Genomic DNA, 288,358 nt, shown 5'->3' on the forward strand with positions numbered 1-288,358 from the left:
CCTCCCCCCCACTCCAAGATGGCTTATATTCTGGTTGCCCTGTTCCCCAGTCAGCCCTCCCCTCTATCACCCCCCTCCCCTCTCATCCCCTTTTCCCTTCCTTTCTTGTAGGGCAAGATAAATTTCTACGCCCCATTGCCTGTGTATCTTATTTTTTAGTTGCATACAAAAACTTTTTTTGTTTTTGAACATCTGATTTTAAAACTTTGAGTTCCAAATTCTCTTCCCTCTTCCCTTCCCACCCACCCTCCCTAAGAAGTTGAGCAATTCAACCTAGGCCACACATGTATTATTATGTATAACCCTTCCACAATACTCATGTTGTGAAAGGCTAACTACATTTTGCTCCTTCCCAACCCATCCCGCTTTATTGAATTTTCTCCCTTGACCCTGTCCCCTTTCCAAAGTGTTTGTTTTGATTACCTCCACCCCCATCTGCCCTCCCCTCCATCATCCCCCCGCCTTTTATTTTTTTTTTATCTTCCTCCCTCTTCTTTCCTGTGGGGTAAGATACCCAACTGAGTATGTATGGTATTCCCCCTCAGGCCAAATCTGATGAGAGCAAGGTTCACTCATTCCCCCCTCACCTGCCCTCTCCCCTCCTCCCATAGAACTGCTTCCTCTTGCCACCTTTATGCGAGATAATCCACCCCATTCTATCTCTCCCTATCTCCCTCTCTTAGTATGTTACTCTCTCATCCCTTAATTTCATTTTATTTCTTTTAGATATCTTCCCTTCATCTTCAACTCACCCTGTGTCTGCTCTCTCTCTTTTACATATATATATATACATATATATATATGTATATATATATATACACACATACATAAACACATATATATATACACATACACATACGCATACATACATATACATATAGATATATACATACATACGCATTCATATATATATATATATATATATATATATATATGTATACACATATATACATATATATGCATATTCCCTTCAACTACCCTAATACTGAGGTCTCATGAATCATACTCATCATCTTTCCATGTAGGAATGTAAACAAAACAGTTCAACTTTAGTAAGTCCCTTGCAATTTCCGTTTCTTGATTACCTTTTCATGCTTCTCTTGATTCTTGTGTTTGAAAGTCAAATTTTCTATTCAGTTCTGGTCTTTTCACTGAGAAAGCTTGAAAGTCCTCTATTTTATTGAAACTCCATATTTTGCCTTGGAACATGATACTCAGTTTTGCTGGGTAGGTGATTCTAGGTTTTAATCCTAGCTCCATTGACCTCCGGAATATCGCATTCCAAGCCCTTCGATCTCTTAATGTAGAAGCTGCCAGATCTTGGGTTATTCTGATTGGGTTTCCACAATACTCAAATTGTTTCTTTCTGGCTGCTTGCAGTATTTTCTCCTTGATCTGGGAGCTCTGGAATTTGGCAACAATATTCCTAGGAGATTTCTTTTTGGGATCTATTTGAGGAGGCGATCGATGGATTCTTTCAATTTCTATTTTGCTCTGTGGCTCTAGAATATCAGGGCAGTTCTCCTTGATAATTTCCTGAAAGATGATATCTAGGCTCTTTTTTTGATCATGGCTTTCAGGTAGTCCAATAATTTTTAAATTATCTCTCCTGGATCTATTTTCCAGGTCAGTGGTTTTTCCAAGGAGATATTTCACATTGTCTTCCATTTTTTCATTCCTCTGGTTCTGTTTTATAATATCCTGATTTCTCATAAAGTCACTAGCTTCCACTTGCTCCAATCTGATTTTTAAAGTAGTATTTTCTTCAGTGGTCTTTTGGACCTCCTTTTCCATTTGGCTAATTCTGCCTTTCAAGGCATTCTTCTCCTCATTGGCTTTTTGGAGCTCTTTTGCCATTTGAGTTAGTCTGTTTTTTAAGGTGTTGTTTTCTTCAGTGTATTTTTCAGTATTTTTTTGGGTCTCCTTTAGCAAGTCATTGACTTGTTTTTCATGGTTTTCTCGCATCCTTCTCATTTCTCTTCCCAATTTTTCCTCTACTTCTCTAACTTGCTTTTCCAAATCCTTTTTGAGTTCTATGGCCTGGGGCCAGTTCATGTTTTTCTTGGAGGCTTTGGTTGTAGGCTCTATGACTTTGTTGTCTTCTTTAGGCTGTATGTTTTGGTCTTCTTTGTCACCAAAGAAAGAATCCAAAGTCTGAGACTGAATCTGGGCGCGTTTTCGCTGCCTGGCCATATTCCCAACCAACTAACTTGACCCTTGAGTTTTTCAGTGGGGTATGACTGCTTGTAGACTAACGAGTTCTATGTTCTACGTTTGGGGGGGAGGTGCCAGCTCTATCAGAGCCGCACTCCTCCTTTCCCAAGGACCCCCAGCCCAGACTGGGCTTAGATCTTCAGCAGGCTGTTGCACTCCTGCTCTGATCTGCCACTTAATTCCTCCCACCAGGTGGGCCTGGAGCCGGAAGTAACAACAGCTGTAGCTGCCCCACCTCCGCTGCCCCCGGGGCTGGAAGCCGAACCGTGAACTCCTTCCACTCCTGCAGCTTTTCCCACTAACCTTCTCCGCAGTCTTTGGTGTTAGTGGGTCGAGGGGTCTGGTAACTGCCGCAGCTCACATATTCAGGGCGCTAGGGCCCCCTCCGCCCGGCTTCTGGTCTGGATTGTCCACGCCGCTCAGGCTGGGCTGTGCTCCACTCCGTTCCCAGCTCCCAGCTCCGTGTGGAATAGACCTCACCCAGAGACCATCCAGGCTGTCCTGGGCTGGAGCCCTGCTTCCCTCTGCTGTTCTGTGGGTTCTGCCGTTCTAGAATTGGTTCAGAGCCATTTTTTTATAGGTTTTTGGAGGGACTCGGGTACGGAGCTCACTCTAGTCCGTGCTTACCAGCCATCTTGGCCTGAATAAGTAAATTAATTAAGTAGAATTGTCATTTTTATTACATAAGCTTATCCTACCCATTGGCAATTGATATTTTTCCAATAATTTGAAATATGACTTTATTTGTGTGAAAAGTGTTTTGTGATTGTGTTCATATAGTTCCTGGGTTTATTTTGGCAGATAGACTTCCAAATATTTTATAATGTCTACAGTAACTTTAAATGGAATTTCTTTCTATTTCTTGCTGTTGGGTTTTGTTAGTAATATAAAGAAATGCTGATGATTTATGTGGATTTATTTTGTATCCTGCAGCTTTGCTAAAGTTGTTTATTATTTCAGGTAGTTTTTTACTTGACTTTCTGGGATTCTCTAAGTATATCATCGTATCAACTGCAAAGAACGATAAATTTGTTTCTTCTTTGCCTATTCTAATTCCTTCAATTTCTTTTTCTTACTGCTAAAGCTAGTTTTTAGTATCATATTAAATAACAGTGGTGATAATGGACATCCTTGTTTCACTCCCAATCTTACTGGAAATGCTTCTAGCTTATTCCCATTACATATAATACTCGCTGATGGTTTTAGGTAGATGCTACTTATCATTTTAAGGAAGACTCCATTTATTCCTATGCTCTCTAGTGTTTTTTAATTGGAATGGGTATTTTATTTTGTCAAAAACTTTTTATACATCTATGAGATAATTGCATGGTTTCTGTTAGTTTTGTTGTTGATATGATCAATTATGCTGATAGTTTTCCTAATATTGAACCAGCCCTGCATTCCTGGTATAAATCCTACCTGGTCGTAGTGTGTTATTCTTGTGATAAGTTGCTATAATCTTTTGGCGGATAATTTATTTCAAATTTTTGCATCTATATTCATTAGGGAAATTGGTCCATAATTTTCTTTCTCTGTTTGGACTCTTCTTGGTTTACATATCCACATCATATCTGTATCATAAAAAGAATTTGGTGGGACTCCTTCACCTATTTTCCCAAATAGTCTATGTAGAATTGGAATTAATTGTTCTTTAAATGTTTGATAGAATTCACTTGTAAATCCATCTGGCACTGGAGATTTTTTCCTAGGGAGTTCATTGATGGCTTGTTCAATTTCTTTTTCTGATATGGGGTTATTTAAGTATTTTACGTCCTCTTCTTTTAATCTGGGCAATTTGTATTTTTGTAACTATTCATCTGTTTCACTAAGATTGTCAAATTCCTTGGCATACAGTTGGGCAAAATATTTCCTAATTATTGTTTTAATTTCCTCTTCATTGGAGGTGAATTCACCCTTTTCATTTTTGATACTGGTAATTTGGTTTCTTTTTAAAAATCAAATTAACCAAAGATTTATTTATTTTACTGGTTTTTTTTTCATAAAATCAGCTCTTAGTTTTATTTATTAGTTTAATGGTTTTCTCGATTTCAATTTTATTTATCTCTCCTTTGATTTTCAGTATTTCTAATTTGGTATTTAAGTGAGGATTTTCAATTTGTTCTTTTTCTAGCTTTTTTAGTTGCATGCCCAATTCTTGATTTCTTCTTTCTCTGTAGTGGTCTGGTAGTTTGCCTGGTGCTGAGCTGGCATTGGTGGTGGTGGCTACTGTGTGCCTCGTGTTGGTACTTGCCTGCTCCTCCAACCTGGGGCTCAGGATCTTCCACTGGTCCACTGAGGTGGGGCTTGCCACTGGCTTGCTAGGATGCCTTCTTTCCTGTACCTGTCCCCTTCAGCCACAGTTAGTTCCCCTAGCCTACCAAGCTAAAAGACCTTGTGTTTCTGCTGGCTCCACTATTCCATGATTTTTCCTGGGGCAATATTCTCTGGGTTTTTCAAAGTCAATTAGGATGAGAGTGACTTACTGCTTTCTCCAACAACTTGGCTCCCAGAACTGTTTGCGAGATTTTTATGCCCTACCTAAATTTCTGTGAAGGTGCCATGTACAGCTGAGAAAAAGGTATACTACTTTCTGTTCCCATTCAATATTTTCTAGAGATCTATCAACTTTTCTAAAATTCTATTCATCTTCTAAACTTCTTTCTTATTTTATGTAGATTTATCTAGGACTGAAAGATAGTTTTACTATTTCCTCCTGTGACTCAATTTTTATTCTTTTCAATTTTTATTATTTCAAGTGTATTTCTTGTAAACAACATGTTATTGGATTTTGATTTCTAATCCATTCTGCTATCCTCTTCTATTTAATGGGTGCATTCATCCCATTTACATTCAGTTATAATTACTATTTGTACTTTTCCTTCTATTCTGTTTTCTACTGTTTTATCCTTTTCTCTCTTTACTCTGCCCTTCCTCTAAAGTCTATTTTTGCTTCTGACCCCACCTTTTTTTAATCTGCTCTACTTTTTATCACTTCCTTTCTCTTAACCCTTTCCTGTCTTATTTCCCTGTTGTGTAATATAGATTTCCATACCCTGTTGAGTATGTGAACCAATCTGAACCACTTCAGATAAGAGTAATATTCAAACATTGCCCACCCCACCTCACCATTTTTCCCTTTACTGTGAAAGCTCCTCTTTACATGTGTCTTTTACGTAAAATAATTTTCCCCATTCTTCCTCTCTGTTCCACCATTTCCCCCTATTCACTTTTTAAAAGATCATCCTGATATAATTGATTCACTCTCTTATCCTCTGTCTATGTAGTTCTCTTCTAACTGCCATAATATTAATAAAGTTGTAGGCATTATGTGTATTATCTTTCTATATAGAAATGTAAAAGATTTAATCTTATTGAGTCCCTTATGATTTCTCTTTCATGTTTACATTTTTGTGCTTCTTTTGAATGTTGTATTTGATAGTGAAATTTTCTATTCATCTCTGTTCTTTATATAAGGAATGCTTGAAAGTCCTCTATTTTGGGGGTGGAGCCAAGATGGCAGAGTAAAGGCAGGGACTTGCCTGAACTTTCCCTCCAACCCCTCAAAATACCTTTAAAGAATGACTAAAATTCTAGAGTAACACAACCCCCAAAAAGTCAGAGTGAAATAAATTTCCAGTCCAAGACAAGCTGGAAAGTTGACAGAAAATGTCTGTTGCACCAGTGTGAGAGAGGAGCACAGACTGGGCCCCAGCAAACCCGGGGCAACTGAGCCCACAGACACTAAAGACAACTTAGAAGGTCAGCAGTAAAGGTCTATTGGACCTGGATGAGAGACTAGCACATTCCAGCATAGGTTGCACCAGCACAGCCCCAGCCCCAGCAAAGCAGGAGTAGGCCTTGAGAGTGACTGAATCAGTGGCAATAGTGGCTGCTTCCAGAGCTCTCAGCCCACAGATGTTAAGGGGGTCAAAGAACTGGTCAGAAGGAGATTATAGGGGTCTCTTTGCTAGCACTGAAGCAAGACTGTTGCTTTGCCCATACCTGGATCCAGGTCACAATACAGGCAGTCCCAGGGTGAGGAGGAGCACTACCATAGCAGAGCTTGTGGCCACAATGGAACAGGGACCCTCCTCACAGTTCCAGAGTAGAAAAAAGTGCTTGTGTTTACTCACAGACCATAGCATAGGCTAGGAGAGGAGTAAACACCTCTCCTTAGAACATACTGCCTTGGAAGAACTGAAAACATACAGATCACTAGAAGTATCTCTGAAAACAGCTACACAAAACCCCCAAAGCTTGGGACAGTGTGCCCTCCACCCTGGAAACAGAGATCTACCTTACCAAAGAGTTAAAAGTTAAAAAGTCAAGTAATAGGCTGGGGAAATAAGCAAATGATGGAAAGAAACTCTGACTATAGAAATTTACTTTGGTGACAAGGAAGATCAAAACACACCCTCAGAAGAAGACAACAGAGTCAAAGCTCCTACATCCAAACCCTCCAAGAAAAATATGAATTAGTCTCAGGCCATGGAAGAGTTTAAAAAGGATTTTGAAAATCAAGTAAGAGAAGTGGAGGAAAATTGAGATGAGAAATGAGAGTGATGCAAAAATGTCATGAAAAACAACTCAACAGCTTGGTAAAGGAGACTCCCCAAAAATACTGAAGAAAATAACACCTTGAACAACACACTAGGCCAAATGGTAAAAGATGTCCAAAAAGCCAATGAGGAGAACAATGTCTTCTGTTTGTTTGTTTGTTTGTTTTGGAGGGAGGAAGGCAGGGCAGTTGGGGTTGAGTGACTTACCCAAGGTCACACAGCTAGTGTGTCAAGCATCTGAGGCCAGATTTGAACTCAGGTCCTCCTAATCCCAGGGCCAGTACTCTACTCACTGCACTACCTATCTGCCTCACAGCAATGTCTTAAAAAGCAGAATTGGCCAAATGGAAAAGGAGATCCAAAAGCTCACTGAAGAAAATAATTTCTTAAAAATTAGAATGGAGCAAATGGAAGCTAATGACTTTATGAGAAATCATAAAACAAAACTAAAAGAATGAAAAAAATATAGTTTACAATGTGAAATATCTCATTGGAAAAACAACTGACCTGGAAAATAGATCCGGGAGAGATAATTTAAAAATTATTGGACTACCTAAAAGCCATGATCAAAAAAAGAGCCTCAACATCATCTTTCAAGAAATTATCAAGGAAAACTTCCCTGTTATTCTACAACCAGAGGGTAAAATGGAAATGGAAAGAATCCACCAATTACCTCCTGAATGAAATCCCATAATGAAAACTCCCAGAATATCATAGCCAAATTCCAGAGCTCCTAGATCAAGGAAAAAAATATTACAAGCAGTCAGAAAGAAACAATTCAAGTACTGTGGAGCTACAATCAGGATAACATAAGATTTAGCAGCTTCTATATTAAAGGATTGGAGGGCTTGGAATATGATATTCCAGAGGTCAAAGGAGCTAGGATTAAAACCAAGAATCACCTACCTAGCAAAACAGCATAATACTTCGGGGGAAAAATACATATTCAATGAAATAGAGGACTTTCAAGCATTCTTGATGAAAAGACCAGAGCTGAATAGAAAATTTACTTTCAAATACAAGACCCAAGAAAAGCATAAAAACATAAAAAGGAAAGGGAAATCACAAGGGACTTATTAAAGTTAAATTGTTTACATTCTTACATGGAAAGAAGACATTTGTAGCTCAAGACCTTTCTCATTATTAGGGGAGTTAGAGGGCACAGGGGTGAGTTGAATATGAAGGAATGATATCTAAAAATAAAATTAAGAGGTGAAAGAGGAATGTATTAAGAGAAAGGGAGAGGTAGAATGGGGTAAATTCTCTCACATAAAAGAAGCAAGAAAAACCTTTTACGGTGGAGGGGAAAACCTTACCTCATCAAAATTGGCACAAAGAGGGAATAATATACACACTCAACAGAGTATAGAAATCTTTCTTACCCTAAAGGAAAGTAGAGAGGAAGGGGATAAGAGAAGGGAGGGCAGATTTGGGGAGGGAGGTAGTCAGAAGCAAAACACTTTTGAGGAGGGACAGGGTGAAAGGAGAGAATAAACGGGTAGGGAAATAGGGTGGAGGGAAATACAGTTAGTCTTTCACAACATGACTACTATGGAAGTGTTTTGCATGACTACACATTTATAACCTATATTGAATTGCTTGCCTTTTCCATGACGGGGTGGGGGGGGAGGAACTGAGAGATTTTGGAACTCAAAGTTTTAAAAGTGAATGTTAAAATTGTTTTTACACATCACTGGGGAAAAATAAAATACTAAATACATTAAATTACACTTGTATAACTATTTTTTAAAAAAGAAACTTCTCTATTTCATTAATTATCCATTGTTTTCTGTTGAAGGATTCTTATTATGCAGTTTTGCTGAGTAGGTTATTCTTGGTTGTAATCCTACCTCCTTTACCTTCCATAATATCATATTCCAAGCCTTTTGTTTCTTTAACATGGTAGCTACTAACTCTTGTGTGATCCTGACTATGGCTCCATCATATTTGAATGGATTCTTTCTAAGGCTGCTTGAAGTATTTTCTCTTTGACCTTGGAGCTCTGGAATTTGGCTATAATATTCCTTAGAGTTTTCATTTGGGGATTTATTGCATATGGTGATAGGTGGTTGCTTTTGATTTATATTTTACCCTCTACTTCTAGGATATCTGGGTAGTGTTCCTTGATAATTTTTTGAAAGATGATGTCTAGGCTCTTTGTTTGATCACAGCTTTCAGTTAATCTAGTTATTCTTAAATTATCTTTTCTGAATCCATTTTCCAGGTGAGTTGTATTTCCAGTGAAATATTTCATGTTTTCCTCTATTTTTAATTATTTTGACTTTTTAAAATTGTTTTTTGATGGCTTATGGAGTCATTTGCTTCCTCTTGCCTAATTCTGATTTTAAGGAATTATTTTCTTCAGTCAGTTCTTGTACCTCTTTTTCTATTTGACCAGTCTCCTCTTTAGGGAGTTATTTTTTAAAATTTATTGTTTATTTTTTGTTTACAACACTCAGTTCCACAAGTATTTGGGTTCCAAATTTTCTCTCCTTCCCACTCCTTCCCCAAACCCCTGAGACAACATGTAATTCAATGTAGGTTCTACATATACTTTCACATTGAACTTATTTACATAATATTCAAGTTGTAATGAAGGATTATAACCAAAGGAATGAATCATAAGAAAGGAGAAACGAAACCAAATTTTAAAAAGCGGGGAAAAAGAGAGCAAAAAGTTTGCCTCAATCTGCATGCAGACTCTGTAATTCTTTCTCTGGATGTGCATAGTTTTTTTCCATTATGAGTCTTTTGGAGCTGTCTTTGAACCTTGCGTTGATGAGAGGAGTCAAGTCTATCAAAGTTAGTCCTTATAGATATCGTGTGTCTGTAATCATGTATAACAATCTCCTGGTTCTGCTCTGCTCACTCAGCACCAGTTCATATAAGTCATTCCAGGTTATAATGAAGTCTGTCTGCTCCTCATTTCTTATAGTACAATAGTATTCCATTACATTCATATGCCACGATTTGTTTAGCCATTCCTCAATTGATGGGCATCCCCTTGATTTCCAATTCTTTGCCACTGCATATAAAAGCTGCTAAAATATTTTTGTACATATGGGTTCCTTTCCCATTTGTATGATCTCCTCGAGATACAGCCCTAGAAGTGGCATTACTGGGTCAAAGGGTGTCCACATTTTTATAGCCCTTTCAGCATAGTTCCAATTTGCTCTCCAGAATGGCTGCAATGTAGCAATGTTCCAATTTTCCCACATCCTCTCCAGCATTTATCATTTTTCTGTTTTGTCATGTTAGCCAATCTGATGATTGAGAAGTGGTACCTAAGAGTTGTTTTGATTTGCATTTCTCTAATCAATAGTGGTTTAGAGCATTTTTTCACATGCCTGTAGATATCTTTAATTTCTTCCTCTGAATACTGCCTCTTCATATCCTTTGGCCATTTCTCAATTGGGGAATGACTTGTATTCCTATAAATTTGGCTCAGTTTCCTGTATGTTTTATATATGAGGCCTTTATCAGAGATGCTGGTTGTAAAGATTTTCTCCCAATTTTCTGCTTCCCTTCTTATTTTGGTTGCATTGGCTTTGTTTATACAAAAACTTCAATTTGAAGTAATCAAAATGATCCATTTTGCATTTTGTAACTCACTCTATCCCTTGGTGAGTCATGAATTCTTCCCCTTTCCCATAAATCTGACAGGTAAACTATTCTTTGGTCTTTCACGGAGTTATTTTTATCAGTGAAGTTTGTATGTCTTTTTTCATTTCACCAATTCTGTTTTTTTTAAGGTGTTGTTTTTTTCAGTATTCTTGTGCCTCTCATCAATGTATTAATAATTGCCTTTTCATAATTTCCTTGCATTAATCTCATTTTTTCTCAGTTTTTCCTTTACCACTCTGATTTTGAGAATCATTTTTTAGGTTTTTAAGGAATTCTTTTTGGGCTTGTGTTGAATTCATGCTTTTCTTTGAAGCTTTGCCTTTAGATTTTTTGAGAGTGTTGTCTTCTGAGTTTGTGTCTTGATCTTCCCTGTCCCTAGTAGCTTTTTGTGGTTGAGGTTTTTGTTTGTTTGTGCAGGGGGGGTTGCTCATTTTCCCAGCCTATGTCTCGAGTTTGAACTCTATGTTAAAATTGGTCTCTCTTCCTGGCATGGTGGTGGGGTAATGTTCCAAGCTTCAGGCTTTTTCATCCTAATGTTTTCAGAGCCTGTTCTGGAAGGCTGGAAGTTCTTGTTGTTTCGAAGGTGGTGTAATCTGAGGAAAGGTGTGATCTCTGCTCTCTTGGGACCGGAAGCAATATTGCTTCTCAGGGTTCCTGATCCCTTGTGACTGCAAATGATACTGCTTCTCCAGGCTCCTACTCCCCTGCAACAGCAAGTGCTCCTCTCCAACCTGGAACTGTGATGGAGTTGTCAAACAAAACAGTGCCCTGTCCTGCACCCGGTGCATAGGTTTACCCGTTGAACTCTTTCTAACCAATTGCTTGATCCACTTACTATTTTTGATTTGAGAGATCCTGAAGCTGCTGCTGTTGCTATACTCCACTATCTTGTCTCCTGCCTCAAGGTTTTAGTCTACACTGATTTCCATTTTGCCCAATTGTTTTTTGTTAAATGTGCCTCCTTTCCCCATAGCTGGCATCCTTGGGTTTACCAAATATCTAATAGTAGGTTTGATTGCTTCTAGTTTGTCTTGTCTTTTCCATTGATAACTGGCTTTTTAGAAATGTTTGTAATCATTTACCAAATAGTTTTGCTGATTACTGCTTCTTAGAAGAATTTGAAATCTGGTTACTGCTAGATTTCCTTCCTATGTTTTTTTCTTCCATTTTCCCCCTTAATTCTTGACCTTCTGTCTTGCAGATAAATTTTGTTGTTATTTTGTTTAGTTCTTTAAAGTTACCCACTGATAATTTGATTGCTATGCCATTAAACTGGTAAATTAATTGAAGTAACATTTTCATTTCAACACATTAGCATGATCTAGCCATGTATAATTAATATCAACAATTGTTTATCCTCTTTTAGTCTGTAAAGTGTTTTGTAGTTATATTGATACAATTTCTGTTATAGGAATTTGGTTTTGTTATTTGGAATCCTAGAAATTTTATACATTCTTTAGTTATTTTGAATGGGGTTTCTTTTGTTTTTACTTCCTTCTGGGTTTTGTTGTATATATACAAAAAGCCTGATGGTTTTTATGAGTTTATTTTCTATCCTGCTACTTTCCTGGAGATACTATTTTAATTAATTTTTAGTTGAATCTCTAGAGATGTCTAAGTAAATGATCATATAATCTGCAAAAAGCAATACTTTTGTTTCTTTTGTGTATATCCTCCATTTCTTACCTCATTATAATAACTAACATTTCTAGAACTATAACATGGAATAGTGGTGACAACGACATGCTTATTTTGTCCCTGATCTTGTTGGAAAGACTTCTTCATTTCTTTATTACATATAATACTCAGACTGGATTTTAGATAGCTATTGTTTACCATATTAAGGAGAAATCCATTTATTCCTTTGCTTTATAAATTTTTTTTAAAATGTAAATGAGTGTTTTAGTTTATCAAAAGTTTTTTCTGCATCTAATGATGTAATCAAGTAATCTTTCATTTTTTTTGTTTTCAATGTGGTCTATTATGTTTATGGTTTTCCTAAAACTGAAGAAAACCGGCATTCTTGGCCTAAATCTAATTTGATCATTGTGTAAAATCTGTTCACTGTTTCTATGCATCTTTGTTAATATAGTATTCAATATTTTGCATATATGCATACATTTGTTAGAGATATTGGTTTATGGTTTTCTTTCTTTACTTTCTTTCTCTTTGGTTTAACTATTAGGTTCATATTTGTCTATAGAAGAATGTAGGTACATCTTTTTAATCATTTTTAATTATGTAACATTCAAGTTAATTTTTCTTTTAATGTTTGAAAGAATTTACTTAATATCTGTCTAATCCTTAAGTTTTTTCTTTCAGAAATTCAATTATGATTACTCCATTTTTTCTTTGTTTTGTTATGTGAGTACTTTACATTTTCATAAAAATGAATCCATTTCATTTTAGTTATGTTATTGGCATATAATTGGGTGAAATAATTTTCTTTATTTCTGCTTCATCTGTTATGAGTCCTTTTATATTTTTGAATATGTTAATTTGGTTTTCCTTTCTTGTTTTAATCATATTAACTATGTCTTTTATTAGCTTTTTCCCCTAAAAATTTAAAGCTTAGTTTTATATATCAAGTCAGAGGATCTGTTTACTTTTTGTTTTCAGAATTCCTATTTTTGTGTATAGATTTTTAATTGCTGTATTTTCTTATTCTTTTTAAAAGCTCTATGAGTAATTCATTTAACTTCTCTTTCTTTCTGTAACACTAGTAGATAAAGCTATGGAGAGAGCATGGGACCAGAAAAAAGATGCCACTGCCTTTTCTTCCTTATCCTACCCACCAATTTGTCTCTGAAAATGCAATCAGCTACAATATAATAATTAGCTCTTTGTTGAGCCTAGGAACAATATAACGGCCTCTGAGGTCCCCTGGTTCTGTCCTCTGCTGCTTTAGGGAGTTTATATAAATGAAAAGTTAAGATCACAGTTGTTTAGCACCCTCAGGAAAATTCCTAATATTTAGGCAGAGATTTGGCTCCCTGTCTCAAATATCTATTTGTCTCTAGTTAACCCACTGTGGTTGAGACTAAATTCATGTTATCAGGGAATATTAGAGTAAAAAAAACAGATTTTGTCGTAGTGTCTGTTAATAGGCACTAGGAGGAAAAGTTGGACAAAGAATAGACCTCTTGAAACTTCCCTGAGTCTGAAGAGGTGGGTGTAGCTGGTGGCATCAGCCTGAATCTTCTGCTCTGAGATGACTATGAAAAAAATTTCCCTTCTTAATTTCTTTCTTCACTATTGCAGCTCAGTCATACTTTTTCTTTTTTGTTTTGCCTCTTGCCCCTGTTCCACATTTTCCTGCTCAGCTCTTGAGGTCTCTACTCCTTTCTCTCTAATGCTAGACACTTGAATTCCAGAATTCCAAATTGGCTTTTTTTTTTTTTTTTTTTTTTTTTTTTGGTATAAGGCATGACCAATATCAAACCAATCTGAACTTGCTTTCTATGTGGCACCAGATCATGTCATTACAATGGCTTTCATTCATTTATATTTTGATCAAGGACTTTTCACCCTGAACTAAAATGTCTTTGAGCATTTAATAATAAAGGTTAGTTTAGGCCTTGTTGACATCTAGTTCATTTCTCTAAAAGATTGGTTCAAATGAGAAGTCTGATCTCTATAAGTATTGAGATAGAGATATGAGACATCTCTCTTTTATTCCTTCCACCTCCTTAATTTAAATGTTTGCTGTCCTTAGCAAATGTACTGGATTATGTTTGTCAAAGTCCATAGTCACAAGTGCTAGAATTTTTGCATTGAATTACATAAGAAGTGCAGTTGTAATGCGTTGAATGCTTTCTCAAATGTTTTATACTAAAGAATTTTGGAAAAATTCTGTATGGCACAGTTTATAATCAATTCAGTAATTAGCACTTTTCTTTCCCCAGAAAGACATAAAACTTTTGCTGAAGTGGAAAACAACAACAATAACAAAAAACCTCCACTCTCCAGTCCCAAATCTGTGAAAATTTCCTCTTTTTCTAAGCTTGGAAAGAATACAACTCCCAAGATCTTCAGAAACTTAGTACCCCCTGCATATCTATATACATATATATATACACACACACACACACATATATATATTTATATACATATACATATATATGTATGTGTGTTTGTGTATCTATAGGATATACTTATAAAGCATTTAGCAAAGTGCCTGGCAAATAGTAAGTGCTATATAAATGTTAGTTATTATCATCATCATTATTATTAGCCACTATATATGCACCAGATAAATAGATAGTTAAATCACAGGAGAAAAATCAACATCAAAGCCAAGAAAGTTAAGGATCTAAATGTTCCCTTTCAGAACAAGACAAATTTAACACAAACCCAGAAGCTATATGAACACAATTACAAAACGCTTTTCACACAAATAAAGTAAAATCTAAATAATTGGAAAAACATCAGTTGCTCATGGTTAGGCCAAGCTAATATAATAAAAATCACAATTTTACCTAAATTAATTTACTTATTTAGTAACAATCAAACTACCAACAAATTATTTTATAGAGTTAGATAAAATAACAAAGTTTATCTGGGAGAACAAAAGGTCCAGAATATCAAGGGAATGAAAAGAAATTCTAGGGAAGGAGGCTTTGCCATACCAGATCTTAAACTGTATTATAAAGCAGCCATCATCAAATCTACTTGGTACTGGCTAATAGGTTAGGTACACAAGACACAGTAGTCAACAACAACTATAGTAATCTACTGTTTGATAAACCCAAAGACTCCAGCTTCTGGGATAAGAACTCATTATTTGACTGAAACTGCAGGGAAAACTGCAAAATGGTATGGCAGAAACTGGGCATAGACTTACACCATACACACCTTACACACATATACATATCTTACACCATATACCAAAATAAAGTCAAAATAGGTTCACAATTTAGATATAAAGGCTGATACTATAAGTATCTGGGAAAGCAAGGAATAGTTTACCTGTCAGATTTATGGAGAAGGGAAGAATTTATAACCAAACAAGAAATAGAGAACATTATGAAACACAAAATGGATAATTTTGATTATAATAAATTGAAAAGCTTTTGAACAAACAAAGCCAATGCAACCAAGATTAGGAGGGAAGCAGAAAATTGAGAGAGAATTTTTACAAACAGTGTCTCTGATAAAGGCCTCATTTCTAAAATATACAGAGAACTGAATCAAATTTATAAGAATGTAAGTAATTCTCCAATTGATAAATGGTCAAAGGTTATGAACAGGCAATTTTCAGAGGAAGAAATTAAAGCTATTTATAGTCATATGAAAAAAAGCTCTGAATCCCTATTTATTAGAGAAATGCAAATTAAAACAACTCTTAGGTGCCACATCTCACCTGTCAGATAGGCTAACATTATAAAAACAGGAAAATTATAAATGCTGGAGAAGATGTGGGAAAATTGGAACACAAATGCATTGTTGGTGGAGTTGTGAACTAATCCCACCATTCTGGAGAGCAATTGGGAACTATGCCCAGAGGACTGTAAAAATATGCATACCCTTTGACCCAGCAATACCACCTCTAGGTCTGTATCACAAAGAGATCATACAAGTTGGAAAAGGACTCATATGTATAAAAATATTTATAGCAGGTCTTTTTGTGGTGGCAAAGAATTGGAAAGCAAGGGGATGCCCATCAGTTTGGGAATGGCTAAACAAGTTGTGGTATATGAATATAATAGAATACAATTGTCGTATTAGAAATCAGGAGCAGATGGACTTCATAAATAACCTTGAAAGACATATATGATCTGATGCTGAGTGAGGGGAGCAGAACCAGGAGAACATTGTACACAACATCTGTGATGACTAACTTTGATAGACTTGGCTCTTCTCAGCAATGCAAGGTTCTAAGACAACTCCAAAAGACTCATGATGGAAAAAGCTATCCACATTTGGAGAAAGAATTATGGAGTCTGAATAAAGATTGAAGCAAACTGTTTACTCTCTTTTATTTTTGTTTTTTTGTTTTTGTTTTGGTTCTTCTTCCTCGTGGTTCATTCCATTGGTTATAGTTCTTCTTTACAACTTGACTATTGTAAAAATATGTTTAATGTGAAGGTATATGTAGAACCTACATCAGATTACATGCCATCTTGGCATGGGGAGGGAGGAGGAGAGGGAAGGGGAAAAAATTTGGAACTCAAAAATTTGTGGAACTGAATGTTGTAAACTAAAAATAAATAAATTTAAATTTTAAAAAAGACAAATTTAACAAAAATATAAACAATAAAGTTAAGGCCCTGAATAGAATTACATAAAAGTTAGATATGATTTATCTCTGTTGATTACTGAATTAGAATCAATAGGTGAATACAGATCTCTTTACCTGTCTGTATATAGATCTGTATCTTTGTGTATTTGAATTTTTGTCATTCCTTTAATTGTCTTTGATGAAATTATTGTTTCTATGGTTTGTCCTTTGACAAACATATTCTTTAGAAATATCTCATCTCCACAGTTAAGTTTGAATTTAATTTTCATTTTTAAGAGTACATTGTGGTGGTGAAAGATGAAAATGTGTTTAATATTTCTTCTTTCTTATATTTGCTTATGAGTTTTTCATGCCCATACACAGTCCCATTTCAGAAATTTGCCATGCAAAGCTGAGAAATATGGATGTATCTTTTTATTCTCATTCAGTAATCACCCAAGATAAATCATATCTAACTTTTCTACAATTCTGTTCAATTTCTTAACTTTTTTATTGTTCATCTTTTTTAAAATTAAATTTGTCTTCTTCTTAAAGGGCTACACTGAGGTCCTTAACTTTCATAGTTTTGCTATTTTTCCCTTTAATTTTATTAACTTTTCTTATAAGTAATAAGATGCTATCCCATTTGGTGCATCTCTAAAATATACATATACATGTGTGTATACACATACATATATATATATATATATTTAAATGCTACTTTATCTAAGATCATACCATAAGTTTTGCTCCAGCTCCTCATTTTTAAGTATGTAATATTTACGTTTCAAATGTCTTTTCTTTTGAGCAAAAGTTTTTTCTCATAGTGCTAGATTCTTTCTATTATAGTCTATTATACTCTTCCATTTTGTGGGTGAACTCATATCATTCACAATTATAGTTATGCTTATTTCCTTCTACCATATCCTTTCTTAAAAATAGATTTTATCGTTATTTCTGTTTTCTCTTTGGCTTTTTCCCTTTCCCCTGGAACTATTCCTTATTAGAATTTTTTAAGAGGAAGGAAAGGGAAAAAATCAGATGTTATATTCAGTTTGCCATATCTGTGGACTCCTACTTTTGCAAAGAAGTTGGCTGTCATATCTCTTCTTTAGGGCTATTCTCATCATATTCTCAGATTTTTTTCTCTTTTCTCCCTGCCTCTATTTTGCAAAGAAGTCAGTCATCAAATATTTACTAGTTGCAAAGAAAGGCAAAAGACAGTCCCTCAAGGATTCCCTGCCATCAGAGAGCTCACAGTTTAATGGCTGAAGCAGCAAGCAAATAAATATGAACAGATAAGCTATACACAGAACAAATAGGAAGTAAAAGAAGGAAGACACTAAAATGAAGAGGGATGGGGAATGGCTTCCTGTAGAAAGTGAGATTTTAGTTGGAACTTGAAGGAAACTAGGGAAGCCAAGAGGTGAGGATAAGGAGGGAAAACATTCCAGGAATGGGGGACAGTCTGAAAATGCCCAGAGTCAAGGGTGAGTGTCTGTGAAACAGCAAGGAGGCCAGTGTCATTGAATGAGGTTTGAGAAGACTAGAAAGGTAGGGGGCTAGGTTGTGAAGAGCTTTGAACATCAAATAGATGATTTTATTTTTGATCCTGGAGGTGATAGATGTTTACTGAATATGAAGGTGGAATGTTTGGACTTGCACTTTAGGAACATCACTTTCATAGCTAAATGGAGGATGTACTAGATTGGGGAGAGACTTGAGGCAGGCAGACCCACCATCAAGCTATGGTCAGGACTTATCTGAAGTATTATTCTGTGCACCACACTTTGAGGACACTTACAAATTGGAATCCAGAGAATGGTGGCTTTGATGACAGAAGGACTGGAGACTTTGCTGTACAAGAAGTGGTCAAATGAAACATGAATCCTTACTAGGAAGAACAGAAGACTTAGAGAGGGAAAAGGAGATGTTTTCAACCACTTGAGTATGTGTAAGAGAGAGAATAGACTTGTTCTACTAGGCCTCAGAGAGCAAAAATAGGGAAAAATGATTAAAAGTTTCAAAGAGGCACATTTTGACTCTGAGTAAAAACTTTGTAAGAATTAGAAAGTCTAAAAAATAGACTGCCTTGGGAGATACTAGACTCCCTGTCACTCAAGGGTGGACAGCCACTTATTGAAGATGTAGTATAAAAGATTCCTATCTAATTATAGGTTGAACTAGAAATCTGAGGTCCCTGCTAACACTGAGATACAGTGATTTTGTATTTGGCAGCAGGGATGTAAAGTGGTCCTTTGTCTTTCCATTTCATACCATTGATTTAATACTCCCTACCAGCACCTTTTGGGTTCATTCTGACAGCATTGTTTGCACTCCCCAGAATCGCCAGAAGTGAGTAAAGTCATCAGGTTTGACAAGTCTCGAGGCTTCATTACACCTTAAATTCATGCTGTAGGAAGACATATCATCCTCCTTACTCTTTGCGTCAGATCAACATATGGCCATCTTGGTTTCCTCCAGCAGAGTGTCCACCAACAACGACTATTTGTCTCTTCTTCTGACTAGATGATCTCTCTTCTGACTACACATGTTGATCACTGAACTTTGGAGGCAGAAAGACTTATGGTTCAAATCCTGCCTCTAGCTTTAGCTTCCTTGTCCGAGAAATGAAAATAATAGTAGCTGCCACCCCACAGGATCATGGTAAGGAAGAGCATATTTCTGCCAGAAATGCAAACAGAAGTTGCCCTCAGATTCTGTCTGTGAGGTTTCAATGTTGAACAAATATCAGGCATCTTATATCCTGTCTTCCTTCTTTGTTGTTTCGACACTGTGTCATGTTTCCCTATTAGACTATAGATTTCTTCAGGGCAGAAACCATGTTTTAATTCCCGGGTTTAGTCCATTGTCTGCATTTAGGTGCAGAATAAATGTTTGTTGGAATTTGGATATAAACATAGAACTACTTAGGACCACATAGAAGGGCTTGATCTAATTAAATTTAACAAACATTAAGCTCCTACTAAGACTCCCTGTCACTGAAGGGTGGACAGCCACTCCTACTAAAATGCCCTCAAGTAGCATACATTCTCCTATCAGATAAAGTACATAAACAATAAGGAAAAAATATGAGCTAATGTGAGGGAGAGCTACCAATAAAGATCAGGAAAGGCTTCTTAAAGGAGGTGACACCTGTGCTGAACTTTGAAGAAAGCTAAGAAAGTAGGTGAAAGTGAGGAGGAAATGCGTTCCAGTCATAAGGGATAGCCAATGCAAATGCATAGAGCTGGGACATGAATACCAAGTCCAGTGAATAGTAAGAAGACCAGCTTAGCTAGAGTACGTGAAGGAAAGCCATGTGAACTGAGTCTGGAAAGTAGACTGGATGCAGATTGTGAAGTGTTTTAACATCTGAGGATCTTAAAAAGTAATAAGTAATAATGGGTTCCTGCTTCATTTAGTAACATTTCATCTTATGAAACATTTAAAATTATTAAATGTCAAAAATAGAAAGAACTCTGGTGCTGAATTTTGGAGTCTAGGTGAAACTACTTTTAGCATTTTCTATCATATATACATTATATTTTATATGAGACCGTAGAACATAAGACACAGTTGTCTCCCCAATTAGAATGTAAACTTTTTAAGGGCAAGGGCTGTTTTTTTACTGGTGCTTAGCACAGTGCCTGGCACACATTAAGCACTTAATAAATGTTTCTTGACTAATCCATATAATGTATTTTCTATGATATAACCCATATAATATGTTTATACGATGTGGATGATAAAGTTAACATTGAGTTTTCAAAAGATTTGGTTTTTTAAAATGTATTATTCAAAACAATGTTATTATTAGAATTTTAGAACTGGAAGGGAATTTAAAGATTATCTAGATCATCTTCTTTGTTTTACAGTTGTAGAACTTGACCACAAGGGTGTTTATTTCCCATCAAGAGGTTGAAAGAATTTACGTTGGTGATTACCTCTCTTCTCCACAAGATGGACCTCTTGTGACATTCAATGTTCATTCCTAGATCACTAAGCAACAACCTAAAAAAGTTATTCCTGGATGAATCAATTTTCAATTCCCTGTAATTCAAACAAATGTACTTTTTAGAAGTCAATGTAACGTACTGTTCTTTTTGTCAGTGTGTGTCTTAGTAACAGCTTAATGGGTGTAACTGAAGATGTGTTTCTGCTAAATTGAAACAGAACACATTTCATGAGTAATGGCAAGAATTATAAGTTATTTAAAAGGATCAAAGGTGTTGCTTCAATAAATTAAATGCATATTGCTATTTTAATCCCTAGTGGGGTATAATCTGTGAAAATTTAAATTAGTGCAAAATGAATACCTCACTAATATAGATACCACTCACTAATTGATAGTTTCTGTTGATTTTGATAATATATAAGATTCTTATCTGATAAAAATTTGGAACTGATTTTTCTCCAAAGCATCAGGGTCTTATTTGTAGATAGTGAAAATAAAGACAAAATTAACATTTAAAAAAATAAAGAGCTCAGAGGCTGAACAATAGATAATAGAATTTAAACATTTAGAACTAGAAGAGACCTTAGTCAAAGCCCCAAAGATTACAGAGTAGCTGAGTCAAAATTCCAGCCCAGCTCTGATCCTAAATCCAGAGCTCATGTTACGTAGCTTCTCACTGACTTCCCTGCTTCAAATCTTTCCCCATTCCAATCTATCCCTCACTTAACTGTCAACAAAATTTTTCTGAAGTTCATGTCTGTTCATATAGGTCATTTCTCTACTCACTGAACTCCAGTGGCTCCCTATTACCACCAGAGTCAAATTTAAATACCTCTGCTTGTCATTTAAAGATTTTCATAACCTAGCCCCTTCTTACCTTCATAAGCTTCTTCACTTTATTCTCCTCCGTGCATTCTGTGATCCAGCTACTCTGGCTCACTTTGCCATTCCTCAAACAGGACATTCTATCTGCCATCTCTTCAAAATTAAAGAACAAATTAACAGGAATCGAAATGTTACAGCTATGTTCTTGTTTGTTAGTCCTTTGCACTGGCTGTTCCCCAGACCTGGAATGCTCTACCCCTCCCCCCACTTCTGCTTCTTTGTCTTCCTTCCAGATTCAGCTCAAATTCCACTTTCTGCAGGAGGCCATTCCCAGTCTTCCCAGCTGCTAATGCCTTTCCTTTTCTAAATTTATACTCCTTCAAAGCAGGAACTGGGTTGTTTTGGGTTTTTTGCCTTTCTTTACATCCTCAGTACTTAGCACAGTGCCCAACACATAATACATAATAAGTACTTAAGAATTATTTGCTTGTTGACCAACAACTTCTAGGTAAAATAATTCTTATTTGTTAAAGGAGCTACCACATTTATGATAAATTATAGAAGATACTATGTTTTTGTAACAGGACTGGCCAATGACTCCCATCTATATGAGCATGCAGTGGGAACACAAGGTTGTAGCCTTTGACCTCACCAAAAATTAAAGAACAAATGTCATATTCACAGGGTCACATGTCAGCCTTGGATGGGAGAGAGCTAGAGGCCTCTTGCCTTACAATATTGTCTCTCAATGAAAGCCATCAGGGAAGTCAAGCCAATTTTAAAAGGTCCAACCAAGACAGGAAGAAGAGACTGACAAAGGCCTTTTGAAGTTGCCTCTACTTCTGGTTCCACAACTACAGCCCATTCAAAAGGTTGTTATCCACCATATAGTTAGCAACTGGAACCAGTTACAGAATGTCTGCAATGCTCCAGTTTCTCTAGGGAACTTCCATGAGATGTTGTCATGGCTCTCCAAGACACAGACTCCCTAGTCTTTTGCATCAGTGGCACTATGCACCTGCTCTTGAAAACTGGTCCCATTGGCCAATCCCCCATTACAAATTATAATACTAACTTAATTGATTTTGATTATTGGTGTTGGTTTATAGCTTTATGTTATTTTCAGATAAAGTCTATATCATGAACTAATTATCTTAAAATATGACAAAATTTTAATTTTCATTAATTTAAACTCATCTTCTTCCTAAGTCATACTGAATGTCTGCTGTATAGAAAAATGGAAGTTTATTTTGGCAGAATTAGAGAGACTGGGATTCTTGGGCAAGGCTGAATGGCTTCCCAGATTGGCAGAGTAGGTGGCCCTCTGCCCAATATTTCTAGGGCACAGGTCTAAAATTCTACCAGCAGGATTCATTCTCTTGAGTTTTTAAGACTTTTGAATCTAAAATTTACTCAGGGAGGTATAATTTCATATTCATTCCATATGCCTAGTAGCTGTATTTAGATAGCACCCTTTCTGGAAATCAGATTGAAACCCTATAGGAAAAAAGGAACAATGCATTGGTTCCTAAGAACTGTACAGAAAGACAAACTTCTCATATTGGGTGAATGTTTTGTCTTTTACCCTTTCTCCATTTGACCTCTAACTATAGATATTATTTATATGTGAAAAACTCAAAAATCTACATTTCCTACAGGCCTCCAGTTCCTTATTTATTATTGCCTTTTGTAGCTCAGTGCCATGATATATTGTTATCACCTGCAACTATTTGTGTCTCAAACAATTATCTAACTACTTCCTAATTTTCCCCTCACCTGTTCCTCTTCCCAGCTAACCCATTTTTGTCAGTAATGACATTTTTCTTTTTAGTCTCATGGGTTAGAAATCTTGGAACCATTCTTAACTGTTGACCTTTCCTCTCTTATTCACTGCTGTCCTTCCTTCAAAATGTCTCTTATCTAACCTTTCTTCCTCATTCTTACTAAGACCTAATACAGGGCCTTATCATATAGGTTACTATTTCCTCACTATCACCACAGCTTTTCTATAACTAATCTCTTTGGCCCCACCCTCTTTTCTCTCCTTCTTTATCCAGCATATCTATCTGCTGTCAGGGAGGAGAAAGTGAGGCTGGTTACCTTGCACAGCCCTCCCTCACTCAAAGTCAACTGCAAGTCATGTCATCACTTCCCTGATATTATGGTCCTTTTCAAGAAAGAAGGACAAACACAACAATCTGGGGTCCAGCTTTATTTCCTACTATTCTATACTATGCACTCTCTGCTTTCCTCACACTGGTCATTTTGTTGTTCTTTACACATCATCACCCTCCTTTTCAGCCTTAGTTTATGTTCTAGTGCCAGCCCTAAATTTTGTCTCCCATCCCTGCTGCTTTATGTTTCATGTTTATGCTTTACTCTTTTATGATGTCTTTCCCCATTAGTATATAAGTTCTCTGGGGATAAAGACTTTCTTTTTCTTGTATTTTGTATTTCCAGCGCTTAGCACATGATATTCAAACATAGTACTCAAGCAAATCACTTAACCTCTATGAGACTCAGTTTCCTTATCTGTAAAGTGAAAACGACAACAAAAGCATGTACTTCCCAGGACTGTTGTAAGAATCAAATGGCATCACATTTATAAAATACTTTGCAAGCCTTAAAATGCTACATAAATGTCATCTATAATTATGAGGATACTACTACTCGACTGTCAGGCTGAACTCATCTCACCTCTTCTGTGAAGTCTTCCTTGTTATTTCAGTCCTTTTTGATCCCTCCTGTTTTTGAACTCTTTTTATACCTGTGGTCAGAACTACAGTTCAGCAGTCATTTTTGTCAGTAGTTATTTTCTAATTCATAGAATCTAAGTTGTAGAATTAGACAGAACCTCAGAAATCACCTACTCAACTTCCTCATTTCACAGCACCAGAAAGTTTGTGTATACACCTAGTAGCCAGCAATGGAGCTCAAGTGTCCTTACGATATCAATCCAGAGATCTTTAATTGTCTCGTAGGTTGTTTCTATTCTGTTCTAAGTTCCTTGAGGTTATACGTCATATGATTTCTCTCATCTCAGTGTGTATAGAAGATATTCAAATATTTAACTGGTTCACAGTTTTGCTGAGGGCCAACCATGTTCAAGTCTTCTAACCTTTGTTCCTCTACTTAAGATGAGCCTGAAACATACATTTACTTCAACATGAGATTTACTGTTAACTAGTAAATCAAAGCTAGGTAGGATACAGTAGGTAATAAGAGATACTAAAATAATGTTAAGTAGAGTGGAATATTCAACTGCTAATACTAGAACAGTAATTACAACTTGATTCATAAAGAAGCAAAAAGCCATCCTATACATATCTAAAACTTCACTATCAGTTAAGGCTTAAATGCCAGTTTGGGGGCTTTATGTAGGCTTGGGATCTGAAAAATTAGTCCCACCCCTTCACTATGGTGCTTTCCCACTTCAAGCTTGGACTGCATGATTACCTGGATCCATTACCTAGATGGAAGGAGACATCAAAACAACAACAACAGAAAGACATACTGTGGCCTCTGGGCAAACACTAAATTGTTCCCCTTATTTAATGTACTGCAGGCCAAATGGATTCATCTTCAACATTTTTTTAAATAGAATATTACATTTGAATGGCAGCTAATTTAATTTTACTTTGTATCTTGCTCTGTTAAATTCCCATTCTGATGCCTTATCCTGATACAGAGGTGATCCACCCTGGTTCTCAAAAGCTCCACAAATGAACACAACTCTCCTGGGTAGTTCTCCAAAAGGGAAAAAGTAGAGGCTCAACTCTGACATTTTTGTTGGTGGGTCTGGAGCCACCCAGATTTCTGGTCACCAGACGATTATTATTTTATTATACTAAAACACAGAGGAGCTTCCATCTATGTCATTGGAAGGAGTCCCCACGCTAATATAAATATCAATGTTTTAAAATATAGCTTTGTGTATATCCTTATTTACTATACTAAATAAAACAGTGCCAAGGTATGAATTCTAGTGATCCGATCTAGCAGAATTGTGGTTGCTTTTGCTTTCATCACAGGAGAACACAGGTTAACAGATGGCATGATAGTATCTTAATGTGGCAGGGGAAGGAAGCAGTCAGTAACTTTCTGACCCAAGCGCCACTACCAAAGTCTGGCAACGACCACAGGTATCACTGGAAGGCTTAAAGCAATTCGTAAGAGTAAAAGAAAAAGAGGATAGAAGAAAAAGGAAGGAAAAAAGAGAATCATGTGGCAAGAACTCATAAAATCATGGGGTCATTCATATAGAAGTGGAAGGAATTTTGAGGGGCATCTAGTATAACTCAAAATCACACACATAGTAAGTGACAGAGCACGAATTTGAACCCAGTGCTCCTGACTCCAAACTCGGCACTCTTTCTACTATACTATAACCCTACACAAGATTTTTAGGTTACCATCAATGCAACAGGTTTTGCATCTTATTTGACACCTAAGGATAATGCTTTTCACATTTCACATAATCTCTTGTTCATCTTGACCCTTCCCTTTAAGCCCTGATAAACAATAAAACCACGTTCTTGCAAGTGTAGTTTCCACTTTCCTTATTTACCATTTAAGGCAGGCTTTTGCTTATGTGTGAGACTATTGGCTAGTATTAAAACATGGTTAAGGTTTTTGCCTGACTCTGCAAATAAGTCTCAAAGTAAAAGTTTGAAGTTTTCTGCTCATTGGAATTTTCTAATGTCATTACTTATTTCCTGGTTAATTGAAATTTTCAATACATTTGTTTAACCTAATGGATTAACGAGATAAAGCTAATCACAGAATCCTAGTGTGTGTGTGTGTGTGTGTGTGTGTGTGTGTGTGTGTGTCTGTGTGTGTCTGTGTGTCTGTGTGTGTGTCTGTGGGTGTATGTGTGTGTGTCTGTGGGTGTATGTGTGTGTGTATGTGTGTAACCTCCAAACAACCCAAAACACCTACACACGAATACGTCTTGTGGCTCTCTTTCATGCTTTTAGACTTTTAGACTTTGATGAATGAATAGTAGGATGTGACTAACTTCACTGCTTTCTTCTCCGGTCCGACCCCAAGAAAATTTAAAAGCTGTGTTCATTTCCTGCAATAAGTAGTCATTTAATTAAAGAACAAATTAACAGGAATCAAAATGTTGCAGCTGTGTTCTTGTTAGACGTTATATAAAAAAGAAAATTATAATACATTAAATCATCTTGTATAACATGAACTTAAGTGTTTACAAACTAATTGTGATAAGAATAAAAATGTCTCATCAACGTAATACTGAATGACAGTGCGTCATACGTCCTTGATGTCAGAGGCCCTGGGATGGTAAAGCCTGTGCATGCACGGTGTCTCCTCTTCCCTGCTACGTCGCAGTAAAGTTTGAACAAGGATTAAAGGAGAACAGTAGTTTTCTTCTGGTATTTCTAACTCCAGTCTTTTTCCTCAGCCGATCTTCCCACCTCCATGGGTCACCACTCTTTGGACATCAAAGAGTGAAACACCCTCCAGTGACTCCTCTTGTAGGTAGGTAAGTGCGGCAGAGTTCACCTGTGCAGTCCTGCTTGGCTCACATAAACATCAGGTTATTGTGAGCTGAACTTCGGGGAAGTTCCCTGATGAAAGATCAGTGGTGGTATCAAAAATTGACAAATTCTTCTCAGAAGAAAATCTCTATGGCCTGTGGAATCTAGAGAGGAAAAGTAAATATATTGTTCTATCAGTATTTTGCAATATTTATTTATTCAACAAATACTAAGGTACCACAATGTATAAAGCACAAGGGAGACAAAATTTAGGTAAGATACACAGCCACTGCCCTTGTTAAGGATGAAGTACAAGCACAAATAACTACAATGCACACTATTATACAAGTATATGAAAAGTGGGGGAGGGGCAAAGCAAAATGCTATGTGATGTCTATACTAACCAGGAGTTGGGGAAGGCCACATGAAAGAGATGGCATATAAGTTTAAAAGAGGGAAGCAGAGAGAGGAGAGAGTATTCCAGGCATAGCAAATAGTGAGAGTTCAGTGTTTAGTTTAGCTAGAGCACTGAATGTGAAATTGGCTAACATAAGGTTGGAGAGATAGAGAAGCACAAAACCATAATGGGCCTTGAATGACAACCAAAGGAATTTGAACTTTAGTCAGTGGGCAACTAACCTACTGGAGATTTCTGAGTAAAAGAATGACATGATGATAGCAGTATGCAGGAGAGGAGAGTGGGGAAGAAGTAGGAAGATCTGTTAGGACCTATATTTTCCATATATTTTAAATTAAAATTTAAAGTACTATTTATCTTATTTTAAAATAAAATTTATAGATATCCTTTTATTCATTCATTCATTTATTTATTGGAGAGGCAACTGGGGTTAAGTGACTTGCCCAGGATCACACACCTAGGACGAATTTGGACTCAGGTCCTCCTGACTCTGGGGCTGGTGTTCTACCCACTATGCCACCTATCTGCCTCTCCCCTTTTAGAAATAATGAACTTTCTTAGACCTACTTCAAATAAATTGTAGATTGTTTATAATAATAATTTTGATGTTACATGGAATCTAAAGTCAATTTGATACAATCACAATATTACTATCAAACTAGGGACCAGTGTTTTCTTATCTTCCTATGTTTGAACTTAAGGTGTTTTCAAGTGAAAACTGTGCTTGCAATTTAGGATCATTCAGGTCCAGACTATTCAACAGATGTAGATCTAACCCAATTCTCTAAAAAAAATGCTAATTTTGTCCCAACTAAAGCTGTCTTAGCAGAATAGTTGGAATAGAGTCCTTGTGGCTCTTCACTTTGCGGATTCAGGAAATTTTTTTAATGCCATATTGAACCATGTTAGTAACATAATACAAACCAACAACTCTGACCTTGTCAAATGCTTGCTTGATGCATGTACCTCCATTTCATTGCTTTTGTATTCATTTAGTTCTTTACGAATTGCTGCCTAAAATTTCAAAACAGGACATTTTTTTTTTATTAAATAAACTGACAGGTAGAAACACATGAAAAAATTAAATAAAAGAAACACAAAATACAAAACATCGGTTGAGAATCCAGAGACATTTTCTTTCAGAATCAGAAAGTTTCTAGGGTGGGAAAGGATTTTAGATCACCTAGTCCAACCCTCTCATTCTATAGAGGAAGACACTGAAGCCAAGAGTTGGGAAGGGCTTGCCCAATATCACATAACTACTTGGTGGCAGTACCAGAACTAGGCCACAGGCCTTCTGCTTCCTGACTCAGTGGGCTCAAGTCCCTTTTGCTTTTTGATCCCCTTGTTCATGATTTCATTCATTTCTTGCCTTTCTCGGGGCAGAAGCATGCCTCCAGAAACACTAAGACCCTTATCCTGAGGAAAGAACATGACAGAAGGACCCAGAGGCCCAAAACAGACAGTACCTTTAGGGGGAAGAAAAGGCACGGTAGAGGAATCTGCGTGAGAGTCCAATCTTTTGTCATATTTAAGGGGTCTTATTTAGGGCTATTGCAAGAGTCGTCCTGTATTATTACTCCTCATAACCCTGAGTAATTCATTTGCGATAATGACTAAAGTTTCTACCAATAATTCTGTTAATGTTCTATGTTAAAACATACAGATATCTTTATATCTACTTAATTCAACAACTATGTGCAGAAAGCCTATATACAAATGAATAAGATCTAGCCTAGAGCAGGATAGAACAATTAACTCATTCATTTAAAAGATTATTTATACTCTTGGTTCCTAGCTATTTTAATTAGTGTCACTGCAGCTTGTGGTCATTAATAAATGAAAATATGAAAATACATCAAACTCAACAGGGAAACAAAAAGAGGAGGAGAAAAGAACTAGAATCTAAGAGGGCACCTTAAATAGCCTCTTAGACATTTGGGGAATGACCGAATGAAGTATAGCTTATGAGTATAATGGAGTATAATTGTGCTCTACAGAATCATGAAAATGACCTTTCCAGAGAATCCCGAGTAGTAAGAATGGATGCAGAGTGAAGTACATAGAACTAGGAGAACTATTTATGCAAGGATTACATGGTAAAGAAACACAACTTCAAGAGACTTATCGCTGATCAAAGCAATGACCAACCTTGCCTCCAGACGACCCATGATGAAGCATGTTACATACCATCTGACAGCAGTGATGGACAGAAGGAGGAGATATACACTTTGTTGGACGTGACTGCTGTGAGAATTTATTTTGCTTTACTATGTTTGTTTTTCACAAGGGGTTTTCTTTCTTTATCTTAGATAATGGAAGAGTCAGTGAGCTGGGGAGTAACCTAGGAATAGTTATACACCTTCCCAAAAAAGAGGTCAAGTGAAACAGTTTTGAAATGCACAGAAGAGAACAAAAGGATGTTCATAAGTAAGCACAAGCAGGATAATTTTGAAAGTAATGTGTAAAATTTACATACTTTTTAAAGAAGGCAATCAGTTTGAAATGGAGATTTATGGTTTCATACAGACTCACTCTTTTGTTTTCCATTGTATACGTGGAAATTATGTTTTCATAGTGCTTAAGTTCGAAGTAGATTTTAAAATTAAAAAAAGAAAGTATTCTCAGCCTCCAAATTCTAATTCCCAGTTTCCAAGTTACATTCCAAATACAATATTGATGGAAACACAGTCCATTAACTTGTTCATTATTTTTCACTATCATGGACATCAGAGAAGAGTTTTCTTCCCTGATTTTGACAATGGCATGCCTTTGGTCTTTGACACATACTCCTATAGAATATGTACTTTTTATTCCAGTCCATTGTTTAACACCCAGGAGGCCCTACACAGGAGCCAACTTATACAGGTTTAAAAGCCAAATGTTAAATTTTCAGTGTGAGTATTAACATCTCAGAAATCAGCAAATCCTACAAGGATTGATTCAGTGTTTTGTTGATTGTCTAGTCTAGACTTAAGCAAGTGATGGAGGAAATGTTAACAATGCATATTAAATTTTAAAACGTGCTCTGGGTTTTTGAAGAGCTGGTTATTAAACATTTACCAACATATTCTTGTCCTATACCACAACTATAGGGAAGGTAGTTTCTACCTCAAAAGGAACAGGAGAGGGAGGGGCAGTTCTCAATATATTTATCTAATAGCAGAAAAGAGGTCATCAGGCTATTCTTTCTCCTCCTCCCTCTTCCAAGTGAAAGGCTGCTGGCATATATATTACATGGGTTAAGTAAAAGATTTCCTCTAACCAAGTCTTCCTTCCATGTTTTATTGTGGAGTAGAGATGGCCCTGGGTTCCCAAAGTCTATGCCAGTAGATCACAAACCCTAGCTTACTCTTCTGTGATGGAAAGAATGTGAGTATCCAGCTAGTGATTATGAACCAGCTATCTAAGTGTAGAGATGGCTCCTCTCAGACAGCTGGTCACCAGACAATTCTTATGTGTATTTTGCAAGAGTAATTCATGAGATGGTCTACTATGTCATAAAGGTACTGATATGTAGCAAAGGTACTGATACGTAGCAAAGAAATCATGGAGTTTTTGACGTGTTAAAGTAAAAGGTTTATAGCATCTTTAACCATAAGAAAGGATAGGTAACAGCGGAGTAAGGGTTAGATGACAGCATATGGGTGGGATGAGAGACATAACACAATAAAGATACACAGGGACATTATATTAAGGTTATGGTGTGAGGAAAAGAACATTGGGTTTAGAGTGAAAGGATTGGATTAAAATTCTGACTGCTCCTCACTACCTGGGTAACTCTGGGCATGTCATTTAACTTCTCTGGGCCTCTGGTTCCTCATCTGCTAAATGGGGCTGCACTAGATCATTTGCTACCTTGGTGACCTTGAACAAGTCCATTAACCTAAATGGGCCTCAGTGTTCTACTCTGTTAAATGAGGGAGCTGGATGAGAATGGCCTCTGAGGCTTTGCTTTCAGCTCTCAAACTACGATCCCATGAATTCTAAAGTTGCTTTCCAGATCTAAATTGCAGAATCCTATGCTCAGTTCTGACTTACAGTTTGCAAGACCTTTCCCCATTTATGATCAATTCTGAAAGGTTTTTCTGTACCTTATCTGCAGCTGATAATCTCGTCCAAGGCTTGTCTGCTCGTCTGTCATAGTCCTGTGCTTTCGCCACTTCCACATAATCACTGAATCGGATCAAAATTTTTCTGTCTCGAAGTTCATCAACTGTGGGTCTCTGATTTAGCTAAAATCAATAAACAAATGAATAATTTAAAAATAATAAGTACAAGACCAGTTGACGTATTTTTCACAAACTGTTCTGAGCAGGTTTTCTTTACCATCAATATGGCTAAAGTTCATGAAAAATGAAAACAAGAACTTAAAACTAAATGACTTCCCATTTACAAGGTTTAAGGAATGAAAACATCTTTAAAAAGAGTACTTGGGATCACTTCCATAGCAGAATGAAGCCCTCAAGGAGGTTTTCCAAGCTTTGCCAGCAGAATGCGGATCTTGCCTAGTTCTACCAGTGGGAGCAGCTTTGAGCATGAGGCTGGCACTAGAATCTGTGGAACTATATTACCAGAGGCTCATCTTCAAAATGAAGATGACTTTTCTGGGTCTTGGCAATCCATCAAATAGTTGCCCAAATACCAAATGCCACACACATTTAACTCATTGACATTTTGAATTTATGTCATAGACAGGGCTGCTTCCCAAGGAGTAAGTACCACTATGGGAAGAATTTTTTTTTTTGTGATTTCTATGGTCATAAATGTAATTGTGCATTTAATATCTATAAGTCCAAAACATATAGAATGATTCATTAATTTCAAACAGACAAGAACACTTTATAATTGTGGTGCAGGCTGCAGTGGGGTGTGCAGCAACACTGAATTTAACAACTCTACATCCTTGCAGTTTCAGTATCCAATAATAAACTAGCTCATAGCAGGTCGCCAGCAAGTTTAACATTAGCCATCTTCTGAAATAGCCTCACAAACTTAGAAACACCACCACCAGCAAAACTGTACAGACTCAACATGTTTATTTTGTACCTACTTCTATATGAACATGGGGGCTCTCCTTAGAGAACGTAAGCTCCTTGAGGAGGGTAGGCCATTGCAGTTTTGTCTTTATATTCCCAGTGCCTGACACAGTACTTGGTAGGCACTTGCTAAATGCCTATTGACTGAGTACTGTATTTAGAATTAGGCTTCCTAGGTTTGGATCCTCCTTCAGATACTTAATAGCTGTATGGCCCTGGAGAAATTTAAGCTCTGAGACTTAATTTCCTCATTTTAAATATGGTGATAATAATAGCATCCCTTTCACCGGATTTTGGTGAGGCTCAAAAGCACTTTGCCAGTCTTAAAGCACAATATAGCTGTGAGCTATTTATTATTGTTATCATCATTGTTAGACATTGTATAACCACAGAAGTTCCTAGACTGATTAAAATGCCGTAATAACAGTAAGTTGTGGATTAAAAGCCCCAATGTCCCTACAGTTATGGCCTTCTACATTCAAGATAGTGTGTGTGTGTGTGTGTGTGTGTGTGTGTGTGTGTGTGTGTGTGTGTGTGAACTTTGCTGCAGGTAGGTTTATGGAGTTCTCAAAGATGGATCTTGAAGACATTTGACTTCTATTTGGCCCTTTTAGAGAAGTTAACAAGTGAAATTAATACATGAACACACCTGCTGCTCAGAGGAGCCCCAGCCCCTGGTGGAAAGGAAAGGGTCTTTCTTCTAGATGTGCCCAGTAGGTATGACTTTGTTAGTGCTCTCAGGACTAGATTTCCGTAGATAGGCAAATTCCTTCAATAGAACCCATACCATACTGTACACTAAGTGCTTCCTCATCAAAGTCACAGAGAGACATCCTGTATTAATTAACAACAGGGTCAGATATCTCTGTACTGTCTGCTTTAGTTAGCTTGGGGCCATATTTTCCTAAAGAAATAAAATAGGATAGGTTTTGATTACCTTTCTTGTCAATCGCTGCTTGATTTCCCGTCTTTCTTCCTGCTCTGTCTGATCATTTCTTTCTGTGGAAGATACAAAGAAATATATAACTGTCTTCATTTCAAAAGAACAGTTTCTTCTAGGACAGCCAAACTTTCTGCTGAACATCACTAGAAGCTGGAATACCACAGGATGCTTTATGCTGCTGTTCTCTAGTCTTTCTACATGGCTCTTTGCTCTAAGTATTCTGGACGGTGCCAGAGACTCTAACAATCCCAAATCCACAAAATTGCTCATTGTTGCTATCAGCTGAACTAGCTTCATCTTCAACACTTTATAGAATCATAGTTTTTGAAGCTAGAAGGGATCCGAGAAATCATCTAGTCCAATACATTATTTTTTTCAGATAAGGAAACTGAGTGTCAGAGGGAAAGAAAATTGTCCAGGACTTCTCAGTTAGCAAGCAGCAGAGCTAGAAAGGGGAGAGAGTGTGCTGTGGTAGCAAAAACACCGGGTTTAGTACAGTGGGTGGCACAGTAAACAGAAGCCTGAAGTCAGGAAGAGTCATCTTCCTGAGTTCAAATCTGGCCTCAGACATTTACTAGGTGTGTGGCCCTGGACAAGTCACTTAACCCTGTTTGCCTCAGTTTCCTTATCTCTAAAATGAGCTGGAGAAGGAAATGACAGACCATTCTAGTATCTTTGCCAAGAAAACCCCAAATGGGGTCTGAAAAACTGAAAAACAACTGAACATGAACATGGCACATATTAGGTGCTTAACTATTGATTGACTGGCTGAGCTGGAGTCAGAAGACTCTTGATTTGAATCCTAGGTCCACTACTTAATACTTACGTAGCCTTAAGCAAATCACTTCCGTTCTGTAACTTTCAGCCTCCTTATCTATAAAATGATAGGGTTGGGCTAGATGATGCCTAAGGTTCTAAAATGCTCTGGGTCTATCCTAGGACCCAGGTCTCCTGAGTCCCAGTTCAGACAGTGGGAAGAGTGATGGGTCTGGAATCAAAGGATCTGGGTTCAATTTCCAACTCTGCCACTTGTTACTTTTGTGACCTTGAGTAAGTTATTTTACCTCTCTAGGATTCACTTTCCTTATCTATAAAATTAGGGGTTGGACAGGACGACCTCCAAGATCTCATTACGTTCTAAATCTATGATCTGTCCCCTCATCCAAATCTGAAAGAGCTACAGAAACTATTATTCTCAAGAAAACCAGGTACGATGTACCTACGTTACAATAATTTAACCAGTATCCACTGCTTTTTTAAAATAGATTTATTCATAAGCTGGGACTTGAAACTAATAAGGATTCAGAGCAAATGGGCTTTCTTAGAATTGATATTTTCAAGCTTCATTTTAAGTACAGACACACAATTGCCTCTATTACTGAAGCCTTGAAATTTTTGTTCCAGTTGCTTTAAAAAAAAAACCCTGAAATCCTAACTTACACTGGCTTTGCTTTGTGAGTTGTGACTGGTTAACATTCAAACCATGATCACTCCTGTACACAGAAGCTAAAAATAGACTGGAAAGCTGTAAAGTGTGTAAAATGTATGCCTTGCCCTGGGATATGAGATAATGGATTTCCTATTTCTGATGCTATTGGTTACTAAATAAAGATCCATGCCCACGACCTGAACATAGCTTGGGACCTAGAAAAAGAGATGTGGAACTACCAGCAATTCTATAAATCAGCAGGATTTCCTTTGGCAGCACATGGAAATTGTTTTCCAAAATAAGCCATGTGGTTTACATGCCTCAGTGTAAAGCTCCTTTAAAGATGTATCTCTGAATGCTTGTTGTTTTGGAATTTCTTTCAAAGGAAAACTAGAATTTGCTGTCATTAGTTCTTAAGAAAAATTATCTCTTTTTTGTTATTTTACTTTTGTTATTTTTATTTTCAGTTCCAAATCCTCTTACTCCCTCTGTCCCCTCCCCCACCCACTGAAAAAGCAAGAAATACAATGCCTGTTATACATATGAAGTCATTCAAAACACATTTCTACATTAACCATGTTGTGGGGGAAAAAGAGAAAAAAAATATGCTTCAATTTGCACTCAGAGGTCATCAGATCTTTCTGTGGAGGTGGATAGCATTTTTATCATGAGTCCTCTAGAATTGTTCTGGGTCATTTTATTGATCGGATACAGTGCATAATCTTTGATGAGGTTAAAATGATTTTGTGTGATGGGTGGAAAGCAGTCACAAATTTTCAGGCTGCTTGTTGAAAAACTGATATTAAAATTGGGACGTTGTAAAACCCCACTCTGAAACCTACAGAGGTTTTAGTAACAGTGTAACAAAATGAATTTTTTGCTACTGCGGCGCACTAAGTGCGCTTCATGGACAGGTCCAACATTAGAGAGGAATCAAGTGAAATCAGATTCATTTGCTCTTCACAGGCCAGGTCACTGTTCACATCTCATGAATACAAGCTTGCAATTATGAATTCTTTTGAAGGAACTCTACAGAGGAGCTTCCCCCTGCTGTTTAAAAAGGAAGCTTTGGTGGAATTAATTTTTCCCTGCCCCATTATCTTTCTTGATATTTTATTAATACACTATTGGTTCCAGGACAGTGTACTAAGCAATCCAAGGAAGGGCCTTTCATCAGTATCTGTGTTTGCACTTACCTCACACACAGGTAAGAGGACAAAAGCCCACATGATGGTCTGGTATAATAGAAACTTGTAGTATGGGAATCTGGGCTTGAATTTCAATCCTAGCATTTATTTCTTTTTTGACTACAAGCAATCCATTTCACCAGTGTGCCTCAGATTCCTTATCTGTAAAAAGGGGAAAATCCTTGTGCTACCTCATAGTGCTGTTGTAAGGAAATCACATTGTAAATCTTAGAGCACTACAGAAATGGGAGGCATTATTAGCATATGTCCCCTGCACAAGGAGGGGATCAAACAGATAGGTGCTACTACAAAAAATCATCTATCTACATGCCAGAAAATGGAATGTGGCAAGAAAAGTCCTCTGGAGAGCCTACCTGATGTATCAGGAAAGAAAGTGCTTCCCATCAGGACTAATACCATATATGGTATCTCATCTCACACCCACACAAAGGGAAGAAAAAGAAGAAAAATCTCTAGTAGTGAAATCCTCAGCAACTCCTACTCTTGGCTCTTCAGAATGCTTCAGGGCTAAGCCTGGTCTACGTGAAGACAATGGAGAGAAGTCGCTGTCTGTGGCTAGATTTCCATGGTCACAGAAGAGGAAATTCATTATTTTACTATTCTTTGAACAGGAGTTGTTGTGAATATGCAGTTCCTATGAATACTGTGTATTCAGTTGGCCTGGCACTGTGGCTATATTTAAGACTAGCATTTACAAGAACACAATTATAAGCACTATGCTTTTTAAAAAGTACTAACTCCACTACCCACGTTAGTGAGGAAGATGTTACAACTGTACAATGGAAATATGCTTCTTAAGCTGAGGACCCTGGATTACGTCAACTCCATTCCCTATCTAAGCCATGAACCTCTTGGACCTATGTTTATAATGAGTTTTAAGGACAAGTGTGCTTAATTAGAGAGGTGAATCAAACCTTTAACAAATGATATAACTGACATAGTTTCCATTCTCTGCCTGTTTGGCTTAAGCAATGTCATAAATGTAGAATTTTTTCATCCTGACAGCTAGTCTAGCTAACATAAGGGAAGGCGTAATCCTTAGGGCTTTCTTCACACCACTCTGACAACCCTTTTTCAGGTCTAACATTCTGTAGCTTCCAAATATTTTAAGTTACCACAAGCATCTAAATGTTCAGTTCTTAAATGCTACATATGAAGAATAAGAAAAGGAATCATGGAGGGAAAAAAAAGCATCAAGAAATATAAGTTTTGAGGAATGAATCATGAGCAGGTCACCAAGACTGTTCTTGGCCAGCTTGTTAATGAAAATATTCAACATCAGGCCTACCCTGAGGAAAAGACCATCCAGGCACCAAAATACGAACATTAGAGAATGTCCTCAGTGTAATTTACAAAAAAGAGGAAATAATGTCCTCGTAAAATTCAGGCTCTGAGGACCTCTCTTTTTGTGGAAAATGACTGCTTTATGCTTGTATGAGAGAAAAACAAACTCCATTGCCTAGACAGTTACATAGAGAATTGTCGGTTAAAACAAGCACTTGGGAAGCTTTTTATTATGACAAAATCAGTGGACTCTAAAGGGATCTGACCTGGTTTTAACCTATGACTTTGAGGGACAAGAAAAATATCCCTACTCGTGTCTCCTGTATTCATTCACATTCTACATAACCATGTGGGCACAATCAGATAGGTGTTTGGATAACAGTAGAAAAGTTCTTGGGAAACACAAACCTTGGGAAACAATAAACATTATAACTCATTTTCTCATTCCTTGAGCTCCATGCCTTGTAACCTCCAGTTCTCGTAAGTGCAAGTGCTGCCCTCCTTCTCTGATTTGCAACATTTATTTATACTCTGCTCACCCCCATCTGAAATTTCTACGGACATTAAGGAAATCCAGAAAGTCCTTACTTACCGAGAAAATTGCTTTTAAAATTATTGCTCTGCAAGCCAATCTAATGTTGGTCTTTCTACTCTTCTGGGAAGATTCATTACCTAACTCTTCTAAAGTATAGCTGCTATGAAAATCTCCAAGAATAGAAAAATACTTCCTTTACCTTTGATGGACTTTAAAAGGACTTTCCACATTTTCTTCCCAAATGATTTCACACAAACACCTAACCTACTCAAACCATACTAGAAACACTCATAATATAATACATACTAATATATACTGGTAGAATATTCATCTTTCAAAGGAAGGAAACTAGAATTTCTGCCTAACTGCACAGAAAAGTTAATAAGACAGATTCATTCAGTAGTTTAAATATATACACATAACACACACACACACATACACACACACACACACACACACACACACACACACACACACACGCAAGGTCTCTCTGGAGGAATCAACAGCTACTCACGTTTCAGGATATTTCTTCTTTCTAGTTCCTCCACAGCAGGTCTTTGGCTCAGTCGTCTGCGGAAAAACACCAAAATTACGTTTTGTACCATAGTGGCTGCCCAAGATATCCACACAGGATTTGTGGTAGGAAAGTGTCTCTCTTTGCCTTCCAGAAAGCAGGAGGAGGATAATAAGTAAATAAACTATATCTTTGGTGGTTCTTCCTTGGCTAGATCTAGACAAACTTCTCTTTGCACCTCTGGAAAGTTTGGTGGTTTAGAAGGCTAGCATTTTAGTCCTTTCAAGAAATTTATAAATCCTCTTCATCTTCATCTTCAGATTCTACTGGCCCAAAGCAGACCTTGTCAACACCCACCTCATTCAGTAACAAAACACTACAGCTAATAGTAGATACATTCAAGAAGTCTTCCTGGTTGAGCAACAATTAACTCCACAATGGTAGCAAGCCTTAGTCCTGCTTGCTTGCTTTTTTTCCCTCAGAGTCACCACTGATATGTTCCAGCAGAAGATAATCTGGTTAGAAGGAAAACCTGTAAGAGATCTCCCTGCTGCTGACTGACAGCTCAATCCCTCCACGGTACTCGCCTGCTAGTGAAAATCCCGCACTGCTTACAACCTCATGCAGAGGGGAGTGTCTAATGTAGCCTCACATCCACTTGCCAGCCTTCCCTCGTGCAGCCTGGAGACTGAGTTTCAAAATCAGACAATCGGGGCCAGAGTGCTTTCATCCTGAATAACAAATGAGACTTCCCCCAGATAATATTGCTAATAGGAGCCAAGCATATAATGTTCACCCACCCCCACACATATTCACTAGCTGTTTTAGGAAAAGCATCCAAGACCCAGAGATGGAGTGTTTATGTCTATTGCAGGAAGACTGGCAATATTAAGACACATTATTGTTGTCTTTATAACTCATTTTTCATTGCTGGAGTCAAAGGGAGCAGCAGAAAATAAAAGACTTGTCAGGAGGGGAATAATTAGTCAAAATTAATGCTAAGCTGAAGATCCTCTTATTGTCACCAAAATAAAGCTGGCACGGGGTCAGAACAGCAAAGCAGCCCATTTCCGCCACCCGCTCTACATTATGGATACGATAAATGGGTGGTGGAATCTGGGTTCCCACCAGAGACTTGTACAGATGATGATGATGCTGCCTCCAGAAATATTCAGCTTCTATAGAATCCCCATCACAGAACAAAGCAAGGAATCATCCTTAGAATGCTGCAGTCCCTCCCCGCATACTGGAACATTCAGATACGCTGGAGATATTTCTCCCTCCTCCCTCTCCCTCTCCTCCCTCTTTTTTTCCTCCTCTCTCCTCTTCCCTCCTCTCCCCTTCTTTGCCCTCTGCATTTATTTCATGTCTACACTGTGGGAGGCTTCTGCAACTCCCCCACTTCCCCTATATGATAATCACTGAACCCTGGACACCCCTCCCACCTCCAACAATTCACTGGTGGGAAAGGCCATACATAGTTCACAAGCTGAACAGGAAGAACTCTGGCTCTGTGAGGGCTTGTCTCCAAAGGCTCCAGGGTTTCTTACACCTGCATTCTCTTCTGTGTGGTCAGAACAATCCAAATCCCAAACCTCCCTTTCCAGATGCATCAGATTTTTTATTTTAAAGGAATTTTCAAATAGGATGAAGACACTGGATGAAGGAAGTATCATGGTATGGGGGAAAGAGCCTTAGATTTGGAATCAGGAGACCTGGAATCAAATCCTAGATCTGTGCTTACTGCTGGTTTGACCTTAAGCAAGACCCTTGAACCTCTAGGCCAGTCTTATTTTCCTTATCTGTAAAATTACAAGGTTGGACTAGTGTCTAATGCTTCTTTCAATTCTAAATCCAATGATTCTCATTAAGAACCCACCCAAAGTCCTGGGGATGCATTGAAATATCCATAGCTTAGAATGCCTACATGTGGCTTGGAAGGATGAAATGCTACAAGCTCTCTCATTTGTAATTACTGTGGCTATTTGAAATACACCCAGAAGGGTTTTTTAGGTGCTGAGAAAGAAGATGGGAGCAGCCGTTTTAGGGGAGAAAGATAAGAAATTGTCTGATCTGAAATCCTTGTTTGTACTCTTATAAGCATCTGCCCACTGCATCTGCTCAGCCAAGTAAGGTGATCTCTCCACTCACCGGACAATAAGAACTCACATGTGAATGGTACTTTAGAGTTTAAAAACCTCTTAAAAACCCATGAGAGACCCTTTGGGAGAGGTTAAAATTAAGTAATACTATCCTCATTTCATAGATGACAAACCTGAGGATCAGAAACACACACACTCACACAGGCTTGTCCAAGCTCACATAACTAAGTAAGGTCCTCACCTCAGTTCTTTACACTCTTTCTCCAGTGTCAGCTAACAACTAATGGGTGTTGATATCTACAGCATAGACAAGTCAACAAATTCATTCACACCCTGATCAGCTTTGCTTCCTCCAACTGACAAGTTTCTCCCCTTAACCTTCATTTGAGAAAACACCCAGGCCTGCCATGCCCAACTTGCTTGTATTTCTATTCCCAGTGCTTGAAACAGTACCTGACACATAGTAAGCACTTAATAAATGCTCTCTCTCTCTTTCAATCTCTCTCTCTCTCTCTCTCTCTCTCTCTCTCTCTCTCTCTCTCTCTCTCTCTCTCTCTCTTTACTGACATGGTTAATTATTTTTATGTTTTAAGTCAAATGCCCTGCCTTCATTTCCACATTATAGTTGCTAGAAAAAAATAGAATATCCACACCATCTATATGGGGATAAATGGTTAAATATGCCCATAAATCGCAAAATCCATAAGTACGGTACATTACCTAAAACTCCAAAACCCAAGATATAGAGACATCCAGGGCTCTTATGGAAGACCAAGCTCTCCAGGGTATAGCTACTCAATTGCACATTTTTTTCCCTCCTCTTCCTCCTCCTTACCTTCTGATATTCTTACCTCCTTCTAAAATGTATGTATATGTAAGTTTTTCTTGGGAAGGGGATCAGAGGTGGGTAGGATGGAAGGTCTTTGTAGCCATGACCCAGCCCAGTCATAGAAAGTTCTGGCACCCTGAGAGAACTTTTCAGAGAGAGATGATGAAGCCAGAATGAGACCCAGAGCCAGAGGCCGGGGCAGAGGATATCTGCTCCACAGGTGGTCAGGTCATTGCTGCCATAAGCAAGAGTCTCTTTGGACAGCAGCAATTCTTCAGGACATGGCTTGGGGTGGTGGACGGGTGGGAAACCAGAAAAAAAAATGCTAAATTTGCATCCTGAGAGCCCACTGCACCCACCTAGCAGGGAAGACCTAAAGTAGGGCTGTCCAAAATATGGCCTGCAGTGCAATTTTATGTGGCCCGCCTGTGGGTTTTAATTTTCACAAGAGAAAAAATAAAATAATAATTTGCATGGAATGCTTACTCGATTTTTTAATTCCATCACTAATAAAAAATCTCATTGATGTTAATTTTCTTTGGTGTTTTTAAGCAGTATTACCCATGAAACATATCGCTTAGAATTTTCAATCGATCCATGGGATGCATTCCGCCTGTACGATGCAGACTAGTCAGTATGTACCTACCCTTATACTGTTGTGTGGTTGCTTTGTTGTTTTGTGTTTGCTTTGGCACTTCGCGCCTTCCCCTGTCATATTGATGAAGAGCATTCCTCCATGTTCTATTAGTGTACTGTTTTTTTTTTTATTCTGGGAGTAGCCCTCGAATAATTATTTTATTTTAATGTGGCCCTAAAATAACCTAAGGTTGGACAGCCCCGACCTAAAGCAAAAACAATAAACACCACACAAGTAAGCAATGTCAGTAGAAAAGGAGAAAATGCATTGGACTGGAGAAGTGGCCACAGGAGAAATACGGAAGTCTCAAAGCACCAACAGCTGACTTCTCCAAGCCATGAAAGAGCTGAGAACAGTTACAAATTGAAAATATGCTGGACATTCGTGAGTAGTTGCTTTATGGGAACAATAAAAGAGAACATCTCAGCCTAACCCTAGTTGAAGGGAAGCTGGAGGGGCAAGGATTTCTTTATTTGGACACAATGTTATTTCCCAAAATCTTCTTCTCTCCCCAGGAGGGAAAATCTGTGTCAGAATGACAAATCAAACCAAGCAAACCAATAAAGAGACCAGGTGGGAAATGAATGTTTCAGATCCCAGGAACCACCATTTCCTCTGGGTTCTCTGCAGATTCCCCCAACCTGGAGCTTCCGTCTGATAAATTTGGGGGGAATGGCTGGGGGGAGGCACATTGTAGAAAGTGGGTTCTTCTGGGAGTTGATAGACTTTGCATCTATTCCTGGCTCTGCTAGATTGTTGTGTGACTTTAGATACATCTTTTGATGTCTCTGATACAAAACTGGATGGTCTCTATGGTCCCTTTCAGCTCTAGAATTCTATCGTGTTCTGCCCGAACCTCTCCTTTTCACACTAAGCCCCCAAATCAGAATATATGGCCCATTGCCACCCCATTCCTCTGAGATAAGATCACTGCATTTAGTGTCATAAATTCTGGAATCCGATCCCAGAGTTGCTGTGAACTACCTTTATGACTATGGGCAAGTCATCTCCTGGCTGGCCTTGGGGATCGGAGTAAATGAGCTCTAAGCTCCAAAGCCTAAGGATGCTCACATATAGACAAGTTCTGCAATGAGATTGACTGCTAATCCCTCATTCATACAATTCTAAACTAGGGTACTTCCCACCCGCAACACACAGAATTCAAGTCTTTTTTATAGCTTCTGGATATTTCCGATATTGTTAACATAATGAATACCCCCTGGGAGAATTTCCCATCTCTAGCAGTTACTTTATAAAAATGTTTCTTAATATCTACATTGTGTGCTTTGAAAACAGCCCTTGGGACAGACACAGGTCCCAATCAAAACTCCTAGGTATTGAGCATTTGCTTTAGAGTTACCTTGATCCTCCTTCTACCACCCAGATGCAATTCTTGAGTTATCTGATGCCCAAATTAATTAATATTAACAACTCTGTATTGGAGAAGGCTCTTGGGATGAGGAAGGACCTCTTAATAACCACACAGACCAACTCTAATATTAACAGCAAATTGTCAGCCTGCATAGGAAAGAATTTATTAGTCCCAACCAGCCCAGAAAATGCTTTCTTGGCATTGCTACAAACTTGGAAGTAGTACTGGGCACTGTTTGGTCCAGTAGAATGGAAGCTCCTGGAGGACAGAGGCTGGTTTTTATTTTTTCTTCACATTCCATTAGTGTAGGTAACTAATTCCAGGTGAGGAAATTTCCCTTTACCAATTTCAGATTAGCAAGTGTTTTTCAATTTTCAGTCTTAGAGGATATTCTGGAGCACAGAAAGGCCTTGCCAAGGGTCACACAACCTCTATGCCTCAAAGGCAAGACATGAATGCAGATCTTCCCAACATCAAATTAGGTCCCCTATCCATCCCATGACATTGCCTGGCATGGAGTGGTCATTTAATAAGTGTTTGTGAGCTTGGATCTGTCCTAGAGACCACAGCTTTCTGTTTTTTTAAGATTTAGAGGCCCTTAAAGAAATTGCCAATGAATTTAGCCCTAGAAGGCCAAAATTCATTAAATTCATGAGGAATATAGGGAGCTCTGAACTCTATCAAATCATTCAGACCAACATCTCTTGCAGTTTCCCTTATACAGAAAACCTTTGTGGTTCGTTGCAAAACCCTTTCATCAATCAGAATGATTGGGACCACAGGCACCTCCTTTCTGCCTCTGACATATTAGCTGCAGTACATACAGTAAGGGACTGGTTAGGGAAACCTCAGTCTATTTCTGATCCAAGCTGTCTATAAAAACCCATATGCGTTGTAGCTAATTACAGTTATATGGGGGTGGAAGAAGTACCATAAAAAGAAACAACATATATCTTTATACAGACATCTGCCCATCTGCTTTGTGCTCTCCCCTTCTGTTTACACAATATAAACCAAATACAAATCAGATTAACTCAACATATATTTATTAAGTACATTCCACATCAAGGCACTGTTCATAAAGCACAGAGCAATTTGGAAAGGGGGACCACAGAGCAGATAAACTGCCTTGTGTGCTGGCTTACATCTTGACCTGTATACATGCAATGTGGGGGTATAAGCAACTTTAGTATAAGAGATGAGAGCGATCATTCTTAGAGATGCCTTATCTTGTTTTCCTGTCCTTTTAATTACCTTCATGTGGGGAGGGAAGGGTCAGGGTAGAATATAAAGAATCCTAGGCCAAAGCCACCCCACTGCCTTCCTAAAGGACATGATAGATACAGATTTTGGTATTCAGATGAAATCAGGTTAAAGACAGGAGCATGCTAGAGCCAGCTCATACCAGCTCATTGAGAGTAGAGCATTAACACCTTGAAAATCAGCAAAATGCTACAAATTATGGCTTGGTTTATTATTTTGTTGTTTGTCTAGACTTTAAAAAGTGATGGCGAAAATAATAATGTAAATTAAACTTATAGAACTTTTGGAGAGTCACTTGTTAAACATTTACCCATATACTTCTGGTTAAAGGAAACATGTAGTGTAGACTTCACGATGAAAAGAAGTCACAAAAGGGCAGTCTAAGGGGAATTCACACGAAAGGAATGAAAGTGTCTCAGAGTAGGCAAAGACTTCACATTTCATTTAATCCACTGGGTACCCAAGCAGGAATTACCTTTATATATTCCTGAAAAGTGGTTAACCAGTGTCCTTTTGAAATGGAATTCACTATTTTTCAAGTTATAGTTCGTTTTAGACAATTTAGTTGTTAGAAAGTTATTCCTTAAATCTAGTTTAAATCTATCTCTGCAACTTCTACCCTTTCCACCTTTCCTCTTAGTACTCTGGAGTCAAGCAGAACAAACTTCATCCTCCTACCTTGTCAAATATTTGAAAACAGACACCGTGTCTCCCCTAAGTTTTCTCTTCTCCAGACTAAATATCTCTACTTCCTTCGCCTGATCCTCATTTGGCACGCTCTCCAGCTAACCCACTATCCTAGTTGCTCTCTTGTAGACCTGCACCAGTTAATCAGTGCCCTTCCTAAAATATGGTACCCAGACCAGAACACAATACTCCAAATAGAGCCTGACGAGGGCAAAGGACAGCGGAACCCTCGCTTGCCTTGATCAAGGCACTACCTTAGTGACGGTGGCAGGGGGTGGACTGTACAGCGAGGGGTATCAGATCATTTTTAGCACCAGTTGGCCAAGTCATCACCTTTTGCGACCCTATTTCCCCTAGTCAGTTCTAGGTAACTGGCTCCCTCTTCCCTCTCCCCACCAAATGCACACATACACACACACACACACACACACACACACACACAGAATTTTGATTCTCTTTAATGTTAGGATACTTCAGTTGATTGTTGTTGCACTATTAATTACTCACATGCCTTCCCGTCATTGGTGGTTTGGGATTGTTAGAGTTGGGGAAAGGGCAGCTTGGATTGCGTGTGATGATACAATAAGGGATAAATGGGGTTAACTAATGATGATGTACATAACAAAGTGGGGGTAAAAGCCCTAGGACCCAGTTTTCTCAGAATGAGAGGACTGGATTGACATGCTTATGGTCTGTTCCATATCTAAATTGTATTATCTTGTAACCTTTGGAGAAAGGTCTGAGAAAAATGGGAAAGAAATGGCTACAATTGGCCTGGATTTACATGATCCATGAACAGCTGTTCATCAGAGCCTGCCAAGACTGGAGAGCCTGATGGGTAACCTCAGTGTTTGAATCTGCAGGTACCAGAACTCCATGCCCATTTTAGGTAAAGGCTGCCCCATCACCATCATTTCATAGCTGTTAAAGAGCCATGGGTTGGGATTAGACAAGTTTCTATGTTTCACAGCGAGGATGCCAGAAAGCCGTTTCCAACCTACAGCCATGGGAAGGAATCCTCAGGTAGGCGTTGCTTTCCCTAATAGTGAAATCCTCAGTTTCTGAATAATTCCAAGACAGACACTGAAATCAAAAGCCTGTTTGCACTGAGTAATTTTGGTGTTTGCTAATAATGTAGGTGGGAGCCACCTTCTCTTCCAGAAGGGGCACGAAGCATTTTTGGGAAAGTTTGATTGGACATCAGTTGCCAAGTTTGCCTCTTTCGAATCCTCTGGGCCAGATTCCTGCTGAGGATTCTTCATGGTCTTTACCAATCTTTTCCCCAGCTGGGATGTCAATCTCTCAAATTCCTAATAGCATCCTGTCAGGATGTATTTCAAATACTATATTCAGGTCTGGGTCCCATATATTATTAGGAAGGACACTGGATCCCCAAGACAGCATTAGGTCTCAGCTTCCACCCCAGTGTATAAACAAGAGAAGCCCTTTTTCCCCATAAGCTTTGACTTCCCCCTTCTGTTCCTTTTCTCTCCCTCTCTCCCAGATCTCTCTCTCTCTCTCTCTCTGTTTCTGTCTCTCTCCCCCCACTTCCTCCCTCTTTTCTTTTCATTTTTTCTCTCTCTCCTTTCCTCTTACCCTGACTCTCCCTCATTGTACCCACCTCTGAGCCTCGATTTATTGATAAATATTGATAATATATTGATGTACCTGAATTCAGCTTCCTAATTTAGTTGTAGAGATCTCAAGAGGTGAAGTCTCATACCCTATCTTGAGTCTCCATCTACCAGGGGTGGGGAATCTGTGGCCTTGAGGCCACATGTGGCCTTCTGGATTCTTTTGGATTCATATAAAAGGGCTGCACTTGAGGACCTAGAGGGCCACATATGGCCTTGAGGCCACAGCTTCCCCATCCTTGATATTCTAAACCAATAGGCTGGAACCCTGACTTTTGAATCATAGTGAATACCTTCATAGAATACACTGAAGGCTTAGCCCACCAGGGAGCAAGGCATAGCTTCTGTGAAACCCCCAAGTATTTTTGTTTGAGTAGCTCTCATTAGACTGATTCTACACACACACATACACACATCTCAATAAAACTGCTTTTAGGATCTAGAAAGAATTTTCATTCCTAGAAAAGGACTGATGGCCTAAGGTCTGGGTTCTTAACCTGGGTTCTGTGATCTAGTTTTTAAAATATTTTGATAACTGTATTTCAGTATAATTGCTTTCCTGTGTAATCTCATGTATCTTAGTCTGTGTATTTCAGGACATTATTGTGTGACGGTGTCCACAGGCTTCACTAGACTGACATAACAAAGAAAAGCTTAAAAGCAAACAAACCAGCCTGCAGCTTGTGCCTACACTTATTACAGTACAGGAGCTTGGTTTTCTCCTGAAAGAAGATAGAAAAACCAAAGGTTCCCCAATAGTATGATGATAGGTACATTAACTGCAGGTAGCATCTGAGTTGTTCCAATCCAGCTTTTATCCCTTCAGGCTGAGCTCTGTTAACCAGACAGCAGGATACTTTAGAGTAATAAAATCAGAGTGGAGGACATTGTTAAGGAGTTCTCTGAGACTGAACATATGTACCTGCAACCCAAGGGGTACTTTTGGCTCTGCAGAAAAGCAAATGTTTCATGGAACTGAAACCAAAGCAAAAAAAATAACCCAAAATTTCAATTTTTTCTTAAATTCACTATAGAGGAGATGAGTATCTCCTCTTAAGGTAACATGGTGTAGGAGAAAGACCTCTAGACTTGGAGTTTGCTTCTAAGGCATGTGACCTTGGGAAAGTTCTTCTATGTCTGTCACAGTTTTCTCATCTGTAAAATGGAGATAGTATGATACTTTTATAATATACCTCAGAGGGCTGTTGTGAGAAAAGCATTCTATAGTTGGTAAAACTCTACAGAAATAGGAGATAATAATAATAATAACAAACAATGGCTTAGGGGACAGAGTGGGCAGATAAGGTTGAAAGTTAAGCTGTCACTAAGCTCTCAGTACTTAAGGACCTAGAGACCGGAAAGTCAGGATTCCAGAGGATCGAAGCCAGTGCCCTCCCAGGCTAATGTTCTGTCTCTGACATTGGTGTAGAGGAGTGTTTGGTGGGTAGAGTACCTATGTCCTCCATGGTATCACAAAATAAGGGTCATATTTCCAAATATTCCTTACTTCCTCCATCACACTCTTCCTTGGGTACATTCATTTATTGTTATCATTAATTAATAATAGCAATTCAGCTATTCATAGAATATTATGGTTTACAAAGGGCTTTCATTATGATACTTCTGAAAAAAATCTATGGAGGTAGTTACAAATATTCCCTCCATTTTACAGATGAGTAATCTGAGGCTCGGAGAAGGGATCTGGCCAGTTACCTGACTTGGATGTGATCCCAGATCTTTGGCTTCCAAAGCCAGTGCTCTTTCCATCGTGCCACATTTTACTTTGCGAGTTCATTGCATGGCAGGGAAGAAAGCAACTGTTCCACCTGGAAGTGGCTTATCTGGGGTCCAGAGGATGTGGAAATAGGAAGCGGAGAGTCTGCTTCTCAGATAATGAACTGATTTGTCAATGGAATGTTGCTCTTTCCTCTACAGGCCCCAGAAACACAAATGCCCCTTCTTCAGGCCCCCCAAAAAGACACAGAACCACTTATAATGAAGGTGACTGACATTTACATACTAGCTTTAAGGTTTGTAAAGTACTCTACTTGCATGGTATCACCAGTAATCAGAACTATAGATACTATCCCTGATTTACAGATGAGGACACTGAAGCTCAGAAAAGTTGAGTGACTTGCCAATGGTCACACAGCTTATGAATGTCAGATGTAGCATTTAAACCCAGATCTTTCTTTCATCACTTCCATCACACTCTCTACTACCCCCATGGTGCTAGAGCATTTACAATTTTTTTTTAAAGAATCTATTCTGGAGTATCTGAAAACAGGTAGTCAGTCATTCTGGACCAAAACCTCCAAAGCTCTTTAAAGCCCATCCATGCCAGGAAATTAGCCCCTTCTGTACCAGCTGTTTGTTTTGGCTTTATTCTTTTCACTCTAACTCATCTAATACCATACTCTTCTTTGCTGACTCTGAAGACAGTGAGCTATACCAGGTATGACTCAAATCCTGGTTCCCAGAGCAACATAGAACATAAGTCTGACAAGTTTTTAACCATAATTACTAACTCGTGCAGTGAGGAATGGAGTCACTAAGTCATGGAGAGCAGAGGGATTGGCCTAGGATCACCTGGCACTGGTGGGTGGAAGAGCCGGTTAAAAGAATAGGTGCTTTTAACCTCTCTGTCTCACAGATCCGGTCTATGCAGTTGAAAATTTGAACACGATCATCAAGCATTTGCGGGGGTGGGGGTGCTTCCAATTCCACAAAGCTGTTCTTTGTAAGAAAGGCCTAAAGGATCATGCGGTCACAGATTTAAAACTGGAAGGGACCTAAGAGATCATTTAAGCCAACTCCCTCATTTTACAGATGAGTAAGGGGGAAAAATAGATATTTAACAAAATAGAAGATTTTCAAGCATTCCTAATGAAAAGATCAGAGCTGAACAAAAAAATTGACCTCCAAATATATGACTCAAGGGAAACTTAAAAAGGTAAAAAAGAATCAAGAAAGAAAAGACAAAAGAAATTCAATAAGGTTAAATTGTTTTTGTTTCTATATGGCAAGATAATATTTGTAACTCAAGAATTTTATTACTATAAGAGCAATTAGAAGTATACACACATATGTATGTATATATACATACATATATACATATGTATGTGTGTATATGGTATATATATAGTATATATAAATATATAGTATATATGAATATATAAAGTATATACACATGTACATATATACATACACATGTACATATGTGTATATGCATATATGTACATATATAGAGAGGGTATGGATTTAAGGTGACAGATGGGATAATACCCCAAAAAACAAAATAAAGGGGTGAGAAAGAAAATTGCCCTGGAAGAAGGAGGGGAGAGATCAAATGGAGTAAATTATACCACATAAAAGAGCTATTACAATGTAGGGGAAAACAGAGGGGCATGTGGCAGGCAAAGCTTAAACCTTACTCTTATCAAAATGGGCTCAAAAAGGGAATAACACACACACTCAGTTGGATATAGAAATCTATCTTACCCTATAAAGAAGTAAAAAGGGATAGGGATAATAGAAGGGGAAGGGGAAACTGATAAGAGGGTGGCTAGATTGGGAAAGGCAGTGATCAGAAGTAAAATATTTGTGAGGTGGGAAAGAGTAGGAAATAAGAGAAAGAGGGGGATAAAGAAGAAAAAATAGCATGTAGGGAAGTACACGGTTAGTTATTATAACTATAAATGTGAATGGGACAAACTCTCCCAAAAAACAGAAGCAGATAGCACAATGGATTAAAACACAGAATCCTGCAATATCTTGTTTATAAGAAACAGATCTGAAGTACACATGGTAAAGATAAGGGGATGGAACAAAATTTATTGTGCTTCAGCTGAAGCAAAGAAAGCAGGGATAGCAATCATGATCTCAGACAAAGCAAAAGCAAAAATAGATCTAATTAAAAGAGATAAGGAAGGAAACTATATCTTGCTGAAAGGCTTATTAGACAATAAAGTCCTATCAATACTAAACATATATGCACCAAATGGTATAGCATCTAAAATTTTGAAGGAGAAGTTGAATGAGTTACAGGAAGAAATAGACAATACAACCATACTAGTAGAGGACCTCAACTTTCCCCTCTCAGAACTAGATAAATCTAACCAAAAATAAACAAGAAAGAAATTAAGGAGGTAAATAAAATTCTGAAAAAAGTTAGATACGATGGATCTCTGGAAAAAAAATGAATGGGAACAGGAATAAATGTAGCAGTACATGGCACCTATACAAAAATTGACCATGTATTAGGACATTAAAAATGTCACAACCAAATGCAGAAAAGCAGAAAGAGTAAACACATCCTTTTCAGATCACAATGCAATAAAAATTACATTCAATAATGGAAAATGGAAAGAGAGATTAAAAATTAATTGGAAATTAAATAATCTAATAGATCTAATCATAGAAACAACTTTGATAATTTCATTAAAGAAAAATGACAACAATGAGACAATATACCAAAATTTATGGGATGTGGCCAAAGTAATACTTGGGGGAAAATGTATCTCTCTAATTGCTTATGTCAGGGATGTTCAACCTTAGGTTTTTATTGAAACAATAGACAATATATTTTGATTTGCCATTTTAGTGAGAGCTCTGTGGTAGCTTGGTTTCATTTACAAAAGCATTTATGTAAATTTCTATGCTTGTAGGTGGGCCACATAAATCTCCCTGCAGGCTGCATGGGGCCCATGGGCCTGCATTTTGGACAGCCCTGTCTTGCATCAATAAAATAGAGAAAAAAGCAGATCAATTAATTGGGCTGGCAACTAAAAAAAAAACCCAGAAAAAGAACAAAGTAAAAATCCCCAATTAAACACCAAATTGGAAATCCTTAAAGTCAAAGGAGAGATTAATAAAGCTGAAAGTAAGAAAACCATTAAACTAATAAATAAAACTAGAAGCTGGTTTTATAAAAACACCATTAAAACAGATAAACCACTGGTTAATTTGATTTTAAAAATGAAAAGAAGAAAACAAAATTACTAGTATCAAAAACAAAAGGAGTAACTTCACCATCAAATGAAGAGGAAATTAAAACAATTGTTAGGAGCTATTTTGTCCAATTATATGCCAATAAATTTGACAGTCTAGATGAAATAGATGAATATCTACAGAAATATAAATTACCCAGATTAACAGAAGAAAGAAAATACTTAATCCAATCATAGAAAAAAGAACTTGAATAAGCCATCATCAATGAACTTCCTAAGAAAAAAGTCTCCTAGGCCAGATGGATTCACAATTGAATTCTACCAAACATTTAAAGAACAATTAATCTCAATATGCTATAAGCTATTTGGAAAAATGGGTGGAGGAGTCCTACCAATTTCCTTTTATGACACAAATATGGTGCTTATATCTAAACTAGGAAGAGCCAAAACGGAGAAAGAATATTTTAGACCAATTTCCCTAATGACTATTGATGCAAAAATTTTAAATAAGATACTAGCAAATAGATTACGGTAATATATCACAAGGATCATACACTATAACCAGGTGTGATTTATACCAGGAATGCAGGGCTGGTTCAATTTTAGGAAAACTATTGGCATAATTGATAGTATCAATAACAAAACCAACAAAAATCATATGATTATCTCAATAGATGCAGATAAAGCCTTTGACAAAATATAACACCCATTCCTATTAAAAACACTAGAGAGCATAGAAATAAATGGAACTTACCTTAAATTGATAAGTAATTTTTATCTAAAACCATCAACAAGCATTACCTGTAGTGAAGATAAGCTAGAAGCCTTCCCAATACAATCAGGGGTGAAGCAAGGATGCCCACTATCAACTCTGTTATTTAATATGGTACTAGAAATGTTAGGTATAGTAATAAGAGAAGAAAAAAAATTAAATTAATTAGAATAGGCAATGAAGAAACAAAACTATCACTCTTTGAAGATGAAATGATGGTATACTTCGAAAATCCTAGAGAACCAATTAAAAGAACTACTTGAAATTATTAACAACTTTAGCAAAGTTGCAGGATACAAAATAAACCTAGAAAAATCATCAGCATTTCTATAGATTACCAACAAAACCTAGCAGCAAGAGATAGAGATATTCCATTTAAAATAATTGTAGACTATAAAATACTTGGGAGTCTACCTGCCAGACAAACCAAGAAGCAATATAAACACAACTATAAAAGACTTTTCACACAAATAAAGTCAGATCTAAACGATTGGAAAAATATTAATTGCTCATGTGTAAGCCAAGCCAATATAATAAAAATGACAATTCTACCTACATTTATCTATTTATTCAGTGCCATACCAATCAAACTATCAAAAATATTTTATAGAACTAAAAAAAATCATAACAAAATTCATCTGGAGGGAACAAAATCTCAAGGATATCAAGGGAATCAATGGAAAAAGTGCAAAAGAAGGTAGTCTAGCTGTACAGATCTCAAACTGTATTATCAAATGGTAATTATCAAAACAAGCTGGTACTGGCTAAGAAATAAAATGGTAGATCAGTGGAATAGATAAGGTACAAATTACATTATAGTAAATGACCATAGTAATCTAATATATGGTAAACCCAAATATCCAAGCTTTTGGAACAAAAACTCATTATTTGACAAAAACTGTGAAAACAGGAAAACAGTATGGCATAAACTAGGTATAGACCAACATCTCACACTGTACACCCAGATAAGGTCAAAATGGGTAGATGATTTACACATAATGGGTGATATCATAAGCAAATTAAGAGAGCATGGAATAGTTTATCTGTCAGTTTTATGGATATGGGAAGAATTTAGGACTAAAAAGATATAGAGAACATTAAAAATTCTAAAATAGATCATTTTGATTATATAAAATTAAAAATTGCACAAACAAAATCAATGCAACCAAAATTATATGGAAAGTAGAAAACTGGGAAAAAATTCCAAGAAGAATCTTTGATAAAGGCATCATTTCTCAAATATATAGAGAACTGAGTCAGATTTTTAAGAATACAAGACATTCCCTAATTGATAAATGGTCAAAGGATATGAACAAACAGTTTTCAGACAAAGAAATCTAAGCTATCTAGAGTCATATGAAAAAATGCTCTAAATCACTATTGATTAGAAAAATGAAAATTAAAACAATTAAAACAAATGAAGTGTCACCTCACACCTATCAGATTGGCTAATATGACAAAAAAGGAAAATGTTGGATGTTGGAGGGGATCTGGGATGCTAGTGCACTGTTGGTGAAGTTGTGAACTGATCAAACCATTCTAGAGAGCAATTTGGAGCTATGCCCAAAGGGCATACCAGAAATACCACTATTAGATCTATATCTCAAAGACATCCAAAAAAAGAGAAACGGACCTGTCTGTACAAAAGAATTTATAGCAGCTCTTTTTGTGGTGGTTAAGAATTGGAAATCAAAGGGATTCTCATCAACTAGGGAATGGTTAAACAAGCTGTGAGATACGATTGTAATGGAATATTATTGTGTATAAGAAATGACAGGCAGGGTCAGCTAGGTGGCACCGTGAGTAGAGCACTGGCCCTGGAGTCAGGACAACCTGAGTTCAAATTCAGCCTCAGACACTTGACACACTAGCTGTGTGACCTTGGGCAAGTCACTAAACCCCAATTGCCCTGCCTTCCCCCCGCAAAAACCAAACAAAAGAAATAGAAAAAAAAGAAATGACAGGCAGGATGATTTCTGGAAAAGACTGGAAAGACTCACACAAACCGTTGCATAGTGAATTGAACAGAACCAGGAGAATGCTGGACACAATAACAGCAATATCGTTTAATGAAGAACTGTGAATGACTTAGCTATTCTCAGCAACACAATGATCCAAGCCAATCCCAAAGGACTAATGATGAAACATTCTATCTGCCTCCAGAGAAAGTACAGATATTGTTTGAATACAGACTGAAACTTGCTATTTTTCACTTTCTTTTTTTTATTTTATTCCAATCTTCCTGCACAAAATGACTAATATGGAAACGTAATACATAATTGCACACGTATAACCTATATCTGATTGTTTATCATCTTAGGGAAGGAAGAAGGAAGGGAGGAAGAGAGGAATAGAATGTGCAACTTAAAACTTTAAATAAAAATGGGATTTTTTGGTATGGATGGATAAAGCATGGGCCTGGAGTCAAAGAGACTCATCTACATGAGTTTGAATCAGGCCTCAGATGCTTAGTAGTTGTATGACTCTGGGCACGTCACTTAACCTTGTTTATCTCACTTTCCTCATCTGCCAAATGATCTGGAAAAGGAAATGGTGAACCATTCCAGTATTTTTGCCAAGAAAATCCCGAAATGGGGTCTTGGAGAGTTATACATGATGGAAAACAACCGAACAAAAATAGAAGGAAGGGAGTAAACTTCTTGGTCTCTGAGGTCTCATTCAGTTCTAGATTCCATGGAATAATCTATCTTCCCTTCCATTGATATCTAAAGTATCAATTTGGGAATGATGGAAGACATAAGAGAAGTGTGTAGAGAACTCAAAGAACTACAGAATGTCATAGCTGGAAAGGAATATTAGAGACAGACCATCATTTTATTTATAAGTAAACTGAGTCAGACAGGTTTGCACTACAGCAGGTTGCCTCCTGTTATTTGTTCTGGTTAGCTCTAAAGGGCAGGTTGAGGAGAGGCAGTATGGCATGGTGTACAAACTACCAATCAAGAAGACTTGGGTTCAGATCTCACCTTTGATACTTAATAACAATAGGTATCATATACATAGTGCTTTTACTTTGGCAAAACCCTTGACAAATATTATCTGATCCTCATAACCACCCTGGGAGGTAGATGCTATTATTACCACAATCTTATAGATGAAGAAACTGAGGCACACAGAGATTAAGAGACTTACTAATCTGGTCATCCAGCTAGGAAGGACCTGACTCAGGACTTTCTGACTCCAGGTCCAGCATTCTATCCACTGTGCCATGTTGCTACCTTACTGGGTGACCCTGGACACTTGACCACTCTCTATGGCTTTTGGTTTTAGCCTTTTGTCCCTAAGTCATCTAATACCATGCTCTCTTGGCTGACTCTGAAGACAGTGAGCTATACCAAGTATGATTAAAACCCTGGTTCTCAGAAGAACATAAAACATAAGGCTGACAAGTTTTTAATTACAATTACTAACTAGCACAGTGAGAAATTGAGTCATTAAGTTGAGAAAAGCAGAGGGATTTGTCTAGGATCACCAAGACAATGGTGGGTGGAAGAGTTGAGCCTCTCTGAATCTTATATTTAGGGTTCAGTTCTTCAGTCATTTCTCAGTTACATTTGACTCTCCAGGATCCCATTTGGGGTTTTCTTGGCAAAGATACTAGAGTGGTTGCCATTTCCTTCTCCAGCTCATTTTACAGGTGAGGAACTGAAGCTATTAACTAACTTACCCAGGGTTACACAGCTGGTAAGTATGAGGCCAGATCTGAACTCAGGAAGATTAGTCTTCCTGACTTCAGGCCCTGCACTCTATACGCTGTACCACCTAGCTGTCTTGGAGTAGTCAGCAGGATTCAAACCTACTCTGGGATTTAGGGATTGGAGTGGTATATCTTTAACAACCAGTTGCATGACACACTTTTAAGTTTAATTGGCATTAACAATTGGCAATAACAATAAATCAAGCTCTTATTTTTAGCATTTGTTATGCATTTCTCATTTTTTAAGCCTAAAAATGACATTTAATGAGATAAAGTGAATGATGAACATAATGCACAAGATACAGAATATAAACTGGTTGCTTGGAGAGCAAGGGAACTATATGATACATGTACCTTAATCAGTAAGGCTTTCCACCAAAATGACCACATGGACAGAAAATGGGCCAAAAGATAAAAAGTATCTTCAAATAGTCTCAGCTGAATTTCTGCAGCACAGATAGATGAGAAAGCAACGAATAGAAATCAGGTAGTCATTTAATTCCAAAGTGCTGCTCTATGCATGAGGATGGTCTTCTCTTTGCACCTTGCTTTCTGTGAACTGAGTGAGCTAGACTAGATGAGGGGCTCTTTAGCCTTTTATCCTCTGGGGGCTGGGAGGTGGCAAGAGAAAGACGACTGCAAGAAGCAGGAACAGAAAGATGTTCAGAGGGGCTGCAGTCAGGATGCCTATTCTTCCCAAGTATTTTCACATTTTCTCCAATCAAAGGGTCATTTATGTTCTTATCTTCTGGGATTGTTTGGGCAAGTTAAGGTCTTTCTCAAACTCATCTCTTAGATGGGTGGGGCCCTGATTCTCCTTTAATCAATGTCTCTATTCTTCTTCTCATTGAGGATAAGAAATAGACCAGTTTCAAAAGAAAATGCCAAGGAAGAGGATGAATTCTTACTGCAGGTTATCTTCAAGGGCTCCTTCCTCAGTCTGCTGGTATGCTGCCTGCATCCTATTTGCCATTGAGGCTTCCTGCCTCTCTCACTGGAAGGTATGAAGTCCCAAACGAAGGCTCATTTCCATGCAAACTCATCAAGTTAATAGGGAAGTCCCTTGATCAAAACACAATATTTTAATAAGGAAAGCTGCTGATGAGACTGGTGTTTACTTTACCATGGCATGTCTCAAATGAACACAGTACCTACCTCACAGGGTTTTTCATGAAGCTCAAGTGAGATGTATGTAAAATGCCTTGAAAACATTATGTTGTTAATTATCATTAGGAACAGTGGATAGACATTTTAGAAAGGGAGATTTCAGCTCCATGTAAGGAGACACTTCCTCTACCAATTAGAGCTGTCCAAAAGTCAAATGGGGATGTCATGATAGTCAATGAATTCTCTATCACTGAAGTGTTTAACCAGAAGCTAGAGGACCCCTGTCATCCTTGCTTGTATGCTTCAAAAAGATTTCTCTTCAGCTATGGGTTGGATGACATGTTCCCTGAAGATCTCTTCCAACTCAAAGAGTCTTTGCTTATATGAAAACCAACATCTTTTTTTGCAGGAGATATCTGATTGAGACCAACATGAAGGCCGGAATTGTATCACAATTATTTTTAGCTTTTCCTTGGTGTCAAGAAGAGGCATTGTAAACTATCAGCATTTAATGAATGTTTGCTACACTGAACTGAGACATCCATGAGGTCTCATATCACATACAGTCCCCTGTTGGTTCATCTACTCATCAGAGAGTCACGAAAGACACCTTTTCATTAGTGAGTGCCTTAGCTGTTCACGTTCCTGTGTAGAGAGGGGTGGGTGAAGAGGAGAAGACAGCAAAAAACCTAGAAAACATAGACTCTGCCTTTGGTAGACTTATAATCTAGTCAGAGGAGGCCAAACACTCACAGACAAAAGCACACAGAAGTATGTGGCAGGATGGTGGCCAATGCAAGATAAGCCAGCACAAAGAAGGTATATATATATAATAAAGTGTTGCAAATAGAGACAGTGGTAGGGGTGGGGGTAGGGGTGGGAGGTGGTGGTGGTGCTGGGTAGGTGAATTTAGGGACACTTCGTAGAAGAGATGGGGCTTGATCCTTAAAATGAGACAGGTGCCAAAAGAGAAACTCTGTGAATTGTGTGCCTCATAATATTTCCCAAAGATGAAAGCAGAGAAGAGCGTTTGAAGAAGGGGAGGATGAGAGCTGGGATAAGAGCTGGGGCAACACCAACAATCCCTTATTTACATCCAAAAGCAGAGGCAGCTTTGGTGGGGCGTGGGGGTGGGGTGGACTCTTCCATGAAGAAGAGAAGGCTGGCTCTCTTTTCCCTGCAAAGTACATATCACCCAAGAGGCTCTGACAACTGAATGCAGCCTGGTTTTAAATACATGTCTAAAATCATCTCCAAGCTGAGCAAGAAATGAGAGCTGCTTCCTAACAAGGCAAAAACCCTTCCTGGAGAGAGATGCTTCAGCTGGGGAATACAGAAATGCAACACCCACGGCAAGCTGACTGAGCTATTTCTGGGGGAATCCTTTCTGGTAACTGAAACTTTGCAAGGATCCCCTGCCCATGAATCACTCAGGAAGCATCATCAGACTGGACTGTCCCCACTTTAGAGACTTTGGGACTTCATCTATATCAATTAGTAAAGGTACGTTTCTCTTCACAAATAATTTTAGAGTTGGAAGGATTGAAGGGTCATGATCTAGAGCTGGAAAGGAACTCGGAATCCATGTTAGTTCAACCTAGTCTTACAGATGAGGGAACTGAGGCTCACTAGGGGATGTTACTTGTTTGAGTCTAGCACGTAGATAATGGCAGAATGGGGGTTAGAACTTAGGTCGTGTGGAAAAGGAACTTAGAAGTCAACTAGTCCAACTCCCTCCTTCTACAGATGAGAAAACTGAGGCCCAGGGAGAAGTCACAGAGGTGGTAAGTGACTGTGCCAGGTTTAGAATCCAGGTCTTCTGATTCTATGTACACTTCTGTTATATCTCCTAATCTGACCCTTCTGCTTCATAGACGAGGAAATTGAAATCACACGTCTAGTCAGTATGATTTCTCAACTCTCTACCAGTTCTGACATTTGGAGTTTTCTGAGTCTCTACTTACTGAGCATTTCTGAGAAAATTGCTGTAAATTATAGTAAATACACTGCAAATTGTGGAAGCTGAGTACATTAGCTACAAACAAAATTTAATAGCTCTGGAAAAGAGGACTAAATTGAAAAACAGAAATTATGGTCATATGAATAAGACATCTTATGTTAAACTTGTAAAAAAGAAATCTACCACGAATGTGTCAGATCCTAGAAGGATGACCTGAGCCTAGGACACATTTGGGCTTCAGACTCACTCACCATGTACTGTAGGTCAGACTCAAGATTTCTACTCCAACTTTTCAAATCCTTCTAGGTCAAGTTTCAACATCTGTAACACTGGATCAAGTGGAGCTGATTTTCCAATCTGCCACACCTTCCCCTTGCTGGCCACTCAATGTTATTAAGTTTCAGGCTAGGTTACTTCTAAGACACCCACAATATTGCCATCAATTCATTCATTTACACATTCAACAAATATTCCCTGAGTACTTTCCCTAAGGTGTTTGAATTTCACTTCTGAAACTCACTAGCTATGTGACCATGATATACAAAGAGTTTTGAATTCTCTGCCAACTGGGCAACTTTCTCTAATAGAGACCCATGAAGGATGCTTCCAGGCAAACACATATGAATAAAATAGGCTTCCCAGCATGGGACTTACAGTGTAAGAAGACTTGAGTTTGTCATGGATTGGAGGTAGGGATGTGCTGATAAATGTTTAAGAACAAGTTCTCAAAAAATACACACACAACACACTCAAGTTTAACATCATTATTAACATTTTCTCCATCACTTTAAGTCTGGACAATCAACAAAACAATAAATTAAGCCATGATATGTAGCATTTGCTGATTTCTTAGGTATAAATGCTCACAATGAAAACTTAGCAATCAGTTCTTGGAAGCAGGTATGAGCTGCCTCCAGCACACTGCTGGATGTATATTTCAGGGCAGTCAACAGCCCTACTGGGGTATGTTTAGGGCCAGGGGAACAAACAAACCAAACTAAATTGGATTTATGAGCAGAACTATAATTAGGATAGGGTGATCAAGTGAAGGCTTTTTCCCAAGTTGCCAATGAAAATATAGTCCTCTAGCAGACAAAACTATGTGGACACTAAACATCTGGTAAGATGCTAAAACCTAGTAGGAATTAGTTTAAAAAGAAAGCTGCCAATTAGCCCACTTCTCTGATTACTCTTTACAAGCTACATTTGAGGAGAGTCCCATCCTATAATTGCCCCTCCTCCACTACCATATACATCTCCAGAAGTGGCTTTACGAGACCTGGGATCCCTGTCCACAGGGTTCTGTGTCTAGAGCAAGACTTGTGCTGACTCAGGTATATAAAATGGTCATTAGTTTTGGGACCCAAGATTGAGGTTCAATTCTTAGCTTCACCATCACCCAGTTGTATGACCTTGAATGTTGCTTGAATTCTCTGACTCAGTATTCTAATCTGTAAAAAGGAGAAACAACACTTTCAAAACCTACCCTGACATGATATACTGAGCAACAAATAAGATGTTTATAAAGCACTTTAAACCCGTAAAATTCCGTATAAAACCTGGGTTATTATTATTAGCTTCCTAAGCCCTTTTCTCTTTTCTAGCAACATGCATCTTTTGAGATATTACTCCCAACTGTATTCTGTATGAGGTATCTTACCTTCTCTCAAGACAGCTGCCTCTATGATGTTTCTATCTATATTTCATCAAAAAGATTTGCTGGCCCTTTAGCTAGTTTGTAGCCCTCTCTAAATAAAATAATATAGTCTTCCTAAACTGACTTTGACGTGAACCTATATTAAAAGTCATTTGCCCCCTTACGGTCTTCAAGATTTTATCGTAGTTAAATAAGAATACAAATCAACCTCACATCAACCTCAGATGTGTCCTGAACCCTTAGGAATTTCTGTTCAACTGACCCCTGAATAATTATCCCTATAACCCCCTGTGTCCCTGATATGACTGGGCAGCAAATGCTTAGATGGGAGAGAGAAGAATCATCTAATTTACATTCTGTGCCATTTGTGTAACTAACAAGAATCATGAAATGTTATAGCTGGAAGGGAGCTTGGAACATCGACTATCCAAACCAGAAGGAGCTTCAGAACATCATAATGTTAGAGCTAGAAGGAACCTTAGACTGTAACAGCAGGAAGGAGCCTTAGAGAACATCTGTCTAGTCCTAGGATCATAGATTTACAACTGAAAGGGACTTTAGAGATCATCAAGTCCCATCACTTCGTTTTACAGATGAGGTGATTGTTCATTTTGTAGATTTTACCTAAGTGACTTGTGCCAGGCCACACAGCTAAGACGTGTTAGAGACAGAATCTGAACCCAGGTCTTCCTGGCACCAAGTTAATCCCTCTATCCAATATACCATAATGCCAGGTCCTCTGACATCAGATATAGTATTCTTTCCACTATGCCACTCTAGCCCCTTAAGAAGAAACTGAGTCTCCCAGAGTGGAAGTAACTTGCTTAGTTACATGTAGATAGTGGTCAAACTGTAACAGAACCCAAAGCTGCAGACTCATATTCAAGTTTCCTTTCTGCTGTAACACATGTCCATGCAATACATATGAAGGAGAACATCCCTTTCATCATAGAAAGGGAAGCTGTTCTAATCCCGAGCTCATTCTCACCTGTGTCCCTGCTAACACTGAATAATAGGTCACACTCCTATGTCCCCACCTGAGGTGCTTTCCTCATAACGACCCTCTGAGGCAGATAATACAAACATTGTAAGAATGACAAGAATCATGTAGATTGTTAAATGTCAGAGCTGGGATTCAAATTCAGATCTTCTGCCATCAAATCCAAGGTTTTCCCCATTACACTACAGTGCCTCTTTATGGAGAATAATGTCTAACCTGGAAGAACAAAGAAGCAGTTAATGATACCCTCAGTTCTAAATGCCCAATAAGTAATGCTGTGTTTATATAGCTGTTCATTACAGGCTATTAGAGACTGTCAATTATCAAATTGTATTCACCTTTCAGAGGTATGTTTAAACTTTACCAGACTTGGAATAAATACCAAACATAACTCAGCCAACACTTAGGTCTGGGGCAAGACATAAAGCAGGACTGAAACTAGCTAACATTTAAGCTTTGGAACTGAATAAAGAAGAGAAGAGTTCCTGAATTTACTAATGATCATTTTCTGCCTGAGGAAATCCGACAGAACTGGGAGGGTCCTTAGATATCATCTAATCCAACACCATCATTTAATAGCTAAACAAACTGAGGTCCAAGGAAGTGAAGCTATTTCATTTTGATTCAACACACAAAATCTAGTACTTGGTCAAAAATTCTGCATTAGTTGTTTAGGGAGACAAAGTTTAGGGGTGGGGAACCTGCAGCCTCAAGGCCACATGTGGCCTTCTAGGTCCTCAGGTGCAGCTTTTTGACCGAGTTCAAGTTTTACTGAACAAATCCTTTCACTAAGAGGATTTGTTCTGTGAAGTTTGGATTCAATCAAAGCACCTCCTTGCCCTCATATAGCTCACTCTATAGGACTGGAATAAAACAATGCTGATAATTCCATTACATAAGTGCCTTGGAGAGGCACAGAAGAGAGTGCAATGTGTTTGGTGTGGTCCAAGGGGGAAGGGAATTACTAACCAACAGATAACAGGGAAGGCTTCCTAGAGGATGTAATACTTGAATTGGGATACGCTTACATACAAATACATACATACATACATCATATTTTATACACACATGCATCATATACATATACACACAAGCAAAGAAGCCGGGGGTGGGGAGAAGAGAATGTTATTCCTAGTATAGTCCTCTTTCTGAACAAAGATAGATGCAAGAAAGCACAGGATGAGTTTGACAGGAATAGAGAATATTCTGTTAAGTTTGGCTGGAACAACAAGTGTATAAAGGGGAATAATATAAAATTAGAAAAATTGAGTACCACCAGATCATGAAGGATTTTGAATTTCAGACAGAAGTTTGAACTTTATTAAGTAAGCAATAGGGAGCTACTTAAAATTTTTGATTAAATGAGAAGCATGACTAGAAACACGCATAAAGAAAAAAAAATATGCTGTACAAAGAGTGGATTGGAGTGGAGTGGAAGTGAGAAGACCTTCTAGAAGGCTGTTGTGATAATCCACATAGATACGATGAAGGCTTTGGCAGTGGGAGTAGAGGAAATTGGTACAGAGTCACAGCTAGTAATTTTTTCCACTGGAGCAGGAGTCAGGAAAGGAAATGAAGGATGAGGTGAAAGTAGTAGGAGGCAAGGCAGAGAAACCAGGACATTGGAGAAAGACTGAGACTGAAAGGGGGGCTACAGATGAAGCTTACCCCCAGCAAATCATCTGAGAACTTCTATCTTAACCAATTATTCTCGATAAATAAATGTTAGTTAGGCTATATGATCTTGCCCCCATTGTGGGTATGGGGATGGAGTGGCAGAAAGAAATATCTTATACCTAGGTAGGGGGAAGACAGAGTCTCACACTGTCCTAAACCTCTTGTCACCCCATATATGTCCCTGGGTACTAGTCTTTTCCTCCTACCCTTAACAAAGACCCAGAATTGAAGATACAGAACTGAGATCCTTCAAAATTTAGAGGAGTAGTGAGATTCTAATGTGGATTGAATATTCCCCCCACACTGAGAAGATCATTTGTCAGGATGCCCCCATTCCTCAAATCCTCAGGTCCTGCCTTCACTTCTACCTTCCTCTATACCCCCTTTCCACTGTGGAATCATGTCTTAGTTCAGGGTTGGAGCTATGATGTCAGAAGACTAAGATCCCGCTCCCAAAACCACAGTATGATTGTGAGGCAGCCCCATGCTTTTTCTCTTCCTCTCATGCCAAGGTACCTAGTCCATCAAAGTGTTGGAAATTTGAAGATTCAAAGACCATCTCCTATATCCACATTGCCTACATCCTCAATCTTAGCTTGGGTGGTGGGGTCTCGGTTGGCCTGATAAAAGAAGAGATGTTTGCCTTCTCCAGATTATGGAGGGGCAGTAGTCACCAGCAAGGCTGGTCCTGTGATGGACACATAGCATTGGCATAGGAATGTGGAAGAGAGGTCGTGATTGTGTGTGTGTGTGTGTGCGTGTGTGCATGCAAGAGAGGCAGTGGTGGGAATCCTATACCTTGTACCTTCATCCTCCCTTCTGTGGATCCAGAGCCACTCCCCCATGCCTTCTGCAGTAGAGGTAGGAAGGGGTTGCCTTTTGACTCAAGCTCTCCAAAGTCAGCAGTACCTATAGAAAAGCCATGATTGTCCTCCTTTGGTCATAGCTCTAAATGGGTGTGAGAAGATCACCATGCTACGAGTAGCTGTACTTGGCTTTCCTGACTCCTAGCCTGAGATTCTTTTCATTAGACCAGAGTGCCTCTTGAATTAACTCACAGATTAGCAATCTTGTATAAGACAGTAATATATTAATTTTCTTGTTCTCTTAATGTAGGCATTATTTTTTCTAAATGCTTAGATATAACAGGTTGTCAGAGAAGAAAAAGAGACCCTACCTATAGCTTAGTCTTGCTCCTAATCACCAGAAGTCTCTGGTTTTACTGGGAGGCTGGATGGTCTAATGGAGAGACATTACATGACAAAAAGTCAGAAGACTTAAGTTTTAATTCCAGCTCTACCACTTACTGGTCATTTAACTTCTCTCATCCTTATTTTTCCCATCTGTAGAATGGGGACAATTATATCTGCCTGGCCACTTACAAGTTCTGATAAGGAATAATGAGATGACATATGAAAAAAATGCTCTGTACCATTAAAGTGTTATGTAAACAAAATCTATGATATTGGTAGAAAATTAATGTGAAATACATAACACTAATAATATTATATACCCTAGTGCCAATCTGAATATTATATATGCATGTGCATATATAATATTCTATTTATAATATCTATTAATTTTCTCCTTTCATGGGTAGTTTCTCCCATGTATCTCAATGCTCCCAGGGTCTACCTTTTACAAGGACAGAAGTGAAGGTAATTAATGTGGGAAGTTAAATATTCATGTGGCCTAAAGACTGAGTACCAATGGACCTTAGTATGAAGCCAGTGACCTAACACAACACAAGCAGTATCAGAGGAAGAACCCATCACCCCCCACCTTCCCTCACTCTATAGATCATTGTCGGCCCCTGTTTAAATAAGAAAATATGAACTTTTTCAAGTTGAAAAGGAAATCCTCCTTTAAAAAAGATTCATTATACAGTTCCGAAAATAGTGGCAATCTAGCTGTAATTAAGTATTTATTTACTGAACACAATTTGGGGAGGGAGTTTGGAGAACAAATAATTGTTCATATTTACATAGCATTTTCTAGCCTTTTCTCCTAATTCCTGTGAGTTAGGCAGTGAAAGCACAATTATTCCCATTTTATAGATGAGGAAACTAGGGCTCAGAGAGGTGATGTGACTTGCTCTATGTCTCACAGTGAGGAAGAATCAGATCCAAGACTTAATTCCAGGTTTTCTGACTCCCAAGTCCGGCATTCTTTCCACTACATTGCCTTGTCTCTCAATATACCAAGAGAACAAAGAAACCTCAAACTAAAGTGAGCTACTGCCTACAGAGGACCCTGCATAAATGAGGGTTGGGATTATCTCGGAAAGTAGAATGGAAGTTATGGGGAAAATAGGTTTTGATTTTGAAAACACCCATTTACACTCAAATTTTCATGAACATTTCTGTTACAGAGAGGGCAGTGTAGCCCATGTCTCAGTTAACCTTGGCTATTTTGATGGCATAATAAAGACTTCCTCTTCACACTTTTCATTTAGTGCAATCCCATTGAAAAGGGGGACTGCTGGCTGGCCAATGGGCCTTACTCCCTCACAGGTCGTGAGGGTCAGGTTGCTATTAGTCATGCTTTGCATTACTGTGGCTAACCTTGCCCCTCCAGTGGAGGAAGTGAGCAACTGCTCACAGGGCTGAGCTTTGTGAAAGAGCTGTTCCGATTAGTGGAGACTACTCTCAACAGGGGAAAAAAACAGTTGGCTTGCCTCAATTTCCCCTACAAACATTTGTTCTCTACCAGAACAAACTGTGAGGAAACTAGGTTCAGTTCCAGGGATAAGAGAAGTGTGAAGGCCTGAGGCTGGCACTGCCCATCCTGGTGGTCAGAGTCTCATCAGTGGTTCCAGTACATCACCAACCGAGCTCAAAGGGAGAAATGATGAAAGGGAATAGAAAAGCAGGGAAAACCAGAGGGAGAATGAGAAAGTGAGGCAGAGTGAAGATAGACAGACTCGAATTTGTAAAATGTGGAATTTGTTTTAGAGCAGGCAGACTCACAGTTTTGTGGCACTGTGCCACTGAGATATCACTGAGCATAGTCAGCGTCAGTTTGACAAAAGAGAGCCAAAAACACAAGGTAAATGCTAACCCAGCAAATCCTTTTCTGTTGCCGTGGCCATTCCTTCTTTAGCTTTTATTCTTTCTACCTGTGACACTACCATTCACCCTCATTCCCCTGTTTATAACCTCCCCATAATCTCTGGTAAGTCTCTCTTTCTCAGAAGAGTGTCATAGAAAGATGGTTGGACCTGGAGCCAGGAGAGAGCTGAGTTTGGATCTCGTCTCTTACATTTACAAGGTGTATAAACTTGGGCAAGTCTCTTCCCTTCTCTGAGCCTCAGTTTCCATCTCTATAAATTGGAGGGGGGAGAGGAAATAAGTATCTTGAAGTATCTGCCTGCCAGGGTTGTTGTGGAGATCACATGCAATGATATTGTATAAAAGCACTGAGATAAAGTGCTCTGCAACTTTACATTGTCAGCACAATCAGCTACCAAATTCTTCTGATTCCATTTCTACAGCCTCTCATCTCCTATATAGATCCACTCTCCTTTTTGCTTCCACTGCCATCACCCTGCTGCAAAACCTCAACATTACCTGCTTGGACAGTTAGAACGTCCTCCTAACACATCTCAATTCTACTCCTTTGCCACTCCAATTCATTCCTTGCTGTTACCCAAAAAGTCTTTCTTGAGTAGATGTCTAGCCATATCATCTCTACTTAAAAATCTTCAGTGTCTCCCTTTGAACATAAAGTTCAAACTCCTCTGAATGGCATTCAAGGCTCTCTTCACAATCTGATACAACCCTCTCTTTCTGGGCCAGAAACAAAGCCCTCATGGCATTTCCTGCATTCTCCCCATCATACCTAACTCTCCCTCCAATCTTTTCCAAAGCCTATTTATGCATTGGAAAAACTTCTTAATGGAAGAGACTTTTGCTTGCTTTTCTATGTATCCCAAGCACTTAACACAGTCCCTGGTGCAATATTAGCCTTTAATAAATACTTCATATATTTAGAGCAATTAGGGTGATGGAAGACCCTTGCTTCTTTCTCTGACTTGCTCACCTTCTGGTCCTGTTACCACTTGCTATGGCATGCAGGTAAAATGAAAAGGTTACTGACTTGTTGCATTGGTAGAGAAAGTTTACTCATCTGAGGATTAGAATGACAGGTTCACAGCACCTCTCCCCTATCACAAAGGCAATTATGTAGATCAATGGCCCTAACAAGTGATTGTCCAGTTTCCATGCAAGGCATGCCGTTCCACTTTTGGATAGCTCCAGCTGTGGGAAGTTTTTCCTCCTATATTGAGCTGAAGCCTGCCTCTCTGAAGCTCTCCCTCACTACTTCTAATTCTATCCTTTGGGGCCAAGCCTAACTAGTTTAAATGCTTTTCCACATGATCATCCTCTGAATACTTGAAGGAAGCTTCTCTCTCTCTCCCTAAGTCATATTTTTCCCCAGACTAAATATACCAACCTGAAGACATGACAAAATGCTTTATTCAGATTAAACTATTTGCAATAAAATTTTTGGATTGCACTGCACTTCCTGATCTACCTCTAGTCATTCTCTTACCCATTTCCATATTCAACTCTTCACCCTTGCCAACTATACCCCAAATCAAATACAAAGTTTTCTTTCTGATACAAAAAGGAACATCCAATTCCAAGGCTGGGGATTGGGCATCAGTAACCTTCTGTGAGCAATTGGGATTGACAGGCATTGTAAGCAAGCTTAGATTTTTTTTCTTTAATATTTTCTTACTAAGCATTAAACCATCCTTATTAGATTTTCAGGTTTTAAACCAAAGAACTAGGGCTATTCATAAAGAATGGATTCAATATTGATAGTAAGAAAGACATGCATCTAAAAATCTATTTTCCTTAGGTTTGTTCTGTAATTGGTTGAAAAAAATTCTTTCTATTCTTTTTAACAAGAATCCCGAACATAGATCAAACTTCACCTCCTTTGTCAACACCAGTTCCCCTGGAATCAATGATCCTCGTTTTCATGCATTTTAAGGCTTTGGTTTTGCCAGCTATATTTTCCCAATTTGAAGGCTGTGTTTTCTGTTGCCTAGTTACCACTCTCGAAAAAAACAGAGGATGTTTGGATGCTTTTTCTTCTTTGCATTGCATTTAAAGATTCAGCCTATAGAGATAAGGATGACTTTGTGTTGTCCTGTACTGCCTACCTTTCAGCTCCTTACATCGAGACAATCCAGAATCCTTTCACGGAATAACAATCATATTCCATTATCTTGCTTTTCCCCTCCACCACGATCAAGATTTCCCTTGCAGATCCCAACATGACAATTCCTTTTTTTTGTTTCCCTAATAAATCTTTTAAAGACATTAATAAATCTTGGCATTCTTCTTGACCTCTTGGTACATAACATTCATTGGCAAACCCACCACTCTTGCCTCTGGGGAAGCAAAGTTCTGCTAAGTCCATGGAGGTCAATAAAGAGACAACTCTGAGGGTAGATGATTTAATAGAAAAGAAAGCAATCAATATAGAATGTGCCTGCCCTCTATTTGCCCGGAGGTTTTTAAACAAAAGAAAATGTAAGGCCTCAATTACAGGGTAGAGATTCCCCAGAGTTCCAGGGAAGCAAAACAGATAAATCTGTTTCATCTTACACACACACACACACACACGCGCCGCACACACACACGCACACACACACACACACACACACACACATCTGCTAAGTAAAATGGCTTTTGTTCATAGTTTCCATAGCCAAAAGAGATTACACTCAGCTACCATACTCTGCCACAGTCAGTGAGTCAAGGAAACAGCAATAACTCTTATATAAAGTTTTATAAAAATTATTTTTCAGTCAAAATTACACTTGACACCATTCTTTCCCTTCCAACCCACCCTTTGCTTCTTTAGTTCTTCCTCATATCGTTAGGCTGAGAATACCTGCTGTGTCAGGCACAATGGCCAAGCTCTACTGAGTCTGCTCCCACTGAGTTTAATGCCCAGAGCTTCATTTTGTGGCTAGCTTATTGACTAGAAAGGATTATGAGATATCAGCACTGGAAGGGACCTTAGAGTTTACAGAGTCCCAGAGTTAGTAAGGGCCTCAGAGGTCATCTAGTCTAAGCTGTGCCTGGACAGGAGTCTCCCTGTATAGTATTTTTGACAAGCTTGAAGACCTTCAATAACAGGGAATACTCAAGGCAGAATTTTTCACTTTTGGACAGCTCCACATGCTAAGAATTTATTCTTTACTTCAAGATGAAATCTGCCTCCCTCTAATTTCTACTCATTTTAAATAGTTCTGTCCTCTTGGGCAGAATGATTCCATAGTAGAGTCTTTTAAATATTTAAACAAATCAATGAGCATTTATTAAGTTCTTACTAAGTGCTTGTGATAAACTTATTAAGGTACTTATCTGGCACCTCCTCTCCCAAATCTTTTCTTCTACTTCCACTAATCATAGGACATGATGGTCCTCTCTCCATCATAGTCATGATGTCCTAGATATGCTCTATTTTGTCAGTGTCCTTGAAACGGTGGCATTCAGAACTATACACAAGACTATAGATGTAGTCTAACCAAGGAAGGTAGTAGGGTGATGAGCTCTTTTGCTCTGGATGTTATGTTTTTATTAATGGAGCAGAGTGCTATATTTGTTTACCTAAGGCTTACTTCAAAACCTAAGCATGGTATGGAGGCAGCCTTAGGTTCTGAAATGCTATGTAGGTGGATTCTTGACAGAGGGGTTATAGACTAGATGCATGGGTGGGGAACCTGTGACCTTAAGGCCACATGTGCCCCTCTAGGTCCTTGGGTGCAGCCTTTTGACTGAGTCCAAGTTTTGCAGAAAAAATCCTTTTATTAAGGGGATTGTTCTGTGAAGTTTGGATTCAGTCAAAGGGCTGCACTTGAGGACCTAGAGGCATAGAAGAAGAAATAGTTTTCAGACATGGCCAACATGTTGATTTGTTTTGCTTGATTATGCTTATCTGTTACAAGTGAAAATGTAAGGTAGTGTGTAGTATCAAAGCCGTAAAAAAATTTTTTTAAAAAAAGAAAAGAACATCGATGAAATTTTGAGAAACAAAGAAAATTCAGAAAGGGATGCACACTGGGCATTTGTATTTACTACCTTTTAAAATTCGATATGTGTTTTTAAAAAATAATATGGAACAGAAATTCACTATTGCATATACAATCCTTTTTATTGTTTTCCACACACTGAAGTGTTTGTTGATAATTAAGTTAATTTTTAAAAATAAAAAATGTAATGCCACTTGAGCATCAAATTTGACAGGTCCTACCAACTGGAAAGGTTTTTAGAATGGGTCTCAAGGTGAATTATATGTCTGTCATCCAAGGATCAGCCTAGCTAAGTTTAGAACGTCTTACCACTAGGTTAGCTACAAGAAGATGACTTTTTTTCTGCTACAACAATTAAAAAATATTGTGCAATAAAGCATGGAGGGGTTATGATCTCCTCTGGTGGAGGTTTTACCCACACTGACAAAATCACAAATGATTTAAAATTGAAGATGACATTAAGTTTTTTGATTGGTGTTCCATACTGCTAACTTACTGAGCTTGTAGTCTGATAAGATCCCCAGATCTTTTTCACATGAATTGCTATTTACCCAAGCTTCCTTCATCATGTATTAATTCAACTAATTTTAAAAAACCACTCCTTAATTACTTCTATTTTTTTACCTCATAATAATTTCCTTACCTGTCCTCCCTAATCCCATACCCCATAAAAGCTTCTCTTGTTACAAAGGAAAACATTTAAGTGAAAGTGATATTGTACCTGTATCCATCAATGTGAGCAATGTTCATTAATGGTTTTCCTCCACTCCCTCCCACCTACCTCTGTGTATATCTTACTTGGTTTATTTTTACTCCAAATGTAGAACCTTAAATTCATTCCTGTTAAATTCTATCTTGTTAGATTTGATCTTACAATCTATCCTATTGGGAACCTGACACTTCTATCCAGTGTATCAGCTACCCTCCTCCCGCACTAGCTTTGTGTCATTTAGTCCAACCCACTGATGTTATTGATGAGGAAACTGAGGCCTAGAAAAGTTAAGTAATTTTCTTACAGTCACACTGGTAGTTAGTACTATAGTCAGGATTTGAACTGGGTCTTTTGATTCCAAATTCAGTGTTTTTTCTACAGCAATCCTCTGTCACAAGGAACAAGAACTGAATTGACAACATTCCCAACATGGGTTTCACCCATGACAAAGGACAAGGAATATAACAGGTAAGGAAACTTTGAATTCCCTTTTGGCAATGATTAAATTGGACAGCAACCCAATTGATTTCTCCACATTAAAACTCCCACCACAACACACACACACACACACACACACACACACACACACACACACACATGCACATCCTTGATATCTGCCCTGCATAGAAATGTGCTCCTCAAACAACTGAAGGGGTAGTTATTGTCAAAATCATGTTATCAAAAATCTCTACCACCCAATCTTGTTGTATTCCCTTCAGTAATATTAAGTTAATACTTTCCTAATTTTTTTCTTCCTTCAGTAGCCCTGAGGAAAGGTCAAAGGTTTTCATAATGACCCCGTTTTCAAATGAGAAAGCTGAAATTTGGGGAATGAGTGGAGGACAGGAAATGATGTAAACACCATTCCTGGTGTTGTTGATGGAAATGAATTGAGTAATTGAATACTTACTGATGACCTGAGGGCACAGAGACAGAGGCCTGGGCTCCATTTATATCCAGAACAAGGTCAGGATGGCTAAGTACCAGGAATGTAATAAATGCTGTATTTAAAACAAGGCACAATGCCCTGGGTGCTTGTTCAAACATGAATCCATTCAAGGCAGCCTGGCCACTCTTAGGTAGAGTGCCCAGTCTCAGGATACACTAAAAAAAACCAGCACAAACCCATTATGCAACTGCAATTTTCTTAAAATATTGTGTTTAAGTCATCATGGTTTAGGAGAAAAAGCACTGGACTTTGAATCAGAAGACCTGGATTGAAATCCTAGCTTTTGTTTCAACTTTAGATGAAAGGTTCTCTAAGATTCTCTCTCTCTCTCTCTCTCTCTCTCTTTCTCTCTCTCTCTCTCTCTCTCTCTCTCTCTCTCTCTCTTTCTCTCTCTCTCTCTTTCTCTCTCTCTCTCTTTCTCTCTCCTTCCCTCTCTTTCAGGTCTAAAACCCAGGATATTAAATAATTGGCAAACTGAATCACATGTTCCATATGTCAAGAAAGCTCCCTATTTAAAGGAAACCACCGGTGTCTCCCCCTTTTAAGAGTATAGCATCTTTCTCTAATAATCATCATCATCTATTTGTAACTCATGAGATCTTTCTCAGTATTAGGGTAGTTGGAGGGAATATATATTATAGTTGGCACAAGGTGAGTTGGATATGAAGGGATGATATCTAAAAAATAAAATTAAGGGGTGAGAGAGGAATGTACTGGGAGAAAGAGAAAGTGAGAAGTAGAATGGAGTAAATTATCTCACATAAAAGAGGCAAGAAAAAGCTTTTACAATGGAGGGGAAGAAGAGGAGGTAAGAGGGAATGAGTAAACCTCTCATCAGATTTGGCTTAAGAAAGGAATAACATACATGCTCAACTGGGTATGAAAATCAATCTTACCATACAGGAAAGTAGGGGAGAAGGGATAAAAGGGGGGGAAGTGATAGAAGGGAGGGCAAATGGGAGGAGGGGTAATCAGAAGCAAACACTTTTGAGGAGGGAAAGGGACAAAGGAAGGAACAGAATAAATGGAAGGTGGGATAGTGTGGAGGTAAATATAGTTAGTCTTTCACAACATGACTGTTATAGAAGTCTTTTGCATGACAACAAATGTATAACCTATATGAAATTGCTTGCCTTCTCGATGAAGGTGGGTGAGGAGGGAGAAAGAGAGAGAATGTGGAACTCAAAATTTTAAAAACAAATGTTGAAAATAGCTTTTACATGCAACTGGGAAATAAAATACACAAACAATGGGGTATTGAAATCTATCTTGCCCTACAGGAAAATAGAAGGGAAGGGGATAAGAGAAGGGGTGAGAGGAGTGATAGAAGGGAGGGCAGATTGGGGGAATTGGCAATCAGAATGCATGCTATCTTGGGGTGGGGGGAGGGGAGAGATGAGGAGAAAATTTGGAACTCAAAATCTTGCGGAAGTGAATGTTGAAAACTAAAAATAATAAAAAGAAAAAATGAAACATGAAAAAAATAAAAATAAAAAATCAGCATCATCCTCTAATTTATCTGCTTTGACTATTTTACATTTCCACATATCATTTTTTTCTTAAAGTAAGATCAATGTATCATACTATTTTTTCCCATTCTTCAATCACAACCACATATCTATTTACCCCAAATACCCACTGAACTTGTTTTATTTATGGATTACTTTGGACATAATGAGTTGTTAACCAGTGGTGTCATTTTTCAGTTTTGTTTTTAATTAAATTCTCTCTGTACACTGTAATATTGTTGAAACCAGAGATTAGCTAATCAGATGTGCTTTCCTTATTCAGAAGCAGAACTCAACCCATGCAGGTTTCCCTGATCACTACAGCAACTTGGCTGAGTCTAGAACACTCTGCGCTCCTTGATCAGAGGGCCTGTTTTTCATGAAATTACTTCTTAATTCAAGGAGTTTCCTTTGATTTTGTTTTTACTCCAGGCCTCAATAATAGAAGGCTAAGGGCCAGGTTTTTAAGAGGATCCTTCAAAATATGAGTTCTATTTCCTAGAAATTCTGAGATCAACAATTTTGCCTTTCCCACAAGCTATGAAATTCATTGGCCTCCTCTTTGTAAACAGTAACACAAGAGTAATGAAATTCATTGGACTGTATTTCCAAAGGAAATCTTGAGGCAACTGTCCTCTAGCTTCATTTCCAGGAACTAGACTAGATTAACTATGAACACATTTTAGCCCTCTCTGATGCCTTGTGAACAATGGAAACCCCACTCATAAAAATGACTTGCAATTAAAGTAGAAAGTTATTTTGGAAAAAGCTAAAAGTTGTCACAAGAGAAAAAAACCATGACTAAAAACAAAATATCAGCTTGCAAGCTCAGCTTCTATTGATTGAGAACAGTCTTTTCTACCACACTAGAATTATCATGGGATAATACCTAAGTTCTACAAAGTCGAATGCAACTGGGTTGTACAGTAGATAGAGTGCCAGGCCTGGAGTCAGGAAGACTCATCTTCCTGAGTTCAAATCTGACCTTAGACACTCACTACCTGTGTGACCCTGGGTATGCCATTTAACTGTGTTTGCCTCAGTTTCCTCATCTGTAAAATGAGCTAGAGAAGGAAATGACAAACCACTCCAGTATCTTTCCCAAGAAAACTCCAAATGGGGTCATGAAGAGTCAGACATGACTCAACAACATCAACAATCTATTTACATTTTTGATGTCTGAAATCCAAATTGGCTAACGTGAACTCTTTAGAGAGAAAATATTAAGGATTGTAGCATGAATGCCACTGAGGTCCATGAAGTCAAAATTCAAGGCTTTGAGTGCCACTTCTCTAAAGTCAGTTGCTAACCATAGAATTATAGGCTCTAGAAACGCATGCAACCTTACAACTCAGAATATCAGCCCTGCAAAGGATCTCATGGACGATCTAGTCTGGCCTCCTAATTTTAGGGATGAAGAGACTGAGACATGGAAAGGTTATATGATTGTATCACCACCCCAAAAAAATACAGCACCGAATTGCCCTGAGACGTGGCTCCACCAACAACAGCTACATTTCCATTTCGTTGCTTGGGGATGCACATGTCTCTTCAAACATCAGATTAATCTTCTCATTTTATTCTGCTTGGCCAAAGAATGCCAGTGGCTTGGGGTTTTTATTTTCAATACAGTAGAAGCAAGAACTATTATTAGAAGTACCTCAAAAGACTGGAATTCAGAAGAACTGGTTTCTAGTTCCAATTACACTTCCCAATACCCACGTGATGTTGGGCAAGTCACTTTCTACCTCCACACCTCAGTTTTTCACATGTAAAGATGACGTTGAATTAGATGATGTCTTAAAGTCCTTTTTGGCTCCAACATTCAATGACACAATGAGTAGACAATCAATATTTGATAATCAACTGATTCCCCTATCAACCAGCAGACATTTATTAAGTGCCTCCTGTGTGCCAGACACTGTGCTAGGAACTGAAGATAAAGAGAATAAAAAAATCTCTACTCTCAAGGAGCTTATATTCTAACAAAGGAGACAACAAGTACATATATAAGAATAAATGTAAAGAACAAATACACACAAATAAAAGGTATTTATTACATACATCACAGTATAATATAAGACAAGACCATAAATATAAGGCAGAGGGAGTACTAGCAGTAGGGGGGTTCAGGAGAGCCTTAATGTAGAAGGTAGTATATAATTTGCACCTTGAAGTAAGATGGGGATTTTCTAAGGGAGAAGGAAGAAGGAAGAAATTTTAAGTATGCATGGCCCAAACAAATCTGGAGATGGGAGTTGGAGTGCAGTTTGTAATACAGTCCTGGTCATACAACAGATAGACCTTAAATTCTTATTGAATTGAAGGGAATTTCAGAGCTTTGATTCCTTTTAGAACTATTTCTCCTATGGGATTGAAGATAAAGAAGGGGTTGTTATCCATGAAAGGAATGTCCTGGGGGTTTTGTTTTTTGTTTTGTTCTTAAGCAAAGGGGAGATTTTCATTATTTGCTTCAACTCCTAAATATAATCCAAATAACTTCTACTGAGATATATTTAGGTTTTGTGGTTCAAGTAGACACTCATCAACATGAGATTCTGTTTATTTCAACAAACATTCATTAGGCACATGCTATTATGTAAAATATATTACTAATAGTGCTTAACATATGAGAAATGATACAAAAATCACCAAGAGCATCAATGCCTGGCAAATGAGGTGGATCTATCATGGAGCGAGAGGGATTATGATGGATAGACAGTTTTAGTGCTGCACTAGTACCAACAAAATATTACAAGAACTAGACAGAGCCCCACCCCAGGACACAATGTGGTACAATAGAGCACTGGGTTTGGAGTCAGAGCCAACCCTGCCACCTCCAACCTGTGCGACTTCTAGCAAATCACTTAGATTGTCAGGGCGTTAGTTTTCTCACCAGCAAAATGAGGAGGTTTGGACTAGATGGTCTCTAAAGTCTATTCTAGTTCTAAATCTGGCATCTTATGCTCAATATAGGGTAGAGATTTTATGCAAAATCAGGGAAAGGAAACAAAGAGGATGAAAAAGTATGGATAGGTTATGATTAATGGAAGAACACTCATGCTGTAGACAGCATGGATCCATTGTAATATGGAAGTATGTGCAAAACTGTATTAAGCAATGCGGGAAATACAAAGATGAAAAATGATAGTATCTGCCCTCAATGTGCTTACAATCAATAAAAGGAATTGGCATGAGCTTTGATTCTGCTAAAGGGAAAGAGGTGAATGAGGTAGCTTCTTCAAGTCCTTGGATTCCATGAGGTAAAGAGATAGGGCATCACATGATGGTGCTGAATCATGTCAGGTTATTTTTCTTCTAGAATATGTACCCTCATGACCAGTGGGTGTTTGATTTAAGCACCAGCAAAAAGCCAAAGGTAGTATGACAGTTGGGCAAAGAATTCTTATATTCTAGATGTTCTTTAAAGAAAAGGCTGATCTATTTTAAGATATGGAGATAGAACACACTGTTTTAAAGAGACAATAAGGGATCATGGGCTACTTTTTCCAATGAGAAGTATTAATCTGTACTTCTGCTGCTCTGGGACAGCACAGTTTGTCCATTAAGATCAGATTGCAACATAACTCCAGTCTTTTCTCATGTGTATTTTAACCTATTCTTCTTTTACTCATCTGCTTTTTTCTCATTTTTCCTTATGTTGTTAGTTATTTTTGTGCTTATATAATTCCCATACAAGCTACAGGCTCTATAGGCTTTGCCAGATCACCAAAGGGGTACACAATCAAAAAAAGGTTAAGAAGCTCTGCCCTGCAGCCTTAGCTAGGCTGGTCCTAGGACCTAGACAAAAGATGTATAGTCTGTCATGCAGCTTGTATATGAAGTTCTTCTAGTTTCAAATCTCTACCAAAGCTTGTCCATTATTGGTATAGGTACTGATAACCCAAGTTCAACCCCTACAACATGAGTCAACATTGATTAGGACCTACATTGGTAGGAAATATGAAAATTAAATAACAAAATACATGTAAAATATATTGCAAATTGCAAAGAGAAAAGGGTTTTTTATAAGTGAAAAAAAAATCAAGATTTCAGCATGTGCTTCCATACATGAAAGAGGGAAAAACTACACCGTATGGTGTGTACCTGATAGCATCTGCAAAAGGAACATACTGATGTTAGGTCCAGACACAACCTCAGATGATCACATTATTGTTAATTTCCATTGGCTACTATTAAACATCCTGCATTTCCTTCTTAAAATACCTGAGGAAGTGTAATAGAACATGAGGTTGGAATGAGAAGCACAGAGTAATTCTTTTCCTGGAACTTGTATTTTTGCAGAGCATTAAGCAGCATCACATTGTCCTAGTTACGATAGTACAAGATGTACCAAGTAACAGCCACATGACCCCATTAATATATTGTGTTAACATGCTAAGTACCCAATTTTTAAATGTTCCAATTAGAATTAATGAGTTTTTTTGCACATCAGTCTTGAGTCTGGGGAGAGGAGGAAGTCCCTGAGGAAAAGGATTTTTCAGATTGCCTAGTATAGTTGGCAAGGAATGAAATTTGGAGTAGAAATCCTAGGTTTGAATCTGGGTTCTTTTGCTTCCTTGCTTTGGGAGGTTGGTCTAGTCTCTTGGTCTCTCTGGGCCTCAGTTTCTTCTTCTGCCACATATGGTTAATAGTTGTCCTGCCTACCTCACAGGAATGTTGTGTGTATTTGCGAACATTAGTTATGTGCATTGTGTCTACCTTTATGGAATGTCAGCTCCTTGGGGGCAGGGACCGGCATTTTGGTCCTTATATCCCCAGTGGCTAGCACAGTTCCTGGCACCTAGGAGGCATTTAATATGTGCTTGTTGATGAATTGATTGATTATGATCTAATATATTGCAAAAATACTTTGTAAAGAGTTAAGCACAGAATCAACAAATCTTGGCAGTCCAGAAAACTTCGAAGTTCACCTGGTCCAACCTCCTGTCCAAATAGTTCCAATAAGTGTTTATCTGCTTGAAGATTCTTAAATGAATGAGCAAGAGTAAGAGATCCAAGTGGTGGGGGTAGGGGAGAGGAGGTGAATAGAAATTATTAAACTATGACTTACTAGCACTTACGAGCTTTGACTTACTAGCACTACTAGGCATGTACCTCACATGGAATCAGGAAGATCTGAGATCAAACCCAGTCTACCCGACCCTGGGCAAGTCACTTAACCTCTATTTGCCTTGGTTTCCTCAACTGTAAAATGAGGATAATAACAGGACTTTCCTCCCAGGTTGCTGTGAAGATCAAATGAGATGATACTGTAATTGTAAAGTGCTTGGCATAGTGCCTGGTATATAGTGAGTACTATATAAATATTACCTATAATTATTGTTGTTATTATTATATTTATAAAAGTGCTTTACAAACCTTAAAGCAATATATAAATGCTAGATTATCACCACCATTCAATTACGATACCAGGTGCAAAATATATTTTATAGCGGTAATTTTTGTTGTAACAAAGAATGGGAAACAAAGTATTTTGTGGGGAATGATTGAATTCTGTGAAGAGAACTGAAGATTATTGAACCATAAGATACAACAAAAAGGATGAATTCAGAGAAACCTGGGAAGACTTGTATGAATTGAAACAGGGTGAAATGGGCAGACTAGAACAATTTATACCATGATGACAACATCGTAAAGGAAAACATCCATGAAGAACTTAAGAACTATGAATGATCAAAGCAATAACAAGTCACGACTCCAGAAGATTGATGATGAATCATGTTTCCCAGCTCTTGGCAAAGAAGTGATAGACTAGATGTACAGAATGAGGCAAACATTTTCAGACATGAACAAAAACAAAGAAGGCAGGGTAAGTGGCAAGAAGCCCAGGTAGGGCCTGGGATAAGACATGATGCATGGTCTGGAACTGGCTAAATATAGTGGACTCACTAGCTCATCAATCAGGACAGTTTAGCCCCAGCGTGGAGTTCCAAAGATGGCTATACTAAATCTCCCAGGGAGGAGGATCATGGTCCCTGGAGGTTCTTAAATGACCTTCCTGAGGCAAGGCCATTCTATTGTAGTATAGTTCTAATAGGAAATTCCTATATTGATCTATAATCAGTTTCCCTGTCCTTTCTACTCATTAGTCCTATTTCTGCCTTCTGGAGTCACCCAGAACACATCTAATCTCTCTTCTCCAAGGCAACCTAGCTAAGTGCAAACAAGCTCATCATTAGAAAGCTAGTTTTTACATATTGACATTTTTGGTTGTGGCAATTCAAGAACATTTAAGGGTTGCAATCTGTGTTGTAGAGAGAGTGCCCACAATGGTGAAATCACCTGGCTTTCAAGGTATTAAAATACCACTTGATCAAAGCTCGTGGAATCATCTGGGTCATTCTTTATCTACCAGGTAGGATGACAGATCAGAAAGGACTTCTCCTTTTGAAAAATCTTTTGAAAGCATCACTATCTTTCCTTCCTTCATGTCTCAATTTGCAACTGCTTTGGTAGAAGGCTTCTATTAAAGTCCCACTCCAGTGCCTATATGTGGTGTAAAGCTAACTCACGGTTCTTGATGGTTATGGTGAGATACAACACAAGGTCCAGCAGGCCCTATTAACTAGAAAGGCTAACTATGCAAGTCTGTCATCTAAAAGCCAGCCTCACTAATATCTGTGAGTTGACCTCTTCGCTGGTTTTAGGATAATGGTGCTTTTAGCCCCAGCAATTCTCAAAGACCATATACTAAGTCACTCGTAAGGTATGGTCTATGTCAGTATAAGGAGTACACACACAAATGGAATCATATATCACTGAAGTATTGATTTATATTATGAGAGATATACAGTATACCATAACTTAGGCAAACCCAATATAAGAAGTTCTGAATTCCTTAAAAAAATGGTGATTCTATTTACAAAAAAAAATCATTGCAATTAATTTAATCATCATATACTTCCAGTTTATAAAGATTTGATTCATATCAATTTCTCCCAAACCTGACTATAATTTGAGGCAATGCATATCTATATTTTAAATACAAGGCTCTAATTCTTGTAAAGCTGTAAGTAAGAATTTTTAAGCTTGGGACAAGAGATAGAAAAGTTGTCCTTAATTGGAGCAAGGAAGGAACAGAGACCCCAGGACAGTAGGGGTGAGGGGTTGGGAGGAAGATGTTCCCACCACAGATCATCTGTAGCTCACCATCATCTGGTCAATCTTCACTGATCATCAATCCAATAAGCATTTATTAAGTACCAGATACACACAGACTTTGAGATAGGTAGAGATAGGAGGAGCAATAGAAAGACAAAAAGCCCTTTTGCCCTCAAGGAGCTTACATTTTAATGGGAGGGGATCTCTCCAGTCTCATGGAAATGAAGCATTACTCTCCTTCCTGTACTACATAGTTGATCTAAACTGGCTTTATTTCTGTTCCTCACTCAATCCACTTTCCTTCTATGGGCTTTTGTATTAGCTGCTCCCAATCCTTCCTCATCTCCACCTCACACAACCCCTCACTTCCTTCCAGACTCAGCTCAAGCATCCTGTTCTAGCCTTCTTTAGTTTCTCCAAACCCCAATGCTTGTGCCCTCCCTCATTCCTTCCTTAACTACTTTGTACTTAATCATCAATTTATTCTGTATATATTTATTTTGTACATATTTGCATATGTACATGTTGTCTTCCCTAATAGCATAAGTTCTGTGAGAATGGGGATAGTTCTGTCTTTTTGTTTTTGTACTTCCAGTACCTGGCCTAGTGACTGGCATATAGTAATCTCTTAATAAATATTTGTAGAATGATGAATATAGTAGTGCCCTCAATTGAAATAAGGCAGAGAGATAATAAGTTCTACCTTGGATCTGATGAGCTTGAGACCCCTAGGAGACATCCAGATGGAGATGTCCAATCAAAAGCAGAACTGGAGTTGAAGCTAGTAAGACCAGATGTAGAGAACTCATAATTATCAGCAAAAGGATGACAAATCAGCCTGTGGGACCTTATGAGGTCACCAAAACAGAGGGGTTAGAAAGCAATGGGGAGAGGACCAAGGACAAAATCTTAGAAGATATTCACGGTGTGAGACAGAATAATGATAGAGGAAAAGAGATTGAGAGGAATAATTAGGCAGAGAGGAGAACTAAGAGAGAGAGAGCTTTGGTATGAAAAACCAAGAAAGAGAGAGTAGTCAAAAAGGAGTGGTCAATGGCCAAAGCTGCAGGGAGGTCAAGAAGAATAAGGGCTACTGAGAAAAAAGACAGTTGGATTATCAATCAAGTGAGCCTTGATAACCATGGAGAAAGCAGTTTCAGTGAGTGGTGAGGTTGGAAGCCTAACTGCAAGGGGTTGAAAAGTGAGTGGGAGGAAAAGTGGAAGCAATAAATATAGAAGGCTTTTTCTTTCTCTTTTTTTTATGAATTTGGCTTCGAAAGAGATGAGAGTCGGCAGATTCCTATTTTAAATAATTACCCTTGCTAAACAAAGTGGTAGCTAGATCTGTGCAAGATCAAACACTCTTATAAAACCACCTACCTCTCCCACCATCATTATCTGAATTCTGGTGTTACTCCAGTCCCACCTATTACTCCCTAGGCCTGATGTTGGAGAAGGCCTAGTCCCAGGAAAGGGGTGATGATAAGGACTTTTCATTGAAGCTTGAAGACAGGGGGAATAGGAGCCTGGCCAAACAGATGCACACCCAAGCGGTCTCACTCCCACCATCCATGTATGGGGAAAGGGTGGCAGAAGAGAGAGAATCAACTTAGTGTACATGCAAAGTACCCAGTATTTTCTTACTCTTGGGGAGGCTAAACGTGGAGGGGAAGGCCCTTCACGGTAGGAGGGGCAGGAGTTTATGGGAATACCCCAAATGAAGACAGATAAGATGCTCCCTCCTGCCCTGCCTCATTCTGCTTCTATAAAGCTTAGGGTAGGGTCCTTCGGTTTTGAGTCCTACCCCATGTCCTCGATGAATATGCTTATTGAGTAGCTTTCCCTGGTTATGGCTAACTGAAACCTTTGTTAACTCTTAAATGACATAGGAGCCATTTTGCTGTTCCTGCTCCACACACAATTTATGAGTGTATTATGGGGAATTCAACTAGCTGACTGATCAGTGTTTCCCTAATAGGGATATTCTACAAAAACAGGTTGAACTGTGTTAAAAAATGGGTAAACCACGACACTTGAAAACATTACTTGGGTGCTACCATAGCCTTTAGAATATCTATAAATCTCAGCTCCATACAATACCTGGCCTTGAAGACCAGTTGGTCCAAAGCTAAATGCATTTCCAGAGAAAGGCAAACTCGAGTCCAGGACGGCTGTATAGAAATTCCATAGCTAACAAATGTCAAAGAGAAAGACATTTTCAGCCCACATATGATAGCATCCAATTTAGTGCAACATAAGTAGTATCCTTTTAATATCACATAGACTATATACAATTGTATTACTATAATATAATTATCATTTTAAATAGAGAGGCAGGATGGCACCATTGGATTTGGGATCAGAGAAGCTAGATTTAAAATTTGGCTCAGTTACTCACTACCTGTGTACCCTTAACTTCTCTGGGTCTTGGTTCCTATTTTGCAATAGTCCTCTGGCATCCTCTTCCCTCATGGGAGGATGTAAGGCTCTCTAATTTACCTGTAAGTCACTCAGCAAACATGTTAATGTGCCGACTAAGTTTCAGGTACCGTGCTAAGCACTACAGATATAAGAAAGGCAAAAGACAGACCCTGCTCTAAAGGAGTTCACAGTCCAACAAAGGAAGCAACATGCAAATAACTGTGAACAAAAAAGTTTTACATATATGTGTATATATATATAATTTGTATGTGTATATGTATATATACGTGTGTGTGTGTGTGATAAATTGGAAAAAATGCAACAGAGGGAAAATACTAGCTTTAAGGGGGATTAAGGGCTTCTGTAAAGTGAGACAGATGCCTCTCAGGACCCTTCTGGCCCTAAATCTATGAATCTATGATTCTATGATGGTTTTTCAATTTCAGAAAAGCTGTGGGGGGGCGGAGCCAAGATGGCGGCTGGTAAGCACGGACTAGAGTGAGCTCCGTACCCGAGTCCCTCCAAAAACCTATAAAAATGGCTCTGAACCAATTCTAGAACGGCAGAACCCACAGAACAGCAGAGGGAAGCAGGGCTCCAGCCCAGGACAGCCCGGACAGTCTCTGGGTGAGCTCTATTCCACACGGAGCTGGGAGCTGGGAGCTGGGAGCTGGGAACCGAGTGGAGTAGAGCCCAGCCTGAGCGGCGTGGACAATCCAGTCCAGAAGCCGGGCGGAGGGGGCCCTAGCGCCCTGAATACGTGAGCAGTTACCAGACCCCTCGACCCACAAACACCAAAGACTGCGGAGAAGGTTAGTGGGAAAAGCTGCGGGAGTGGAAGGAGTTCGCGGTTCGGCTTCCAGCCCCGGGGGCAGCGGAGGTGGGGCAGCTACAGCTGTTGTTACTTCCGGCTCCAGGCCCACCTGGTGGGGGGAATTAAGTGGCGGATCACAGCAGGGGTGCACAGCCTGCCGAAGATCTGAGCCCAGTCTGGACTGGGGGTCCTTGGGGAAGGAGGAGTGCGGCTCTGACAGAGCTGGCACCTCCCCCCCAAACGTAGAACATAGAACTCTGTAATCTACAAGCAGTCACACCCCACTGAAAAACTCAAGGGTCAAGTTAGTTGGTTGGGAATATGGACAGGACGCGAAAACGCGCCCAGATTCAGTCTCAGACTTTGGATTCTTTCTTTGGTGACAAAGAAGACCAAAACATACAGCCTAAAGAAGACAACAAAGTCATAGAGCCTACAACCAAAGCCTCCAAGAAAAACATGAACTGGCCCCAGACCATAGAAGAACTCAAAAAGGATTTGGAAAAGCAAGTTAGAGAAGTAGAGGAAAAATTGGGAAGAGAAATAAGAAGGATGCGAGAAAACCATGAAAAACAAGTCAATGACTTGCTAAAGGAGACCCAAAAAAATACTGAAAAATACACTGAAGAAAACAACACCTTACAAAATAGACTAACTCAAATGGCAAAAGAGCTCCAAAAAGCCAATGAGGAGAAGAATGCCTTGAAAGGCAGAATTAGCCAAATGGAAAAGGAGGTCCAAAAGACCACTGAAGAAAATACTACTTTAAAAATTAGATTGGAGCAAGTGGAAGCTAGTGACTTTATGAGAAATCAGGATATTATAAAACAGAACCAGAGGAATGAAAAAATGGAAGACAATGTGAAATATCTCCTTGGAAAAACCACTGACCTGGAAAATAGATCCAGGAGAGATAATTTAAAAATTATTGGACTACCTGAAAGCCATGATCAAAAAAAGAGCCTAGATACCATCTTTCAGGAAATTATCAAGGAGAACTGCCCTGATATTCTAGAGCCACAGGGCAAAATAGAAATTGAAAGAATCCATCGATCGCCTCCGCAAATAGATCCCAAAAAGAAATCTCCTAGGAATATTGTTGCCAAATTCCAGAGCTCCCAGATCAAGGAGAAAATACTGCAAGCAGCCAGAAAGAAACAATTTGAATATTGTGGAAACCCAATCAGAATAACCCAAGATCTGGCAGCTTCTACATTAAGAGATCGAAGGGCTTGGAATGCGATATTCCGGAGGTCAATGGAGCTAGGATTAAAACCTAGAATCACCTACCCAGCAAAACTAAGTATCATGTTCCAAGGCAAAATATGGACTTTCAATAAAATGGAGGACTTTCAAGCTTTCTCAGTGAAAAGACCAGAACTGAATAGAAAATTTGACTTTCAAACACAAGAATCAAGAGAAGCATGAAAAGGTAATCAAGAAACGGAAATTGCAAGGGACTTACTAAAGTTGAACTGTTTTGTTTACATTCCTACATGGAAAGATGATGAGTATGATTCATGAGACCTCAGTATTAGGGTAGTTGAAGGGAATATGCATATATATATATGCATATATATATGTTTATGTATATATATAAGTGAATGTGTATGTATGCATGTATCTATGTGTATATGTATGTATGTGTATGTATGTGTATATATATATATATGTAAAAGAGAGAGAGCAGACACAGGGTGAGTTGAGGATGAAGGGAAGATAGCTAAAAGAAATAAAATGAAATTAAGGGATGAGAGAGTAACTTACTGAGAGAGGGAGATAGGGAGAGATAGAATGGGGTGGATTATCTCCCATAAAGGTGGCAAGAGGTAGGGGAGTGGGCAGGTGAGGGGGGAATGAGTGAACCTTGCTCTCATCAGATTTGGCCTGAGGGGGAATACCATACATACTCAGTTGGGTATCTTACCCCACAGGAAAGAAGAGGGAGGAAGATAAAAAAAAAAAATAAAAGGCAGGGGGATGATGGAGTGGAGGGCAGATGGGGGTGGAGGTAATCAAAACAAACACTTTGGAAAGGGGACAGGGTCAAGGAAGAAAATTCAATAAAGCGGGATGGGTTGGGAAGGAGCAAAATGTAGTTAGCCTTTCACAACATGAATATTGTGGAAGGGTTATACATAATAATACATGTGTGGCCTAGGTTGAATTGCTCAACTTCTTAGGGAGGGTGGGTGGGAAGGGAAGAGGGAAGGGAATTTGGAACTCAAAGTTTTAAAATCAGATGTTCAAAAACAAAAAAAGTTTTTGTATGCAACTAAAAAATAAGATACACAGGCAATGGGGCGTAGAAATTTATCTTGCCCTACAAGAAAGGAAGGGAAAAGGGGATGAGAGGGGAGGGGGGTGATAGAGGGGAGGGCTGACTGGGGAACAGGGCAACCAGAATATACGCCATCTTGGAGTGGGGGGGGAGGGCAGAAATGGGGAGAAAATTTGTAATTCAAAATGTTGTGAAAATCAATGCTGAAAACCAAATATGTTAAATAAATAAATTGCATTAAAAAAAATAAAAAAAATTTAAAAAAAAAAAAAGAAAAGCTGTGTCCTTTTTAAAAATTGTTGCTCCCCATGTATATTTGAGGCTTTGCCTGTAGCTGCTTTGACATCATTGTCTTCCTCTGGATTTGTGTCTTAATCTTCCTTGTCACCATAGTAATTGGTTATGGTCAGATTATTTTGTTGTTGTTGTTTGCTCATTTTTTCCAGCCTGTTTCTTGACTTTGAGCTCTATGTTAAATTTGAGTTCTACCCCATGGTAGAGGGGACACTATCCCAAACTTCAGGCCTTTTGTGCTTCTATTTCCAGAGCTAGCCTTTTTGGTGCTTCTAAGATGGTGTGATCTAAGGAGAGGTATGGTCACTGTTCTCCTGACCTGTGCTCTGGTCTTTACCCAGGAAGGAACCTTTTTCCCCTGTAGCCACCAGAGCTAGCACTCTTCCTGGCCCTGGGCCTGTGACCAGGTCTGCTGCTCTCCTTCAGCCACAATTGCCAGTACTCTCCTCTGTCTTGTAATTGAGACCAGGATCCCCACCCACCCCCATGATCGATCACAATCTCTGCCCTGGAACCATGACCTGGGCCCCTGCTCTCCTGTGGCTACAAATACTATTGCTCCTTTTGGCCCTGGGACTGCACTTGGCACTGTGTATGGGCAATGCAACAGGGTCCTGAACCTAGAGCCAGCAAACAGTCCCTGGAAATTTCCTTCCAACAACTTGTCCAACCCTTCCACTCTCCATGGGCTGAGAGCTCCTGAAGCTGAGGTGACTGCCAATGTAGCAGCCTCCAAGGTCTGCCGCTGGTATTAGGGCTGGCCTGCACTGTGCAGTCTACACTGTGCTCCAGGCTCAACCACCACTCTGGTGAGACAGAACTTTCCTGCTAACTTCCCAAGTTGTGACCTGAAAAATAGTTTCACCTGAACTTTTGTTGATTTTGACACTCTAGAATTTAATCTGAAGTCCTATTTCATGGTTGCTTGGGGAGAAACTTGTGAAAGCTAAGCTGAATGCTTCTCTACTCCATGATTTCGGCTCTTGAGTTGGATCTTGAAATGACTACACCCATCCCCTATGTAGTATTGAGAGTACATGGGCAATATATTTGTTTTACTGTATGCTTATTCATATACTCCCACATGCACACACATATCTTTTGGGGTCCTTAAATGTTTTAGGGATTTGAGGGTGAGTTCAAGTAAACAAAATGAGATACTTAGTCATTGAGCTTAATAATTTTTATAAAAGAAAGTTAAGTATTTCTACAGCAAAGATTCAAAAGTGCAAGCATGTGTGTACACACACTCACATACACACCCCAGTCTTTTATACCCAAATAAACTGTATTAAAACTGACAGAGAAGAAGTGAAGGAGGAGACAAATTCAGGGGAATAACAATCACCACCTTACACGCTTTTAGAAAGCAAAAGCCACTGCATTCCAAAGCCCTAGGCACCAATGGAAGATTAATAATCAGTGAAGGATGCTTAAAGCAAATACAACAACAAGTCAATTAGGAAAGGATGGCACATCGCTATGGTTACGAGGGGATGGTTTATTTAGAGAAAAATGGCCCCAAAACCTCCCAAACCAAACCAAAAATCTCTTAAAGGAGACAGCATTCAGGAAAATGAATTTAATTAAATTATTTTTAGAGAGAGATTAAAAGGAACAGTATCAAACCTAACAGCAAACCAAGAACAAGACCTTTTTTTTCAATTATAATACAGTGCAAGTAGTCAAGAGGCAATGGGCTCAAATTCTCGCTCTGACACTTACTTTCTAGCTTTTGACCACAATCTCAGATTCCTGAACTCTAAAATTAGTATCATAATATTTGCAGTACTTTCCTCCTCAAAGGGTTGTTATGAAGATCAGGTGGGAATATACACAGAAAGGATTTTGTGAACTAGGACTTAGAAGTCTATTTAGACTTAACAGTTTGTGATCCTGTAATAGAATAGGACAAACAAACCAAAAAAAAGAGCTGTTTAAAAGCACCTGCTTGGGACTGACTCCAGAAAAATTCATTCAGTCAGTTCATCCATTCATTCAAATGTTTGCTGAATGCTACTATATACTAGGCTCTGTGCCCTGAAGGATGAATGGCAAAGATGAATAATACAGGAGACTTCTCTTTACAGAGCTTATAGACTTGAAAAGAAGATATGCATACAAATAACTATAATTCTAATTTGAGCATAAGAGCCATGTGGAAGATTTCAACAGAGACAGACAGATACAGGGGTGGGGGTGGGAGGTGACAGGGGGGGACATTCTGGGTATGGAATATTTTATGAGAAAAGGTAGAAAAGAATAAATCAAGAACACAATAGATACATAAGGCCAAAAAAAGGCGATTATGGAAAGGAAAGGAGAGATTATATTCACTCCTCCCCCTTTCCCTCAAGGACCAGTTCAAGTGCCACCTTCTCCTTTCTAGCTGGAAATTATTATTCTCTCTCTCTTTTTAAATTGTACTGTGTCCAGATTTCTCTTTTCCCCATCCCATTCTCTTTTCCATCCTACTTATTTAGACATATGCTATATCTCTCCCCACCTCCATTCCCCTACAGGAGTGCAAATTCCATGGAAGGATGGCCTGTGTTTTATATCATGTTTGTGCTCCCAACATCCAGCACAGTGCTCTACATAGAGTAGACAATCAATCAATAAACATTTATTAAGCGCCTACTGTGTGCCAGGCACTGTGCTATAATCAATATTTGAATTCAATTGAACCAAATTCAAGATCCAAAGCATCTTGCTGTAACTAATTTGTGATATCAAAGAACTGCTTCCCCCTCTCCCAATAGTATAGCTCAAGGATATGAGAAACATATTTATCTCAAGATATAAATGACTGATGAGGCTTAATGCATTACCACCTTAGTCAAGCATTTATTGAGGGCTTAACTATGTAGGATCTCACTTATGAGTCCCAAGAGGTAGCTGCATTTTAATGAAGTGCAAAGAATCAAATCAAAGGAATGAATGGCTGAATTTCAATCAGCAAGCTGGCAGGGGAAGCATTCAGGGGAAATAGGGTGCAACTTCCTAGCCGTTCTGATATCGTACCATTTATTATGTCATACAACTGACTGATAATGTCAGCTATCAGTCTCCCCAAAGCTCACCTGAAAGGGAAATATCATCACATGGAAACAAAATGTGAGCAATGCAATTACTCTCTGAAAAGAGGACATCAGGGAATCACAGGATCCCAGAATTAGAAAGGACCACAGAGGGCAACTAGTCCAACCACCTTCCTGGATTCCTTTGAATAGAAACCCATTACCTCCTAAGGCAGCCTATTCTTCTTTGGAACAACTGATTGTCAAATCTCAGAGTTAGAAGGGACTGCAACAGTAATATAACCTAATTTATAGCTGAATAATTATTCCACCTATATCACAGCATCATCCAGCCTTTACTTGAAGTGACTATTGGAAAGGTGTTTCTTATTTTGTTCCTAAGTCTGCTCTTTGCTCCTAATTCTGCCTTGTAGCCAGGCTTAACAAAGTGAGTATCCTAGCTGGTGCAGCGAATAGAGCACCAGGCCTAGAGTCAGGGAGACCTGAGTTCAAATCATGACCTCATACACTTACCAGCTGTGTGACCACACGCAAGTCATTTGATCTGTTTTTCTTGGTTTCCTCAACCGTAAAATGGGGATAATCATAATACCCACCATGCAGGGTTGCGGTGATGATCAAATGACATAATAACTATAAAGCACTGGGCACCGTGCCTAGTACACGGTAAGTGCTATGTGAGTGTTAGCTATTACTATTACTGTTATTTCACATAGCATGAAGATTTGTCATTGTGTGACTATCCTTCCTCATGAGCCTGGCTTAAACGAGCTGGTTTGTACCTTGTCTAAATTTTCTCCCCCAGCTTAGTACTCTCCAGAAGAAATTAAGTGAGAACTTTATCCTCAGATCTGGGCTCTGACAGAGGAATAGAGAGGGAGAGGAGCAGGTTTACATCAGCCTCCTTGGGCTTAACAAGGTACCCGTGATATTGTTCTCCCTCAGGCATCTCATAAACATGAGACTTTATTGGTCGAGTTCTGGGAAAGAGGGGGAGGTAGTGAAGTATCTCATAGCTCCCAGCACACTATGTTCAGGAAAAGTTTTGTTCTGCTCTCCTGTGCTCATAAAAAATGATAAGCAAGAAAACAAGGTAGACTGAGGAATATAATGGACCCTGAGCTTTGCAAATTCACTCCAGGATGTTGGAATCTAGCCATTCCAGACTAAAAGAAACTCTATCTAATATGAAATTTGGAAATATGCTACAGATAGAACTAAAGTCAACTAAAGAGGAAAAACTGGGTACATGTAGGTACAATAGCCCCATGAGTTTAGAGTCGATTCATAGAATTCTAGAATCCCAATGGGACTTCACCTTAGCTTCATATCTGAGGCAAGAATCATCTCTTCAATATCTCTGGCTAGAAATCATACAACCTACATTAAAATTTCCAGGGATGATGAATGAATTACCTCCTGCCCAATTCTACATTTGAACTGTCCTAATTTTTAGAAAACCTTTTATTATGTCAAGCTGAAATACGATTCTGCAACTTTTATTCATTGTTATATTCTAAGCCCACAGCCTAATCAGTGCAGGTGAACCACCAAGGGGACATATGCATGTTGTAGCCATAAAAGACTAAAGCTTTGAGGAGAAAGGTTCCATTAGAACAAGAAACTGTCATCACTCCCTATACCTTCCCTCCTATACTGACTTCTAAGCCTGAAAAATCTTCATTACCACATTCCAACATTCAACTTCTCATTTACATCTCTACCCTTCACATCTCAGGACTTCTGATATATCCCAGTTACCATTTCAAGCTAGCCCCTGGTTTATACTGTCTGGAGTCCTGAATTGGACAGCTCCTCTTTTTTTTCCACCAGAAGAGAATTGAGAATCCATCCCTCTTATATCTCCCCAGTGAATACCCCAATTATTAGTACACATTCAGCCCCTGTAAAGAAGAAAACAGGTCCTGGGAGAAAACTCACCTGTATGGCATCCAAGGCAGATCCAATGACCTTTCTGACATTGTCTCTTTTAATTCCCATGTACTCTTTGCTGTATCCAAACTCTAACTGAAAGGAAAGGCATTCTTATTCCTCTATCCCTTTGCTAATCTGTCCTCTTATCATAGAATGTCTTCTTTCTTTCTCTTCACTTGTAGAATTCATACTTATCCTTAAAAGCCCATGGGAATGCAATCTCCTCAAGGAAGTTTCTACCTTGAATGGTAGAGACCTCCTCTCTCATCTGGTACTACATCTGGCAATTCTCTAATTCATTTATAATACAATAGTGTGTTAATACTATCTGTACAATTTATATTTCTGCTACACTGTAAACTCTTTGAAGACAAGAACTGTATCTTATTTAAACTTTAGATCTCCCTCAGCACTTGGCACAGTGCTCTGCAAACAGTAGGTATTTAATAAATGTTTATTGCCTTTTATCATATCTGCCCTAAGTCTTCTTTTCCTATAGGCTCAACATCCCCAGTTCCTTGAATTGATTCTCAAATGTCAGTTTTCAGTCCATTCTCCATTATGGCTTCCCTTCTCTCAATATGCTTCAACTTATCAATGTCCGCCCTAAAATGTGCCACTAGAACGAGGTACAGAACTACAAGCGTGTTTTTACTAGAACACAGTGTAGTGGTGCTAATCCATTTCTATCCTTCCCCAAAAAACCACCTATTCCACTTCCAAATTTCCCTGTTACTTTAGAAGGTACCACCATCCTTCCAGTCACCTAAGTTTACAACCACAGGCCTCAATTCTTCACTCTCACCACATACTAGCTGTGAAACATTGCCATTTCTATCTCTACAGCATCTCTTCTCTACATGTCCTTCTTTCCATCTACAAATCCACTCTCCTAGTTCAGGCCCTCACCATCTCTTGTCTGGACTTCTGTAATAACCTCCTATGTTTTCTCCCTGCTTCAAGCTTCATTTCCTTCTAATCCATTACTCTACACAGGGGTCAGAGTGATTTTCCTCTAGTAACAAATATAAATGCCCCTCTTTGGAAATTTGAAAATTCTTTACAATCTGGACCCTTTCCATCATTCCAGCTTTACGCCACATTTCTCACCTCTACACACTCTACACGTCAGCCACCTTGGCCTATTGTTGTTACTCACACCTGATTCTCCATCTCCTCTTTCCACTACCCATTTCCCATGCCTAGGATGCATTTCTTCCTCACCTCTGCCTCTTGTAATTCCTGGTGCCCTTCAAGACTCAGTTCAAGTGCCTTCTTCTACATGAAGCCTTTCTTGACTCCCCTAGCTACTCCTGCCTTCTCTCCCCAAACTACCTTATATTCATTTGGTATATGTTCTGAAAATCCTTGCATATATGTACATACTGACTCCCTCCCCACACCCACCCCCCATGCCATGTTTCAATGGAAGCTCTTTAAAGGCAGAGAACATTTGGCCTCTGTCTTTAACACTAATGCTTACACAGTGCCTGCCACATGTTAGGTGTTTCATAATATTTTGTTGGTTGGTTGATTAATTATGTTGTTTACTCAATTTGATCTTGCAAGTTGACTTAATCGTCCTCAATGTATTTTTCATATAAATCATTATCTACTCACCATCTTCCCCATTCTGTAGAGTTGATTTTTTTGGAACCAAAGACATGCTTCCGTATTTATATACCTCTTAAATTTCACTGTATTAGGTTCATCCTATTATGATCTCAATTCTTTCATTCAACTATTTGTTAACTCTTCTAGGTTCATGACATCTGACAAGTGGAGAGTCAAGACACATATATTCAAGTCACCCATAAAATGTAGAACCAAGGCCATGAACAGATTCAAGGAGCACTCACCCCTACATGAACTGATCCAGTCCACAATTAAACAATGAGCCAACTCTTAGATGCTTCAAAAAATTTCACTTTTGTACATATTTTGCCAGCCAATCTGCATGATGATGAGGAAATTTCACATTTGCAGTGCACCCAAGCTGGGGCCCAAAATATCTCATGGGTGCCTGAGGCATCCAGTCCATTGTCACTACATTCAAATGACTTCCCACACAACAGCTTACCAAAAGTCTCTCTCTCATTTAGAGAAACTGTTCAAGGGATAATGTGGGCAGCTCATGAAATAAACAATGAAATGGTCTGGCAAAGATACTCTGCACTGCCGAGAACCAAAAATACCTGCTCTCTCTGTATGGCAAACAATACCCAGAAGCTAGTTTTTCTGTTTGGTCTCTCTCTTTTGGTAGAGGAAGAAGAAATAAGACTCATCAGTTCTATTGTTCCTGTATTAGTTCTTGAATTAAGACTCCCTCTTGCGAGAGACCTTGATGAATCACATCTTTCTGCTCTCCTTCCTTCCTTCCTTCCTTTTTCTTTCTTTTTCTTTCTTTCTTTCTTTTTTTCTTTCTTTCTCTCTTTCTTTCTTCCTTTCTTTCTTCCTTTCTTCCTTTCTTTCTTTCCTTCACAGGAGAACTAATTCTTTCAAGAAGAACAGATTGTAGGGCATGGGTGAAGTTTCTGGAACTCAATTTTCTGTTACTTGAAGATGACTCACAGATGCATATTAGACTTCAAAATCCTTTTGGACTTTACACAGTATCACTCATTCTCATTGTGCTAAAGCATTTCCCTGTAAACATGTGTCCCTAATAAAGAGGAAATCAAAGGTCCCATCCTCAAACTGCTTAACCTTGAATAATGCATATGTCAGACTCAAGATTCTTTGACTGCTTCATCCTTCAGTTTTCTTTTGCTTCTAACCCCATAAATTTCTCATCCTAAGTTACATATGCCCTAAAGGGGATGACAGCAGGTAGGTATGACAACATTTAGGCATACGATACAGGCAAGGCAGAAACAACAGTGGAATTGAACTTTAAGCATAGGCAAGGTTCTTCCCTTGGGAGAGAGGGGTCTACTTACTTAGAAAGTTTCATTTCAATCTGCTGCCGGATTTCCTGTCTTTCCTCATCAGTCCTCCTTGGAAAAATGTTCCTGTCCTCTAATTCCTGTTTACTCGGCCTGTTTCTTAGCTTCACTGCCAAAAGCTCTTTCTTACATTTTCTTGGTAATGTACCTGAAAGAGTGTTTGAAGGAGAAAAAGAAAGAAAAAATGTAGAATAGTTATAATTTAAAAATCTAACTTTCTTCCGTTTGAAGAAGCCCTAGAGCTTTATGAGGTTAAAATCCTCCCCCCCCCCCGCCCAAAAAATGCACACATTTGTCACTTAAAGTTGAATTTTATAAATTGAAAATTCCACAGTGAAGAAAGTCTGACTCTGCCTGCTCAATTCACCCAGTGTTGTCATTCAGCTGTACATTTTTCTTAATACATTAATGCCACAGTAACTCAGGGCCTCTCTGGGGAAATGTTTAAGTTGCTTAAGAGACTAAATTGTTTCAAACACTATAGAAATACATACATACACATCTATGTGTGTGTGTGTGTGTGTGTGTGTGTGTGTGTGTGTATACACACATACATACATATATAAGCATACACACACACACACACACACACACACACACACACATACACTCACTTATTTAGAATGGCCAAGGAATGGCATGATAAACTTCCTGGATAACTGCAAGTTTTTATCTGTAATAATCTGTTTCCACAATCCGGCTAGCAGCTTCTGTGGGGGTGTAAGATCCACCCACAGCCAGCACCCAGAAAGCTGCCAACCCCATGGGTTCTTTTGATCTGCTTAACTAAGGAAAGCAAGGTGAAAGGGTTGACAAGCTTACTTTAATTCAGCATACAAATATCATTCACTTAGTTCAGGGGGAGAGACCAGCACACTGAACTTTAGAGAAAAATACAAACAAATTACAAGCATCAACAGACAGACCTTGTCTGATTCAAATCCCAATACATAGTTGCCAGAGTTCAACAAAGTCTCAGCATCCGGGTTTACAAGCTGGAGGGCTCCTTAGCTACAGCTGCCCAGAATCTCCTCATCAACACCATCTCAAGAGCCCTGCACAAATGGCTCTGTCCTCCCTTCTTATAGGGCTTCAGACGTCATCAAACGTCATCTGAATGACCAGAGCTTAGGCTCTGGTGATTGGTTCTTGAGTTGGCCCCTCCCCTTAGAACCCTGGGAGGTTCACATCCATATAGATTAGGTTAACACCTAATAGGGCATGGCTCTGGAGTTAGCACCTCCCCTTAGCCAGCCCCACCTTGGGCCCCACGCCAGTCACCAATCCACACCCACATAGGTTCCACATCCAATAGGGGTTTGGGCCTGGGGCCCAGCACCCAGCAAGGCTCAATGAAATACACTGAACCACTTAAAGCAAACGAAAGCTAAACTCCTCAAGGGCACTAAGTGCTAAGGAGCCCATTTTGCTTACCAGCACATAATCATAGATTTTTAAAAACAGTTTTGTATTAATTTTGTTAACTATTTTCCAATTACATGTAAAAAAAACTTTTCACAATCATTTTTGGTTTTGCTTTTTGGCAGGGCAATTGGGGTTAAGTGACTTGCCCACGGTCACATAGCTAGTACACGTGTCAAGTGTCTGAGGCTGGATTCGAACTCAGGTCCTCCTGACTCCAGGGCCTGTGCTCCACTCACTGCACCACCTAGCTGCCCCCACAATCATTTTAAGAAAAATTTTGAATTCTAAATACTCTCTCTCTCTTGCCCCTCCCCCCTCTTTGAGAAGGTGAGCTATTTGATTTTGACTATACATTTAAAGTCATGCAAAACATATTTCTGTATTAGCCATGTTACAAAAGAAAACACAAACAAAATAAAACAAGGAAAACAGAATTTGAAAATTTGCTTCAATCTGCATTCAGAATTCATCAGTTCTCTCTCTGGGGGTGGATAGCATTTTTCATTGTGGGTCCTTTGGAATTGTGTTAGATCATTGTCCTGATCAGAGTAGTTAAGTCTTTCATGGTCGATCATTCTTACAATATTGCTGTCAATGTGTATGATGTTCTCCTGGTTCTGCTCCCTTCACATTACATCAGTTCATACAAATCTTCCCTAGTTTCTCTGAAATCCTCCTCCTCCTCATTCCTCATAGCTCAATACTATTCCATCACAATTATATACCACAACTTGTTCAGTCATTCTCCAATTGATGGGCACTCTCTCAATTTCCAATTCTTTGCCACAATAAAAAAGATGCAAATATTTTCATATAAGTAGGTCCTTTTCCCTTTTCTTTGCTCTCTTTAGGATATAAACCTGGTCATGGTATTCCTGGGTCACAGGATATGCACAGTTTCCTATCCCTTTGGGCATAGTTCCAAATTGTTTTCCAGAATGGTTGGATTAGTTCACAACTCACCAACAGTGCTTTAGTGTCCCAATTTTTCCACAACCCCTCCAGTATTTGGGATTTTTGTTTTCTGTTATGTTAGAGAATCTGAGAGGTACAAAGTGGTATCTCAGAATTGTTTTAATTTGCATTTCTCCAATCGGTAGTGATTTAGAGCATTTTGTGTGTGTGTGTGTGTGACTATTGGTAGCTTTGATTTCTTCTTCTGAAAACTGCCTGTTCATATTCTTTGACTATTTTTCAATTGAGGAATGGCTCTTACTTTTATAAATTTAGCTCAGTTCTCTGCATATTTCAGAAATCAGGCCTTTATTTGAGAAACTTGCTGTAAAATTTTCCTCAATTTCCTGTTTTCCTTCTAATTTTGGCTGCATTGGGTTTTTGTTGGGGTTTTTTTTTTGGTGCAAAGGCTTTTTAATTTCATGTAATCAAAAATGATCAGTTTTACCTTCCGTAATCCTCTCTATCTCTTATTTTGTCATAAACTCTTCCCTTATCCGTAGACCTGACAGGCATATTTTTCCATCCTCCCCTAATTTACTTATGTTATCACCCTTTATGTCTATATCATTTATCCATTTTGACTTTATCTTGGTATGTGGTGTGAGAGGTTGATCTATGCCTAGTATCTGCCAAACTGCTTTCCAATTTTCTCAGAAATTTTTGCCAGATGTTGAGTTCTTACCCTAAAAGCTTGAATCTTTGGGTTTATCAAACATTAGATTACAATGGCCATTTACTGGTATGTCTTGTATACCTAATCTCTTCTACTGATCTACCACTGTATTTCTTAGTCAGTTCCAGATTGTTTTGATGATTAATGCTTTATAATACAGATTAAAATCTAGAACTGTTAGGCTGCCTTCCTTCATATTTTTTTTCATTGATTCCCCTGATGTTCTTGACCTTTTGTTCTTCCAGATCAATTCTGTTACTATTTTTCTAGGTCTATAAGGTAATTCTTTGATAGTTTAATACAATCATGGATTATTATTTCCAAATAACTAGAATGTGCTTATTGCTAAAATTACATTGAATGTTGCTGGGTTTTTTCAAAAGACACAGGAGACATAGTACTCTAGAGTTGTCATTATGAATCCCATTTGTCTTTGCATAGCACTGAGGCAAATTCCCTTTATTTGTGTCTACTAATGGGTTGAATTCTGGATAAATAACAGGTGTTTATTGTTCATGCAATTGATATGTTAGTTACAAACTGTTCTTAACTGTTTATTATTATTATACATATTTTCCCAGGTTTAGTTCTGGGTCCAAAGTAAGGATTAAAATATATATTCATTAAAGGACCTCAACTAGGTGACTCTTTGCTAGCATGGTGCAAATACTTGGCTACTTGTACTTGAACATGATAAAATAACCTCTCTTTAAAGATATTCTGTCCTTTTGATCATGGCCAATTATGCTATAGACAGAAATACAAAACACAGAGCTTAGGGTTGCACTAAGACTAGGGGGATATTCTGTATATCTAAGAAATAGCATGAGGGATACCATCCAGGTGAAGTATGATCAGAAAAGAAGGCAGGTCACTGATATAGCATGAGTGAGAAGTGGGACCAGAAAGAAGGATTCAGTCTTGTAACATGTTAGGGGAAGGGTGTAGGGATTTATCAAGCACCTACTGCTATACTAAGCACTTTACAAATATCATTTCATTTGATTCTCTCAACAACTCCAGAAAGTAGGTACTATTATTATCCCTATTTTACAGTTGAGGAAACTGAGGCAGACAGAGGCTAGGCGATCTTCCAAGGGTCACAGAGCTATGAAAGCTCTGAGGCTATGTTGGAACTCAGGTCTTACTGAATCCAGACCCAGCACTCTATCCACTGTGGGCCCTAGCTGCCTTGGGCAGCTAGCTAGAGTTAGGATCCTCTAACTGCAAAGAATAATAGATGGGCAGACCAAGAATTGCCCTGGTACAAAATATAAATATAGCTAGAGAAAGGCCTCCAGCATCTTGGGTAGATAACTCTGTGGAAGCTCTGTGGAGGAACATACTTAAGAATAATTCAGGATGAGAAGTTGTGGATAGGTTGTTCCCTCCATCAGTGGAGGGAAAATCCACATTGATAGGATTATGGATCCATTGAAGTATCTTCCAATTTAGACTTTTCTCTAACCCAAATGTTCTTTGTCTGGTAAATACGACTGGCCTGGTTTTCCTGTACATGTTGGCTTAATGCAAAATGCACTGAATTAATTGTTGAAAATCTTTCCTGCCCAGACACATCCCAAGCCCATCTGTGGTTCTTCAGCTGTGGCTTCTCAGTGCACTCATATGAGCTTTCTGCATTTGTTCACAAGCCAGCAACTCTTCCCATATGATGGCTGATTTCTTTTTTGAGAAAAAAATTTAATTAAAGCAGCCACCATATGGAGTTGTTTTATTGGCACTAAGGAATGCTCAAGTCATCAAGAAATGGAATAAGCAGTTGTTTTAAGATCTGAAATCCTCATATTGAGCGTGGCCACAGCACATGCTCATGTGGTTCAGCTTTCCTGTCAATGCACATGAGTATGGATCTTAGCCTCTAGTCCTCCCACATCACTCGTTCCCTTCCAATGCCCTTATTATAGAACACATTTTGGTCATAGTCACATATTTGTGTCTCATTCTCCTTACCAGATTATAAGCTCTTTGAGCATCCCAACTATTTCTTACTTAAATTTGGTTTTTCAACAGAATCTAGCATGGGACCCTTCATGCAAGTATTTAATAAAGACTTGATGAATTTGACTTTTTATTGACTAGCCTGGTATAAATGCTTGGTTGGTATTTGGTCTTTACAATGTTATAATACTGAAGGAGTAGACATGTAATATATTTTGCCCTTACTAACAAAGCAATGACAGATAAGACACCAAGTCTAAATAACTTGGGACACTAATAATAATAATCATTCATATTCACATAGTGTTATACTTTTTAATGAAGCACTTTCCTCAGAACAATCCCTCAGGGCTGCAAGTACAAATATTATTATCCTCATTTTATAAATGAGGGCATAGAGTTTCCAAGAAAAGTGGTTAGTCTGTGGTCATATAGTTAGCAAATGGAAGACATGACGAAGTACTCCAAAGACAAAGATAGGTCTTCTGTCTCCCATCCTAGGAGTGGCTTTTTCCTCTACAACATACAAATTTAAGTGTTTAAATGGGAAGAGAAAGGAACCAGCATTTATTTGGTGCCTACTATGTGTCAGGCACTACATTATCTCATTTGATCTTCGCAACAATCCTGTGCTATTAGTGTCCCCATTTACCATTGAGGAAATGAAGGGAAACAAAGAGTTGAAGAATCATGGAAAGTTAGTTGTCTGAGGGCACAGAAAGACTAAATGACTTGACCACGGTCACATAGCTAGTATGTATCAGCAGCAATCCAAATCTTCCTGCCTCCAAATCAGTGTGTCTATTAGACTCTCGGGGTCAAGAAGAGAGGACATATCAATATCCAACCAACTTACTACATAAAATTATTGTGTGGATTAAAAGCACTATATAAATGTGATGGGCGATAATAAGTGACATTTATGTAATGCTTTAAATTTACAAAAATGCTTTACAGATTGGAAATGTTGAACCTGGACCTCTGACTTCTAGACCAGCCCTCTATCAAACATTCTACCCTGCCTTGGATAATGCAAAAGTTATTTGCAAGAATGAAGGAATGAGTAAATGAAAAGGAGATTGTTAAATTTACTAAATTTCAAGCATTGTGTTAAGTGTTGGGAATACAAATGGCATAAGCAAGACAACCCCTGCTTTCAAGGATCTTACACATTAACTAGAGGAGAAAATGAATCAAAGTCCAATTGCAGGGCAGATAGAAAGACTCAGAAATTCTAAGGATATATTGAGAAGAGCTGGGGGAGGATGGCAAAGCCCAAAGGTCCTTAGGTTGCATCAATAGATCAGTGCCAGGGGCCTGGAAAGCATGATAACACTGAAGTTGGAAGGCATGGAGGACTTTAGCACATGTGAGGGTGAAGGGATACCTGGTGATCCTCTATATCACCAGAAGGAAGAGAGTTGGAGATCTCTTCTAAGTGATGTGAATGATCTAACAGCCGAGAGGGGTTCCATGCCATCAGGTAGAGGGAAGGGACAAAAAAAGAAAAAGTGAGGGGGGAAGGTGTCACCTGTAGTTTTAATTCTTCCTGTTATCTTGATGGTGTGAATGGGTTTGGGGCTATGCATGTTTTAGATACAAAAGTCATTTAAATTTGGTTTAGAATGGCATTACATAATTTATTCTGATCAAAATTCTTAATCGTTTACTAACATCCTACTTCAATGTATCATCTTGAAATGGAGCTACATGAGAGAGGGAGAAGAAGAGAGAAACGGAGAAGGGGAGAGGGAGTGGGGGAGATGGAGAGAGACAATTAAAGGGAGGAAGAGGGAGATGCAGAGGGAGAGAAAAGGGAGAAAAGAAGAGAGAGAGAAGAGAGAGGGAAAAAGAGAGGAAGGAGAGATGGGGGAGAGGGAGGAGGACAGAGTGAGAAGGAAGGGAGAGAGGAAGGGGAGGGAAAGAGAAGGACAAGGAAAAGAATGGGGGGAAAGTGAGAGGGAGAGAAAGAGTGAAGAGGAAAAGGAGTAAGCACATTTACTAAGCACCATTCCAACTGTTAGGGATACAAATATAAGCAAGCAAGAGAGCCCCTGCCCTCAAGTAGCTTATGTAAAAACCAGGGAAGACAACACGTAAAAGGGAGCTGGAAAGGCAGAATGAGGTTAAGCATTTTAAAATTTTCAAAGCTCATAACATACATTATCTCATTTGATCCTCACAACAACCTTGTAAAGTAGGTACTATTATTCTCATTTTACAGGTGAGGAAACTGAGGCTTAGTGAAGTTAAGCGACTTGACCAGAGTCACATAGCTAATAAGCGTCAGAAGTGGAATTTCAATCCAGATCTTCCTGCCCTCAAGTCAGCATGTCTATTAGACACACCTAGAATTAGGAAGAGAGAAGATATCAACATCCAAGCCACTTACCACACAGAATTATTGTGAGAATTGAGAGCACTATATAAATGTGATGAGCAATAATAACAACTGACGTTCATATAATGCTTTAAATCTATAAGTTGCTTTACAGACGGGAAATGTTGAGTCAAAGAAGTTTGGTGTAGTATAAGGAATGACTATCTGGAAGCTAAGAGGGCTGGTTTTCAGTCAGGGTTCTACCACTAATTCTTTATGCCACCCCAAGCAAGTTACTTCCCTGCTTCATCTGTAAAATAGCAGGGTTAGACTTGAGTTTAGAGTTCCCTCCCATTGTTGTGGTTTTAGTATTCTTATTATAGGACCAGCCACCAACTACACCTCTAAGGACAGATGTTATGGTAACTTACCATGGGTACATTCTGATCTATTACAATGACTACTTAGCTATTCTGATCCTTATTACTGTTCAATCATTTCAGCTGTGTCCAATTCTTCCTGACCCCATTTGAGTTGGGTTTTTTTGGTTTTTTTTGGCAAAGATACTGGAGTGGTTTGCCATTTCTTTCTCTAGCTCATTTTACAGATGAGGAAACTGAGGCAAACAGGGTTAAGTGACTTGCTCAGAGTCACCTAGCTAGTAAAGTATCTGACACCAGATTTGAACTCAGAAAGATGAATCTTCCTCACTCCAGGCCTAGCGTTCTATTCACTGCACCACCTAGCTCCCACCTAGCTGATCCTTAGAGAACTACTTCTTTTCTATGAGGAGGCTTCCTGGAAATCAGTAAAGCTGGTAGGAGAGTTAAGAGAATGAGGACTTTTCTGTGCCTTATTGATGAACTTAATCAGAGAAGAGAAGGCGAGGGTGGGATTTCCCTGTGATTCATTTCATTTTCTCTCTTCCCTCTCTGCTTAAAAAGATAAATAGAAACTAGAAAGTGGGTAGAGCTCCAATTCCTAAACAATGTTGTTATGGCTATTATGCCTAGATCCCTAAGCTTTCAAGCTCATACTGTGAATGAAAGCTGTTTATAAAAGTAAGTTGAGGGAAGGGGAGAAGAAGAGTGCTGGTTTAGGAGCTACTTGCAGCAAAAAGAGCCTAGAAATGAAAGAATTACAGAATATCAGTGCTTAGAGATCAATCCTCAAATTTCCTATGAGCACATTGAGGCTCAAAAGAAGGATTTCATTGGATTTAGAGCTGGAAGGGACCAGAGAAGTCATTCAGTATTTTACAAAGGAACAAAATGGGCTTCAGAGATTTTAAGTAATTTGCCCAGATAGAATTTGCACCCAGGTCTTCTGACTCTTGATCCAATGTTCTTGCCACTACACTGGCAACGGGAAATTACTTGCTCAGGGTTTTGCATTTTGCTAGTGTATCTGCTCAGCTGATGATCTTACTTCTCTGTGGATATTTCTGATGTGTAAGAAGTGGTATAAAATACTTCAAGAAGGACATAAGCTGCTCATGTAGCAACAATGGATATCTAATAAGAAATTCCAAATAATCCACAAAGGGAATGCAATTAGCCAAGACCTTGCATCAAGCAAACATTTTTAGAGGGAAATAGCAAAACCTAAAATATTTCTGCTATGAAGAAAATATTGTTTTCATGAAAGATTTCCACTGTAATCTATAGGTATGAAGGGTAATATGTATATCAAAGAAACAAGTTCCTCTAAAAATGGTTACTGTGTGTATGTGTGTATGCATGCGCACACACATGTGTGTACTCCTCCAAACCAGGAAAAGGGGAGAACCAGAGATACCAGATGTGTGCTGAAAGCAAGATGATTGCCAGACACCAGAGACAGGAAGAAGAAACATAACAATTGGTTATGGACTTTGCAGTAGTGCCATTAATAAAAAACAAGAATTTAGGAGAAGCAGGTTTGTTGCTGCTGTTCAGTTGTTTCAATCATGTCCAACTCTCCACGACCCCATTTGGGAATTTCTTGGCAAAGGTACTGGAATGGTTTGCCATTGCCTTCTCCAGATAGGAAAAGCAAGGCAAACAGGATTAAGTGACTTGCCCAAGGACACATAGCTAATAAGTGTCTGAGGCCAGATTTGAACTCAGGAAGATGAGCCTTCCTGACTCCAGGCCCAGTGCTCTATCTTCTGTGCTACCTAGCTGCCCCAAATGCAAGGTTTGGGGGATAAGAATTATTTTAGATATTTAGAGTTTGAGATATTGATAGGTCATCCAGATGGAGATGTCTAGCATTGGCTATGTGGAAAACTAATTTGAGAGAGAGATGAGGGCTCGATTTTCCATCAGCTACTTTGCTTGGTTTAGACTCCAGGAATAAGCATGTCTTCCCCAAGAAAAACTGATCACTTCAAATCTAATCATGATACATATTGAGTCAGCTTTTGATACTCAACACTTTCTCATTATCCTTGAACTCCTCTCCCTTCTGATTGGAAATCTGGTGGTGGAGCAATAAACTCCTCTAAGTCTTTTTTAATAGAGGGTTCAGAACTTTCCCTGTAACTCTCCTTTTTACATCAGTTGTTTTGTTTGGTTTTCAACTCCAGAAGCATCATGTCCTCACACAAGGTATCCTTTGATGGCATCCTCCACTCCTTCCTGCTTTTCAGCTTCCTTTTCTTTGTTGTCTTCCCCCATTAGATTGCAAACTCCTTGAGGGCAGGGACTGTCTTTCCTTTTCTTATTTGTATCTATAGTCCCCTATACATTTAATAAGTGTCTATTGACTATGTCTATATTTTACAATTTGCATAAAGATTAAAAAATCTTCTAACCTATGGGAGCAGATGAGACCACCAAGGAGAAGAGCATAAAATGAAATAAAGGACAGAGCCTTAGGAGGTACAAACACTTAAGGGACTGGAGAAGGAAAATGACCCTGGGGAGATCAAAGAGTGCTCCAGACAGATAGGGTGAGACCTAGGAGAAAACAGTGCCATGGAATACAAGGCTGGAGAGACTGTTCAAGAGGAGAGGTGGTCAATGATGTTAAGGATACGGACTAACCACACCCGCCCCAAATGGTCCTTGGATTTGGGAATTCAGAAGTCATTAGTAACCTTGCAGAAAGCAGTGGGTATAGAGAGCAGTTCAATTTCCCATAGTGTACTGTTCCTACCCACCCAGTGGCCTTCATAGCATTAGAAACACAATAAATGACTGATAGTGATGGTGGTGGTGGTAATGGCAGAGGGTACTTTCTCTGTTACAGTGGAACAAAGTGCAGTTAATAATAATAGCTAGTATTTATAAGTGCTTTACAAGTATTATCTCATTTTATCCTCATAACAACCCTCAGAGGTATGTGAGATTATCCCCATTTTACAAATGAGGAAACTCAGACAAACAGCATTAAATGACTTTCCCAGAATCGCACACCTTATAAGTCCCTGAGGCCAATTTTGAACTTGGATCTTCCTGATTCCAGGTTTAGTACTCTATCTTCTGTGTTACCTAGATGCCTAGTTCTCTGAGAGTGCATCAAATTGTGACACTAAACTAATCTGACTAGTCATTTTCCTGACAAATCACTTCATCGCAATCAAACTTCTTATGCTTATCTTCAATATTTATGCTTTGGTTACCAATCATTGGAAGCAATAAATTACAGGTGACTGCCATTACGGTAGAGGTGTGGTGCAGCGAAGAATGCATCAGATTGGTAGTTGGGCTACCTAGGAAATGATTCCGACTCTTCTTCTTCCTGTGTGCCCTTGGACAAGTCATTTCTTTATGTGTACCTCAGTTTCCCCATCTGCAAAATAGTTGGAGTTGTACTAGATGACTGCTGAGGTTCTTTCCAGCTGAATCTTTCATTTCCCTGAGACCCAGAGGAAGGAAGGAAGTATATATTTATTTTGCACTTCTATGTGCCAGTCGCTCCATGAAGCACTTTACAAATATCTGATCTTCACAAAAGTCCTGTGAGATAAATGTTGATATCATCCCCGTTTTAGAATAGAAGAAACTGAGACAGAGATTAAATGACTTGCCCAGGGTCACACAGCTAGGAAGTACCTGAGGCTGGATTTGAATTCAGGTTTTCCTGATGCCAAGCCCAGAGCTCTAACCACTGAACCGTCTAGCGGCCTCCTGGGAAGCCTCCTGCTCAGGTGTCACACAGTGTTAACTCCTTGGTTTAGATGATGTCTAAGGACTCCCCAAGCTATTCTCTCCTGATTTGTTTTATTTTATTTTTTTAGAAACACCATTCAAATTAAACAGGAATCAACTTAAAAATTGACACTTAGAAATATAATTAAATGAACCAGATTATTTGTGTCAGTTGGTCAGCTCACTATTCCTAGTAGAAAAACCTACTTGGGGAATTGAATGAACATGAGAAGACTTGGTGAGCAAGAATCCAAGCAAACAAGTATAATGGAGCCGGAGTAAGAACTGGGTTCAAATCCCAGCTCTGCTACTTACTAACTGGATCACCTGGAGAAGTAATTTAGCCATGTTGGGTCTCAATTTCCTAATCTGTAAAATTAAGAGGTTGAACTACATGATGTCTAAGACTCATGCAGCTCTAAATTCTATGATCTGAATGAAACTGCAGGCTATTAAGGCTAGCTTACTTCTTCTGGAAAAATGCTACCAGTGCCCCCTAGTGTCAACAATAAAAGTAACTCTTTTTTTCAGATGATTCCAAGACCTGCTTGAAGAAAAGCTCATGTACAGGAACAGAAGGGCAGCTAGGTGACCTAGGGGATGGAGTGCCAGGAGTCAGGAAGACTCATCTTCCTGAGTACGAATCTGGCCTCAGGCACTTACTAGCTGTGGGACCCTGGGCAAGTCCCTTAACCCTGTTTACCTCAGTTTCCTCATCTGTAAAATGAGTTGGAGAAGGAGATGGCAAATCACTTTGGTATCTTTGCCAAGAAAACCTCAAATGAGGTCAGAATAGTTAGACATGACTGAAAATGACTGGATGATGATGACAGGAATAGAATTTAAAAAAAACAGTAATAATAATAATAACAACAAACGATGCATTCCATGTGACATCTGGTTTCCAGTAGGAATCTTCCCCATAAGTCTTTTAAATAATTTGTCTCATGGTTCACATCAAAGGTGAATTGATTTATCAAATCATGCACATTTTTGGGACCTGGGTGAAATGAGAGCCAACTATAATGAAGAGAATTGTGATGTTCATTCTCTCTTGATGTAAAGAGCACAAAAAATTGTTCAAATATTACCCTGCATTATGTGACCCTTCCTGTTTAATACATGATTAAATTTCATTTGAATGACTATATATATTGACTACCATGGATCTCTTCTATATGAAATGTTGTTCATGACACCCTGATGTTTTTTTTCCCAACTGTTTTTAACATCATGATTTTTAAAGATAAAGTTTTATTGATATATTTTCTTTTTACATCACCTAAATTTTCTCCCATATCTCTCCCCCTTAGAATTAAGGTCAGAATTAGGAATTAGAGAGCCATCCCACATCACTAGTCCTGCTTCCAGCCCAGCCCTCACAGCTATCAATCAGGAAGGCACTCCAGCAGAGGGGGGGCCAGGCATCCCCACCAACTGCCGACCAATTGCCACACACAGGACCAGCAAAACCACCTGGCAGAAGCAGTGCCCTAAGGGATAGGCAGGAGGCAGCAGGTTCTGGGCATCACCACCTCCTCTCAGATCCTGATGGAGACAGTCCAGTACCCCAAGAATCTTGTGAATAGCTGTTTCCAGCCCAGTGCCCATTGTCCTGGGAAGCAACTCCTCTGGAGATGCAGCCTGGCCACTGCTCTGTAGGTGTTAACAGCCACAACTGCTGAAGTCCCAGAACATGAGAAACGGTTATCATTTTACCAGTGGAAAAGGCATTAACATCTGCTTTGCCATTGTACCCTAGGGACCATGGAACCTTCCCATCTAACTTGAAGTTGAAACTTTCCATATATGCAGTCTCTTCCATTAGAGTATGAGTTCCTTGAGAGTAGGAATTGTCTTACTCTTCTATCAGTCTCCGAAGCACTTAGCACAGTGCTTTCTTTGCACATAACAAATACTTGATTCCTTCATTCACCCATTCATTCATGCACTCATCCTTTATAACAAAGAATAAGGTTACAATTTAAAGTTTAAACTTCGCTTATATTACTGAATGCCTTGGACATACACCAAGTTTAAAAATAGTTGCACACCTACCTTTTTAGGGGATGGGGGATTCTAGAGCTGTGATTTCACTGGGTGTAGGGTATAGGATATAGGGAACTCCCAGTGTGGAAACATTTCATACACAAATCAGCAGCTTGTCTGTAACATAAAATCTTGCGATTTTTTGTTTGTGTGTTAATTTGTTTTAACATGCAGTCTTGAAGAGCTGCTTTGATGTACTGGGAAGTTAAGTCACTTGCTCAAGGTTATATACAGAAGTGAGATATGAACCCAAGATTTCCTGACCCCAAAACCAGCCCCTCTATTCACTGTGCCATGCATTGTCTCGCGCATAGATATACACCTTCTTAATATGATCCAACTATGTTACTTCCCTAATTAAAAAGCTCTAGTGGCCCCCTATTGCCTCAAGGATAAATGACAAACTCCTTTCTTTGGCATTCTCCCTTCACAGGCTTTATCTTTCTATTCTGTTTACATCAGTTCCCTCACCCACTTTACAGTCCTGCCAGAATGACCTGATGGCTGTTCTTTGTACAAGACATTCCATCTGTCAACCCTATGCCTCATGTCTGGAATGCTATTCCTCCTCATCTTTGCCTCTGGAATCCTGAGGGCTCAACTCAATGGCTACCTCTTTCAAAAGGCTTTCATTGATTCCCCATTCATTATAGTTTTCCCCTAAAATCACTTTGCGATTATTTTGTCTATATCTTGTCTTCCTTTATCTGTGACCATGTTGTGATCTCTGTGCCCTCAGTAGAATGTAAGCTCCTTGAGGTCAGGGATTCTCTTTTTTTAAAAATTCATATTCCTGGCGCTGAGCACAAAAGCTGTCTATTGATTGGTTGGTGGATTGATTGATTGATGTTTGACATATTCTTCAAGGTATTTTATTTCATCAATGTAGGTGTGCCCTACAAACAGACATCAATGCCGCCCGCCCCTACCCGCCCCGCGCCCCCCCCCCCCCCCCCCGCTCCTGCCTTAGTAGATGGTTTGGTTTCATGAATTGGAATGACCTGAAATGACTTTTCACCTGGTGACTGAACTACCTTTGTTGAACCTTTGAACTTAATTGGGCTGATCCTTGGACAACAGATACATATGTCTTGGTAAGACCTGCCAGGACTTATGTTCCACTGGCATATGTTTTGAGAACTGAAGATTTCCCCCTTGTAAAGTCCCCAGAGTAGGATTCCAAAGGAGTAATTCGTTTATATGTTATGCATCATTGTGTGCTGATACATATTGCATGTTGCATGCTCCATAGCATATGTTCTATGCCAGGGCTGTCTAACCTTAGATTTTTATTGAAACAATAGACGATATATTTTGATTTGCCATTTTAGTGAGAGCTCTGCAGTAGCTCAGCTTCTTTTACTAAAGCATTTATGTAAATTTCTACACTTGCAGGTATGCTGCATAAATCGCACTGCAGGCTGCATGCCGCCCGTACCTTCTTCTATGCTATAGGCTGTTATATGTTTCACATCTCATTATATGTTATACATGTTATTTTTGTTATGTATTGTGGTGTGATAAAAGGATGCACCATATCTTTGCATTCATGAAGACCTGGGTGCAAGTCTGGCTTTGTCACTTTGGGCAAGGCTCAGTGCTCTCAGACCATCTTCTAAGGCTGCAAGTCAGAAAGGAGTTGCCAATCTCCATCACTGGGGAGAGTTTCTAGCTTAGGGAGCTCCCTACACAGATAAAAATCACTTGTTAGGACAAATGAAAACCACATCACAATTATATTACCATCATCTTTCTTCTGTCTTATTCTGTCATGAACTGAGGACAGAAAATAAGTCACATTTCCTAAAGCGAAAAGCAGACATGTTAAGGTCTTAAGGGCTGCCTGACAAGCAACCGAATTGCCTGATGACATGAAATTTACCCTTGATTTTATCTACACTCCTGGAACCTAGCAGCAGGTGTCAAGAGCTCAGGAGGAGCAATTGCTAGACATTCTCATCTTAGTATTTTTCTTCCAATACAAAGGCCTCCTTCAGTGTGTCTCGTTGAACACTGCCCTGCACAATTGTTTAACCAGCCTTGTTCTTGTTCTCTACTGAATGTGAAAGGAAAACCACATCTAATTATGTAAACATATTGATTTCTCTTTCATGAACAGAACAATCCCCCTTTTGTTTAGGCTGTAGGGACACTGCAGCTCCTGTTCTATTAATTACTCAGGTTATGAGAATTCACGTCCTTCTCATTTAGCTGGAATGGTACAGATCAGCAAAAAAGATTGGACAAAATCGAATGACAGAACCCTTTAAAAGCTTGCAGTGTTGGACTCTGATCATAAGCAAAAACCTGTCTGCTCTGCTAGCCATCTGAATGTGTTTTACTGTAAGTTGCTTCATGACAGTCGCTGAACTCAATCATCTTACTGTCATGTCCACCCACTGCTCTATTACTTAACAACAGAACTTCACTGATATGGAATAATTGGTGAGGCTGGTCCTTGAGAAGGAGTGACAGCTTAAATGAGTAAAATGTATCAATTATAGTACTATACACACACAATGTGTATATAACTTAATGTGTATATAACATTGTGTATTGCATATGGAGCAGCTAGGTAGTGTGATGGATAGAGTTCTGGACCAGGAGGCAGGAAGATTCATCTCCCTGGGCTCAAATCTGACCTCAGACACTAGCTGGGTGCCCCTGGGCAAGACTCTTAACCCTGTTTGCCTTAGCTCCTCATCTGCAAAATGAGCTGGAGAAGGAAATGGCAAACCACTCCATTCATTATCTTTGCTAAGAAAACTCCATGAAGAGTTGGACACAACTGAAATGACTGGACAACAACAAAACGTTGCATACAACATATGTAACATTATTGCTCCCGTGTACTAACATGAATTGATGGCTAACACAATGCTGGTATACTAGAAGCCCGTTTGGCCTACTTTCATGACTACGTATCTCACATTATTATTGCATAAGTATTTATGTATATATATATATATATATATATATATATATATATATATACACACACAAATATATGTGTCGAGTTTGATAAAGCAGCTTTAAAACTTGCGAAAATGCATTTTTGCTTAATAAGTTAAGTATTCCTCTTGAAGTTCTGTAGGCAATAGACTTTAGTTTAGGCTAAGATGAATGACTGAGCTCAGTAATTCATCATTTATTAAGGATTTACTATGTGGATTTATTATGTGCAAGGCAACCTGCCAGGCACCATGAACAAAAAGATTTAAAAAACATAGTCTTGCCCTCAAAGAGCTTGTGATCTAATAGAACTTGTTCACAAATAGATATTAAAAAATGAGTAAGTACTCTGGAGAGGTCCAAGTGGTGTGATCAGCAGATTTAGAGCTAGAAGGAATTTTACAAACCATCTTACCCAATCTTTGTTTTGCAGATGAGAAACTGAGGCCCAAAAATGTTGAGTGACTTATCCAAGGTCACATAATAAATGGCAGATCTAAGATTTGAACTCAAATTTTCTGACTGCAAATCTTGTGCTCTTTCTATCACAACAGGTGGCCTCCCTAAAAGGGAAGAATCACTTTCCACTAGGGAGATCAGGGAAAGCTTCATGAAGGAGATAGACCCTGTGAAGGAAAAACAGGTCAACAAGTGGAGTTTGCAGTTGTGTGCATGTGTGGTAGAGGAGTAGAGAGGATGTTCCAAGCATAGAAGATGGTATGGATAAAGGCAAAAAGTGACAGAATAAGATCAGTGGCTTTTTTTGAGCCAAGAATAAGAATGCAAGGGAAAATATGAAGGAACACTTCTAGAATATTTTTGTTTTTTGTACTGACAAAATATTTTAGTTTAAATATTAAAACAAAAAATGAGACTATCTGGCCTGTGATGAAATTTCAAATCTTCCTAATGTCTTACTTTGTAAGGTTCACACAGTATCTGAAAGTGAATACATGTTTAGAGAATAATTTCTGCTAATCAGAAGATCGATGGAATCTCCATTTTTAGGAAATACCCATGCTAGCCATGCTCAGCTCAGACCGTGACTCCTTGAACTACTTTTCAACTACTACCTCAGCATCTTTCTTATGCTGGCAATACGTCCACCTCCAGGGGCTCTTTCAGTTGATGAGCTTGTCCTAAAGAACCTCCATTTGAGGAAGTACCCATAGCAGCTACCATGTTCACTTCAAACCTACCTCAAACCATGACACTCTGAAATAGCTCTCCATCTTGCCCTAGGCTCCTCCAACCAACACTTTTCAACTCCCCTTTGTTCCTTGACTTTTCCTATTAGAATGTAAGCTCCTTGAGGATAGGAACTGTCTTTTTGTTGTATTTGTATCCCTAGGGCTAAGAACAGTTCCTAGCACCACGTTGTTGTTTAGCTGTTCAGTTGTATCCAACTCTTTGTGACCCTGTGAACCATATCACACCAATACTGTCTAAGTTTTCTTGGCAAAGATACTAGAATGGTTTGTCATTTCCTTCTCTAGTGGATTAAGGCATACAGAGGTCAAATGACTTGCCCAGAGTCATGCAACTAGTAAGTGTCTAAGGCTGGATTTGAATTCAGGTCTTCTTGACTCCACGTCCAGTGCTTTATCCACTGACCAATCTAGCAGCCTCTCCTGGCACCGTAATACATGCTTGATAAATGCTCATTCTAATGATCTATCTCTCTACCTACCTATCTAACCACTTAACCCTTCTACCTGTTTGATAATTAACGTGTGTATATGGATAATCCATTTTCAAATAATTTAAATAAAATAAGAAACACTTAACCCTGAAATGCCATTGAATATAATTTGATCTTTCTTTAAAGATTCCGAAGCCACTTCAGAACCATGCAATGCCTCAAGGTCATCATCATAGATTTAGATAACAACAGTGTAGAAAAATAGTGGTTACTGGAGAATTCTGATTGACAGCATGTGAAACAACCAGGAGCTTCTTGTAGGTGTGTGCATGTGCACATGAAAGTAAAATGTTCCTGGATAATGTACCAATCCACTGATTTAGTCTATAAGTATTTTTGCACCTCAAAATCATAGAGACTGTGTAAATTAACCAAGTAAGAACTATACTCTCCCTCCAATACTCAGTAGGAAGTAGTCAATTATCTTAATCAACTCACCTCAAACACACGTGAGATGGTATTTGCTACTGTCTGTCAGCCCAATGTCACTAAAAATACAAGTTTGCCCCAGCCCTAAGGCGATGCTTTCAAAACAAGATGTCTCATTCTTAGAAATCACCATTAGCTGATATTTATCCACTGTTTATGCTGGCATATGCCCTAATTAAAGCATCATGATAGCTGAGCAAAGTAACATATCACTGGATTTCAACGTGGAGTGTACAGGGGAATGCATGTTTATAATATATGAAGCTCCTAAAAAACATCGGAGCACCTTGATTCCTTTTTTTAATGTAGTAAGTATTATTGGGTCTTGAATTATTTTGCTCATAACATTTTAATATTGCACTTACATAATGCTTCCAGGTATCACATATGTTGATTCACTTGATCCTTACAACAACCCTGTGCTGTTACCACTTTCATTTTACTGATGAGGAAACTGAGGCTGAGAGAAGTTAAGTGACTAGTCACACATAGAGTAAGTGTCTGAGGCTGGATGTAAACTCAAGTCTTCTTAACTCTAAGTCTAGTGCTTTATCCACTATGCTACCTACCTGGCTACTACAAAACCTAGATGCGTATAAAATGTAATAATGATGGTTTGAGTTTATTAACTTCTGAAGCCTTTATACATTTATTATTAATTTCTTTTCTCTAGTGAAAGTTAGCAAGTCAGCAAGTAGAATGATTGACGTTAGCAGGAAAATGACTCCCATTATACAGCTGGAGAAACTGAGGCCCAGAGAAAGTAGATTAATTGCACGGTATCATATAGCAGTCCTGCTAAATCCAGGACAAAAACACTTTCTCTTACTCAGCGCCATTTCTATTAGACTATGAGTACAAATGGGCCAAAATCTTGTTACAAAGTCAAGTTACTATTAACAGTCTATTTCTCTGAATAGCAGCTTTCCCAGCAGCCTTCCATCACACGTGGACAGACATGGACAGGGTCAATGATATCCAGGAACAACTTTATACTCTCCCTCTCCTCTAAATGTACCAACCACCCAACACATAATATAAGAAATATTCTCCCCTGCCCCAGGTCAGACTCATGGTGTAACCAGAGGAATATCTTTTTTATTTTTATTTTTTAATGACAGAGGTACCAAGAAATGTATTCTCAGAGAGCAAGGTCATTGTTAACCTTCAAATGGTTAGGGATATGCTTATCCCCCAACCATAGCTTTTTCAATTACCAGTTATGAACCCATCATCCATGAATTTATCTAAATCCTTTTCTTTTTGTGTCAGCTTGAATAGTGACTTACATGAAACAGCAATAGTCTGGGGATCTGACCTCAAGTTCAATATGAGCTAAGAATATGACTTCTTTTTCCCACAAAAGTGAATTTTGATCTTAGGCTGCATAAATGGAAATGTAGTATCTAGATGAAGGAACACACCAACCTATCTATATTCCATTGGTCAAAATATATTTGAGGTAGTAGAAAAAAATTGTGAGTATCACATTTTAAGAGAGTCTGTGACAAATTCCTCCTCAGCTCACAATTTCCTCATTTCGTAATGATAAAATGGAGTTGGAGACCAGAAAGATTCAGTGCCTAGCCCAAGGTGGTACCCATAGTACAAAGAAGAGCTGGATCCCCCTGGATTCTAGTGCCAGTTTCCTTCTACCCAGTATACTACACTGCTCTTCCTCTCTTCTAGAAGGGGTTGTCAGGCATGTTATAGAGGGGATTCCTGATTTCATCTAAATCTTTTTCCAGACAGTCTATACTACCTCATAATAATGAGCTCTGTAAGCTTTATGATCTGCTTTTATTTTTTATACTAAAAGTACCTTCATTCCTCCTAAAACCATTTTTAAAGTTCCACTTCTCTGCCCTAGTTCCTTCCTATACTTGGTGAATGAGTACCTCTTATCCTCAACCTCCATGACTCCATAATTTTTAAATATAACTTCCTCAGCTTTCATAGAAAGTAGTTCTAATTTTGGCCTTGCCTTCTCTTTATCTCCTAACCTTCCCCTCTCTATCCTCCCGCATAAAACATAAGATATCCTTTGACAGACATACCAGTACAAATATGCACTGTTTTCTTACCAGAGATAATGGAATCGTTCAAAGCTTCTTCATCCTGATATAAAAGTGTATCATCCTTGAGTTCTGAATTCATGATCATGTTTTCTTTGTTTTCATCAGACTCTTTTACTGAGTTCCGTTTGTTCTCTGAACCCCCATCACAGCTCAGTACGTTCTCTTTCTCTTTGCTTCGTTCAATGCTGGAGGTCCTGGATGGACGCACATCCACTCGCTTCTTTGGCGACCCTTTACTCTCTCTTCCTTGAAAGCTAAGGTTGGAAGATAGCTCAAGTTATATCCTAACCCAAAGCTTTTAATTCACAATAGAAACCAAACTATGGAGTAGCAGTATCCGAACTAAATATTGGCCACAAATGTGGGAAAGGAAGTAGAGAAAGGAGCCCATTGCATTTGTATTCTTGTCTTTTGATGGAATTGGATCACATCTCAATTTTGGCCATGAGAATGCAGGGTTGGAGTTCAATGATAAATGCATCTTTTGCCAAACAGCAAACAGATATCTTATATCCATATGTATTTGAAATGTATCTATTTAAGGCTCTTGTATTGACCATAAACAGTTCAGCACAGGTTTGCATTTTTTTAAAGCCTAGCATATAAAACTATAATCCTAATAAATCTAGGCACAGAAAAAGTTCAATGAGCACCAAGAAGGGCACTTTATTGGGTTTCTTCAAATGACAAAATTTCCTTAGAATACCAAGAAGTAAGATCTGTTTTGTTAGCCCTGATGATCTCCCCTCCCTGAAGAGGCCAGGTAACATAGGATACTTTCTAACGTAAATACCTGGCATTTTGCCATAGTGGATTGAGAGCCTGCCTCAAAGACTGGAAGACCTGGGCCCAAGTCCTGCCTCCAGTCCATACTGGCCACACTCTGGCAAATCACTTATTCTTCTAGGAGTCTGGGCAACTCTCTCACGTTCTACATTGGGTAGAAGATTGGTAAAAGGATTTTACTCACTTTGGAGTTCTCTTCACTATTGACATCTCAGCTCAAGTCACCATTCCTATCCCTATCTGTACAATTGACTCCACAGCAGTGGGTCAGGGATTCCCAAGCTTATTTCAGTTTTGTTGCTCCCATTGGAGTGTTACATACTATTTGATACATTCCCAAAACACACCAGGTGCTTCTTGACCCTGATTCTCCAGTCTATGTCCCACTTGCCCACCTATGTTATTTAACTTCTACGTTCTCTAGACATTAGCGTACATGGTCCTTGGTTTTCTCTTCCTTACCCAGCCTCTGCTCTCAGCTCTTGATGATATTTGTAGTCATCTTCCCTCTCTCTGACATCCTCTTTTTCTTAGCTAGTGGAAGGCCAGATTGAATCCTTAAAGTGGTCTGAGAGCCAAATTGCCTAGGAAACACTCGCTCTTTACCCAATCCAAGTAAACTACATCCTTTGATATACTTCAAGTCTTCCTCAGATGACTTTTGAATTAAGCTTCCTTATAAGTGTGTAGCTCTCAGCCAACTGTTTGACACAAGTTTTGTTATTTTTATATAGTTTGCTGTGAAAATCGCCTATCCATCAGCAGAGCTTTGTAATCCCTATTCTAGTCCAACAATCTTTACTCCATAATACATATTTACCATCATATGTGTTTCCTTTATCATTTCTCTATTATGAATAATGAACCACATTAGAAAAACCAGTTTTATCTATAATTTTTTTCTAGGGCAGGCCTTTATTTTTTCAAAGACATAGGCTAATGTGCATATGAATTATTTTTAATACTTTTCCCCCTTAGTACTCAGGAAAAATTCATAAGGGACATTGGTCCACTACCAAACATATTAAGGAAACTCCCTGACTACTCTACTCTCTTTGCAAGGGACTTTTTGGAAGTAATCCCCCCCCCAAAAAAAAACTCTTGGTGAATTGAAACCTCATTACCTATCCTGACGGTGTTTAGTCGCAAGAGCTCGATGGAGTTCCTCGATGACTCTGCTAGGAGGCAGGGGCCTATGGACAGCAGCAAGATGAGGGGACCCTGTGGGTGTGGAATGCTGTCCTCTAAGGTGGGGTTCAGAAACTTTCTGGCCAGAGGCTTGGAAGAGAGTGGCTTGTCCTGAGATTTGGGAGGAACCAACAACAACATAATTCTTCAGGATTGTGGAAGGAGGGGATTTCACTGGGACATCATCCGGGTCAAAAGAGGCTGCTGCAAAAGAGGCAAACAAACAGAAACACATACCCAGCATGCAAGGCCTGTTCTTTTGGGAGTGTGGGGTAGGTGACATTCAAACTCAGGAGTGAAGTGTAAGCTGTCACCCCTGCCTGCTTTACAGTCCCAAAGCGTGGAGTAGCAAATTCATAGTCTGTCCAACCAAGGCAATCAGAAGAGGAAGCATGGCATATTGCATATGGAGTTGGACATAGGGTCAAGAAGATATGGGTTCGTGTTTCATATCTGATAGATGCTTCCTGTGATCCTGAGCAAGTTACATAACCTCTCACAGCCCCTAGGAAGTTGTCTAGGACATGAAATGCAGAACAGGTGCTAATCTGTATTGATAGAGGGATTTTCCTCACCTGGAGTTCCTATAACAATATCACCAAGTTAGGTCAAATAAAAATCGTAATCAGAAAAAAAGAGAGAAAGAAATATTTTCCCTGTCCTATTTCCTTGCCATCATTCTCCATCTTGGGGTTTATTCTATTTCCCTAAGGCCATGCTTTATTTATTCATCTCTTTTCCCCTGTCTATTCATTCTTAAAACAGTCTTCTAAGCTTAGAAGTGCTCCTTCCAGGAGTGTTTATTCTAGAGAGTAACTTCCCCAGCCAAGATATCTGCCAAGGCCCAGAGCAAAGACTTTTGTTAAAATTCCTCAATGAATCTCCCCAGAGGCTGAAAGAGGGAAGGTAGAATAGGAAAAATCTGTCACCTTGCACTGACTAAAAAGGGGGTGGGGGAAACCAACTTCTTGAAGAGATCTCATATTTCAATAAAAAGAAAAAGAAAAATCAAACCAAACCACAAACCTAAAATAAAAAAGCAGCCTGCCTTCAAGGATCCCAAGGAGGGGGAAAAAACCACAGATGGTTTGGTCCAAATGGGCTGAGCAATTGGCAACTTCACAGTCCTTAGCTGGTCACTCTCTGCTAGGAAACCTGATACTGTGGCCAACCTAGGATCCAACAGACGGGGACACCTAGACCTGACCACAAACTAAATGAAGCAATTGTAATGCAGTCCTCACCATGGATATTGATGTATTTTTGACTTTAGAAAAAATGCCTTTATATGTAAATAGTGAAAATTTTGCATAAAACAATGAACTTGTCCACATAAGAACTTGTCAATCTAGTGGAGAGAGTGTTGGATCAGAAATCAAAACGCCTGGTCTGAATCTACTCACTAGCTGAATGACCTTGGGATAATCATTTGACCACTCTGGGTTTCAATTTCTTCATTTGTAAGATGAAGGGGCTGGACTAGCTAAGTGAACCCTGAGTTCCCTTGTAGTTCTAAATATATAATCCTACTTTGCATTCCTTACATGCTCTTTCTCTTTTCCTCTTTCTCCCATTCCCAGATACAACAGAAAAGAGTAGTTCTAAATCTATTGAACATATATTAGAAGCTCAGTGTGTCCACTGTGTGGTGATCAGGAGCATTCTCTGTATTAGGAGTTTAAAGACCTCATTCAAAACCTGGCTTGAACATTCCCCAATTAATAAATAGTCAAAGGATATGAACATACAGTTTTCAGAAGAAAAAAAAATCAAAGCTATTAACAGTCACATAAAAAAGTTCTAAATCACTGCTGATTAGAGAAGTGTAAATTAAAACAATTTCACACCTAGCAGATCAGTTAACATGACAGAAGGGAAGCTAGGTGGTACAATGGATGGAGTGCTATAAAATGAACTGGAAAAGGAAATGGCAAACACTCCAGTATCTTTGCCAAGAAAACTCCATATGGGGTCATGAAGAGACAGACACGACTGAAAATGAGTGAACAACAACAAAGTCTTAACCTGCAATCCCATGATCAGCTCTCAGTCCCATGATCCTATGAAGCACCCCTTAGTCAGTGTACGATGTAGGAATATAGCCTATCTCCATAACTCTCCTATTGAAAGGTTACAAAAGACACAGATGGCATAGATGTCTTTGGTTGATGTTGCTGTGTATGACTGCCATTGTCTGGCACCATGCACAGCTTCGTGACCAATTAAGGCTTTCATAAATAAAGCTTTTTGTTGACAATATCAATGATGGTTAGTGATGAAAATCTGTTAGAGGTGATTTTTCCCCCATTGGTGCCATCTAGTGTTGAGATACTGAAGCAAACACACCTTCTCTTTGTTTTTCAAGAACTGTGAAAAGGATGAATTTCTAAGGTGGGTACTGACTGAGAGGTTTTTAAGATAAGAATGGTGTTCTGTCCACCAGAAGTGTGCTTTGTATCTTTCACATTTGATTCACTTGATTTTCTTTTATTGAGGAAAGAAAAGTGTTTGATAATGAAACCTCATTTTTCTAAGTCTATGCAAGGGTAAAAAATTTGTTACTAAGCCAAAAATTGAGATGCTTCAGTAAGATAACTAACTATACTTCCCAAGTGTGTGTGTCTGTGTGTGTGTGTGTGTGTGTGTGTGTGTGTGTGTGTGTGTGTGTGTACACCTTCCCCCTCTCTCCCTACACCAAAATCCTACTCTGTTATCTTATTGTGGCATAAGAGGAGGAGATGGAGCTGATCCCAGCTTTTCAAAAGCTGTAACAGTTAAATACAAGTTCTAAAAGATCCTAATGAACTAAAAAGATTTTGAATTTGAGCCCCAGGGGCCACTGTAAATCTACTGGCTGATGGTCATTTTCATTGGAGATGCTCATTACCAGAAGGTAAATAATTGTTTTTCAGCCATAGAAACTTATCACAGAATCTACTGAGGATTTACATCAGTGAAAGGAGCATGCACAACATGCTGGTGAAATTGCAGATCTGAATACTACTATCCCTGTCCAAAAAGAGGTGACATTAAGATGAATATTTTATATCAATAATGAACAGATTTTTTGCTCCCAGAGACTCAGAAGGGAAAAAAAATAAAGTTTTAGCAATCTACCTTCTGATCTGCTTGTGTTCTTCTCTATCAGTCTAATAATTCATGAAAAAGCCAGAGAGGTAGAAAGAGGTTACATAAAAATATTTTTATTACGGCAGCCTTCTTTCTTTAACTGATGACCCAGTTTTCATTGAGTTTATAGAGGCAGATGATTTTGATCAGGCATATCTTAATTTGACCTAAAGAGATAATCTTTTAGTTTTAACAAAGGAAAGGCCTCTGACACTCCGACATAGCCTCCACAGCTCCTCAAATTATCGTATGTTTACTAGAACTGTAACTAAGGATTCTAGGACCTGGAACAATTTCAGTTGAGTAATGGCAGGGTAGGGATATAGGGAATTGGAGTGGCCTAAGACAGGTGAAGTGTCATGTACAAGGTGTCAAACATCCTGGCCAGCCTGGGAAATATTCAACAAAATAAATAAAAATAGATGACATATTTAAAAACTAAATCAATCTGCAGCCTGTAGGTGCCCATTTCTATTTGAGTTTGACACCACTGGTTTAAGATATATATGAAAGAAGAAGACTAGAGAACAGCAAGGAAAAGAGTTGAAGTGTAGGAGAAATTGGAAAGGCAGATTCTTCAAAGGGGAAAGAAAGGGTTTGGGAGAGAGAAAGAGATGATAAGACAGACCCTGAGCTTAGTGGAGAGAGAGAGAGAGAGAGAGAGAGAGAGAGAGAGAGAGAGAGAGAGAGAATGAGAATGAGAATGACCTGGAGATCTATGGAAGACAGCATTGAGAATCTGGATAGGATGGGGTGAATTTTAAAAGACTGAGGAGATGTTTGGTGGCAGAGGGAGGGTGTGAAAGTAGCAGCGGGAAGCAAGTGCTATGCCAAGTTCTCCTTCTAGCCTTGTGTGTCAACAATGAGAGAGGAACATCCAGTCTTGGAAGGGATGCCAAGAGACATGATGTCTCCAGGAGAAAACTAGATTTCAGAAAGCACCAGAAAATGAAAAGGATGTGAGAGATATAGGATGCTAGACATTGTAACAATAGAGGAAGGTTTTAAAGGACACCATGGAAAAGGAAAGCAAAGAAAGCTAGGGATTGGGTGGGGAGAGGGTATGGTAGCTGTTGTGTGCACCTTTGTCCATGATTCTTAATGCCACGTATGACACATCCTCAGGTCAGGCAATGTTTCAAGGCCAGTCCCTGATGCCCCACCCCCAGCCCTAAACCCTGAGAGTGGAACTTGACACCCATAGGTGTGGGGAGGGGAGAGAGGAAGCAGGTAACCGGAATCCTTGGGGTGGGTGGGAAGGAAATGGACTTTGCTTTAGTTCCCCTAGGTGGCACTTGGGCAAATCTCTGGCTACTTTATACTGCATCTGGCTTTAGCATTTTATCAATCTGTGTGTATGTTGAATTCCCCACCAATACAATGTAAGATCTTTGAAGGCAGGTTCTGTTTCATTTCTGTCTTTATATTGCCAAGGTATAGCCGCTTAATATTTGTTGCTTTGAATTGAATCAAAGTAATTATACTCAATTCAATTCAAAAACATGTAAGGGTGTACTAAGTGCAAGGTTCTATTTTTTTATAGTAAGAACCCCCTCCCACTCCCTCAACTTCTTTCTGGCCTTTCGACTAAAAACAAACAGCCTTACACAAAAATGGGAAATTATGGAAAGGATTCCTTTGGTTAGCATCAGCATATACATGCTGTAAGAGCTCACCATCTCTTTTCTTTTCCCTCTCGTTCCCTTCCCCACTCAGGAAGATGAATAAAGGATGAAAATAGAGAACAGAAAACTAACCTGTTACAGTTTTATTGGTTTTATTGGAGACTGACTTCGGTGGTGGGACTGGAAGCCGTGGGGGGCTGGGGAGCTGGGCTGGGTTTCTCTCCATGTGTTTATGGGGGGAGTCTGTGGATTCAGAAATAGGTAAGGCTTGGGCAGACTCTTCCACAGAGGACAGGCTGACATCCTCTAATTCTTCACTAGATGGTGAAGGCAGCTTGGCTAGTCAAGGGAAGAAAAGATAGGATTCATGAAAGCATCCAGTTTATTATTACAAAACCAAGCATGACTAGAAAAATAAAATGAGAGAAGTTTACGGCAGAGACAAGACCGCAACCTTTAAATAGGCAGAAGGGCGAACTAGTCACCATTTTATTTTTGCAAACAAATGAAAAATAAACTATACCAAAGAACAATCTCATACTGACTGATCAACCCCTCCACCCCAACTTTATCTACATTGTTTTCTGTGAACTGAAGAAAGAGTAGGGGGATGAGAATCCTTGCCTATTGTGACCCATTTCAGTCTAAGAGTAAAATAAAAAATTAGCCACCTTAGAAACTCTCCTACACACAGAAATTAACTTTCTACTCTTACTCAGCTAGTAGAGAGCCTGCTAGATCTGGAGTGAAAAAACAAAACAGAACAGAAGACCTGAGTTCAAATCCAGCCTCGTACACTTACCAGTTAAGTGAACTGGACAAGTCACTTAACCTTTGTCTCCCTTGGCTTCCTCACCTGTAAAATGAGAATATCAACGGCACCTTCCTCCCAGGGTTGTTGTAAGGATTAAATGAGATATTTGTAAAGCACTTTGTAAACCTCAAAGTGCTAAATAAATGCTGTTTGTTGTTGTCACTATTACTATAACATGCATCTTTTCAAAAGCCATTTTCCCCTCTGGACAAGCCAAAACAAAATGTGGCTCGTGTCCAACATTTGCATCTTAATCACTTTTTCCAGATATTTCCTGAGAAGTCTCCCCAGCTTCTCTGCCAATGCTGAACTCTTGGGAGATAGCAGGACAGGTAACTGATGGCAGAGATGAGAGAGAGGAAGACATTGAAGCCTTTCTTTAGCTGATGTTTGTTTTCCAGAAGGGGATGATATGATGAGATTTTCATCTGAATCGAACTGGTCCTTGGGCTCCTGTTTAGAAATAACTAATTTCCTAAAAACATAATCATACCGAGTTACTTTATATAATAACTCATCTGAGGCCAGTTTTTCTACCTGGCACTTGGCAGAGCTTGGGGACTTTATTGCTCAGGATACTGACTTCTCATCTCTTCAACCAACTGTCTCCACTGATAGGGTGTCTTATAAAAGTGGTTTCATTATGGATGAAGCTAATGCATACTGTTTATCTTGAGATGATAGCTATCAATAGCTAAGCTAATAGGATGCACAGGCTCTTGGTTGAATATCTGGTGTCAGAGGAGTGACAGGTGAATTACCTCGACTAAACGAAAACCAGAGGACTCGATTAGGGCAGACCCCAACCACAAGCCACCAAATTAAAGTATCCCTACTAAAGCAAAGCTCAAATTCATTCTCAGTAGGTCTCAGGAAACCCTCCCCCAAAGAAATTATAGGATGATGTACAGAAAAAGGAACAAAAATTTAAATTAAGTGTCATAGGCTGTGGGAGGATTGGAGCAATTTTGCAAGGGAAGGCTCTGAGCAACCTTCATCAGGTTGAAAGGAACAGTGAATCTAACACAATCTTACCAGACTATTGCTCAGAAAAGCTGTACCTCCTTTTGCTTTGCTGATTCAAAATGGACAATGAAACTTCTTTAGGGATACAATTAGAAGTCTTGATCTTTACTCTACCATACGATCTTGATCCTCTTCGGTATATAAAAAGGATCTACTGGAACAAGGGCTTTCCTTATTTCTCAGCACAGCCAATGTTCTTTTTTTTCCTTCATGAGGCAATTGGAGTTAAGTGACTTGCCCAGGATCACACAGCTAGTAAGTGTCAAGTGTCTGAGGCCATATTTGAATTCAGGTCCTATGACTCCAGGGCCCAGTGCACTATCCCCTTCACCATCTGGCTGCCCCCAGCCAATGTTCTTGACTAACTTTCACACTCACTTTTCCAAAGGATTCCTTTGAACTACATCCCACCCTCCAGTCTCCCACTGAAGCAAAAGTCTTTAAAATCAAAGCACAAGGTTCATGTGGAATGGTTTGTGCCTGGTTCTTGGACAAACCTCTTTTTTCTCTCTCTTTGTTCTTCTTTCCTTCCTACCATCCTCATACATCGGGTAGTCTTCCAATTCCCTTCAAAGATTTTCTACAGAGTAATTTTAAAATTATTTACTTCCCATTTTGATTTCTTCAAATACTAGATTGCTCTACTCTTTTCCAGTCCAAGATCACTTCTCTTCCAGTGAATCAAATAAATACAAAGGAAAGTGACAACCAACAAGCTTTTAAAAGTAATGATTTTGGGCAGCTAGGTGGCGCAGTCAGTAGAGCACCGGCCCTGGAGTCAGGAGGACCTGAGTTCAAATCCGGCCTCAGACACTTGACACATGTACTAGCTGTGTGACCTTGGGCAAGTCACTTAACCCCAACTGCCCTGACAAAAAAGCAAAAAAACAAAAAACAAAAAAAAACAAAAAAAAAAGTAATGATTTCTTTCTTTTTCTTTTCTTTTTTTTAGAGGGAGAGGGGCATTGTCCAGAACTATAATTTCATTAGTTTAGAGAACTCTCAGTGAAAAAACTTTTTTAACCAGTGCAAATTGGTACTTTCTCTACAACTTATAATCTTAGCCAGTTGCCCAGAACACTGAAAGTTAAGTGAATTGTTCAAAGCCGTGCAGATATTATGTATGCATCAGAGGTAGGACCTAAAATCAAGTCTTCCTAACTCTAACGTTGGTCCCAGGGTTGCTGTAAGGATTAAATGAGGTCTTGGTAAAGCACTTTGCAAATGTTAAAGTGCTAAATACATGCTATTTCATTATTATTATTATTGCTACATTTCAAAATAGTTTAGCACATCATAATTTGTTGAGAAGCAGCATAGAGCGATGCACAGGAAGGCAGTTTTGGATTAAGCCCTAGGCTCAAGCTCTGCTTCAAACATGATACTGGCCATGTCCCTGGGCAAGTCACCTTAGCCTCTCAGTGGCCAAAGTCAGATGGAAGTAGGGTGGCCACTTAATCACACATTGTCCTAGAATACCACATATTAATATCACCTATGGCCTACTGTAGTTTTATTTATTTTGTTACATATTTCTAATTACATTTTTTAATCTGGTTGGCCGTACTAAAGAGTGTAGGCCTGCTGGCAGTGTTTGATACTTCTGCTGTAGACAATTATTAAAGACTGTAAGTAGCAGAGAAGGTGCCAACCTACATAGTTGAGGGGGTTCTTTCATCAGGTAGTCCCCTATACCATAGTAATCTAGTGTTTGATAATCCCAAAGATCCAAGCTTTTGGGGTAAGAACTCAACATTTGACAAAAATTTCTGGGAAAACTGGGAAGCAGCTTGGCAGAAACTAGGCATAGACCAACATCTCACACCATGTACCAAGATAAAGTCAAAATGAATAAATGATTTAGATATAAAGAGTGGTATCATAAGTAAATTAGAGAAGCATGGAAAAATATGCCTGTCAGATCTATGAATAAGAGAAGAGTTTATGATCAAATAAGAGATAGAGATGATTATGGGAGGCAAAATGGATAATTCTGATTACATGAAATTTAAAAATGCTTTGCACAAACAAAATTAAAGCTGCCAACATTAAAAGGAAAATAGGAAACTGGGAAAAATTTATAGCAAGTTTCTCAAATATAAAGGGAACTGAGCTAAATTTATAAAAAAAAAAAATAAGAGCCACACCCTAGTTGGTAAATGGTCAAACAATAGGAACAGACTGTTTTCAGAAGAAGAAATTAAAGTTATTAATAGTCACATAAAAACTTCTTGTGGACAGGGACTGCCTTTCTTTTGGCTCACAATTATATCCCCAACAACTTGGCACAACGTCTGGCTCACAGAAAGTGTTTATTAAGTACTTGTTGCTTTGCCTTAGAAAACATTGTCCATGAGCCCAGGCAAAAGTGCTCTTAACTTTTCCCAAAATGCCTAAAAACTGGCACCTTACAAATAAGTAGTGGCTTAAGAAACAGAGATTTTCCTCTATATAAACAAGAACAATCCACACTCAGTTCACACCAGTGACAAAGTCTCATCATCGAATGATCACATGGGTTCTGGGGATTGTAGAGGCATGGAGAAAGCTGGTGAAGGAATAGAAACTCTCTACACCCAGAGAAGTGTGCCCCTTATCTGAAAGCACCCAAGGGGGTCTTAGTAGCTTTCTTGCTTTTTGTACTTTCTGTGATTCTTAAGTCTAAAGCTATAATTTATGTATTATAAATAGTACTGTTAGAATATGCATGCACCACATTTTGTGATTTCTTTCACCATTAGTGAAATTAGGAGGTAATTTTTGACACAATTATTCCACTAACAATTATTCCACTGGCTAAATGTTGGAGAATGGGCAGGAGATCCTAATCACCTTTCAACCCTTGGAACAAGCCCTATGAATCTCAGACACTTGGTCTACTACATAACCTATATAAAAAGCACTTTGAAATCTTTAGAGCATTCTGCCAATATCAGTTATTATCATCATTTTGTTCATCTCAACACAGCTTCTTTCTCTTGGGCTATTGTGACCACCTTCTAATTGATCTCCCTGCTTCTAGTATCTTCTTTCTCTAATATATCCTAAAAAGCTGCCAAATTAATCTTCCCAAAGCACTTATCAGACCAAAAAAATGTCTTTCTTACTCAGAACTCTTCAGTGGCTCCTTTGCCTAGAGGATAAAATGTAAACGCTTTCAACTGGCATTTATAGTCCTTTACAATCTATCTCCCATCTTTCTCTCAGCATTTCATATGAGTCCCCTTCATACACTCTACATTTCAGGCAAACTGGTCTACTGTTTTTTGAACTTCACATTCCATCTCTTTCCTACGCATCTTTGTACAGGTTGTCCCCTGTCCCCAAAATAATCTCCTCCCTCGATGCTGTCTCTTAGAATTCTTCCTTAAAGGCTCAGCTGAGCTGCTACCTCCTACATACTATGTCCTTTCCTGATTTCCTCCCTCCATGTTAGTATTTTCTCCTTCCTAATTTCTTCCTATTTACTTATTTAATATCATGTTGCATACAAAGATCCTTGAAAATAGGGACTGTTGTTTTTGTCTTTGTATTTCTAGTGCCTAGGAGAGCACCTTACCTACAGAAAGCACTTAATTTTCTTGTATTGAATTAAACTTATGTAACCACCCTATCTGGGAATCCATGACAAAGAAGAAAACAAGTCAGAGTCACAAATGAAACTTGGATTTTTGGCAAAGGTTTCAAAGGTTTCAGAGAAAAATAGGTAGGATCACATGGACAAAAATTCTACAGGGGGATTTCTTCTGGAAGATATTAGAAACTCTCAGAAACAAAATTTGGAAAAAATAAAGATAAATGGTTTTTATTAGGAAGAAAGTGGAAAATTCTCCAAAGAAACTGGTGTGAATCAACGGGGGACTCATGAACAACTTAGTTTTGAAAGAAATGCACTGAAGATGGAAGCAATGGCAAATAACAGCATGAACACAAATGTAAAGCATCAAAGGACAGTGCTAAGAGTACTAAAGATCAGAATGAGCTGAGACTGGTGAAGAATGCCAAGGGCAACCAAAAAAAGATTTATTCTACCTACGTTAGGGGTGGGGAAGAAGTATCAGAGAAGGGTGTCAAAGACTTTTGCTCAAAGTGAATAGGACAGGCATGACGAATGAGAGAAAGAACTATACACTTCTTGTTTTTTTTCTCTACCAAGAGAACAGCATTTGGAATGTAAAAGAAAAACAAAACCAAAAAATGGTTCATAGGTAACTGAAACCCAAGATAATTAAGGGGATAATAAGAGAACTGTATATAACAAGCTAATGTTACCAGGTCCAGACAAATTATACCCCAGGACAGTGAAAGAACTGGTGGATATGGTTGCTGAGTCACTGAGTGAGCTTTGAGACATTGTGGAGAAGAGCAATGGCTCCAGGAATCAAAATTATAGACTTAGAGAATCTCAGAGTTGCAAGAGACTTCAGAGACCATTTAATCCAACACCTATTTGAAAAATAAGCCCTTCTATAAATGGTCATCTACTCTTTGTCTAAAGACCTCTCACAAAAGGGAACCTGCTATCTCCTGAAGCAGCTGCTTCCACTTTGGGATATATATGTTTCTTCAGAATTCTATCTTTCAATCAAGCTTCAATCTGCCTTGCTGCTACTTCTACTCTTTGCTCTTAGCTCTGCTTCTAGGGTTGAGCTGAACACATCTAGTTCTTCTCACCATGGCAGCCTTTCAGAAGCAGTGTGGTATGGAGGAAAGCTATTAGATTTGGTATCAGATAACGTGTGTTCAAACCTTGGCTCTGTGACTTACTACCTGTGTGCCCACAGACAAGTTGCTTAACTTCTGTGGGGCTCAGTTTCCTCATTTTTAAATTGGGGGTATAGGACTTGATCATCTGAAGTCTCTTTCAGCTTTAAATTTGCCATACTTTAAAACACTATAAGACAGCTCTCATATCTCCCCTGAATCTTCTCTTTTCCAGGTGAAACATCCCAAGTTTCTTCAACTTATTCTCATCTTCATATGGTATGATCTCAAGACCTTTCATCATTTTAGTCTCCATTCTCTGAATAATCTCCAGTGTGTCAATGTGCTTCCTAAAATGTGCTGCTCAAAATTGAAAACCATATTTTAGAGTTATTCTGACCAGGGCAGAGTAAAGAGGGACTTATCACACCTACTCATTCTTAGAAGTAATACCTCTTTTAATGAAACCTATATATTACAAAAGCTGCCACCTTATGCTGTTGATTCACAGGAAGTTTGAAATTCACTAAAACACCAGATCTTGTTTAGACAAAAAAGATGTCTAGCTATGCCTTTCCCATCTTGTGTTTGTGTAGTTGATTTCATTATACCAATCATACAACTTGAAATTTGTGTCCATTAAATTTCATCTTATTATGTTCAGTCCAATGGTCTACCCTATCAAGATATTTCTAGAACTGGAATTTATTAGCTGAGGTGTTTGTTAGCTCTCCATTCTAGTTTTTGATCATTTGCAGATTTGATAATCATGCCACCAATGCTTCTATCAAAAATTTTTTAATTAAAAAAAAAGACTAGCAACAGTGTCAAGCAGAGATCCCCAAGGTATTGCTTTGGAGACCTCTTTCTAAGATGGTATTGAACCACATGACTCTGACTTAGGGCATTAAATTAGTTTTAAGTCTATCTAAATGTACTAATATTCAAATCACATCTCTTCAGCTTGTCCACAAGAATAGGATGACCAAATATTTTCTTAAAGGGAAGATAAACTCTATAGCATTTCTTTGATCTACCAGGATAATAAGGCTGTCAAAAAAGGAAACAGCTTAAAGGGACATAGCCTATTCTTGATGAAGTCAAACTACCCCTTTGAGATTAGTTTCCTTTTGAAATGTTCATATTAGCCATTTAAAAAATAATATATTCAAGAATTTTAGCCTATACTATAAACTCCATTCTCTTCTCTTTTTAAGACCTAGGACAGTACATCAGAAGAGGACTAATTGAATGAATTGTGGATGCTTAACTTGGAATGAAGTTAACACATAGAGAAAGAACTAGACTTGTTCTTCATGGCCCCAGAGGGTAGAACTCAGAGCAGTGGATGTTACAGAGAAGTAGACTTCAGTTGAACATAAGAAAATTCTTTATAATCAAGTTATCCAAAAGCACAGCTAGTGGAAGTAGGAGATTTCTCTTTATCAAGCAAAAACTGGATTGATCATTTGTCAGGCATTTGTAGAAAGCATTCTCATTTAGGGATGAATTGGAATAAACAATGTCTCATATCCTTTTTCATTCTGAGGTTTTGTGAATTTAATAAGTGACCTGCCTGAGGTCACACAGTGAGTTACTGGCATAGCCAGGCCTATAGCTCCAGTTTCTTGACTCTTAGTCCAGCATGGTCGCAATTTTACTTACAAACAGAAGGTTCCACGTTGTGGCTAAATAGACAGAAAGACAAAACATGTAAGCTATGGAAAGAGTCTTGCCTTTCCTAAATTAGATAGGAAATTGGAAAACTGGGGATTGAGCCCAAACTTTGCCACTAAGTATTTAGGTGACCTTGAGGCAGCTAGGTGGTACAGTGGATAGAGGGCCAGACCTGGAGTCAGGAAGGCTCATATTCCTGGGTTCAAAATTTGGCCTCAGAGACTTACTAGCTATGTAACCTCAGGCAAGTCACTTAACCCTGTTCGCCTCCGTTTCCCCATCTGTAAAATGAGCTGGAGAAGGAAATGGTAAACCATTTCAATATCTTTGCCAAGGAAATCCCAAATGTGGTCACAGTCAGACACATTGAAAAAATGACTTAACAACAACAATTTATGTAATTTTAGACAAGGAGATATAAATTGTAGAGATATCCAGATGTGCAGGGAATCGGGGTCACTAACAGTAACTACAGAGAGACAGTTTTTGACACATAGCTACCATTTCCAAGGTGCTTAAATTAAAAAAATAGGCAATTGTCATCTATCTACCAACTGTTAAGTGGCTATCCCCCCCCCCAAGTTTCATTCTGAGGCCTCCTTCTCTCCCTACATTCTAGCATCCTTGATCTCATCTGTTCACATGGATTCAAGTATCATCCATCCATAGATGGTTTTAATTTCTCTCCTGAACTCTATTCTTGCATCATCATCTGTCCATGGACCATCTACATCTGGATATAGCATCGGGATTTCAAACTCAATATGTATAAAGGGGATCTGATTATCTTCCCCCATTCACTAAACCTGCTCTTCCTTCAGACTTCCCTGTTTCTGTTGAGGGTATCCACTCTATCTCTACCTCACTCTCAGTCACCCAGGTCTATTCACACACTCATTTTTTAACTTCCCCCATCTTGCTCCCTAGATCCAATCAGACACTTTTACCTTCACAACCTCTTTTGCATTCATCCTCTTCATTCATATGGCCATCATCCTGGTACAGACTTCATCACTTCTCATGGAGATGACTGTAATACCCTTCTGATTTGCCTCCCCTATTTCTAGTCTCTCATTCTCCAATCCCTACTCTGTATAGCCACCCCCACCGAAATCATCCTGACAAGTCTAACCATATCTCTCCCTCACTCAAAAATGCTCAGTGTCTTCCTATTGCCTCTAGGATAAAGTATAGACTCTTCTTGGTCTGAGATTTAAGGTCCTTAACATTATGGCTCCAAACTACCTTTCCAGCCTTAGTTCATAAAATACTACTCTCTTTTATGCACTTTAGGTACCAGTCAAACTACTCTACCAGTTTGTTTCCTGAACATGACACTCATTTCGTTTCTTGCTTCCAAACAGATCTTTATCCATGCCAAAAATATACTTCCTCATTATTTATGCCTCTAAAAATGCTTATCTTCCTGAAAGGCTTAGCTCAGGTGCTACACTCTCCATTAACCTTCCCTGATCTCCCATTCTTGATACTCTCTGTCTTCCCAAATTACTTAGTGTTATATTTATCTACATTTTATATACCCTTAGCCCCTTAGACTATAAACTCTTTGAGCTTAGGGCTGTTAATTTTGAGCTTAGTTAATTATATAGCTATAAAAATATGAACCGATGACATACTCTAGCTCCAGGCAACTTCTCCATTGTACATTTCTCTGTGGTCCAGCCAAACTGGCTTAACTTGCTGTAGTAACCTAAGATTAGCCCATACTTGTACCTAGTACAATGCTCTGAACACAACAGGTGCTTAATAAATGTTTATTGAATTGAATTTCCCTATCTCTGTCTGGTTTCCCTTCTATCCAGATATCTGGAGAACGCTTCATTTATCTTGTGGAGTTCTGTGTGTAAATTTAAACATATAAATTTAAGTAATGACATTTTTATAGTACTTTAATATTCACAAAGCACTTTACAAGTATTATTTCATAAGATCCTCCCAGTACCTTTGTGGGATTAGTACTATTATCCTGCAGATTAAGAAGCTGAGACTAAGACCAGTGACTGACTTGCCCAAGGCCACACAGCTATAAAATGCCAAATTTCAACTCATATCTTCCTAACTCCAAATTCAAAACTCTATCCACTGTGCCAAGCCACACCCCACCTTTTTTTCAACTGAGGAACTCCCTGGCCGTGGAAATGTTTTCTTTCCTCTCTCTGTCCTTCCTTTCCTAGTCTATTCCTACCTCACCTCGCTCCACTAATGAGCCACACCAGTGTTTTGGAGTCCTGGATTCTAGTGCAACTGTTTTAGAAACATAATTTCTTAGGTGGTTGTTGTTGTTTTTAAATAGGCCAACCTTATTTACCAGAGGCATCTAAAGCACAGAGCAGTTACCTAGGATTTAAAAGAGGAACAAAGATGGTGGGAAAGAGGAAGAAATTTGTAACATAATTGTCATAAAACCTAGACATTCTATTCCTCTTTTATGAATCACAAAGAAATCTATGCTTTTAGGGAACTGCCAATTCACCTTTATAAAAGATACTAAACTGCCTTCCATCCCTCCACCTGGAATGTCCTCTTCCCGCATTCCCATTCTCAAAATCTTATCCAAACTTCAAGGTGCAGTTGAAATGCTACCTCTTCCATAAAGTTTTCTTTGGTCCCTGCCTGTCAAAGATGATCTCTCCCTCCCTTTCTCTGAACTTGTGCAATACTTTGTTTCCATCTTCTCACCCTTTACTTCCCTTTATATATTCCAGTGACACTGGCCTCCTTGCCGTTCCTTGACCAAGATGCTCCAATACCCAACATTCCACCGGCTCTCCCCCATGCTTCGAATGCTCTCCCTCCTCATTTCTGCCTCCTGGCTTCTCAACTAAGATGCTGCATTTTGCAAGGAACCTTTCCCTGTCCTCCTTAAGGCTAGTGTCTCCTTTTGAGTTTATCTTCCATCCACCCTGTATATCTCTTGTGGTGCACACAGTCGTTGGCACATTGCCTCTCACGTAAAATGAGAGCCCTTTGAGGGCAGGCAGGGCCTTTGCTGTCTTTGTATTGCTAGCATTTAGCTCTGTGTCTGGCAAACAGTGAGCACTTAATAAATGACTGTTAACTGCCTAACTGACTTCATATTCTCTGACACTGGCTATTTCCTGCTATTGTATGAGAACTATTTCTGCGTATATCTTATCTTCTTACTCCATAATAAGTTTCTTAAGGGGCTATATCTTTTTCATCTTTCCTCTGTACCACCCATCACAGTCCTACCTAGCACGAAGTAGGCACGCAATAAATGTTTGTTAAAAAGATGTTTGCTGTCTGTCCTTTGTTCTTGAAGGGATGAGATGATATTACTTTTCTGAGATATGTAATAAATGGGGTATTATAACAAGTCTTGTTTTCTTAAAGGCAATGACATATTTATTCCTAAGTTAAATGTGTTCTCTTACAATTGATGGGGGGGTGGCTTTCTTTACTGCAAGGGCCTTTTTCTCTGAGTTAATATTCCTGATTGCCCATGTATAGCTTTTTCCCAGGGGTACAAGCTAAATAAAAATACAAATTCTTTGAACCTCAATATCTTCATCCGTAAAATGTGATTCATTGATCTCTAAGGTTTTAGAACTGAAGGGATCTTAGAAATCACCAGTTCCAACTCTACCATTTTGCAGTTAATAAAATGGAGGATGAGGGAGATTAATTGATTTAACCAAAGTAACACTGGTGGGAAGAGGCAGAGCCAGGCCCCTTGACTCCAAATCCTGTGTTCTTTCCACTAGCCCACCCTGTTTCCTTTCTTCTGTCTCTAACATTCCAATACTGCGAGCTCTCCATGACATCCTAGGAGCAACTAGACAACAGATGTTTGAGAGAGGGGGAAATGGTGAGAATATGGTGGGCTTAAAAGCCCCAGCCCTTCCTCAGCATTAAAATAAAATACCAAAACAAAGGGCATTTGGGATGTTTTTCTTGGGTGGTCCTCAACCCTAAGAAGATGTGATTTCATACATTTACATATAGAAATAATAGCAGAAATAACATCTTCATCATGTTATGCTTGCATAGCATTTTTAAAGACATTTTCCAACAATTCTCTAATTTTCATAGATCTCAATCACCAATCTACAGACATTTGTTATGCTCTTACCATGTGCCAAGCACTGTGCTAGTCACTGGCGATACAAAGACAGCAAAGAAACATATTCTTCTCTCAAGGCTTTTAGGTTTTATAGAGAAACACTGAACATATGTGTACACATACACAAAGTAAATATAAGGCAATATAGGATGAGGGAAGCACTAGCATTTGGGCAAATAAGGAATGGCCTCATGTAGGAGGTGGTATTTGAGATAAGCTTTGAAGGAATGTAGGGATTCTAAGAGGTAGAGATGAAGAAGGTTTATATTCCAGTCATGAGGGACAACCTATACAAAGGCACAGAGAGTGGACCATAGAATAATGAGGCTGGAAAGGTGGCCTGGAGCCAAAACCTGTCATCAGTACATATACTTATAGATGTATAATGAACTAAGCTCAAAATTAAGGAGAATTGTGTTTGGGAAATTGCATTGTAGTTCTATTGATCCTCAGCTGCTCCCCAACACAAATTCTCATCTTTGAAACGCGTGTGTTCTCTTGGTAATGTTGGAGCTGTCATGAATCTTTAATGCCACACATTTTGCTGAATAAAAATTTCAAGTGGCCTAAAGGGGGTTAGAAAAACCCACAGTAGGCTGCGGCATGTTTCTAAGAAGTGGTTTATGGGATATCATGTATGGCCGGAAGAGAGGTGGGCTGTCATTGAGCAAGAGAATGAGATAATAGGCAGGAAGTTCCATGCTGCCATGGTATCCATGAAATATGAAAAGTCCTACAGGAAGGCCTCCAAGACATTGTGGATGACCTATGGGAAAACATGGATGATGATGGCACACACTAAGAAAGCATAAAGGGATTATAATTTCCAGTGGTTAGAATGGCAATATGGATTAGAATGTTCATCAAGGCAAGGATTGAAGCATCCTTATTTCTAGTACTTTTATTCATACTTCAATGAAAAAGAGCAGCATGAATATATTTTTTGTGGGGAAGTCAAATATTGGTACTTCTTTGAACTGTCCATTTATAGTCTGATCCACAGAGTTAGCGCCATTTTTATAACAGTCCTTGGTTAAACACAGGGCAAAAGCAACTCATTTCTATGCTGCTCAGTGAATATTCTAGAGCAGGGATCACTAAACTGTGGTCTGTGGGCCACATACAGTCCATTGCCTGTTTACATATGGACTGGAAAATGTAAAACCCATTCTGAAGTAACAGACCATACCAAAAACATGCAATGGACCAGATTAGACCCAAGGGCTATAATTTGCTGACCCCAGTTCTCAAGCACATATTTTGTTTGCCATATTTGGCAAACAAAGAAAATTCCTCCAAGGGGGGAAAACTATTATGGAGGGAAATGCTATTCCTTTGACATGGTATTCTCATATGTGAAAAATATGCCAGGGCCTAAAGCTCTCCCCCAGGACCCTCCAAACACCTATAAAAATGGCTCTGAACAAGTTCTAGAACTGCAGAACCCACAAAATAGCAGAGAGAAGCAGGGCTCCAGCCCAGGACAGCCTGGATGGTCACAGGGTAAGGTCTATCGCACGGAGCTGGGAGCGGAGCAGAGCAGAGCCCAGCATGGGCTGCACGCGGACCAACCAGAATGGGAGCCAGGCAGAACAGGCCCTAGTGCCCTGAATCAGTGAGCTGTGGCAGTTACCAGACTTCTCAAACCACAAACACCGAAGACAACAGAGAAGGTTAGTGGGAAAAAACTGCAGGGACAGAGTGAAAGGAGTTTGTGGTTTGGCCACCACCCCAGGGGCAGCAGAGGTGGTGCATTTCTGAGGACAGAACTACAGCTGCAGTTGCTTCTGGCCCCAGGCCCACCTAGTGGGAGGAATTAAGTGGCGGATCCCAGCAGGAGTGCAGAGCCTGCTCAGATCTGAGTCGTGGTCCAGGTTAGAGGTTCTTGGGGGAGGAGGATTGCTGGTGTGGCAGAACTTGCTCTGTAGAAAAAGCTCTGAAAACAACAGTGCAGCCCCTCAAGCTTGGGACAAAGTACTCTATACCCTACAAGCAGTCATATCCCCACGAAAAACTCAAGGATCAAGTAAGTTGGTTGGGAACATAGCCAGGCAGCAAAAATGGACTCAGATTCAGACTCAGACTTTGGAATCTTTCTCTGGTGACAAAGAAGACCAAAACATACAGCCAGAAGAAGTCAACAAAGTCAAAGAGCCTATATCAAAAGCCTCCAAAAAAAAACCATGAACTGGTCTCAGGCCATGGAAGAGCTCAAAAAAGATTTGGAAAAGCAAGTTAGAGAAGTAGAGGAAAAATTGGGAAGAAAAATGAGAATGATGCGAGAAAACCATGAAAAACAAGTCAATGACTTGCCAAAGGAGACCCAAAAAAATACTGAAGAAAATAACACCTTAAAAAATAGATGAACTCAAATGGCAAAAGAGCTGCAAAAAGCCAATGAGAAGAATGCCTTGAAAGGCAGAATTAGCTGTGTTGGTAAGCAAAATGGGCTCTTAGCACTTAGTTCAACAAGTGCCCTTGAAGAGTTTGGCTTTTGTTTCCTTTGAGTAATTCAGTGTATTTCATTGAGTCTTACTAAGTGCTAAGCCCCAGGCTCTAACCCCTATTAGGTGTTAACCTAACCTATGTGGATGTGAACCTCCCAGGGTCCTAAGGGGAGGGGCTAACTCAAGAGCCAATCATAGCAGCCTAAGTTCTGGTCATTCAGATGACGTTTGATGATGCCTGAAACCCTAAAAGAAGAGAAGACAGAGCCATTTGCGCAGGGCTCTCTCTCTTGGCAGCGTATGGAGACTCTGGGCAGCTGTAGCTAAGAAGCCCTCCAGCTCATAAACCCAGATGCTGAGACTTTGTTAAACTCTGGTATCTATGTATTGGGATTTGAATCAGACGAGGTCTGTCTGTTGATGTTTGTACTTGGTTTGTATTTTGCTCTGAAGTTTAGGGTCCTGGTCATTCCCCCTGAACTACGTGAATTATATTTGTATGCTGAATTAAAGTAAGCTTGTCAACCCCTTAACCTTGCTTTCCTTAGTTAAGCAGATCAAAAGAACCTGTGCTTTTGCAGTGTGCTGGCAGCTTTCCCGGTGGTGGTGTTGGTGGATCTTACACCCCCCACAGAAGCTGCTAGCTGGATCGTTGAAACATTAGCCAAATGGAAAAGGAGGTCCAAAAGACCGCTGAAGAAAATACTACCTTAAAAATGAGATTGGAGCAAGTGGAAGCTAGTGACTTTATGAGAAATCAAGATATTATAAAACAGAACCAAAGGAATGAAAAAATGGAAGATGACATGAAATATCTCATTGCAAAAGACACTGACTTGGAAAATAGATCCAGGAGAGATAATTTTAAAATTATTGGACTACCTGAAAGCCATGATCAAAAAAAGAGCCTAGATATCATCTTTCAAGAAATTATCAAGGAGAACTGCCTTGACATTCAAGAGCCAGAGGGTAAAATAGAAATTGAAAGAATCCACCAATCGCCTCCTGAAAAAGATCCAAAAAAGAAGACTCCTGGGAACATTATTGTCAAATTCCAGAGCTCCCAGGTCAAGGAGAAAATATTGCAAGCAGTCAGAAAGAAACAATTTTGAGTATTGTGGAAACACAATCAGGATAATACAAGATCTAGCAGCTTCTACATTAAGGAATGGAAGGGCTTGGAATATGATATTCTGGAGGTCAATGGAGCTAGGATTAAAACCAAGAATCACCTACCCAGCAAAACTGAGTATCATGCTCCAAGGCAAAATATAGATTTTCAATAAAATAGAGGACTTTCAGGCTTTCTCAGTGAAAAGACCAGAGCTGAATAGAAAATCTGACTTTAAAACACAAGAATCAAGAGAAGCATGAAAAGGTAAACAAGAAAGAGAAATCATAAGGGACTTACTAAAGTTGAACTGTTTTGTTTACATTCCTACATGGAAAGATGATGTGTATAATTCATGAGACCTCAGTATTAGGGTAGGGTATATATATTTCCTTCAGCTACCCTAATATATATATATATATATATATATATATATATATATATATTATATATATTTATATATGTATGTATATATACACACACAGGGGGCACAGGGTGGGTTGAATATGAAGGGATGATATCTAAAAAAAATAAAATCAAATTAAGGGATGAGAGAGGAATATATTGAGAGAGGGAGAAAGGGAGAGATAGAATGGGGTAAATTATCTCACATAAAAGTAGCAAGAAAAAGCAGTTCTGCAGTAAGGGAAGAGGGGGCAGGTGAGGGGGAATGAGTGAATCTTGCTCTCATCAGATTTGACCTGAGGAAGGAATAACATACACACTCAATTGGGTATCTTACCCCACAGGAAAAGAGGAGAAGGAGAAGAAAAGGGGGGACAATAGAAGGGAGGGCAGATAGGGGGAGGAAGTAATCAAAAGCATACACTTTTAAAAAGGGACAGGGTCAAAGGAGCAAATTGAACAAAGGGGGATAGGATAGGAAGGAACAAAACATAGTTAATCTTTCACAACATGAGTATTGTGAAAGAGTTTTACATAATGATACACATGTGGCCTATGTTGAATTGCTTGCCTTCTTATGGAGGGTGGGTAGGGAAGGAAGAGGGGAGAGAATTTGGAACTCAAAGTTTTAAAAGCAGATGTTCAAAAAAAAAGTTTTTGCATGCAACTAGGAAGTAAGATATACAGGCAATGGGGCATAGAAATCTATCTTGCCCTACAAGAAAGTAAGGGAAAAGGGGATGGGGGGGAGTGGGGTGACAGAAGGGAGGGCTGACTGGGGAATGGAGCCATCAGAATATATGCCATCTTGGAGTGGGGGGGAGGGTAGAAATGGTGAGAAAATTTGCAATTCAAACACTTGTGACAATCAATGCTGAAAACTAAAAATATCAAATAAATAAATACATAAGTAAATAAATAAATAGAAATGGAAAAAAAATAAGGCAGTGTTTATTTAAGAAGCTGGTGCCTTAGAGTGTAAGGAAGAAATAGAAAAAGAGGTTCAGATCATACTAAAGCCAATCATAAAATAATTAATATTTTATTTACTATCAGAAAAAGGAGATGGCCTGAAAAGAGTAAAAGAAAAAAAAAGATATCAAATTTGTATAAAGCCAGACAAGGAAGTATATTGGTGAAGTGAGGAACAGGTGGACACTAACATACTGAATATGAGTGATATACAGATATTCTAGAAATTCTAGAAACATTAAAAGAGCCAGAGGGAGGCAAGCCTTTGGGCCTCTTGGACAAATTACCTCCTAAGGAAATAGGAAAAGATGAGAAGAATTACTCTGGATGAGAAGTGAGAAGTTGCGATCCACAGGGGTAGAGAAAGTGTATCCCACAATAATAAGATCATTGGACATGGGATCACTGATTTCTTAAATATTTAATTCAATTCAATATAATAATACTTATTAACAGGAAAAGAGAAGGGAACAAGAATTTATCAAACTCCTATTATATGCCAGGTACTTCGGTAAGTGCTTTACAATTATTATGTTATTTTATCATCCTAATCCTAAGAAGTAGGTGCTATTATTATCCCCATTCAACAGATGGGGAAACTGAAGCAAACAGAAGTGACTTGCCCAGGCTTACAAAGCTAGTAAGTGCCTAAGGCTGGATTTGAACACAGGTCTTGCATATTCCAAGTCCAGCTCTATCCACTGCACCCCTAGCTGCCTCTATGTTATTTCGGGCAAAGCACTTTGCTAGGCTTGGTAGATACAAAGTTTAAAAAGAGAAACAGTGTCTGCCCTCAAGGATCATGTAATCTATTGATGGGGGCACACACGGATAAACATAATACAAGGCAGTGAGTGAAAAGAACAAGGGAGGATATTAGAAAGAAGTTGCCTTAAAACAATTTAAGAAAGGAGAGAATACCAACAACCTAGGAGGAGGGGGAGGATCACAGAAATGTTTAGGATTGAAACAATAAGATAATCTGGAAAGAACTTAATGATATTTTCAAATTAGAAAATAATCTGATGAATTGGGAGTCAGAAGACTTGTAGTGTTATCTTCAGCTAATACCATGTTCTCATCAGCATAAAGAAGAAAAAATCCCCCCAAGTCCAAGAATTAGACTATAAGTATTTTAACGCCTTGAATTTTTACAATACAATCATAGGTTTAGAGTAGGAAGGAATTGTAAAGGCCCACTTCTCTCCTCTCATTTTATGGATGAAGAAACTCAGACTCAGAGGGATGATTTCCCATGGATACTGATAGTAAGTGACTGAGCCAGAATTTGAACCCAGGTCCTTGGTTTCCAACTCCTGCGCTCTTTGTACACACTACAGTGCCTTTCTTCCAAGGAGTTCCCAGTAACAATATCTTCATAATCTTTCAATTTTCACTTTTGTATGACTTATGATTAAATTTCTCAAAAACCAAGGCAGAAAATATAAATTATTCCCTAGGGGTAGTTTTATATCTGGATAAAATAAGTCCAAGAAAGAAAAGGTCAGGCTAGGCTTCAGGGGCTGGTCTTACAGTGTTTAATTACATAATGTAGATTTTAGGATAATGGAAATGTCAGCCCCTTTCTGACCCTCTTTGGGAAAGTAAAAACAAAAAACATTATTTCAAAGTGATTCTGAACGCCTGTACATTATGATTCAAACCCCATTCCCCACCCCCACCATCCAGTTCTTCAATCCCATTCATCCCCTTCAATCTTCCTACCCCAAAGTTCCAACCAAACACCACCCTTCTCTTCCTCTGTGCCCTCTGGAATGCCTGTTCCTTAGGAAACAAACTTCCCTTCATTCTACATCTTTTCCTCTCCCCCTCCTTTTGGCTTCTAGCTAGTACTAGAACCTAACTCCCCTCTGATAACACAGCCTTGCTAACCACCCTTTCCAGTACTGGTTGTACCTTCACTCGACTCACTTGTCAAGGTGGGGGAGTTGAAACACTCCTTGCTCCCCATTGCCAACTCCAAGTTCTCTCCCTCCATCACTCAGTAATAACCTCTTCTACTTTGAGGTTCATGCTATTCATCTCTGTCATCCAATCAAAATCCTGGTAACTGTTGTCCACAGTTAACTCCTCTTCAATGAGTTTGGTGCATGGCTCACAATTTTTCTCATCATCATTTCTGTTGATTGTACCCTCCCAAGGCTCAGCATTGCATCACTCCCAGCATTGCCTTTATGCCTATACAAGTGTCTGATGAATGAAAGTGGAGAAAATCATACAACTCTTCTGACTGGGTCCACTAAAAATTTATGTCACACAACCTCAGCAGGCCCTCACTGCTTCTAGGCAATCTTTATATACATGCCTTATCAACTCACTATCCTACTCACCACAATGGCTCTTCCAAATCTTTCCTTCCCTCCTTAAACCTTCCATGGTTCCCCCTTTACCCACCCTTCTCAACTGAGCACTCTGCCTCACATTTTACAGAAAAAATTTGAGGCCATTTGCTGTGGCCTTCGTCTTCTTCCCTTTTCTTCATGTCATATCACTCACGTGTCGTTTGCTACTATTTCTTCATTCACCCCTGTCTCACATGATTAGGTGGCCTTACTTCTTACCAAAGCTCACCTCTCTACCTTCTCAAAGGATCTCATTCTGTCCTATCTTCTCCAACATATTGCCCTTTTGTCATCCTCATTTGTTTTCTTTCTCTTTTTATACAGGGGGCAGGTAATTAGGGTTAAGTGACTGCCCAGGGTCACACAGCAGGTGTCTGAGACCAGATTTGAATTCAGATCTTCCTGATTCCAGGGCCAATGTTCTATCCACTGCCCCACCTAGCTGCCCCATCCCCACTTACTTTCAGTCTCTCTATGTCTACTGGCTCTTTCCCTACTGCCTACAAACATGCCCACGTCTGCCTATCCTCAATCCTTCTATCCCTCATTCAATCCTTCCATCTCTATTTTCCTATATTTCTCCTGCCATTTGTGGCTTACCTCCTTGAGAAGGCCTGCTACAAGAGATAAGTCCATTTTCTCTCCTTGTACTCTCTTTTTAACCCCTTACAATCCAGTTTCCAACCTTATCATTCTACTGAAATTGCTCTCTCCAAAATTACTAATGATCTCTTAATGGCCAAATCCAATGACCCTTTCTCAGTTCTCATTCACCTTGACCCCTCTATAGCTTTGACACTATTGAATACCCTTCTCTCCTCTTCTCTTTAGGTTTTTTGGGATACCACTCTCTCCTGGTTCTACCCCTACCTATCTGACTGATCCTTCTCAGTCTCCTTTGCATGATCATCCACATGATGCCCTCATGCCTTCTTACCGTAGATGTCCAACAGAGTTCTGTTCTGGTCCTTTCTTTTCTTCTCCTTCTATACAGCACTTGGTTCCTAGGGATTTAATTACCATCTCTATGCTAAGGATTCTCAAATCTATCTATTCTATCTTAACCTCTCTGATGATCTCTAATCTCACATCTCCAAATGCCTTTCAGACATCTCCAACAGGATGTCCAGTAGATGTCTTAAATCAACATGTCCAACTTTGACCTCATTATCTTTTTCCCTAAAGCCTTCCTACCCCCTACCTTCTCTTTTATTGTAGAGAGCAATCCCATTCTCCTAGTCCCTCAGGTTCACAACCCAGGTGTCATACTTGACTCCTTATTATCTCTCATTCCCCATACCCAGTCTGTTGCCAATACTTATGAATTATGCCTTTACAACATATCTCATAGTATGTCTCCTTTCCTCCTCTGACACTGCCACCATCCTGCTTCATGCCTTCATCACTTCATATCTGGGCTATTGCAATAGCCTGCTGGTGGGTCTGCCTTCTCAAGTCTCTTCTCTACTCTCTAATTCACCCTCCATTCAGTTCAAAATGGTTTTCCTAAAGCACAATTCCAACCATTTTACACACACACACCCCCAAACTCAATAAACTCTAGTGGCCTGCATTACCTCTCTGCTCTAGGTACTTTCTCTGACTGTTCCCCATGACTCAAATGTTCTCCCTCCTCATCTTCTTCTGCTGATTTTCCTGATTTATTTTACCTCCCAACTAAAATCCCACCTTCTATAGAAAGCCTTTCCCACCCCTCTTAATTCTAGTGCCTTGCCTCTGTTATCCTTTATATAGCTTGTTGTACATATTTGTTTTCTTGTTTCTCCCATTACTTTGTGAGTTCCTCAAGGGCAGGGGCTGTCTTTTGCCTGTTTGTATCCCACTTAGTACAGTGCCTGGCACATAGTAGGTGCTTAATAAATGTTTATTGATTGCCTGACATTCCTCTCTCCCCAAAACTCTCTTTTAAAATGCAATGATTACAGGAAAGGAATAACCTATATAGTCACCTTAACTAATATGTGTGAATTTGTTTATAAGATGGCTTCATCTACAGATGAGGAACCAAGCTACATGAAAAATCTTTGGAAAGGGGTCACAAAGAGAGGAAAAGGATAGAAAGAGGAATCTTAGGCAACAAAAACAAATTTCATAGATTTCTGTAGTAAGGATGAAGACCTAGAGTGCCAATCCTCATTCTGCCATCTGAGGCATCTGTGACTGTAGGCAAGCTACTTCACTCTGAATCACAGATTCAGAGATGAAAGAGACCTTAAAAATGTAAATCCTACATTTTGCTGATTAGGAAACTAATGCCTAGAAAAGTTAAGTTACTTGTCCGAAGTCACAGGTAGTGAAGGGAAGATGATTCAAACTCAAGTTCTCTGACTTCTCAGAGTCATCTGAATAATTAATTGTAAAGTGCTTGGGATTAGGATAAGGTATTGAAGGACAAAAGAGTATTCCTCAAGATCAAATAAGCAGAAACAGTTTGCAAAGGAGAGACTATTAATTTTCAAAGTTCACCAAATGGGATCAGCATTTGGGACAAGTTGGCATCTGAAGAAACACAAAAATGAAGATGCTTAAAATGGTCCTATAGAATGATTAGGGGCACAAGTGGTATCATAAAAGATGGAAAGGAAAAGCCTTGGCATTGCAATCAGGAACGTGCATATTGAAAATGGATGGAGCATCAGATGTTATTGTTGGATGTGGGAGTGACCATCCTGTAAGCAGCCTGAAATGTCACTAGAAATTGACCAAAATGTCACTAGCAAACAACCCTTTAGAGAAAAAGGATAAAATTTCAAGAAGGTAAAGAAAAAGGCTAATGAACTCATATAAAGCTCTAAAAAAAAAAAAAAGATTAGGAAATTCAAAGAAACCTTTGTCCAAAGAAAAGTAGAAAGGCTTCATTACTCAGGAAAAGGCTTATTGAATGAATGATGAATTTGAAACTGTTGTAAAATGGAAGTATAAAATAATCGTTGGCTAAAAACAAAATCATCCCAGTATGTACCTGCTAAGAGCATTAAGAAATGGATTTTTATCAGCCAAATCCCTACTAGAACTCCATCAACAACCACCATATTTTCAACTAGCCTATTTTACAAGGTTGATAGGATTTCAAGGTTCAACCACCAAATTGGCAGACTAGCTAACTGTAAGCAAAAGCTTCCTTATAATTAGGACCATCAGTCATTAACAAGCATTTGTTAAATGCTTACTATGTGCCAAGCACTGTGCTAAGCTTTAGAAATACAAAGAAAGGCAAAAAACATGGCCCCTGCCCTTGCCCTGCAAGGAGCTATCCCAGGAGGAAGTGATTTCCTTGCTTTGAAAGACTTTAAAAATTAGATGTCTGTTTGTTGGAAACATTACAAAGAGAAATCCTGCTTTGGATAAGGCTTGAACTAGATGGTCTTGGCAGTCCCTTCCAAATTTGGAAATATAGAACTTTAACCAGGGTTAGAAAGTTTAACAACAACAAAGTCAGAAATTCAATACTGAGATTTCCATAATACTCATGTACAATTGTACAAATAATTGGGTTTTTAAAAGAGGTGGTGGGTGTTTAAATGTTACCGATGCAAATCTGGGCTAGCACAGGTCCGCGGGAAAATGATGTGATGTAGGCGAAAGAGCCCTAACTAGAATTAGACTAAAAAGGGGGGTGGGAGGGCCATGAATGGGAGGATTTGGTTGGTAATATCAAGATTGTAGAGGGGTTTTTTGGTAGAGATGTAGCCCATAAAAGTCCACTTCTTCTTGACGTTAACAAACAAGTACTGCCTCAGACATTTACTAGCTATGTGACTATGAACCTCACCTCACTTTACTGAGCCTCAGTGCCCTCATCTGTAAAATTTAAATAATACTCCCTCTACTTATCTCGTGAGGTTATCATGAGGAAAGTACTTTGTTAACTACTAAATGCTATTGAAATGGAAATTGTAGTTGTGTAAGGAGGTGGTTGTTTTTTCCTTCTCCTTTGCATCTTGCAATTTAGGTTGTTCTTTCCAATTTGTTTTTCCAGCCCTTCCTGTACATGTTTGGGATCCCTGGCATTGAATGTTTGATCCCACAATGAGCAAGAAGAAATAGCTACAAAGACCATTATCTATCTATCCATCCATCATCTATCTATCTGACTGTCTGTCTGTCTATCTGTCTGTCTGTCTATCTCTCTACCATCTATTTGTCTATCTATCTCTCAATTCTAGGGGACCTGCATTATTAATGCCCATAAACTTCAATGTATACCCATGTTCAGGCTTCCCAACAGCCTGTATCGAACACTTCTTAAAAGGATTGACCACATTGTATTTATGCATTGTTTGTCCCGCCTAATACTACTAGATATCCCAGATAAGTAGATAAGCATGGAGTCAGGAAGACCTAGATTTATTTTAAGTCTCTGACACTAGCTGTGTCACCAGGAGCAAATCACTTTACTAATTTGAATCTGTTTCCTCACCAGTAAATTAATAATAATAGCTACCATTTGTCTAGCCCTTTAAGATTTGCAAAATACTTTCCAAATGTTATTTCAAATGACCCTCTCCACAACCGTGTGAGGCAATGGCGCTTATTACCCTCATTTCACAACTAGGAAAATTGCAGCTGAGAGAGGTTAAATAATTTGTCTAAGGTCACACAGCCAGGAAGTGGATGAAGTGAGAATGAATTCAGGTCTTCCTTTCTCAAAGACCACCACTGTTACCTACTGCTCCACCTAAAAGCCTTAAATGAGAAAATAACACCAGCAGTACCTACTTCCCTGGATCGTTGTGATACTCAAATGAGATAATGCATAGAAAAAGTTTTCCCAACTTCAAAGAATTTTGTAAATTTCCACTATTATTATTATTAGTAGATAGTAGTAGTACTAGTAGAAGTGATCATTGTCATGTGGGGTGACAGTAGTTAATTCTCCTTAGGCAAAGAAATGGTCTTCTTGGTGCTGGTTTTATAAGGAAGTGAAACACATAGAGGGCTAGGTGATTCAGGGGCCACCAAGAATACACCCACATACTCCTAAAATAGTTCCTTTATCCTCACAACACAGTGTCTGCGATTATCAGTTAATTCTTTTGGATCTTCAGGAGTTCCCTGTGAGAATGCAAATACCTTTGGTATAAACCTCGTGAGTTGTCACTAATAAATCTTTTAGAGAAAGTTAATGGTAATGAGATATAGAATAGATGGAAGGAGAAGAGAAGATTACTATAGACCAATGGAGTACATGATGTAATGGTCTCTATAAGGAGGACACCTGGCCCATTCCACCGCCCTTCCCCTCTTCTCCTCTAGTGTTCAGTAAGCAGTCCTTACAGTCCTGGTGGTAAATCCTAGCCTTGGGACATGGAGGGCTGGGTTCCAACCCCCTGGCAGCCTTGGAAAGAAGACCCTGTAAGGATGTACATCCAAATACCTGCATCTTCTTTCTGTTCCTCTGAGTGTGGCTCCTTGTCAAGTGAGGTCTGATCTGTGGCTGCTGCTGCTTCTGCTATGGAGCTTTCTTGCTGCATCTCTTCTGAGGTAAAGGCCTGGCATTTGGGGGTTGAAGGATCACTCTGCGTTGTTCTAGTGCCACCATCAGCACTGCATGCTTTGGCTTCAGCATCTAAAACATCATGCCATTTAATCTGAATTAAATGATCAGAAGTACACACTTGACCTTCAAATTCTGTGACATCAGGACATTTCTATACCAAGAACCTGCTAATCAGATTGGCCATTCCCAGCTCAAGAGTTCTCCTGCCCTTTCTTAGTAATCAGCAATTCATCTTACTTACCTCAAGCACCACTGAGTGCCTGCTACAACAAGGACTAAAATTGTAGTGACAAGTCTGACGTCTTTTATTTGGTGGTTGTGGAGGGAGATTTGGACTCGTGATTTTATTGATGTAGGAAACTTTCAGTGAGGAAACTTTCTCTACTGATGCAGATCAGCAAATGTTCTGCGACTTAATAGTATTAGAGATGCCTAGGACACTGAATGGTTAAGGATGTGTCACAGCCATTATGGTAATGGAGTGACTTGAATCTAGGTCTTCCTGACTCTGAGAACTCTAAGGACATTAACACTGCCTCTTGCCATACACATGTCAGATGCTTACTGTATCTGTTAAATGTTGAATTAGTCAGCTGTCTATGCTCTCTGATCTCTAATCCTACCATGCCCCTTCCCCTCTTCTCTCTATCCTTCCCCCCTCTCCCCTGATATACTTCTTTCAGGTTTAGCCTCTAATATAAAGATTTTTACCTTGTCTGTGAAGTTGTTTTATATATACGCATATATACATATGTGTCTATCTGTATGTATGTGGATACACATATGTATATACAGGGTGTTCCTAAAGTCTGGACACATAGGCAAAAATGCATATTTTCAAGAAATGAATTGATTGAAATTTTCGACAGCATTTTATTTAATTGGAATATTAACAAATAACATCTTCAACTTCAAATAACATCATATGATTTCATATTCGTATTTCGAGAGTGAATGTGCTAAAATTGACGGCAATGTGGAGTTATTGCACCGAGTTCACATGAATCTTGCAAAGCTCACCAACCTTTGCATCCCAAATGATGGAAATCATATTGAAGATGTCATTTGTTAATATTCCAATTAAATAAAATGTTGTTGAAAATTTCAAACATTTCATTTCTTGAAAATATGCATTTTTGCCTATGTGTCCACACTTTAGAAACACCCTGTATAATATACGTATAATATACATATAGACGTACACATATATAATAGGGCAGCTAGGTGGCGCCATGGTGCAGTGCTGGGCCTGGAGTTGGGACTTTATCTTCCTGAGTTCAAATCTGACCTCACTAGCTGTGACCCTGGGCAAGTCACTTAACCTTGTTTGCCTCAGTTTCCTCACCTGTCAAAAGAGCTGGAGAAGGAAATGGCAAACCATTCCAGTATCTTTGTCAAGGAAATTCCAATGGGTCCCAAAGAGTCATACACAACTGAGAAACAACTGATCGATCAATCTAGCTATCTACAGATAAACATATAGATATACACATATATAACCAACACACACAAACATACATATATGTATATTTTTTACTCAGGTCTTCCTGACTCCAAGTTCTCTATCCACTGTGCTATCTAGCAGCCTGGTGCAATATGCATGCATGTATATGTACACATACATATATATACATATATATATGCATATACAGTGTGTGCATACACACAATATACATGCATGTACATGGGTTATATGTGCACATATACATATACTACACATACAAACATAAATATAAAATATATATGAATATATAATACCTATATCTAGATAGATATAAACATAGATATACATATTGGAGTCAGGAAGACCTGAGTTCAAATCCAGAAGCAGAAATGTACTAGCTGTGTGACTCTGGGCAAGTCACTTAATCCCTGTTTGCCTCAATTTTCTCATATGTAAAGTGGGGATAATAATAGCACCTACCTCCCAGGGTTATTATGAAGATCAAATGAAATAAAAATGATAAAAGAGCATAGCATAGTTCCTGCCACATAGCAAATTCTATGTGTTAGCAATCATCATTATTATATATTAATAGCTGTTTTGATAACTGTATTTCAATATTATTGAATTTACAATTTTTTGTATTTTATTTTATGCATTTAAAAACAGTTCTGAGAAGGGGTCCATAGGGGTTCACCAGACTGTCACAAGGGTCTGTGACACAAAAAAGGTTAAGACTCCCCCGCTCCTGTCTCCCCTCTAATCCCGTCTTACTGTCTCTCTTGATGCTAAAGGGATTCTCACCATTGGTGCTCCTCTTCTCTCTCCATTTCCTAGTCATGAGTGAGTACTCCTGAGTTAATGACAGCTCTAGGGGACTCAAAGGCCTAGAAATCATGTTCATGTTCCTCCCATTTCCTCAAAGATGGGGCTTCTAAAAACAGATCAGCTCCTGCGTTGAGACAGATTGTACCTGACGCACCTTCAGGAGGCTTATTGGGTCCAAAGAGCACAAAATCGAGGCCTTCTCCTCCCTTGGGTGCTCAGGGATCCCAGAAGGCTCAACGGCAACATTAGATTATAGCCCATGTGCTTAGCAGCCTGGATCTTCAGCTCTGATCGAGGCTCCAACATGCTCATGATGTAAGATTAACCACAGACACATGCACACATTTTGGCTCTCTTGCAGGACATGCAGGGTTTTTTTTATAGTCCAAGCTCACTATTCTGGCCTGGAATCTCGTTCAGAGAAAAGTTACCATTCTTACAACAGGCCCTGCATGAGCACAGTTGCTAAGATACAGCCGGGGGACTGGGGGCGGAGCTCTTCTTTCACAGCTCCATCTCATTGTACAGTTGGACGGCTCATGATCAGGGCACACGAGCAGCTGTTCCCTTTGTTTATCTGATGCCTTTTCCCTCCTTGGTGCGACAGAAAGGAAGAGAGTGGAGGGAGCCTGTATTTTACATGGCAAAGGGGGTGGGAACCCACCCAGGCCAGCATTTCCACAAGGCAGAAACAGGATATTTGATCTGTCAGCGCCCAATCCTCAGGGGGGAGATAATGTACGTCATCAGAGAACACTAGACATGGTTTCATGAGAATAAATTTTAAAAATCTAATTACAAAATATTAAATTAGTTAAATCACTTAGGAAAATTTGGAGCCCATCTCTATTAGAAGATGGAGAAAAGTCACCTCCATGGTTCTCTGAGCAGCCTATGACACTGAGAAATTCATAAGCTAATCTTTATGACCAGAGAGGGAGGACCTTTCATGCTTGCAAACAGCTTTTCCAGCAGAAATCAATGGTTCAAAGTAGGACAAGGGAATAAGGAGGAGACAGGAAAGGAAGACAATTCTTTCTTTTTTTCCCTCTTATTCTAAGTCCAGGTTAAAAAAAAAAAATCACCTAATCCAGCCAGGTGTTTTCAGTCCCTGATATACCTTGGCTTTCAGCAAATCATCCCTAACCACTTATTTAACCTGAAATGAAATGAATTCTAGAGTTTATCATGCATCTGCACATGATAAATGAGATCAAATGAAGGGATTAATTTTTCATAAAGAAAAATTGATTTGAAACATAATAATTTTTTTTAGTATCAAAAGATTGTCCTTTTGCTATTCCACAACTTTGTTCACTGACAAAGGGATCCCACTATCAATGGGATAATGTATTTAATTACCAAATCCCTTGTCAAGTTTCTTATTCCTTTCTGGAGGTTATGCTAGCCCAAGTTGAGAACGTTTGATCAAATCTCTTAAATATCTACTAAGAAAATAAAATTAATCATAAGTTTGCTCTGTCTGGATTGTGGGTGGGGGAGGTAAGAGGCACAAAATGCATCCAAAAAGTCCTACAAGGTAAAGACATTCACAAGTCACTTATCTCCAATGTCAGTACTGCAGTAGAAATATACACAATTCAGAAGAACTCCATTCTATTGTCTTCTCTCTTTCTACATTTTCTTCTTCATCAATCTCACCTAGTGTTAGTTTCAGATAGAAATTTTAGTTGAACTAATCCTAAATCTAGATCATTTGCCCTGTCTTTCTAATCTTCAGTCTCCAAATTCCAACTAAATTCCGGTCGTGTCCATTGGGATGCTTAAGTAATTCAATCCATCTTAAAACAAAATCACTCTCCCAGTCACCTCAGCTCAAATCCTTACCATTGACTTTGATTCCTTTCCTGTGCCCCCACTAATTCACTGCTAAGTCTATCACCACTGTAAATAGGACCCTCATTACCTCCTGTCAGGACTCTCACAAGTGAATTTTTCCCCCACTCTATTCCCTCTCCCCTTTTCTTCCTTAACATGCTAACTTCCTAATGGACAATTCTGATCCAGTTCCTTCCCTGATCAAAAGACTTCAGTAGTTCCCTATTAAGACAGCCAAAGCCCTTCTTGATCTAGGTCTAACCCACTTGTCCAACTTTTTATTATATTATTCACTCCTCCAAATTATGCCGCAACCAAAATGAATTAACCCTGAACACTCTCCTATTTCTCAAGCTATTACTTAGAATGCCCTTCTCTTTCACATCTCTGCCTCCTGAAATCCTACCATCATAGACCATGTTATCTCTTCTATGAAGCCTTCTGAGATTCCCTAATCAGAAATAATCTCTTTTTCCTTTTAATTCCCACAATACTTTATACATGCCTCTCCAGAAATTATAATGTTAAGCCTCGAATATGTCTTTGCACATATTTTATCTTTTCTGCTATATTGTAAACTTTCTGAGGGTAAGAATTCTCTCATTTTTCTTTGTATTTTTCACAGACCCTAGCAATTCAGTTAATAATTATTCAGCATATACATGAGTTAAGTTGCTAAGAGAAACCAAGGTCAGGGAGGGGGCAAGGAGAAGAATTCAATCACTCATTCCTTCATTCAAGAAAGATTATGGTTCCTACCACTTGTGTGCCTCTAGAGAATTGGGTTAGGTACTAAGGCAGGGATGCTTAAATTATTTTTCTGTCATAGATCCCTTTGACAATCTAGTGGACCTCTTTTCAGAATAAAGTTTTTAAATGCATAAATAAAAACAGGATTGCAAAGCAAAACAATTATGTTGAAATACAGTTTTCAAAATATTTTTAAAGAATAAATTCACAGACCCCAGGTTAAGAACTGGAATCACTAAGTGGACCCAGGGAGATAAGACACAATCCCCGCCTTCATGGAATTCACAGTCTAGTAGGATAAATTCTACACATGGATCATTCTAATGTACACATTACATGATAAATACATACGCAAAAGTGCCATGTGAGATCTGAGTGGTCATTTCTGACCTTGAATCAAGGAAAGGGTTAAAGATTTATTCCAATTGTCTTAGAACGATCATGGCATTTTAATGACTGACATAAGCGGTCCCCTCTTTTTTTTTTCTCCTAAAGGAAAAAGGAGCAAATTTAACCCAAAGGGATTAAGAGATATTACAAACCATTTCTAATCTGGTTTTAGGAAGGATTAACAGTGCTGTGGATGCTGTTGTTTGAAGCAGCAGTTGATAAAATACATATGTTAATAAAGGCACAGAATGATCCCTGGGGGGTTGGGGGGGACAACAACCTCATTGAACTAGAAGCAAATCACATGAAGCATATTATAATAGCCTTCGGTTGGCCATTACTCATGGCCTCTGTCTAGACACCAGTGCAGTCTTGTAAATCTCCTTGATAGTTTTATAGTTTACAGCCTCAAACAAGGGACCCTCCACATCCAAGGGTCTCTTTTAAAAGGACATTCTCCCCTGCCTAGTTCTCCACTGAAGGAAGATTACTCACTGTTTATTTTTACTAAAATGGCTTTAAGATGAAAAGGCCTTTCTCCTCCCTCCAACCAGTTCTTAAAGACTGTACAGTCATCCTGCTCTTTTTTAATTTCCCTTTCCTTGGTTCTCCATCACTTCTCTTGGCATAACAACAACAAAAACCACATTTACAGTCTGCAGAGTGCTTTATAAATATCTCCCTTCATCCTTATAACAACCCTGGGGGGTAGGTGCTATTATTACCACAGATAAGGAAATTGAAACAGAGGTTAAGTGACTCACAGAGCTGGTAAGTGTCAGAGGCCAGATCTGAACTCAGGTCTTCCTGACTCCAGGCCCAGAACTCTATTCATCGGACCAGCTAGCAGCCTCGATGCAGGGGTCAACAAAGTGTGCAGCATATATTTGGAATGCACAGTTTACTCTTGCAAATGTACTGAATGAGCAAAATACAGACCAGGTAAATACAAAGATATGATTGAAGGGACCCCATGACCTGCTTTGTATAGGAGGTAGCACTTGAACTGAGCCTTGAAGGAAGCTACACCTAGGACACACACCACAAAATTTTGGATGTCCTGTGTTGGGAAAGGAAGATGGCACTTGGAGTCCCGTAGCACAGGCCAAGAAAAGAGTTTTAGTCTAGATATCAGGAGACCAAAGTTCTAGTCCTGGCTCTCCCACTTATAACCTGGCTGACTCTGGGCATGTCATGTAATCTACCTTAGCCTCGGTTTCCATAGCTATAAAATGGGAAGATTAGGATGGATGAACACCTAAAGTCCCTTCCAGCTCCAAAGCTCTGTGATTCTGTGTGGTTACCATCTTTGTGGACATAAACAGCGAAACCTCTTTTAGCCACTATACTTGATCAGAAAGCAAAATGCAATGCCCTTCCAATGAATTGGGAAAGAGAATGATTAAAATTCACAGCTAACCCAAAAGCTCACTGAACTAATACAGAAAACCTTTATTATTTGAACTTGCAGTCTCAATCAGAACCTCAAGGTTTCTGTGGTTTCAAGAAGTGCTCTGAGGATTTGTCTTCCATACCATAGAAGCCTCCTCATTCTGAAAGCTCATTCCACTCCTGCACCGCTCATATTGGCAGTACTCTCTGTCCCTGACCCTCTCACTCTGATCGGCTGGTTCCTCTCAGACCCTCCAATTTAAAGAATGAACCAGCTTGAGTCGACGTCTCCATCTGCCTCCAGTCCACACCACAGACTCAACTCCACAAGATTTTCCCTACCTTGACCCAAGACCAGTATCTTCTCTCCCCTCCCCCATCAGCTCCCTTTTATATGTGTCCCATTAAAATGTAAGTTCCTTAAGGCTAGAGATTGCCTTTCTTAATTAATGTTTGTTGAAGACAATCCCAAAGGACTAATGAAGCATACTATGGCCTCCAGAGAAAGAACTGATATTATTTGAATACAGACAGAAGCATGCTATTTTTCACTTTCTTTCTTTCTTTCATTCCTGTTCCTTTATTCAAGTCTTCTTGTACAAAATGACAAATATGGAAATGTTTTACATAATTGCATATGTATAACCTATATCTGATTGCTTACTGTCTCCAGGAGGGGATAGAGGAAGAAGAGAGGGAGGGATTTTTGGAACTCAAAACTTAAAAAAAAAACCCAAATGTTAAAAAAGATTATTTTAACATGTAATTGGGGAAAAAATAAAATATATTAAATTTCAAAAAAAAGAAAAAAATGCTTGTTGGCTGACATTTTGCAAATTTTATATGCAAATCTATATTCCTAGCTGAGTTATAGCTTTGCTTTGTTTTCCCTATGAAGAAAGGCAAATTAAATATATAAAACAGTTCTTAAGGGGAATCTTTAACCTTCCCACTCCAACTGATACCCCTCTAGGTCAGGTTGCCATTACTTCTCAGGTAGGTGATTATTATAATCTCCTAACTGCTATCATTGCCTCCCAACCTCCTCACCATTTTCCTAATGCACAGCTCTGATTATGCCACACCCCTGATCAAAAATATTTCAGTGGCTCCCTACTGTCTACTGTCCAAACCATAAATTCCTGAGCTTGGTGTTCAAGATCTTCCACAAACTGGCTCCAACTTAGCATTTGAGCTATATTTCATGGCATTCCCACAAAGACACACTATATTTCAGCTCCTCTCTTGCCTTTGCACACACTAATTACTATACCATGGCAGGAACATACATCCCTCTTCCCATCACTCACCACCACATATCCATCTATTGAAAGAACTCTCTTCCTTCATGTTCCAGACAAGTATGATCTCCTTCTCATATCTCAGGGTTGGAAGGAAGCTTATGGATTTTTTTTTGGAGGCAATTGAGGTTAAGTAATTTGCCCAAGGTCACACAGCTAGTAAGTATCTGAGGTTGGATTTGAACTCAGATTCTTCTGACTCCAGGGCCAAGCTCCAGTGCCACCTAGCTGCACCAGCTTGTAGATGTTTTAACCATACTGGAATAACAATATCTTCTACATCCTTAACAAGGGGTCATTCAGCCTTTGTTTGAAGACAGGAATGGGGAACTCACCACCTCCTAAGTCTAAGTTTTGGAAAATACAGTCCAGTTTTGCCACAAATTTCCTTGCAACCTTAAGCAAATCATTGGATCCAGAAGATCTGTGGTCAAATCCTAATTCTGTGATCTTGGATACATTACTTGATATCTTATATTCTTAGTTTCTTTACCTATAAAATGGTGGCAATTATATATTCTTTTATATCTCAAAGATTTGGTGTGAGGAAAAAGGAAACAACTGCTTTCAAGATGTTCTAGAATAATAAAAGTACTACACAGATATAAAGTATTAGTATTCACTAGATGGTTTTTCTATGCCTGACAAAAGCTTGTAGAAATATAAAACAAAAGGTACCAAGACAGGATACCAAGATGCTGGAGAATCAACCTGCCTGGTCCCATTGCTCCAGAATGTTTGTGAACTGGGCCCCATTTGAATTTCCAAAACATAAACTAGTGTTGAAGGAGGGGGGATTTGGCAAAACCCAAATTGCCCTTTGCCAGTTTTTCTCTTTAATTTTTAAAACATGCCATTTATTCTGAAAGGAACCGCATCAATATCTTTTGTGGCCCACTTACACTTCATTCACTGAAATGTTATGTTTTTTTTAGCATGATTTGATGACTAAGGATCCTTCTTAAAAAAAATGTTTTGCTTAAAACAAAGCTAAAAATATAAGGATTTGGGGGCTTGGCTGAAAAATTAACAGGCAAAATATTCCAGCTTTTTAACTTGGCAAAATGTACTCCCTCCACATCTCTGAGATGCCTCCGTTTGGGGAGTTAAATAAGGTGGTGCATGACTGCTCATGAATGACTTTTCATGGCCGCCAGGTCTCATACTCAGAGCATCTGAAGCCTTTTTTTTTTTTTTCAGGTAGGGAAGCACTAAAAATAGCAACTCAATCTGCTTCCCCTTCCTGGATCTGAAGAACAGAAATAAGGAAAAAAATGCCCCTGGCTAAATTGAATTTACCAGAAAGCAAGCCTCACTAAATTAGTATCCTGCATGAAATCTGGATTAATTTGTTTCATATGCAGACACCCTTAATTTCTAATACTTTAGGCCAAACTGACAAAACTTAGAGTACTATTTATATGGATGGAAAGGGAAGTTGGAAAATCAGGGCAGTCACAGACCCCTATGCCAGGTGGTTAACAAGGGAAAGATGGTATTCTCTGAGGAAGAGATCAGAATCTGTATTATAATGTGGTCTATGCTGCCTTCTGTTCTTCCCCCATATTGCTCTTATGTCAGGGTAAATTTTTTTTATTGTGATATGCTCAAACTAGGATTCAGAGTCTCACAATAGGAGCTAGCAGAGGAGGTCTTCAGCTTGTGGAATTCACACCTTATAAGTCATTTTATTTGAGCCCTATTGCTGTCTTTAAAATAACCTCTAGACTAGAGCATGGGTTCTTAACTTCTTTTGTGTCATGGATCCCTTTGGTAGTCTGGTAAAACATTTAGGCCCCTTCTTGGAATAATGTCTTTTAAAAATGGAAGGAAATGTCAAAATTCATTTAGAAGTTAGTGAAAAAAAGATGTAATTTTTTTCCCCCAACCAAACCTCAAGCTAAGAACTCCTGCTCTAGAGAGAGAAATAGATACATGTAGAGAAAGATTATTATATCATTATCAAATAATCAAAAGATTATTATATTATATATAATAATATAATTAATATGATCTAATTAATATATTATATAATAATATAATTAATTGTATTATAGAATTCTGTATTATATATAATTATATTGTATTATTATATTATATTATTATATTGTCAAATTATTTTGCTATTAACACCAGTTGATATAAAATATAAAGTAAGGCAGGATCAATGGTGTCAAACTCAAATAGAAATAGGTGCCACTAATAAATACATAAGGATCCCTGTGAGCCAAATATTGATTTAGTTTTAAGATTTAATATTATCTATGTTTTGTTATATTTTTTATTTATTTTGTAAAATATTTCTCAATTACATTTTAGCCAGGCCACACTCGGGAGTATTGTGGGCCATGTGTTTGACACCTGTAAACTAAATGATCTCTAAGATTCTTTCTAGTACTAACAGTCTATGGTTCTAGGAGGATGACATTGTATTCCTAGCTTTGTCACTAATTCTGTGATGTTGGTGTCTCTGAGACTAATTTTCCCCATCTGTAAAATCAGGATGTTAGACAAGATGATATCTAAAGAATCTTCTTCAGCTTCTCCACTATAAAATGAAGACATTGGGTGAAATCATCTCCAAGATTCCTTTGAGCTTTAACATTTTATGGTAATTGTCTATGAAATTTTTCTGGATTCAGATATGATTTGTTTTCCTCAATTCAGGACCATGAAAGAAATGTCACATAAACAAGCAAAAACAAGTACACATGCTCAAGTGCATGCGCGCGCACACACACACACGCACGCGCACACACACACGAAGCTCTACCACCAATTTAAAATGAATAAAACAAAATTTTAGCACAATCTGGACCAAAGTAAATGATTCAACAACAAAAATATTCATGGGTAAAAATACATATGAGACATCAAACAATCAAGTGCCATTGAAAATGTAGGTGTGTCCTGGAACACTCTAGAATCTCTAGTGTTATGCTAGAATCTCATTTGGAACAGTCTATATACTTGGAAAGCTCCAGCTCCTTGAGCAAGACTCCCTAGGACAGACATGTTAATTCTGTTCTGGCCCTTGACCTGTCTGTGTGATCCTCCCTGTTCTTACCCCTGAACCCTTCGAGTTTCCAATTCCTGTGATAGGATGGATGCCATAAAAATGATCAAGGCCTCGGCTTACCTTGCTCCATCATCTCCAGCAGACCCTTTTTAATGAGTTCATCCCGACCTTGCCTCGTGGCGATCTTCTTTTCCAACACTGCACAACACAGAAAGACCAAGATGATCAGCAGTCAAGAGCCAATTCATTGCTAATGGTTGCTCATTGGAAAGAAAGCAGCATGAACCTTGAGTTCACGCAAAGTAAACAATGGGAAATTGACTGACCGAAAGGTTACATTTAGTTCTGGGTCCATAATGATAAGGACATTTTACAAATTTTGAATACTTATTTGTACAACAGTTCTGGGACTCTCCCATTAACCATCCTCTTTAGAACTGTCCATGTAGCATAACCAGTCAAATAGAAGCTTCATAATCACCCCTCTCTACCCCCCAACACTTTTTTTTTAAAGTCAATAACCTCAATGATTTATTTTAAAGGCAAAACTGTGGAAATCCCTCTTCTCTAAACTAGCTGTTCTCTGACTCCGACAATTCAATAATTTACCAGCCAAGGAATGTAACCTTTTTCTGCCCCCATCACACTGATGTATTTTTCTGTGGTTTGCATTATCATTTGCTAAATACATTTCAACACACTATTTATGTCAGTCCTCAGTTCTGAGACCTTTATGCTTTCTCCCGCTAGAAATTCCACAAGTAAATCATATATTAATAGCATTCATAAAATTCAAAAGAAAGGCTCTTAGCCCGTAAGTCTTCCCCCACCCATGGGCAGTTGCCAAACCTTGTCAATTTCTCCTTCCAAACACTGTTCCTTCCTCTCTCTGTCCAACAGTGAAATCTGTTCTGCATGTGGTGACCATGTCTCCTCACTCTCATCCTCTCTCCATTCTCTCAACTTCTCTCCTACTCTGCTCTCCAGCTGACATTCAAAGGCTGCCACAAAATTATCTACTGCCACCTTCCCTTGGTATTAAGATATCACCATTTCCTCTTTCAGAAAATCTGGCTACAAATTAATTTTTACCCTCAGCCCACATGGCTTTAGAAAAGAGATTGTACCTTTGATTTCATTGGTACAGAAATTCCCAATTCAGGTTGGCACCTTTGCTGCAACATAAGGTCTTAGATGGTTGGGTAAGTGAATTGTCCAGGGTCACACACAACCAGTATATGTTAGAGGCAGGCCTTGAACCTAGGTTTTTCTGACTCTGAGACCAACTCCTTTCATTAGGCATGTAGATTGTGTAGAGGTTAGAGCACTGGGCCTGGTGTTAGCAAGACTTCAATTCAATTTTGGCCTCACTTACTAGCTATGTGACCTTGGGCAATCATTTAACTACTGCCCGCCTCAAACGTAAATTGGGGACCATAAAAGCCCCTACCTCACAGGACTGTTGTGAGGATCAAATGAGAGAATATTTATAAAGTGCTTAGCATAGAAGCTGGCACAGAGTAGGCACATAATTAATGCTCATTCCCTTCACCTTTCTCTGCACTTTGCTGCCTCTGGGCTTAGTGACTACCATTAATTGTGGTTGCAAAGACTATATAGCCAATATTAAGAGCTATTCGCAAATAAACAAGCACTTGGTCTTAAACTTGAGAAGGAGCAGGTAACTTGTTCACCATTAAGTCTGGAAAGAGCCAGGTGGAAAGGGATAAGATAGAAGCCTTTAAAAGCATAATGAGAACATGGCATGACTAAACACACAATGGTTTACTCAGTCCTAGAGTATTCAATCTAGTGGGTACCTCTTACTGTTTGAGAGAACTAAGTTTAGAATGAATATAAAGAAATTCTACTTCCCAGGATAGCTGGGGCACAGTGGGTAGAGTGCCAGGTTTGGAGTCAGGAAAACTCATTTCCCTGAGTTCAAATCTGGCATCAGACACTTGGCAGATGTGTGACCCTGTACAAGTCACTTAACTCTGCCTCATTTTTACCATCTGTAAAATGAGCTGGTGAAAAATATGGCAAACCCCTGTAGTATTCTTGCCAAGAAAACCTCAAATGGGGTCAAGAAGAGTTGAACACAACTGAAAAATGACTAAGCTGAACTTCCCAGTGTAGAATAGTAAATACATAGATTTCACTGCCCCAAAGGGAAGGTTCAGGTTAAAAAAATAAATAATTTTTAGAAAGGGTAAATTAGGAAATTAGAGTCTATAGATTAATAAGATTGCTAGAATGAGACAGGAGTTTACATATTGTCTAATTCAACATCTTCATTTTACCAGTGAGGAAATTGAGTACCAAAGAGATATTGTGACCCCTGAGAGGCAGAGCTATAATTCCAACCCATTTCTGATTCCTAGCCCAATATTCTCCCCACTACATCACTCTGTTTCCTCTAAATAATGAAATAAAATCCTAAAAGGTATTAACAGAGATGAACATTGCATAGAGAAACTGTAGTGGAAATCTCATCTGATTAAGTCAGGAAAGCTAGGCTTGAGGTGCTCTACCCAGAGACAATTTGGGTGACTTTAGGTAATCACTTAAGGAAGTGATATTCACCTTGTTTTCCTTATCTATAAATCAAAAGGCCTGGGTTAGAAGATTTCTAGGGTCCCTTCTAGCTTTAATGTTTAATGAGAAAGTAGGATGTTTGGGGCACATTGCTAACCTTTGATTTAGCCATGAGAAAGGCCAACTCTGCCTTCCCACAAGGTATCTTTTGGCATCCCCACCAGAGATGGAATGCTCTGCTGACCCAGGTTACCAATTCTGATGATTTCAAGGAGATTGAAATCATAACAAGGATAGCAGCAAGGAGCTTTACAAATGAAATACAGTCCAGGTAGGCCTCAAGTAATTTTTTCAACATTGTGGTAGCTGACAACCAAGATGATAAGGAGTTGGGGGGTGGGGGCAGGCGGAGAGGGTATACTATAGACACTGCCCGGGTAGCATGATATAGTAAGCGTTGAATTCAGAGTCTGAAAATCTGGATTAGAGTCCCAGCTCTGTAAATTACGAGCCATGTAACTATAATCACGACTTGTGTCCTCTTTGAATACCTTTCTTCATCTATAAAAATGGGGGGAGAGGAATCATGCCTGTTCTCTTTTACAGAGAGAGTTACGATAGTCACATGGAAGTAATGTCTAGTAAAATAACTTGAAAAATTCCATAGTGCCTTCCTGAATCAGTTTGACAGGACCTTAGAGAGAGGTGAGTAACCCATACCTGGAAATGGATCCTTTCAACAATGTCCCTGATAAGTAAGCATATGGCTTCTGCTTAAAGACCTTGAGCAATGGGAAGTTACCACATTGCAAAAGTATACCCTCTGCTTTTGGACAACTCAGAGAGATAGGAAGTTTCTCCCTATATGGAACCGAAATGTGTTTCTCTGATATATCTACCCACTGGTTCTAGTAATAACCTCTGTGGCCCGGCAGAGCATCTAAATCCCTCTTTCATATGATACACTGATCACCTTTCAAATACATGAAGACGGCTCTCGTGTTTTCCCTCAGCCTTCTCCAGGCCAGGCACCCCCAGTTCATTGAACCAAGCCTTCTATGGCCTACTTTCTTCAGTCCTCTCGCCCTCCTTGTTATCCCTGATGGATCCACTCCAGTTTGTTACAGACCCTCTTAAAATGGGACGTCCAGAACTGAACACAAAAGACCAGATTAGTCTTATTAGAGAAAAGAACAGCAGGATTATCATACCCCAAATTCTGAACAATAACAATGTAATCTAAGATTAAATTAGCAGATTTTGGCTGGTACACTGTTAACTCACATTGAGTTTGCAGGTGACAAAAATTCCATTTTTTTGGTTTCATTTGGTTTTTTTTTTGTTGTTGTTAACATAAGCTGCTGTCCAGCTACTCTATCCTATACTAGAGTTGATTAAAAAAAAAAAAACCAATGTATGGGACTTTACATTTACCCCTATTAAATTTCATCTAATTAAATTAACCTCATTTTTCTACCCTGTCAGAATCTTTTTGGATCTTGGTTCTGTCATCACATGCTAGCCATCCCTCCCAGCTTTGTGTCATCTACAAATCTGATAGCAAATGAAAGTAAGTGGCCTAATTAATAGGCAGTGACAGAGTTCAAGCAGCCTAATGATGATATTGTCTCCTTATTCCCTGACTACTTGCATGCTCTTTGGCTCTTCAGAGCAGTGAAGAAAACAGATTCTTGGGGCATCCTGAGGCAAGATCTCCTAAAGCAGTCACCTACAGAGCTGGAGCCTAAGGTCTCAGCCTATTTCATATAAGCATCTTGGATGTCAATTATGCATCACAATTAATGATGATGTGTTTCAAAAAAGAAACTGGGAAGTGAAAGGCTAGGGCAGTCAGTGATGTTCTGTTTTGAGTAGGGTGGTTTTCAAAACAGAGTAACTTTTCCTCTTAATTATCAAGTCTCTGTTACTTCTGACATTGTGGCTCACTTTTTTTATGAATCTCAATGAAGTAATAGAAAGAACAGAGGAGCTATAATTCATTTTCTCTGCCTAAACTACACTCTTCACAAGACTTCAGTGAGATTCCCCACCAGTAACAAATCTCATTCTTTCACTGTGACTCTTCTGGGTGGCAGAGTTTTGCCTCCCCTTTCCCCCTTTATATTATAGCTTTTACCTGATGAAGTCTGTTTCAGTTTTTCATTTTTCTTTTTCCTCCATTTCCAGGGTTTAAAGATCCTGCCTAAGGTGGCCAGTTTGCTGTTCCTCCTCACCGGGGGAGTGCGAATCCCTGAGACCAGATATTCAGAACGTACTGCAGGAGACTGGTCCATCTCATCTACAAAAGAAAAACCACAAGGGGGTTATCATCAAGCCAACAGTGTTTCTCAAGAAGATTTATGGGGACTATTTCACCCTTGAGATTTCCAAAACCCACTAAGGATCACAGAAAATAATCACTCTTTCCCCTGAAGAATAGTCCAAATCTTCCCTTGGGCCCCCAAGAAATGATCCCATTTTTATACGCTCTAGTCACCAATCATGCTAACATCTACCTCATATAACTTGCTTAATTTACTTTGTTTTATTATCTAAAAATCACACTTAATTAACACAAACAAGAAAGAAGGGTAGGAGGCAATGGAGAGTTTATTTTTGGTGGCCTTCAGTGTAGCATCGTTGGATGAAGGTAGGTTTAAGTTCCATCTCTGTCACTAAGAAGCCCTCCATCCCTGCCTTTCTGGGCTTCTCTCTCATTGTTTATTTCCTGTACCGGACCTTGAGAGGTGGTGTAGTATAGTGGAAAAAATGCTGGAATTGGAACTGGGAGGTCTAGGTCCCAACTCTGCTTCCAACAACTTGAGGCAAATCATTTGATGTCTCTGGACTTCAGTTGCCTCATCTGGAAAATGAGGGAGCTGAACTAAATAACCTCAGAGGTCCCTTGTGCAGTACTCTACTTCACAGTTCTCTCCAGTCAGGGTAGTCTCTTTATTTTGTTCTGCCTCCATGAATTTGTCCGTGTCATTCCCACTTCCCTGAAAATGCCACCATCATCCATCCCTGTCAATAACATCAAGATTAGTTTGCTAATTAGTTAAGATTTGTAGACTACTTTATCTGCATGATGGGTATGAATAGGCTGCAACACATTACAAATGTGTTCTGGAAGAAGCACAAATATCAATGAGATCACAGCACCAGGGGAGTAACCCTCGAAGTGATACCACGAGGTAGGTAGCATTAGTATCATCACTCCCATTTTATAGATAAGTTCTCTTCAAAGAGGTGAAGCAACTTGGCTAAGGTCAAGCCAGCCTAAATCTCTATTTTTTTTTAGTAAAGTCTTACTTCTTCACTCCAGTCAGATATGATATCTTTCTCCTCCGAACTCCTAGAACATTTCTTATCTATGCCACTGATAGCATTTAAATACACACTGCCTTAAAATGATTGTGATTTTATTTACAGTCATGTATATGTGCTTCTATCTCCTCTTCTGTACTATTTTTGACTCATCTTAATGACCACACACACACACACACACACACACTCAAATTCATTACAGGGTCATGGACTTTGGGACGGACAGGACCTTAGAGCTCATCTGGTCTAACCCTCACTTTTAATTAAGCAAGCATTCGTTAAATGCCTTCCACGTACTAAGCATAATGCAAGGGGCTTGGGATATCCAAATGGATCTCTGATTTCATTAATCACCACCTCTCTGTCCTACCCAAACTGTGAGGTTCTTTTCTATAGCCTCCTGTATGTTTGGCATTGAGGGCTAAGCTACCTGTCAGGGACTAAACCCAATTTCTCCTACCATTACAAGGGTACTGGCTGGCCACCTGTCATACCTCATCTTTGGTCAGTGACCAGCTCCTCTTCTCTTCCTAGTTCACAAGTCCTCGAGGTCATCTTTTCTGCCTATTCTTCTTTGAAGTTGCTCATTGGTTTTGTGTTGCAGCCTGATCACACCCTCCATGCACCTCTTTATTGCTATCTGTATGATATTCACTTTTAATTATTCAGAGACTGTTGCATCCCAGGATTAGTAAAAGCTCCCCTTAAAAGCACAGGTGAATCTTTTCATTTCAATGGGGACTAGGAATGCAATAAAAATGGGAACAGTGTTTGCCCTCAAAGGGCTTCTATTCTACTGGGAGTTCAAGAGGAAAGTGAGATTGAGAGAGAGGGATGAAATAATTTGCTAAAAATCACATAGAGAGCAAAGCAGCAGAACAGTGCCTGGCATGTAGGAAGTGCTTAGATAAATGTTAATTAACTTGCTAACTTGAAGCCCGGTCCTGTAACTCCAAATCCAGTCCTCTTCACTTGGTTCAACGTCTTGCACACATCTAATACAATATAGGTGTTCAAGGAGCATTTGCCCAATGGCAGTTGAAGCAGCCTGGGGAGGCTGTATGAGAGTACTAAGTTCCCTGAGGAGGGGAGAGCAGACAGCAAGGAAGGAGAGAGGTACAGAAGTGAACAGGCAAGGAAAGGATGCCAGAGATGAACTCTGCCAGCCTCACCACTTTGCCAAGTCCTGGCATTGGTCATGGTGGTTTCAGAGCAATGTACTGAGAACACTAATGAACAAAGCATCAGACGGATTCCTGGGCATGTCTGGAAAATATAATGTACAGTAGGAAGCACTCAGCTGGAAACAAATATTTGTATCTGGATGCTTTGGTGCCTGATAAGCCTGGGAGGAAAGAATTCTGTGGCTTCTGTTTACCTGGCTTAAAGACCTATTGGAATGATGACATAATGAAAGCTGTTATCAGATTTTACAGATTCTCCTCGTTAAAGAGGCTGGCTTCTGAACCAAAGTAGGCAGGGAAAGACACACTTATTAGGGTGATCTGTACACATCAGAGCAGGTACAGCTGAAATGGCATGAAGCTCTCCTGGGCATCTGACAAACACTGAAATGAAGATGTTTGCATCAATCACTCAGCCTATTTCACAGATAATCAACAGATGTACACTCTCTTTGGGAATTTGAGTGAGGAAGGCAGCACAGTCTCTCCAGAACTTCCTCATGCTCTGGAGCTCTTGCTGCCTGAACAGGCCCATTTGCTCCAGGAATTTCTCAAGCATGCAAATGGAGATTTGATGGGCTGGCAGGTTTTATAAGGCCGCGGCAAACTACTGACCCAGAAGAGGTTTACTGAGAACTCCAGCATTTTTACAAAGTGGCTTACACGCTTCTACACACATTTACTGATTCTCAGGTCATTTTCATGCGGTACCAAAGGTGCCCACATAGAGTTTTGTTAGTGAATACATGTTAGTACCTTAGCCTAGTATCAGATTTGGCATAGTAGCCAGAGTGCCAAATGTGGAGTAAGGAAGACCTGGTTCTGAATCCCACCTTGGACAATGCAAGCTGTGTGACCCTGGGGAAGTCACTTAACTTTGCTGAACCTCAATTTCTTTATCTGTAAAGTGTGAATAATAATAGCCCATCCATTTCAGGAGGGTGACCAGGCTAGCCATCTCTTCATTTTATACCCAAATTTAGACTTCTCCATTATGTCTCAGCACTGGGCACCTTTTCTCCTCCCTCTCTTTTTAGCTTCTTTTTGCGTTTGCCTTCATGCATAAGACTGAGGGCATGAATGGTCTTTTTTCATATTTGCATCCCCAGCGCTTAGCACAGTGACTGGCACATAGCAGCTGCTTAATAAATGCTTATTGACTGATTGCTTCACATTTTACAAATGAGGAAACTGAGGCTCAGGGAAATTTAGTGACTTTCCCAAGATTACACAGGTAGTAAGTGACAGAATCATTGGTTGAGCGAGGACCCACAGTGGAAAAAGTTACAAACTCTTTAATCTGTGTAAGCCAAGAAGATTTGAATTATGAGCTATGGAGAGAAACTGATACATGCTTATTTTGAGATGCAAATGAGGTTCTATATATATGATATGCATATATGTATGTATTTTTGTTACTTAGTCATTTTCAGTCATATCTGACTCTTTGTGGTCTCTAGCTCATTTTGCATATGAGGAAACTGAGGCAAACAGGGTTAAGTGACTTACATAGGGTCACACAGCTAGTGTCTGAGGCCACATTTGAACTCAGGAAAATGAGTCTTCCTGACTCTAGGCCTGGCACTCTATGCACTGTGTCATCTAACTGCCTCATATACATATATATGTGTGTGTATGTGTGTGTGTGTATGTGTGTGTATATATGTATATATATGTATGTGGGTATATGTATATATGTGTGTATATATGTGTGTGTACATGTATATATATGTATGTGTGTATATACGTATATATATGTATGTGTGTGTATGTATATGTGTGTGTATATATGTACAATATATTTGCAAACCATAAAGCAGTATATAAATTTCAGATACTACTGTTGTTATTACAATTATTACCAGAAAAACTATGATATATCTAAACTATATCATAACAAAAGCAGAAAGGTGGTCTATACTTTATCCAGTCCTTTCCCCTACCTTTAGTCATACTCTCAAATCCCAAATAATTCCCTCAAATTGATCCACATCCCATAACTATCCCTTCTTGGAATATGACAGCCATAACACTGGGGAATCCAATTCTCTCTTGTTGTAACTTCTCAGTTCAACAAATCACCTTAAACACTTATTATAAACTCCTATTGCACATAAGGTACTGAGAGTCTTTCTCTTTGGATTATTCAGTTGAAACTGAAGATATCTTATTGTTTTTTTTTCCTTTTCTATGAAACCAAAGAACAAACCCCATGGAGTGAAATAGTCCAGTTAAAAATACAACCACACCATGTAGCTATTTACCCTCTGAGCATGTATCCAATTATTTCTACATAGCCCATAATTCAAATCTTATTGGTTTATAATAATTACCTGAAGAATTTGTAACTTTTACTGCTGAGGTCCCACATCGACCAATAATAGCTCTGTCATTTACTACCTGTGTGATGCTGAGCAAGTCACTAAATTTCATTGGGCCTCAGTTTCCTCATCTGTAAAAATGAGGGAGGTTAGACCAGATAGCTTCTCTATTTTCTTCCAGGATTGGATTCATGATCATAAGACTAATGGAGGTCATAACCCTACACATCTCCGTAGAAGCTTTTCATAAGTTGTTGTAACTAAAAACCTCATTATCCTGTGGCTAAGCCTTCCTTGGGGTGATGAGCTAGGCTGGCCATCCAACCACAGACATACATGGCTATCACTACACCAACGTTATAGAAACTTTTTCAGCTTGATGAGAATGACAAAACTAGCACTGACATTTATATACTGCCTTAAGGCTTGCAAAGGACTTCACGTATATTATCTCAGTTTATCCTCACAGTCCTGTGAGGCAGGGACTAGAGGTATTTTTATCCCCATTTTACAGATAAGGAGACTGGGAACTAGAGAGATGAAGTGACTTGCCCATGGTCACATGATAGAAGCTGCCAGAGTTTATACTGCAATGCAACAATTTTGGAGACCAAGGAGTTTCCTCCACACTTGATCAGGCATTAAAGAAAGTCTTGAGTGAAGGGCTCCTATAGATTAGGGAGAAAAAAAATAAAATTAGACTGAGACAGTACACCAGAAATGTGAGTACACATCCAAAAAAGAATCATCTCAAATACTGACAAGTATTTGAAGACTCTCCAATCTCTTGGCCTCTACTCTTGTTTTCTTTAAAGGTCAATTTTTGCTATTTGCTAAATAGCAAGTTCAAAAAACAATGGTTTCTGCATAACCTGGAACTACAAAAAAAATGTGGCTTGTTGGTGAAGTCCTCAGCTAAAGGTCCATAGCATTGCCAACCCTTCAAACATCCCGGAAGAGTTCAGGTCACTTCAGTTCTCTGGTTAGCATTTCAGGTTTCCCAATTGTTGCATATGAGACTTGTTAGAATTAATACTTTTTCTTTTTAACTACCTGGGTGTATGTACCAGAGAAGTCCAGGAGAGAAATGAGAAAGTTGGAAACTGAGTTATTAGGCTTAGTTCTTAAAGCATCAAAGTCTATTTTTCCTCCCACCCAGTGATAATAGAAGAGAGGGTGTTGTATACCAAGCATCTATCAGTAGGCAGAACTATTCTCTAGGCTCTTGCAGTCTTGGCTATGACGAATGAAGGAGTGAAAAGGTTATTTTAAACATGTACCCTTTCATATAAAAAAGCCACAGGCAATTCTTGTAAAATCAGCACTGCTTCCAAAATAAGGCCAGTTGACACCATTCCCAGAATACAGTCCTGGGAAGCAGCGGACTGGAGCATTAGCAAGACAGTGGCAGAAGCCCCAGTAGCATCTCTAAGAATCCAATCTGACCAAGGCTCCTCTTGCCCATGAAGGAAGCTATGGTCACCTGAATCAAAAGATTATCCTGTACATTCCTTTCTAAAGCTTAGGGAGTTCAAAGAGAACTCCTCTTGCATACAAGGTACTGGGAGCCTTCCTTTTTAGACTATGTTAAGTTGAAACTGAAAATATCTTACTGTTCTTTTCCCTTTTCTATGAAATCAAAGAATAAACCCCATCCCATCTGATGTAAAAATGCATCCACCTAATAATAACAATAGCTCACATTTACATAGTACTTTTGACTTTACAAAGAATGTCCCAGTGAGGTATGTAAAATCAAGTTGAGGTTCATTTTCCAGATGAGGCAATCAAAGCTTATAGAGGTAATCAGTCTACAATCTACCCAGCCCACAGAGAAAACCCAAAACAAAAACAAATGACAACAATAAAATCCAACAAACCCTTCTCTTCTGTTTTTCCCTTTACTTGGCTGGAGAGCTGCTGCCTCTAATGAAGCGTAATGATCTCATTGCTCAGCTCTGAGAGGTGATACTTCTACCAATAAGACCCAGTGACTAAGAGGCACGATCACCAATTCTCTGACCCAAACATTTACCATGAGTATGCAGTTTAATCACATGAGGTAGGCACGAAGTATCCATTTATAGAATGGGAACTGCTGATGTCTCTCCCATTTTTTAACCATATATTTACATGGTATGTGGAACTGTATTTCCTAACTTGAGTTCCATCAGGTATTTCCTGTGTAACCTTGGACTTTACCTTATCTGGACTCAGTTTCTTTATCTGTAAAATGAAGAGTTGGGACTAGATGGCTTCTAAAATTCCTTCCAGCTCTGAAGCTAAAATCCTATGATTTTGGTTCCAAAGGTATGAAAATATCATGGTTAATAAGGTTACCTTATATGCCGCATATAGATTATCAGTTAAAAAATCGTTATAGATTATTAAACCTGGACTGGATTTTAGATCATGCTCTTATTTTGCATGTGGGGAAGTAGGGTCCAGGGTGTGGAAGTGATTGTCCAGGATGGTTAGCGTCAAGGATTGGTTAGTGACAGAGCTAGAAATGAAATATAGCTCACTGACACAGAGCCAGCAGAGAGCTCAGAGGTCATCTACACCAACCTCTCCCATCTATTTTACAGATGAGGAAACTGAGGTCCAGAGAGTTAAATGACTTCTGACTCCCAGTCCATTACATTATACTGCCTCCCCTAGAACATAATAAAATAGATGCTAAAACATGATAGCACCGCATACTTTCTTAACTGACTTTTTCTTAAAAATAAAAGTTTTATTGATGTATTTTGTGCTCTCAGATTTCCCCTCCCCTTACTTCCAGAGACTCATCCCATATAGTAAATAATATTTTAAAGAAAGAAAAGAGGAAGAAGAGGGAAAATCTAGTCAAAGTGAACAATAGACTAAAAAAATCTGAAAACATACGCAAAGTTCTCCCACCTTTACAAAGGAGTGGGGTCTGGGGAACATCCCCTCCCTTCTCTCTGCAGCAATGCCTGCTCTTTGTAATTTTGAAACATTTACTTTTGATTGTGGTGGTTACTTTCCAATCCCAATGTTATACTTTACCTGAGTTTCAAGCTTAAAGGGTCACAGAAATCTAGAGCAGAAATGAGCCTCCAAGATCACAGGAAATCAGTACACCTCAGTTTACATCCTTGCTCTGCCACTAACTAGGCAGTTGGGTGGCTCAGTGGGTAGAGCACTGGGCCTAGAGTCAGGAGGACCTGAGTTCAAATATGGCTTCAGACACTAGCTGTGTGATCCTAGGCAAGTCACCAGAGAAGGAAATAGCAAACCACTCCAGTATCTTTGCCAAGAAAACCCCATGGGCAGTATGGCCCACAGAGTCAGACAGGACTCAACAACAACAATCTTCCATTTACTAACCCTATGACCTTAGAATGAGTGGTTCACACAAGATGATTGTGGCATAGTATACCTGAGCTAGAAGAGACTTCAGAGATCATCTCATCTAATTCTGCCTTCCTGTCGCCCCGATCCCTACTTATCTTTTGACTTTGGACAAGTCATTTTCTCTCTCTAGGGAAAGAAAAGCCCAGAAAGGAAGAGAACATGACCAGGGCCACATATGTAATAAGTAGAAGAGCCAGGATTTGAACCCAGGTTCTCTGATTCCAGATCTAATTCACTTGCTATTTATGTCATGATATCCAAATATGAAAAATCTTAAATCACTATACTTCCCAAAAATTTGAAGTCAAAGTGTGAGGCAGAAACTGACTTCTTAAAAAAAAAACAACTTTATTTTATGATACATCTATTCAGGCAAACTAAAATAGGGCTATTTGATATTCTATAATCCCAGTCTGCCCTCATATGCCTCCATATTTGCATAGGCTGTCCACATATTAGGATAGGCACCTTACCCTCATACAAAAATCTGTGCCCCCTCCTTTCTGCCACCTGACATTCTTGGTCCAAGGCCACTTCCTCAATTAATCTTTCCATGATTCCTTTCCTACCTTGAATTTCTCCCTCCATACTGTTTTATCTCACCTCTTTAATCACCTTCTCCTTGTTTAATTATTCGTGCAAATGTCTGATCACCTTACTACATCACAAACTCCATGAGAGCAGAAACTATTTTATTTCATCTTAAAATCCTGAGTGCTCAGTAGAATGCTCCTCCCACAGCAAAAGTTCTTAATGAATATTGAATTGAAGTATACCTGGCTGACAGGGACAAAGAAAGCCCTCCCCAAACCCATAAAAACATGGATGAGGGCAGTGACTTTAATTCTATATCAGCCCCTTGACAATCCTCATCTCCTGGGTTATTCCACTTCAAGATGACACAGCCAAGGCTTTACACTCTGTGAAAGACTGTAATGGCATCCCATTCTTTCCTCCTCCTCTCCTCTGGAAAGCCTGTAGGAGACTTCTATCTGCAGAGCCTTTGCTACCTGGCAAATTACACTTTGTCAGGGTTTGATAAAGGATCTTTGCTGAGAATGCATGAGTACAATGCGGTCTTAATGTAACAGTGATTTAAGAGAGTTTAAAAAATGAAGACAGGATTTCCAGAGGCATCTTATTCTTTGGTCTTTTAAATGCTATTTCTTAAGGATAAAGGCAGGGGCGGGGTGGAAGTGGGGGGATGTCTTTTCCTATCCTCTGAAAGATACCTGGATGTCATTTTATTCTTTACCCTTATTCCCATACAGACAGAAGGAAGGGGACATTTTTACAGATGTTAGGCTCTTTGTGAAGCTGAATACCAAGTGTCTATTTGTCTAGGATAGGAACCAGACAGTCTCAGGTTCTTTAAAACTTTAGGTAGTCCAGAGAGATGCTTAAGATATTCCCCATCTCACCATCAGAGCTTCCTATTGTAGGGAGCTTTGCTGACAGGAAGAGGACACTCATGACATCGAAAGGTAATATGGTACAGTGGATGAACTTTGGAATTGGAGTTTGGCCCATCTGGGTTCCTATCTTATCTCAGAAACTTACTAGCTGGGTGTCCCTGGGCAAGCTGCTTAATCTCTCTGTGCCTCAGTTTCCTTTTCTGTAAAATGAAATTGATGACCTCTAAGTTTCCTTCCAAAGTCTCTTGTCTAACCTAGAAATCTAGATAAACCCAGATTCCAAAAGGTATTCAGTTTTCAGTGAGCTGATAGCCTATAGGTTATACTTTTAGGCCATAGGTTACTGATCCCACTGAATTCGTAAGGTAGATATAAGTATGTTGGGCCAAGAAGCAAAAGGCTACATAACGATAAGGTAAAACTGGAATGGGAAAAAAGGAACTTCACAAGAATATATTCCAAGACCTCTCAGCCCTATTAAGATGCAGCATTTCAAACAGCCCACAAGACATTGAACATTGCCCAGTTCCTTTTCCTATGGTAAATGGTTCTGTTCCCACCAGCATCTGTCACCCAAGGTGACTAACCATAGGGACAAATCAGAATGTTTTCCAACCACTGTGTCCTCTGCACAGCAGGTGTTTAATAAACCTTTGTCAAGGAAATAAGACGCTAGCCCCCCTATTTTAAGAGAAACATACTCATGCTAGAGCTCACCTTCAAAAATTTCCTCTCTGCCTTGGTCTTTGTGAGGTAATGTAACTTAGCCTATGGATCTAAGACAGGGAAGAATATAGAATGTAAAGCTTGAGAGCCTTAGATATTACCTAATCCACACTTCTCATTGTGTAAATGAGGACAGTGAGGACCAGAGAGGGCAAATTATTTGCCCAAGGTAACGCAAGTAGCAAACAACTGGATGGGGATTTAAACCCAGGTTCTCCAATTCTAAAGCTCGTGCCTTTTCTACTATCCTGTAGTGCTAGCACCCTAACACTCACCTCAGGAAAATGGTAAGACTAGATGTGGGGCCCGTCTCTCTGGGCTGCAGTATTCCTGAAAGGAAAGCTTTTTCTTTATATTCATACCAATCTCTGTTTCAAAGCAAGGACATTTCAAACTGAATTAAGAACTGTGCAGTAAAACAATCCAATACAATAACTGTTTATTAAGCAAATACTATGTGCAATTCACTGTTCTAGGAATTGGGAATACAAAGAGAAATTTCTAAATGAATAAAAGGCAAACAGGAGGAGCTGAATAAATGCTCCAAGAAAATAGTCTGTCTTCAGGAAACCTATGTTGTAAGGGTTGGTGATTGGTGAAAATATAGTGTGTGGATAGATAAGTGTGCACACGCACACGCACGCATACACACACACACACACGCACACACAGAGTCCCAAAAATCTTAGTGCATTTTAAAGCTATATATCTATATGCTGATGCTCATTTGAGGAAGAGCTATCACTTACTGGGGATTAGGAAATGCTTCCTGAAGGAGGTAACATATGAGTTAAGTCCTGAAGGAAGTTAGGAATTCTAAGAGGCAGATATAAGAAGAAAATGTATTCCAAGCAAAGGGAAGAGCCTGTACGGAGGCCAGACATGGAAGGTGGAGGTCAGAGAATGACAGCTAGAGCACTGTAGCTATAATGTAAAGTACGTAAAAAGGAATTATAGATAATCAGCCTAGGAGAGTAACCGGCTGCACCCAAGTTGTGATAGGGTTTAAATGCCACACTGAAAAGTTTGCATTTTTTAATAGCAGTAATAGGGAGTCACTGAGGATTCTTGATAAGGTAGTGACAGAGATGACACCTTACAAAGAGTATTTTGTAGCTGAAGACTTAAAGCCATATGTCTAATTAGGAGGCTGAGGTCTTGGCTTAGGTCGGCACTAATGCAGGCTGGAACTAGGGTAGTGTTCCTGTGAGAGTCGATAAGGGGATAAATGCCAGAGGTATGGTGCAGGTAGAATTTGCAAGACTTAGTGAGAGAAATGGTTATTAATAACCAATGATTTGAGGAGATCCAGAGCTCCCCCCTTTTTCTAAAGTGATGATTTTAAAAGTTCAGTCTCTTAAAGGACATTACTCACTGATAATGAGATTGGATTAACTTTCTGGTTCCCCACCCAGGTGGGGTAGCCATTGGGTTCTACTCAGTTTTGGGCAGGGTTAAATTGTTTGAATAGATTGCCCAAGGCTGGGGGTAACTTAAGAAATAAATGACATAATCAATTGATTCTGTCAGAGTTGATTGGCACCCTAGGGAACACCCCTATTCCAATGGGTAATGAGCAGTGAGACCCTGCTACCATGATTGTCTTTGATCTAAGAGACAGATGGTCAAATGACCATTCTTTTATTAATAAAAACGCTGGCGTTATTAATAAAATGATTAAATTCCCCAGAAATTTTGTCTCTGTAACCTTTTTAATTGCCGTATTAGCAACTGATTGGATATGGAGGGTGAGGAAGAAAGAGTCATGAACAATTTTGAGTTTGCAGACTTTGTGTTTGGAAAGATGGTGGTATCCCAAACAGAAATGGGGAAGTTTGGGGGAGGTATAGACTCATGGGAAATATAACTAATTTAATTTTGGAAATATGGAGTTTGGGATGGCCACAGGACATTCACTTGGAGGCATCCAGGAGGCCAGTCAGCATTGAGTGGGGGGAGACTGAAACTCAGGAGAGTAGACTTACATATGGGAGTCAACCAAAGAAGTTATTATAATCCTATTCTACAAAAGAAGGTAAAAAAGAAACAGTGTAAGAGGATAACAATAAATCTCAGTAAATCTCCTAAGTCTCTTTTAAACAATTTTGTTTTCTACGTTTCTGGAGGTGGCTTCACACCACTTCGGAACACCCTAGAGAATTAGAAGAGGTGCCAAGACATTAACAAGGCTGCTAATCTTCCTCCTGGATCAAGACATCAGACTCTAGTGGCACTTCTTACTGCACAAGAGACATTAGCAACTAATTAATGAAATATGTTTCCCCACATTTGAATGAGGAAATAAAAAATGCAAGAGCTTCCTGGGCCTCCCAGTGAAGAAGGCTCCCTAAGGGGCACAAATGAAATTGCCGGAGGACCTAATCATTCACTATACTTAAAAGCAATTACTGTATGATACACAGTGGAACATTAGAACAAAGACAGAGAATGTTCCTCTCTCCATCCCTCCCTGGTCTTGCTTCCTTTTTGCTCCAGCAAGGAAATAAACTGTCCTTCTTCTTTTTGTTTCTAACTTCTGGAAAAAGACAATCTGTTTTCTCACCAGCCTCAGCTAACTGGTAGCAAACAGAACAGAGGGAGGTAGCTTGAGGTACTAGCAAGAATTCTAGATTTGGAGGCAAAGGACCTGGGCTTAAATCTCAGCTCTGCAACTTATTACTTGTTGATCATGGATGAATAAACCATTTCCTCTCTCCAGCCTTCAGTTTGTTCATTTGTAAAACTAGGGTGTTGGATAAGATGACCACTAAGGTGTCCTACAGCTTGAAATCTTTTAAGCAATCCAAGCCAGGGCCTACCTAGACACAACAGAGATCCCGCATGAGAAGCTCTCCCTGTGCCCATCCCTCTTTGCTGCCTTTTCCATTGCTGCCATCTTTCCCTAGCAGAAGCTAAGATGCACAGTGGATAGAGTAGAGTAGACTGGGCCTGAAGTCAGGAAGACCTGAGTTAAAATCTGACCTCATATACTTACTAGCTGTGTGACCCTGGGCAAGTCATTTTACCTCTGACTCAGTTTATTCAACTGTAAAATGGAGATAATTGCACCTACCTCACAGGGTTGTTTGGCACATAGTAGGTGCTTAATAAATGCTTTCTTCCCACTCAAAATAAATGGCATAAATTGAAAGGGGAAGCTGGAAGAATACAGGCAAGTGTAAGAAAAAATTGGCTTTTATGCTGTTTAAAGGTGAGATTTCACTGACTACATCAAGTTTTGGAATGCTCCAGAATTCCTAAAGCAAGCTCACAAACAGCTAAAAGAATCCTGCCTAACAATCCACACAGGAAAAGCAAATGGAGGAAGAAAGCTATTGCCTAAATTATTATAAATGGCTGGGTAGACAGATCATTGCAGTGGTCCATTGTTGTGCGTATAAATATACACTATATACTCAAATATATGAATATGTATATATATATATATATATATATATATATATATATTCATATAGATATGTTCCAATGACAGGAGGATAATAAACTAGGCCCAGAAGCAAACAAAAGGAAGAGACCAGAGTACTTCAATGGCTCTAAGTTTTCTCCAGAAATAAAACTGTTGTTTTTTGATTTTTTTTAAAATCCAATGACCTTTTCTCAATTCATATTCTCCTTGACCTCTCTGCAGGCTTTGATGCTGTGTATCACACTCTCCTCCTTGACACTCTTCTCTAGATTCTCGGGGCACCATCCTCCTGGTTCTATTCCTATCTGTATGGCTGCTGCTTCTCAGATTTCTTTGCTCAATCCTCTAACCATAGATGCTCCACAGGCACAGCGTCTTGGGCTTTCTTCTCTTCTTCCTCCGTACTGCTTTGCTTGGTAATCTCATATATCAACAATCCGACTAGCAGCTGCTGTGAGGGTGTAAAACCAATAACACCAGCTCACAGAACGCTGCAAGCCCAGGTCCTTTTGATCTGCTTTACTTAAGGAAAGCAATGTTAAGGGGTTAACAATCTTACTTTAATCCAGCATACAAATAACATCCACCTCATTCAGGGGAAAAAGCTAGCTCCTTGAATTACAGACCAAATACAATTCGTAGTTATCAACATCTGAGTCTTCAGCTGGGGAGCTCATTACAACGGCTGACCCAGAGTTGCGCGCCACTCTTGCTGTGGCTAAGAGCTCCAAGAGAGAACGCTACCCTCTGTGGATATATATCCTGTTCAGGGCCCTGAGGGCCCCGACCTCACCCAGGCTGGGCGTGGAAAAGTTCCCCACCCCCAATATCACATCAGATACAAATCAATAACTCCCAATTGTCTCAGTGCTGAGAAATACAAAAACATCCCACTTTATCTGCGCCATTCAAACAAAGGCCAGAATCATTAAAGGTCAATGGCAAAAAGTCCCACCTTAATTACTATTACATCTCATTAGCTCCCATGGATTTAATTACCATCTCTATTCTGAGGATTCTCAAATCTACATATTCTGCCCCAACTTCTCTGCTGACATTCATTTTTGCATCTCCAACTGCCTTTCTGACATCTTGAACTGGATGTCCAGTAGAAATCTTAAACTAAACATATCTAAAACAGAATTCATTATCTCTTCCCCTTATACCTTCCCCTACTCCTACCTTCCCTATTACTGTAGAGGGCAACACCATCCTACCAGTCCCTCAGGCCCACAACTTAGGAGTCATCCTGGATTCCTCTCTATCTCTCACTCTCCCCTCCTCCCCTGGACCATATCCAAGCTCTTGCCAAAGCCCACCAATTTCACCTTTGCAATATATCTAGACTATGCCCCCTTCTCTTGCCTGATACTGCCACCACCCTAGTGCAGGTCCTCATCCCCTCATGCTTACACTATTCCAACAGCCTGGAGGGTCTGCCTGCCTCTAGTCTCTCCTCACTCCAATTCATCCTCTATTAAGCTACTAAAGTGATTTTCCTAAAGTGCAGGTCCATTCATGTCACCCACCTAGTCAATAAGCTCCAGTGGCTCTCTATCACTTCCAGGATCAAATAAAAAATCCTCCAGTTTTTGTTCAAAGCCGTTTATAACCTAGCCTCCTCTGACATTGCCAGTCTTCTTAAACCTTACTCACCACCATACACTCTTCAGTCCAGTGATACTGGCCTCCTTCTTGTTCCACAGGACAATCCAACTCTCAACTCCAGTCATTTTTTCTGGTTGTCCCATGTCTGGAGACATCTGGAATGTCCTCTTTTTTTTTTTTTTTATCTCTTTTGGCTTCCTTTAAATCCCAACTAAAATCTCATTTTTTACAGGAAGCCTTTCTCAACCCATCTTAGTTTTAGTGCCTTTATCTCTGTTAATGAGTTCCTATTTATCCTGTATATATTTATTTGTTTGTTATATTGTGAGTTTCTTGAGGGCAAAGACTGCCTTGTGCCTTTTATCCCTAATGTTTAGCACAATGCCTGGCACATAGTAAATTCCAAATAAATGTTTATAGATTGATTGAAATCAACATGTTTTCAATGATTCTACATGGCTACAAAAGCAGACTACTACAAGTCTCCAAAGAATTAAAATTGTAGGTCACCCAAAGGGCCTTGGAAAGACTGTAAGTAGATGTAATTACTGACAATGTAATGTACTTTTGAACTACCTGTACATAAGATGCACCATAAGCTATATCATTAAAGAGATGTGTATTATTGGAAAAGGAAGCTGGCTAGTCACATAGCATGAAAAGGGGATAAAAGGTGAACAAAGGGTCTATTATCCTGGTACCCACTTGTTAAGATTCTTAGAATGTTGCAGACAAGCTTGACTAACCTTTCACCACAGAGATGAGGTCAAAAAGACAGAAATGGCATGTTCATTCTCTTCTAATCCCTGTGTCATTCCTTATCTAGTTTGTCCAAAATTGATGTATTTAAAAGGAACCTAGGGTCTGATGACACAATGGAGGAGGAAGCTCCCATTTCCATTGTCCTCTTCAAAATAAAATAGTTGGACTCTTCTTCCCTGGAGCTAATTAAATCCAGCTTATACTCTCATCAGGGCTAGGATTTTCCAGATCTTTACCTCTCAAGGAGCAGAATATATATAATAAAGAATTAACTCCACAGTGGCACATCAACTTTGGATCCTTTTTTGTGTATGTCATCAGTGGCTTGTATATTAATGAATACCATAGTCAGCTCTAAGTTAATGTATTTTTGTTCTGGAAATCTAGAACTCAACAAATTCATAAAGGAAGAATGTCAATATATTGGGTGATTCCCTATGGGGAATTTATGGCAAGATAGATACAAAAGTAACATGGAATGATAGGGCATGGGTAGATGAACCATTAGAGTAATTGCTCAGCTATTGTTAGTGATATTCGAAGAATCAGGTAATATATGAATGGTACCACAGGACCAAAGAAAGGCAATGTCATTTTTTTTTAAAAAGGAAGAGATAGAAAAAATTACCTCTTACTTCTATGAATAGATGACCAAATAAGAGAGAGGATCCTGGGAATCAAAATCAATAATTTTTGATTACATAGAATCAAAAAGATTTTGCACAAACAAAACCAATAAAACCAAAATTAGAAGGAAAGCAGGAAACTTGGGAAAACTGTTTATGGTAAGTTTCTCTAATAATTTCTCAAATACATAGGGATCTGAGCCAAATTTATAAAAATAAGAGCCTTTCCTCAATTGACAAAGGTTATGAACAGGTAGTTTTAAGAACTGCAAAAGACTTAGTGTATCTGATTAACGCAAAGACCTACCATAATTCCGAAGGACTTATGATGAAAAATGCTATCCACCTATGGATAGAGAACTGATGAACTCTGAGGGCAAACTGAAGTATAATTTTTTCACTTTCTTTATTTTTTTACTTTGTTTTCCTGAGACATGACTAATGTGGAAGTATGTTTTGGATCACTTCATACATATAACAGGTATTGTATTTCTTTTCTTCTCAACAATGGCAGGGTGCTAGCAGGAGGGAGAGAATTTGGAACTAAAATAAAAAAAATTTTTTTTTAAAAAAGGATGAGAACAGAGCTTACAAACTATAGGTCAATGAGTTTGACTATGACTACTGGGAAAATTCTGGAATGAATCACTAAGGAGATAATTAGCAAACATGTAGAAAGGAAAGTGAGGATTACAAAAAACCAATATGGTTTCATCAAGAGAAAGTCATCTCAGACCATCATCATTTCATTTTTTTGACATGACTACTAAATTAATAGATGAGGGAAATATTATGGAGACAGTTTACCTAGATTCTAGCAAAGTTTTTGGTAAATTACCACATACTATTCTGTTGGGGAAGATGCCTTCAAAACTGGTTGGCTGATCAGATTCAAAAAGTATTTGCTAATGATTCAAAATCAATGTGACATGAAGTGTATAGTGCAATGTGTTTGGTCTTGCCCTGTTTACCTTTTTTATCAATGATTGAATAAAGGCATAAATGCCAGGCTCATCAAATTTGCAGATGATACAAAGTTGGAAAGGATCACTAACATGTGGAGGACAGAGTCATAGACCAAAAGTATATTACCAGGTGGGAGTATTGGACTGTATCTAACAAGAAGAAATTCAGTAGGGATAAATGTAAATTCCTACATGGGTATAAAAAACAAATTTCTCAAGATAGAGAAGAATAATTAGACATCAGTTGGTCTACAAAAGATCTGGAGGGCTTTAGGGACTCAAAGAACTCAATAGGAGTCAGCTATGGTAACCAAAAAGCTAATGTAACATTGAGCTACATTCCTCTTCTAGGAATGGGGAGGTGATTATCCCACTGTTCTCCACTTTTGTCAGACTTCATCTGGAGTACAGTGTTCAGTTTTGAGCTCCATAATTTAAGAAGGATATTGCTAAGCCGAAGAATGTTTAGAAGACCACCAAGAAGGGGCTTGAATCATGTCAAATAAAAGTTAGTTGAAGGAATTGAGAAGGGAAGACTTGAGGGTGGGGGGAGGGATGTGGTCATTGTCTTCAGGCATCTGAAGGGCCATCAGGTGGCAGCATGATTAAACATGATCTCTTTGGCTCTAAAGTGCAGAACTAGCAGCAATAGGTGGAAGCTACAGCAAAGCCAAATTAGGCTCAATGTCAGGGAAAATTTCTTCACAATTAGAGCTGTCCAAATATAGAACGGATTGCCTCAAGAGATGGCAGCTTCCTTCAAACAAAGGTTAATCAACACTTGTTAAGTAGAAAGTTCCTTTCACATATGATTGGACTAGATGTCCACCAAGGTCCCTTCCAATTCTCCAATTCTGTGATTGTTATTATTATTATTATCATTATCATCATCCACATGGCAATTAATTTACAGTTTCTCAATTCTATAGATAATACAATAGCATTTCAGGAGCACTGGCCTTGCAGTCAAAAGACCGGAGTTCAAATATCACCTTTGATATAATTATTAATTGTGTGGCCTGGACAAATCATCTCCCCTCTCCATGTCTCAGTTTCCTTTCTGCAAAATGAGGAAGTTGGACTTTTGTCTGAAGTCCCATTTATCTTCAACATTCCATGTTCTAAAAGTTTCTTTTAGCTGATAGGCAACATTGTGAAGTCTGTTCTAGGTCTGACATTCTAGATGCTAAGGTCTCCTTCAGTTCTAATATTCTTTGTTCTAAAGCCCCTTCCAGCTCTGAAATTTTATTAAAAGTATTCTTAGGCTGAACTTCTGCATGTTTCCTAGAAAACACTCCAACATGGTTAGGATGTTACTTTGAGCATTTCAATCAGTTTTTTTTTAAAATGTATCACATGCTAATGCTGAGTTTCAAAGCAAAAGTTTCAATTTCACGAATTATAGATAATTGCCCTTAAAAATGTGTTGAAGTCTCAGGAAAAACTGACTGAGAGAAAAAAAAAGTTTCTATATACAGGAACTAGGGTGAACCTACTATTCTCAGAGTTTATACGCTGAGTTCAATTTAGTATTTAACAATTGATTATATTCCCAGGGAAGAAGTAAACAGAGACAACAAACGGGAAAGCTGTTTTGCTAATGGAAAATTCTCAGGTTTTTTTTTTCCTCTCCATGGACAGAAGTACAAAAAACTCTTGAGAAGTGATTAATACTATGTAGCTGGAACAGTCTTAACACAAGGTAATGGAGAATAATCCATTTCTTCTTTCACTTGGTATTCAGCTGAGATGCTATAAAGGGGATTCTGCTTTAGGAATGAATTGGACTAAGATGACCTCTGCGTTCCCTTCCAAATCTGATTCCACTCTGTGATTCTAACATATTTTAAGCTTACATTTATGCTCTTTTCCAAAATTAGCTTGTCTTATTCTTCATGTAAGATATTGCCTTGAGCTGGTAGTTTTTAATAGCAGTCTATATTAGAAAGGAAAGGAGAAAATGGCACCACCAATATTTGATCTTCCGGATTGGGAGGGGGTATGCTAGCTGGGGGATGCTTCTGATGCTAATAAATGTAATAATAATGATAATAATAATAACTAAAATAGCTGACATTTATATGGTGCCTGCTATGTGCCAGGCACTGTGCTAAGCACTTTACAAATATTATCTCATTGGATCCTCAAAACCTTGGGAGGTGGGTGCTATAATTATCTCCACTTTATAGATGGCAAAACTGAGGCAAACCCAGTTTAAGTGACTTGCCTAGGGTCAAATACCAAGTAAATGTCTGAGGCCAGATTTGAACTCAGATCCTTCTGTCTCCACCCTGGTTCTCTATCAGCTGGACCACCTCTCCTGCTTAGACATATAAGCAGCCCAGAATGGTAGGGGACAGAGAATCAGAGAGCAAACAGAAGGTTCGCCTGTAAGGAAGGGACTCCAAACTCAGGTCATTTCTCAAATACTTGTATGGTGGATAGCAAGGAAAAGTGGTATCAGTAAGCAACTTCCAAAACTCACTTTAATTGATAATTTCCACTTTGCCATCCTTAACACATTTAAAGATGAAACTGGTAACACTATCTCAACTTTGATTTTCTTTGTCCAACCATCTCCTGGTAGAGATGCAAAGGAATGGTGACTTTTTCACAAAGTAGTAACAGGAGGAAAAGGAGAGGAAAGTGTTAATGGGTGTAGGTAAAGTGGGGATAATAATGCCCCTAGTACCTATGTCACAGGGCAACTAAGTGGAACAGTTAGAGCACCAGATCTGGAGTCAGGAAGACTCATCCTTCTGAGTTCAAATCTGGCCTCAGACACTTACTAGTTGTGTGACTCTAGGCAAGTCATTTAACCTTGTTTGCCTCAGTTTCCTCATCTATAAAATGAGCTGGAGAAGGAAATGGCAAACCACTCCAGTATCTTTGCTAAGAAAACCCCAAATGAGGTCATAGTCAGCCATGATCAAAATGACTGAACAACAATAATACCTGTGTCACAGGGTTGTTGTGAAGCTCGCATGAGATAAAAATGCATAGGATGCACTTTACCAGTCTTTAAATGCTATATAAATTTTAGCTGCTGCTACTACCATTACCACTACTATTTTTGCATTTGAAAGTAATTTCCTAACATCTGAAAAGCAGGATCATCTCACAGGGTCCCTTCAGAAGAAGTCTATAGGAAATCCTCTGCCAAAATTCAGCATTCCGTGTCACCTCTATAAGGAGGCTAAAGACACACACACACACACACACACACACACACACACAGATGTGGCTTCTTCCTATGGTATTTCAAAAGCAAAAGGACAGGGAGATATATTAGTGACAAAGAAAGTCATAAGAAAGTAAATGACCATGAATTAGTGTCTTGGGAACCTGGTAGAAAATCAAGATATTATTAAAATGGCTTTTGCTCTCATGTACTAAGTAAAGGAAACAACCAACTCATCGACCAGGAACCCATCTGTTTAACATCAACCCCATCATTCTGCCAACAGTAGATAGAGTCTGCCAGACATATGGTCAGCTTTCACTTAAAACACAGTCTAAAACTTTAGAACCCAGTTATGAAAATGCTCTATGGAGTTTATAGACACAAGCCAGAGAGAGTCAGACAAAAATAAGACATAGAAGAAGAGTGGTTTCTTTCTCTCCCCACCCCCAACAGGCAAATGAAGCGCTTCTGTGTTTGGTTATAGGTGAATTTTTATGATAAATCTCTGGCTATAAATCTACTAATTCTTTTCTCAACAATAAAAGCCATTATTAGAGATTCAACATGAGAAATGCCATGAGAGAGTGATGCCAGACTTGGAATCAGGAAGGGCACCTACCCAGCAGGGTGGCTGTGAAGATCTGACAGGAAAATATTTACAAAATGCTTAGCGCAGTGCTTGGCACATAGTAGGTAATATATAAATACTTATTCCCTTCCCCCATCCCTTTACTAGCTGTGTGACCTTGGGCAAGTCATTTAACCCCTGTGAACCTCAGTTTCTTCATCTGGAAAAAGAGAGAATTTGAATTAATTCTCCTCCAAAATATTTTCCAGCTCCAAGTCCACGATTCTACAATATCTTACAAAGAATAAAATAAGCATATTTAAAAATATGTCAGTTAGAGGAGTCAACATAAACACACTTAAAAATGGTCTTAAATACAGGAAGTAATCTAGTCCAATTCCTATCTAAGCAGGAAACACCTCTGTAACATCTCTATCAAGTGGTTGTCTAGCCTCTGCTTGAAGGCCTTCAATGAGAGAGAACTCACTACTGGTAGAGGTAGTGAATATACTCAAAGATAACTTAGAATTTAACAAATTTAATAAACATTTATTAGGCACCAACTTGGAAGGAATTGTGACAGTGAGGGAAGTGCTGAATTTGGAATCCAGAAGTTGTTCACTCATGTCAGACTCTTCACGACCCCATCTGGGGTTTTCTTGGCAAAGATACTAGAGTAGTTTGCCATTTATTTCTCCAGCTCATTTTACAGATGAGACTTGCCCAGGGTCACCCAGCTGATAAGTGTCTGAGGTCACATTTGAACTCAGGTCTTCCTGACTCCAGGTGCAGCACTCCATCCTTTGCACCACCTAGCTGGAGTCAAGAAGACTTAAGTTTAAATTCTCCTTCAGATACTTCTGTTCCAGAAAGCACCCTAGAATACCCAGGATGGCCTGCTAGCACAGGTTCTTTGATCTGCTGTTCTAGGAAATACTGCTCAAAAAGGGGTTAACAATCCTACTTTTAATTACATTCACTAGTTCAGGGGAAGGGTCAGCATCCTGAACATCAGAGGAAATACAAGCAGAGAAATTAGCACAAAGACCAACAGACAGGTCTTTGACTGCCTGAATCAAAGCAATATTGCTATACGCTTTACGTACACCAGTGGATTGAGAGAACCTTTACATCTGAGCAGTCAGGGGGAAGAGGGTGGTCTGAATGGTTTCTCAGAGTCTCGATCAGGAAATAAAAAGATCCTCCTCATAAGTGAACCCCCAAAGCAAAATACCAACTCAGAGTATATATATACACTTCTCAGAGCCAGAAGGCATCACAACCCTCGTGCCTAATCAACTTAGTACCAAAACGTGTGAAAGCCTTCCTACAAGCAAGCCTCCCCTAAGCAAGCTTCCCTTAATGGGCTCCACATGAGGCCTATTAATGTGTGGGGAAGATCTTCTTATCCCATTAACATTACAACTTCATAGTTTTGTGACTGGAAAACATCTCAAGTGATTCAAAGTCACTTAACTTTTTTCAGAGATAGCATCCTCATCAATAAAATGCTGATGAAAATAGCACATATTCCATGGAGTTATTGAGAATATAGATAAGATAAAGCATTCATTAGGCATTTATTATATTCTAGGCACTGCACTAAATGTTGGAAATATAAAAATAAGGTGGGCGTGGGGGATGCAGATCCTGCCCTATAGGAACTTACATTCTAATAGGGACACATAAAAGGGAGGTGAAAGGAGGCTAGGGGAGAGGTCACTGCATGGGGCATAGGGAGCCAGTGAGCATGGCTGACGTGGGTACTTCCTCAAATGGAGTTTGGGGGAGGAACTTGGCAATAGGAAGAGGCTGCCACAGAAGTGGAGGCATCTTCAGTGTGAAAAGGCCTTGGAGGAAGGGGGGGAAGGTGAAAAGGTAGTACCAGGAGACAGGGGCTGAGTTGGGTTAGAAATCAGCATGGTTGGAATGAGTACTTCCTCAAATAAAAAGCATGTTATTATTAGCGGTAACAATAAGTTGTTTTAATTTTATTTAATGCTAGCAGTAATAAATTGGCATTTAGTTAGCACTTTAAAGTTTTCAAAACATTTTTTTACAAACATTTTACAAACATTATATCATTTTATCCTCACCACAACCCTGGGAGGGAAATACTATTATAATCCTCATTTTACAGATGTGGAAACTGAGGCAGACAGAGAGGCTCAGTGACTTGCCCAGGGTCACATAGCTATTAAATGCTTGAGGCCATATTTGAACTCAAGTCTTCCTGACTCCATTCAAATGCTCTATCCACTGAACCACTAATAATAATTGAACTTTGAACTTCAATAATAATTGCGACATTTAAATATTGCTTTAAGGTTTGCAAAGCAACTTGATGTTCCTCACAATGACTCTTCTATGTTATAAAGGATACAAAGTGCTTTGCAAATCTTAAAGCATTATATAAATGTGATATACACACATATACTTACACACACACACACACACACACATGCACAAACACACATACAGAATTGCTTAGGCGAGGCCCTGTTACTTGCTCCAGAAAGATGAAAAGGGCACGGGGCACTGCACTCCAGAAGCTTACATGTTCTTCTGGGAATGGGAATAAAGACAGAGAATGAGACCATGCACAGGTAAGAAGAATACAAGGCAGAGAAGGATGGGGACAAAGGAGAGATCCAGACTAAATGCCCTACCAATATTGAAGGACTGAACATTGGTTTTCAACTTTGGATGTGCGAAAGCCCCATAGATCTCTCATCATCTCATTAGTATTATAGCATTCTTAGAAACAAAATCAATGCAATTAATATTAATTTGTAAAAATATCTCTTACCATTAATGTCACTGGAACCTCTCCAAATAGTAATATAACAAATACCACTGAATATATTACACGTTTGAAAAGCCTTGGGTATCATTGTAGCAATTTTGGGGGAAACTTCACTACAAATCCATTGGAGATCTCATCTCTTTAGGGATTCCTTTCAGAGACCGAGTGAATTATTATGAGATACAGGAAGGAAAAGGTATAGAAATGAAACCAGACACCTGGGAATTCCCAAGGAGAAAGTCAATGGTCAGCTTCTCCTTTGAAGAAGAAGCTGCAAGTTCCTCTTCAACCCCACCCCACCCAAGAACTCTCTTCAGGGCTTGCCTAAAGTTGAAAACTATGAAATCAATAGGACTAGGAGGTCTTAATTGGTTTTCTGCTTGTGTCATGATTCAAATGCAGATTTCTGACACACTTTATTTTTGACCATGTTAATCATGTTGTAGTTATTCTTCAAAATCATTTATGGTGACTCGAACTATTGAAATGGGATAGAGGATTCACTGCCAGCTCTATCCAGCACCGTAGCCTCATCCTGTAAACTCACTGCCAGTCCAGCAAGCTGCACACATGGAGAACTGGCGCTTTTTACTAAGTTTATGCTGTTATCATTTTTCTAGCTTTCTTATGTTTATTATCTTTAGGATGTTCCTTTCCTGGTATATGTGAAATTATATGTGAAAATTATGTACAATTTATGTGAAAAGTTTACTATCTTTCATAAATTAACAGATAAATCCCCATACTACAAATACAGATTTTAAAATGTCATTGAAAATTCAGCAAATCAACAGGCAGAATAGTTCCCCATAATCACCCAGACATAACGTTCATGCATAAGAATTCAATTTTTTAAAATGTTTTCATTAGAGACCACCATACTAAATACTCAAAACCCCCAATCTATGTGGAATGGAAAAGCTTTCAAAATATAGAAAATTTGCAGAAGAAATCAAAGTTATATGGAAATCAAATGAGGTACATATCATACCCACAATCCCATATACCACTGTAGTTGTTCCAAGGATGCTTTGAGTGAACATACAGAAAATGAACTTATATCACAATACTTTTATTGAATTACAAAAAATAGTTAGTTGAGAGTAGATAAAGCAACTAATTTGGGGTTTTGAAGGTCTGGGTTCATGTCCCTCCTTACATACTTATTAGCTGTGGGACCCTAGGCAAATCACTTAACCTATTCTTCAGTTTCTTACTATGTAAAGGTGGGTTAGTAGCACCTACCTCCTAGAGCAGTTGTAAAGATTAAATAAAATATGTAAAGAACTTTTCAAACCCTAAGATACAATATAAATGTACATTATTACTGTAAATTGTAAAATATGAATTATAAATTTGTGTTATAAATGTAAACTATTATTTTTTAAATTTTATTCTCCTATATAATAGTATAAAGAAAATTAGAGACAAATAATAGGATAGTGATTTGACCCAGAACTTCTATCTTAACTGAATTTTAAAAAGAGAAAAATGAATAACAATAACTAATATTTCTACAATGCTTTAAGTTTTGTTACATCTTTCCTCATAATAATACTTAGAGGCTGGTAGTATAAGAACTATTATGCTCATTTTACAGAGGAGGAAACTGAGACTTTGATAGATTAAGTGACTTGCTGTAAAGCCAATCAGTAAGTGAAAAGATCTTTCCCACCCATTGAATAAGCTTCAGGTGGGGATCCAGGTGGGGCCAACAAAGGGAGGTCTGATTAGATCTTTGCTCCTAAGTAGGCCCCAAACCCCTGCTCACTAGATGCTAAGCCAATGTGTGTGTGAAACCCTTAGGGCCCTAAGGCGAGTTGCTAAGACCAGAGCCAATGGTATGTGCCTAAGTTCTGATCAATCAGATGTTCTAGTCGATCAGATGACAGCTAAGGACTGTATAAAAAGAGAGAACAGAGCTTGGAGAAGCAGACATGGCAGAAGAAGGAGAAGGAGAATCAGGAGAAGGAGCAGTGGAAGCAGAACTGGCAGAAGCCAGAGCAGTAGAAGCTGGAGGAGCGGAAGATGAGGAGCTGAAGAAGCCAAGAAGCTGAAGGAGTGGAAGCTGAGGAGCTGAAGAAGCCAAGAAGCTGAAGGAGCAGCAGAGGCTGGGGAAACTGAGGACAAGGAGGAGCAGAAATGGAGGACTGAGTACTGAGAGCAGGGCAGAGAGCCAAAAGCCAGCTTCTAGAGTGTACAGACCAAAGGGTACTGAGCAGGGGCTTGGGACTCATGAGTAATCTTACAGGAGGGCCCTAGCATTGGGGGTAGTACAAGTATGGCTTGGCTTGCTGCCATAATATTTTTCTGTAACCTCCTGGTCACTATCATGAGATAGGCATATTGGTTTTAGAAGGGTTATTACCACAATATGGAGTTGGGGGCATTGGTCTTTGGGTCTGGTCCTTTGGAGTTTAAATAAATGCTTTAATTCCTCTGCCTTCTACTCAGAGAATTCCTTATATCCTGCAATTCTGAACAATTCAGGCATGCTCATGGTCCTCTTCAAGGTCATGAACTCTGCCTTAATGATATACTTACCCAAGTGGGATTAGAATTGAAACACTGAAAGAATAATTGAGTCATCCTCCTAGAATTGTAGATGACTCTCACTAGGAAGTCCTCAATATAAGAAAAAAAAATACCCTATTAAATAGAGTTTCTCAAAAGTTCAATGGACTGCCTCTAAAGGTAGTAAATTCCCCATAACCATAGGCTACTCAGTGGAAGTTGGTTAACTATTTGTCAGAGAGACTGTGGAGGGAATTCCCAGTTCAGCTAGAACTTGGTTTAGATAACTTCTGAGAGTTCTTTTAATTCTAAGAACCAAGGATTCTATTGTCTTTTCACTTTAGAATGTGAATTCTCAAATCTCAATGATGGGTGTAGGAGTTTAGGGTTTAGGCATCTTCGGAGGTGTTGGGATATCTCACCCTGACAGATTGGCCCCAAACTACAAAGGTGATTTTTGTCCTCCTCCTCTTATCCTCCCTGCTTTCCAGCAAGAAAGGTTTTCCTTTGTCTGATCTTCAAAGCTTTCTCCTTCAGGGTTTCAGACCTTGGCACTTTCATCATTGCCACCTTAAATGGAAATTTCCATGATTTGTACCTCTATAAACTGCTCTCTCCTCTCCTCTCCAGCTAGTCCACCTGAAGTAATAATGGATATAAAGTACTTTGCGAATGTTAAAGTACCACATAAATGCCATATTGTTATTGTTATCATTATTATTATTATTAGCCTACATTCACCAAACCTCCAGTCTAGCGATGACCTCATTCCTTGAGTTTTCTACAATACTCCTGCTGAACTCAAGCAATGCTTACAAAACAGAGGAGTATGCTGGTGAATATTTAACAACTTGGCATGGGGGAGGGAAGAATAGAAGAGTGAAAGTAGGTGCACACACTTTTAAGCTTAGTCAGCATTATTAATGCTTTCTTAAGTCTAGACAATCAGCAAAACAATAAATCAAGCCCCGAGTTGTAAGGATTGCTGATTTCTGAGGTGTAAATGCTTATACTGAAAATTTAACAATGGGTACTCCCAAGCCAGTCAGAGCTGGCTCCAGCACACCACTGAGTGTGGGTATAAGTCCCAAGAACTTTACGTTTTTGTAATCCATAAATGAATACCATATGGACACAGTATACTATCAAGATATTCTCATTTGACCTCAACAACACAGAGTCAAGTCACTAACAGTAGTCACAACTGCTCACTTGAAAGGAATTTTGCTTTCTGACAGGGAAATAATGGTGGAATACCTTGAAGGGCTCTCTCTTTGACGTAATCTCAGTCTGTTCCTTTGGAACAACCCTTTATTTGGTTTCTATGGCAACTGGAAAGGACAGTTGAAGCTAAAGATGGAAAACATCCACCCAGCACTCAAACCCTTACAAAACTACAGAATGAGAAACCTCAGAGTTGGAAGAGATCTCCAAGGGCATCTAATCTACCATGCAGCAGCAGCAGCAGAACTTCTCTTCAGGACTCCAACAAGCGGTCATCCAACCTCTATTTGAAGACATTCAGCAATGGAGAACTCATTGTTTCTCAAGTCGTCAATAAGGATTTATTAAACACCTGGCATTTGCCAGTACTTTGCTAAGAGCTGAGGATACCAAGAAAGGCAAAAATAATTCCTGTTCTCCAAAAATTCATAGTCTGTTTTACTTTGGGACAGCTTCAATTGTTAGGAAGTGTTTCTTCATATTGAGCACTTCTTAGGGATAGGCAACTACAATTCCAAGAGGATTAACTAAATTCTACTTCCTATCATGATTCTTTTCATGACAATGTTTGTTCATTCGGACCTGGATTAATACCAAAATCATCTAGCAGCTGCTATGCAACAGCAAAATTTTATTACTGCAAATTGGGGCCAGATCAGTATATGGTAATCCATTAACAATGTTCTATCAAGTCCTGTAGATGCCTATTATAGCAATTTCCCAATGACTTTTGGGTACTAAGCCAATGCATAATCTCTGTTTACAGAGTAGAGATGGGGAAGAAACATGAATTCCTCTCAGATTCTCTACACTGGATCATCACAGGGTCTCCATTAGCCACTTGATACAAGTATCCTTCTGTGCCTCTATTCCCCCAAATAGCTGACTTCTGAAAGACAAGGGGCAGAGCTTCTGTGGTACTGCCAAAAACTGGCACAGTACATACTGCACAGTGGGCATTTGACAAATACTTATCACAAGACTGACTCTCCTCTTGGCCAAGGATGATCACTGATGACATATGCATCAGTAGTCAGGCAGTATCACTTAGTTCATGCCCAAATCATGATCCATGAAATTTTCATTTTTATAGTGGAAAAGATATGCTACCTGTAACAACAGGAATTCAGAGTTCTTGTTGTTTTGCTAGGTCAGGTCCAAACTCCCTTAGCTGGCAGAAAAGTACGATGATTTCCTGAGCAGAATAAAAAAATTCTCCAACTATTCCCTGAAATACACTTTGAACTTTATCATTGTCTTATGTTGGGAAATCCAATAACAACAATATAATGAAGAGCAGAAGTATTTTAATATTTGCAGGAAATGATTATATAAGGTTTTATGCAAGTTCTCCCTGCTAATATCTTAATGCAGTCAGATTTTCCATAAATCATGATCTTTGTTTGACCATATCATTGTTACTTAACAGAATTAAGATCCAGGAGGCTGCCTTTTTTTTTAACCTGCAAGAAATGGGTTAGTCATAATGCCAGACGCATATATGTGTAAAAGTTTGTTCACAATGAGTAGCTATGGCACAATTGACAGTCTGACCTTGAATTTATATATTATCTTCCTTCCCCTCAGACTAAAATCTTCTTGGCCCCATCTGTCCTCACCTACTTCCTAATTATTATTTCTGAAGAGGTACCTATGGCAAAAGAAAGATTAAATGATTCCCCCATAAACACAAAACATTTTTCGTTGGCATACTTCAGACCCTCGGGTTCAAAACTTCCAGATCAATGCTCCTTTTGCCAATCTTTGCTGTTTCCTTGATGATGTTGCTTTGATGACACAAACGTAAAGGATAGAGAATCTTTATCATGAAAATTTCATGAAAAAGGGACTGTTAACCCTACTACGCAAAATACCTTCAGCGCCACAGAGTATATTATCATTGTAGAAGGACTAGAAATTAAATTATCCAAACTCTTGCTTCTATTGATTTGGAAACAGAGGTTCAAGGAGTTAAAATGACTTGCCCAAGGTAATATGACTAGGAAGTAGCAGGACCTGACCTTGAACCTAAATCTTCTGACCTCTTTCCTTTGTGATATATGGCCACCAGAAACAGAAAGTTGTAGATGAGAGGAGGAAGGCATTAAGAAGCTCTGTAAAAGGATGATGAAAGTTGACTTTGATGTTTTTTTTTAAAAAAAAGCTCTTCCATAAAACATAAAACTATGAATAGGGCTAATTTTCTATTTTATTTATTTTAGCACAACAGCCAGCAAATGTATGAATAGTAGCTTGAACACAGTCAAAACCAAATGGCTCAAGGGACCACTTTTTATCCTCACCACAAACAGCATTTCCTTCCTCATCCATTTAATCAATGAGATTAAACACGAGTTCCCCATTATTTTTTTTTGATGGTTTGAAACTATATATGGAATAATTCCAGAAAGAGGAGAGTTTCAAAACTAAGTGCATGAGATCATCTGCTTGTGCTAGTGAGATAAGTTTCTGGTTCTTGTAACAAGGACAGTAACAAGGTAGTGCACCAGCTTCAGAGTCAGAAGACAAAGGTTTAAGCCTTTGGGACCTTAGGTAAACCACTTAGCTTCTTAGGGCCTCAGTTCCCACATCTGTAAAGTAAAGGAATTGGAACTAGATGGTGCTCCAGAGAAATTAAGCAATTTATCCAAGGTCACCAGTGTATCTTATAAGGGCAGAGCTAGGGTCTAAACCCAGGTTCTCTGACTCTAAATCTAGCATTCTTTCCATTGTATTTGATTACAGGCAAAATCTTGAGGCTCTTTAGAGAAATTTACTTGTTTTCCAAAACCCTGAAGGAATCAAACTTCAAAAGAAATTCAGAAGGAGCAATATTAAATGGGCATATCAGAGCAGAAACAAAGGATTATTTGACTTGCTTCATTCATTCAATAAACATTTATTAAGTACCTATTCTATTCAAGACTTTGTGATAGGGGTTGGGAGGGATGACAGAGATATGGACATGACCCTAAATGAGATTCTATGATTCTATTCAATGAGTTGAGTAGATAGACTCATACACAAACAACTACAATCTACGGTAAAATGTGGTGTATGTGCATATAGAAAGTTTGCCTTTTGAAACCCTAAATGTGAAATCATATCATTCTTTCAAGGCACATTGAAGATGTAAATAATTTCATGAAGCCTTCCCTGAACCTCACCCCCAAATCAGACATCACCTCTCTTTCAGCTGAACTATCATAAGGGTAAGGTCAAAAATCACTCCACCACATCTAATCCAGATGTATTTATTAGGTGAGAACACAAAATCCAGCACATGATCTAGAACTCCTGTTCCAACTCAAGAAAGCCCAAACTTGGGGCCATTCATTGTCAGTATATACAGTCCACACAGATCAACAGCTCCCAAGAGCATTGTTATACTACATCACAAAATCATAAGATTTAGAGCTGGAAGGGACTTTAGCTAAAACCCCTCATTTTACAGATGAGAAAACTATGTCCTAATGGCATTTTTGAATTATCCAAGCTCCATAAAAGAGAAAACAGTAAAAAAAAAAAGTCCCACCTTAATTATCAATACAGGAGCAGAGGTGGGACATCCTGTAATATAGAATCCAGCATTCTTTCCACTATACTACTTCACTCAAATCCGATACCATTAGTCATGTCAGGAAGGCAAAACCAACATGAAGAATGAATGAATGAGTCTTAACATACTCAGTTACATTTTTCCTCTTGACAGCTTTTTGTTCCATTCTTCTTTCTTGAAGACCAAGGTGTTTAGGGCAGCTAGGTTGTACAGTGGATAGACAGGTGAGCCTGGAGTCAGGAAGATTCATCTTTCAGAGTTCAAATCTGGCCTCAGACACTTACTAGCCATATGACTCTGGGTAATTCATTTAACTCTGTTTGCCTCAGTTTCCTCACCTGTAAAATGACCTGGAAAAGTAAATGGCAAACCATGCCAGTATCTTTGCCAAGAAAACCCCAAATGGGGTCACTAAGAGTTGGACATTACTGAAAACAACTAAACGAAAGTATTTACACATACAATCATCTCTGTCCACTGGTTCAGTTTGACCTCCTGCTTCAAACTCAAAGCCTTCAGTCCTTATCTGTCTTTCATATACATTAAGAATCTTAAACTTACCCAGTCAAAATAATAATTTGATATCATCCTTGGATAATGATTCCATAAGAGGAAGAAGCTATTCAATGTGATTTTTGTTGGAACCAAATAGATATATACCATAAAACCATCATTAACATGTTTTGATTTGGCTCTGTACTTACCCCTATTTAGGAGGGATAATAATGGATTTAAGGCTAAGTAGAACCCAAGATAGCTAAAAACTGGACCTATGAGATTAATGGTATAGAGAACTCCTGGGTGAGGAAGCTCTGTCTACCATTCCAGGATACCACCTTCTTTGAAACTTTTGCCTGGAGCACTTAGAAATTGAATGACTTTTCAGTCACATAGCAGTATGTATCAGACATAGGACAAGTCTTCACAGCTTTCAAGCTAGCTCTCCGTTTACCAAGTCATATTGCTTCTCTGGTTGGGGTTGTAGTTATCTCCCTTTTCTCATGTGGACATTGAATATCCTAAGTGTTCTCCCCATACTTGGATCTATTAAATATTTTCAGCACATGAACAGGCTAAGCATTTGACCTAAATCAAAGGCTTTATAATAATTAATAAAGGCAGTGTAAATGCTGTGGCCCTATCAGGTGGCTTGTTTGATAATTATCAAATCAATAATAAATGGTTCATTGCATCCCCTAGAACTTTTTGGCATACCTTTTTGTTCCTGAGCCAATATGTTCCTGCCTTTCAAGTGTTAATAGTTTTATTTTTTTAACACAAGCTGTGAATACTTTGTATAAAGTACACAAACATAAAAGTTGCCCATCCTTGGAAGGGTCATAAGTCATCTTTTGATAGTAGATATGTGATGCCTTGCAACTAGTGTCACAGTGGATAGAGCACCACGTCTGGAGTCAGGAAGACTCATCTGGTCTCAGACACTTACTAGCCGCGTAAGTCACTTAACTTGTTTGCCTTAGTTTCCTTATCTGTAAAATGAGCTGGAGAAGGAAATGGCAAATCATTCCAGTATCTTACCAAGAAAACTCCAGGGGTCATGAAGAGTCAGACACTACTGAAATGACTAAGCAATAGCAACAAAGTGATGCCTTCAGTTAAGAAAGATGGGATCAGGTTGGTGTCTAGGAGAAATCCGGTCAAGTGGTTTGCTAGCAATTCATGTGACAATATGAAGCATTTCAGGCAATAATTATGGCTATGATCCAGTTTTCCAGTTCTTCAGAGAAGCTACAGCTTCAATCACCTCTCTTACAACTATCTTATTGTTCATTGTATTAAAAATGCACCAGCTTTCTGTATTTCGATCTATCCAACATGCATTTTCACTATGTTGGATCTCTTGTGACTGTACATAACCAGAAATTTTCCACATCTTTATTTTTTAGGGCTTTCCTTCTCTCCTCCTACTTTGTTGTTCTTCAACTCTCTGTAGCATAGTTTTTGATTGACATTAAATTGTTTATTTTGACTTATTAATAACAATAACACAAAAAACAGCATGAGAGGAATAAAACAGAAACCATCATATTTTTCTATTACTAATTAGTTTTCCATTTAAAACTCCTGGGAGGGGAAAACACAAAAATACAATGTTTGTCAAACTCATTTAGACATATTATTTTTATACATTTCTTTTTCTTTTTATACATTTCATAATTATACTGGCCCTAGAGGAACATGACTCATTCCAACAAGGCCCATAACACTATATCTTCTCCTCTGCTTAATCATCTGCACAAAATTAATATCGATTACTCATTCAAAATCACTGACAGGGTGGAAAGGGAGAAATCACATCACTCAGACTTAAATATATATTTGATAGAGGAACCAGAATATAAGAGTACGTCAAAGGACCAAGTTAAGCTGAGTCAATTGGGACATTTTTTTTATCCATAAGAAAATATATGTGTATTTGAAAATTTTCATTCCAAAATAAAATTATAGCATATTCTCATAAGTATTTGTATTTAAAGTATATTTGCACAGATAGAAGAAATTATGGTAAAATTATTTTTAAAGCATTGTGTCATTTGATACACCTGGCCCTTCTAGTGTTAAGAATGAAGAGCATAGCACTTTCAAGGGTTCACTTAGGTAGCCTTACTTATACTTCAATAGGACTATGCTCTTAATGTTCCAGATAATTTTTTGCTAATACCAATTAAAGTTGATCCATGTCCTCCAGTTCCATGGAATTCTTATCTGCCTTTTTATAATTCCTCTGCAGTGAAACCACAAAGACCTGAACCATGAAATAGCTGATCTTGCTACAATAAGTAAATACAAATGACATTAAATTGATTTTTAACCTTCTTAAAGCCTTAAATTTGGGTTCAAGAAATCAACTTTATCACTACAAAATTGGGCAGCGTGGCTAGGAGTAGTGTTTTTTTTTTGCAGATTGTAAACTTACTATGAGCCAACAGTGTGGCCTTCAAAATAAAATGGAATCTTAAGTAACTTTAAGAGGCATAGGAAAATGGAATAAGGAGGTGAAAACTTTCTGTATTCTCTCCTGCCCTGCCCTGGTCAGACATTGGAAATGTTATATTCAGCTCTGGGTGTCTCTTTTCAGAAATGACATTAATAAATGGGTAAGCATTCAGAGAAGGGTAAATAGAATGATGAAGAGTCTGAAGTTTATGCCATATGGGGGTCAGCTGAAAGAGCTAGGGATGCTTGCCCTGGAAAGGAGGAGGCTCACTAAAAGAGAAGTTACTATTTAAAAGCTGCCATGTGGAAGACAGATTTGAATTTGAGTCTTGTTTGACCCCAGAAGGGAGGATGAATTAGGAACAATGGGTACAAATTGCAAAGGGGAAAATTTAAGTTTGATGGGAAACAGAAAACAAAACAAAAATAACACTTCCCAACAATCTGAGCTATGGAAATATGGGACGGGTAGTTTCAGGAAGTGGTAGGCCCCCTCACGGGAGGTCTTCAAGCAAAAACTAGATAACCAGTTGGTAGATGTGTAGCAATGGGAATTCTTTTTCAGGTTGGCCTAGATAACCACGGGGAGGAGGGGGGTCTTCTAACTCTGAAATTCTTTAATTCTGCGATAAGGTATAAACATCCATAACATAAAATCACTTGAGAAAATAGGCTACTGCTCCTAAGGGATTAGGTTGTGGACCAATCAGCACAGGCATTTTCCCATGTGGTCTATAGCTGCTTGTTTGTTTTTTTTTTTTGAGGGGGGGGGGGAAGGCAGGGCAATTGGGATTAAGTGACTTGCCCAAGGTCACACAGCTAGTAAGGGTTAAATGTCTGAGGTTGGATTTGAACTCAGGTCCTCCTGACTCCAGGGCCGGTGCTCTACTCACTGGGCCACATAGCTGCCCCTTATAGCTGCTTACTTGCCACTGCAGGCATGCCTCCTTCCCCCTACTCCTGGAAAGGGCATGAAAATGTACTGCAGATTCCCCCATCCCCCAGCTGCCAAGAAAACTCCGGTTCTTAGCTATCACTCCCTTATATATCCTGTATCCCCCAAAGTGTTGATTAATTTTTGTCTTTATATCCGTAGTACAGTGCCTGGCACATAGTAGGTTCTCAGAAAATACCTGTTGACTTATTGGATCAATAGCCTGACCCAAACCCACCATACTACTGCTCTGCGGCCATTTTCATGCCATGCCTCTTACCACCAACCGGGCTCTCCAGCTCCCACACTAGGTTCCTGCACTCCAATTGGTGAGAGCTCCCCACCAATAGCCCACATAAACATAGGCCATATAGATTCTCTCTAGCCATCTTCAAGCCACGTCTCCTCCAATCTGGTTCTCCAACTCTTGCCTTGGGATCTTGCTCTCAAATTTGTGAGAATTCTCCATTATTAGTCAAACCCAGACTTCCCATACTGCAGCTTTTCAGCCACCTTCATGACATGCCACTACCATGTCCTTTTTTTGCCTGTCTCCCTCCCCCACTCACTTTCCATTTCTAGCTTGGGCAACAGTAACCAAATCAATAGTATCTTTTCTGGTTTTGTTTTTGTTCAATTGTATCAGTCGTGTCTGACTATTCATGACCCTATTTGGGGTTTTCTTGGCAAAGAAACTGGAATAGTTTGTCATTTCCTTCTTCAGCCCATTTTACACATCAGGAAACTGAGACAAATAGGGTTAAGCAACTTACCTGGGGTCACACAGCTATTAAGAGTCTGAAGCAAGATTTGAACTCAGGAAGATGAGACTTCCTTACTCCAGGCCTGTGCTCCATCCATTGCACCATCTAGCTGCCCGTACCTTTTCTGGACAGGTCCTACCAATCCTATGGCTCCTCTCCCCATCCTTTTTCCTCCCTGGTCACTACTCCCTTATATGTTTTTTCATCCCTTATTAGAATGTAAGTTCCTTGAGAACAGGGACAATCTTTCTTCCTGTATTTGGATCTTTTTTACTGAGCACAGTGCCTGACTACTTAAATGCTTTCATTCATTCATTCATTCACATTTTGGTTCTAGAGAATAGTCCAACTCTGGAATCACAAAGCCATACAGGACCATTAAAAGATATCCCACTAGGATTTTGCTGTTCATGGCCCATTTTCTCCTCACTTTTCCTTCTTTATCATTTCTGTCACCTTTTAGTGGTCCTGAAACAGTAAAAAAAAAAAAAAATTGTGGAATGTCACATGCAATAAGGGGCACTTTTTCTTCTTTCTTTCTTTTTTCTTTTGGCTTTTGACTCCATTTCTGAACAAGGAGCCAACAATTTGTGCACTAATTTGCCAAGGAAGAGTAAAAATTGTTTAGCACAAGGCCACCCGTGTCTGAAGACAGCTCAGAAATTCCGATTTATTAAGTTCTTTTGGATTCTAAATTACTTCTACATGTAACATGAGTTTACGGATCAATTACTCTAAAGCCAAAGCTATTTTTTTCCTAGACAATGTGGCCTAATCTGTATGTCTACATGAACATAGAATAATTTGCACGTGCAGAGGTCAAAGATCAATGCACAATTATTTAACTAGGAACACAGGCAATAGTTCTTGTGGGTAATAACATTAACTGGGAAATATGAGATTACAAATGCTCTATGGCTGAAGCAGAAATTGTGTAAACAATGTGGAAAATTCCAATAGCATGAAGCATCCTTCACCAAGAAGGGCATAAGGGAGCTATTACCTGCCTTTGACAAAGAGACATCTTGAGAGACTCCATGTCAGAAATGACAAACAAAAATCCATTACAGACCACAGGGTCCAATGATGCAGAGAATTGTTTATATGCCCTCTCTGGGGCAATAGGCTTAGGAAGAATGTTAGAAAATAGGGAAAGGCCCTTGCTGTCACATGAACATCAAGCTGATTAGAAAACTTTTAGCAACTTCTGAACAGAAACTTTCAACTAGAAAATTTTACATCCACCTGCCTTTCCCCTACTCTACCATGGTGCATCATCTAGGAGGCAAAGTAGTAGAGTGGAAAGAACACTGACTCTGCAGTCGGACAACATGGGTTCAAACTTCTCTGACAATGGCGGTAGTGATAACAACAATGTTTAATGTTAACAACCATAACAGCTGGCCTTTATATGGCACTTCAACATTTGCAAAGGATTTTACAAATATCTGCTTATTTGATCTTCACAACAATCTTGGGGGGGGGAAGATGCTACTGTCATCCCCATTTTACAGATGGGGAAATTGGGGCAGGCAGTGGTTAAGTGACTTGGCCAGGGTCATATTCAGACTCAGATCTTCCTGACTCCAGGGGTGGTCCACTGTATCACTTAGTGGCCTAACTACTACAACTCTTGTGGCTTCGAGCAAATCCCTATCTCCTTGTGCCAGTTAATATGCCTGTTAATTGTTCTGCAAAACATAGCAAATGAGAGTGGTACTACCCACAAAGGGCTTTGTGAAGAAAGTACTTTTTAAAATGCAAAGTGTTCCTATATAAATGTGGGGTATTATTAATATAGGTTCCATTTTATTAAGAAAAATTTCTAGAATATCCTCATATGAAATGTGCTAGGTATTGGGGATACAAAGATTTTTTAAAATCCGATTAGGTGTTAAATTATAGGGAAGGATGAGAAAACAATTTAGTTCCCCAGTATCTTATAAGTTACTTCTCCACAGAGCAGTTTCATTATTCTATATGAAATAGTATGAATTTCCTAAACATCAGCCACACCCTTATTCCAAATGCAACCTACAAATAATTCCAATATAAATCATACACAAATAATTGCAGTATAAATCATACACAAATAATTCCAATATAAATGAATCATACACCTCTGTTTCTCAGCTTTGATAGAGGTAATTGAGAGTCATTTGCACAAAATTTCAACATCGCCCAATTTAGGTTCAGTCTACACAGCAGAAAACAGAGAATTAATTATCTGGATAACTGTAGCTTCTTAGCCCCAAGCATACTATCCACCTTTCCCATAAGAAAAGCTTGTAGAACAGTAACATGCAATAAAATGGGATATCCATTTTTTAACTCCTGCCATTGGATTTGAGTAGTATGAGCACTTGCTATCCCCTTGAAAACTTGAGTGGATCTAAGATCTCACCAAATTGAGCATTCCCTCCATCACCACACATCTCAACCCACCCATGCTTTTCATCCTGCACCATTCTCATACCCAGTCTTCCACTTGTCCTTCACAGTGGTGCCACCCAACACATATCGGATCTTCTTCTGAGTGTTTTTTACATTTCAAGAATATCTATGGATGGCTTGGGCTGCACTTCTGGCATCCCTTACTTGTACCACATGATTGTCCCCACCTTCTTTTCCAACCATTTGTTTCCTCAGTGATATCCATTATGTTACTTCTTAAATGTAGGTCATTACTAGAAAAATGCCATGGTTTACTTGTATCCACCCCTCGTTTTTCCATGTCTTTTTGTATTACCCACGATTTTAAGCTCTTTGCTACCCAGAGAGCCATCAATTCAACCATAGCTCAAAGATGCCCATTTGCAAGTTTTCTTTTTTTTCTTCTACACATCTCATGTGATATAAGCCAGAAAATAATCCTTGTCAACTCCATTTTCAGTTGGTAACTTAAGAAATTAAAATGGGTTTCCTCTGATGTCTAAAATTTCCCCAGAGGTTGTCAGCCTTACTTGATTTCCTAATGTTGTGTTTTGTTTGGGCTTGAATAGAAGCTCTCAATATCTGAAATCCATTTAAATCATAAATGAGCAAAGAAAAAAACAGTAAGAAAATCAAAGCAAATACCTTTTTAGCCATAATAAAGCACAAATGACTACTGGAAGAAAAAAATATTTTTCTATTCCAAATGCATGGTAATTACTGCCAGAACTGAAGGTTAAAACAGAGTTTTTGTGCTGGAAAACCAAAGACAGGCTGTAAAAATATTGCATGTGTTTGCTCCCTAGATTTAACAATTAAATACCCCTTTATTTTAACTCCAGTTAAACTCCAGTAGCAACACCAAATGCTGAGTGATTGAAGATGTCTATTGGGAAATCCAGGGGAAGACAATGGAACATAATGAAAGGTTCATAAAAGGCAACTTTGGAATTGTAGAAAGAGCACTGGATTTGGAAACAGGAATGGGTTTGAATCCTGGCTCTACTAATATCTCACTGTGCAACCTTGGGCAGTCACAGCATGTCTCTAGGCCCCAGTTTCCTTGTCTACAAAATGATGGGGTTGGTCTCGATGATCTCGAAGATGACATCTAAATCCTATGGGGGAAAAAAGCTATTGAATTTAGCTACCAGAGGCCATTGGTGACCTTCCAGAGAGCAGCTTCAGTTGAGTGATGAGGACTAAAGCCAGATTGCAAGGTTTAAGGAATGAGTGGGTGCTGTGTTAGTATAGGTATCATATACAGATCGCTCTTTCAAAAAGTCTCTTGAAAAGAAGAGAAAGGATATAGAATGACTGAGAGAAGGGAAAAAGGAAAGGTAATAGCTATACTGATTCTCCCGAGCCAGAGTAAGAGGTAGAGTGGAGGCCACAGGCCAGCAAAAGCTGTTACAAGGGATAGAGAGAGGGACATGGTAGTAGCTAAATGAAATGTACACGAGAAATTATCTCAATCAGGACCTTAATTCTGACATCCCTTCTAGTCCCATCATTCTGTGACTGCAAAGCCATATTTTACTGATTGAAAGATACGTGTGTATAAAATCAAATTATGCCATTTTGGGGCATTGGACCATGCCTCATTTCTTCCTTCTATCTATCCTAGTAATACAACTATGAGAAGAACTACAGGTTCTGGGATCAAAAGTCACCTTAAGGAAGAAGAAACCAGAAACAATCCATCCCTAACTCTCTGGGACTCCCAACTGGCAAACATGTGGAAGTCTTTCATTCAAAGCTTTAAAAGGCCTTTGATTTTGTCAGTGTGAGTCCTCCCTCCACTGATAGAGATCCCAACCCCTCCATATCCCAGTATATGATCTCCATGAGTTACAGCTGCCAAAAAATCCATTACCCAAAGGCCAGCCCTCTGGCAGTGAGCCTCTTTGCATTTAGCCAGTCTGGTCCTTGTACAAAAGACAGAGAGTCTGTTGCCAGGCCTATGCTTTAAGTCTCTTGGTGTTGGTAGGGCCTACCACCTGCTCCACTGGCAAGGATTTTGAGAACCCAGGGTTACCTCCACACCATAGTAAAACACTGTTGGAACCTCACTATTGTTGTTGTTCAGTCCATTCAGTCATGTCTGACTCTTCATGACCCTGTAAACCAGAGCCTGCCAATGTTGTCCATGGAGTTTTTTCTTGAAAAAGATATTGTAGTGGTTTGCCACTTCCTTCTCCAGCGCATTACAGCAAACAGGTTGAGTGACTTGCCCAAGGTAACACAACTAGTAAATGTCTGGGACTGGATTTGAGCTCAGGTCTTCCCGACTCCAAGCCCAGCACTCTATCCACTAAGGCACCTACCTGCCTTTTGGAACCTTAATGCAACCAAATAATAACAATATTAATAATATATTTGTATTAATTTTTCTCTATTCAGAGGTTCAAGATGGATATTAAAGACTCCCTGAATTCTATACTACTAAGTCTCCCTTTCTGAGACAAGAACATTCAACTGCTTATCTAACCGGCCCATGTCTCTAGGTTAGGATATAAACAATTGACTTGGGAGAGACCTGCAGTTAACACAAGAGCCTGAGGTTGTTGAAAGTAGCTGAACTGATAAGGAACAGAGCAGAGTGGACCCTAACAGTTTTCTATACCAGGCAACTGTGAAATAATAACGAAGATTCTGCCACATAAAGCAACCAGAGGGAACATGCTGCTACAGTTTAGTTCCATCTGTTCAATTTCCATTGTCGTACACAAAGGTTTTTGTTGTTTTTCCCCCTGACTTCATATGGGTTCTTTAAGCAAAATCACAAGATTGGAACAAGCAAAGCAGAACTAACACTTCTTTTCCCAATTAGTAGCTCTTCAGGAGAAAAGCTCAATTATGTTCCTGAGGCACCAGTGGAACTTCCATTAAAACTAATGGGATCAGAGGAGGAAGCCAGGTGAGGACTGCCTTCCAGTTGCTAGAAATACAAACAGGCCTCATATCAAGAGGTATGCTGATAAATATCAAACATCTCCTGGGTTCATCTTGTTATAAGAAGCATCTGGCTTGAAACAGTGTTTTTAAAAAATTGCTGTGGCAGAAAATCAGATTTGCTTATCATTCATGTTTAATTGATGAATGTTTTATTGACTTTTTTCCCCAACTAATTAGATCATCGTGGCCTAGCGGAAAGTGTGTTGGATTTGGAATCAGTTGAGGAGGCTTGGGTTTGAATCACAATCATACTGTTTATTAGCTGCGTGACCATGATTAAGGAACATAACCTGTGAAAGCCTCAGTGTTCTCATTTGTTAAAAGGTGGTGATGTTACTTACATGACCTACTGCACAGGATGGCTGTAAGAAAACCATTATATAACTGTGAGCTATTATAATTACAAATATTACAACTGAAATGAGCTCCAAATGAAAAATTGAACTCCTTATAGGTTAGGGCAAGAAACAATTCTGCTAAAGACCTATAGGCCAGTGACCCAATACATTTATGAATCAGAAAGTCAATATTTCATTACCATATGTACCTGAAGATTTATCTTTATAAACTTTAATAGTCTCCCATTGCATAGCTATAACTGTCTACTGGAAGTTTCCTCTTGTATAACACTCCAGTATTTCACACTCATGATTTCTAAAACAACTTGTCAACTAGGTGGCATAGCAGATAGAATGCTGGACCTGGGGTGAGGAAGAAATAGCTTCAAATTTTGCCTCAGACACTTACTAGCTGTATGACCCTGGACACGTTACTTAACAGCTCTGTGCCTCAGTTTCCTCACACATAAAATAGGGGTAATAGTAATGCACATTATAGTTGCGAATATCAACCGAGGTAATATATAAAGCTGTTTGCAAATCTTGAAGCACCATATAAATATTGACTATTATAATTCCAATCCTTATGTGTAAAATGGGTGTAATAATGCTGTAAATGATGGTTACAAATGGCAATCAACATAATATATGTAAAACTCTTGTAAAACTCTTTGCAAATCTTAGACTCATAAAGATTAGCTATTATATTCCCAATCCCTCACCCTCCCCCCAAAACCCAAAACTTGCTTTCCTCTAGACTTTCTTATTTTCATGAACAAAACTGATATCTTCCTACCCTCAAAAACTAGGAGTCTGGGGCAGCTAGGTGGCACTAAGCCACCTACCTGCCTTTTGGAACCTTAATACAACCAAATAATAACAATATTAATAATACACTTGTATTCATTTTTCTCTATTTACAGGTTCAAAAGGGATGTTAAAGACTCCCTGAATTCTATACTACTAAGTCTCCCTTTCTGAGACAAGACCATTCAATTCCTTATCTAACTGGCCCATAATTCTAGATTAGGATATAAACAATTGACTCAGGAGAGACCTGCAGTTAACACAAGAGCCTAAGGTTGTTGAGAGTAGCTGAATTGATAAGGAGCACCGGCCCTGGAGTCAGGAGGACCTGAGTTCAAATTCGGCTTCAGACACTTACTAGCTGTGTGACCTTGAGTAAGTCACTTAACTCCAATTGCCCTGCCTTTCTCCGCTCCAAAAAAAAACCAAAAAACCCAAAAACGGAGTCATCTCTAACATTTTAGTCCTGATATACCTGTTATCAGTTATCCCATATACCTAATCAGTTACTAGTTCATTCTTCCTTTGAAATCTCTCTCATATGCTGTCCAGTTACCATGATCCTAGTTTTAAAATGTCATTACTTCTTGTCTTGGCTATAATCATTGTAGCTTCCTCAGTGGCCTGTTTCCTTCCAGTCTTTTCACTACTCTCTACCTATCCCCACCAAGGCCAGGGAATCCAGAGATTACACTGCTAAATGCTGACCATATTAGTTCTGATAAACTGAAATATACTGCAATATTTACTACTTTACCTAAAATTCAAATAAACATAGAAAAAAGATCCATAATGGGATGATTAGTGATATTACAAAATGAATGTTAACTTTATAGTATGTCACATGCTTTTCTTAAAAGCAGTTCCCCAAGCACATCTAAATTATGTTTCAATATACAAAAATTAGAAACACATACAAATTTTCAGCAATGCAGCTACTGCAGAATGTAAGACACACCTATTTATGCATACATCCAACATACTCATTTGTTTGCACTAAGAATTTTAACCAAAAAATGCACAGCAATTGACTAGAAGTAGCTCTTCTAGCAACATTAAGAGCCTGGGTGATGTTTAAGTGACAAATGAGTGACATAATTATAAATTATAAAAGCAAAAACATTTTTTGCTCTCTGGGAAAGCAAATTAAGGAAGGTGAAATTTCTGATCTTGCTTACTACAGAGACTTAAGAACCTAATTTTTTTCATGGTCCAAATACCTTCTAGATTTTGGACTTTGAAACATTTTAACTCATAGACACAGGTTAAGTTTATTAGTAGACTATTCAGTTACCTTAATGAAGTACATATTTAAACAATAGCCCCTAAAAGCTCATCCAATTAGGCTCTGCCAGTATAGAAAGTCTTCTTGGAGTAAGCATTTTTAGAAGCTACATTAGCTTTTCCAGGTCACTGGGACACTGGCCATGGAATTACCACTGAAATAGCACTTTGGAAAATCATATTTACTAACAGCCATTTTCCAGAGGCCTAAAACACACAACATATATAGTGATTCAGGGCAAAACCAAACCAAAAGGGACTTCCCAGATCTTATTTAAGCATTCAGGGCCAACAATTTAATGATTTTCATGATATGGGATTACCCTGAAGTCTTCCCCCTTGCCTCATCAAAGGTGTGGATGTTACACTGAATGCCTATGTTCATGCACATGCACAGCTTCTGGTAGATCATACTAAAGTAGAAAGGCTTTGAGTGCAGGCTTTGTGTCTTCTGAGGATCAGCTGAGCTAAGCTTAGGAAAGGTCACCAGCAGGCAGACTATAAAGTGATAAACGTTTCTGGAATAATATCTCAAGTGAGAATGGGATGGGGATTGATCTGCATTGGACTATCTACCTAGATGAAATCATGGTTCCCCAAAGTATTAACACTACTCATTACTTTAGGACTAAAGAAAATATTGTCCCCCAGAAAGCCATGGCAATGCCCAGAATACTTGAATAGAGACACATCTACATGTGACAGTGTTGGCAATAGGAGGAATATTGGGTCCCTTCTTCAAAAATAAATGTTCTCCATTAAAAACAAGAACCATTTGGAAAGACAGGAGACGAGGCTATTCTGACTGTATCTGAAAAATCTAAATGACCTTTCAGCGGACTGCTTTACCCCATGGACTGAAAATAAATGGGTGACTCACTAACCAGTGATCCAAATAACTAAGTGTTCTCATAAAACACCTTCAAACATTCTGTAATTCTCGATAATTTACTGTTAGTGCAGTAGACTCTTCATGCTTGTAAGTGCTGGCAAGAAAACAGAAATGTCATCAGTAAATTTTAAGACCTATTCAAAACTAGCATATTTATGAGATTTCTTTCTTACCCTCAGAAGAACAGCAGTCGAAAAGAAAACACATCTTTCAAAGACTAGAGTATTGAAAACCAGATAAGATGGAGGAGGAAACTTTAAAAAAAAAAGGTTTTCTTTGTAATCAATCCTTCTTCTACCTTTACCCGAACATTCTCTATGCCAAGAACACTCTCCTCTAATCACTGTCTGTCCAAATCCTATCTATTCCCCAAAGTCCAGCTCACATGTCACCTAATTCATGAAACCTTCTTTCATTCCCTCAGTGGGATATTATCTTTCTTTCCTCACACTTCACACAGTACTTTCTACATAGCTGTTCTATTTAAGTTTACAGTCATTTTTGGAGCATAGATCATAGGACTTAGGCTTGGAAGTGGTTTTACAGCTCATCTAAGCCAATTCCCTTATTTTGGAGATAAGGACATTGTAAAAGAGAAATAAAATCATCTTTTCAAGAAGACACAGTGATCTTACTACTGTAGTAAATTGACAGAGCCAACATCTGGATAACATCTTCCAACTCCAAATCCATTGTCCTTTCTACTCTACCGTATTGCCTTTTATGAAGCAGCTTGTGTCTTCTCTCTCAGAGCAGAAGGCACATGTTAACTTTGTATCCCCTCCAGTGCCTGACACAGTGTAGCATATGTTAGCATGTGGTAATGGCTTAAAAATGCTTCTTGAATTTTGATTTTGTGACTTAAAAAAGACAGCAATAATGGATCCATCTATTCATCAGAAAACATATTCATCTCAAGAAGTTTCCACTAAAGATTATATGTCCCTTACAATCCTGAAAGGCAGCTAGGTAGTACAGTGGATAGAGTACCAGGCCTGGAGTCAGGAAGACTCATCTTCCTGAGTTCAAATCTGATCTCAGACCTTACTAGTTGTGTGACCCTAGTCAAGTTACTTAATCCTGTTTGCTACAGTTCCTCATTTGTAAAACGAGCTGGAGAAGAAAATGGCGAATAATTCCAGCATCTTTGCCATGAGTCGGATGATCTAGCTACTGGAAATAAGAGAGGACTTTTACAGGAGCCTTCTTTATGTTTCTTCTCATGAATAAGTCAATGGAAATGACTAGTTGTTCAAATCTTACTCATTCTTCAAAATCCAGTTCAAATTCCACCTTCACCAGGAAGTTTTGTCTGACCTTCAACTTAAATAGCTCCCAAAGATACCAGAAGCCTAATAAGTAACTGAACATAGCGCAATCACTTTGAAACCATATACAAATATGAACCTTCATTATAAAGATAATCATGATATCATATTAATATGAAATATGCCAGTTCTGTTTTTCCTTTTTTTTCAAGACCTGTAACTTTAATAGTAAACAAACTGGATGAAGAAATTCCCTCTACTAATTCAAAATTGGCACTTGCTGTAAATGTACAGCCTTAGAAACCAATTCATTAGCAGTAAGTTTATTTGGGTACTTATTTAATCTCCTCTAGCAGTTAATCAATTGCATAAGGGTGGTAACACATGTTTTCACTTCAGGGTCCTCTATGGCAAGGTGCACAATGTCTTACCACAGAATAAGTAAGCACTCACTAAATCATTGTGAGGAGAGGACTTTGCAAAACTGAAAATGTTTCAGCTATATGAGTTAAAGTGATGAGTTCCACCAATATATGTATATATATACATATATATGTATATATATGTATGTATATGTATATCAAGGCTCAAAGTATTTGTGACCAGAGTAATTTGATGGAAATCAGGAAAATGATGACATGGTTCAACACCCTCATTTTGCAGATGAGGAAGTTGAGGCCTATGGAGGTGAAGTAATTTGTCCAAAAATGTCAAAGCTGATAGTGAGAGGACATTACAAAAAATATCAACAAAAGCATTATATTGATTGAATAAAATAAAGATGCTCACACACAAAAAATGATAAAAATTGAAGAATGAATGACTGTTGATCACAGTTTAAACCACAGATCAAATTTTAATGACATGACCCATCAGATGGACATTTTCAATACTTAGTTTGAATTTAAACCAAAAAGGGTTTGTGTGATCATATATTTTGTAGAAACCAATAGGTCTGTTCAATTATGTAGGAGGAAATAAAATTCCTAAGTGGCACAGTGCATAGAGCACCAGGCCTGAAGTCAAGAAAACTCATCTTCCTGAATTCAAATCTGACCTCAGACACTTACTAGTTATATGTCTCTGGGCAAGTCATTTAATCCTGTTTGTCTCGATTTCCTCATCTGTAAAATGAGCTGGAGAAGGAAATGGCAAATCACTCCAGTATCTTTGTCAAGAAACCCTGAAAGGAGTCACAGAGTTGAATGTGACTGAAAAATGACTGAACAACAAATAAAATTCATTTAAAGACCAGTGTTGACATTATATTCAATAGCATTGTAGTACAAAGGACATAAGATTCATAAATCTGAAGACAATGGTTATTATTGTTTGGTCATTCAGTTATACCTCACTTTTCATGACCCTGTGGACCACAGCGTCTCTGGGGTTTTCTTGGCAAAGATACTGGAGTGGTTTGCCATTTCCTTCTCCAGTGGTTTAAGGCAAACAGCAGATAAATGACTCACCCAGGGTCACACAGTTAGTAAGTGCCTGAGGCTGGATATGAACTTGAGTCTTCCTGACTCCAAGCTCAGCTCTCTATCCACTGAGCCATCTGGCTCCCTGAAGACAATGGTTGAGAAGGATAAAATAATCATAATAAGTCACTTAGCTAATTTTTTAAAAACTAATTATACAGTGTTCAGTTTTGTTTTAGTGTGCTTTCCACTTACATTGCTGCAGGAATCAAGTATTATTCTCCTGATTCTGATTTCAATCTGAATTACTTCATGCAAATCTCCTAGTGCCTCTCTGAATTCTCCATATTCATCATTTCTTATGGCACCATAATACTGTTTTACTTATGTACCACAATTTGTTTAGTCATCTTGCAATTAGCAAGCACCTAACATGTTTTACTCCATTGCTACCACACAAAAATGGTGGGTGAATATTGGTTATAAATGGAATTTTTCCCTTTAATTGAATTATCTAGTGGGATATGTCTAGCTGTAGGATATCTGGGTCAAGGGATATGGAAATATTAGTCATTTTCTCTTGCATAATTCCAAATTACTTTAAGAATGGATGGGTCAATTAACAGCACCTCCAAAAGATTAGTAATATGCTTGTCTTCCCACAGTCTCTCCAACACTATTTCCATCTTTTTATTTCTGGCATTGCCAATTTACTGGGTATAAGGTGAAAAATCAGTTATTTTGATTTTCACTTGTAAATATTTTGCTAAAATTAAAAACAAAAGCTTTTTCCTTGGAAGCCCCTGGCATTCTGCTCTAGTTTTCCCCTTTGCACAGTATAAGAACTAAGGCTATCCTTGAAATTTCCTCAACAACTTACATTTTTTGTCTGTTTAGAAGATTCTGTTCCCCACCCCCGTCCCGCCAAGATTCCTATATTACTACTTAGCAATGACTCCAGGGTGTTTCAAGTCTGTTCCTGCTCCAAACAGAAAATAAACAACATTAAAAATAATCACCAGTTTCCCTAAGTGGGCTTTGGAGCTAAACAGGGGAATGTAACTATAGGCAATTGTGTACTAATTCCTTCTAATGTATAAAGCTCAGCACATCTGGTCAACCATCTTAAACTTTTTGGCTTAGTCAGGAACACTTTTTTGAGGTTTTCCAAGTTCTGCAGGCCTGTAAGTAATGAAATGGAATATCCTTTTCAAGTTAAACCTCTGACAGTTTATTTTTTCTTTTATAGCTCAGTCAAGATTCTTTTGTCTATCAGGGACTTAGGATTCTTGGACTCACAAAAACATCTAAAACATCTGCAGAAAATCTTGTTTTAGGGTGTATTTACTGGCATTATGAGTTGGTCAACAATTTAAGGACTTAGATATGCCAAACAATGACAACTACAATCCCTATGATGCTCGACATGACAAGAATCAGAGGTACAACTTCATTCTAGACAGAAGGTCAACTCTTTTCCTAAGTGTGAGGAAAAACAGTGCTTGGCATGCCCCTTTCCATATAGTTGGCACTCAATAAATGGTTGATAATTATATTTTAAGTTATACTGATGCCTTTTGTCATAACATCACACCCATGTCTGAATAGACCCTTCCTTCTTTCCCTGCCATACCCTTCAAATCTTCACTTATAACAAAGATTTAAAAAGAAAAAAAAATCATCAAAACAACAGCATATATGACATTCCATTTGAGGGAGATATTTCTTTTCTGGGGCCACGTTTGCTTGTTACTACAACGACAACAACAGCTAGCATTTGTTTAGATCTTTAAGGTTTGCAAAAGTACTTTTACAAATGTTATCTCATTTTATCTTCACAACAACCGCAGGAGGTAGGTGCTATTATAACCCACATTTTACAGATGAGGAAACTGAGGCAGACAGCTATTAAGTGACTTAACTAGAGTCACACCACTAGTAAGTATCAGAAGCCAAATATGAACACAGGTCTTCCTAATTCCAGGCCCAGCACTTTCTCCACTGCACCACCTTGCTGACTTGTTACTAATTGTAGTGTTCAGTTTTGTTTTATCGTGCTTTCCACTTATGTTGCTGCAGGAATCATGTATCATTTTTCTGATTCTCATTTCCATCTGAATTAATTCATGTAAATCTCCTACTGCTTCTCTGAATTATTCATATTCATCATTTCTTATGGCACAATAATACTGTTTTACTTATATAACACAGTTTGTTTAGTCATTTTGCAATTAGCAAGCATCTAACCTGTTTTTAGTCCATTGCTACCACAAAAAGCAGTGGGTGAATGTTTCTTATAAATGATTTTTTTCTCCTTTCATTGAACTCTCTGGGGGGATATGCCTAGCTGTAGGGTATCTGGGTCAAGGGATATGAAAATATTAGCCATTTTGTTTTGTACGATTCCAAATTACTTTAAAGAATGGCTGGCTCAATTAACAGCTCCTGCAACAGATTAGTAGTATGCCTGTCTTCCCACAGTCCCTCCAACACTATCTCCACCTTTTTTTTTTTAGCATTGCCAATTTGCTGGGTATAAGGTGAAACCTCTGAGTTATTTTGACTAGTATTTCTCTTGTTAATGATTTGGGACAATCTTTCATATGATTCTCAATAGTTTGTAATTCTCCTGAGCACTGGTTTTGCATATCTTTTGAACACTTACCTATTGAGAAATAGCTCCTGGTCTATTTGTGCTCCTCTATAAATCTTGGATATCAGCCCCCTTTCTCCCATCTGACAATTTTCCTTCTTTTGGCAACTACATTTGATATAAGTAAAAGAAAAATATCTTTATGAAAGTATGTCTCTAAGTCATATGAATGCTATCCTGCACTTGCAATGGTTTCCATTGCTATTATCAACCCTTTCCCTCCTTCATAAATATATCTCAACATACTCCTTAGCTTCTACCTTTTACTTCAGCTTTCCTAATTTCTTCTCCTTCCTATCACTCTTCTGTTTACTCTCCCTTTCTTCTTCCTTTCCCTCCAGGTTTAATATTGAAAAGATAAGATTGCTACCATAGGATAACATATAGAGATAAAAAAGTTGCTGATCCCTCACATAAAACTTTGTAATTGTAAGTTCCCTTTTCCTCTAACCCCAAAATAGCCCCAAATTTTTGAGGTATCTGTGTTACACAGTAAGCTAGTAATAGATTCAAATCAGTCTATAGTTAATCAATTGTGATCATATCAGTGACCATCTAAGATTCTATTAGACCCTAAGTCTGTGGAGGGAAGGAACCCTGTATTACTTAAATGTTGTATCAATACCTCCTCACCCTGCCTAGCAAAGAGGGTAATTAATAAATGTTTACTGCATCATATTACAGATAGTGTTATGTATCGGATAGAGAGCCAGCTTCAGAGCCAGGAAGACCTAGTTTCAAGTCGTTCCTCTGACACTTATTAGCTCTATGACCCTGGACAAGTTACAGTATTAGCCATAATAATTGCTTTTCAGTCATTTTCAGTCGTGTCTGACTCTCCACTCTTTGTGACCCCATTTGGGGTTTTCTTGGTAAAGGTACTGGTGTGGTTTTTCATTTTCTTCTCCAGTGGATTAAGGTAAACAAAGAGTAAGTGACATCCACTAAGCCGCCTAACTGCCTCCTAGGCAAACAGAGGTTAAGTGACTCGACCAGAGTCACACAGCTAGTGAGTGTTTGGACTCAAATCTTCCTGACTCCAGACCCAACACTCTATCCACTGAGTCTCCTACCTGTCTCCTTAGGGAAACAGAGGATCACAGAGCTAGTAAGTGTCTGATGGCAGATTTGAACTGAGGAATATAAGTCTTCCTGTCTCCAAGCCCAGTGCTCTAACAAATGAGCCATCAACCAGCCTCTAATTATTCTTATATTACCTCCCTTATATTGCATTATTTCTGCATCCCTTGTTTCATGCAATAAAACATACCTCTCTAGCTAACTTTTAACTTTTTCAGTAACACTCATCTTGAAGACCAGAGGCTATATACATTTTCATGTTTCAGTCTCAAAACACCAGAAAGAGAAATGTTTGTCTTCAGAGTTTGTAACATAGGAGAAATTTAAAACATCTTGGGAATCTGTGCTACATGTTGTTAGCATACATCTCATTCAGGTCCCCTCCATCAAACTTCTGTTAACCCTCCATTCAGCCCACTGTAGGATTTGGCACCAGAGATACAAAGGTAGGAAAGCACAAGATGTTTTAGAATTTAGTTCTTTTCCTTTTTCATTTTTATCTATATTCCTTTAAGGCTTCCCAGAAAAAAAAAAAGCAATAAAGTCAGTAAAAAAGATAAATCTAATTTTTAATATATCAACTTTGCTTACATTTCAAAAGTGATCCAACAAGGTCCCTAAAAGCCCTAAAATGGCCTGAGGGTAGTTTTCCTGTACATCACGCTATTTGGGAAGAACTTTACATTCTTCTACGATGACTTATTATGATATTTAAAAATATCTAAAAACTTCGTATTCCAATATGCATACATGAAGAAATTCTCTCTACTGCTATCTTTCTGTGTCTTTCCCCTGAGATGCTTAGGGAAGAGAAGAATCTGAATCTAGGGCTTAGAGTGATTGGTTCCTCCTAATCTGGGTCTTTCTGACATTGTCTGATGAACTAGAGATCCTTGGTTTTATGGCATTGGCTAATAACCTGTGCTTTGAGATGGCCTCAATTTTGAAATGTCCTCAATTTCTGCATGGGATACGCCCTTGTCTAACAATTTCTTGCCTACTGAAAACAGACCTTATCAATATATCTCAGCCTCTTGGTTCTTCTGTTGAAGGAGAACTTGAGAAGAAATCTGCTTTGCGTAACTTCCTTTGCTTGTACTTTTGCTGATAAAATACAAGGAGAACAGCAATGAGTTTCCTCTTTAATTTCTGATGCAACCTTAGCCTTTTGAGGATCATCCAAGCCTTCCATAGATAGACTCAAGAAAAGAATAAATGGTCCATGGCACTTATATCGGTTGCCAGTTATGAGTCATAAAAAATGATTAGTGCCAGAAATTAGAATCTGAGCAGGAAAGGATCTTTAGCATTGTCTAGTCCAATGTTCTCATCTTGAAAATGAGGAAATGGAGACCTTAAGAGATTAAGTGATTTGTCTAGAGTCTCACAGCTAGAAAGTGGCAGATTTAGGACTCAAAGGCATGTTTCCTAATGTCCAAATGCAGACTACTCTTCTTACATCTATACTGCTTCCTAGATTGCTATAAACCCCTACAATACAAGGTACATCCCATAAGCACCAGCTGTGTATAGGACACATTGCTATGCATTTGAAGACATAAAAGTTTACGTAAAAGAGAGTCCTTGCTCTCAGGGAACTTTTAGTCTGATGGATGGATAGGGTATAAGCACAGATAAGATATAATATTGCATATAATTAGAAAAAGATCAATTGGTTAAACATTTACTAAGTGCTTTGTATAAGGAAAAAACTGTGCTAAGTTCTGAGGATACAAGTACAAGCAAGCATATAGACCCTGCCATCAAGGAGCTTACATTCTAATGGAGGAAGATGGAGTAAGCTGGAAAGAGAGCAAGAAGGAAGCTAGGAAGTAGTGTTGTAATCTGGGTCCATACCAAATAAAGTGAAAGCTCATCTATCAGAGCTTGAGGACTCAGGTGTAGAGGCAAGGTTGTGGTTGGGGGAAGGAAAAGATGAAGATAATGGCTGGTGTAGGCAACATAGTGAGAAGGTGACTTGGAAGTAGCATGGAGGCCTGGTTCTGCGCAAAATATTTTTTTAAATATATAAACACAAAATATTAGTGCTAGAAAGCACCTTGAAGATAATCTACTGAGATATAGTTGAATTAAGCAACTGGAAGAAAGTAAAACAGTTAATCAGCATATGGGACTGGGATTAGCACCTGAACCTCTAATTCCTGGTTCAGGGTTCAAATAGAAGACCATGTGATTTTCAGAAGATCTCTAAAGTCACCCACAAGCATACTGCACAGTTTCCAGCAAAGTGAATCATTTGTCCTCTTCTCATTGTGCCTTTTTCTACTTAATCACACTCCTAGTAGATGCAGACATGAAAAATTAATAAGGCTGTCTCACTCTCACCTAGAATGAAATGATGTCTGTATTTAATTCACCACTCTGGTCAAAGAGATAGGAATTCATTTATAGATCCATTTTAAACATTTCATTTTGGCAGTGGAATTTGTTATGAAATGACCTTTTTTTAGAAGGGGTGAGAAATGAAAGGACATAGACACATATTGCTAAGCTGTCCTGCAACTACAAATATAATGCTTTTGGCTAATTCCTCACATAATTTTGTCTTGGGGGAAAAAGGAGTCTCTTCTGGGAAAGGAGTATTTTTGCATATCTGCACATTTATCTGCCATAAATGGACACTTCATTCCAGACAAAGTGGCCTCCTTACATTTCTCTAAATTCAGTGTCTTTGCTCAGGCTGTCTACCATGCCTAGATTGTACTCTCCCCTCATATCTACCTCATAGAACACCTGAGTTCTTTCAGAGCTAAGTTCAAGCACCATCTGCTATTTGAATTCAATCTTTATCCTCCCAATTGGAAGTACCCTCCCCACAAAAATAGTTAGTTTGCATTTGCTATTCCGAATATATGTTGTTTCCCCCAAGAGAATGTAAGAGCAAGGACCTTTTTGTTCATTTGTTTGTTTTTGTTTTTCTAGTGCCTAGATCAGTGTTCAGTACTTTGTAGGTGCCTAATAAATGCTTGCTAAATAGAACAAATGTATAATAATTCCCATTCATACAAGCATTTTAATGTTTTTTTTAATTATTATTCAATTTAAACTTAAATACAAAAAGAAAAAAAGAACATTACCATGTACCTACACAATATAAACAGAGGATTCAACATAAAACCATGAATTTCCATTTCATACTGTTTACCTTTTTTTGGAAAAACTATGTAGTAAATACTACATATCATTTTCAAAACTACCCAGCTTTTCTGTGCTTCCTTCTAAATTGTCTTTTGTTCTCTGCTGTACACTTTTAATTTTTTCTCCCTCCCTCCCTACCATGCTCTAGAGAATACTTCCATTAGACACAACTCTGTGTGTGTGTGTGTATTTACATTATATTATATATGTATATATAACCTATATTATACGTACTTCTTTTTTTCAGTTCTTTCTTTGGATGTGAATAGCATCTTCATTCATAGGGGATTTGACTATAATACTCAAAATGACAGTCATTCAAAATTGTTCTTAGAACACTATTGCTATTACTGTGTACAATGTTCTCTTGGTTCTGCTCATTCTACTCTTCACTATTTCATGCAAGTCTTTCCATGTTTACTTCTAAAACTGACCAGCTCATCCTTTCTTATAGGACAGTAGTGTTCCTTTACTATCATGTACCACAACTTGTTCAGCCATTCCCCAATTGACAGGCATCCTCTCAATTTCAAGTTCTTTGCTACTACAAAGAGAACTGCTATAAATATTTTAGAATATATAATTTCTTTTCCTTTTCTCCTAATCACCTTACGAAACAAACCCGATAGTGGTTTTGCTGGGTCAAAGGGTATACACAGTTTTATAACTCTTTAGGTATGATTCCAGGTTGCTTTCCAAAATGGTTGGATCAGTTCACAGTTCCACCAACAGTGAATTAATGTTCCACATTTTAATGTTTACAAAGGACTTTTCCCACAAAAACCAGGGAGATAGATGAATAAGTACATACAGGAAAATACACTGAGACTCAAAGGGGAAACTCTGCCTATAATCACACAGCTACTGAATGTCAATAACAAGAAGTTTTAGGAGGAATGGTGTTTAAAGATACCTCAAAGGACCAAGCTGTGTCAATTGATGCAGGGCATTTATATATACTAACTATAGTAGTATAATCTTTTTTTATCTTAAAGCAAAATTATAATGTCATCTTATTATCTAAAGCGAACTTTCAGAGTCAGGATAAATCATAGCAAATGATAGTAAAATTGCTTTTTAAAAAATTAGTCATCAAAATCATTAGTCATTAAATCATTGAAAAAAACTTGGTCAATTGACCTACAAAGTGTCCGACACTATGGCGGCTCTGGGGATATGAGTACAAAGAATGAAACCAATCTTCCCTACCTACAAGGAGCTTCCATTCAAATGGGGAGAAAACAAGTACATATATAAACTTATACTGAATAAATACAAAATTAGTAAATACAAATATATACAAAGAATTTAAATATAAGGTAGTTTGGGAAGGGACACACTAGAAGTGGGGATGAGGGTAGGAGGAAAGGCTTCATGTATGAGATGGTGCCTGAGCTTCATCTCAAAGGAAGAATGAGATTCTCTGAGGCAGAGATAAGGTGAGCACATTTCAGGCACAGGAGATGATCAGTGCAAAGGTCCAAAGATGGTCAATGGATTTATGTATGAGTAAGAAGGCAGGTTTGGCTAGATCACTGAGTGGAAGAGAGAGAGCAATTGCCCATTCAGGCTGGGAAGATAGGCTGAGGCCAGGTTGTGTAGGGTTTTAAAAGCTAAACCAAGGAGTTTATATTTTATCCTAGGGCAAATAAGAGGCCACTGGTGAGTAAAGAAGTCCCCATGATCAGACCTGTTTGAGGAAAATTACTTTGATAGCAATGTGTAGGGTGAACTGGAGTGATGAAAGACTCAAGGCAAGGAGACTGATTAGTAGGCTGTTTCACTAATTTAGACAAGAGGAAATGAGGACCTGAATCAGGGTGGTATATATGTGAATAGAGAGAAGGGATCACATGTGAAAGATTTTATGAAGGTAGAAACAGCAAGATTTGGCAGCTGGTGAGATATGTGGGCTGAGGGAGAGTGAGGAATACAGGATTATAATAAGGTTACAAACTTGGGAGACTAGAAAGATGGTGGTGGCTTTGACAGAAAGAGTGAAGTTTGGAAGAGGGGAGGGTTAAAGGGGAAAGACAATGAGTTCAGTTATGGATATGTTGAATTTAAAACACCTCCAGGACATCCTGAAATTCCCAGGAGGCAACTGGTGATGTGGGACAAAAGTTCAGAGAATAGACTGGAAATGGCTAGAAATGCAGATCTGCTAGTTGTCTACACAGAAATGAGTTAAACTCATGATAGCTCACAAGATTACCATGAAGGAGGTTATAAAGGAAGATAAAAGAGCCTGGGACAGAATGTTAGGGAACACTTCCAGTTAGGGAACATGATATGAATGATGAGCTAGTATAGGAAACTAAAAAATGAGAGTCAGGAAGGTAGAAAGTGAACCAGAAAAAAATGTCATGAAAATCTAGAGAGGAGAAAGTATGCAGGAAGAAAGGGTGCTTACCAGTGTCAAATACAACGGGATAGGTCAAGAAGGATTAGGATTGAAAAAAAGCTATGGAATTTGGCAATTAAGAGGTCATTAGAAACTTCAGAGAGTAGTTTCAGTTGAGTGGTGAAATTGAAAGCCAGACTGCAAATATTGAGTAAGAGGAGAGGGAGTAAAAGTAGTGAATATAAATAGTGTTTTCAAAGAGTTTGGCTAAGGAATGGAGGAGGAGATAGGATGATAGCTTAAGGGAATGGTTGAGTTTAGCGAAGGTTTTTTAAGGATGAGGAAGACTTGAGCATGTTTGAAGTCAGTAGAGAAGGGCCTAGCTGATAGGGAGAGGTTAAAGAGTCTAAAGAGAGTGGGGAGGATTGAGGATGTCATTTACTGAAGAGGAAAGGGTGTGGGATAATGTGCACATATAGAAGAGTTGGCTTTGGCAAAGAAAAGGGAAAAGATGAGAAAATAGGAGATGGTGTTAAGCAGTTTTTAGAGAATGGGAGAAGATGGAGCTCATGTCAAATGGTCTCAGTTGGCTCAGTGAAAATTGGGGCAAGGTCCTCAACCAAGAGAAAGCAAGAAAGGGAAGGTGTGGGAGCCCTGAGGAGGGAAAAGAAAGTCTAGAATGGCTTCTCTGGTGAGTGAGATAGGAAATCAATTAGGGAGGGAAAAGAGGACTGCTTTGCTGTAGTGAGTATTTGGTTGAGATTGGATAATATGAATTTGCAATGTACCCTATGCCACAGTGGGGTTCAAACTCCAAATGCCCTTTTGAGGCAGGGCAAGGGACACAGACGTATCAAATTGCACTGTATTATTCTACTTTCTTTTGACGCAGGCTGTTTATAGAATCCTGATAAATCAGTGACTAGAAATGAAAAGGATGCTTTGAAATGGAACAGGAAGGGTGAAATCAAAACTTGAATGAATGAAAAAAAGCATTTTATTAAGTGCTTATTATGTACCAAAAATTGTGCTGTTTTAGGGATACAAATAAAAAAGTAAGACAGTCCCTGATCTCAAAGAATTCACACTTTAAATTGGGGAGATAATACCTTTAATAGAGTTCAAATAACTCCTTTTTGAACCACTCAATGTAGGTGTTTCCTCTGCTGGTTTAGACCATGACAAGTCCTTCCATGCCTTCTCATTCTGTGTTGTTCTTGTCCATGTATCTCAGTGATTCCTTCATTGAGTAACTGGCTGACCCTCTGGAGGTCATCTTCTGGTTTTCAGGTTATTTTGTGAATGTCTGCATAGGCTATCCATCTGTTTGTACCTAATGTCTACCGTATGACTAATACAACTTCCTTTCTGTTAATTTATGGAGGTGGAACCAATCCACTTCCATGTCCTGCATGACTTACTCACTTTATTTTCTCTTCATATCTCCTTGATATCATCTTTAAGTCACCATTTGTGTACAAGTATTTGTACTCAATACACACCTTTCACCCATATACAATATTGTAATTATCTTATTGAAGTCATGGCATATACCTGGCTTCCTCTATCATAGGAATTCAACTTGAGCATCATAGTGCTATTCATAGTGGGAGATAATTTAGTTCATTTCCTATAATAACTGACCCTTTTAGGGAACATTAAAGTTTAAAAAGCACTTTAAGCACATTACCTCCTGATGTATATACTACTGCTATTATTATCTCCATTTTGGAGACATGGAAACTGAGGCAGAGAAAGGTCAAATGATTTGCCCATGGTCACACAGCCACCAAGTGTTGAGAGTATTTGAGCCCAGGTGTTCTAGTCTCCAAATCCAGCACTTTATCTACTATGCCATGTTGCCCCTTTCTTTTCAACCCAATTTGTCCCAAAATCATAGGAGCGGAAACTTGATAAAACCACAGAAGTAATTAATTTTGATTATAATTATATTTTTCTGCCATGGGAGAATACAATGTCATATTTTTCCCCTAATATATACACATCCATATACAAGTTCCATTTATTGTTAATTTCCCTTGAATCAATTACAAATCTGCTAGCTGTGTTAGATTATTAAGTACATGGTTAAGATGTTTGGTTTGGTTTATGAAGCAATAAAATCAGGTTCAATACCCCACCCCCCACCTCAAAAAAATCACATAAGAAAAACAACATGAGAGATTAGATATAATGATCAATTTGAACTTGAGGCCTCCCCCACAAAGACAAATACTGTTGTTTCACCACACTTAACCTGACAGTCCCTTCATCACTTACGAACCTCTTAACCAAAGATTAAAATAGAAACCTGCCTTGGAGCTCATTCAGAAATGCAGAACAGGAGAGTGTTTCAGCTTCAACTGGTAAAGAACAAGTCAGGCTCCACATATGACAAATCCCCAAACTTTAGCCTCCACAGTAACTCAGCCATTCTGGAAAATGAACCATTTTATGCAGCATATTAAGATTGGGTCAGAGATTTAGATCAGGAAAAGAAGATAGAGATTAATAGTCTAGCAACTTCATTTTCCAACTGAGGAAACTGAGGCTCAGCAAAGTGAAATGATTTGTCCAATATCATCATGCATAGCAATCATAAGAAGCAGAGGGATGATTAAAACCCGAGTCCTCAAACTCTAAATCCAGCATTCATTCCAATGCACTGTATTTTTTATTTGAATATAGTGTTTTTAACATTCCCTTATTAGACTATAAAGCCCATGAGAATAGAGTCCATCTTATTTTTAAAAATCAATGTGTTGTGTGCTTATTATGTGGCAAGGCATTACGCTAGATTCTGGGACTAGAGGGATGAAAATTGGTACTCCCTAATCTCAAGGAGTTTTTAATCTAAAAAGAAGAGGATATGACAGAGGACACAAAAATGGATAACACAAGATGGAATGGGATAGCAACAAAGGAAATACACACAAGCACTTGAGAAGGGAAACAGGGCTTTCAGTGGGGGAGGGAGATGGAGTCCAGAGGTTAGAGTGGAGATCTTAGAGGGCTTCATTAACCTTTGTTTCATATTAGGCATAACAGGCACTTGAATGTTTATTGAGTGGAATTGATAAATTATTGCTTGGAAATTGGCAGGAGCCCATTTGCAAAGCTTCCTCCAACTCTGAGGGACTAATCTTCTTAGGGACTGGACTTCTTAGGAGTTGAGCTACATATAACCTGCTACCCCCTCTCTTGCTCCCCACCCCGTTTTTACAAGTCTAATCCAATGGTAACACTGCTATGTTGAACTACAAAGGATGAGGACCCATTCACTCACTAGATTCATTCTAGCCTATATGAGATTACTTACCACCCTACTCGAACATTGTGCTTTCTTAAGTTTAAGGTGCATTTCATATTCAATAAATGAGTTCACCACACTTAATGGCTAAAACTGGACATCCGTTCTATATATTCAGTAAGTGGTTTGAAAACTTGATTTTGTCTACCCTGTGGATTTTCTACCCCAACATCCAGATAAAAAGCAACAATGGTTAAGTGAGCTCACTCTTTCCCTCTCACGTCAATGGTGGCTGAGATGGTGTTTTGAATCATACCAAAAAATTAATCTTGCATACAAGCAAGAAAAAATTAAATATGCATTCAGTTAACACCTACTACATACCAAACCCTATTCTATAGGTTGTGAAGTTACCAAAGAAATATAAGTCTCTTCCTTCTTCTATACTTTCCTTTGGCAATTGCATTCTAATCCATGCGTTCAGTTATTATATCCAATGTAATATCATGTCATTCCACACCCTTTCCCTGAGCTTTAGTCCCATATTTCTATCTACTTGCTGGACCTTTATACCTGAATGACCCATTGACATCCTCAAACTCAATATTCCCAAAAGTGAACTCAACTTCCCTTTAAAAGAAAACACAATTACCTTCATCCCAATTTCCATATCTCTTTCAATGCTGTGCCATGATGCTCCTCCCATCCTCCCAATCGATCACTCAGGTTTGAAACCTGAGAGTTAACTTTGCTTTATTCCTTTCCCTCCTCAAGTCAAACAATTGACAAGTCTTGCGTATTCTACTTGTACAAAAACTCCTGCACCTCTTCCCTCCCTTTTCCACTTCTATTATTAAGCCTCTAGTTCAAACCTTCCTTTCTTCTCACCTGCACTCTTACATTGGTCTCCTGCTGTATTCCACATTCAATTCAACCGACATTTATTCCTTCTACAAACATTTATCAAACACTAGGTTAGGCTCTGCATATACAAAAAGCCCTCTATGAGCGAGCTCACATTCTCCTCGAGGAGACGAAACAAGGATACAGCAAGTTGACGAAAGTAATTTGAGGAAGACAGGAATGCTAAGAAATGATGGGCATTGGGCACAAAACACAATACTATGGCCACAGGAAGTATACCCCACATATCTGTTGTGTGTGAATTAATGGAGGTGCAGTGGATAGAGCGCCAGACCTGGAGTCAGGAAGACCTGAGTTCCAATCTGTCCCCAGATACTTACTACTGTGTGACCCTGACCAAGCAACTTAACCTCTGCTTGCCTCAGTTTCCCCATCTACAAAATGGGGATAACAACAGCACCCTCCTCCTAGAGTTGTTGTGAGGATCAAAGGAGATAATAATTGTAAAGTGCTTAACAGTGTCTGGCACATAGCAGGTGACACGTGAATGATATCATTATTATTATTATTATTATTCAGATGCAGCTGGGTGGTGCAGTGGATAGAGCATTGGGCCTGGAGTCAGAAAGACCTGAGTTCAAATCTAGCCTCAGACACTTACCAGCTAAAGGCCTCCCGGCCAGTCATCATCTCTACCTGCCTAGTTCCCTCAACTATGAAACAGGAGTAACAATAGCATCCACCTTCCAGGGTTGTTGTAAGGATCAAATGGGATAATATTTGTCATGTGTGCTGGCACACAGTAGGCACTTAATAAATGATTGATCCCTTTACCTTCCCTAAAAGTGCCAAAAGTCAGTTCAACCTAGATCAGGGGCTCCTCAACGTTTTTGGTTTCTATACTCCTTGGATTTCAGGAAACCTTTCCAACATATCATATTCAACACAAAAAGAAATAAATTCCAGTCTGCCATGCATATGCACATGTGACATATTAGCTAAACTCCCTGGAGGTATGCATACCCCAGGTGGGGCACTCCCGATCTAAGTAACTATCTTAGCACCTAAAATAAGAAGATTCCCGTCCTTTATACCATAAGCTCCTTAAGAACTAGGATTACAAGGTCAAGTCAAAATTCTATAACCTTCTCATAAGTAGAAGGTCACTACTGACTAAGCAGTTAAGCTCTTGATGGCCCAATAAAGGAAGAGGGAATCTTCCACTGTAGAATAGGTACATTTTTGTACAGGCATGTGAAGCGTGGAAAGGAAGTGGGATTGAATGGAAAAGTAAAAAAAAAAAAAAAAAGGACAAAAAGGAAGAGAAGAATGAAATGGAAAGGGAGAAGAAAAGGAGGAGGAAGAAGAGATATTCTTCACTTAGTGAAAGGAGTAGGAAACTACTTCCTTTGAAATATTCTTGAATGGTTCAAGCTACATTCCACTGAGAGCACAAAGCTCTCTTAAATTCTTTCTTGTAAAGGGGAAGGAGTTTCATATCTATCATGTGTGTATAGATGATATATGTGAATCCTCCTAAATACCCAATCCAGGCTTTAACAAACCTTTGTGGCTACACTAGCAACCAGGGTCCATCACTGACCTTTCTTAATTATGCCTAGACTGGAGAGGAGCTTGCATAGTCTTCAGAAAACTACCAATTCTTACATTCGTCACACATACACATTTGAGGGGTTCTTAGAGGGTTACTTGCTAGCTATCATACAAGTCCTGTGACCCTAAACATTTGCTAATATTCAGGAAAACTCTCTCTGTATAGCTGTAAGCATGCACATTGCAGAGGAGTTGGCTTTTAAGACCTACATTTTAAAATACCATTGAGATGGTATATGTGTGTGTGTGCATGTATATATATATATATATGTATATATATATATATATCTCATATATATGTGTGTATGTGTGTGTATAACATAGAGAGAGAGTAAGAATGACTTCAAAGTGAATTTAGTCACCTCTGCCTACACAAAAGGCAAATATCTGTCTCTCTCTAAAAAATTAACATTTTTTATTGTAAGTTCAAATATCTGTCTTGAAAGAATTTATATTGCATTTTTTCAGAGATCTCAGATCCAAACATCACCAAATAATAGAAATTAGCTTTCAGAGAAGCTATGCAATCATCCTACCTATCCTTTGAATACTGTATTATAGACTACAGTATGTTGTTTCATACCTATTCTCAACCAGTTTTAAATATCTCCAGTGATAGAGATGTCATTCCCAAGTGCATAGTTTAATACATTCACTCAGAACATTTTTCTTCACTTATCTAAATAAATAGCTCACATCTAATAGTCTGCATTTACATAACATTTTAAGCTTTACAAACCTTCTGCCCATATTCTCTTTTGGATTTGTATTGGAAAAACTGCAATCACCCCCAGACAACTACATTTGCCATCCTTAAAAGTGCCAAAGATAATTGGACTCCCAAGCAAACACTTCCATCTCCTTGCCTGTGCCTCAGTTTTCTCTTTTACTATGGCATACGTAGAATAAGGGACGTTTATTTTTTATTTAATTTTTCCATTTTAAAATGGTTTTCATAATCTATTCCCCATTTAAATAAATCAACATTCAACATTCAACTAAGCATGAATAAAATAATGTATAACTGACCGACCCAAAGCTTGAATTCAGGTCTGCCTCTGTGGTTGTCTTTCCACTAGACCACAGCGACTCTCCCTTAGTACCTCCTGAAACCATGAAGATAGTAACTCTCATGTATAGTAATGGTATAATCACCCTATTGCTGTTCACTTGTTTTAGTCGTGCCCAATTCTTCATGACCCCATTTAGGGTTTTGGGGTGGGGTTTTTTGTTGGTTTTTTTTAAAAGCAAAGATACTATAGCGGTTTGCCATTTCCTTCTCCAGGTCATTTTACAGATGATGAAACTGATGCAAATCAGGTTACGTGACTTGCCCAGGGTTACACAGCTAGTAAAGGTCTGAGGCCAAATTTGAAATCAGGTCTTCCTGACTCTAGGACCAGCACTCTATCCACTGCATCGCCTAGCTGCCCTATTCTCACCTTACTAAGAAGAAACTAAGATTCAAGGGGGTAAATGACTTTGCCCATGATCACATGACTAGTATGTGGTTTGATCCCAACATTCATTCTACTATATGATGTTGTCATGAGGCCTTGAAGATGTCTAGCTTTCATTTTCCCTGAGAATTTTTTCATCACCTAAGTATAAAGGTACCAATAGTTTCAGGAAATAGAATTTGCTGTTTTTGATCACAGAAGTACTGTTGAATGTCATCTTTATTCATAATACACATCAGCTTAGGGAGGAAGAGGTGATGACTATTCCTGATAATCTCCTGTTTTAATCAGATAGGCAAAAGCTAATAGGATAAAATTTAATATGTATACGTGTAGTAGCATCCTACACTTGGTTACAAAACATGAACTGCAAACTACAGGATGGGTGAGGAATAACTGAACTGTGGTTCACGTGAAAAACATCTGTGATTTTAGTTATATCTGCAAGCTCATATGAATAATGAATCTAGTACAGACACACACACATGCACATACACACACAGACACGTGCACACATACACACATACACACAGACACACATAAACACGCACACACACAGACACACACACGCATATACACAGACACACACACGCATACACACAGACACACACAGACACAGATACACACAGTGCTTCAAAATTCTTAGTGTGATTTTTAAGCTTTTAAAGCTTATAGATAGATAAAAAGATGGATGACATATTTATATTTATATGTGCATAAATAAAAATACACACCTCTTTTTCCACTGAACCATGATATCTCCTTGTTCTGTTTAACATACTTGAGGTATGATAAAATTTTCTTGTCTGTACTTATCTCAACAGTTCCTATATGTATACATACTAATTCATGCACTTATTATTTCTCAATAGGATTATTTCAATAATTTTCTTATTGGCCTCCCCATTTTCCTATCAATCAATCAATATTTATTGTATCTATTATGTGCCAGGCACTGTGCTAAGTTCCGGGGATACAGAAAAAGGCAAAAGGCATCCCTGTCCTCAAGGAGCTACAATATAATGGGGCAGATAACGTGCAAACAAATACATATAAAGCAAGCTATTTACAGGATAAATAGAAAATAATTAACAGAGGGAAGGTACTAGAACTAAAAGGGGCTGGGGAGGAAAAGCAGGAATTTTAGTTGGGATTTAAGCTAGGGAGGTCAGTAGGCTGAAAAGTGGAGAGAGAGCATTCCAGATATGAGGACAGCCAAAAAAAAAAAAAGATGCCTAGAATCGAGAGATTCTAGAGTATCTTATTTGTGGAATATCCAAGAGGGTAGTGTCATTGGATTAAAGATTACGGGGGATATAAGGTATAATAATAAGCCTGGAAATGTAGGAGGGAGCTAGGTTATGAGGGGCTTTGAATGTCAAACAGAACATTTTGTATTCGGTCCTGGTGGAATTAGGGCGCAGTAGAGTTTATTGAGTAAAGAGGTGACATGGTCAGACCTGTGCTTCAGGAAAATCACTTTAGTGGCTCAATTTCTTCTTCCACCCAGGCGCCAAATTGATATTCCTAAAGAAAAAGTTTGACCAGGCCATTCCCGCACTCAAGAAGCTCCGGTGACTCCCTTTTGTCTCTAGGATAAAAATAGAAATACCTCTTTTTGGCATTTTAAAGCTCTTGATAATCTGAATCTAGCCTACATTCCCAGGCTTATTAGACATTACCTTCTTTTACACAAAGCATTTCAGCTGACCTGACTCGCTAGCTGCTCCCTGTACGGAACATTTCATTCTCTCTCAGTGCCTTTGCACAGGCTGTTTCCCTCCCCCTCCCCTGCCAGGCACATCCTCCCTGCTCACTTTGGCCATGTAGAAACTTCTGTTTCCTTCAAAGCTATAGAAAGTCTATCTTCATCCTCCCAGTCACTGTCTTCCCTACAGAAATGACTTTGATTATATGTTTTATTTAATTTATGCACATGATCTTCCCCGAGGGCAGAGGCTATTTCGTCTTTGTCTTTGAGTTACCTGAGCAGCCCAGAACAGAGCTTGGCACAGAGTAAACACTTAATAAAAGGATGTTGAATTGAAGTGAATTGTTTCTAAGAGATGTTCCAAAATCATTTGTTCTGTCATTGATTTTCAAGTGGGTAATAGCATTTCCCCCATTCGTTTTTGGAGTAGAGCAAGTCTTTGTGTTCTCAGGCCTCTCTAAAAACTGTATAGATAACACTGTTACTAATTCCGTGTGGAATCTAGAAGCACCTCTAACCTTCCTCTCTAGACTTTATCCATGATAATTAGCTAATGTGATCAGTAGAAACAAAATGAAAGGAAGCCGCTAAGCTTCTTTTGTATGTGTTTTTTATTAATTGATAATACTCTGTTTCCCTGAATAATAATGAAGTAATTATCATCACCCAAGACTATTTCTGCTGAACAACACGGAGATTAAAGATGAAATGAGGTCACCCCTGTAAATAAATTGGACCCAGCTGCAGCATGTCAAAGTCTATCAAGATCTAGGAAGGAAAAGAAGCCAGAGATGGCAACCCATGGATCAGAACCAGGGACTCTCACAGATCCCCTCTGTGCTGGTAACTGAAATAGACACTGGTGAATAATAGCACCAGGAGTCCCTGAGCAGGAAGTAAAACTCTTTGCACATGTGTCACGTCCTGCCTCTAACCCAATACCACCAGAGTGGGCTATTTATAACTGCACAATGCAGGTGACTGACTATTGGGGGGGGTGGGAGGGAGCTGGTGGGAAATCAGTTGCTGCTGAGATTATTTTATTTTTTTCAACTACGGCAAAGATTCATGATGTGAACAATAACACTTCTGTCAGAGCCATCACACTATGTTATGATAATGAGTATGGACAACTTAATAAATCACGAGTAGTATGGATTCATTATATCGACCATCATTCGGTCTTTGAAAACACCAGGCTAAAATAGAAAATTATACATGGCTCAGTCCACATAAACAGACATGAATGTTAAATTGCAATATAAGCTATTATATGCTTCGTGTGCTCCAATATACATTAAGTAAGGGTGGGCAATTCATGATAAAGAAAAACTAGACTTTATATAAGTGTATTGCTTAATTTGCCAGAGAAGGTCTGTGAAATGAAAAAAATACATATTTGCATAATCATTCTCTTTGTACTTTGGGGGCCTCTTTCTTTGGATAGGGATTCTGACCAATGCGATGCTTGAAACCGTAATCCAGAGATAAACCTGTAGTGCTGATAGTGTGCAAACAATATGCCTTTGATTAGACTTGAATAAAACTCAACCATGTTTTTTCCAGTGTTATTTTTAGATTTTCAAGTTGCTGCCATCTTTGTGTATTTGCATAATTCACTAATACATTTCCCCCCCAAATGTGTAACATACACTCTCTAGACTACCAAGTGATTGCCACACTCAGATCTTCCTGTCTTCGAAGTAACATTTCTCAGGTAGTAAGGTGCGGATTAAAATTGTCACCCCAAAGCAAAGACCCTTTGATTCCTACCATTATGAATTTTCCATTCCATCATCTAGGCAAGAAACTTGCAGTCCAATAAACTCTCCAAACACAAAGCTGACAGTAACTTTGGTTTCTTACAAGTTCATATCAAAAATGTTCAGGCTTCCATATCTTTTACAAACCCCCTTTTTGGCCCTAATGCCTGAAATGACAATCAATATAAACACACAAAAGAAAAATGTCAGCTTTGAAACGTTAACTCTCAAAAGGTTAGATTTCTGGATGGAAAAAGATAAGGGCGTTTATTATTGACAGTGAAATATTTCTTACTGATGTCAAACTTAGATATAAGCCTCATGTGTCAAAAACCTTTGTCTCTAATTTCTACTAAACCCTGTGCTAAGAATAAATAAATGAGTAGTCACAATACATGCCAATAATCATGTAGTTATTTCCTCAAAATGGTTTTATGAGCATTGGGATCAAAAGGCATCCAAGCAGAAATTATACCCGCAGCCCAGAAGCAATAGGAGAAAACAGCCCTCACATTAAACAAAAGAGGTTCATGGTTGTTACCCAGAGCTCTGGCGGGAGAAACAAAGCTGCCAAGGCATGCAGTGCCTCAGACACCTATAGAGGGTCTGATGATAATATGAAACTGAGGCAGCTAATGACATCAGGGGTAACTATTACTCTCCCCATCCTGTGGCTCCTGTCACTCACCTCAAAGGGCTTCTCCTTGTCCAGAACACACTAACTATAGTGGCTTGATTCATGGAAAAATGATTAGACCGTCTCAGGCATCCTATTGTTATCACTTGAAATCTCTTTCCTTTCACCCTTTTAAAAGACATCAGAAATACCATCAACCCCTTCCCCCAAGCCCATGCCTCTAGCTTCCTTCCCACCAGCTCTACTTACCGTACAAATAAAGGAGGAAAGACGGTCCTCATCTTCACCAAGAAGCTGTGTCCTTACTGACAGACACCTGGATCACTCCTAATCCCAAGGCGTCTCTAAAGTATGCAATTGTCAGAAGCCCACGCAGCTTTCAGGACCCGCTTCATCTCGCTCCCCCCTAACCTCCCCCCCCCCCAAAATGCACAAACACACACAAATAGATTCCTATTGTCATGAGGCAACTCTGCCTGCCTTTTGTAAAAGAAACTGAAAACCATTATTATCTACAAACATTTTTAAATATAGACACTGTAAGGTGGGAGGGGGCTAGAGAGCAGCCAAGGACCTGTGTAATCAGCTCACCAGATAAAGAGAACTCACTAGATGTACTGGATCCGAGCTCGTTAAGGTTGCTCTGTCAAACCCTACATAGCTGCTACCGCGTCTCCTCACCGAACTCATGGCTCCTTTCTCCTAGGGCAATTTGTTTTACAGCACTGTCAGCAAACTGCGGCAGCCCACCGTTTAAAATGATTCCGAGCAAATTACAGTTGCCAAGAGCTTGGTACCCCCAAGATCCTGTTTTCTAAAGTCTTAAATTTGATCACTTTCTCCTAGTCCTATGCAAACTCCACAGAATGAAGGTAAACAAAGATTTCTCCCCCCTCCCTCGACCCTTTCAACAATATTTAAGGGTTTCATGTGGGGGGGGGGGGGAAGGACTTGGCAGTGCACCATTTTTCAAAAGCAGCTGCTACAGCATTAAAGAGAAGCTACGGAAAACAAAACCCTGTGGCAACAGCAGTACAGCTGGGCTCCTGCAATCAGTATCGCGGAAAAAGTCCTCATTTCCCAGGCTCCGTGGACTTTAGGGATACGGTGCTCTTGTTTGTTAAGTATGCTAAGGATCATTTCTGGATTTGTCCTGAAGGAAACACTATTAGGAAGCTGTTCTATATACCTGCTTTAGGCTCAAGCAGTCTTATCTTTTCGGCAAAGGGGAGGCGCCCACGAAGGGCTTGCCACCATCTTGTGCCCCCCACCAAATAGATATACAAGAAGATTGAGGCCCAGAGACAGATCTGGAAACATGTTAGGCTCTGCTCCTCTCAAACAGTCCCTGGGGTCAATTATTTAAATTCTTGAACATTTATTGGGGATTAATACACATTCAAGGACCTCTCCAGCAGCCTAACTTCACCAGGTTTCCAAGCACCCTGCTGATCCTTCACATCCTTTCAAACAAAAGACTGTTCCTACTAATGAGCACCTTTATGTTAATTCTGTTAGCACAGGAGAGGATGGTGCACTTAGGGCTATATACTCAAGAAGCAATTTTGCCTTTTTATATATTTTTTATACATATTTTAGTGTGTGTGTATGTATGTGTGTGTGTATGTGTGTGTGTATACACACACACACATACACACACACATATATATATATGGGGGGGAGGGAGAGAGTGAGAGAAAGAGAGAGAGAATAAGAATAAGAGTGATAATGAATTAGTTTACTTGGTTTGGGGGAGAGGGGAGCGGAGTTTTCAATTATCCTGGTTTCTCACTCCTCCTCTCCTGTGTGTAACACAGTTCCACAGAATAAAGCAAGGCCAAGTAGCGTTGGCTAGTAGCAAAATGTTTTTTTGTTTTTTTTTTTGTTTTGTTTTGCTACCCAGGGGCATTCCCAGAATAAGATACGTTTGTCTGAACTTACTGTTTCTTTCCAGCCATTTAGACAAAAATAAATGCAATTGAAGTGCTGCAAAGTACTGCAATTTCTTTTCTGGCTACTGCCTTGGCAATTTCAGAAGTGTGAAAGAAACATGTGACATCAAGAAGAAGGTGATGTGAGATCAGGACCAAAGGCAATGAAAGTTATTGGTGTATGTTTTATCCACCTACTCAGATTTTAAGTTTCATGAAAGAAGGAACTTTTAAAATCTCCCTAAGGCAGAGGATAGCCTTCTGCATATAGCAGGTGCTTATTAAGCGTTTATTGAGTTTAATTTAATTCAGGTCCACTGTAGGACCTGCATTGGCAGAAATTTATTATTAACAGCAAGAAAAATTACAATACCTTCTCTGCTGCTGTCCTCAATCAATCAACAAATTTCATTAAATACCCTCTATTTTCTAGGATCTGCTGGTGCAAACAGTGAGATGATCACTGTCTAAGAACTACTAGGATTTTTTGAGGTGCCTCCTTATGATATAGAAATGACCGTGGGTTCTCATAGGTAATACAATAAAGTACAATCTCAGGAGGTCACGCAAAGCTGGAAAGGCTTTTTTTACAATCCCTATGCTGTACTGTGTGTAACAGACTAGCCTAGAGAAGTCCTGAGGGGCTCAGCATCAGAAGGTGGTCTACTAAGAAATTAACGAATTATTTTAACCACAGCAACCCACATCTAAAGTATAGAGGGCTTATAACCAGCATTGGTGGAATACTGATTGAAATACTGATGAAATAAAACCTCCTTTGAATAATTGAAGTGATACTTATCCCCAACATTTCTATATCACTTTTCCATACCAACTACATTTGAACCTAGCCATGTTGAATCCTTACTCAGGAAGTTCAATGATTCCCCTATCCCCTCTATGTCTAGAATAAAATCCACACCCTTCTATTTGACATGTAAAGTTCTTCAGTCTGGCTTTGACCTATCTTTCTGGACTGGTGTCACATAACTCCATTTCACATATTTGACTCTAGCCAAACTGACCTATTTCCTACTCCTTGTCCTCAGTGTTCCATCTCTTGCCTTCGTGCATTTGCACAGATTGCCCCTGGACATGGAATACACTCCCTCCTCCTCTTCTCCAATTGGAATCCTACTTCCCTTCAAAGCTCAGCTCCAGTTCCATTTCCACATGAAGCCCTTCCTAATGCTCTTGGTCGTTTGCGCCTCTCCCCATGAAATTGATTAGTGCTAACTCATTTGTGTTTGTGTGTGCTCAAATGTGTGTGTGTCTGTGTGTGTGTCGGTGTGTGTGTGTGTGTGCGCGCGCGCGCTTATCTATGTTTTGTTTCTCCAAGGTCAAACGAACTCTTTCAACACAAGAACTATTTCCTTTGTTGATCCTCGGCATCTAGGACAGCCCCTTGAACATCATAGCGACTTAATTTGCTTGTTTAGCGCAGCGACCCTCACAACAGGCCTACCTGTCCTGAATCAGTCTTTTTTTTTAATGGCATAGCCATTGTTAGCTATGTTCTTCATAGCATGTCAGGCCCTCCTATGCTCCACTAACTCTCAAAGTCTGTCCAAGTTCACGTTCATTGTCTCCATGATACTATTTTCCTTTTGCCTTCAATCTTTCCCAACATCAGGGTCTTTTCCAATGAGCCCTGTTTTCTCATCATGGGACCAATGTATTTAAGCTTTAGCTTCAGTATTTGTTCTTCCAATGAATAGCCTGAATTAATTTCTTTAAGTATTGACTGATTTGATCTCCTTGCTGTCCAAGGGATTCTCAAAAGTCCTCTGCAGTACTACTATTCAAAAACATCAATTCTGTGACACTCAATTTCCCTTATTACTACCACTCTACTTTAAGTCCTCATCAGCATAAGATGGAAACACTATAATAGTTTCTTGGGGCAGCTAGAAGGCACAATGGGTAGAGTGCCAGGCCTGGAGTCAGGAGAACTCATCTTCCTGAATTTGAATCTGGCCTCAGACACTTACTAGCTGTGTGATCCTGGGCAAATCACTTAACCCTGTTTGCTTCAGTTGTCAATCTGAAAAAGGGGCTGGAGAAGGAAATGGCAAACCATTCCAGCATCTTTGCTAAGGAAATCCCAAATAGGGTCACAAGGAGTGAACGTGACTGAAATGACTGAACAATAAATGGTTTCTTAACTCATCTTCCTCCATTCTCTCCTTCCTCCAAACCACCTCTCACACCAGACCATCTTCTTTAATGAATCAATGAACCACTATTTCTTAAGTGTCAGCCATATGCTAGGCACTGTACTAAGTATAGGGGATAAACAAAATGAAACCATCTTGGCTCTTAGAGCACTTCCATTTGATCAGGGAAGAAAACATGGACATATATAAGCATATGTATCTCTGATATAGTGACATATATGTAGAACACTGAATTAGGTACTGAGGAATATATAAAGTTAAGAGAAAAGAAGGCTCTTCTATTTTAGTAGTCAAATTAGAGTCATAAGAAACAAAACTCTAATTCTAAATTATCTGCACTTGAGTATAGAGGCAATGAGATGGTACAATGCATAGAGTTCTGGGCCTAGAGTTAAGAAGACCTGAGTTCAAATGTGACCTCAGACACTTAGTGTTATTGTAGGCAAGTCACTTAATCTCTGTCTGCTTCAGTTTCCTCATTTGTAAAGTGCACATACTTCACAGGGTCCTGAGGACCAAAAGAAGTAGCATTTGTAAAGCACTTAGCATAGTGCCTGAGCTCATAGTAGATACTTAAGTCTTCCCTCCCTCTCTCCTTTCCTTTCTTATATACTTCCTTTCTGTATATATTTCTGGTCATGGTACTTTTCTTGCTCAAAACCTTAAAATCATGTATCTCCTATTGAGTAAAATTTAAGATTTTTAGCCTGGCACTCAAAGTCCTCTAGATTCTGTCACTACTCTCTTCCCAGATTCACAGGGCTACTCCATACTCAATTCTCCAGTCAAACTGGACTACTCATCATTCCACACTTTTCCATTCCCATGGTTACTTCCTAACCCTGAAAAGTATGCACACATAATACCCCTGATGAATTTCTTCCCATACTTTAAAACTGAACTCAAGTGCCATCTCTCACCTGAAACTTTCCCATGTCCCCTAGCTAGTATTTACCTTAACCACCTTGTCAATCTCACCACTTTGCTTATACCTCTGAGACTTTTATAATGCATTTAGAATGGATCTAATATTTCATCATTGTATCCTAATATAGAAACTCCTTTCACCTATGCATACGGACAATTTAGAGCTGAGAAGTTACATGACTTGTCCAGGGTCACACAGCTAATATATGTCAGAGGAAGGTCTTAGACATAGGTTTTCCTGACTCTAAGACCAGCCTTCTTTCTGTTACATTATGCTGCCTCTAACATAATTCACCATATTTATTTAAATTATTTGTCTAAATGTTTTAGCCTCATGAGGACTGTATCTTATAAGAACTGTATTTTAGCTAAATTTCACACACCTAAATGAAAGTTCTACATATTGTATTTAATAAATATCTGCAAAATGGGAATATCACCAGAGACTAATACTAGTCTAATGCTTACTTGAATAGGAGTTTTCTCTACAATATTCCTAAAAAGTAGCCAGACAGCCTTTTCTTGGGGTCCTTCGGTGCTAGTGATGAAGAACTTAGTACTTCACAATGGGATGCTTTTGGAACTCTCAATGAAAATGTACTTTGGGGCAACTCTAATTTTTAGGAAGTTTTTCATTATACTGAATAAATATCTTCCACTCTGTGACTTCCAGTTACTCTTTCCTACTTCTGCCCTCAGGAGCCGAGCAAAATGAATCTAATCCCTCTTTAAATGACAGTCTCTCAAGTGCTTGAGGCAGAGATCAAGCCCACTACTCCCTCCCCTACCAAGTTTCTTCTTTTCTCCAAGCTAATAAACATCTCAACATTGTAAGGAATCATAAGGATCACCTAGTCCAACCTCCTTAATTTTACAGATGGATGATCAAGCTATTTCCTGAATGCAAATTTTCAAAACCTTAATGCAGATTAAAGATTAGGGTCCAAGGTGAATAATTCTCTCTTGACATATCTAGGACATCTCAAATTGAGATCCCTTGCTTTAGTGAGGCCCCAAGGTGCTTCTGATTAGACAACGACCCAGGGAATCAATGGATCTGAAGATAAAAGGAGAAGAAGAGTTACTTTTCCCTACACAGTATCCTTCCTCCTGCCAAATCTTCTTGCTCATAACATTAGGCAATCCTTGCCGTACTACAAAGAGGTGAGCCTACTCCACCCAACCCATTAAGCTACTCGGTTGATTATGGTAAACTAGTTCAAAAAAAAACCAGGCACGGGAGGGTGGAGAATAGAAATGGAAGAAGAGGTAAATGAATGGCACTGATGTAATTTGGGCCAGTCTCTGTAATTTCTAAATGCAGACTAACCACCCTCTGTGATAGCCCTTCTCCTATCCAAGTTCTTCCCTGCAAAAGTACTTTGGGAAAGATTTAAATTAACTGTTCTTTTTGGAAAATAATCATGGAAAAAAAAAGCATCCACATTGCCCTTGCTGCTCTCTCACTGAAAAGTATATGGCAAACAGAATAAATCATATCAGATTAAGCTATAATGCATATTTTTTCTCATGATGTGGAGAATTATCTCATAGGTATCTTCAAGCTTGGGGTCTGGATCTATGATTTCAGCTGCGTGGGGAACTCATGGCAGTGTAAAATCTCTCCACTGGTACGTATTGGCAATTCACCTGTGACATCACCTCAGAGCATCATCTGGGGCACTGTGAGATTAAGTGTTCCAAGCAGAATTTGAGACTTGGTCTTCCTGACTCCAAGGTTGGTCCTCTACCAAGTATACTTAGAGGAGAATAATTTTCATTGTTCTGTAGCCTTATAGCCAGACCTGAATTTGAGTCCCGGCTTTCATATTTTACTATGTGAACACAGGAAAGCCCCTTCCTCTCCCAGCCTCGATTACTCATTTTTAAAATAAGTGAGTTGAATTCAATAATTCTTAAGATCCCTCTCTGGTCGGACATCGTTAGATTCCAAATCTGGAAGAAAACATTCAAGAAAGCAAAATGGTTTTGAAGGAGCAAGTGTTTGGGGAGTCTTATCTCGGTACTTTATTGCCTATATCTATCATTAAAGGGGAAAGATGTATTTACGTAGAGGCAGCCAGGTGACAGGCAGATAGAGTACTGGGTCTGGAGTCAGGAAGACCTAAGTTCAAATCCCACCTGAGATATTTAGTAGTTATCTGCCTGAGTTTCCTCAACTCTAAAATAGGGGTAATAATAGTACCTATTTCCCAGGATTGTTGAGAGGATGCAATGAGTTAATATTTGTAAAGTGCTTAACATGGTACCTGGCACATAATAGGTTCTTCAACAATGCTTGTTCCCTTTCCTTTCTTTCCCTACCCATATATTAAGAATTGGTTAATACTACTACCCTTTCTTTAATGTTACATAGAGACTTTTTAAAAATACTACAGGATCTACCATGTAAGATAGCATTATTCTGGTATCCAACAACAGAAATATAGGAGAGAGGGAAGGTTATAAAAAACAGAATAAGATAAGATAAGCTATAGTAGAAATATTCACTTGTGACTTTCCTTGGTAAGCTAGGAAATAAATGGGAATTCCTCTCAGCATGAAATTGGATCCTATAAATTTGTTAGGAGAGAAATTCATGGTCAGGACTAACAATCTGACCACACAGATGAGACAATCTTAAAGCAGTAATGTGTTTTATATATAAATAAAGTAATATGTTTTAGAATTTTGCTACTGTTGAGCCATACTATTTTCTATTATGGGCACAAAGTCTAAAAGGGAGATCAGAGTAAATAGATTAAAAACAAGTCTTCATTGAAAAGAAACACATCCACTTTCTAAAAGCCTTCCTTCTGCTATGTGCTGCTTTTCAATGACTCAAACCCCAAGTCAGCACAGTGGGGAGAAAGAAGAACAGCAGAAAGAAGAGCAGAGAGAGAACACAGAAGGACCACTTGCTGGGCTTTGACTTCGGAGAACAGCTGGGGCGAGATTGGCTAACCATCTCATCACTTCTACTAGGGTTGCTGTCACCAGGCAGTGGATGCTTGTGCTGCTTCTTGGATAAACTGACTGTCATATTTCTTGAGTTTGCAGACATGCTGTGGGTAAGGATAGAGCAAAGGAGGAACCAGGCGAAGTGTGATAGTAAAGACAGGAAGCGCAGACAGAACATTTGGGGGTTCCTGCATGCACCTCTTTTCTTGTGTGCATTCATGTGTTTAGTTCGCCACTTTTCCTTTGAGAATACAGTCAGAGAAGTCCTGGCATATATGTGCCTTTCTCATATTGTCCAAAAGATAACAAAATTGTACAGTTATCCTTTCCACATCATGGGAGTTAGGGACATGGCACCCCTGTGATCTGGAAAAATCTGTGTAAAAATTCTTGGCCCTCCCTTCACACCAGAGGAGAAGTCTGAATTTTTTTCTTTTTCTCTTGTGGCATGTTTACAGTATTAAAAGATAAAATATGTTGATATTATACAATACTACACATATATTTCATGCATTTCTGAGTTTCTAAACTGTGTCATCTGCCGGCCTTTGGGTGTCATCTGTGACTTCTGCAAAACTCCCCTAAAATTCCCATTTAATTTCTTATTCCAACCCATAATAATATATCAAAACTATGATAGGGAATGTTGTGATGTGGAAAGGATACTATACTTATAAGAAGGAACTATGATAAAATAATGTGAATGCTGCATCTGTGAGAATACTTTCTGAGCCACTCTCCCAAACCTGAAGATTTGTCTCTGCCAGTGACAGAAAGACTCTGGAAGCAAGAGGTCTAGGTTCCTGATCCAGGATTTCTAAGTTTAAAAAAAAATGAAATGCCATTTGGCAATCATATGGGTTATAATAATTTCATGAGCCCACAAACTTATTCAGGAACCTAAGGATGCAGCTAATATATAATGTATGATTTGGACCTTCCATAAGAATACTTGAGTGAAGGATCCAACACATACAATTATTGTTCTTCCTGAGATTCTGACTTTCTTGCTAATGCTGTCAAGTGCCATCTGTTTCATTATTTAAAAATACAGTAGCATAAGAGAGTGACTAAAATGCTCATACTCTTTGACTCAGAAATTTAACTGCTAAACATAGATCTCAAGGAATATAAAGATCAAAGGACTCCATATTCACCAAAATATGCGTAACAGCAATGAACTATTTAAGAAAATGTAGTTACTCATCAATTGAGGAAGGTCAAAACAAATTGCGGTATAGAAACAATGGATAGGAAGAGCACAGAAAAGCATGGGAAGATTTATATGAACTGATGCAAAGTGAAGTAAGCTAAGCCAGGAAAACAGTATACACAGGGTCTATGATCAGAATTTTTTTTACCAACAGGAAGGAAGGCAACAATAATGGGATAATAATGGAAATGGTAAAAATAAAACAAAATTTTTAAAAAGTATTTGAACACTGTGTTGTTATAATGACTTAATCTGGCTCCAAAGAAGAGATAACAAAGTTCACCTTCCTTCCTTCTTAAAAACATTGGGGCCTATGGATTTGGAACACTATATATTCTATCAGACTTGGTGGATTTGTTGCTTAGTTTTTTCTTGGATTACTTCCCCCTCCCCCCTTTTATATCCTTGGTTGAAAGGGACTGCTCTATGAAGAAAAGGGAAGGACATTTTTGGAAATGATGATATAAAAATAAAAGCTCTTTGTATGTATATATTTCGTGTGTATATCTATTTCTTTATTCCACAGCCTCTCAAGACTATTTTATATAACTTACCATATGTTACCTTACACTTACTCATAAGGAATTACTAAGTTGGAGTATCACCTTGTTTAATGCCACCTCCCCCCCCCTCAATTTACAGCCAAAGAAACAGAATATGAAAGAAAGAAAATGGTTTATTCCAAGGTCACACAAATTGTAATCAGCAGAGCCAAGACTCAAACCCAAGTTTTCTGACTGTGTCTCTGAGCTTTATCTTCCTCATTAGTAAGGGAAACAAGTTGGTCTTAATGACTTCTAGGGCCCCTTCCAAGTCTAAATCTGTGAAGCTATAACTCCCAGGGCTGCCATATCTCCATTACACACTTCTTACACCATTGTCTTCCTGAAGGAACAAATGAAAACAGTCAGAGTTGTTCCTTATTTCAAGTTATCACATGAACAAACACCCATGAACACAAAGAAACATGTCACATTCCAGAAGATAGGAGAGCAAAATTGTCAACTATTTTAGCACCCTGGTCATTATGAAAAAAAACAAAAACAAAAACAAAAAAACCTTTCACAACAAGAAGTAAGGTTTTCTTATTGTAAGCTTTGTAGGTCAGGTCTGACTCTCTCTTTGCTCTGTTCAAAAACCTTCTATGGTCCTCTGTCATTCCTCACAGTGGTCTCCCACATGGGAGCTAGGGCATGACCAAAGAAGCAAGTGCTTAACCAAGGGGTGAGAAACTGGGTCATATCCCTTCTTCCCTACTCTAGTCAACCTTAGGTCTTGTTTTTAGAATGACTGCACCTAACCTTCGCCCATCATTCCCCATTTTCTCACTCTGCCCCCTTCAACCTCTATGAAAGAGCCCATCCTTCTTACTTCAGAGCTGGATCTCAGCTCCTCAGGGAAATTATTATTTAACATGGGAACCCACCAAAGCAATTACTGCAGATACCACTGGGAAAATCCACCCCTCCCCCCGGTCTTGCCCAGACCAGTATCCTTAAGGGAAGGCTCTATAGTCCAGGGCAGTGACTGCTGTGTAATAATATTTTTAGTGAAAACAGAAAAGATTTTTTGTGCTGTTAACAAATAAAATAAAATATTTTAAGTGTTTTTATTTTGTCTTTATCTTATCTTTTAAAAATTATTCTTTTTGTATGTTTTATATTGTGCATTTTATATTAGTACAATAGTACATGTATGTATATTACTTACAAATAAATCTATTTTGGGTCCATGATCAGAAATTTTTTTTTTTATCAATAGGAAGGAAGAAAGGCAACAAGCATTTATTAAGTGCCTATTAGGTGACAGACAATATGCTAAGCACTTACAATATTATTTCATTTGATTCTTACAACAGCTCTGGGAGATAGGTACTATTATTATCCTCATTTTACAGTTGTGGAAACTGAGGCAGACAGAGATTAAATGACTTACCCAGGGTCACACAGCTAGGAAGTATCTGTGGCAGGATTCAAATTCAGGGCTTCCTGACTTTAGACCCAATGGTCTATCTAATGTTTCTCCTTGCCTCTGATAGGACTATGTGATCAAATATATTTGGGGACCACTAGTGTCTAGGATAAAATACAAAGTTTTCAGCCTAGTATTTAAGGCCTTCCACCATCTGATTCCAATCTATATTTCCAACCTTTATTTTATACTTGCCTTCACATAGTCTATATTCTAGAGTACTGGCTTATTCCCAATCTTTTCCTGTCCTCTCCTAACTGTATGCAGATTATTGCTCAGGATTGAAACACTCTACCACACACATCCTTTTCTCTTTCTATTCCTTTCAAACACATGTCTGTTGCCACCTCATCTATGAAACCCTTTATGATAGCCCCAAAGCTGAATTAATTCATCTATACACACAAACACACACACACTTTTCTAGACCATTTGTCTGAACAGTGTTCACCCCCCACCCCCAACAGAGTCTGCCTTATGTCACATTTATTTGTAAAGAGTCTGGTATTCTGGTTTTAGAGGAGGAATTATTTGAGGAGAAAAAATATACTGTTTTTTTTTAAACCTGTGCATCCCCAGAGTTGAGTACACAGTATGTGCTTAATAAATGTTTGTTGGATTTGGTGGTCTGATATGCTCTTCTAGCGATCTATGGAAATTAACGAGAATAACAACTCTAAACTAAGTTCATGTTAATGAATGTAATCAGAACCTTAATTTCCCCTACACACATTTTAAACTAAGCAATAAGAAGCTTTGGGATGTGAAAAAACTTAAGCAGAGGTGGAAATTTCTTTAAGATGATTGTTTTGAGTTACCTGGATTCACGTTTCTGGTAAATTTTTCCCATCTGCTTTAGTCCACTGATGATAGGATTTAACATTTGGGGCAAGCTTCTTCATATAGCCTGAAAAGGAACTGAAGGTAAGCTAGCAGCTAAGAAATGTCTGAAAAGCAGTACTCTGTTTGCCTCTTCTAGGACAAGTAAGGAAAAGCCTTTTCTTTCTTCCATTTAGAATCAATAGAACTTTTAATTCATGTGGCAACCATTTATTTACCATTAACTATCCCATTAAGTTTATAATCAGCTATTTCCTGCTCTCAAGTATTCACATTCTTTGGGGCTCTTTCCCAGTGCTCAGCTCTGGCTATTCTGAGCCCATTTCATCGACTCTCTGTACCTCCAACAGAAAGAAGGCGGTGGAAAAAGGAAAAGGTCAACAGGTTGTGATTTGTTCTTCGTTCTCAAAGAGGATCATGACATCAGGGAGATGATGACATGACTTGCAATTGACTTTGATTTGAGTGAGGGAGGGCTGTGCAAAGTCACCAGCCTCACCTTCTCCTCCAGAGGCATATGGGTCCTGTGGCCAGATAGTGATCAGGACAATTGGAAATGGCGTAGGATGTAGTGAGAGACCTTGGCCCTGTTAAGCTAATTCAGAGCCTCACATGAAATGGCTAGAGACATTTCTGTGGACAAAAACCATATAGGTCCGTTACAGATACAAGTTTTTGTTTTCTTCTGTGCTGGCCAATATTTGATCATTAGTCAAGTGCTAAGTTCTACATTCACAGATGGATGCTACATAAATAGAAATTTGAAGGGAAAAAAGAAGCAAATTAATATGACTTTTGCATATTCTATGCATTTTCTGTGATTTGGGTGGGATCTAGTCCCAGTCTTTGCTCCATTATTTTAAGTGGATCCTGAGATAATTAGATTTGACACCTGTTCCTAATTCAGCCTTCATTCCAGTTCCTGGATCCGGCTCTCCTCAGTTTGCCATGACCAACTCCCTTTGGAATAAAAGAACATATAATGTTAGAGCTAGAAGAAGCTTGAAGGACAACACCACTCTCTTATTTTCAGCAAAGGTCCAAAGATCTTGCTTGTCCTTTGTAGCCTCAAGAACACAATCTAGAAGAGAATCTAGTAGTCTGACAAGGGAACATAATGTCTCAGTAAAATCCCCTCCCCCCCTTAATCCTAGCGCTCTCCTTCTGAGATCACCTCCAATTTATCCAGTATAGATCTTGTTGTCTATAGTTGTTTACACCTTATCTCCCCATTAGACAGTGTGCTCCTAGAGAACAGGGCTGTCTTTTGTCTTTCTTTGTATCCTTAGCTCTTAGCACAGCGTCTGGAACATAGGGTGCTTAATGAATGATAGTTGACTGCCTCACTCCCCCTCCCTGCCACATCCGAACTTCCTTATTTCTGCTGAAGGCACCACCAGCTTCTCCATCATTGTTGGGAAATTAAATCTGCCTTGTCAATTAAAAACACGTGCACTGATATTCTAGCACCTGGTTCCTATAGACCTTCAGGTTGTCAGCTCCTTCACGGAATTTGTTTGTAACCACTAGGGCTATGTGGAATTATGTACTCAACAAATGCTTCTTGAGAAGGACAATGAGGAATGGGCAGGCCCCAAAGCCATCATTCCATGCCCAGATGTAGGAGCACTGGGAGCAGGTATCTCACATGGCCAGCAAGAGCTGATTGGCTTTGCATGTGGTACAGTTGCCGAAGCAGTGTTGTGAGTAGGCAATTAAGTTCCCTGACAGTTATATTTTGTGAAAGCTCCCACTGGGTTGCAAATCTGTCCCTCTGTAGCAGCTTTGCCTTTACTATTAGGCAGCCAAGAGCAAGGAAAAAAGTATTGACGAAGTAACATCTACCTGAACATCGTTTTCTTTAAAAAATGGGGTGAACAGATTCCAAATAGTTAATTTCTTATTTAATGTGAAATAACATAACAAAAGTGGGGTAGAACTGAGCTGAACAGGCTAAGAAAACCCCTTTCCACCCTCCCCCGCGCCCCCCCCCCCCAGGAATCAGTCACAGTGAAAATGGTCTTTAAGAAGCTTCAAGACCACAAAAGGTGGCAGGTTTTGCAACAAATCACTTACTTATAAGCCAGTAATTCTCTCCTAATGAGTTTGCGATAAGTGCTAGTTCAGAAATTGGAGCCTTCAATGGTGGGTAATGCACAAATAGCCTCTGAGTCTGCTCTCCCTTCTTTCCTATTCCTCTGAACAAATACCTAACAAAGAATGTGAAATTGAATGAAAATCTCATGGAAAGGCAGCTGGTGCACAGTGGAGAGAGCCCAGGACTACACATCAAAGGGCACAAGTTCAAATTCAGACTCTATGGCTCACTCACTGTATAATCTTGGGCAAGTCACCTCCCCTTTCTAAGCTTTGATGATGATGATGATGGCAGGTAGGTAGGTGACAGAGTGGGCAAGAGTATTAGATGTAGAGTCAGGAAGACCTGAGCTTAAAACTTGCCTCAAATACTTACTATCTGTGTGACCCTGGGCAAGTCATTTAACCCTCTGTGCCTCAGTTTCCTAATCTGTCAAATGAGGATGTTGGACTCAATGACCTCCAAGGTCCCTTAAAACTGAAAACTGCACTAAGGTTTGGGAGGGACTATATATCACGTGTATAATATATAATAATAATATATAGTTCTAGATAATGTAAATATAAGTTCTATATTATATAATGTCTCTCCAAACTTGAGTGCAATTATACAAACACACATACCTGTGTATGTGTATATAAATACATATATATGTATTTGTATATGCACATATAAATTTACCCACATATATATATATATACAAACATATGTATAATTCATATAGCACTTTAAGATCTGCAAAGTACTTTACAAATATTATTTCATTTTTGTCCTCACAATGCTCCTGAGAGGTAGGTGCTATTACTGTACCCATTTCACAGGTGATGAAGGTAAAGTTAAGAGGTAGTGATTTGCCCAGAGTCACAAAATTACTGAATGTCTGAGGCAGGATTTGAACTCAGGTCTTCCTTACTCTGGGTCCAGTGCTTTACATGCGAGCTATTATTATTATTATAAATCCATGAGCCTGTGTAAGTGCAGATCCACAACATAGGCCCCAAGACAAAAGCCTCCCCCAAAAATGATCTTTTCATGACTTAGCAGAAAAAGAAATCAATCTGTAGTCGGCAGATCTAGGTTGGAATCCCAACTCTGCTACATCTTACCTATGTGGGTCAAGCTTAACTGTGCTAAACACTCAGAATAAAAAAAAAAAGTAAAAACCATATTCCCTGCCCTTGAGGAGCTCACGTTCTAATGGGGGGGGAGGGGGAACACCTTGCAAATAACCGTATTCAGAGAAGGCATATACGATTAAAGTAGAAGGCAATTCCAAAGCAAAGCAACTAGCAGTAGGAAAGTTCTCCTACAGAAGTTAGGATTTGCGCTGAGTCTTATGGGAAGCTAGAGAATCAAAGGGCAGAATTGAGGAGAGAATTCCAGTCCAGGAGGGAGCTAGTACAAAGTCCTAGTATCAGAAGAAGGAGTGTTGTAAGTGAGTAATAGGAGGTAGACCATTTAACCAGACCAGGGATGGGAAACCGGCAGCCTTGAGGCCACATGTGACTCTCTAGGTCCTCAAGTGTGGCCCTTTGACTGAATCCAGATTGGACTGGGCTGCACTCGAGGACCTAGAGGGCCACATGTGGCCTCAAGGTTGTAGGTTCCCCACCTCTGAACCAGACCAAAGAGAAGGTAGAAGGTAGCAAGATTTAAGAAGACTTGCAAGGCAGGAAGGGGCCAGGTTGTAAAGGACTTAAAATGACAAATGGTGGATTTTGTTTAATCTGGGAGGTAATAGAAGACCACTGGAGTTTGTCGAGCAGTGGAGAGGTGACGTGATCAGACCTACCCTTTATGAAAATTACTTTCGCAGCTAAGAGAAGGATGGAGTAGAGTTGAGAGAGAATTCAAGCAGGGAGACCAATTTATAATGGTATTGTAACAGTGTAGGTGAAAGGTAATGAGGGTCTGCACTAGGGGTAGTGGTCTTGTGAGTGGAGAGGAGACAGAGGAGTTACAGGGACAGAATGGATAAGATTTAATAATGGATAAGGATATATGGAGTGAGTTAGAATGAGGACCTGAAGATGACACTGACTGCATACCTAGGCTGACTGGAAGGATGGTGGTACCTTGACTATAATAAGGAAGTTGAGAAGGGGGGAGAGTTTGAAAGGAAAGATTATGATTTCTGTTTTAGATGTGTTTAGTATGAGATGCCTAAAGGAAATCAAATTTAAGATGTCCTAATGGCATTTGGTGGTGTGAGCCTAAAGCTTAGAAAGAAGATTGAGGCTGGAAGTCACTTTTCCTCTCTGTTTCTCAATCTGTAAAATTATAAGGTCGTACTCAATGACCTCCAAAGTTCCTTTCAGTTCTAAATTCTATGTGTGAAAATGAGCATCATTTGTTCTTAAAACATCTTTCAAATGCGTGAACTTATAGGGGCTTTAAAAAGTACATTAACTGCTTCCATACTTAGAATCTGGACATAACTCAATCCACAGGGAACAGAATGCATCACATTCATCAAAAATTGTTCAGCCTGGTACAACTTCTTCTTTGTTGACCAATAATTCTAAGAAAGTCAGAAACAAAATTCAGTGCTGTGAGGTCACAAGGACTATGCCTAACTTCTGGAGTGGGAAACTCAGCTTTCCAGGAGGGCCTCTCCTGATTACCTTGCTAAGAACTCAGACACAACTTACATTCAAGTACTGTCTGCAATAAACATCTTCTATTTTTTAATATTGTCTAGATCCCATTTTGTGTATGTTTCCCAGGCGTTAAAAAACACAACTCTCAAAATTTTCTTTAAGGAATTTTGGATTAAGTCAAATTGCTTCATGGAAAACCCAGAGATAGCCTCTTCACACACACACAAAAAGCCTTCCTTGGATGATCCTTTATTTTCAATTATCAATACTCATAAATAACTTAAATGAAAAAGGAACAAATAGGCAACGTAATGCTGAAGGATTTTCACCAGAACTACTTATCCACTACAAGATAGAGATTCTCAAAAGAGTGACAAAACAATCTGCTGTAGTAGTTGAGAAAAAAAAACACAACGCTCCTCTCTATACCCACAAAGAAAATGTTTTTCCACCACTAGCAAATTAAAAGAGAAGTAGCAAAATCATTTACACAATCAGATGCTTCCTAAACCATTTTCCAAGCAGGCTCATGAACAATAAGTAAGATTTAAAAGGAGAATTTGAAAGTTTATTTTAAACTATAGCCAAAGCAAACCAGGTAGTAAATGATGGAGTCAGAAAAGCAGCATTGTGAATGTGAGTGCTCTTGACCTCAGGGTCATAGATTCTATTCCCAGCTCTGCCACTTGTTAAATAAGTGACCCTGAGCAAGTGAATTCCTCTCTCCAGGCCTCAGTTTATCCATGTGCAGATAATCACTAAGATTCTTGGCAGCTAGGTGGCACAGTGGATAAAATGTAGGCACCTGGAGTCAAGAAGTACTGAATTTGAATTCTGCCTCAGATACTTACTAGATGGTGACCCTGGGCAAATCACTCACCTTCTGTCAGGCTCAGTTTCCTGATCTATAAGGATAGTAATAGTACTTATATCGATCTCAGCATTGTAAGGATCAGATAAGTTAATACATGTAAAGTGCTTTGCAAACTTTAAAGTGTTCTTTAAATGCTAGGTATCAATCATTAATTATTATTATCATTGCTTTTAATTCTAATAAATCATTCTAGATATGGGCCAATATATACAGTGAGAATTTTGTTTATGGATAGTCCTATTTTGGCTGAAACACTGACAGATATTAGAAAGGTCATGTAACAAATAGCTATTTTTCATGGAAAGGCTAAATGATTTGTCCCATTATTACTGAGACCTATGTTCATTTATAAACAACAGGTATGGAATTCTGACAACCAAACCACAATTACATTAATTCAGTCTCTACCTCAACAGCATGCCACTATGAATAGGCTGGTCTGTTCTTGTCCTCTGATGCTTCCTATGATTCTAGGGGGTAACCATGTGAATATGAAAGTCACTCTTTTATGGTAATCTGCTCCTAGGTACCAAAATACCTTTCCAATATTTCTTTCTCTGCTTTGGTAAACTAGAAAATACTTGCAGTATTTTCCACAGTTGTTTCTAAATTATGTTTTGTTCAGTGGGACAAAGAAAACAATGGAGATCAGAAAATGGAGAGTATTTTTCCTCTTCTGTTTTACTCTTACCTTTAATGAAGCTAAGGCCCTCCAAGTATTCCTATCATTATCCTACGAAGATTCTAGAAATAGAACGGCAGGTCCACAAAGCCTACCGTGGGAAGATGGCAAGCCTCAGTGATGTAAACTAACATGGAACTAGCCCTAATTTTTTTTTTCAGCCAGTGACTCTGTTGGTCTAAAAACATCTTTGTTTCAAAATGCTTCTCAGTAGAGTTAAAGCTCTATTATTTGAAAGCACAGAGTTTTTTTTCTAGATTTTTTTGTATCAGTGTATGTAGCCATACTAATAAAATATATACACACATATAAATTATTCATCTTTATTTTGACAGATATTCCAAATGTGTGCTTTTGACCTTCAAAGTGAGCAGCTAAAGAATACAGAAAAATCCCACTTGACCTCAGAAATGAAAGGTTAGAAACCCATGGATTATCAACTGCACATGTAGTGCTTCTAAAATAACTCATCTGAAACAAAGAAAAGCCAATATTATTCATTCCAGCTGGAAACAAAGGACCCAAGCAACACATGACCAACAACTAGTGTTTAAATGTCTCACATTCACTTTAATCAGGTACTTGTGGGCAGATCTATTTGCAGTTTAAAGGCACACTTCCAATTTAACACTTGGGCTATACTGTGCTGTCAGGCCACATGGGTGGTAAGGCACATTTGGTACTTTCAGATAATCTTCACTGCAAGGCTCAATTACATTCTGTATATCACTGATTCATGAATTGGAAATCTTCTTCTAAATGTCCTGCTTCTCTGAAATGCAGAAAGTACTAGGCTCTCTAAATGGAATAAATATTCCAAAAGCTGATGGTACTAGTTCCTCATTTTAATACTCTTTAGTGCAAAGACAGATAATGTGGAATCCATTTGGAGTGAATTCTTCTAAACAGAACTTGCTAACGAGCAAATAAAAAAAATCTGCAAAAATTCAAATTTCAAAATTCCAATAGCCTTCACATCACAATAGAATCCACTCTATGTAGCTTAAAACTACATTGTCTTTTGCATTAGCCTTTATATCAGCTATGAATCAACTACCATTGCTAAGTTTTCAACATTAATTGTAAACACACAAAAAAGAAAATATGGTGATAGTACACTTAATTTAATGCAGGCAAATATGTATTAATTATCTACTCTAGGAAGAATACAGTATGAATGGCTGGGTAAAATACAAAACTTAAATTAACACATGGTCTCTGCCTTCAAGGAACCTATAGTCCAGTAGGATGGTTAAGATGTGTGTGTGTGTGTGTGTGTGTGTGTGTGTGTATACACATACATAGATAATTTTAATAAATTATTTTACATGGTTAATTCATTAGCTATCTGCAGAATAAAGAGTTAGGCAAAGCCCAAAGAAGATCATTACACATAAGGAATCAAAGATGGCTTTAGGGAGAAAGAGGTAGTATTTGAGCGTGTCTTTAAAAACTGGGTAGGAGTTCAACACTGATATCTCTGCCAACAAGCATCGAAAAACCATCTTTAACTTATATTTTTGCTTGAATTTCCATAACCATTAAGTACCATATGGTGCTTTTTCCCCTATCACCATTACCTCCAGAAATACTTCATATAGGGATTTTATAGATCAATTACTTACTATTGGTTTTTGATGTGCTTACCAAAAATTGTCACTGCATGTGGCCACATTTTAAAGTGTGTGACTATTTTTAAAGTGAGCTAAAATTACTGATGGAAAATTCAGAAATCAATTCAAACAACAGTTATTTCAACACATACCCACAGGAAAAGATTTGAGTGAATTTTTCATCACACCCAGAAGTCAATAATTTTGTACTCAGTGAAACAAAAATTCCAGGGTCTATGCTTCATTTCTCATTGTTGGAACACAGATACTCCTGGCACTGAGTTTCAAGTGATTCCCCTCTATGCTGACATCAAGTGTATAGGTAGGTTGGGAGGTGACCATTAAGAATCTTTAAGAACTCTTCATGATTAAGACAGATCTTCTACCAGATGTTACTCAGACTTTATTCATAATAAAAGAGCTTTGGGAAAAGGACTGATACAAAAACCTCTCATGCTAAAACCTATCAACTGAAACCATCATTTCCCTAATGTAAATGTATACCCTTTAATTAGTGCCAATCAGAGTGACAGTGATGGATGCTGTTGCTCTAGAAATGGACAAACTCTATTCAGCACTAAGGTCAGCATAAACTCATGTAAAAATAAAAATGCAACATGAAATTGTTGATCATGGTTATCTCTTCCACATCGCGACTTTCCCCATTGTGGTTTCAATATATTGTGAGTTGGCAAAAGAAATTAAATAGGAATTTGGGGGGAGTTTTGTGGAACCTGCAGACAACACATGAAGACCAGCAAATGACACAGAGCCTATGACCAAATACTTAACCCAAATTTTACAATAAGATACTGTCAACACCCCATACAAGAAAAAAGAAAAAAACTTAGACTTCTCTGGTATAAAGGGAGGATCAAAATATTTTAAGCAAATTTTGCAGATCACGACCTCCATGATGTAGAAAGGATAACTGTACAGTAATGGAATCAGCCTTAAGAAATCACCCAGTCTAACTATCCAGACCCTTCCCCATGACTAAGCCACACAAATGTGAATTAAGCTATTTTATAGGTGTTTAAATGCAGCTAAGTTTGAAAGGCAGCTAGGTGTTGCAGTGGATAGAGACTGGGGTCTGAAGTCAGGAAAACTCATCATCCTGAGTTCAAAACTGGGCTCAGACACTTTACTAGCTGTGTGACCCTGGGCAAGTAACTTCACCCTGTTTGCTTCAGTTTCCTTATCTATAAAATGAGTTGGAAAAGGAAATAACAAACTATTCTACTATCTCTGCCAAGAAAATCCCTGAAATGACTGAACAACAACAAAAATGGATACTTAAAAGTAAAATTTCAAAAATAACTCCAATTCAGGCATGGATCATCCCAGAGAGGAATATATCTGAGTTTTCTAACTGTAGGATACACACCAAACAAATTAATAATAAGAGAATTCAGAAAGTAAACTTAATCAAGAAACCCCAGTAAAAGTAATCTACTAAAGTAAAATCCCAAAATGTCAGAGCTGGAAGGGACCTAAGGAAATTGGACATACAATATCACTGTTGAAAAGGACCTTAGAAGTTAAATCAAGTATGGATTAGACCAGATGATCTCTTTAGATCCTTCCAAGTCTGAGAACTTATGATTCTTTAACACAGAATATCAGAGGGGGAGAGTACTCAAAATACACAATGCAGTATAGGTCAGAGCTTCATTGGCCCTCAGAAGACAGTGATGATAATGAAAGGGACCACAGAGATCATTTCACTGTGTGCCACTGGGCAAGTCATTTTTCTTTGGGCTGGTTTGCTCATCTGTAAAATGGGGTAGGGCGTAGCCTAGATAATATCTAATGTTCTTTCCTGCTCTAATGTTGAACAAGTCATCAGTCCAGTTCAAATGACACAATTTGCTGATGAGAAAACTGAAGATGGGAGAACAGAAGAGACTAAAGTGTCCATGGCTCACACAAGTTAGTGGAAGAAGTGGGCTGAAAATATAAGCTTCTTGACCAGAAATAACATCTACTAAAGCATGCCTCTCTGGACAGTGCTTTTTCACACATTAAGATTTTTGCTTGCAACTAGATGGTGAAGTAGAGAGAGTGCCAAAAGGCTTGTTTTCCTGAGTCTGGCCTCAGACACTTACTGGCTATGTGACCCTGGGCAAGTCACTTAGCCCTGTTTGCCTCAGTTTCCTCATCTGTAAAATGAGCTGGAGAAGGAAATGTCAAACCACTCCAGTCTTTGCCAAGAAAACCCCAAATGGGGTCATGAAGAGTCAGACATGACTGAAAGGAGTCAACATCATCAACAACAACCAGTCTAAAGCCTCAAGACGAGCATGTATTTTGATCATAACCAAAATAAAAGTGTCTTCTGGAGAGCTGCATTAAGTTCTGAATAATGTATTTTAGCATGAACATTTATAAGATGGAATGTATCATGAGAATAAGAATGTTGAAAGGATACAAGCACATGTCACATATGTTGGACCCAAGGCCCTTACCCAGACCTGAACAATATACTCCTTGAAATTGAGCCCCTTGGATATTACTGTCCAAAAAAAACCTCAGTCCTTCATTGTAGCACATGAGGTTTGGTTCATCACAATGTAAATGATTACTGGGAAATTTCTGGCCTTAAAGTATATGCATTTACTGAAAGCAATATGATTCTTTTAGAGAGAAACAGCAGGGCAGCATAGTGAATATAGGGTTGGCTTTGGAATCAGGAAGACTTGGCCTCAAGTCCTTCCTCTTACCTATAAAGCCTGTATGACCGTGGACAAAGCAATTAGCCTCTCATCTCCCCAAGGCAACTAAAAATCTAAGTTACAGATGAGTTATTTATCTGCATCTGATGACTTGACTGTCTCACCTATCACCTATCTATCCCTGGTCCCAAATCTACTTTGAAGATGGCTGAATAAACTTGAAGTGGTTAGTCTAGAAAAGAGAAAATTTAGAGGGAAGAGAGAAATAATCTTTATCTTAAAATATTTGAGGAGTTTTCATCAGAAAGTTGAATTATACATATTCTGTATAGAAGACAAACTAGAAGCAATGACCAGAAGATACGCGAGACATATTTTAGCTTGATAAATAGATTCCCTACTAAATCAGAACTGCCCAGTAATGTCAGCAGTTGCCTTCTAACCTCACTGCACATCTACTTCAAGTGAAGGCTGGATGATTGATCTGTGATATTTTGGATAAACTAGTGCTTCTTTCTAATAGATGTTACTAGATGAGTTTGGAGGGCCCATTCAATCCTAATATTCCATCATTGTACGATTGTTCCCCAAAGTCATGAAAAAAAAAGTAAAAGATGAATTGGGAAAATGGAACAAAATAGAACAAAAATAGAGCAAATGAAACCTCCAAGCTATATGTAGGGAACTAGGGATTTTGTCCTAGAGGGCAGTTGTTGATACGGTAGTGCAAAAGCTCCAAGAAAATTCACTAATGAGAAAAGCTTGAATTTCTTAGAGACAAAAGCCTAGGTTTTAGTAAGGTTATTAGGAAAATATAAATTCCAAGATAGTGACTAAGGTTAATTAGAATGTAGCCAAAAATGTCCCCACCCATTTACAGAGTTTGAAAAGTATATTTTCCCTCCCTAAAGGCACATCTAAGCAGTGTTTGTTCACTTATCATTCTCAATTATGGTTTCTAAAGAGGAAACAAAGTTATTTTAACATCCCTCAGACTAGTGGCTCCAACCAGATGGAGAAGAATGTCATTTGTTCTCTCAGCACAGGATCGTGTAATGTATTAGGTTTGTAACAAAGCTTTACTAAGAAAGGCTAGAGACGTGTTCTCAAGGTGACTGTGGACCATGGCCACATTTACCCGAACACAATAAAACAAAATATCTAATTAAAAGGATAGACTAATTCCCCTCTGTTTTTAACCTTTAAAAACTAAAATTCTGGCAACAGATTATATACATATATGTATATGTATGTATATATGTATATATGGAGAGAGAGAGAGAGAGAGAGAGAGAGAGAGAGAGAGAGAGAGAGAGGTGAAAATATGATATTTATAGCACAGCTTTGGAAGTAGAAAAAAATAAAACAAAACCAACAAGAACCCCACAAACCCTGGAAATAATGTGTGTGCCAATTATGATGGATTAAAATCAGGGTATGGTGTAATGAAATATATTGTGCCATAAGAAACAATAAATATGGAGTATTAATAAAAATGTAGGAAGACTTATAAGAACTGAAACGGAGTGAGGTAAACTGAGCCTGGACAATAACATATATAATGTCTTTAATAATATAAGTGAAAAGAACACTAAAGCCAAGCAGAACCCTGAGTAACTGTAATGACTAATCTTGTCCCTTGAAAAGAAATTAAAAAAAAAAACTCACCTACCTCCTTTCCATAGAGAGGCAGGGAACAATAAGTGTAGGATATTACATATAGATTCCTAACCAAAAATTTTATCAATTACTTTTGCTTAACTTTTTTTATGAGGGCAAGTTTACTGGGTGAGAGGGAGCATTATATCTGGAATGACCGTGATATGAAAATAAAAATCATCAATAATTGTGTTTTTAAAACCCTAAATCCCAGTTCTGTTACACATCACCTACTGACTCTGTTAAGGAAGATTCAAAGGTGGGTTCAAATGTGGTCTTATACAATATCTTCTCATCAGTTAATTTTCTTGGAACTTTCACACTACCATATCAACAAATATTTATGTGATTAAACCTACTATGCACCAGGCAGTGTGCTAACAAGAAGCATTTCTAAAGGCTTTCCTGACAGTCTGAAAGTTCAGTGAACACACAGGACCAACTAAAATCCCTGGTCCAAAAACTAGCTTGTAGATGTCAAGAAGATCTGGGATTGAATTTCATTTACTAAGTGAATGTAAACCAGCCCACTCTATACTAATTCACAAAGTGTCATGAGTCCCACAGGGCTTGGTGGTGTTTCAGAAGCTTATGGAAGAACCTTGTCTTAGGAATATATGTGCATAATTTGGGTTCTAGAACCTGTGAGAAAGCCCCAAGAGGACAATCAAAGCAGTTCACTCAGGAGAGGTATGGCATGCTACCAATGTGGTTTAGATTAGCTGAGTGGCAGCACTGCTCTAGTCCTTGGTTTCCATTGCTAATTTAATGAGCACAAAATTAAATTTTAAAACAGATTGCTTATACTTTCAAATGTGCTATTTCATTTTGCTATTTTGAGTAAAAGAGAATCATTCAGGTTCTGTGCAATTTCATTATGCAGAAAGACATAACTCTGCACTATAGAGAAAAGTAGGCAGTGTATCCCAGATCTACCTCTAACTAGCTACAAAAGGATTGAGACCAGGCCTATGGTTTCATCAGTTCCAGGAACTCCCAGGTAAGAAAATTCATTTTTCCAATGCAGGCCAGCACCTTCTTAGCAATTTACAGTCTTAGTTGCCTAGAACACTTAAGGTGATTTGTCTGGGGTATGTGTCAGAGGCGGGACTTGAATCCAGGTCTTCTTGGCTTTGAGTCCAGTTATCTATCACACCATCCAACCCAACCATAGATCTATCACTTCCCTTCTCCTGGGTCTGTTTTCTCAACAGTAAAATTAAAATACTGATTTTTAAGATATTGTTCAATCTATGAACCTATAAACCCATATATTCTCTTTCATTATGTATGAAGATATGTCATGTGAATAACTAGTAATATTATCTCCCGATGCTGAAATACAACTAATAACTGAATTCTAAGAATTGAAACCTACAAGGAAACAGCCACTTCTTTTTTATTCATCAACAAATGCCTTTTTAAGGTTTTTCCTTATATCAATATTTCAATCAATTAATCTTTTTTTAAATTATCTCCTATGTGCCAGGCCCTGTGCTAGGCTTTCTCTTATTTCTTATTTCTTTTTTTTTTTTGAGACTTTGAGGTTATTTGGAAGGATCGCAGAATCATGAGGTCATCAGATCCAATTTCAATTTTAGCACAGAATCATGGGTTTAGAGCTGGAAGAGACCTTAGAGACCGTCTAGTATAATCCCTTTATTTTCCAGAGGAGAAAACTAGGGCTGAGATGGGTTAAGTGACTTATTCAAGGTCACACAGCTAGTAAGGATTTAAAGTCAAGTCTCCCTGACTGCAAAACCAGAATTCTATCCACTGTACTATCTAGCTGCTTAATTATTAGAAGCAAGACAGTGCCTGCTCTCAAGGAGCTTACGATATAATAGGAGAACTTCTTCTTGGAAAACAAGGGGCTACTTCCTCCTCAAAGAATCCTCTTTACTTCTCTCCAGGAAGAGATTCATGTCTATTACTAAGTTCAAAGTGTTTAGTTATCCCATTGTCCTTTCTCCTCTGTATCATAATCTTTTATGCAAAAACCTCCTGACATGAATCACGATTCCTCTTTGTCTCTTTTTCTTTGTTTTTAAACATCAAAGGCTTCTTTTAATTGTTTGTTTTTTAAGACAGTTTCACTCTCCTTTACAACCTAGAAAGTCCTTTCACTTTCTTTTTAGCAGGCTATAATTTGAGGATAGATTTTAATTACTTGGCCATGGAGGAAAGACAAACATCATTTACTCTAAGCAGGACACTGAAAATTTCCTTCTTCTTTTCATACTCATTGCTAATAGCCAATGAATGAAAACCATAAAACTGTGCTGACTTCATTCACACCCAAATTCATACTTTCTGACTACAGTTAGGTCCCTAAACAAATTGGACAATTCTTTTCATCACCTCCATAACAATAAAAGCAGGTGATACCATGGAGAGTACTGGTTTTAAAAGATCATCTGAATATAAATCCTAGCTATGCCTATGCAACATTAGCCCAGTCCTTTAACCTCTCTGGGCTTGTTTCCTCATCTGTAAAATGAAGGCATTAGATGATCTCGAAGGTTCCTGTGATATAACTAGCATACCATGTAGTCAATTTAAATAATCTTTAGCTTTCCTGTGCCTCAGGCCCACCCTATCCCTCATTTTTGTTAGGTAACTATTACTCCTACACTGTATTTATATCAAGGTCATCAAACAGGATCTTTCCTTCCATCAGCTGTGGATAGTGCCCACACCAAAGCAGATGTGAACCCCTTTTTCATCTCAGTAAGTAGTTTCCATCAGTTAACAGCAACCAAAGAAATCCATCAAGTGACAAAACTTCTGGTGACTGCAGATAGCTCAGTGAGTCCTTAGACAATTGATAACCCTTCACAAGCCTTTCCAGTTTGGTAAAACCTGCTAGAGTTTGTACTTTACTGGTGTAGCGTTTGAGGACAAAAGGACACTTAAAGATCTCACACAGGTATCATTAGAAAACTTTAGTAAATGAGGGTCTCCATAGAAATAGTTTTTAATCTTACTAAAGGGATATAATTCCATTTTTATAGCTCACAACCATAATAGAAGGTGATTATATATGGCGCCAATGTACTGCTGGTACACAAATATTCACTTCTACCAAAAATAAATCACTGACAACAATTTCAATGGATTCCAGAAGTTGAAAGTAATATCTAATAAGTAAGAGGCTTTATTTTCCAAGTCTTAAACTAACCTTGTAAAGTCAGCAGGTCAACTGTTAGGGGAAGTCTCTTTAGTAAAATTGATTGATTTATTTCAATTCAACTGAAGCTAACTGAGGCAAAAAGATTGATTAGTAAAGTAGTTGAATTTATTATTTTCAAAGTTCTTGACAAGATATTATTGGTATGATTTTATTTATAGTATCTTTATTCGTTATAAGATATAGACTCACCCTCGTGTTTTGTTTTTAAAGTTGACTTGTTCATGAATTAAATGTTTGGTCTTTGGAATAGAAAGAAGGGAGGAAGCTAGCAGGCAACATCCTGCTAACCTATTACCCCTAGGCCTTTTACTTACAGGCAATAGCTGCAAGACAACATGCATTCATCCCACTGCACAGTAGGATCTGCCACTGATGCAGTCACATCATATGACATTCCCAATGGTTTCAATCCAATATACACAGAAAAAATTGATGCTTTAGAGAAATTGTGTGATTTGTGTTTATGGCCACACAGCCAGGAAATTTGAGAAATGAACTCAGGTCTCTGGGCTCCAAAGCCAGCACTCTTCCCATTAAACCTCCTTGGTTCTCAAAGAAAAGGACACCCTAAAACTGCATACTTTCTATTAAATCATGAGTAGCCAGAAATACAAGTATCAACATTTACTATTTTCAGTCTTAAAAAAACCATCAATCCAACTATGTCGAGCTATTGATAATTTGAATTCTACTATAATTTAGATCCCAGCATGAATAACTGGAGACTACAATATATAATCAGCACCTTTTGTTTCCCTTTTCAACTCCACTGCTGAAATTCATTAGCAGCTGCAACCAATTCACCTGGCGTGTGTTTTCATCACGATCCAAGCTTTAGATAGAAATCTTGGTGTGGTTGTTTTTGAATGTTCTTGGTCTGATGATCTTCCTAACAGCTCAAAAAAAAAAAGTACAGCTAAAGTGACTTAATACCCACTTAGGTGTTACTCTTGCTAGAGAGTTGAAATGTTACTATGAAAGCCAGAGAGGGTTTTAGAGGGTTTTCCCCACCTTTTCTCCATTCCTGGGTTTGCAACTCAGTATTTTTAACAGGAAAGAGGGGTGTTATTAACAACCAGATGCAACATCTATTTGTGAAGACTCCACTCAATTCAACCTTAGAGCTCATAGAATTCATGCTCTCATGTTGCTCTTTTCACCACCTCATCAGGAGTGCAAAGGAGGTTACCCTAAGTAACCACCAGATATTCAACTGCAATATGACTTGTATGCACAGATTTTAACATGCAGCCTCTGCTTTCTATTTTTAGCTTCCAATTATCCTCTGAAGATTAAAGCAATTGTCTCTTCTCCTCTTGGTACTTGAACATAATTTTGCTCAAAATTATCCCTAAAATGAACTAAACTCACTAAAAGAAAAAAAGGGGGGGTGTTAAAAATTAAAAGCCTGCCTTCTAAAAAGTAGATCATTTAGCTTTTTTTGCATTAATTAGCACACCCCAACCTCACTATTAGGCTACATTTTTTTGATAAAGAAGTGCTCAGATATAGTTTCTAGATTGGAGAAGAAACTTACCTGCCTTGGAATGTGCCACCTAATAAAGAATACAGGTGATTTTCCAAGCCAAAGTGTAATATTTGCTAGCTAGCAAAAGGTCATAGGATTATAGGTTGAGTTAGAAGGGACCAAAGAGACATATACATATCTAATTATCAATATATTCATAGTTATCATGACAAAATCTCATCCATAGTTTCAAGTTATATCATTCATGAATCCTTTTCTTGTCTTCCCCAAATAAATATGACCCCACTTAGGGACGGACTCTCATATTACTTAGTTAATGCCTCTCTTGGACATTTACATTCTATTTGTATTGTGGTTGTTTATATACATATCTTATCTTCCTTACTACATTATAATTTCCTTGTGATCAGAGAAGTATCTTTGAACCATTCCATCACTGTCAACTCTTTCAACACCCATTCTGTATCTCTGACAACTAAAATACATACCTAGTAAGCAACTACTAAATGCATAGTGCCATAGTAGGTTTTGGGAGTGGGGGAGGAAGGGAAGGGGGAAAAACAAAAGTTTAGATAAAAAAGATTGTTGTTCTCAAATGACAGCAGGGGGCTTACTCACCAATGAATATCAAATCGCTATAATATACTATGCTACGTGAGAAGTACATTAGAGAGATGGAAAATAGCTAGTTAAATGAGGTCTATGGATGAAGATTTTTAAGTGGAGTCCATTCAACATAGGAGGGGAATAGTGGAGAGCTATTAGCTGCCTCAAGGTGACTTAGCTTTGAGTTCCCCCTCTAACATATGTGGTATAGCCTGATTCAGGAAGAAGTGAAATACCCATCACTTATAGGTCTTCAGGGAGAACCTGCATGGCCAAGTTAACAAGCATTTATTAAGCTCCTACCATGTGTCAGGCACTGTGCTAGGGGCTATGGACACAAAGAATGGCAAAAAAGAAAAAAGGAATCCCTGCCTTCAAGCATCTCATTGTCTAATGGGGGAGAAAGTACACAAACAATCATGTACAAACAAGATGTGGACTAGATAATTGGTTACTTGTTGGTGATGTTATAATGGGGAATTCTTGCCCAAGCACTGATTAGCCTGGATCATCTTTTAAGCTGCTTAATGGCAAACCATTTCAGTATCTTTGCCAAGAAAACCCCAAAATGGGGTCATGAAGAAGCAAACACGACCGAAAGAACTCAATAACAACCACCACTGCATTAGATAGTCTATGATTCTGTGTTATGAGCCAAGAGGCAAAAACTTGAAAAGAGTTAGAACAATTTTAAGAGAACATCTCTTCAACGAGACAGCACAGAGGAAAAGGAAAGGAGCTGTAGCTAAACTCAGTGGAAAAAACTATCAATAATTACTATCTCATTAATAAAAATATAAACTTTCTAGTGTCTACCACTCTGCCAGCTGTTTGCAGAACTCAGGCAGTGACTTGCCCAAGGTCCCAGGTCTTCCAGGCTACCAGGGGTTCTCTGGCTATTACACCAAGCTGCCTCTGATAGTAGGGATTTAATAAGTGCTTGCTGATGGATGGTTCTAAGGAAAGCCTGGATGACCACTTGTTAGGAGGAAGTAGATTGAGGTCCTGTGCTAAGTTCTATTCATATGATGAGTTTTTTTTAATACTTTTAAGGACCGGCAAGATCACACAATTCCTGTCCTTGGAATTTCACATAGAAGAAGTTATGAGTGGCAGCATGAGAGGGTGGGAAGGGCAATGGACTGGAAGTCAGAGACGTAGGCTCAAATACTCCCCCTCTTGGTAGTTATAGAACAAGTTATTTCACTTCATCTCTATAAGCCTCAGTTTCCTCAACCAGAAAACAGGAACAATAATACTTGTACATTGGGAAGCTAGGTAGCACAGTGGATAGAGCATGAGGCCTGGAGTTAGAAAGGCCTGAGTTCAAATCTGACCTCACACACTTACTAGCTGTGTGACACTGGGCAAGTCATTTAACCCTATATGCCTCAGTTTTCTCATCTGTAAAATGAGCAGGAGAAGGAAGTGGCAAACCATTCCAGAATATTTGCCAAGAAAACCTCAAAGGGGGTCAAGAAGAGTTGGACACAACTGAAACAACTGAACAATCACAACAATACCTGTACTTAGTAACTCACAGAATTGTGACAAAAGTAATTTTTAAAACATAAAATGCTACATAAATGGGACAAATAATAAGTTTGAAAAAGCAAAATTAGCTTCTGTGGAAAATCTATGGCTTTTAAAAATATTTCAGAATTAATAATGATAATATTTATTAGCATTTATAAAGGACTTCAAAGCTCACAAAGTGTTTTATAAATGTTATATTATTCAATCCTAACAACCTTGTGAGGTAGGTACCACTTTTATCTCAATTTAACAGTTGAGGAGAATGAGGCTGAGAGAGGGTAAATGACTTATATCTGAGGCAGGAGTCTTACTTGATTCCAAGTGGAAGTCTCTAGATGCTAGCTACCTCCCTAGTCCTAAGACTATAATTGTGTAAAAAAAAAAAATCTAAGCAATAGATGAACAGAAAATCATGGAGTCCTAGAATTGTAAGTTTGGACTCAGAAGTGTCTTGTCTGATCCACACATACTCAGGAATCTCTTTTACAATATCTCTGACAAAGGGGGCTCTCCACTGCCACGTCTAGAGATGCGGTCTCCCTTAACTTCTTAAGCAGGTCATCCCAGTTCTCCAGTTGTGATTATTAAGAAGCTTTTCTTTCCATCCAGCCCAAATCCTCCTCACTTGCTTCCAGTGTAATGTTAATCCTGAAGTGCCTTTTGAATCAAAGAAAGGTTCATATATTTTCCATCTATTTTAGGTAAGTGTATTTTATTGTCCCCTACTCCAGTTACTCTACCATGTTTCTTTGTGGCAATAGAAGGGATCCTAAGTTCCTGAAGGCTATGCTGACTTAGTATGAGCTCTGGAAGTTCCTGCCAATCTGAAAAGACTCCAGGCTTAGACCTAATGCTGAACTACATACCTGCCACATATGGCCCAGTCTTGTAAGGCTAGCTAGACAGTGGGGATACAAAGGTTAAAGATAAAAGAGTCCTTGCCCTCAGGAGTTTCCATTCTACATTTCCATTCTATACCCATACAGCATGTCAGAGATAAGTAAAGGCAAAGTAATTTGAAGAGAGAGAGCACTAACTAGTGGGGTAGGGAATGGGAGGGAAAGAATAACAGAAGGTCTCATGTAAGAAGCAGCACCTGAGCTATGCTTTGAAAGAAGCTTGTACAAGGTGGCAGCCAAAAAGAAAGTACATTTCAAATATGGCGGGATAGCCTGCACAAAGAAAGGCATGGAAGTAATACATGGAATACAGTGTACAGGAAAACAATGAGTGTTTCAATTTGGCCTTTGGCTCCTCAGTGCCTAGAACAATTCCTCATATATAAAAGGCATTTAACAAATGCTTGCTGACTGATTCTGGTAGAAGAACCCTCTAGAGCTGATTATAGATTACTCAAAGTCCAAATTGTCAAAAGTATTTTTGACACTTCAAAAATTCTTAGAGAATTGTGAAGGGGGTATTTGTATGCACTTCAAAAAAAAAAAAAGAGAACCATGATTTCATTGGTGAGTTTACCAAAGTAACTGTTGGGCTCTGAGAGTTTAAATGACTGGCTGAGGGTCACATGATCAATAAGTATCAGAGGTCACAACTTTGTGGCAGCCAACAGACATAACAGCTGTCTCTTAATCAAGATGTTGTTATAGTAGGTAGTAGTAGTGGTGGTGGTGGTGGTAGTGGTGGTGGTGGTGGTGGTAGTAACAGTAGTAGTAGTAGTAGTAGTAGTAGTTAGCATTTATATAGTGCTTTAAGGTTTGTAAAGTGCTTTACAAATACCTCATTTGTTCTCATAACTTTGGGAAGTAGGTGCTATTATTATCTCCATTTTCCTCATCCCCTAAATGAGGAAATTGAAGCAGACAGGTCACGTGACTTGTCCAAAACAATCTATTTCCCATCTACATCAATTCACTATACTTTGATTGGAGAACGATCATTTTCTTTTTTAAAAATAGTTTTTCAGTTATTGAACTTTCATTTTCTAATCACACATCCCTCTGGAAGGAAAGCAGAAAAAAAAAGGAAAGAAGGAAGAAGGAAAGGAAAGAAGGAAGGAAGGAACAAAAGGAGGAAGGAAGAAATGCCTATATCACATAAGCATTGTCAGACAAAAGGTCATCTCTTTGACATGGGTGGGCATAATTCTTCTTTCAATTTTCTGGAATCACAGTTGAACATTCAGTTGATCAGAGTACTAAGGTCTTTCAAAATTGTTCATTTTTATAATATTGATGTTTTACTATAAATCATTTTTCTACTTCTGCTCATGTATCAATTAATGTCTTTCCATGTCTTTGAAATCATCATTTTCTTTATTTCTTATAACACAATAGTGTTCCATTACGTTCATATAACACAATATGTTTGGTCCTTTTTTTTGGAGATTATTCCAATATAATTGACTCATACCCATGTCCTCTGCCTATGTAAACCCTCTGGATCTAAGATATCAGGGCAGTTTTCCCTGGGAATTTTTTGAATATAATGTCTAGGCTTTTTTTATCATGACTTTCAGGTAGTCCAATAATTCTTAAATTATCTCTCCTTAATCTATTTTCTAGGTCAACTATTTTTCCAATGAAATATTTCACATTTTCTTCTATGTGTCATGCTTTTGAGTTTGTTTTATTGTTTCTTGATGCCTCATAAAGTCATTAGTTTCCACTTTTTCAATATTCATTTTTAAGGAATTATTTTCTTCAGTGAATTTTTGTACCTCCTTTACCTTTGGCCTATTCTGCTTTTTAAGGAGTTCTTTTCTTTAGTGAAGTTTTTGTGCCTCTTTTACCATTAGGTCAATTCTGGTTTTTAAGGTATTGCTTTCTTTTTACCTAACTGATATTTCTCTTTTCATAATTTTATTGCATCACTCTTTTTTTTTTCCAATTTTTCCTCTACCATTCATCTATTTCTTTAACTCTTCCAGGAAGTCTTGCTGGCATTGGGTCCAATTAGCATTTCTTTTCCTTGAGGCTTTGCTTGTATCTGTTTTCACATGGTTACCTTCTTCTTCTTCCCTTCCAGCATAGTAGATTTTATGGTGAAGTTCTTTTTTTGTTGTTGTTGTTTGCTCACGTCCTAGCCTATTTCTTCTTTGAACTTTATGTTTAAGTTGGGTTTTGCTCCCCTGGGGGTAGGGAGGCACTGTTCTAAGCTTCAGGCTTTTTTCATGCTCTTTTTCAGAGCTATTTCTGGAGGTGTGCAATATTTTGGTTCTTCCAAGGTAATGTCATCTGAGGAGAGTCACTGCCCTCCTGGTCTGTGCTCTGGCCTTTACCCAGGAAGCATACCTGGTCCCCCGTAGCTACAAGTACTGGTGCTCCTCTTGGCCGTGGAACTGTGACTAGGGCCCTACTCTTGTGTGACTGATCACAAATTCTCCTCTCTACCCTAGAACTGCAACCCAGAACTGCTTATGGGCAATAGAGTTACCAACTGTACCTAGAGCCAGCTAAGGGTTTCTTGTAATCTCTTTCTGATCAGTTGTCTGACCCCCTTACTATCTCTGGGCTGAGAGCTCCAGAGGCTACTGGTTCTGTTGTTGCAGCCACTTCCAAGACCCACCGCTGGTACTGCTACTGTGCTCAGACCCCAATGTTCTGTGGACCTCCTAAATTGTCTTGGGATGGAGAAATGTCTCCTTCTGACCTTTTGTTGGCTCTGCTGCTCCAAAATTTGATTGGAGACATTATTTTAAAATTATTTGGAGGAGAATGTTGAAAGCGTTCAGCTGGTCCCAGCCTATACTCCACCATCTTGGCTCCACCCCTAATGAATAGTTTTTAATCAAATTCTCTATGGCAAGTGTAAGGAAACAAAACCTTCAAAGTGTACCTTATCCTTACTGTGTTTAAAAGAGAAATTGAGGCAGACAGCTGGTTTTACACAAAGGAACTCAAATCTTTTCTTACTTTCCCTATTATTATGGAGAAGCTTATAAGGTTGCTGATTCTATCTCTTTGGAAAAATATAAACACAGGACTGAATGACCCAAATGAAGAGGTATGGGACCTCTCTACTCCCCCCACCCCACATCCTGGCCCATACACCTCTTTGTGGATATGGGAAATCCACAGATGTTACACATTACACATATTTTCAGAGTTTGTCAATGTATTCATCAGTTACATTTTTTCTTATTTTCTATTTCTTCTGCCTTTAAAAAAATACTACTTGTTATATGGTATGGCTCTCTGGGGTATATTGGCAGAAGGGAAGTATGCTAGGGATAACTATAGTGATGTAAAAATTGGAAGACATCAATAAAAACATTTCAAAAAAGAAAAAGAATCTCAGCTATGGAAAGGCTCTCAATTTTATCATTTATAAGGTGAGAGAGCTAGATTCCTCAATGATTTCTAAGGTCATTCCAGCTCTAAAGTTTCTGCAGCATCCTTGTCCTCCAGGAGCTTAAATTTTGCTGGTAGCATACAGCATCTACAGGGTGAAGTAAATACAAAATATGTACAAAATAGTTTCAAGAAGGAGACAGTACTAACAATTTCTAAGATCACGAAAGGAATTTTGTAGAAAGAAACTCAAGGTCACAGAGTTGGTAGAAGGTAAAAAACTTGAGCCTTAAGCTCTCAGTCTTCCAGTTTTGTTTTGTTATTTTTTACAACTGACTCAAGAAATGGTTCTATCAATTTCCTTAAAGCATATTGAGGAAATAAGCATTTATTCAACAATAACCAGTAGGTGTATATATGGAACCCTGCATTATGTACTGAAAGAGATACATAATTAAAAAATTCCCAGTACCTGCCCTCATGGAGCTTACAGTCTAATGAAGAGGAGACAGGGAAGATAAGAATACAAATAATGATAACAGACTATGGAAGCACATGAGAGTAGAAGGAGCAAAGTGATGAAAGGTCAGAGGAAGGAGGGATTATTTCCAATTTGAGGGTGAGAATCACTAAACATTTCAACATCTGAGCACTTTTGCAACTGAGACAGAAATGAAATTCACAAATTTAATCTGTAAGATGAATGATGTGTGTTCAAGCTGCTTTTTATTTCTGTGGGGAATAGAACAAGGGCAGAAAATGGATTTGCAGAATTTGAGCTCTGATTAAGTGTGGACTTAGGAGAAAGAGAAAAGCAAAAGAGAGAAAATGAGAGAGGGGAACAACTTGAAAAGCAAGATGTTAAATAGGACACTCTTAAAAGTGTCCTCAAAATCTTCATTCCCATTTCATTTGGTCAGTATAGCTTGAAAGAGTAAGATGGGGAGGAGAGACTCTATCTTGATCTTTGCCTGAAAAGTCCAAGGGGACTCAGAGTTCTCAAGAAGGAGTTTGGCAATGTGTTGCACCCTGCTCAAGTGGGATCTGGCAGGCTAACACCCTCCTAATCATCACAGTTGGGTCCCAGTTGTTATGGATATCTAGGCTGTTAGGAAACTGCAGCTTGTCCTGGAACTAGTGAAAATAAACCACTTCCCACAATGTGCTGCCAAACTCTCCTCTTCCCAAGCATCTTTTCAGCCAACACACCCTATAGTCGACACTAAAGGAGCACGGTAGGGTTACAGCAGTCTGTCATTCTCACAGCACCTTCCACAGGCCAAGGATTCAAACATCCCATGTTTCAACCTTGTCAAGAGGGCAAAAATTAGATGGTGCTTGTTTCCAGTTAAGTTCAGCAATTATTAAATGCCTACTATGTGCAAGGCGCAGTGCTAAACTGTGAGGATACAAAATCAAAAGGACATAGCTCCTGCCCTCAAGAAGTGAACCAGGAGGATGTAGCACAAGTATTCTTTTTAAGTAAATATAAAGTAGGTAATGAAGGGGAAAGCAGAGATCAAAGGGTTAAAGAAAATCTGAGGAGGTAGAAAATGCTTCAAGTTAGGGATCAGAAAATTATCCAAGGAGGAGGTAAAACCTAAGCTAGGAGTAAGTAAGGATTCTGAAAGGCAGAGATAAAGATACAGTGAGTTCTAAGCCTATAGAGGATGGAAGTAGGGGGAGGTAGAATGATATGTGGCTTGTAGAAAAGCATTAATGCAGGAAAAAGGGGTCCTAAATCTTCAGTAAGTCCCTACTGCCTTCTAGGTAAAGCCTGCCATGATCTACCTTTCTATCCTTATCTCATATCTCTTCTACATGCTCTAGTCATACAGACAACTAGGGAGGCTAGATGGCACATTGGCTAGGGTGCTAAGCCTAGAGTCAAGAAGACCTGAGTTCAAATCTTTCTCCAGACATTTACCATCTTTGTGACTCTGGTCACTAAACCTCTGTCTGACTCAGTTTCCTCTTCATGATAATAACAGCACATACCTCATAGGGTTATTGTGAGGATCAAAGGAGAAAATATCTGTAAAGCACTTAACACAATGCCTGGTACATAGCAGGTGCTTAATAAATGCTTTCCCCTTTCCCCCTTTCCCTTCCAGTCAAACTGATCTAACCTGTGTCCCCTAAATGCTCCTCATGTTCCTCTAACCTCCATATCTCCATGCTAAGAACTCCTGCTCTAACGCTTTTAACTATTATACACAGTATTGCACAACAAACACAGATGTGTTTAACTTATGCCCCCCGCCCCTAGAGTGTAAGGTTCCATAAAGGTGGAAACTGTGTCTAATATAAACTTTGCATTTCCTCCAGTACCTAGCACAGTGCTCTGCATAGTTAAGCCCTTAATGTTAGGTTGTTTGCCCTCTGTTTTTGAAGAGGACCAATGACATCATAGGTGAACTGGATTTAAGTGAGGCAGAGTTGTACGAAGTTATCAGCTTCACTAGCTTATCCAGAGTCATTGAAATTCTGTGGCAAGATAAAAGACAAGATGATTGGCCGTGGCCTGGGATAAAGTGAATGACCTCGGTGTCTTCAATATCTGACCAAGCTCCAAGGGCTCCAAGCTCCTGCTTCAGCTGCCTTCAGTGCTATTGGAACAGATTGTTCTCATCTATCCATTCTACCAGGGGAGGTCTTCACATGCTTGGGGTAGACACCCCCCCCCCAACTCACCAACAGATTTGAGACCCATTGGTTACCCTCAAGCACTTAATAAATACGTAATTACTGAATGAATAAATATGATAAAGTATTTAAAGCTACAAGAGACGTTAGAGATGAGCTAGAGTCAACTCCTTCATTTTAAAGGGGAGCCAACAGACCTGGGGAAGTTAAATGATTGCCCAGGGTCACAAACAAATTGGCTCTAGATCCCTAATGGAAAATTAAGTACCAAGAAAACTTGTCTTTTTCATTTTCAGGATAGAAAAATGTATATGCCAACTACCCTATCCCAAAAATGGGTAACATGGTAGAAAACATGCACTCTAGTGCACTGTTTGTAGAACTGTGAATTGGTCCAGCCATTCTAGAGAGCAATTTGGAACTATACCCCAAAAGTACTAAACTAGTATGATATGCCTACTAAACTAGTAATAAACTCAGCAATATCACTAGCAGACTCAAAGAAATAAATGAAAAAGGAAAAGAATCTGTATGTACAGAAATATTATAGCAGTTCTTTTTATGGTGGCCAAAAATTGGAAATAAAGAAGGAATCCTCCTTTGGGGAATAGCTACATAAATTGAGATATAAGAATATAATGGAATATTATTTTGCCATATGACATGATGAAATGTACAGTTTCAGAGAAAACTGGAAAGACTTCTATGAACTGATGTAGAGAAAAGTGAGCAAAATGAGAACTATTTGTACAAGGAGAACACCATAAAAAATTTTAAAGACTTCACAAATCTGATCCATAAACAATCTTTCCTTATGATCAGCACAATTTTAAGAGAATTCAAAAGTATGATGATGAAACACCTCCTGCCAGAGAGATGATGCACTTAAAATGAGAAAGAGACATTCATTCTTAGACAGGGTCAACATGAGAATTTTATTTGCTAGACTATGCATGTACATATTAAAGGCTTTATTTTTGGGGGGAAGGGTTCTTTTATTTGCTCAGTATGAGGGGGAATGGAAGGGACAGGTAACAAAAGAAAAAAATATTTTAAAATAGAATGGGTCAACAAAAAGATAGAGTCCTCCTGACCTAGTTTTTCTTGTTTTTGTCTTTTCTTGTTTGATGGTGCAAGGTTAGAATTGGTTTATTCAACTCAATTAAGCCAGGCTTTAATGAGTATTTATCATCTGCTTCCTCCACTAAAATCTTCCAATTCTCCACCATGATGCAAAGATTATGCCAACAGAGCAAAAACTCTGGCAAGATCTACCAAGATGGAAAGGTTCCAATCATGGGCCCAGTGGCGGATTGTATATCTATCATCCAAAGACTGGCCTAGTTAAGTGGGGAAAAACTTAGCACCAAAGGGTAGGCTACCAGGTGGTAAATCTTTTTGGCCACAGCAACTCATGAAAATAATCATTGAAATGTTGGAATCTGCAAGGGTGAAAGAGGGATCCAGACCAATAAAAACACAGTTGATTTAATTACTGTAATAAATATTCCACAACTAGGCCTATGTCAGGCACTATGGGGACACCGTATATGAAACAGACCCTGCCCCTCCAGAAGCATTCAATCTACAAATTAAATTATAATGGATCACCATAGTAAATTGAAGATTCTAATTTCCATGCCAAGTTTAAGCTGTGATCTTTGCTCCAGTCAAGAACTTGAGGGAAAAAATATGGAGTTAGCAGTTTCATACGTGGGCCAACAATATTACTGCAGGCGTAGTCCGTGCACATGGCTGAAATGATACTGAGCAGTTTTATAGGAAGTGCCTAAAGGCCAAGCCAGCATATTTTATTTTATTATTTCACTAGAATGTAATATAAGGGCTTAGACTCTGCCTCGGGGGCAGCAGTCAAAATGTCAGCTTGGACAGAAGTGTTCAAGTATTGAGCTAATACATTAAGGCTGAACTGCCTCATAAAGATGCAATTATCTTTTCACCAGCAGACACAGTCCTTCCTATTTAGGAGTGACACAAAATGGAAAAAAAGCACTGTCCATCTTACGTCTAAGTCTTGACACCGAGCATTAAATTCACTTTCCAAATTGAGCACATTATGTTCTATATTCCTTATATGAAGATGATGCTTCTGCAGCAGGGCATAAGTTCTGAATTGTTTTCTCATTAGAGAGGATGAATTTGCCTTAATCCATTCAAACTCACTTGGTCCTCTTTGTGATCAATGGTCTTTGTAAGAAGACTGACTAGGATTGGGAGAACCACCCCAATCCAGGAACAGAAGGGTAACTGAAAGGGATGGTAATTGAACTTACAATCTTGCTCTTATTATCACTGGACTCTAACCAACAGAGTTATGCAGATACATAGGCATGTGCACATACACATAAATACACATGCATACACAAACACACATGCACATACAAACACACACACCATTGCTCTATAAATTATAGAAACAGTCTTGGGGTGGGGGCGGGGAGAGAGAAGAGATCACAGCTGGTAGATGATACTTGGAAAACTTGGGTTCTTCACAGTGGGAATATTTTTGTGAAAAGTATACATACCAAAGATCCCAGGGATATCATACTGTGTCAAATTTGGCGAAGAAGACAAGCTCACTAATACATTTTTGGTGAAGCTGTGAGCTGGTCCAACCATTCTAGAAAGCAATTTAGAATGGTCAAAAACTGACTAGAATCTTCTGATTCAGAGATCCCACTCCTAGACATAAACATGAATGGGGTCAAGACAGAAGAAAGGACCTATATGTACCAAGATATTCATTGCTGCACTTTTTGTATTAGTAGAGAACTAGAAACAAAGTAGGTGCCCATTAATTCAGGGAATGGTTAAGACCTGTGCTTTAGGAAAATCACTCTGGCAGCTGTGAGGCAGATGAATAAAAATGAATATGAAAAATTCAGAGAGACATGACAGGAGTTATGTGAACTGATACAGAATGAAATGAGAACCAGGAAAACAACATATGCAAAAATTTAAATGAAACATTTAAAAAAAAACCCTGATTTCTCTGCAAATATAAAGCCCAATCTTGGTCCCAGAGAAAAGCTGATAAAATGGACCTCCTTCCCTTTATTACAAAGCTAAAAATCATGGGTATAAGACATGGCATATATGATTGGCTACATGTGGCTGCTTTTGCTGAGCTGTTTTTCATTTCTTTCTTTAATCTCTGGCATAAGGAAAGGCTTGATGGGCAGAAAAGGATGGGATATATTTTGAATAAATGTGAAATAAAAACAAAAAGCAGCTATTAAAATATATTTTTAGAAGATAATGAAGAGATTTTTAAAAAGAAATCAGATTGAGGAGAATTTTTTAAAATCTCTTCCTTTTCATTCTAACCAAAGGTAAATTTTCCATTTCCTTCTCTTTACACCCACCAAAAGGATTTTAGAAGGTAAGTTTTTCAAAATCCCTGTAAACTAAGCTCATAAGGGATCTACAATGAGAGAATTGCATGTGTATGTCTCAGCATCTTTTAGTAAAGTAACCCCACTGATCTTTTTCAAGAGCACAGCAGGATAACTCCAGTAAAGACAGTCTCACTAACAGATCTATCATCGACAGCACTAAGAGACTTATCTGCATCACAGATACATTTCCCACCTATACTTAGGGTTTTTACATCTTGTACCTATATTACAGACAAGATTAAAAACAAAAACTCTGGGAATAAAAGTCCTGGAAGATGAAGGGCATTATTATTTAAACTTATCAAGAGAATAAGACAAAAATCCAAAGTTCTCCCATTAATTGTAATCATATTTGTTTGCTTTCAAAGAAAATATGTTCCTAAAAATTCAAGATAATAATTGTTACACACAGATTGGCTTATATATTAAAGTATCTTCTATTTTCCAAGACACTAATGGTTTAATATTCTAAATAATTAATTGTATGATCCATTAGCCTCAACAATATCATACCCCTCAAGAAGCAAGAGTTCAAAGTCATAGGGCATGATAAATCACAAATGCAGGTGCCAACTTATTAAAATTAAATATGTAGTTAACTGCTACTAAGAAAAGCTTTCATCAATATAGGGAACAATAATCCTTAGACCAGGGCATGATAAATGTATACAACTAAAATGAGCTTATAATTTCAAAACTAAGTTCATATAAAATCTAGTTTCTTAAAATAGATCCTCATTAAAGAGACAGAGATATTTGTACATTTAATTACTATTTGCATGTTGGTAAAGTCCAGACAAGTGTGGCAGCCCATCGCAAATCTACCTACCTAACAAAATCATAGAATCTCAGAGCTGGAAGGGCCCAAGAAGTCTATCCAGTCCAGTGAGTATTGCTGTCATTACTGCTGTTCAGTCATTTCAGTCATTTCTAACTCTTCATGACCCCTTTTGGGGTTTTCTTGGCAAAGATACTGAAGTGGTTTGTCATTTCCTTTTCTAGCTCATTTTACAGATGAGGAAACTGAGGCAAACAGGATTAAGTGATTTGCCTAGGGTTACCCAGCTACTAAGTGTCCAAAGTTGGATTTGAACTCAGGTTCTTCTGATTCCAGGCCTGGGACTCTATCCACTGAGCCACCTAGCTGCCCAGATATTTCATACTACAGAGATTTTGCCACGTAAAACTCCATAAGCTATTTAGATAAAGGCCTTCCCAGAGACAAATCCATGGCTTGCTGAGGTAGAAGAATCCTATATGGGCTCCTAGCAATGGAAATCCTGGCATGTGTAATGGCAGTTGACTCAGTCTTTGTATAGCCATCAAGTTGGATTAGAGTTAGTGCATTGGTCTTGGAAATCAGAAGCACACATATCTAGTAGGCATTCCTCTTATAGCACTATCTGTATTGCCTATTTGGTTTTTGAAAAAGTACATAGCCTTGGCTTGATATCTAGCCTACCTAATTAATTTGTGACCCAGCAATATTGAATGGAACACTAGGTGTAGAGTCATAGGAGTTAGGTCTTCAATCCTGGCACCAACACTTCTCAGCTATATTGAAAAGGCCCTCAGATTCATCTGGTGCAGTGATGTCAATTTCAAATAGAAACATCACTGTGGGCAATATATCAACTTAGAAAACCACAAATTAGCATCATCTGTGTTGTAGTGTATTTATATTTATTTTGCTGAACATTTCCTACTTACATTTAATCTGTTAGGGTCTTGTGTTTGACACCTCTGATTTAATGTAATTTCCTCATTTTCCAGATCAAGAAAATGAAGCCCAAGGAGGTTATATGACTTGTTTAGGCAGTTGAGCCAGATATTTAATCCCAGTCCCTTGACTCCAAATCCAACTCTGTTTTCAGTGCATCATCCGCTAATCTTTGAGCTTTGGTCTTCTCGTCCACAAGATGGGAATTCTAGTACATAGATTATCAATCTAACCTGGTTATTGTGATGCTCAAGAGAGGCCATTTGTATAAGGTTGTATGTGAATAGGAGCTATCACTGGTATTTTAAAACTTCTTTATATCCCCTACAGGAGCCAGCAAGCCTTGATAACCATAGTAGGAGCTTAACAAATGCAAAACTGACATAGGTAGAAATGACCACCTAAACAATCACACAACTTTGGTTATTTTCAAATATGGCTTAAAAGTAAAAGCCCAAGAATTCTTAAGTATTCCTAAATTTGAGCATTTTAAATTCCTGACATCCAACAAAACTGAGGCAGTCATTGGTCCTAGTCTTAATTTGAAGTTATAACAATTCTGTCATGATTACATTCTTTGACATATATCCTGAGTGCTGAAATCTGGCACTGCCATTTTTAACTAGTGTGACCCTATACTTGATGTTAGCTATTTGGATTGTTCTGAAGATAATGTCAGAAATTAAAGAATTTAAGGAAGAAAGTACATTTTTTAACATATAGGAAAAAATCTATTTCAGATTAGCAATTTCTACCCTCCTCGATTTTCTGACACATTATAGCAACTGAAAACTGAAAACTCCGCCTATTTGGCTTATTTCAAAAGCATGAAGTTTTCAAAATTGACACAAGGGATCTGTCATGATTTAATGAGAGATGCTGTTAACAGAATACTGCAAAATTCTTTGCATCTGGCCCAGGGAAGGATTATTCTATTCTCTTGACTAAACGATGATGAGTTGTTTAAGCCATAGCAACTCCTCCAAGTTCTACTGTCTGAGGGGTTGTGACCTGGTTTGGTGAAGGATATCAATGAAATCACAGATGCCTCAAGTATTAAAGTCCTGTTAATACAACACATGAAGCAGTTTTTCACCAAAAAACCCGGAAGTACTGACAGATGCTATAGATGAATTCAAGAATTATATTACCTCAGAGTTGGAAAGTCCATCAGAGGTTATCTAGCCTAAAACATGTTTCTAAAACATAAATCCTTTCCATGTTCCCAATAAGAGCTTCAGTGAATGTGTCAAACTCCTACCCCTAGGATTAAAGATGATGACATAGTATTAGTATGAAAGAGAAAAAAAACCTATCAAAATATTTTATTAAAATGTTAAAGGATTGAAAAGGAGAAGAAGGGAGGGAAGGAGTAAGAGAGAGGCAGCAGAGGAGGAGGACTGGGAAGGGAGAGAAGAGGAGAGTAGAGAAGAGAAGAGAAAGGAGAAGAGAGGGAAGAAGGGAGAGAGAAGTCTGGGAGGAGTTGGGGGAAGGGAAGAAAGAATATGATATAGTAATAAGGGTGCTAAATTTGATTATGTGATTGTGAACAAGTCACTTATCTGCTGTGGTCTGTTTCCTTATCTTCAAAATAAGTGATTTGGACTAAATGATATCCAAAGTCCTTTTCCACCTCTAAATCTTATCATCTTACTTTATGTGTGTATATGCACTCTATTATAAGCTGCTGTCCCCTAAGAAATTTTTTTGCAAAAGAAAATAACATTTCTCTATTAAATTCTTGCTCCAATACTTCATCACATTGCTTTCTCAATGATTATGCCAATGAAATACAAGCTTTAGCATGTCTTTCATATATAAGCCCAGAAACTGTTATCTAAGGATTAGCTTAGCAAAATTCAAAATGCTCATCATTAGAAGTCTGACTATCAAATGATGAATTATTTTGACTACAACAATTCATGAAGGTATTGATTAAGTTGTGAAATCTGACTTCATTGAGGAACTACACAGAGAGGTGTAATCAAGGATCTCATATAGAGTTGAATAGCATCATTAATTCATGAACAGATTATATCTGTCTTTCCTTGCTTTGGAGGTTGGGGGGTGGGGGTGGGGAGGCCAAAAGTTAGACTTTCATCAACAAACTTTTACCAAATGCCTACTACATGTAAGGAGCAAAGGTTTGCTTCTTGGGATCCAAAAAACATAAGGCAAGATTCCCACTATCAAGGAGTTTATCATCTAGTTGTAGAGACAGGACAGGTTCATCAAAAGATAGATACTCTACTGGTTTGAATATAGATTATTCCTGAAATGAGACCTCTGAAAGAAAAAAAAGTGAACATAGACTAAAAATAAGTTATACAGAACAATTTTCTTAAAAGGTTCCTAAATTGGTGAGTATTTCTTCTACTGATACAGATTCTCACCTTTCTATAACTTGATAGATGGTCTTAGAGAGAAGTACTGACCCAAAACGGTAGTTACCCTGTGATGACCTCAATGATGACCCTCTCAGAACTAAGTTAGTCTGCCTCACAGATGAAAGACATTCAGTACAACTTTGATCCCATTCCCATAGCCTTTGAAATTAGGTAGGACATGCTGGACTATCCTCCACACAAGTAGGCTTCTAAAACTTAGGCTTCTTTCCATGCCGTGAGAAGAAGGTATCAGAGGAGGAATGTAATGGAGGCACACTATTCAAAATTGCCACTGAAAAATATATTTGCAGTGAAAGTAGCACTATAGGCAATAGTCACTAAGATCAGATTGGTCTCTGTGGAGGGCAAAGCAATGTTTGCATTAATAGGAAAGTTTGGAGGGAAACAAGTATGGAGAAACTGGTATAGAGCAGCTAAGTTGTGAAAGCACTTGAAAGTCAGAGTGTATGCCTAAGACTTACCCTATATGGCAGAGATTTTGTGAGAAGGAGTTACTTTTCATTTTCCCAAAAACTTTTAGATTGATATGGTCTATATAGATACTTCTAGTTAAAAGGATGCAGCCACGATCCAGCTAGGACTTGGTAAGGGTAGTGAAAGTGGGAATTAAATGAAGGGAGCTAATTTGAGGGATGTTATACAATTGGATATTATTGCACTTAACAAATGAATACATATGGCAAAGGTGGGAAAGGAGTATAAGATTATATATATATGCAAACACATACGTATATGTGTACACATGTATGTATATGTGTACATGTGTACATATACATACATATAGCAGAACCATCAAAGAAAATGGAAGAGTGGCTAAAGAAGTAGGAAAAGAACCAATAAAGTATCAAAATAGGAGAGAGTCCAAAAACGGGGTGATGGTGGAGAAAATATAATTAACAAAATTAATAGCAATGTGGACAATACTCAAAAAGAACTAGGACTGTGGAGATTGAGAAGTCATTGGGGACCTTGAAGAGAATACTGTCAGGAGAGTAATAGGGATGAAAGTTGAGGTTACTAGAAATTAAAGAATGAGTGAGTGTGAGAAAGCATAGACCATTTTAAAAACTTTTTTTGAGGTAAAAAGAAGAGGCAAAATAGGACAGAAGCTTGGGAGAGAGAGTTAAGACAGTTTTTTCAAAGATAAGGGAGACCTGAGAATGTTTGTTAGCAGTGAAGAAACCAGTGAATATTTAAGCATTAATGGGGCTAAAGAAAGAAGAGATAATTGATGGAGGCAGCAGGGAATGGGGTCAATAGCAACAGTGGAAGGGTTAGCCTTAGAAAGGAAGGACACCTTTTGACTAAAAGGAAGAAAGTGGAAAGGGAAAAGCAGAAAAATTTTAAGGTGAGGAAGAAGGAAATCAAGGAAGTTTGTGTCAGAAGGCCTCAATTTTCATAGTAAAGATTGTGAGATCATCTGCTGAGGGCAGGGGGGATTGGAGGCTTGAGGAGTATAAAGAAGATCTGGAATAGTCACGCTGGAGAATGTGCCAAGAAATCAGCACGTGTTCACTAATAGGACAGCCTAGCATTGATTCCTCCTTTCCTGTGAGCTGTCATTGGCGGCATCACTCCAGAAAATTCTCAGAAGTCAAAGCCATCATTTTTGTTTTTAAAACTTAAAATTTACAAGGAATGGCTTAGGTTTAAGTCCTCCATTCATTTTTCTTTCTCTGATTCCTTGGGACTCATTATTTTTTCCAGTTTTCTTCCAATCTTTCCTCTTCTCCAATGTTTAATGATTATTAAATTATGAGAACTATTCCAATCCCAAAAATAATTTTCTGCCCACTTTATGTTGATGCTTTCAATTCAAACATTTATTAAGCATTTACTATGTGCAAAGCATTATGCTCAGAGCTGGAAACTACAAAGATGAAAAAATGGCATTATCCCCTGCCCTCAGGGAGCTAACTAACAATCAAATGGGAATAACCACATGAATCCAAATAAGGATAGCACAAAGTAGAACATACAAGGGACATATCAAAGACCTAAATAAAGTACTCAAAAGAAACCCAAGAAGGAAAGAGATTACTTTCAGCTATCAGAATCAAGGAAGCCTTCCTGGAGGAGTTTACAACTGAAGTTTACAACTTGAAGAAGGTTTTATCTCAAATGTAGTTAACAATAAAATTCTGGGAGCAGAACAGGCATTCTCTTTGTCCTCTGGCACCATAGAATATTCCTGCACGTGCATGGTATTGAATGCATTGGGACTGAAAGCAAAGGCTCTCTCATTCACGGTCAGTCACTCTGAAGCTTATCTGTTCAAGACTTGGGCTCTCATTTTCCTTCTCTGAAACATTTAATGCTAATATCTAGCCATCATCTGCTCGTTTCTCTTCCTCTCTGGCTGCCTTCAACAGTGCCTTGTCTGCACTGAGTATAATGCTGCCTTTGGCACTGAGATTATGACACAGAAGCTGCAGCTGAGATGTGGAGACTGTGGGTGGCCATGACTGCCTCCATTCTTATAGAGTCCTGGAAGTGTGTGAAACCCGCCAGGGAAATCACATCCAAAACTCCCCAGTACCAGTGTACATTCAACAGCCAAACACAGCATATAAATCAAAGCTTTGGAAATGAAAAAAAATTTCTCAGAAGCCTGGTGGATTGGAGACCACTAAGCAGGACCCCCCCAAAAACTCAAGCCTGCTTCCTGATCCAATTAATGCTAGTTACTGTTTTTTTTCATCCCACAGGGAAAAATCTTAGATGCATATCACTGCAACAAAGACTACCTGTAAAAGAACAGGTAGTATGGCCCTATATTGGGACATAAAACCTGAACTACTCAAATAACAAAAGGGAAAATATCCATGAAATTCGAGAACCTACGTTCAATTCCTATGTTCACAACAGACTATGTCATGTCCATTATCATGTGAGAACCCAAGTAATCAATCCACACAAAAATTCTATTAAGTAACTGCAATTGTTGTATAAAAACTGTTTGAAATACACAGATATAACCAATGCTTCTCAAATACCAATATTAACATGTCTGATCTGTTATCATTATAGTTGTTTTTTTCAAAAATGTGTGGCAAAGATGGGTTAAACAGAAAAGTAGAACATACAAATATTGAATAAATTATTCAAAGATGTTCAGACTATCCTATGAACTTCTGTAGTTTTGACACAATTGTGTATGCACACATATATACGCACATGTATAATATATATATGAAATGTGATTAGTATACATATACTATCTATATGTGTGTATGTGTGTGTGTAAATATGTTTCTTGACTCCAGATTTGGTGTTTTATTGTAAACTATGTTGCAATGCATATGTCTATGTGTATATCTATGTATACACACACAGATATACACGTAGGAGCAGAAGCATATTTACACACACATTCAAACACACACACACACACACACACACACACACACGGAGATTAGTGGATCAATGAATTCATTGGGTATGTCATCCACTAGTAAGGAGAGAAACCCATTCCCATTTTCTCATTTTGTCCATATCCTTCTATATATCCTCTCCAGAGGAGCTATCCACCATGCTCTGGACCTATCTATCTGCTATAAAGATATAAATGTGGATAAATTGATATCTACAAATACAAATAAGTATTTTATCATCAAAATACTATAAAAACCCTTCCCTACACCACCACTTTTCAAAAGGTAAGGAAGCCATTGGAGAAGAAGTAATTTTTTAGGGAACTTTGTACATTCTGAATATATTCCCAAATTTAAAGTTTTATTGGAGCAGAAGTTTTCAGAACCTTCTCCTTGCCCCTTTTTGACTAGGGAATGTAGTAATTTGGATAATGGAAAAAACTTCCTCAATGTCATCACCAGAGCTGTTTCACAATAATTCCTGCTTAGTATTAAGGTTTCTGTTGATCCCTATTTACCGTTTGGGAATATCTCGCCCTTGCATTGTACATACATTGCCATCATAGCATTTAGCAAAGGAAGACATATTTAAGATTGTTACAGTCCAATTTTCTCATTATCTGGCAAAATCTGAGGTTCATATAAGTAATGCCACAGGTGATACAGCTAGAGGCAGAGAATTTTGCAGATTAATTTATTTATATCTTATACAAAAAACCCCAAAATCTTAATGATGAATGTTTCCAGGATCTTTTCTTTAAGCTTAAGCCACAACTAAATTAGATGCTCATTGCAAGAGTACATGTTATGCCTTACCACAAAAGGCTTTTAGCTGACATTAGGTTAGCATATTATGCTGTGGGCTGGGTAGAGGAAGATGTTTAAGTAACATGTACTGACAGATTGATCTTTCCCAAAGACAGGGTATTTAAGTTTAATTCTGAGCTAGTTGAATATGGAACCCTCTTCCCAAGTGGGACCTATGAGGTAAGGACCTTTGGCTGTGAGGCTCTGGTGAGCTTAACCCAAGTTATGTGAATTCCTCTTTTTTTTTTTTCCAAGTAGACTAATTATCCTCTCCACCCATCCAGCCTAATGCTTGGTGTGTAGAATTCAGGCTTATAGGGAGCTTCTTGAATCTGACACTGAAACTACTTTTGATGAGTGATGTTGAGTTTATCTTAAATTTATCTAGCAGCACCAAACAAGGCATTATTAGCATTTGTCTTAACACTAGCTTTTTTGCGCCTTCTATCTATCTAATCAAGGAGTTCCTATCCTTTTTTGCATCATAGACCACATGGGCAGTCTAATGAAACTTATGGACCTCTGTTCGGAATAATATTTCTTACCTATACTCATAACTGAAGGAAATGCTAAATTTCAGTTAGAGGCTGGTGGGAGGAAAGAAGGTAACATTTATTAAGCACCAACTATGTGCTACGCACTGTGTTAAGTGCTTTATGAATTTTATCTCATTTGATTCTCACAACAACTCTGGGAGGTAGGTGCTGTTATCTCCATTTTACAGTTGAGGAAACTAAAGCAGACAAGGCTGATATAATTTTTTCCCAGTCATGTTCATGAACCACCTGAAATCTATTCATGGAACAGTTGGATAAGTTTAAGATGAAGAATCCTTCTCAATAATCACGGAGATAAAAATTCCATTTTTGATTATGTTTGGACCATCTTTTTCCTCATATTGGTAGTTCTCTTTTCCTCTTCCCTATTTAAGTATTTGATTAAAAACTACATATATGTACATGTATGCATACATAAATGTATATGTATGCATATGTGTGTAAATACACACACAGTAGGAATCAGTTTCCCAAATGTTGGGAATTGGGGAAAGGAGGGAGTATTTAAACAAAATCTAAAAGGGGATTTTCTCCTTTAATGTAGACTATAGGATCATAGATTTGTAGCTGGAAGAAAATTTAGGTTTGATCTCCTCGTTTTGAAAATGGGGAAACTAAGACCTGCAGAGTTTATGTGACTTGACCCAGTTCACACAAGTACTGAGTAATGGCGAAAGGATTTCAAGCCGAGTCCTGTGTCTCCAGATCTACTTCTCCCTATTCTACTACTTCTACAAAGTATTAGATAGTAATTCAATACTTCCAAAGATCTGGGATTTTATCACTGTGAGTACTGCCTTCACCAAAGGAGACCAAAATCCCTCCAGGTCTCAGCTAACCATTATCTCTAGCCAAGAAAATTGATTACCTGGGGTTGGGAGGGTGGGGTAACCTCCTGTCCATGAATCTTGTGAGACACAGACCGGTCCATAGACAACAAAAAACAGTCCATCTCTCAATCAATACTTAAAACCTTGCCAGATTGGTAGGACCTGCCAAAGTCTGCCCTCTACTAGAATACTACTAAAGAAGTGAGAGTCATCTCCCCTACTGGGTAAGGCATCAGAATCAGACTAGGATAGAAGGAAATTAAGAAAACAATTTAAAACTAAGGGTTCAATTTGGAGAAGACCTAGATTGAAAACTTGGTCTTGCTACTTACTGCCCTTGTGAATTGGAGCATATCACAACCTTTCCAGATCTCAGGTTCCTCACCTGTAAATGAGTGTTGGACTAGATGGCCTCCAATGTTCCTTCCAGCTCTGAATCTATGGTCTTATGAACATGTAGCTATTAAACATTTACTATGCACAAGGCACTGTGATCAGTACTGGCAATACAAAGACAAAATGACAAGGCTCCTTCAAGGAGCTTTTACTCTACTCTGAAAGCTAAAACCCATTGTTGTTCCTAGGTGTGTTCTGGACCTCTTTGGGGGCTGGGAATCAACGGGGTTGGACATTCTGTCTCCAAAGGGAAAGACTAAGCCTCCATATGGTCACTCATGCCACAACCCTGTCAAGAATAGGTAACAGAGGATTCTTTGGACTTGTATGTGCAAAAAGCTTACTGTTTTACATTCATTCATTTGATCATTCATTCAACAAACATCTATCTAACCCCCCTGTGCTCAGTGTTTTGAGGTCTGCAAATGCAAGTAACAGCCCATCTGCGCCTTTATGGAATTCTTGCTATCTTTCAGTCAGGCCTGAGATTTCAAGGAACAGAGACTCAGCCCTGCAGCAAATCTAAATATAGGCTGTATTAACAACATATAAGCTAGCATTTCCACTAAGCCTTTCTTTATTTCAGTCCCCAGGCTCTAACTTTCTCTAAACACTTTTAGTATCATCCCACTTCACTAAACACTTGCTGCCTTGTACTGTCATCCATTTTTTATGTATATGTATTTCCCATTCCCAATGAGGTTGGAAGCTCAAGGGCAGTACCCCTTCTTTATAAAATCAGCACCTCACACATAGCAGGGACTTAACAAAGGTCTGCTCACAATAAGGATAAAGTTCTCCTAACTAAAAAATTATCTGCCCTACAAACTTTATATCCCTGGATTGGGGTGAGAATTCCCTCTAATGCTAAAATATGTGACATTGCACTGCTCTCTCATACAAGAGGTCCTTGACCTTACTGAGAAGATGCTTCCTATTAACTATAGAGTATTTTAAAAATCAAGATAAGTGATTGAAATTCATAGTTTACTATCTCAGAACAGCTTCTATATGCTAATAATCTCCTGGAATAAACTGTTATTAGTCAATTATAAAAGCAAGCAGAGAGCAATTATTAACAAATGTGTAGACTTATTTTTAGCTCAGCGATTTACTAGGATGCCCTGCTTGGAAGTTCAGTGGCACATTTTGCTTGCTCCTTTTCTGTAGGAATTTTGAACCATGCCATCAGCCAACCTGCAGCTGTGTTTTCTTCTCAGTGTAATGTTTTCCCTATGGTGCCTCAGAACAGTTTTTGGTCCTGGTCACTAAAGGCCATTTACTATATTCCCAAGACAAATGAAATGGACAGAGTGATGTGCCGAGACATTACAAAGAACAATATAAAAATGACAAAGGAGAAAACAATATGAATTAAACTGTCAACATTAGTTTCTGTTTTTCAGACCCCATTATTCAAAATACACATAAGATGAACAATTCTAGACATTTTCCTGATAACCTGAGTAAGGTGTGACCAACTCACAGAATTTGAACCTTTATTAAAGGGTGCAAAATAGCTTCTTATGTAAATTTTCATTAAGCTGTCTTCCATTTTCTGCCTTTCTCTCCCACTCAAAAAAAACAGAAATTCTCCCAAAAATCTTTGCCATATCATGTTAAAAGAAAACCAGCCACTTAACAGAAAGAGAGACAGAGGAAAAAGAAATAGATATCCTCAGCTCAAGCTGTTCCTACAAATGCTTCTGAGCAAGCCAGCTACCAGGTCCAAAAATCAGCCCCATGGAGACTAGATCGTGATTAAATCAGCAGCATCATGGATTCTTATCACAACATTGCTACTGACTCATTCTTCATTCTTGGGCCCATTGCATAACCTTTGCATTTGGTTTCACTCAACTTAGCTATAGGATTAAGCAAAAATTAGCACCTCCACAATGGACAGCACACGATATTTGCTTCCATAAAGCCCTCATAACCATCCCAGGCACCTAGTAAAAACGTAACTGATAGTTTAAAGGTGACAGAAGTGTTACCTAATCTGTGGTACAGTAGAAAGAGTTCTGGCTCTGGAGTCAGAGAACCTGAATTTTGATATTGTCTCAGACACTAGCTACATGATCCTCCTGGGCAATCCTGCCGTAGATATCTACTAGCTATGTGATCCTGGGCCTGTCTCAACCTCTCAGTTTCCTCATCTGTAACATGGGGGCAATAATCACACCTAGCTCACAGGGTTGTTGTGAGATTCAAGTGAGAATATATGCACAGGGCTTTGTAAATCTTAAAGCTATATAAATCTTTTCTTAGTCTGAGTTACCTTATCTGTAAAAAGGGTTAATAAAATTAATGATCTCAGAGCGTTGTTGTGAAGATCAAGAAATTATATTGTTAAAGTGCCCTGAATACCTTAAAGGACTACATGAATGTTAGCTGTTATTATTATTCAAAAATCTGCCTCTTATGACCACTACCTGTATAACCTTAGGCAAGTGTCTTAACCTCCCTGAGCCTCAGTTTCCTCATCTACAAAATGGTCTCCTCCAGCTCAAGATCCATGGTCCGGTGATTGTAATATTTTATGTCCTGTCTATTCCATTTCAATAATGCCTCTTGCATCTAACCCTATCTCTCTAGTCCAACTGCTAATTCCAGCAAAGCGAGACTCACATTACCAGCTTTCTAACTCTAACAGGTCTTTCCCTCTTCCTCTCACTACCACACTCCTACCAGAATAATCTTCCTCATGCACAGACATAGTAATGTTATTGCTCTGCTCAAAAATCAGTGGTTCCCTATGTCCTAGGTCAAACTTCTTTGCCTAGCATTGGAGGCCCTCCTCAATCTGGTATTATACTACCTCGCCTTGTTCTCAACTTATTTCATTCCATGAACTCTATACTTCCACCAAACTAGGCTATTCTCTGCTCACCAAATTCTCATCAATTCTCCACCTCCGTGCTGTTGCCCCTATTGGACTTTATGCTTGTAATATCCTTGTTGTAATACTCTCCACAGCATGCATTAACCCCCTTTGGTTGTTGATTACTTACTCATCAATGCTCTGAGGTTCTGTGATTTCATTCAAGTGGATGCTCCCTTTACCAGTGCCTTGACAATTATCCAATTATCTCTCATACCTCATCCTCTACCACTAGATTAGTGTAAATAGAATAGTAAACTCCATGATGACAGGAATGGCATCATCTCTGAAATGTAGGCATGTCTAGTACAGTGATCTGTACCCAGCAGGAATTCAGTAAATATCTGATGAATTTCATGGTTGAAATTAATGTTAAAAATCCATTCTCCAACATACTATAGTAATGTCAGAAATCTTATTTCATTACCATGACTTACTCACAAAGTTCCTAATAAACAGGAAATGTTCAATGCTGCAAAGTTAGTAATCATTCACAACTGCCATTATATCCATCATCAACACATGCCCAATGACCTAAGAATCTATTATATCCTTGAACAAAAATCTATTTGCTAAAAATAAAGATGACAGTGGTAAGATGACATCTAAAAGAATCAATGCCCCAATTCAAATCTCACCTCCTCCATGAAGCACTCCCTGACTAATCTAACAGTAATATTTCCCTCCTCTAGGTCCCTGTAGCAAGCACCATATATTGACTTATATATTGAGCTCCATAAAGGCAGGGCTCCATGTTTCTTCTTTGTAGACTCCACGGTGCTCTATGCATAGAGTATATCCTCAATAAACATTTGTAGCACGAATTATGAATGGGTTGTAGAGAAATAGCATGGTCTATAAGCAGGGTCAGGTAAGGCTCCCCCTGACAACCTACAAGATCTTCTTCTGGGGAGACCCAGGCACAAAGCAAATCTGTTTACATTTCATGCATTATGGTTAGAGGTTAGAGACTGAAAACATGACACAGAATATTCTGTAGGTCAAGGAATCGGATACCAGGTACAATGAAAGATGGAATGATGGTGTTTGGCCTTTTTGATTCTTTACCTCATTATCAAGGTCACCCTAGACAATCACCAAATCGGAGTGGAGTAATCAAGGGACTTCTGTGACTGAAAAAAAGGAATGTGTGGTTCATTAAGGGCTCAGGATATGGAGCAAGGAAAGAAATTTCATCAATCTCTGGTCCAAGTATGTGGAGTAAAAGGAAGGCTTTTATGAGAATGGTGAGACAGGACTTAATGGGGAGAGTCATCTATGCCTCCTAAACATTACAGAAATTGATGGAGAATAAGGCTATCTTGCGTAAAATGCCCCACCTGCAATGATGTCAAGGTCAGTAAAAGCTTGAGTCATCTCCCTTAAGGAACAGAGTAGCACTGAATCTGCCTAAGGCTGTCCTCTTGCCAAAGGGGTACAGGGGAAAGACAGTCATTTGGACCTATTTTGTAGCCGCATTTGAACTCATGAATAGCAGTAGCTCTCACCCTCTTCCCAGTGTTTGCAAGAATCTAATTTTTCAGCTACCTACTAATCAATGTCAAACCCTACTGATGGTGCCAGTTACATAACTATACAAGTGACTTTCTTATGAAAAAAAATTGAACCCCAGAACAAGTGCTTTAGAAACAGAGCCCTTTAAATTCTTCTTTGGACATTTTAAATCACTGACATCTTTGTGTGAGAGTCATTCTGTTATAATATATATATATATATATATATATATATATATATATATATATATATATATATATATATGTGTGTGTGTATGTATGTATGTATGTGTCCCAGTCTAATGGACATTACGGTCACATGAAGTGGGAAAGAAGGCAATAAATCTGCTATACTGTTCAGAGACAGGAATTCTGACAATGCATTCAAGGGATTAAGTTCCAATAAGACTATTTAATAACCTGTATGGACTTATACACACATGTAAATGTGGTGCAATGGCTGGAGTATAGACCTTGGAGTCAGGAAAGCCTGGGTTCAAATGTGGCCTCTGATTTACTAGTTATATAATCCTAAGCAAGCTGCTTAACCTCTCTTGGCCTCAGTTTCTTTGTCTGTAAAATGAGGATAATGATAACAACTATCTCACAGGGGTGTTGTGAAAATCAAATGAGATGATATTTATAGAGTACTTTGAAAATCTTAAAGCATTATATAAATCCTAGTTGTTATACTTGTTGTTGCTGTTGTTGCTGTTAGACATGCATCACTCATTTAATCTTATATCAAACCTGGCATTTTCTTAGGAAGAAATGCTCACAAAGTATTTCGATTAATGCTCATAACCCCCAACAGAAAATGGTTGATTTGGATTTGGCTCCACAGACTCTTAGACAATTAGATCTAGAAGGGACTTTGAAGATCATTTACTCAAAGCTGCTCAGTTTACAGACAAAGCAATTGAGATTCAAAGACTATAAATGACCAGCCCAAGGTCACAAAACTGGTGAATGACAGATCTACACTGGAAAATGAGGCCTTCTAACTCCAGGTCTGGACCTCTTTCCAAGACATTCCTCACCTAATCCCTTCCCCCATTTTTCCCTACCTCCTCCCCATCCCCACCAACTGCATGAATACAAGAACAGACAACCAGGGTTAAGATGAATGGTAAAATCTTCAACTGTGGAACAGTTTTTCTTGACACAAAGTGTTTTAAAAAATACTTTCTACACATACAATAATTTGCCAAGCACTTCACAAATATTATCTCATTTTAGCCTCACAACAGCTCTGGGAGGTGGGTGCTACTAGTATCCCCATTTATAGGTGAGGCAAATAGAGAGGTTAAGTGACTTGCCCAGGATCACATGACTAGTTAAGTATCTGAGGAAGAATTTTAACTCAGGAACTGTAAGAGATCTAAAGAAGAATAAGCTATATTCTTTGGTCTAAAGGAGTTTGCAATATTGATGGGTAGATAAGAAATAACCATATACAAAGTTAAGTGACGGTAAAAGTTTCCAATAAGAACGGTGTTTCAACAATTCGGCTAGCAGCTGCTGTGGGGGTGTAAAACCAACAACCAGCAC

The 288,358-nt window shown here is 38.6% G+C and overlaps 1 protein-coding gene across 6 annotated transcripts; it reads right to left on the bottom strand.

Annotated features, from left to right (window-relative positions):
* Positions 1–26,406: 26,406 nt before the first annotated feature.
* PHACTR3 (phosphatase and actin regulator 3) lies at positions 26,407–231,692 on the bottom strand. 6 transcript variants are annotated; one of them, XM_036752699.1, is made up of 13 exons: positions 231,567–231,692; positions 162,906–163,067; positions 158,351–158,428; positions 147,145–147,336; positions 122,255–122,461; positions 117,305–117,572; positions 115,401–115,648; positions 94,709–94,862; positions 38,272–38,327; positions 33,296–33,357; positions 31,414–31,554; positions 28,257–28,333; positions 26,407–27,065 (listed from the first exon to the last, which is right to left on the bottom strand). In XM_036752699.1, exons 2-13 carry the CDS (start codon positions 163,060–163,062, stop codon positions 27,050–27,052), a joined length of 1,656 nt encoding a protein of 551 aa, XP_036608594.1. In that variant the 5' UTR covers positions 163,063–163,067; positions 231,567–231,692; the 3' UTR covers positions 26,407–27,049. The 6 variants fall into 6 exon arrangements, with proteins under 6 accessions (XP_036608594.1, XP_036608593.1, XP_036608592.1 ...); XM_036752698.1 differs by having other exon boundaries at positions 231,549–231,692; XM_036752697.1 differs by lacking the exon at positions 231,567–231,692 and adding an exon at positions 231,207–231,329.
* Positions 231,693–288,358: the final 56,666 nt, after the last annotated feature.

Source organism: Trichosurus vulpecula, chromosome 3 (genome assembly GCF_011100635.1).
Source record: "Trichosurus vulpecula isolate mTriVul1 chromosome 3, mTriVul1.pri, whole genome shotgun sequence".
Taxonomy (NCBI): Eukaryota; Metazoa; Chordata; class Mammalia; order Diprotodontia; family Phalangeridae; genus Trichosurus; species Trichosurus vulpecula.

Coding starts and splice junctions, on each gene's coding strand:
- PHACTR3 (XM_036752699.1), bottom strand. CDS start 163,062: ATGGACCAGTCTCCTGCAGTACGTTCTGAATATCTGGTCTCAGGGATT. Junction 94,863..115,400: donor GAACGATTCCATTATCTCTG/GTAAGAAAACAG, acceptor ACACTCTTTCAG/GTACATTACCAAGAAAATGT. Junction 31,555..33,295: donor AGCAGCGATTGACAAGAAAG/GTAATCAAAACC, acceptor TATTGATTTTAG/CTAAATCAGAGACCCACAGT.